This window comes from Anastrepha ludens, chromosome 6 (genome assembly GCF_028408465.1).
Source record: "Anastrepha ludens isolate Willacy chromosome 6, idAnaLude1.1, whole genome shotgun sequence".
Lineage (NCBI taxonomy): Eukaryota > Metazoa > Arthropoda > Insecta > Diptera > Tephritidae > Anastrepha > Anastrepha ludens.
In genome coordinates this window covers 80,445,901-80,679,404 of record NC_071502.1, presented here as the reverse complement: position 1 = coordinate 80,679,404, position 233,504 = coordinate 80,445,901, and the positions used below count along the sequence as shown (strand labels likewise).

At 36.1% G+C, this 233,504-nt stretch overlaps 2 protein-coding genes across 4 annotated transcripts; one reads left to right on the top strand and one right to left on the bottom strand.

Annotated features, from left to right (window-relative positions):
* Window positions 1-29,417: 29,417 nt before the first annotated feature.
* On the bottom strand, window positions 29,418-167,127 carry LOC128867795 (neuropeptide CCHamide-1 receptor). 3 transcript variants are annotated; one of them, XM_054109300.1, is made up of 10 exons: window positions 167,031-167,126; window positions 80,190-80,661; window positions 79,901-80,135; window positions 58,436-58,662; window positions 58,163-58,266; window positions 57,770-57,982; window positions 41,191-41,294; window positions 37,959-38,096; window positions 34,361-34,522; window positions 29,418-30,876 (listed from the first exon to the last, which is right to left on the bottom strand). In XM_054109300.1, exons 2-10 carry the CDS (start codon window positions 80,458-80,460, stop codon window positions 30,699-30,701), a joined length of 1,632 nt encoding a protein of 543 aa, XP_053965275.1. In that variant the 5' UTR covers window positions 80,461-80,661; window positions 167,031-167,126; the 3' UTR covers window positions 29,418-30,698. The 3 variants fall into 3 exon arrangements, with proteins under 3 accessions (XP_053965275.1, XP_053965274.1, XP_053965276.1); XM_054109299.1 differs by having other exon boundaries at window positions 79,901-80,661; XM_054109301.1 differs by lacking the exon at window positions 29,418-30,876 and having other exon boundaries at window positions 34,433-34,522; window positions 37,898-38,096; window positions 79,901-80,661; window positions 167,031-167,127.
* Window positions 167,128-194,359: 27,232 nt separating this feature from the next.
* Window positions 194,360-199,922, top strand: LOC128867130 (uncharacterized). The gene has a single exon (XM_054108229.1). The coding sequence runs from the start codon at window positions 194,360-194,362 to the stop codon at window positions 199,607-199,609; it is 5,250 nt and encodes a 1,749-aa protein (XP_053964204.1). The 3' UTR covers window positions 199,610-199,922.
* The last annotated feature ends 33,582 nt before the right edge of the window (window positions 199,923-233,504 follow it).

The following is a 233,504-nucleotide window of genomic DNA, read 5'->3' as shown; positions in this document are numbered from 1 at the left end:
AGTATTTTTTTAATATTCATCGTTTTAAAAATTTTGTAGTGCATTAGCTGATCACAATGAATATTCAAAAGGAAGGGTGGAAAGTTTACATACTTACGCACGTTCAAATATGCACACAAATATATTTATTAGAATCATTGTTGGAGGAGGTGACGGAAAAAATTGAAGGGCATCGAGTTGCTCGCTTAGTGTTTTCGTTTTTCGGTTGCAGTGTAGGAGTTGCCCAGTTTGAATGTCACGAACAACATAAAAAGGATGCTTTCCATTTCAATTCAACCGGGCTATTCGGGTAATGTTCTTCGATTTCGATGTAACTCAAATATGTTGCTCTCTGGTCAAAATAATGACACACGTATTTTTTTGTTCGCCCGAAAAAAATTTTTTTCAGGAGTTATCGGCAATTTTGTTTTTCGGCTCAAAATCGATTTTTTTTAATTATATAAGAAAACATTTTTTTTAAATGCGCATAACATAGTCAAAAATGAACCGATTTTAATAATTCTGGGCTCAAAGTGATCGTCATTACTTACACCAGCGACTTATTATAGAAACAATTGCAAAAAAGTAGTTGAACATTTTTTATTTAGCAAAAAAGAAAAAAAATTGAAATTTTTTCGAAATTCAGTATTTCAAAAACTGTATTTTTTTTTTTTATAACTTTTTCCAAATCAAGATGGCACCTCAAACTTCAATTGAGCTAAAATGATTCGTTTATGAGGAATGAGTTTTTGAGTAAAAAACCTTTCTCGCACTTTTTGTTTTTTGGAAAATAAAAAATTTTCAACTACGTTTTTGCAATTGTTTCTACATGATGTCACTCGTGTAAGTAATGACAATCTTTTCGCTTCCAGAATCATTAAAATCGGTTCATTTTTGACTAAGTTATTAGCATTTAAAAAAAAAAGTCCTTATATAATTAAAAAAAATCGATTTTGAGCCAAAAAACAAAATTGCCGATAACTCTTGAAAAAATTTTTTTCGGGCGAACAAAAAAATACGTGTCTCATTATTTTGACCAGAGAGCAACATATTTGAGTTACATCGAAATCGAAGAACATGTCCCGAATAGCCCGGTTGAATTGAAATGGAAAGCATCAAAGATAATTCGCAAAGTTTCACCACGAAAAGTTGCCCTGAATGAAGGTGGTCTAAGAAAATTAGTCATCACCAACCAGCAATAAAAATTGAGAGCATCAGCAAGAGTATCCAAAATGCTAACGAACGCGAAATTTGCAACAAAAATTGGTAAAATTAGATAGAAAAGGTCTAATCAGCTTTTTTACCGAGAACATTTCGGAAAGTTTAGCAAACGTGAAGGTTTTTGAAAAGTGACGCCTAGATGTCAATAGTGAGTAATTTTATGTCATCTTTGACATTTGCTAACTATACAGATGTATAACTTTACACGATAAAACAAAGCGTTATGAGAAGGACAGCTCGGCGCGACACCCAAAAATAGTGATATTTTTTGCGTTGTTGGCTTTATCGAGTAAACAGTAATCGAAATTTGAAATTTGCCAAACACCAACAAAATCTTAACTAACGGGTTTTTAAAAATCTTTTAAAATCGTTTTTACCCATCTTTCCGCACATAGTCTTAGTAACTTAGTTGCTTATCAATCGATTTTCAAATTCTTAACGGGATTAATAAAGTAGACTTCTACATGGTTTATATGTTTCTTAAGAAAATTTTTAAATATCTGCATGCTCCGATTTTGTTTGAGAATAACCTTTATTACTGGAAATCCTTATTTTTACCTTTAGGCGCTTCATTGCTTGTCTGTTTAAATACTGCCGCTGTCCATTTCACAAGTGTCAAATATGATTGACGTACGACGCCATTTGCAAAAATTATAAATCTTTCGATAGGGTGATTAATTGTGCATGTCACCTTGTATTCTCCCTGAAAATTCGACTTTTTCACTTTTTACGCCTTTTTCTCACTATGGCGACGTTTTTACGCGCTATTTTTTAAAAAAGCTGACTGTGAATTGATTGTGGGAATGTACCATTGATTAGATATTCACTGCACCGAGCCATTTAACAGCGAATAAAGTTTAGAAAATCGTGATTCTCTGTCGCGTGATTTCCGTAATCTGTTATTAAATACCTAATTCGAGCGGAGCTACATCACTCGGCTACAATCTTAGACGCCAGAGCGTAAATAAATACGAAAATATGATCCCACTGATGATGAACGAGGGCAACGCGAAGTATAGTATGTCCTCTTGTCAAGCAAATAAGTGTCGGGTATTGGCATCAAAGTCACTGCCATTTGTTATAGTTCTGGAATAGTAGAAGCTTTGTGCTTTGGGTACCAGTTTTAAAACAGATAACAACATACCCCCTTGTTAAAAAATGCCACCTTGGACCAAGTAGATAGGTTAGGTTATAGGGGTAGTCAGTCTGTACGACCAACTCAGTTAGACCTTACAGGTCCGCTGTGATAACCCTGTGCGACACGGCAACCACATTTATTATTCTTCGTGGAACAATTTTGTGGCTCTTATGAAGCGCGGGCTCTGTTCCATCTCCATGCAAGACATTTCCACAAGAGAATTGAAAAAGTATCTGCCTAGAAAACCTGCTCTGATTTTAGCAAAGGCTGGCCAATTGCAAAGAAAGTGCTCAACTGCTTCTTCCTCTTCCTCATCTCTACAACGGCTACAATATTCATGGGAGAAAACTGCTAGTCTCAAGGAATGCCTGTCAAACAGCCAATGACCGGTTATACAAGCCACGACCTTCGAGATATCCTCTCTTGAAAGGCTAATCAGTTTCTTTGTTGTTTTCTTATTTATTTGCGGCCATAGTAACCCAGCTGTTAGGCATGTGTCTTCATCTCTCCATTGTCTATTGGCCTCTTGGATAACGTTGTTTTTGATTACTAGTTTGCTCATGCCCATAGGTACCCAAATGGTACTTTTAACACTGACCAGTTGAAGAATAGTACCTTTCCCGTCTAGCTCATCGGCTTTACATTTTGAAGTGGATAACCAGTAGATAATTCTCATCCGAGGCTTTGCAGTTCTTTTCATTGGGGAGGATTTATGAGTGGCGGGTCCCAAACCCAGCGCACAACCCGCTATCCTGGAATGCTTCGCCTTCTCACGTTAGCTCACTCCCGAAAGGGTGTTCGGAAGCTACCCAGAGGATACGTGGGCTAATCCCGGACGTTGTGAGCTACTTGAACCATATGCAGAAGAATCATCCTGGCCACTCCCAAGTGAATGGCGATCAGTAACTTTCCCCACTTGCGTGGACTTATCTCTCCGAGCCGTTTGATACCAATATTTTATAAGAGCGTACAATTGTTGGCGTATGCCGATGATATCGATATCGTCGGCCTTAGCAACCGCGCTGTTAGTTCTGCCTTCTCCAAACTGTATAAAGAGGCAAAGCGAATGGGTCTGGTGGTGAACAAGGACAAAACGAAGTACATCCTGTCTTCAAACAAACAGTCGGCGCACTCGCGTATCGGCACCCACGTCACTGTAGACAGTTATAATTTCGAGGTTGTAAAAGACTTCGTTTGTTTAGGAACCAGCATTAACACCGATAACAATGTCAACCTTGAAATAGAATGTAGAATCTCTCTTGCCAACAAGTGCTACTTTGGACTAAGTAGGCAACTGAGCAGTAAAGTCCTCTCTCGACGAACAAAACTAACACTCTACAAGACTCTCATCATGCCCGTCCTGACGTATGGCGCAGAAGCTTGGACGATGACCACATCCGATGAAGTGACGCTTGGAGTGTTCGAGAGAAAAATTCTGCGTAAGATTTTTGGACCTTTGCACGTTGGCAACGGCGAATATCGCAGGTGATGGAACGATGAGCTGTATGAGCTTTACGACGACATAGACATAGAGCAGCGAATAAAGATCCAGCGGCTACGTTGGCTGGGTCATGTCGTCCGAATGGATACAAACGCTCCGGCTTTGAAAGTATTCGCTGCGGTATCAGCTGGTGGTAGCAGAGGAAGAGGAAGGCCTCCTCTGCGTTGGAGAGATCAGGTGGAGAAGGACTTGGCTTCACTTGATGTGTCCAATTGGCGCCGGTTAGCACGAGAAAGAAGCGACTGGCGCGCTTTGTTAAACTCGGCCAAAATCGCGTAAGCGGTTATCACGCCAATTAAGAAGAAGAAGAGAACCAGTAGATAATTCACAGGCAAAGCCTTCTATGGGTGAATACAAACAAACTGCGTGCATCAGGCTCGACATCTTTCGTGGTAATCGCCTACAGGATGACTGCAACTGTGGCGGGAAAGGTTCTGCGCAAAGTGAATAGGTCTTTGCGATCTTAAAAGCAAAAAAAAATGGAACTATGAGGTATTAACCCTTTGCACTCAAGACCGTTTCCGCGCGGACTAACCAGCATCTCGAAGCGTTTCGTTGCGCTTTTGGTAAATTTATTATCTCTTGCTTAAAATGATTTCACACATAAAGTAACAAATAAAAATTTTATATTTTAATATTTAATGTATCTATACATCTTCACGAAGATAAGCTCTTAAACATTAGTATTTTTTGTTAGTATTTTTTCTTTGTTCTATTTATTCCCGCACCAAACAAACCCAGCGGCTGCGCTCGCTAAGTAATGCCGTACGAATATATGAATATACTCTAGTGGTGTTTGAGGAAGGCAAAAGCCTCTCCAAGATACCAAGTGGTGAAGCACATACCTTCACGTGATGCTTCTACATGGCCTCAGCATGTATCACAAAATAAGTCTCAGTGTTCTTGATGATCTGGTTGGAGATACGTGGAAAAAATACTATGCGTGGGAATTTTTCTGATGCTTCGAATTGTACAACTTTTACAGCTTTGCTGCTTTTTTGTATTTGCTTAAAATTTTGAATTATATATTATATTTCCTAATAAGAAGTTTTCCTTACTAAAAAGTGGTTTAGTTAGGCTTCCAAACTATGTTTATTCAACCCAATGCAAGCATAACATATTTTATATGTTTTCTATAAAATTGAATTTGTTTTGTTTCACTTCATAAGTCTATCCGAAATAAATTTAACCTCAAAAATTTTAATTTTAAAACATTGAAGTATACACACGCATATACATACACATACATATACTTACCCAAACACATTGGACAAACGATGTGAGGCATTCATATTATATACATATATGCATATGGGGCAAATGCGCTATTGCATATTGACAGCACTCGAAATTCCATTTGAATGCCACACTAGCGAACACGTCCATGCCTCCCTAACTGCAAGCAAATGCATGATATCCTTGATGGATTAGGCAATTGCTGTAAATTAGATAACTCCAGCGGAATTGGTGACTATGGCGATGAAGTTGAAATAGAGTTGAAGTGGTCGCAGCGCACAGTGGTCTGCCCAGTATAGGTTAAGTGGACAAAAATGTTGTAGTTTTAACAAAATATTCCGTTGAGTGTTGAGAAATTCCAAGATTTACTTGAATACTACCCTGTTAGGTGCCAATTTCTGACAATTTTAACGTAGGGCCGTAATAACACTAAACAGTTAACACCGTATTTCTCTGAAATTTTGGGCAAATCTCTGTATCCGCAAGTATCTGGAGTTTGAAAGTCGTGGCAGGGCAATCTTTCTATGCAGGCAAAATTTGAGCGAGGGGAAAATCTGCGTCGAAGCTGGCACTTCTGTCTTCCCTGACGGCTTTTAGGTGGAATCAGGACTTGGAGCAGGGGGTTTCTTTAAATCGGCCGATATATCCATCTCCTTAAAATTGCCGAATACTGCTAATGTTTTTCAGGCAGAAGTCTTTGCGATCCAGCAGGCATGCAAAATGCTTAGGGAAAGTGGGAGTGAGGGGGATATTAACATTTTCTCCTATAGCTAGCCGCACCAAGGCTCTGATGATGCATGGCTCACCTACCTATACTGTTAGGTAAAGTTATGATTATCCAAAATTCTGCCTTCCGCGGAATTCATTCTTTGCGGGTTTTGCACAATACCGCTGGAAATTATTTGGTTAAAGTTAAGTGAACGCATTTTTTAATAAGCTTATTTTTACTATATTACAATTATATAAGTAAAGATATATAACATTTTTTTTGATACATTTTTACCTGTTACAATTTAAATTTAATTTTTTTTTGTAATTTGTTTTCAATATTACACCAAGAGATACCACCATCGCGTTATTGGAAGCAGTCGCGTTTTTGGTTTCAATACTTGTTTTGTATTTTTTCATATTTAACTCACATTATTATAAGAGCGAATTGCAAGGGTAAAAAAAATTCACTTTTTTTATTTATTTTTTTTATATGGGACTGGTTACCGATGCACTTTTATGCGGTGTAGGTGATGCCAACTAACCTACCTACCCACCTTATAGTGATAACTGAAGATTAAGTGGAGCCTAAAGATTCAAAATAGAGGAAAGTGGAACGGAAATATTGATTTACTTTTACAAAATTTACATAAGAAAAATAAACAGACATTATGGCAAAGCAGTGTTAAAGGCTTACGTATATATAAAGAATTAGATCACAATATCGGTGAAAGTTATTTCAATAGGAATATTGATAATTATAAAATAAAGTGGATTTTGAAGGCCTTATACAGGCCTGTGACCTTATAGAGCTTGAAGGTCACAGAAATTTAAAATGTAGGCCTTGTAATCTGAGGGCAATATAAAACTTTAGTAATTGTTTTAGGAAGATGTCCAATTTTAAAAATAGTCCGACACGTATATTTGGGAAGGTGTTGATGGTTTTCCGATAGATGACCACAGAGCCATTGTCGCAAATTTTTTATTATTATTATTTTATTATAATCATTGTTAGTGTCGAATCGGAAGAGAAAATTCTATCTATCTATCCAAGGCAAATCCATTAAATGTGGTATAGGCAAATAAGCTGATTTGTTGTTTTTTTTCTTTCGCCGTGTCCGTGTGGCTGTCAGCACAGAATAAAACAAGGCGAATAAATTTTTTGTTTTCTACTTCGCCAATACCTTGCCGTGACAATCAAACGTACAAAAATATTGTTGTTGGTCTAGTAACAACACCTTGAAAGAATGGCAGTAGTTCACTACATTTTTTAAGATATTCAAGTTGTGAAATATTAAAATTTGAAGTTGTTTTATAATGCAGGTGGACGTTATTTTAGAGTTTGTGGTTATGCTTGGATGAACCAAGTTCGCTTGAATCTGAATAAGTGGGTTTAGGGATAAGCTGATTAACTCTATTTTTCAAAAAAGTAATTGTATTTCTTTTTTCTGGTTCATTCCTTTTACGAAATTTTGGCAGTTTAGATTAATTAATTATGAAAATTTCATATTTGCTTACATTTAAGGTCCATCAAAGAAAGTGGGCGTGGTATATTATCCTGTCTTATTTTCCCTGACTACCGAGAAGCTATCGTATTTTTATAATTGGTACTAATCTACATCGAGATAGCAGAAGCAAATGGGTGTACAGACGTACAAATTCATAGAACCCTACACAAATGCAGTTATTTTACTTCATTCTCACATTAAAAGTATTTTCTTTCACTTACAGGTCCTCAGAAATTTTCTTCACCTCACTTGCTCCAGACGGTCCACTGTGCAGCGCTCTTGTGTTTGCACGAAATGCAGCAATGGCAAGACCAAATTGGAGACTGTATGCGTGTGCGCACAAGCAACAGCTGCGTTCATACTTACAAGTTCTATGCATAATACTTTATGTTGCGTGCTCCAACCGTACTTCATCGACTCCCTGCCCTTTGTGTTTACCTTCTGCCGGTTGCTTTCGTATTTGCGATCGATTCAATTGATTGCCTCAAAGACCCTTGCTTTTTCCCTATTTACGTTGCCCAGCAGCCAACATCTGCTCCACAGCCGTCGGCTTTCACGTGCGCCAAAGCCATGCGAGGCATACGATGCATCGTTTTGTAACTCTCATTATTGTTGTTGCAATTAAGACTGCCTCCCGATAATACTAAGCCTGTTGTCTGAGCAGCAAGTGCCGATGCAACCGCCATAGCCATGGTCATAAATAGCGTCAACTTCATAGCCTTAAGGTGAGCTGCGTGTGACTAGAGTGCTGCAGCAGCAGTGGCCTGGAAATTGTTGATCCTAAAAACCCTTTGCACATACATACATACATATATGCATACACTCTTCCAATCTATAGCAGAGTCTGTACGATATTGCCACTTGCCATTTGCATCTCCCGCTTTATTTGCCACCACGGCATGGCTCATTGTTGTTTGTGTTTTCATCCTTTAGGTCTTCTGTTTCTTTTAATTTGCAGGAACTACTTATGCATTCCTGCGTTGGCTTACAATCATTCTAAATGTTCAAGACTTGTTTTTTGCTTTCATCTTCTAACCAATAATGCCGGTTTATAAGGTACACACACACACACACATTCCTATGCCTTTCACAACTTGTTTTTTGTGCTGTTGTTTCAAGTTTGTATCTTTTAATTTTACGCGATAACAATTTCGCTGCAATTTCATATTCCCATTGCTTGCTGCTCTTGCTGCTTCCTTTCGCTTTTTGCGTTGTGTACGGTGGCATATACCCGTAGCATGTGTTGCCGCCTTTTTCTTTTCGCGTCACTGCTTGGCACGTTTTCTTGCATACTTTTCATCTAACATAACCGCAAATAATCGGCAATGAATAAGGGAAAAATTAAAGGTTGGAGAACGGTTCCTGTCCTTACTTGTCTTTGTTGACCCAGTGAGAAATTTCGTAGGTTGCTTAAGAACGAGGTTAGTTCGCTAAGTCAATGAGTTTCTGGTAGTAAAAACTTATTGCCGGGTTTTTTAGATTTTTCATAGCTTCGTTTTATTCTCAATAAATGTACATACAAAATTGAAAAAAATAATCATGAATGAATTAATAATTTTCATTTTGAATTCTTCTTTCTTATTGAATTACTCATTTCAAGGCGCATTTATTGAAGGTAGTGGCACTAGACCAACAACAATGTTTTGTACGTTTGATTGTCACGGCAAGGTATTGGTGAAGTAGAAAACAAAAATTTATTCGCCTTGTTTTATTCTGTGCTGACAGCTACATGGACAAAGCGAAAGAAAAAAAAAACAAATGAGCTGATTTACCAACACCACTTTTAATAGATTCGCTTTGATTCATTTGCCAAGCTTGTCAAGCTAGTGAAGAGCAATTGAAAAATGCGTGTAGCGTAGTACAGAGACCCGAGAGAGAATGTGAGAGAGAGAGAGAAAGAGAGAAATAATATATATATATATATATAAATATATGGAAAAGGAAGTAAGTGCCAAAAAGTATGCACCAAAAAAACAAACGTCAAAAAAATTGGGACCAAAAAACGCGCCAAGCAGTAGGCACCAAGAAAATATGACGCCAAAAAGTAGGCGCCAAAATATATTTCCTAAAAGTTTGCACCAACGAACAACCGCCAAAAAATAGACAGTGTAATTTCTCACAAGAAATTAGCACACAAGGAAAAACTCAGGAAAAATAGCTTAAAGTGTATGTAAGATGTATATAAGGTATAGCCCTCTCTCTCCTTTTCCTCTACGTTATATCTTTTTTCTCTCTCGCGGAACGAAAATACCCAAAACGTTGCATGACCTTGAAATTTTACTCTCCATTCTCGCTCGTCTATCGACGCCTAAGAAGTTTCACTTCAACAATAAGCTCGGAAAAGCACAACTCGTAAAAGGCCTCTTTTGAATAACCGCTTGCGATCAACACATTTCGTGTATGTCAACACAACAAAGTATAGATATGAAATGTTTTTCAAATACAGTGCAGTGCCAGCCGTGGCAAATATGAGGCAGAATTTTGCATGCTAGCAGACTGTTGACCGTGAAGCAAAAATTAAAGGTGATGTAAGATGTGTAATTTTCATCCTGTGACAGCCAACTTGAGCTGCTTAACAAATCCGGAAAATCTACGGTTTATTTCAGAGCAAATTCTAAAGAAAATGTTCTCAAAAGCATAGAAATTACGACTTTTGCTAAAAAAATTTAGCAGGTAATTCTGTTTTTGTTGTGTCACAAAACGTAGGCAAAAGAAGGCGGTAAGTTTGTCCATATCTCAAAAGACAAAAGGGAAAGAAAATAGTGGATAAAATCGTGCGGCACTTCATTGAAACCAGGCGGAAAAGTTTGCGTGCAACACTTTTCGGCAACCGATTTCGAGATCAGACCAGATCTGAAGAGGGCGGAGTTGTCCATCGCAATTTTGCATTCCTGGAATGAGCCCGAGGCAGCCCATCTTTTGTTTGACGCTTCTATGCAAATACAGTAAATCCTTTTTGTAACGTCTTGTGAAACTGAATAAATTCTAATTCACGGTCTGTCAAATACTTTCTGAGGGGCAGATTAAAAAGTTGGAAGCCCTAACCAAAACAATTTATTGGGCAATAACCATAGGCAAGCATGGTTAAAATCTAACAATTAAGTTGAAAATACTAAGTTAAGTTATACTTCATATACATATGTATGATTTTGGTTATGAAAATCCCTTGTCAAACTACGAATTTTGGATTAAGGATATTTATCTATCTAAGACCTGAAAAAAATCATAGCAAATTTGAGAAACATTTTTCTTGTTATTGTCGAGACAACTAGCAAGGGCAGCACAAAAAAACATACAAGGGGGCTCAATAAATACCCGTGTTAAAAATGGAGACACCATGTTTTCAAAAACATCAAAACATTTTAGAAAGATACACTTCTCCCAACGTTCCGGACGCTGTGGTCATAGATGGCGAAGCGTCCCAATAGACAGCATACAACTTTGCTTTTATCTCCTCGCATCCTTTCCCATCTAAGAACAAAAAGCGAATTACCGAACAATACTGCTCTTTTTCCATCTTAGCGAAAATCACGAATAGCTGCCAAATCCAAACTAACCTATCCCAACCAACTTCCCTCAGGAACGCCCTCTGTCGTCAACGACGGGTACATATTGAACCGCTCTCGTATATAAGTATATGATAAATCCACGGGAATGGTGAGTGGATTAAGTGTTAGGTGCGCAACTAAGTTCTCGATGTTTTTTTGATGAAAATACAACTTTATTCTAAAAAAATGGTTACAAGTGAATCATTGAAAGTATTGCCCATCGCTGGCTAATACTTTTTCCCATCTTTCTGGTAAATCTCGTATACCGTCGCGGTAAAACTGTTCATCTTTAGGCTATCCACGGATCAAACCAGTTTTTGATGTCTTTATATGAATGGAACTGCTGGTCAGCTAAACCATGTGCGATCGATCGGAACTGGTGATAATCGGACGGTGCAACATCTGGAGGATATGGCGGGTGGGGTAGGATTTCCCATTTGAGTGTTTCCAGGTAGGTTTTAACGGGTTTGCTTTTACTGACATATTCACAAAACCAAAAGTATATGATACCAAAACGAAATCACTAATGTGTAGAAACAGTTTGTTTACTATATGTCTAAGCTTGGTTCATGACTTCTAGGTTATGTTAAAATCGACTAGGGCACACTGCTGGTGGCATCTATTTACAAACAGCGGGAACTTAGTTGCGTTCCTTATAGCATTCGAAATTAATTGTCAAACTTTACACAACCTTTTATTATTGAATCATGACAGATTCAACTTTGCGTTTCGCCCGGAAATTTTTCAATTTCGAACATGAATTTCTTTATTGGCATCACAAATTTCTCACGAAAGTAGTATAGGCCTTTAAGGAGAGTGAGGAGAGCGATATGTTCAAATGTTTATGCGCAAATATTTCCTATTCAGAACCCCATTTGTACCATGATTAGCAATGTAACATGATGGAAAGAATAATGAGATGGCGCATATCGTTGTACCGTTTCTTTGCTCTCAGCGAATTTGACAATGAGTGACGTCTTTTAGCACCAATATTTGATTTGGCATTTTTTTGTTATTTTGTCTCGAAGTTTTGGATCTTTCTTCATGACATTTTTCTTGCCTGTTGTAATGTTTATAATTTTGTAAAATATACATTTTTTAAAAATTTGTTCAATAATTCACTCAGTTTTATTTAGGTTTACTTTTTTAAACATCTGGACGCATTGCCCGCGATTGTTGTTATTGTTGGTGTTCTTCTCCTTACAGCAGTCAAATTTCTCTCTCGCCACTGTAGTGTTGCCTAGCTTTGGAAATAAAACCGCACTAAAATGCCCATTTAAACAAAATAAAATACCAAATTTTTACACAAATTCTCTTTAAAATGTGCGTTTTTTTAAATAAATGTGTTATGGTTATGTCCAATTTAATTGATGAGATTTTTGTTAAGAGAACAACATTTTTGCTATATTTCATGTTATATAACAAGATAAGGTACTCTTGATACCCTGTGCCCTACCTCCTACCCTATGAATACACGTCTTGATGCTATGGCCCATTAAGGATTGAGGAGCGGAAGCAATAGGTTAAAAGGAACAAAAAATTTAATTGCCACTTTCAAAATATCAAATGTTATAATAATCAACCAATTTTTATTAACACTAAAATCTTCACAGAGTGACCTTTTTTAATTTCGTTAATAATACAGTTTTGTTTTTTAAGTTTCAGTTTCGGTAGCTTTAAATAAAAAAAAGAAACAAAAACAAAACTTAAAAATTTTCGCATTTGGGTTTAAAAGTTTATTGCGAAGAGCAAATGGTTGGCGACACTGCACAACTCAGCTAATGCGACGTCAACCACTCTCTGAAGGGCGCAATCTTGTTTCTATCATTCTTGGCAATTTAATAAGCATCTCTGTTATTAGGTAAGCTGATTTCTCCTCCTCTCATTCACTTTACATATATTTTGACTTTCACTTTACTGATTTGACAACCAGAATAGCAAAGCAAAAACAAAGTATATGGGAACTTTAACTTTGTTCTCTAAATATTCTTAAAAATAAAAGAAATATCAGAAATAGCTTCATCTTCCTCCAAAATACAACGTACTTTAATTAGGAGAGGCAGGCAGTATTCGTTGTTTGTTTTGAAGGTGGTTAGTACAGTTAAAAACACAACCACTGTTTTAGATACAAAAGTGAGAGATGGGAATGTTTTAGAAAAGTGTTAAACTTGTGTCGCTCGAAAGTATGTAAAATATTTGTGTGAATCAATTTAATATTTGTTTAACAGGGCAACAGAATAATTTTACTATGACATTCATTTATTTCTTAATCTCAGTTACATAGAATAGGAGAAGATATGGTATGATATGATAAAATTTAATCTTATAACCAGAACCCTGTTTTTGAAGTTATTTTATATGATCATACATGGATATAAATTTTGCTTAAAATGAAGAAAATACTTTTCTTTGTTGGAAAAAGCATAGAAAAAAACTGTTTAACTGCAATAAATTGTTTAAATGATTAAACAATTTCAACAAAATAAGTAAGAGTAACAAAAATTCATTTCGAATACTGAAACGGCTTATTTACAAATTTTGAGAGAAAGTCGGGTGACACGAGCTCGTGAAGAAATTTTTGTAAGATTTCTCAAGAAAAATGCTAAAAGATTTCTTTAAGAATATTTTGCCGACTTTCTGAAAGATTTCCTTACGAATATCTAATTCATACCGTTTGCATATCCAACAGTAACAAAAACAAAAGAAAAGTATTTTCCGGATGTAATAAACTTAAATGGCTAAAAATATTTTTGAAAAAAATACACATTTAGTTCGTCTTTTTACTGCACCTTTTCTCGTCTTCCTCCAGATTGTGACAAATAATATAAAATTTGAGGTATATTCAAAGGCCAATATGTTAAAGAATATCTTGTACAGCTTAGCATTTGTGACTGCAGAACAAAAAAATCTTGAGTGGCTATTGTATTCTACATAGTTATTCTATACAATTCTTAACGAAAATACTGCCCTTCAAATTTGTCCACGAGAACTGAGGAGAATAGCCAGCCAACTCCAAAGAAAGTCATTAGATCAAACAGATATGCATTTTTCCATACTATTCTTGAATGGCAACGGAAACTGTAAAAAATTGTCATTTTCTTAGGTTAAGTTAGGTTGAAGCGGTTGTCCATTGTAGGACACACTCAGGCTCATGGCCCATTGTGATGCTTCGAGATTGACTTTATCGCCTCCTGGCTATCATTGAAAATGTGAATATCATCTCCAATATCGCACCACACTGTACTAGTGTCACGGCTTTCATTATTGCCATCAGTTCAGCCTGAAAGACACTACAGTAGTTGGAAAGCCGAAAACTGAAGGAGATCCCCAGATGCTCGGAATATTCACCTCCGCCCACCCTGCCATCGAGCTTCGCGCAATGTACTTTGCCTGCAGGTTTACCGGAAAGAAGTTTAATATCACATATAGTGCTTTCGATGTTGTGGTTGACATTGCACCGGTTATAAGAACAGATGCAATTCTTTGGACCCTGTCAACTCCTTTAATGTTCACGCCCTTCTCTACGGCATTCCATCATATTGCAGTACCGTACAGCCCCTTTAACATTCTGGGTTTCAAACCCCATTTTTCCCCAATGAGCCTTCCGCAGGAGTATAGCGCCGTCGTACCTTTGCGTACTGTATCTGCAACTCTGAGGTCATTTTCTTAGTGAGTCAGAAAAAAAGTTAGTCATCTTATAAAATTCGGCAAAACATTGGATAGGGCATTAATATTTTCTTTAAGAATTCTTTCAGATTTCTTTACTCTTCGAATGACTCTGAAAACTTAGTTTGTAGGGGGAAAAATTTTGTGTTATGTAATAAGTATCGATCGCCTGTTTCAATTCAGTTAGTTGTTGATAGTTACGATCCAAATGGATTGTTAGCCCCGATGACAGCGCTGATAGCGGATGATTCCCTTCTATTCTCACCAATCACATAACAAACCCGTATTGTCCGTTTTTTTGGTTTTGGCGATCGTTTGGTCCAGTTCACCGCAATTTCACCTCGATATTTTTCGGCTGTTACTCTTATAAGTGAGCCATTTTTATCGTCAGCGACCATCCGCTACAAAAAGGTTCAACTTGATTACGTTTCAGCAAGGAATTGCAGGCGTCTATTCAATTCAAAATGCTCTTTTGTAACAGTTTTTCTGCCTGAGATCAGTCCTATGCAACAGATTTCTAGTCATCAGTTTCTGTGTAATATAAGTGTTCATATTCCGAACCGACATTTTCAACGATTGGCCTAGCAGGTTGTGTCTACTCTTCCAACTCAAAATCATCACCACTTTGCTATCAAACTCGATACTGTAGAGGGTCCATGAACAGCACTCATATTTTGGCCACCTGTTCCGAGTTTCTACCCTGGTCGTAATGGCACTGAACAATGTATTCACTTTTATCTGTTATACTTCCGTTTTGGACCGCTGTAACACACTACCCGCTTCATTAAACGCACAACTCTCAAAATATGTTTCGACGCTTAATATCACTTTTAAATCGTCGTATGACCCGATCACATCGATGGTTAAATTTGGCTCACTAATTCATAGAGCGAAAAATGGTTAGAATTTTTAGAACACCTAATATAGGGGTTTTTAATAGGTGCGCTTCAACTTTTTTCCGATAGGGAGGGCGAACGACACAATATTTTTTATTTTTCGCTTATCATTTGTAAACTTCATTAGTATACATTTCATCATGGAACGCTACACACTTGAGCAACGATTGCAAATCGTGCAAATTTTTTATGAAAATAATCGTTCTGTTGCTGCTACTTGATCCAGATTTTTTCCAAAAATTCATCTTCAGTGATGAAGCTCACTTTTGGCTCAATGGCTTTGTCGACAAGCAAAATATGCGTTACTGGTCAGAAAGCAATCCACACGTGATTCATGAGGCACCGTTGCATCCCGAAAAAATCACTGTTTGGTGCGGTTTACATGCCGGCGGCGTAATTGGACCATATTTTTTCGTTGACGAGAACGATCGCCACGTTACTGTGAATGGAAATCGATACCGCGACATGATAAACGATTATTTTTGGCCGCAATTGAATGGCATGGACTTAGACGACATGTGGTTTCAACAGGACGAGGCCACAAGCCACACAGCACACGCTACAATTGATTTGTTGAAGAGTAAGTTCGATGAGCGCATTATTTCCAGAAATGGACTGGTCGAATGGCCGCCGCGCTCGTGTGATTTGACGCCTCTAGACTATTTTCGTTGGGGTTAAGTGAAGTCATTGGTCTACAGTAACAAGCCGGCGACGATTTGTGAGCTCAGAGCCAATATTGAACGCGAAATTGCTGGAATTTCGGCCGGTTTATGCAAAAGAGTGGTCGAAAATTGGGTTCAACGATTGGACTTCGTAAAACGTGCACGCGGTGGTCATGCAAAAGAAATCGAATTTCATACTTAAATGTATATGTTCAAACTCGATAATAAAAAAAAAAATTAGTTAAAAAAGTCAAACCGTTTGTGTTTTATTCAAAAAAAAGTTGAAGCGCTCTTACTGAAAAACGCTTTAGTTGAATGCATATTTTATTTATTTATTCTTTTATTACGAAAATTAATATCTATGCTATCCAACAAGCAACGATGTTTTAGGACTTCATTAGGCCTTTAGAAAAAAGTACGCCCTAGGGGCACTTGGAAGAGAACTCTCGAAAAAGAACTTAAGGCTGTATAGGGAAATCTTTCAAAGCAGCGAAGGATCGGGACGGTTGGAAGCGTTTTGTAGCAGCAGGAAGGATTGGAATTAAAGAAGAATTCTCACCAATAAATGTTTTTAGACAATTTTTTTTTAATTTCAGGCAACTAGTTTTCAGCTCTGAAATTTTAAATAATAGTTAAATAGTTAACAGTAAAATTTCTAATAAAAGTCACCTTTTTATTTGAACATATGGGTATTTGCTCATTTTTAGTTTATTTCATTCGTCTCGTTTCTTCATTTTTTATAAACTTTTGCCAACGGCGCGAAATTTGTTTATTTCTTTCCAACTAATTGTTATTTTTATTGTTATTTCTATTGCTGCTGGCTGCATTACAATACATGGAGCTGATGTCCTCTAAACGAGTCTGATTTCGCTGCCAGATGCTTTTCTTTTAGGCTGCCAAAAAATAGTGCTTGCTGTTGCTCACATGCTTACACATACAGACGTACATATGGATGTACGCTCCGAGGCGCATTTGTTTGCTTACATTTAATTTTGTCTGCTGGCATCCACCGTCTTATTACAATCATTATTTACTGGTTGTAATTAGATAAGGACTTTCGTTGAGTTTCGTGTAATTAATTGGCGGGAATAATGACAAAAAGCCCAAAACAGAAAATATTGCGTAAATGTCTCATACGCAAAATGGACTCATACTTCTTCAGGAATACAACTTTTTTAAAGGGGAGATAATTATTTAGAAAACTAAAAATGTGCCAGCTGAATGCATTGAGTTTTTGTAATACTTAATTCACATTCATATACTCAACAACTTGTTTCAAATCATTGCTCTACTGCCCTTCTTTACTCACCTTTGTACCCACCCTTACTTATTGAATATACCTGAAATGGGTTTCGATTCAGCGGAGGAATTTCCACTCAACACCTATTACTTCTAGACACCAACGGAGCCGTAGCGAATCAGTACTAAACATTCGCAGGTAATCCTGTTAAAAACCGTAAAACTCAAAGCTTTTGAACCACATTTTACGCCATCAATGGTTCAATAATGTGAACCAAGAGTCAATAAGAACAAAAGGGCAAAGAAGCGTTTTAAAGGGAGGAAGCAGCCTTTATTGGTTTCGTAAATGTTGGAAGCCATAAAAATGTCAACAAACTGCAGGATTTGCGCTATCCCATTTTATTGTTGTGACTCCTGCAGTTTCTTGTTTGTTAGCTGTAAGTAAAATAGGATACACATGGAACTTACCTGCACAGTTACTGCTGTATCGATTTCATCTCTTATTTTTTAGTGGATTTCACTGTTGTGCTAAAGCGCCGAAAAGTATACAACGTAAGCGTTGTTGATAGTTGCGTTATTTTTATTTTTTATCGACTTACTTATTTACCTTTTTTCGTTGTAAATGTTAGCTTAATTTTTTCAAACACGAAACGTTTGCGTTTGGTGATGACGAAGACGTTGACGTGAATAGCTGCTGGTTGATAGCCGTTCAATTAAGATAAGCGAAAAGGAAGCCACTGAATGAGTATTAAGCGAGCATAATATTGGTATGGAGGTATCTGTGAATATGAGTGAGTTTTTTTTGAACAAAATTTACCTTGCCCCCTACTTACATTGGTAGGTACATATTTGTACTTTTAGCTAACTGCTTAAATTGTTCGCTTTAAGTTTTCCAAGCAGTTTTTCGCCAAGTTAACTTTCTTTAGGAAATTTCTGGTTGAGTTTTTATTGTAGATGGCAAAAAGTGAGTAACATTTGAGTGATTGATTTCATTTTATTGATAAACTTTGTGTGAAAATAGAACGATTTCGACTCTGGCAAATACCTGGTTTTGCAATTTAACTTTCAAAATACAAGTTTTGTTCATAGCTGAAATTTGCAGAAAACTACAATAGATTTTTATTTTATTTCAAAGCCAAGCAAAATAAGTCATTTAAAAGGCTTCTTCAATTATTCACATCCATAAGTACGTATGTATGTATATAAATAAAGTGAACTCAACTGCGGTAAATAACTACAGCACTAGTGCTTACTGACAAGTTTTAGCATTTTTGTGCTTCTAATTTATTTATTTATTAATTTTTAGTTATTTTTTCTAAAAATTTATGTATTTCATTCTTCTACAAAAGCCCAACAAATCCAAATTTTAAACTTTGTGAAAATAAAAAACTAAAATTCAATAAATTTTCATCAAAATTTCACACTGTTTAACAAGGATTAAAAAAGTCTCGGGCTTGCAGTTTTATACCCTACTGACTTTAGATATAAAAAAGGTAGATTTAAGTAGCTGAAAAATCGCTTACATTTTTGACATTTTTTTATCTCTGAGGTGCTGTGTATTTTTTGTAACTCGCCAGCCTTTTATAGAAGCTTGTTGGCTTTTTTTAGCAATTGTTAATCTTAAAATAAGAAATTAGAACGAAAATCAGTTTTTTTCGGCTTACAGCTGCAATGATAAATATAAAAAATTCTCCTAGGGATACCTCGAGGAACATCTCAATTAACAATTGATTTAGTTGTTTCAGATAATGCTGCGGATGGTTGTGATGTAAACTTTTTTGCAAGGCGCTTCCGGAGACTCACAGTCACTCGCTCAATTTTCAATATTTTGCAGTAGTAGTAGTACAGGGTGGCTGATGAAAGCCGCTACCAAAAAAAAAATTGAATAACTTTTTTTCTTTTTAAGTTATCTGTTCCATTTTTGTTTTAATTTGCAGATTGATCTTTAAAATTTATTAAAATGGATAACAGGGACACGCAAACAAGAATTTGGATAGTCCGCCGCTATCACGCACTGGAGTCCGTAGTTTTGGTACAGAGAGAGTACAGGCGGATGTTTGGCGGCGATCCCCCGAGCAGATGGACCATAATGAGACTGGTGAATAATTTTGCTGAGCAAGGAACAGTCGCAAGAAGGCCTTATCATCGAAACCCACCAGTTCGGACGGAGGAAACGATCGCTGCTGTAGCTGCAGCTATACAAAGCAATCCAAGGGTTTCAACAAGAAGCTTATCTGCTCAACTTGGTGTCAGCCGACAGTCTTTGCAAACAATAATGCACAAAGATTTGGACTTATTTCCCTACAAAATTCAAATGGTTAACAAACTGAATGCAGCAGACTTGCCGATTCGCTTGAAATTTTGCCAGAAGATCCTGCAAATGGTGGAAGAAGACCAAAACATGTTAAACTGCCTTTTCATGTCTGATGAGGCCCATTTCGATTTAAACGGCAATGTGAACAAACAAAATTGTCGAATATGGAGTACTTCTAACCCACAGATACTCCACGAGACGGAATTGCATCCTCTTCGCGTGACAGTGTGGTGTGCGGTTTCTTCACGCTGTATTGTCGGGCCTTATTTTTTTGAAGAAAATGGTCACACCGTTACGGTTACTGGAGACCGTTCTTTGAAAATGCTGAAAGAATTTTTCTATCCAGAACTACGCCGAAAGAGAATTCCTTTCAACTCTGTGTGGTTTCAACAAGATGGGGCAACGTCTCACATAGCCCAGACTGTTATGACAGAGTTGCGACGAAAATTTCCCAATAAACTGATTTCAAGAAACTCCGAATTTCGTTGGCCCCCCAGGTCGCCTGACCTTACTGCACCTGACTTTTTCTTGTGGGGTTTATGTAAACAAGAAGTTTATAAAACAAAGCCAACAAATTTGGATGAACTAAAACAATCCATTCGGGCAACAATTGCGGCTATTCCTGTCGCAACTCTCAAAACAGCAATGAACAACTTTTTACTAAGATGCCGCACTTGTGTCAACGAGCATGGGGGGCATTTAAATTCAATTATTTTTAAAACTAGTTAAGCTACATTTAATAAAATTTAATGACCTTCAACTTAAAAAAAAAAATAAATGAATTCCATACACTAAAAAAAAAGTTATTTGAGTTTCTTAATGTAGCAAAATTCATCAGCCACCCCGTAGTAGTATTTATTGCAAATAAAAGTAAAATATACAAAATTTGAAATTTACGTATTGCAATATTAAGAAAAAATAAATATTTACAATAATTTAACAACAACGGCATGAGGCGTCTGCCGTTATATTTTTCGTACAAAACAATTATTCGGTTTACGGTTTCTTAAAACCAGTTAAACTCTTTTATTAAGTAATCTCAGTATCTAGAGGCATATTTAATGAAACGCAAAAGTTTATCGCAATGATCATTTTCCCCATTGAGAATCTCAATCAGCTGTGAATTATTTAAAGTAAATTTTCCGAAAAAGACTTTTCTGTATTCTCTTGATATTGGGCAGCACGCCAGGAAATGTGATATGTTTTCAATCTCCTTTGCAGTAAAAATGTAGGAAAATATTTTTCAAATACTGCAATATTATATGATAATTTACTGAGTAAACTAACAGTGTCTGTATCGGTAAAAAATTCTAATTCTTTTTTATCGTACCGCATTTGCTCCATATAAAAAAGCATACCGAGCATTCGTCATATGCAGGAAATGCGCAAGACCGGCAGCAACAAAAAGTTGTCAAAAATAAATGCGAGTTTTGAGCCATTCCGTACTTGGGCTTTGACTACCAAAATTCAATAGGCTATGATCTTGCATACCTGAAATTTTTCTAAAAATTATGATGAAAAACTGTGTAATTTTGATAAGAATTTGTTGAATTGTTTTAAATTTGCACAAAGTTTGAAACTTGCATTTGTTTGATTTTTGTAGTAGAATGAACTATGCTTACATGTAAAAGTATTAAAAAGAAATTAGAAACAAATAAATTGTCAAAACGTATCAATAAGTATTGGTGGCATAGTTATTTCACGTAGTGTGTCAACTAAATGGCCCAGCGAAATTACAGAAAAATTTGGTTGAAATAAATCGAAAAAATGTCTACCTGTACGAGTTTCCTCCCTTCGAATTTTTATAATGTAAGTTAAACTTTTTTTATTGTATAATTTTTTGCAGTAAATTCTATTTATTTTGTCTGCTGTGTTATGCTTTTCATTCACCACTTCATGCTCTTTAGAGAATTCTTTGCTGTTATACGAAATCATTCGGGCGGTTGAGTCGGCATGAACTAGAGGCATAACAGTTGTTGGAAGTTGCAGCAGAATTTCGCAATTTAAAATTGTTTTGACAGCTCTTGCCCTTATCTTACATAGGCCATTTTCGTATGTACCGAACAAGATGAGATTTTCTAACCGAGCCGAGCAACTATTCCTAGCTTTAATTTACCCCTTGGCTATTATCATTTTGTCACCTTTCCACTGCATTCACATTGCAAACTCAACCTATGCTAACGTAAACCATGCGGAAGCTTTAAAGAACGTTTTTAATATTTCACATAGTCCAGTGGTATTCGGGTATTCACACTCACGCAATTAAAGAAGTTATCTGACTCCTTTCAGCCTATGGCAAAGAAAAAACTCAGGGTATCTGGATATTGAAATCGTTGCCACGCTGACTTAATTTTCTGTTTCTTGCTGAGGCTTCCCGAATCTGTGGAGGACTTTGCTTTTCCAAAGCTTTTTGGATCATCTGGTTTGTAGGAGTGACATTAAATGGATAGAGGTAAGATTACCTCAAAAATATCACGGTCTGCATGTGCCATACCTCATTAAACGTTTTACATTACCATGTTTACCATTACGAGGGCACATGGCACAAAAACTGGCTTGGTCCGTGGATAGCCTCAAAGATGAACAGTTTTACCGCAACGGTATATGAGATCTACCAGAAAGATGGGAAAAAGTAGTAGCCAGCGATGGGCAATACTTTCAATGATTCACTTGTAACCAGTTTTTCAGAATAAAGTAGTATTTTCATCAAAAAACGGCGAGAACTTAGTTACACATCTAATAGATTTATTGCTTTGTAACTTTTGTTGCCAACCAAATTTTCAGTGAAGAAAGTTGCAATGTCCATTTTCACAGTTGTTGTGGTTGTAGTATGAAAATAATTTAATATGTAATAATAAAAAATTATTTAATTAATTAATGATAATTAAGCAACAAATAAATAAATAATAAACAAAATTTCATATCAATTTATTTGTACAAGGCTCCGGATGAAAATTTCTAGAGACTTTCGCTGTCTAGGTGGAAAGATAAAGTATGATTTTAATAAAAATAGTAATCAATGGAAGCTTAATACGTCTTCTACGTCGTCTACGAATCTTCTGCTCCTACAAGTATTACTCTTTACTTTACTTTACTTAAAACATGCAATATGGCAAAATTCAAACCTCAACTACTCTTCTTTCAAGTAGTATATACAGTTCAAATCTCGGTTCTTTAGAGTAATTTCGATAAAAAATCCTTAGAAAGGACGTGTGGATAAACAGCTAACACACTTCATCTGGTCACTTATAGTTATAGCTCTCAGCTCGATGGCGGAGTAGTAGGTGGCATTTGCTCGGTAAGAGCAGTTTCTATATTAATATAGGAAATAATATTATTAAAATAATTTGAAATTAGAACTCTAAGCTCTAAATTCTAAACTTCAGTTGGACTATCGCCGAACGCGAAAACAGATGTTTCCACAGAACAGGCTACCTCATTCATCCCCCTGGTCATAACGAAGCTGAGAATTACTTCATATCATATGAACTTGAAAGTCATGGTACAAGCAAGCAGATTCATCTGGAATGTATATTAATGCAGTCTTCTTCAAAAAAACGTTCTTCATATGATTCACACTTGGATAAGCTGCCGAAAGATAGACCGCAGTGCTCTGGATCTTAAGGAAAAGCTGGCTGAAATGGGCGAAAATGTAGTGTGTACACATTGAGAATGAGTTTCAATAGGGACATTTTTAATGTGAAAATACGCCGAAAGAGTCACTATTAATTTTTGAAGATGTTGAAATACCGGAAAAAATGATTATTAATCTTCAAAAAACCACTTTTCCTCGCACATTTTATAAAAAAATAATAAAAAAAAAGTATTTTCTCAAATTCAATCACAAAGAGTTTATCATAAGATCTGATTTATATAAATATGAACGAATATAATTGGGCATTCAACATTCACTTACTCATACCAACTCAATGCCAACTAAACAATTATTTGCCCCTTCTGCAATTATTATCAAGTAACAATCAAACATTTATTGAAGAAAGTATTTCATTTCATAAAAGCAAATTGGGTATCTCCTCCGACAATAATCCCCTAAGCACTGACGGAACCTCAGTACCATAACAAAAATTACACTGTCGACAAGTGGTGACTCGACACGAACAAATAATAGTAATTGTGAAAAATGATGTCTCCCAGATCCAATTTATCCCCAAATAGTACTGGTCCATAGGGTCGGATATTTCCTTGGGGTGTTCAAGTTTTAACATTTTGGCTGAAGGTAACTAATTTGTGGAATATTGAGTTGATATTTTTGTTTGGTAAGGTTTTAAGTTTTTTTTATAAGAGCGTACAATTTCTAGCGTATGCCGGCGATATTGACATCACTCACTGTTGCATTGTTGAGAGAATATCTCTTGCCAAAAAGTGTTATAAGTGTTGGACTATGCACGCAATTGACTAGTAAAGTGAGAGGACTCGACGAACAAAACTAACACTCTACAAGACTCTCATCATGCCCGTCCTTACGCATGGCGCATAAGCCTGGACGATGACAATATCCAATGGGGCATCACTTGGAGTGTTTAAGAGAAAGATTCTGCAGAAGATTTGCACGCTGGTAATGGCGACTATAGTAGGAGGTAGATCAATGAGCTGTATGAGCTTTACGACGACATAGTTGGCTGTGTTATATCGTCGGAATGGATACAAATGCTCCGTCTCTGAAAGTATTCGATGCGGTACCAGCTGGTGGTAGCAGAGAACAGGAAGTTCTCCTCTCCATTGGAAAATCAGGACGAGAAGGACTTGGCTTCACTTGGTGAATCTAATTGGCGCTGTTTAGCACGAGAAAGAAACAACTGGCGCGCTTTGTTAAACCCTCAAAAAGAGAAGAAGTGCTACCAAGTGGTTGTTGTTGTTGTAGAAGTCCACTCGGCAGTTTAGCAAATTGTGGAAATTTTCTTTGAATAACATAAATCTGTTCTCATCGGTCCTTATTTCTTTCGAAATGCCGTTACGGTGAGCTATGATGACTGAATTTTTGTTTTCAGCTAAGCATCCGCTACAGCAACTGCAAAAGGGGTCAAAAATCGGACTGTTCGAATGAACTATGTATGTAATTCCGTAGCCACAGCGGACATACTTCTGCTCAAATATGAACGAGACTTTATCAATAAAACGGTCTGCGGATGACATATGGCAAAAATAAATTTTTTGTTGGATGGTAGGGCTGTTATAAGCTTACATGGCAAATTTCAACGTGATATGTCACATAGTTTGTTTTCTGTGCTACTGTAAACAAGTCAAGCTCGAGTGTGTTTTTCGAATTTAACGATGGAAATTTAAGTTGAACAAAGAATTTGTTTGAAATTTTGTTATTCCAACAAAATTTCGGCTTCAGACGCCTTACAAATGTTGCAGACAACCTATGGGGACTCTGCTCTATCGCGTGCACGTGTTTTCCAGTGGTACAAATCGTTCAAAGAGGGCCGTACATCGGTTGAAAACTTGCCTCATGAACGTCGTCCAGCAACATCAGTGAACGACGAAAACATCGGAAAAGTAAAGGAAATTGTGCTTGAAATCGCACAAATCGCAAAATCGGTTAACGCTGAATATTATTTAGACGTTTTAAAGCGTTTGCGCGAGAACATTCGTCTTAAAAGGAAGGAATTGTGGGACAACAAGTTATGGTTCTTGCATCACAATAATGCACCAGCTCACACATCACGTCTTGTGGGACAACAAGTTATGGTTCTTGCATCACAATAATGCACCAGCTCACACATCACGTCTTGTTTGCGATTATTTGAACAAAAATAATGTTAATATCGTTCCGCAAGCACCGTATTCGCCTGATATGGCTCCATGTGACTTTTTCTTGTTTCCCAAGCTCAAGTTGCCGCTCCGTGGAAAACATTTTGAGACAATTGAAGTCATAAAAGAGAATTCGAAGAAGGAACTGAAATCCATACCGAAATCGGCCTTCCAGAAATGCTATGATGATTGGAAAAAACATTGGCATATGTGTATCGCCTCCAATGGTGATTACTTTGAAGGAGATAAAATAAAAATTTGACAATAATTAACCGTTTGTGTTTTATTAAATCAGTCTCGTTAATATTTGAGCAGAGTTTGTTGTTTGCAGTTGCAAAATCTACCTAAATGAGATTTTTTGATCCGTTCTCGAGCAGCTATAATAAAAACTCATTAAACAAGTAAATTAAAGGGTTAAGTGTTCCAGAAAATTTTAAGCCAATAACTTCACAGGCAACGCCGAAGACGAAAAACTCGTACAAATTTCCAGATTTTAAAAATAAGGGTCAACATTTTTTTGGAGGTTTTCATAAATGATGATCACTGAGAAATTCTGCAACTGTAAATATTGTCTGAACGCATACTTGCCGACATTATTAAGTATTTGATTATCAAATTCAGACCATCGCAAGCGTTTGCACAATAATAATCTGTTGCACCTTCTTAAGGTGGTTGGAAATGACCTCCAGCCGACAAAGCTGGATTTCGCCAGCCTCATTGAAAACTTACCTTACATCAATAACTTGCCTGTCTCCGATTGCGGTTATTGTCGCATTATAAAATTTTGCTAGTCGTCATCAATGAATCATTTCCAAATCTCATTATCAACTCTATTTTTACTATTTACTATACAACGCAGCCATTAAGTGAAATACTATAAAAGTGCCAACATAATAATCTTTATTTAGTTTTCAACAGTTACTTATTTTGAATTCTTAAATTTACACTTTTTATTAACACTAATTGGTAATAATTATGCAGTACCATACAATAGTAGAAACAATAATAAAGTTACAATGTATTCCACACTTATGTACATAAATATATACCTACGTTAGAATGGCCCAAAAAATGTGTTTTTTTTTTCATTTAGTTACCTCTTGAATTTGTGCAACGACCAAAAAAGTTAGGCACTCGCGCGATTAAACCTCAAGCCAATATCCAAGTATTTCGGACACAGCAATGTCAGATTGCGGAAAATTTTCATGTTTTGCAATAATACAATAATTATTAAAAGGAAGAAAATACATTTTTACGTTTAAAGCGATTTCCTTGTAATAAAATTAGTGATGCAGAATTGATCAGAATTCAACTAGCAATAATCGTTCCTCTTACAAAATTAATCGTTTATTGTGTTCAATCGTATTGTACTATTAATCAATATATATTAATTTATTTATTTTAATAATCTATAGTACAAATTACCTTACAGAGTAGACACAAATGTAAAGAAAAGCAATTGAAATTTGGCAACTAAAGTATTAGCAATCAATATATATTAAATACAATACTTAGTAATTCAATTTTAATGTTTCACAATATTAGATCTGGATGAAGCAAAACCAAACAGGCCGTTATTATATAACGAATTATAGTCTCGAAGTGCGCGAGGTGCATTACTCGCAAATGTATCTTAAAGTTTTCCACACAAAAAGGGTAAGAATTGCGAAGACTTCTTTGGGGAACTTATCCGCTCAAGTAGATTTAGACACTCGACGATGTCATTAACAACACTGCAAATAAACGAAAGTGAAAGGACTGCCCTTTTCTTTTCTAGAGATTCTAGACTAATTAGCTTTAGCCGAGAGTTATAGGATGGATCAGGCGTCTCAAATCGTAGGGAACGTAATGCTTGTTTGAGACAATTTTTTTGAACTCGTTCTATTCTATTAATCAAAAGTTGGTCGTAAGGTCTCCAAATCATAACGGTGTACTCTCAGTGAGAACGAAGAAGAGCCGCAAACAACATTTATAGGCATACGCATCAGAAAATTCAGATGTATTGCGACGGATGAAGCCTAGAACCGAATACGATTTAGAAAAAAATAATAAAATTAATGTGACCACTGAAGGAAAATTTCGTATCGAATAATACTCCAAGAACCTTAAATTCTGTTCCATTTTGTAGTACATTATTAGAAATGGTGTAGGATGGGCTGCAATGTACTGAGGCCTCGAAGATGTTAAATGAAAACATTTTTTCATATTTAAGGACAGACGCGACTTTTTGCACCAACGATGAAAAATTTTCAAGTCGAGTTGAAGCTTCTCAGTCCACTGAGTCCTTAACAGATGAGAAAATTTTGAAATCATCCGCGAGGAGCAAGAAATTAGGTAAAGTAAAGAATTTGCTTATATCATTGATAAAAATTACAAAAAGAAGTGGTAGTGGAAGAGTGGTTCGATAAACTCTATCATTTTTTACCACACACTGTGTGCCTCTTATTATACTCAGGTCGACAAATAAACCAGTTTCAGAAAAATGTATTGTAATGTCCAAAATATTTGTATCACTTGACTTGCACTCCTATTTCTTTATTTTTTTATTTAATGATCATCGCAAAAGCTTTGAAAATTACCACTGAATTCCTAAATTTCCGGAAATTTTGCATAAAATGCTTACGGATAAGTATTATTTAATCTGCTCTTTTAATTTCCCTTCACAAATGTCCAAAAAATACCACACGCCTAACACTCAGGCAATATTCCTTGTTAAAGGTTCGGCTTGATGGAAGAAATTGGGTGCACCATGCGATAATAATAGAAAAAAATATTAGTGGAGCGTTGACTTTTTTTTAATTTTGAGAATTAAAAAACGTAATAAATTCCTTTGATTTTCAATGTGTTTACTTTTTTTATTTGGAGGTTTTCTGAGTCCCCGTACAAAATATTTGAAATATTTTTTTATGGGCTCTTCTTGTATACGCATGTCCCTGCATCCACCTATAGTATATCGATATACTCGCATAAATACGACAAGCTCGTTTGGTGGCAGAACGTCTTTATTCAAAAAACAAAAATACCAGCAAAACAGCTTCAATGTTTTCCGTTCACTATGCCTTGCTAAGTAAGACTAAAGATAAATTTTTATCTAATAATTTAGATACTGCCCTCAGTGATGGTAAATGTAGAGAAAATTCCCTACATGTAGGGACTTTTGTCGAAAAATGTGGGTGTAGGGAAAAGAAGGACAGATTTTGTTACATTCTATAAATGTAAGGAATTTTCAAGAAGGACAGAAAAAAATTTGAAATAGCGGGAAAAATTAGAGAAGCTCATTTAAAATAGAAATCCGCAGTAAGGTTTCATGCCAGACTTTTTTTCTTTATGGCAGAATACTTTTAAAAGCGTTAATACGGCAACATTGCCGTTCTTTCTTCGATAACGCTAACGGGATTTTTTCTTTGCGCGAAAATTGTTTGTTTTCTGGTGCTTTTCACTTTTGAAGTAAGTTTGCAAATAATTTTGTTTTAGCTTTTTTTATATTTAAAATGCATATATACTTATATATAAGTTCCCCCTCTTCGACTGACTCTTCGGAGGAACACCAGAAAAAACAATACAAGTATCGAAAACAAAAGTTCAATAACAAGTGGCTTGACGTCGACAAGTTTTGTGGCTGGTTGGAAGCTGTGGCTAACGATCCATTCAAATGAAAATGCGCTGCGTTCGACAAAGTTTTGAACTGCGGCCAGCCTGATTTTCAGAAGCACACCGAATCAGAAATGCACCAAAAAAATATGATGGCAATAAAAAAGAAAAAATCGAGTAAACCAAATGGTTCCAGAAATTTCGAATTAAGACTTAGCAGGTTCTTCGCCGGATTCTGAAAATATACTCGTAAAAACTCTGCCTGGCTTTAAACAGAACTGAATGTAATGAAAAAGTCTAATTTTTAGTCTTTTTGCTGAATTTTTCTTTACATTTGTGTTTCTAATATATATAATAAATATGTGTACTTATATATATTTGAAATAAAATTTGTTTTTATTATAAAGTGTCAAAATAGCACCATGCCCAAAACTTAAGCAAATAATTAAATTTTGATGTTGCAAGTGCCTCATTATAGTGTAAACACAGGAGAGAAAATGTTGGGAATTGTATAGGGAACATTTTTTGTAAGCGTAGGGAAAAGTAGGGAATTTTTTTGGGCTGTGTAGGGATTTTCCAAAAAATCATTTACCATCACTGACTGCCTTGCATGTTTTACATTGCATAAAAGTAGAAGCTAAAATTGTTCAGGTTATGACGTTCTTCTAGCAAACGATCGATAAATACATTTTTGGCCTATAATTGCTTATTCCTACGTGTGGAAATATTACACTAAAATTTAAATTAATTCTATTTTGGTTTAAAGCGTTTGAAAATTTTCTGATAGTTCAAAATATTGATTAGAAATGAGACAGATTTAAAAATATAAAAAAAATTACATTTAGAAAATTACTATTTATATTTAAACAATCATAGCAGTTACAACAAACTGTTTTCGCACATTTCATTAGTTTAGTGTAAATATACAATATATAGATACTATTTTATATTACAAAGTTTACATTCAATGCAAACAGACCAGGTTTTTATACGCTTTTAAAATATATTTTTATATTTACTGTATAAATCTGCATTTGGTAAGTGGTTCAAAAATCACAAAATATAATTTTTATTCCAGAATTTTTCAACTGTAACATATAGTTTTGGGATTTTATTATACCTACATATATAAGTACATATATTACTTGATAAAGTTATAAACCACAAAAGTTATAAACCGTGTTAAAAATCATGTGGGCTTCACTTTGTTAAAATTCCATTTAATTTTTTAAATTTAGTTTTATTTTTTAAGTATATTTTTATTATATTAGTACATATTTTATTTATTTAAATATATACAACTTACATTAGAATAAGTTTAATTTTTTTAGCTATTTTCCGCATTAAAATTCTTCTTTTGGCTTAATTCGTTGCATTCAAGTTGCGGCAGAATTTTTAAATTTGCGTGAAACCGACCAGATGAAAATGTATGCCACGTTGTTTATTCTTATTTTTTTGCTGCAACTTTTGTTGTTGCTGCTGCTCGTGTAGTGCTTTCAAATTGTTCGCCCTTTCGGGCAACTCTTCTTTCAATACAGTTAAATCGCTCATCTCGATACAACTTGCAGGCATCTCTGACCTTGTCAGCACTGCATCAGTTGTAGTTGTTGCAAGTCCATCATTTATATTTGGAAAAGTGGCTGTTGTTTTTGCTTTCGATGTTGCTACAACTGTATCTGCCGCAGATTGGTGGCTGCGCCCTCTTGTTTGGCTTTCTCACATAAGTGAGATTTGGCGATATTGTTGTTGATGTGTAGGCTGCATCGGATGTTGTTGATAGTGATGCGAACGCTCGCAGAACTCACTGGCTAATGCGACGTCAGAGATGTCGGTGGGCGGGCCGCCATTGTGATTGCCATTCGCCATCATGGTAATGGTGGTCTCTTGTAAACGGCTGCAAACAGTAGGAAGGGTTTGGGCATGTAAAGCGGTTGAAATTCAAAAACATTTTTTTAAACATATCCTTGAAATGTAGTTAGTTAAGCCCCCTAAGGTGCCTCGCTAAGGTAATACCAACAGTAAATTAGATAAAACAATCGAATGCTTGCTGTGCAAAAATGCAAAGTTTATTTGGTTCTATGGACTATTGATTTCTACTTCGACAAATAGAACCACTTGTGCATAGTTTCAAAATCAGTGGCCTTCGGGTTTCTTTTGCCATTTTAAGCTACTCATAGGACCCTATACAGTCGGTTCTACTTTACGGGAACGACCTGGGCTTATGCCCGGCCAAGAACTGCCACTTCAGCAACATTTTTCAAAAATTTGTGGAGTGTTTTATGATGGGTTTGGGCTTGGTAGATATCTGGTTTGATGCTGCTAAGCCTTTTGTGTTCATTAGAGAGGCGCGACGTTACACTGCTGCAGTTACGAGAGAAAAAAACGCGAACAAGAATGAAAGAAGTAGAAACTATAATAATGCGTAATGGCCTTCTAATAATAATACTAACAATACTTGAATAAATGGCACAAGCGTGAGATCACACACACAGCGATTCTGTCAAATGTGTTGAGAGCGGCATGGCGGTACGAGATGAGCGCTCCACCTTCGTCTTTTGGGCCTTTTGTATGTAATGTGCAATATTCGATCCTATCAGTTTTGAGTTTTAAGGGAACATTAACTGCTATTATTTGACTTCCAGATATACAATAAAAAAAAAAACCAGATCCATACTCAGTAAAAAACCGTGTTATTATTATTTTAAAAATGTTCAATATTTTATGCAAGACTGAAGATGTAAAATTTTTTTTTAAACAAAGCTTTAAGAAATGCTAACTGAATCTTGTAGTTTTCTTTTGCTGGAACTTATTTTGGAGTTAGTATACTCATATGCGTTCAACTGTCATGACGAAGGCTTCCAGCGAATATTCAAATAGTCCGATTTTCGTAACACACAAGAATTTCTAGTGTTGCGATGTCATATCGATATTGACTTGATAATTGTAAAACGATATTTTTTGACCTGGAATACTTGAACCGCTCTATTGTATCCTGTTGTTTTATAGCGGGTGTTTTTCAGCTGCAGGATATCGATAACTATCGTCTGATAGTTGAAAATGGCAATGTGTGTTGACCTTTCCGCTCAGTAATAACGTAGACAGACGGGATTACCGACGCAGTTAGTTCTGATTAAAATTTAGTGTGACAGATGATTGTAACGTTGACTAGTGAATAGCTGATTTGTTTATTGGATAGTTTTGTCGGTAAAAGATGGATCTCAGGCAACAAATGTGGGTATTAGCTGCCCTGACATTAAAAAATAACTATTTATTTTACAAAATCTTAACTTGCAATTTCTCAAACTGCGCCGAAATATCAACACAATTAATGTAATTTATTTATGTACGTGTTAGTGTAAGGTAACATTGAATTCAGTTCTTCTTGTGCTTCTCTTTAAAAGTTTGATTATTTTCCATTCACAATACTTTAACACTACGAGGGTGGATTGATAAGTCTTTAGAATGAAAAATAGACATTGGTTTTTTAACAAAAAATTGATTTATTTTTCAACATAATCTCCTTTTAAGTCAATACATTTTTTCCAATTCATCGTGTATTATGTTATGCACACATTCATAACTAATGTTCACAATGTCAGCAATCTCTCTCAACTTAATTCTTCGATCTTGTGTGAAAATTTTGTACACTTTTTCCACCGTTTCTGGAGTCGTTACCTCTTTTGGCCTCCCAGAAGGTGGCTCATCTTTGGTGCTTATCCGACCACGTTTAAACTCGTTTACCCAATTGTAAACTGTTGCATTTGAGGGTGCATGCTCCCCTAATACTGTCTGCAACTTCTCAATAATTTGTTTCTGGTTTAAACCTTTCAAATGAAAGTACTTTATAACAGCACGAAGTTTACCTTTTTCCATTTTTAATAAAAATACAATAGTGTTTTGCAAAAATAATTCTCATACCGTTTGACCATATGTTATGAAATTTTGACAACTCGCTTTTGACAGTTCACTTTTAACGATCACAATAATTAAGTGAATTAATGACCGATAGATGTTGCAATTCTAAAGACTTATCAATCTACCCTCGTATCGTTTTTCGGCAATGTTGCCATCGAAAATTACCCTAATCCGCTTAAAAATGTGGAAATTTACTGTGAAAAAAAAGAAATCTGCTCGCGAAATTCATAGAGCGATGTGTTGAAAAGGCACAGAAATGTCGCTTCTTGTAGTTCTTAACTTGCTGGCCTTTGTTCTTCGACTACGTGGAAAATTTTACGTTAGGATTTTGGTTTACGTGCCTATAAAATACAGCTCGTGCAAGAATTGTAGCTAAATAACCATTGTTTGCTTCGCATTTTTCACTCGTTTAGATTTATTATTGAGATTTATCGCGAAAAGCAGTCAACAATTGGGCTGATCGAATGGACCATTCACCAGATACGCGGCGGACATATGCGGCATATCATATTCAAAACATAAATGCCATGAAATTATCTACCTGATTATAATAAAAAAAATCATCCCAACTACATTTCTGTTTTATCATTTTAAGTTCTCAAACTCTTGAAAAACACCCGATATGTATAAATTTATATAATAAACGATATGTAAGCCAATACTTTATCAGGCAAAGGAAAATTATGCGAAACAATCCTCAATTTTTAATTCTTCACACATTTTCAAATAAAAAGAATACGCCAAATACCTTCTGAAGGACTTCTGCCTCAAATTGAAAAAACAAAATGGTGCATCCAATTTTTTTTTTAATTTATAGGATTAATTTGATACTCCTTATTCGAGGGTTTTTGCGATTAATGAATACGAATATGAAGTAATAATTTCAGAATATAGTGTAATCAATCGAATAAGCTGTTTTTGCTTTCTTACTTTTCAACATTGACATGCACTGATTGATCTTTATTTCTAATGGCATACTTTAGCGACTCATCTAAGATTGTTTTAAAAAGTGCGAAAAATTCAAGCAGTAGTTTTGCAGACATTTTTCTTGATGACGGCAAAGCGATGTGTTAAGTATTTAGTTGATTACTTTACTGTTGGTAGGAGTTTGTCTAGTAAAACTATAAAAATACTTATATAAAACTAGAAGTAAAACACTGCCCATTCAGCAAAAATAGGATTGGTTACAATTATTGGGAATGGCACAGCAAGCATTCGACGAATGTAATTTTATATTAAATTTACTTAAGGTTGGGTACCCTGCAACATTAAACAGCTATGGGACTTAACTACAATATTTTTTGGGCATGTTTTAGGTAGAGCTTTACTTGCAACAAATAAAAAAGTGCAAAGTCTCAGCTGCTCTTCTCTGCAGCCCAAGTGATATTGTAGTTACACGAAAACTATATAAAGTTCGATTGTGGCTTAGGTTTTATTGCAGGATAATCGTTTAAATCACTCACCTTCGTGTGGTACTATGATGGTGGCACGTTGAACGTCGAGTTGAAGAATAATAGCGCTTTGATGCGGTACTAGTGAGCGATGCATCACGATGCATGCAGAGGGTATCGTTGTGTGGGTGTCGTTTTTTGTGTCGTACGCCGGACCCTTGACAAAACAAGTATCTGGAAAAAAGGTGAAATGTGCAAAGGAACAGCGAAAAAAGTTTTGCATAAAAACCAAAATCAAACAAAAAGTCTCAAAAAAGGTTTGTAGAGAAAATATATGCAGTACAGAGTTTTTTATCCTATAAGGCACTAGAGGAATATGTAGACGAGTAGTGCGCCAAAGTGTAGGCAACGGTTTTGCAATGTTGGCAAGTATATGAAGTAGGTTTTAGATAGAAAAGGATTATGATTTACAATTTACTTTATTGCTCAATACGAATACGCTCAATTTGATATACACCATCGTTCATGACATTTCTCAAGAGCCTTAGATAATGAGTTTGATTTCAATCAGCTGTTGTATAAAGGTTTTTTAAAACACAATTTTACACACGATTTTAACAAAAATAATGAGTACAGTTTACAAGATCTCCAGAAGTAATTTTTCCATCGATTTAAGATTTTATGATAGAACTCTTTTGATATATGAAATTTTTGTATCAAAATTGTATGAAAAATTCGAATAAGGCAAAATAACGCTCCTACTTGCATCCACTAGGTTGTACTTTTTTTATTTTTATTTAATATTTCCAATTCAATTTTTTTGAAGAATATCTAATCTTTGGTGGCCCCTGGCTCGAGGCCCTCTGAGGAGACGAAATATTAAATTAGTATAAAATAATTGATTCTAATAGCGCCCATCCCTCGGCATTTAATGGCAAACCTTCGAGTGCATTTCTGCATTGAAAAAGCTTTCATAAAAAACCATCTGTAGGCAGTATAAAACTAAAGGCCCTTTCATACGTAAGACAGTAGAAGAAGCCTAACAACAGTGAAAGAGGCCTGGGTCTTTAGGGGGCGCCTCTGTGGCTTTGGCGCGTTGGAAGGGGCACGGTATTATATGACAGGAATTCGAGTAGACATAGGACTGGTCTTATAGTATCATCCCATCTCACTGTGACGAGTCTTGAGCAAATTTGTTGCCAAGACCTGAGTTTCAGTGTGTCGGCGAGGCACAAAAGCCATTGTCCGCTAGAAACCCCGAAAAAGAGACTTCGGAAAGAACAATGCATTGAGGCGGTTGTTGTGAAACTCAACACTGCCTTAACAGAATGCTCTGAGTCAGTCTGTCCAACTCGACCTCCCCTTGACCGGACTCCCGATTCTTGGTGGAATCGAGAGGTCCAGATGTTGAGGCGCGAGTCGAGAAAATTCTAGCCCGAGTCTTTAAGACTAATGTTGCTGAGGACTGGGAGCGATACCGTCATATTTAGAAGAACTACAAGAAGTTTATTAGGAAATCGAAAAGAGTTTCTTATGAGGACTTCTGCAGCGGTATTGATTCTCTGAGTGACACGACGAAAATGGGGAGGATCCTGAAAAGGGATCCAACTGCCAAGCTGGGGTCACTTAGGAAATTTGATGGCTCCTTCACGGAGAGGCAAAGTGAGACGATTAGCTTGCTGATGGAGTCTCAATTTCCAGGGAATCAGATTAATGTTGGCCAGCGTTGAGCCAGTTGGCCCTTATTGAAAGAGGCTGTTGTCAGAGCTGCTTGACCTTCTCGGCATGACTGATAAGTTGCCAGACCTGTGGTAAATGAGGCCGCCATTCGATTTACCATCAAATCTTTTGGCAGATGATCTGTAGGCTGAAACACAATGGGTATTGTACGGCTTCTGTCCGGTATAGTACAAAAGAGATGACATGAACCACGACCCAATGATCCTCTCTATGCCTCCTGACTCCATGCCATCAGGAGTCGCACTTGAAAAGAGATACAGTTAGTGCTACCAGTGGTTCAATTGTGCTCAAACTCTAAAAATGAGCCCCGCAAGCGCTGTTTTTGCATTTCCACGGATGGCTCCAGGACCAAGCACGGTTTGGGCTCTGGTGCCTACGTGGAATCTAGCGGGACAAAACTACACTTTGCTCTGTATTTCAAGCGGAGGTGTGTGCTATTCAAGAAGCAATGAACTTTGTTGTGGAAAACAGATGGAGAGGCAAACCTGCATGTATATCCAGGGACAGCAAAGATACGCTCATGCCCTTAGACAGCCCTCCAACCACTTCAAGTTGAGTCCTGTAAATCCAGGCTGAACTACCCCGGTAGACATAATATCCTGATGTTAACATGGGTTTCGGAGCATGTGGGTAACGAGACTTATGACTCAAATGGATGGGTTTTGAAGCCAACTTCTTTGTCTTGGAACCCGTTCTGCCACTCCCTTCTGCAGCTATCAAAGCCACGATTAGTAAACAGTAATTTGCGCTTAGCTTAATAAGTTTTATGTGTCAAGTTCAAACGGCAACAATTTTTAATGATTTCCCTGGCCCGTAATCGGTGCTCCCGGAGTAATGTTTTGTATAGACAGAAGTTAAGCTGAGATAAATGAAGTAAATATAAGAATATGGGGGGAAAAATTTTACTCTTGATGCTATCCCTCTCTTATTTTTGCTCTATGGTTAAAAAAGTAGAAACATATTTAATATTTTTTAATTAATATTTACCCGACCCGTCAACGCTTTAAAAATTAACCTTAAATACCCATGGGAATTTCGTAAATTTGGTATAAAAGCTAACGGATAGGTATTATTTAATCTGCTCCTTTCATTTCCCTTCATAAATGTCCAAAAAATATTAATATTATACGCTATAAATGGATTATTTTTTGCGAATGGCCTCACTAAAACTATGCTAACAATCAGATAAGGCATATTATCAATTTTATATTTACAATTTGGCTTTGTGGCAGAAAAACTATTAGCGGATCTTTGATTTTTTTAGTTTTGAGCAACTATGGTGCAATTTTTTTAGTCTTCATTCAACTTGGGCACGATATTCGCTCCGTTGTAATGGTCGGTTGTTTCGAGTCATAAAAATGGATCCAAGTCCCTTCTGAAAACCATGATGCGCTTCATGAATGTGTCGTATCTTTACATTTAATTGGGAACGTTACGCTTTTTCAAAGGAATTTAATGTGACAAAATGTGTCAGCTCCATAAATAGTCTTTCAAAAATTCTTTATATTAACCCACACTTTATGCCAACAATAGTAGTAGTGTCGCCAATGGTCTATCAACTATTTTTGAGCAGCAAATCCTTGATTTTCTTGCCGTCGATAAATTGAGCTAAGTATTTGCACGATTGGAAACCACATTTTTTCAATGCTTTCTCTACCTTCACTTCTTAATTTTCTCACAATTGCAGTGTACTGTATATATGTACGAGTATATAGGTCGATTTTTATTCTTTAATTTTATATTATCTCCTAATTTAGTCAAAATCTGCTCTCTTTAAATTCGTAAATATCTTATTTTTCTTATCGAAAATCTTTGATTTGTTTATTTGTCTTTTTGCTATCAAATTGTTATTCTTTGCAACTTCCTTACCCCGTTTGGGCAGGAGATGCCTGTTTGTTATGCGTCTGCATTGTAGTGAATAAACAAATACCTATTGAAATGCTTGCGGAAGGCGCCACTCACAAAATACAAAGCCACCGGATTAGCGCAGCTATTGGCAAAGGATAAGCAAAAGCCGACGATACGCAAGACGTGCCAAAAGGAGTTGTAGTCATCCTGGGCGGTTGGCCTTGCAAAGAGGAAGAAAAGGAATAAAAGAAATCAAAGACAAGTGTTAATGAAAATTGGATATGAATAAATGATATTACATAATAAAATACTGTATTTTAAGAATTTTCTACGGACCAATAAATTAGAGGCGAATATTACGTTTTTTTTAGATGTGTAGCTTAATACGAGATGGATTTCTACTAGGAGCAATAAATTTCTTATTTTACAGAGTACACCTTGCACAGGTAAAAGAGATGCAGGAAACATTTTGAGTTTATATGGTAAAATTGCATAGTCAGTTCTTCATTTTCTCATCAGTTGAATATATAAGATTTCAAAGGACGAAATGTTCAATAAAGTGGATATTGAGCGAAAGTGGATCCAGCTATTAAAAAAATCGTTTTTACTTTCAACTTTGCTCTTCTTTCTATTCTATAAAAACGTTAATAAATATTTTAACTTTTTTCCTATTAAATCTTCTTCGTCCTCGCCATGGTTCCTTAGTTGGGTCGGCCCTCCTCGTACGCAATCTTCACGTTACTCGGCCCTGGATTGTCTATTCGTTGACTTCGCTTCGCTGCATATCGTTTTTAATAGTGCTTAGCCTGGGCTTAAAGGCTTACCTATTTCTTTGTGGCATGCTGTTCCAGTCTTCTCATTATGCGCCCAAACCAGCGCAAGCGATTTTCTATCAATTTCTGGAGCCACATGGTACCTCTGATGTGTTTATTGCTTATCTTATCCCGATGCCTATTGCCGGATTCTCATTTCCGCCACATGGATTCTTTGTTCCTGGTTAGCAGACAGTGGCCAGTATTCTGTGGTATACATCATTGCAAGTCTAACCACAGCTTTATAAATTTTGCCTTTTAACTTTATTGACAGTTTTTATCACACAAGACTTCTGATACTGCGCACTTCTGTTAGGTGTTTGGGCGAGCTGCTCCTCCCATTTGTGCAGTGCGTTATTCCACAAATGGGCGACCTACAGATTCAAGCCAACTCCGAACGGCAGATATTCTTTATGAGGATCTTTTTCATGGCAGAAATACATTCGGAGTGACCACTGTTAGAACAAACTTTTTCTATCATTTCGTGTCATAAAGTACACGCAAGAGATATATAAAAAATCTATATTTGTCCTGGCGAAAAACAAAATTATTTTGTTTTTACGTTTTTATGAAATAGCAACAAGAACCAACATCAGGTATGTATATGTATATGTATTAAAAGGTTTTCCAATAAGAGGTGTTATTACCGTAAAGGATCAATGGTTTCGTTGCTTGTGTGGCACGTAGCGCCGTCTTGTTGAAAATAAACGTGGTTCAGATCAATACCATCTAATTCCGGCCAGAAAAACACGTTGGTCATATCTCGATAGCGCAATCCATCCACCGTAACTGTTGCCCCAGCTTCATTGTCGAAAAAGTAAGGTCCAATGACTCCGTCGGACCATAAACCGCACCAAAGAGTCACACGTTGAGGATAGAGAGGCTTTTCGACAATAACTCTTGAATTTTCTGAGCCCCAGATAGGACAATTTTGCTTGTTGACAAAGCCACCGAGGTGGAAATGGGCCTCATCACTCAAGATGATTTTTCGATGGAGTTCCAGATCATTTTCATGCATTTCAACGACCCAATCAGCAAATACCCGACGTTGTTGATGATCCGCCGGCTTGAATTCTTGTGTTAACTGGACTTTATAAGCCTTAAGATCCAAATCTTTATGCAAATTACGGTGGAATGACGTTTGTGGAATGCCTAATTCCAAAGAACGACGAGGAATGGATAAACCTTGGTTTTCTTCAACACTTTCGGCTACAACAGCAATATTTTCGGCTGTTCTTGAGCGACGTGCACGGGTTTTGTTCTTCACATCACTTGTCCCAACAGCTCGAACTTTTTCACCAATTTCTGTATTACGGTCCGACAAGGTGCTTCACGATGGCCCAAAAATGTTCGAGTTTTACGAACCGTTTCTGCTAAATTTTCACCATTTTTTTAGTGAATTTTAATAATTTCAATGCGTTGTTTAAGCGTGTATCGTTTCTATGAATGGTGTAGTTTCTAAAGGGTCGATTTTGGCGCCCTGTGGTAGCCATTTTGTTTTGGTGACATCTGTCAAATCTTCTGTTTATTATTCAGTTGTTTATGCCAAATCATCATGGTAAGTTACACGATTGAACAGCACGTTCAAATGATGAAACTTTATTATCAAAATGAGTGTTTATTAACGCAAACGTTGCGCGCATTGCGCCCATTTTTCGGTAGACGTGGTGGCTCTTCCAATTTCTTATGGCCCATATTGAACCATATGGACCTAGACGACATGTGGTTCCAGCAGGACGGCGCTACGTGCCCACAGCAAACGCCATTTTATTCCATTTCAACATCTACCCGCTCTTATTGAAAAACCCTTTACTTGACAAAAAATAACAGCTTCAAAAGTGACATCTACCGAAATGGCGGGCTACTCAAAATAATACCTGTTATTGGAAAACCCTTTATATATTTTTTCCAAAATAATTTATTAGGAAATTTAAAGGTTATTTAAAGATACATTCTTCAAAAAATATTATTGTAACATTATTAGTCCTAGCGAAGTGTAGGGAAACATTTTTTTCGATATCTGGATATATCCTCTTTGTTCTGAATACGGAGAATATTAATATAGTAAAGTGAGAGTAAAAGCATATAAGACTAATATTTTTAGTTTAGTTCTTTTATACTTTAAAATCCTTTATAAAATTATATTGATGGGAAGCGACTAAACTGAACATCCAGCATTCATGCAAGGTGGCTCAAAGTGAATCACCCTATCGGAAGATTTATAATTTGGACAAATAGCGTCGTAGGTCAATAATATTTGACACTTGTGACCTAGACAGTTGCAGTATTCAAACAGACAAGCTATGGAGCACTTAAAAGTCAAAATAAGGATTTCCATCACGCAAAATTTTTTTTTATTTAGTAAAAAAGTTATTTAAAATCAAATTAGAGACTAAGTTTGCGCCACTTTATATATAAAATTTATAGTTTTACACGCATATGCAATTTTATAACATAATAAGTTGACTTTCGTCTTGTTATTAGAACTTTCTCTATACTTACCAATAGTAGAACCAAATCATGAAGAAGTGGTAGGGCAAAAAGCAAATCCCGAATATAAGCACGAATGCAAGCACCGTCACAGCCACCTTTCGACGTGCGCGCACCTGTAACGATTCGAAATGCCGCTATAAAATATGTATGTACGTAAATAAAATATAAAACTTCATCAACATAAAACTGAATGAAGCAAAGCGAAGAGCACTAATTTCGAAGGCGAAGTTTTCATACGCAATCTCATTTTGAATAGACTAAAATACAAGGTGACCTAATTAAACCGCAACCAATTTTTAAAAGATGTATGTATGTAGGTATGTTATCTATTGAGGTGGTGGTAAAGCGGCAACTGTATTAAGCGAATTAATATCTGATTTCCTTGCTTATCAGCCGGTCGAAGCATTTGCTTCTTAGTTTTTGTAAGCACATTTCGCCATATAAAAATTCAAACGCAATGGTCCGTATAATTGCACACTGTATTTGAGCGCAAGAGAAAAGTAGGAGCTCTCAAATAACCGAAATTGAACGAATCTCTTATGTTTTGCGCATCTAAACTCCGCATAGCGAGACTGGCAGTATCGAGTATTTTAAGATGGTGGAAGTGGAAAAAACTGAATCTGCACTGAATTTGCGCTTGCCATTTGAAGTCGGTTTATTTTTACTTTACTTGTTTATAGCACACCGAAATATTCGGGAGACTTTTCGGCAATTAGTTTATAATGAAATTAAAATTTGGACTTTAACGCTTTTTCAGAGGTTAATTTTGTTTTAATTTCTACATCTTAGAAATTAAAGTCTTAAAATATGTATGCACTCTATTTTTTTTCCTTATTTACTCTACTCGGGGGCACAGGACCTCGACAAAACTCAGTCATGCGTTTTTTCCGTAATCTATTTGATTTCTGACAGGGTAGGTGATTAGCCTGCCGCTACCAGTTCTAAGTAGTGGGAATGCCCACCTGTCGTTGCTTAGGAACAACGCCTTCTTACTGCTTGAAGTAATATTTAGGTATTGATAAATTAAATTGAGTTTTCCGAAGACGAATAAGAAACACGATGTGCGATACTCAACGTTTAATTTTGAATAATAAAAATAGATGTGAAATATTTACCAGAGATGTGATTAACTGACATACGCATTGTTACAATTTTAGGGCAAAAAGTAAGGTAGGCAAAAAGTAAGGTGAATTTGGTTGTAAAATGAAAAAACCTTTATTTATTCTTGTAAATAAATTTCATCCCCTTCAAAATAATCCCCTCTCGATGAAATACACTTATGCCAACAATTTTTCCAATCCCCGAAACATGCCAAATAGTCCATTTCCGATATAGCCATCAGCACCTTCTTCGATTCATCTTTTATCTCCGCAATCGACTCGAAACGCGTTCCCCGGAGTGGTCTCTTGAGTTTTGGGAATAGCCAGAAGGCACACGATGCCAAATCAGGCGAATACGGTGGTTGCGGAACAATATGCGTGGAATTTTTGGCGAAATGGTCACGAAGCACGAGTGCAGTGTGAGACGGTGCTTTATCGTGATGCAAAAACCAAGAGTTGTTGGCCCATAATTCTGGTCTTTTTAGACGAATTGCTTCACGTAAACGACGCATAACGCTCAAATAATATTCCTTATTAACAGTTTGGCCAGGTGGAAGGAATTCATAGTGCACCACACCACGAAAATCGAAAAAAATTGTCATCATGACCTTTATTTTTGAACGACTTTGACGTGCTCTTTTCGGTCTGGCCTCGCCTTTAGCACGATATTCGCTTGATTGGTCGGTTGTTTCAGGGTCGTAAGCATAAATCCAAGTCTCATCTCCTATAATAATGAATTTGAGCTTGTCCTGATAGTCTGGAAGCATTGTTTCATACACATCAACGCGACGACTTTTTGAGAGATTTTACTTTTCTTAGCCCCAAATGGTCTTTCAAAATGGTTTTCACAGATCCTTCTGATATTCCGATCATATCAGTACGGTCTTTAACAGTCAACCGACGATTTTTGAGCACTAACTCCTTCACTTTATTGATGTGTTGGTCATCTGTTGACGTCGATTGTCGTCCGGAGCGCTCCAAGTCATCAACACGTTCTCGACCCTCTTTGACATTTTTCTTCGACATGGTCGAATCACCAAATGAATTCTGCATGCTAAACGTTTCCGCAGCCGAAGTTTTATTCCGCAAACAAAATCTGATGGCAATTCTCTGCTCAATCAAATCAGACATTGTAAAAATCGAAAAATGCACTCTTGGTCGTTTGGTAAACACAAGCTTAAATATATTACTGCTAATGACATTCACATGAAAGTTGGCCCAGATGTTATTAACAGTGCTGCCAACTCATGAAAAAAAATAATTAGAGCGAAATTTTAATCCCGCGAAGTTTGACAAATAAATTCACCTTACTTTTTGCCCACAGTAGTATCATATTTCAACAGGTATAAATAGGTATAAATAATATAAATATAAAAAGCTCCGATTTGAAAAAGATTTTTAAATATATTTAAGCTAATTTCTGCAGAATTATTTTTTTCCAATGAATTGCATAAACTTCTTGAATAAATGAAATAAACAAAAAAAAGATTAAAATATATAGAATAATAAATAAATATTTTCTGTTCCTTTTTAACCTGATTGTAGTGAGTGCTTGTGGTAATGCTACAGTTCCAGGACGGGGATGGTTCTGTAATCTGTCTTTATATCTTTCACTGAACTTTTTAATTCCATCTTTCACGGGGCATATTTTTAAGTCCCTATGAATAGTAAAGTCTGATATATATATAATACTAAGGAGCCTAGGTTATTGGCGCTGGAGTTTTGAGAGAAAGCGCTGTATCATTTCAATATTTGAATTACCTGCCCTCCCCAATATTTATTTATTTATTCCGAAATCAATAAACAATTGTTTTTACTGATTCCTTACTGCAAAAATATATTTAACAAAAAAAAAAATCGTTTAATTACAATTATTCTAACTGACAAATTTCAAAAATATCGTTAAATTACAATAAACGGTTTAATTGAGCAGAAAAACATAGAAAGATAAAGTAAAAGAGAATTCAATAGAATTCGAGATTTCATTGAGTTCAGAAAGAGAGCAAACAAAAGGAGCATTGCAGACATAATTTGTGCTGAACCAAATGCGATGGAACTGATATTTATTACGTAAAGACCTCGTATGGACTGAAAAGTTAATAATTTCATTTCATTTCGTCATATGAATTCAAAAAAGCCCTAAGTTACAAAAAATTCAAAATCGACTTTTTACTGATTATCATGCACCGTATCATAATACATGTTCCTTTAAAATTTTATAATCCAACAACCAATAATTACGTTGGTATAAACAAAATTCGAAAAGCCCTAAGTGCAAGCATAACAAATTTGCCAACCAAAACTGTAACTTACGCCTTTAGAGAAATAATAAACAACAAATACAAGAAGGCATAGCATGCCATGCCATTGTGTGTGTTCTTATTTATCAGTTTTTTATTTATCAGTTACTGACGAAAAGTATTGCCCATAAGGTTTTTTGCATCTCTGTATTAACAGTTAGTTTTTCTTTTGTATGTTTCTAAGAGGCTTTACTGAGTTGGAGTTTATTTAATTAAAACTAAAAATCTCTAATAATGATTAACGAAACTAATTTTCAGTGTTAAAAAAAACGGTGAATAAAACATATTTAAATTACAATAACCGAATGACCGGCAAAATTTATAAAGGCCTTAATAAGGGAATTGTGTGTGAAAAGAATCCTCGAAAAATGGGCTTAAGATGTCAGTCTAAATATTGTGAAAAAAGCACATTGCGTCATTGCTCCCAATATGATGAAAATATACGCCAAGAAATATTTGATGTATTGTATTTTGGAACATGTTGTGGAAAGAAAAAAAGATTTATGTAATAAGTCAAGTAGAATTAGAAGAAAAAGCACGAAACCGTAACACATTTTCGAGGCGATCGCTATCTAAACGGTATTATTTGAAAGCAAAACCAACTCGTATCCAGGTTTGCCGGCAAATGTTTATGTCAACTCTTGGAATAAATGAAAAAATGATAAGAAATTGGGTAGATTCGAACATTTTAAAACACACGCAATTGGATATTGCTCCGCCAAAAGGAACGTCGAAAAATGCTAAACAATACGAAAAGCGCCTTAACTTAAAAAAAAAAGGTTAAACAGTATTCCAAAATAAAAAATATATAATAATAAATTGGATAATTTCCATTATAATATATTATTATATTATATTATAATCAATTTAATGCAAGAAATAAGCAAAATATTTTGAGAAAATTACCAAAAAACAAACTTTCTATTTGAGTTACGCCCTTTTCGATTTCAGAAAAAACTAATTGTAGAAGGCGTAAGTTTCATATATCTGTAAGTAATACGAAAAGTAATATTTTTTCTTCAAATACTGATTCTTTTATGAAAAATAATCTTAACTTGAGAAAATATTGAAAAATTTTGCCTTAATTTTCATTTTAAAAGGTTTTTTGTTTCTCCTGTAAAATTTTTAAAATGTAACTTAGGGCTTTTTTGATTTCATGTGACGATTTGTATCGCACAAGTCCACATCTGTTTGTTTGATAATGGTTTTAAATATTAATAGTTAAATTTTCAAGAATTTATTGATTTTTGACTCAAAAGTTAACAGAGACTTCTAATTTTTTTTTATTTATTGTATATTAAAAGGAAGCCTTTTCATTTTGATACCATATTTCCAGGTGATCACTAACATTTATAACTCTATTAAACATTTTTAGAGGAGAAAAATCACATGGGAAGATTTATCTGAATTCATTTAATGTTCCACTTCTTGAGCCTTCTAGTTTGAATAAGTAATTTTGTGGTATATTAGGTGAATCCGAATGTACTTTATAGGAAGCTCGGACTGGAGTGGCACCTGTAAATATTGTAGCATTGTAACATCAGTATTTTTTCGTACAAGGGTTGCTATTTACATCGGGTGCTTTTGTAGTTGCATGAGAATTGATGATATCGATAACTATGGCAAACCGTGGTTTTGTTCAGGAAAATTTGGCAAGTTATCATGAATCGTTTAACGACAGAACAACGCTTCTAAATTGTGAAAATTTACTTTGAAAAAAAAAACAAAATCTGTTCGCAAAATTCATAGACTACTGGCGAAATCATCGGCACTTATTTCTTTCGAAATGAGGATGGAGTTGCCGCGATGGTGAATGGTGAGCGCTATTGATCGAGTCAATATTTAATGTAATCACACTACATCAATTACAACTTGTTAAGAGTGGTTTCGATGTGGCAATTTCAACATGAGTGATAAATATCGTGAAGGGACAGCGAAAAAATTTGAAGAAGCTCAACTTCAATAATTATTAGATGATGACGCTTGTCGAACCCTTGATGATATGTCTAAAGAGTTGAATGTTGACAGATCAACAGTCGGTGAACGTTTGCAGCGTTGGGAATGCTCCAGAAGGCAGATAACTGGGTGCTACATCAATTGAAGGAGAAGGATATCGAGAGACGTTTGGTGACGTGTGAGATGCTTCTTGAACGGCGGTTCAAGGTTTTCTGCATCGCATCGTCACTGTCGATGAAAAATGTATCTATTATGATGACCTTATGTGTCGAAAATGTTGGAGCCTGCAAGGTCAATTGCTGCCAGGTCCATTGACAGCGAAAAAAAATATTCATGCTTCAAAGGTTATGTTGAGCATCTGGTGGGATCAGAAGAGTGTCATCTATTAGAACTCCTTAAACCATCTGAAACCATCACTGGCGATCGTTACCGGCTGCAGCTAATGCGTTTGAATCGAGCTCTCAAAGAAAACGGCCGGAATGGGACGGTAGGACGGTAGACATGACAAACTGATTTTGCTGTATGACAACGCCAGGCCACATGTTGTTAAATCGGTCCAGAAATATTTCGAGGGACTGAATTGAGAAATTTTGCCACAACTGCAGTATTTCCCAGACATTGCATCTTTGGATTACCACATGTTCCGATATTCCGACCAATGCGGTCAGCCCTTATTGGAGAGAGGTTCACTTCTTACGAGATCATGGCAAGCTGGCTCAAGAAAGGATCAAGTCAAAAGAACTTGAATTTTTCGTGAGAGGAATCCGTATGCTTGATGGGGTAAAGTTGTAGCTTCCAATGGCACATACTTCACATAATATCATGTATTATTTAATTGTTTAAATAATTCGTAACTTTGGCTAGGAAAGTTGTAGACTTATTCCCATACCCAATATTTTACCACAAACGCGCTCAGAACGTTTTGAAAAACAATAAAACCGTTCTCAATTATTGTTATTTTCTCCATTGTTTGGTTACATAAATAGCGACCCTTATATCTGATGTGAAAATCCAATATAGAATCGGCCCCTAAATACTTCGCTGTTGCACTCCTGATTTTATTTTATATGTATTTGAGCCTTAACATAAAATTTCCAGCCTTAACATAAAATTGTCTATCTTTTAAATACGAAACCCGTAGTTGAGAAAACTATCAGTAGACTTATGGTGCGATATTTTTAATTAATAAGCGTTCCATGGCTTTAACCGTTATAGAACGTTTCCACAGCAGTTTACTTTTGGGTTTGCTGCCGTCGCGGTGGGTTTAAGGAAAAATACCAGCCAAAATATTTTTCAGATGCCATAGAAATATCAGAACCCACACCGATTTCAAACCCATTTTTCACAGCCTGTTTGTTTTGGATTTGCATGCATTTTAATATCAAATGATGGCAATAAATAATGTTCATTTACGTGATTTTTCTCTTTTGCTGTTTATTCTTATCGAAAAATGCTAACAATAGTTGTGTTCGATAACCGAATTAGCCCTCACCAGCCGTCAATCCAAATCAGCCTAAACAAAAATTCTCTCGCAAAGAGAAGAATAAGTAAAACGGTTAACGAACGGAAAACTTCCCATCATCTGCAAAAAGCGATTGTATAAGGCAAACGAAGCGTGTTAAAAAATCATTAATTTAATTTTCAAGCTGCAACAAACCAAAAACAAAAAAATTTCCTCAACTGATTGAGTGCAGATTTTTGCTATAAACCTTTGGAAAGTTGATATTTGCTCTGCATTAATCAAACTTATCAATTATTTCCTCTTTCTATTCAAAATTTTAAGCAAGGACATTTTTCCAAACGATTGCTGTTTGTGTTTATGTTTGCTGTGTGCCAAACTCTTCTAAGCGGGAATTAGCAGGCAAAGCAACAATTAAAATTGTATGCTCTCAATATTTTCTGATTCGTCATTGCGTTGCTCACTATGTCCCATGACCTAACTGTAGAATAGCCTATGCAAGCTATGTGTAGTTAAATGTAGAGCGATTCCATGTCAAGTGACTCAAGTATTTTGACCATTTCCGTAAATTTTTCTGAAAATTGGTTCACTTGAATATTATAAGAAGTAAACTGAAAACATCAAAAAATTGGTAGTTTTGAAATTTATTCAATGTGAAGAATTTTGGCTTAGAGTTATTAAAAGTGAAATATTTTCGGTTCTAACCTTTTTGTAATTTTTTATTTTTTTATTTTTAGGATAAAATATATATAACAAGTTTTTTTTTATTTAAAAGTTTTCGGAACAAATATTTTTTACCTTTTTGGAAAAACATCATGTTCAAAAATTTGTTCTCCAAATTTTAACCTTAATACTTGTACCTCAAGGATGACAGAATACAAGGTTCCGGCTTCCGAATCCGCTGTGGCGTCAGCCTCCATGAATAAATAAACAAAAAGAAGGGAATTACAGCCCACGCTCGATAACGTGAACTAATTCAAAACAAGGCAGTTCACGTTAACAAAAGTGTTCACGTTTTGGAATGCCCAAAAAGACAAAGTAAATACATTTTTTCACATTTATTGTAAATTCCCATTTTTTTCTTGCTTTCGTTACATATTAATTGAAAATAAAGTCATGCGATGGTTTTATTTAAAAAAATCAGTCATCTTTTTTTGTATCTTCTGTTTTTCTAAAACTTGAAGCACAGCGTTCTCCCTTAACCGTCTTAGCACACTCATATCATTTTGATTGACGTCTTCATGACCAGACCATATTAACGCCTTGTTGAAAATTTCAGCTTCTTCAGTCGGCTTAATTTTTTCCAGTTGCTCTGATGCGTTGTCATCATCGGATTCGTCCTCTTGTTGATGATCGTCATCTGTATTGCAATCTTCGATATCTTCGTTCCATTCATGAATGGTTGGTAACGTGAATTCAATCTGAAATTTTTAATAAAAAAAAGGTTTTTCAATAACCCACATTCATATCTTTGCGCATATCTGCGAACACGAACGAACCTCAGGATTTAAAATACTAAGGAGACCGACGGTGTTGCTCATGAAGGTGCGAAGTTCAGCTTTCCATTATCATTCCGGGATCATTTATGGTTTCCGCAAAAATTAAAATACTGTTTCAGTACTTAGCTAATGTTGCTTCACCAACACGAAACCAAGCCGCATCCAAAAGATTTAAAGCTGTTTTTAAGTTAATTTTTTCCAACGACTCTAACAAATCAGACTTTGCCGCTGCTATTGAAGCTAGAAGGCTGTTTCTATAATGCAACTTAGTGATTTTTATTGCATTCTGATCCATCGGTTGAATGAGGGGAGTAACGTTTGGTGGCATAAACATTGCCGAAATTTGCCCATTCTCCGTTGTCAGTTCAGCTTCATTTGGGTGAGAAGGAGCTTTGTCGATTAGGAGGAGAGCTTTAATTGGTAACGCTTTCTCCTTTAAAAACGATGAAACCTTAAAAAATAACCAGTATATCTTAAAACTTGGACAAAAATTAAAAGGAATATTCTCCTGTGGAACAAATGACTCATGAAACCATTGCTTGAAAATAGCTCTTATAGTCGGTGGGACACTGAAAGTTTTTAAAGCAGCGTGGATTCTTCGCCTTTCCAATTACCAAAAGCTTAAGCTTGTGGAATCCAGTGGCGTTTGAACAGCATAAAAACGTGATTCGCTGCTTCTCGGACTTTACCCCTTGGGCTCTCTTCTCCAAACTTGACGCGTACGTTTACTCTGGCAAAAGTCTCCAGAATAACCCCCTCTCATCAGCATTATATAACTGATCGTTGTACAACTCCAATTCGGCCATTTTAGATTTAAGTTTTTCTTTAAGCGGAGGTTATGAAGACAGTTTTTCGCCTGATATTTTAAGAAGACGAATACCGTCCCTCTTCTTGAATCCTTGGAGCCATCCATCACTAGCGAAGAAGTTTGCTTCATTTTCTTTAAATTTTGCATGCAGTGTTTTTGCCTTTTCTTTCAACATTAGAGCACTTACTGGCCAGTTTTTATCTCGCATTCGGATAAACCAACGATAAAGAGCTCTCTCCATTTTGGGCAACTTTGAAGAATGCAGTGTTTTTCTATTTCCAGGCCCACAATACGTGTTGTTCACGCTGCTTTTTCGCTTAACATTAAAGTTACAAATTGTTGATTTAGCAACATTATATTTCTTTGCTAAAGTTGTGATGAGCTTTTTTCTAAATAGCCGAGAATTTTAGCCTTTTGTTTTAATGTCAAGCACATGGGTTTTTTAGAACTAATTTTCAACAGAAAACATAAGACGAAACACTCTTTGCAAAACCAAAACCGCGACTGAAATATATTACTCCTTACATACAATTATGAATAAAATGCCTACTTTATATTTAGGGGATTCCCCAATTTCAGAATTACTTGAGATCAATGTAAACTACATTCAAATAATTGCAACGTTTATTGTTCATGTTATAAAGCTTTTTGGGTTTGTTCACGTTTTAGAGTAGTCAATACACAAAAATGTCTGTTCACGTTTTGGCGTGGTCACGCTTTAGAGCGTTCACGTTATCGAGTGTGCGCTGCACTTGTTTGTGAAGAGAAAGAGTAGGCGAAAGCTATAGAAACTACCAGGCACAACAAATTATACACACACATATATCCTTGCAATCGCAAAAAACAAAAAATGCATTTGGAGGTTAATATTCATTTGTGATTTCACAACTTAACACGCGGAATTTCGTTTTCATTAGTTTGTTTAGTTGAAATTTCTCAAATCAGAGTATTACCGAGCTTTTCACTGAATTTTCACAAACATTAATTTCTCCTTTTTTTTCTTGTTTTGTTTCTTTTGCTGTCTATTGTTAAAGAGCCTGACGTCACACTTTTGGGAAGACACCATCTTCATTACTCAATTCGCCCTGGTTGTAGCTAAGATTGTGCTCCGTAGTCCCTGAAAGTTTCATAGTAGGATTCCTATATTATTTTTACTGCCACGATTAAAAATATAATTAATATTAAGTTGCGCTGCTGTAGATATCGGCTTATGAGATTCCCATGACGTTTTAGTTATAATTGTATTCAAATATGTATGTATAGCGAACCAGTAAAGAACCCGTTTGAAAATCGATAGAAGCGTCACTACTAGGGTTACGCAACAGGGTGTTTTTCAAAAACGACATAAAAAGTTTTTCCGGTTGGGATTCGCTATAATCTAACATGGGCAATTTCAGGCAAACTATAATGTCTTAATTAATGAAACTTGGTGGAGATGTTAGGGAGTGGTTCAGGAACAATATTTATAACTCTTAATTATTCGGGAAATAATAGTTTGGTAATTAATTGCTTTCAAAGTGCCCTCGGGAACTTCACTATAGTTGGCATATTACAATATACTTCTATTTTTCCACACTTCACTAAATATACACTCACACGCGTGTTCTAACCTATTTTTATACTTGTATTCGAATTATTTTAATGAAAATTAAATGCAAATGCATTTTCCCATATAATCACTTTTCTATACTAATATTATAAAGAGGAAAACTTTGTTGGTTTGTTTGTTTGTTTGGTTGTAATGAATAGGCTCAAAAACTACTGGACCGATTTTAAAAATTCTTTCCCCATTCGAAAGCTACATCATCCACGAGTAACATGGATTATATTTTATTTTGGAAATAGGGCTCGAGGTATAGGTCAAAACGTGGACCCGGGTAACCTTCGGATGTTAATGTACAATATGGGTATCAAATGGAAGCTGTTGGTGAATGCTTTAGTCCAGAGTATTTTTCATGCCGCTCCGTGACTAGGGTCTCGAGATAGAGACCAAAACGTGGACCCTAGAATGTGTTTGTACAATATGGATATCAAATTGAAGCTGTTGGTGAATGCTTTAGTACAGAGTATTTTTCATGCCGCTCCGTGACTGGGGTCTCGAGATATAGGTCAAAACGTGGACCCGGGTACCCTTTGGTTGTGTATGTACAATATGGATATTAAATGAAAGCTGTTGATAAGTGCTTTAATACGGGGTAATTTGCATACCTATTGATGACTAGGGTCTCGAAATATATGCCAAAACGTGGACCCGCCGTGTCTTTGAACCGAATTAAACCAAACTTACACACATTGTTAAGGAGGTATTGAAGATGGTTTCCGTATAGTTTGGATACCTATTGGTAGATAGGGTCTCGAGATATAGGTCAAAACGTGGACCCGGGTAACCTTTGGTTGTGTATGTACAATATGGGTATCAAATGAAAGCTGTTGATAAGTGCTTAAATACGGGGTAATTTTCATACCTATTGATGACTAGGGTCTCGAAATATATGCCAAAACGTGGACTCGCCGTGTCTTTGCACCGAATTAAACCAAACTTACACACATTGTTAAGGAGGTATTGAAGATGGTTTCCGTATAGTTTGGATACCTATTGGTAGATAGGGTCTCGAGATATAGGTCAAAACGTGGACCCGGGTAACCTTCGGATGTGTATGTACAATAAGGGTATCAAATGAAAGCTGTTGGAGAATGCTTTAGTTCAGAGTATTTCCTTCCGCTCCGTGACTAGGGTCTCGAGATAGAGACCAAAACGTGGACCCTAGAATGTGTTTGTGCAATATGGGTATCAAATGAAAGCTGTTGATAAGTGCTTTAATACGGGGTAATTTTCATACCTATTGATGACTAGGGTCTCGAAATATATGCCAAAATGTGGACCCGCCGTGTCATTGCACCGAATTAAACCAAACTTACGCACATTGTTAAGTAAGTATTGAAAATGGGTTTCGTAAAGTTTGGTTGTAATTCGGAACACTGGCAACGCGTACAGCGTTCTTTTGAATCAGCCATAATGTCGCTTACTTTTTTAACGCTTGGGGCGGAACTGAACTGTCAAATTGACAGTGTGAGTTACAATGTGTCAATATTTCTTTCTGATTTGGATGCCATAAGGAAAAAACGTAAGTGCAACATGTAAAAATTGTTTGTGAATTTTTTTGGAGTGGATTTTGGAACAGTGAATAATTTCTTACGAAATTTGAGAATTTAATGTGAAATCCGAATGAAATTATGTGTTCGTGGAAAAAAAAAAATTTTTCGTTTTTTTTTTGAAAAATATAAATGGATAATGGTTAAAAAAGCTCCAATGCTTAATAAAACATATAAGTTGAAACGAAAAATTCATGGATGATCAGGAAAAAAGACGATTGTTTATTCATATGCGTTGATTTGAAATTTAAAAACAATCTTCTTTTTTCCTGATTTTCAATTTATATTTTATATTTACTCAAAAACAAAGCGCTTGAATAAAGAATAAAGAAATAAATATTATGAAAATCATATATTTTCTGTTCTTAACCATATCTATTCTATTTTAGTGTGCCCCGCGAAGGGGGCCGGGTTTGCTAGTCAATTATAAACACGAAAAAGAATTCATTGGGATGACAACAGTATAGTGTTGCCGGATACCTGCAAATGAAAATAAAAATATGAACAAAAATGAAGTATTTCAGTTGAGTGTTAATGATGACGCATATGACGTTTTAATTTTGGGTTCAATGGTTTTAACGCGGAAAGGAGTTCTATCCAAATATACTGTGAATTGCGTAGCCGGAGTTGAGCTGATGAGGGTTATTTTTTTGAAAGGAAACGACTACCCTATTTGTTTTGCAGACATGATAATCGAATTTTTGTGGAGAAATCTGTTTATAAAAAGCATGCGGGTCCTCCGGGTGACACTGATCGAAGCAATACAATATACTTATAAACCGTATTTTTTTCTTTTTATGAGTTTCGATGAGTTAAATACGTGCATAATATAATCCAGAAAATCGCATTGTTTTTATTCCGAATTTCTTCCTGCAACGCTTTTTTGTATGTTTATATTTTCAAAAATGTTTCTCAATTTTAAATTACAGCAAAAATACTCCAGATTTACAATCAACCTTCCGCTGAATATCTCTGCATACGAACTTCGTTTTTATTTCCGGTGTAATGGCAACACCAACTTTTCGCTAAATTACACATTACATTAAATTACTTAACTATAACCCTCTACTCTCCCTTTAAAACTTTTTTTTCAGACTGTTACATTATATTAAATGTTTCCCGTTTTTTCCACAAGTTTTAAACAAGAAATAAAACCTTTAACCAAAAAAATATATTTCATCCTAATATACTAACAATTTTCTTGAAAAAATGTTAAAAAGTTCCGCATCTATTTCAGATTAAAAAAATCCAAAATTCTCAACCTTGAATAAATCTTAAAGTTATTAGATTTCTTTGAATTCGTTTCAGCTTACTTATTAATATACTCAAGCCTACAAATAAAACGATTTCATAAAAATTAACGACATGTCCAAAATACTTGGATCACTTGACATAGAATCGCCATATAAATAAAAATCAAGGAGAGCCCGTATTTTGAATTCATCAGCAAGCATTTGGCTTCCTCAATAGTGAGTTGTAAAAACCACTTATTTGGTCTAAGTTTGAGTCAAACTTGAGTCAACGCCAGTATATGCCTTGGACTCCAAGTCGTTAATAGTAGCGGGTTTATTAATACAGAAAAGTAACGTGACACCGCTAACCTCAAAGTCATGAAATTAAATCATATGAACCAGGTACCCGATTTGCAAATATATTACTAAAAATGATTCTTTCACCAAAACTTCTTCCTTATAAGTTCAGACGAGTGATATTACCTATCGCAAATCATTTGTTTGTAGTGCCTTCCAGTTTCGAAAGAATAAGAACTAAATGGGTCTTCGGTATGCAAATCACGCGGAACATTGCATTTTCCACCTGTGAATCACTTAAGAATTACTGTCTCTATAAATGTGTTGTGACTGCTTAGTCACAAAATCACTGCGTCGAAAGAGTCCATGTAAACTGGGCAGAGTGCTCTGTGAAAATTTTTGCTAAAAAATTTATTTTAGAAATACATTTCGCAGTTTGTAAAAGTTGTGCAATATGCCAGATTCGATTTTTTTATTGAAACATAACAAAAAATAGCTTAGCAAAGCTAACAAGTAATATTTTTCGATATAACTAATTTAAAACATACAAAAACAATTAAAACTGTACAAAATAACTAATGACGCGTTGGCCAATAAGTCCCGAGGCTTGGTTCTTCGTAGTCTTCTCGTGTATATGGCCTCTCTAAGTGCTCAAGTTTGAGGGGTTTATGTGCTCCTCCAGCCTTTTTTCATGTTTTGTAGTAAAGATAAGTATAATGTTGACAAACTTTTCCACCGACAGATGGTTGTGCAGATCGGTATTCCTTATATACCCAGGAGCATTGACCATGCCTCTGAGCATCTTATTTTGTTGGCGTTGAATGGTTTCGTTGTTTGAAGCAGCGGTACATCCCCACAATTGAACGCCGTATTTCCATACTGGCTTTAGAACCTGATTGTAAATAAGTTATTTGTTTTGCTTTAAGCTTTTATGGTTTCATGTCAATTTCGCTAGCTTTTATTTTGACATGATCCTTCCATTTTAGCTTCGTGCTCCATGCCATTGGTATGGTAGCATCTTTTTTTAATTTGCAGATCAGGCCTTCGTGCCACATTATCGAATGCCTGAGCTACATCAAGAAATATTGTTGAACAAACTTGGTTGTTTTCTATAGCTTCTTCAATGTCTTCTTCTAAGCGATGTATTTGATTGATCGTGGAATGTTTTTCCCGAAAACCAAATTGGTGGGAAGGTATTAAATGTTTCTATTCTACTATTTGCTTTAGGCGTTTGGAAAATAATTTTTCAAACAGTTTTCCGATTACTGGAAGTAATGCTATTGGGCGGTAGAATGTGACCTCATTGAGGTTTTTTCCCGGCTTCGGAATCATTTTACTGTCAGAAATCTTCCAGTGCATTGGTATAAATTTGAATTTCAAGTATGCATTCATTATTGAAATTAGTTATAATGCTTTAGGTGATACATTTTTTAGCAGACCGGTTGTGATTAAGTTTTACCCTGGACTTGTCCTTGATTTTAATTTTGAAATTTCCTTGGCGACATCATTAATAGCCATAATAACAATTTAGAATTTGAAGAGATTCTTAGACAGAGTGAGGAGGCAAGAAACAGCTTTCCTTTTCAATCCTTTTCAAATATATTTTCAAAGTGTTGTGCGAATAACTCGGCCTTATCCAGATCGCTTTTTACCATACTTGATTACCATTAAGGTGTTTAATTTGGGGATTGCCCAAGACTGGCCGTTTTATGCAAGCCGAAAACTGTGGTAAAGTGAGTAATCCAAAATTTTCTGCGGAGCTAAGTTCTGCAGTTTTGTATTTAATGTTTTATTTTGGTGCTGTTGTATCTTGCATTGCACCACTTTGGCCAACCTGTTTAATTCAGTTTTAAGAGATGGGATCTGATAGTCTACTATTTTTTTCTGATTTTCTTCTTCTTTTATTAGTTCAACTATATCTACTGTATATCTGTGTTGATAAGTTTTCCGCTCAGTTAATGAAGTACTCAAACGCTAAGCAATTTGCCAGATTATATTGAGCAGAAATGTCAAAAGCTTCTATTTTTATGAATGTAGTTCTATTTAAATCGTTAAAATCGTTAAAGTTCTATTTAAATCGTTATTTAAATTGTCCAAAAAACTTACTTTATTTTGAAATTCTTAAAAGAGCAACAAAGTTTAACGTATTCTTCCTCTCTTTAATCGCACACAAATTAGCCTTTTTTGCAAAATTTGTTGAACTAACTGCCTATTCCTAAATTAGTATAAAAGCCGGAGTGGAGGAATTTTCAGTACACAGCCAAAAAAAACATGATAAGGGTCAACAGTGGCATTTCGGGTCTTCGCTGTTTTGAAATACTTTGCTAATTTATTTGCATAAAACCACCTTTTACATCGTGGGTTGGTTAGTTAGTACAGAATGAGTTTTGGCGTTTGTGTGTATGAGAGAAACGTGACCCTCCATTTTTAACGATTGACTTGTAATTTCTTGAATTAATTAATCATTGGCGCCTCTAAATTTCTACAAACAAAAAAGTGGGAATTATGTTATTTCTCACACCTACAAATTAGAATTTGTTAGAGTGAGAGGAAACCTGCGGCTTGTCTTACAACTTTTTATAACACAATCTGTCAGTGCAAGTATCGCATACCATTCACGGCTCATGATTAATGATGCCACTTGACCGAGTTCCCCACCTACAGTTGGCTGACTGTGAAGCACGAGCTTGATCTGTTACAAAATTACAAACTTCTAAGTGAGTGTGGCTGCGACTCTTGGGGAGAGCACTTGAGTGTGAAGTGACGTTGTAATTTCCGACTTACCTGTCGCACCGCTCCCTGCATCTCGCCGGGCACACTTGCTGCGTACACCAAATGCCGTGCGATTAGCACATAAAAAGCAGCGATTATGCTTAAGGGGATAGCGTAGTAGACCAAGAAGCGCATCATCACCATAATTTTTGCATACTGCGCGCCCCACTCCTCGGGAAAGGGGTAGCACACCGAGAACGATTTGCTGCTATTGATTTCGAGTTTCTGCTTTTACGGAAGGAAAGAAAGAATGGAATTATTTCTTGTTTTTTTTTTGTAATATGTATGTATGTATGTACTCGTATGTATGTATGTATGGATGTGTGTATTTATGTATATGTCTGTACGTATGCAAAGATGTATTTGTGCCAGCAGCAGTCTAGTAGACCAGAACAACTTGTTTACCTTAACATTGGTGCCTAAGAGCGCAGGTATAGCACAGATAATGGCCAAGAACCAAATGAACACAGCAATGGCGATGGTCATACGTGTGGCACGTTTGCCACCACCTGCAATGGAGAGAGATGTGATTTTATTTATGTTGGCATTTTCGACCCCACTTTGCACCCGTACACATATTTGTTCATACGAGTATATCTTTGCATGTACGCCATGTTGTATATTCTCGTTGCAAGAGGTGAGACAATGGAAGTGAAATTTTAAGTATATTCCACTCACCGTGTGCATGAAATTTCCTTAGTGGGTCCACTATAGCAAAGTACCGATCGCCAGAGAGCGCAGTAAGTGTGAAAACGGAAACGCCAATCGATACGTCTTTAATAAATTCAGACAGCGTACACAGGAAGCTGCCCCAAGGCCATGAGTCCACCGTATAGACTGTAGAGGTCAGTGGCACCGTGGTGACAATGAGCAGAATGTCAGCAATCGCCAGGGAGAGAATATAACTGTGAAATAAAAGCAATTAAAGTTTATAGAAAAAGGATTATAAAAAAAAAATGCGGATATTGGTAAGATAATAAAATAGGAAAAATGAGTTGGTGCAGCTGAGTTTGGCGCCGCGCGGCGTCGTTCACTGAATTCATGCAGACAAAACTTCCTACATACTTTTACACTGCACTTGGTTACTAAGGTTGTCGATTTATTTTGTGTTATATTTAATCATCGATTATACCTCGCTTCACACCTGAATCTCGTTTTTTTATACATATTTTATTATTAATACAAACAGGCGCGCAACGAAGATTTGTTTTTGAGGGGGTCGGGGTTTTCTACGAAAAATGAATAATAAGACAAAAATAAAAACTTTTTTAAATGAAAATGCATTAAATCTATATCACTATAGATGCAATTAAGCCATTTAGTCGCATAAAAAAAATTAATTTCAGCAAAGTTTTCTAAAATTATTTCTACCGTTGGAATTTGAATTATTACACTGTGCGACAGCAACAATGTCTTTGACAACCCCTAGTGAAATTTTCCAAGGAATCTTTTTGTAGAACATACTGCCCTTTAATATCCAGTTTAAGAGGAATTTTGAACAATTTATGAAAAAATTGGTTAAATAGTCACATAACGGTGGGATTTAACGGGTTACAATTTTTTACAAAAAAATGTATCATTGAATTTTAATAAAGTCTTCTAAAACGAAATTTAAGAACAATCAATATTTGTACTGGATTTACCATATTATTTAATATGGCATTTGATCAATATTGCGAAACTTTAATACACTGTAAAAAATTGTGACCCGATAGACCAAAACCCAGTTGGGGTTTTACTATTCCACATGAGTACTTTCATTTGCAATTGGTTTGGTTCGGCCCGAGCCGATGACCTGAAAATTGTCGCACAGTGTTATTGGAGTTTGAATTATTACACTGCACAACAGCATGTCTGATGATTGGGTTATGACACATGATCTTAGTCCAATTTTTTATGAAGATTTCAAATCTGTAACTGAAATTTCAGTATCAGCTCTTGTTAAAAAAATATGACACACAAGTCGTTTTATAAAAAAAACACTAATATTTAAAGATAGTCATATTTTATTTAGTTTTTAAAAAATCCTTTAGTAGTTAAAAAATCCTTTCTTTTGTTTGATTTTCTTTTAGCTATTCTGAATGCTCCAACAATAGTCAGCACTCATGTGTGCGTTGCAGAAGCGTTGATAGCGTTCCTTCATCGTACGATTGTGCTGGTGGAACCGCTGTCCTTGTTCTTCACTTAGATCCCCAATATTGGCTGGGGAATAGTCGAGGTGGTTATGAAGAAGTGTAACTTTCCAAGATTTTGAAAGTGAGTCATTCGTTTTCGACGTGTTAGGAATAATCACAACTTTTTTTATTCCCCAAAAAATTTTGAGCAAGCCAAACAAACTCATTTCATGCATTTTTCTCGCTCTCTGTCATAACGTCCGTAAAATTTGAGTCTTTTATTAAAGATCTTATCAGTAGACCATCGAAAATTTCCGCTTTTATCTTTTCTGCACTTAGTTTTGGAAATTTTTTTGATAGAAAAAGGAAAAAAAATCCGTTTTTGCCAAGACCTTTCACAAATTGTTGTATAAGCCCTAGTTTCCAATCCAATGTTGTGTTTTAGCTCTACTATCCCACAAGCAAAGAAAACAGGGATACTTTGAGTAACCGCTTTGTTGGCCTAGAAGGAAGTTTACCATTTTTAAATCGATACATATAAACCAGTTATATTCCACATATTTAATTTTGTCTAAGGGCAAGAGTTGTACATTATATTTTTTAGTAGAATGTGCAATAGAAAGCGACCCACAATTATTCCGATTGTGCAACAGAACGCATTTTAGACTACGTTTTGATGAGTCTATGAATAAACGCTACTCATTAGAAATGTTATTTTGTAATCCCATTGTAGCCATTAAACCAGGTATATCTTTACAAAATACAAAGTCATCTTCTTCAGCAAAATATTTCAGAAGATTTTATTCTCTTGTGCCGTAATAAGAAATTTTAATTTCCTTTGTTAGTAAGTTTCTTTCTTTTAGCCTAGAAGCCAAAAGTTCAGAAGTAGACTTTGATAGACCCAAACTTCTGAAAAGCTCGTTTAAATTATCTTGGTTAAATGGTCTTGGCGTTTCCAGGTCACATTTAAAGTCACTATCCCTACAATCAGTATTAGCCTTCAAATACATAGGCTCCTCTTGTGATGGACCAGCTTGAGGTTCAGTTGATATCCTAGGGCCTAAAACACGTCTATATACCGACCGTATGCAAGGATATTCCCATTTGGCTCGATTTTTCCGGTTAATGCCAGTTATGTTAATCAAACAAAAATAACAGTCGTCGTGGTAGCTCACAAGATCCTTCTAGACCAGTGTTTCCCAACCTTTTTTAGGCCATGCTCCACCTTAACATTTCTAAAATTTTTATGCCCCCATACATAATTTTTAACCTTTAAAAATTGTTTTGTTCCCTTAAAAAATATAAATGATAAGTTTTAGGAAGGAATCACTATGAAATTGTTATCAAAACATCGTAAGTAAAATTTCAAAACATATGTATAATGAAAAACTGAAATTCAAAATAATTTTAATATTGATTTTTTTATATTCATTTAGTGCGATCCTTGTGCTTGATGCTTGCTGCACAGAGATTTTATATTAGGTTCCAATTTACTTAGCTTTAATCTCAAGTCTCCACGTTGTGTTATATCAAGTCGATTTCTTTTTTTTATCAGTAAATCATTTACAGCACTAAATCCACATTCAGCTAAATATGAAGATGGAAACGGTAGTAAAAGTTTTCTTGCACATTTGGTTGCATTTGGGTATTTAGTTTCAGTTTCTTCACAAAGCCATGCCATCGCTCCTTTTATATTACATAAAGTTTTTACGGATTCATCATTTTGCAATTCTGCGAGTTCTTCTTGATAGTGCATATTTGATATATCAGACAAATCCACTAATATTGGCTGCATCATCCATGTTGGGAAATCAATTTGTTTTAAATCAGAAAATCTTTCTTTTAAATCAGCGGATAGAATATTCAAATGATTGACAATAACAAGTAATGCGGTATCAGTTACTTCACATTTTTGGAGCCAATGAAATTGTTCAAAGTTTTTGTTGTTAATGTGTTTCTGATATAACTCTATATTGGTAATGAAGCCAAATATCTTTGTTTTTGCATCGACAAGTGTTTTATTTGGTCCTTGAAGTTGCTTATTTAATATACTTAGTTTTTCAAAGATATCGGCTAAATAACTTACAAATGCTTTACCATCGATTGTTAACAGATACTTCATTTCAGGTTTGTCGCTTAAAAAATCATTAAGAGTGTCAGTTGCATAAATCTTTTCAAGCAGTTGCTTTTGGATAGCCATCTTACTTCAGTATGAAGTAAAAGTCTCACATGGTCTTCATTTTGTTGTTCACATTTGGCACTAGCTTTAATAGCATTAACACACTTTATTACTGTATGTAGTACTTCATTTAGAACAGGCGAGATATTTTTAGCTACCAAGTTTTCCTTATGAATAACACAATGTACAATATTCATTTCTGGATTCGCATCTTTCATCAATTTTAAGCAGCCATTTTTCTTGCCCATCATATTAGGGGCGCCATCTGCAGCACAAGATGTTATATTTTTCATTGGTATATCTTTGACATCTAAGTAGTTTTTTAACTTATTATATATATCTTTGGAGGTAGTGGTGCTTTCTAATCTTTTACAGAACAACATTTCTTCAGTAAAATGCCCTTCATCAATATATCTTACATAGGTTATCAATACTGCCTCACTGTCTCTCAAAGTTGATTCATCCATTTGTACTGAGAAATTTCTTGTTTTCAGCTTTTCAACAAGTTGTTTTTCAATATCTTCACTCATTTCGTCTATTCTTCTGCTAACAGTATTGTTACTGAGTGGCATAGCTTTTACATCTTTGTCATCTTTTTCCAGAACCGTTTTAAGAAATGCTGATATTGACGGTTTTATCAAATTCTCTCCTATAGTGTGATTTTTTCCAGTTTTAGCGATTAATAAAGAAATTTGATAACTAGCCTCAGAAAGACGATTATTTGTTAAAGAACGAGCAGTAAATAGAGACTGTAATGTTGTTCTTTTTTCAAACTTTTCTTTTAAAGTTTTAAAGTAACTCAAATCTGAATTTATATGAGCATTATGTTTCGCCTTCAAATGCGCCTCAAGACGACCTCGTTTCATTGATTCGTTGGTCAAGCATTGCTGGCATAAAAGACAAAACGGCATCCGCTCATCGTGAACAGCGGGTATGAACCCAAATTTTAAATATTCCTCCGAATATTGACGAGTTTTTTCTTGTTTGTTCCACTCATTTTATTATGGGCTAAAAAAAATCAATTAAAAAACAATATAATAAAATATGTGCTAAAATTAATTCAATATGACAGAGTAAACGTATGACGCAAAGAAACATATTTATTTAAATGTATATAATACGATTACCGATATTTTTTTCACTTGACAAAAATTTCTGGAAAGTTAAATGCTTCTAAAATTAAAATAAATATAAATAAAATCAAATACTTACCAATTATATCTATACAATATTGTTGTTGGTGGGTGTTAAAATAACAATAACTAAATAATAATTATATAAATTTATTTAGAATATAACAACTTAAATACTTTTATATATTGAAAACTGGTTGTATATCTTGAGCAAACGATGTCGACTATATTACTGATCGTGTTATGAAGCGCATTGCGCAGTCATGAGTTATGTATGCATGTGAGTAATACGACATAAGGGTAACTGCTACAATATATCTAAATATATTTGTTAAATCAACGATTACTTGACGGATACTTATTTCAAATTAATACCAACTGAATGATGTGAAACACTACAGAAGTTGAGTTGGGCCAATTAGGTGCGAACAACGCCGTTGTTTAGCGAGTTTTAAAACGTCTGGGGTTCCCCGCGACAGGTGGCGCACTCAAGTTTACTTGACGACTCTAATTACAGCATTTTTTTAAGAATTTGCCTTTTTTGTTAAATTTGTCACCGATATTTAACATTGCATTTAAATAACCCAAAGCGAAAGGGTTAAAGTCGTGTCGAGTCCATTTTGAAATTGCCCCCCTTAACTATCAAATTGCCCCCCTGTGGGGCGTGGGCCCCACGTTGGGAAACACTGTTCTAGACCATAGCAGTTTCGTATTCAAATATATTCCTTTTTTTATTCGTGCACAAACGTAGAAACTCAAGGCATATTTTGCATGCCATTTGCGGATACCAAGGCTAATTTTTCATTTCCTCCAGGTGACCAAAGTCATTTTTGTAAGCCTCAATTACGAACGGTGCAACATTTATACTCTCCGCAAATAAAACAAAATTGATTCTACCGTATCGATTGAGCTAAAGAATCTTTCCGTCGATTGCTATTTCTGTCTCAAGCAATTCAGGGAGATTTTACAAAAAATTAAACGAACTTTTGGTCGAATCGGTTGCCGCCGTATATCAAATTTTCATACTCCATAGTTGGAGTAGCAGTAAAGAAGTTGGAATCGGCCGGAGCGCTACTTGCGATATTATTCGTGTGTACGAACTTTAAAAGGTAGGCGGGTGATAACGGGAAAACAAAAATAGATTGAAACTCTTGACACTGGAAAGGCCTAAATAAATGCTGACCTTATCAAATATATAAAAATCGAAAAATAAAAAATGTAGGTTTCTGGGTTCTGTATGTACTTTGAAGTTTTGTTTTGTACATTTTTACTATTAAGGGAAAATTCCTAGTATGGTTAAAATCTCTGTTTCCGTTTTCCTTTTACGAATCGTCTGATTGTTATGACAGCGTTCGAAGCGCCCATTTGGCCATACAAGTTTTCAAAGCCAAGTAAAACAAGTACAGCAGCAAAGCCAGCCTGTATTGGGCCAGCATCTTTAGCGAAGAAAAGCAACCAAGTAAGATGGGCGCGCAAGGGAGGTATATATATATATAATTGGTGCGTACACCCTTTTTGGGTGTTTGGCCGAGCTCCTCCTCCTATTTGTGGTGTGCGTCTTGATGTTGTTCCACAAATGGAGGGACCTACAGTTTCAAGCCGACTCCGAACGGCAGATATTTTTATAAGGAGCTTTTTCATGGCAGAAATACACTCAGAGGTTTGCCATTGCGTGCCGAGGGGCGACCACTATTAGAAAAATGTTTTTCTTAATTTTGGAGTTTCATCGAGATTCGAACCAACGTTCGCTCTGTGAATTCCGAATGGTAGTCGCGCACCAACCCATTCGGCTACGGCGGTCGCCATAGGAGGTAAGCTGCCCAAAAACATTGCAGTTTCACTAAAAACATCAATAAATGTCGAAGTTTGTAAGGAAATTGTGATTTCGGGTTTGACTTATATGGTAATTAACATCGGATAGAAAACTTGTATTTATTTATTATTATTATATCTAAAGTATATCAAGGAAAAATAATCCCAAAATGCGACCTAAGACAAAATCAAAAGTTAGAAATTCGTTGCGCAGTTTTATTAATGAGATTTATTCTCTTTGTGTTATTTGAAAGTCGACTTTTTCCTTTTATAGTACATTAGTCATATTATTATGATGTAAATTGCTTAAAATTCTTAATTCAATTATTTCATGTGCTCCCTTGGAACCGAATATTTATGAATGTGCACCAGTATAATGACATTTTCCACCTTTTTAACTTCATTCCATTATATTTCGAGCTTTACGTAGAATTAAATATTCAGAATATATTTTGATACAATTGTTTGTGTTTATGTATTTTCATATGAAATGGTACTACATATATCGGGTGTTTTTTTTTATTCACAAGAGTACTATAGATATCGATTACTATGGTTTCCTATGACATTCCTGTTCAGTAGGGTTTGGCAAGTCCTCGTGCATCGTTCGACGTCAGGACAACGCTTCCAAATTGTGGTAATTTACTTAAAACAAAAAAATAAATCTGTTTGCGAAGTTCATGCGCTGGCGGCATAATCGGTCCTTAGTTCTTTCGAAATGGAGGTAGGAGCTGCCGTTACGGTGAATAGCTAGCGCTATCGAGCCATGTTGACTAAAATTTGTATTCCAAAAATTAATCAGCTAAACATCGACGTTATTTGGTTGCAACCAGAGGGCACGACGTGCTTCACAGCGCGCTTGACAATCGATTTATTGCAATATACAAGCCATACGACAACATTTAATAGAAAAAGTAATAAAAAAATTGGACTGATCGAATGGATATCATATTCAAAAAATAAATGCGATGAAATTATGAAAAAATAAAAAAAACTAATAGGTTTTAAGAAAACCAAAAAATCCAACAACATTTCTGTTTTTTATTATCATTTTAAGCCCCTAAAAACCCACCTTATACAAGTATATTGCCTGAATTCTCTACAAAATAACCATAAATATGTGTGTGTTTGTCAGATATGGAACCCAAATCATTGCCCTAAATGAATTTTCCCCAGCTGACTTATTAATTTGAATGCCTGCAGTGAACTGAAAGGAATTACAATAAGTTGTTGCCATGGTGGTATACGGGAAAGTTTTTAAGCTCTAGTGCCGACACTCATTTGTTCTAAGGCCAATTTATGCACACGATATCACTCTCAATTACAATGTGAAGAGACAAATTGTTCATCATAAATTTTCATTCATCACTCCCCCCTAAATTGTATGGCCGTAGGGGCACACTGCATATCTTTGCTGGTAGTTTATTACCTAAAGTTTTTGCCAAGTGTTACAGATTTGTGCTGACATTAATCAAAACAGAAAAAAATTTGGAGCGACAAAAAAAATTGCTGAGCAAAAGCTGACCAAGAAACTGGAAAATATGTAATCCAACATGAATGTGGCTAAAATAGAAATAAAACGAATAGCGTCGTTAATGAAAACGTTTTCATCACCGTAAATACTTAGGAGTTGAGGGAAAAACCACACACTTCTACTAAACATAAGTAGGGACATAACTCATAAAGTAGATTCAATTCGAAGAAGAAAATAATTTGCAGATAAAGTTAGGTTAAAGTTATTATTACACATTTTTAAGAATTTTCTTTCATATATGAGTATGGCACAAGTTCGGAAGGCTTTTAAGGGGTTATATGCAGTTATGACTTTCAAAAAAATCGATTTTTTTATTGCATTTTTGTAATGTACATATATTCAAAAGTATACGCACGAAATTTGAAGTAGATCTAAGCAATACTTTCGGAGTTATACCTAAATATGTAGAGATGCCTCGGCACGTTTTAAGGTAGGTATTGAAACTTTAAACGTGTTTTTTTCAAAACGGCATTTTTCAAGTCGGTGTACACGATATCTCGAAAACGGCTTGTTTGATCGGTCAACCGTTTTAACTCAATCTTTAAAGATACATTTTCTAGTAATTAATCGTTCCTTTTGTAAATCTGATACTTATTTTCCATTTTATAATCAATTTACGGCCAAATTTTAACGTAAAAATCGAAATCATTTCTTTTAAAAGCTGCCATTTTGTGAAAATTCACTATTTTGATTAGCCGAACGATTAATTACTAGATAATCTAATATATTAACAAAATTTGTTTGGTTTCTTGATTTCAGATAATCCAATCCTGAGTTACGATGTGCACCGTAAATCGTCTTTTTTTAAAGGAGGTTCCAGAAATCGCCTGGAGCGCGCTCTATAATCAACATTTTCATAAATAAAAAATTTTGTTACGTTCTTGAAGGATGCTTTTATAACCGCCAAAAATTTTCAAATTAAAATATTCTGAAGTTTCTTCAGGATAAATCCTTGACAACCCGTCTTTTATTTGCTTCATAACTGCGTATAACCCCTTAAAAGAGGAAAAGGCAACAAGAAAAAAAATTTGGCCAAAAATATACCTGATTTTTACGAAGGGGGGTAACGCCACTGTGGGGGTCAAAAAATAGTCGATTTTTGGGAATTTTTTTTTTGTAAGTAGGAATCATTATTCGAGGATCGCACAAAAGGCAATTTATTATATATGTATTAAACTATGTTGATGTAAATTTTTATTAAAAAATATTGAAAATTGACAAATTTATGTAAATAAACGTAACGAGTTAAAACAATATGGCGTCATCTTGTGGCAGCGATACAGCAATGAATAATCATCTGAAATCAAAATACCAGAAATTTTATTAATCTACACAATAGTGGCTCTCGTTGTAGGTAACCGTTTTTTTTTTTTTTTTGACAAAATGGTGGTGATTTGAATTTCGATGTGTTTTTTTCACCATTTTTTTGATTTTTAACAGGTTCACTTAAGTAATCACTTAAGTAATCTAGGTGAAGACCAATTGAACCCAGATTTTTAAATAGGATACTATGTCTGACTCTATCGAACGCTTTCGGAAATTCGGAGAATATGGCATAGCATTGTTGGCCTGTTTCAAATTTTTTTAAGACAAATTTTGCGAATAAACTTAAATTCGTAACAGTGGATCTTCTCTTAACAAAGCCGTGCTGATAAGGCAATATGAGATCTGAGCTGCGCGCTTGACTATTATATAATAACATCAGATTCTAGTAGTTCCAGAAGGTTTTGGGATTTGATTTAATGTTCAACTCAATGTTATGAATTTTAGTGAGATTTATTCAAATAGTTGAAATTTTTTAACGTTCGTTTATATTCTTTAACAAAATACAAAAGATTTTTAGTAGATTTAAACTTCTTGAAATAATTATTTTATTATTATTTACTACTAGCTTTAACCCGCGGCCCCGCTCGCATAGGAATAGTTTTGAGGGATTTAGGATATGTATACGAGTATAAAAGAATTACAAACAATAATTTCATAGAAAATATTTTTTATTAATAACCATAATAGGTATTACAATACCCGGCATCCGTTGCTATGCCGCGTTGAATAAAATCAAAGCAACCAATCAGAGAAATATGAAGAAAAATTATTTTTATTAATTTTCTGGCTCAAACGGTTTTTGAACTTTGCATTTGGGTCATAGTTGAACAGCTTATGCGGATTATGAAGTCTAGAGTGTGCTATAAATAGTGGGAAATAGGAAAAACTAAGATTTTTTAGATTACATTTAAGCAAATATTCGATTATTAGTGACGAATGAGAGTGGTGGCGCGGCCTAGGGGCTGTGGGAAGGGAGTTCCATCATAAAAACATGCCTATAACCTTCATTGGGTAAAATTATGAATGTATAAAAATTTTTACGTCATTTGGTGTTGTCGTTTCGTAGTGATGCGCGGACAACGTACAGACATTCACCTTTATAGTATAGATATTTTCAAGTTAAATTGTGGCAAAATAATGAATATCTAATTAAATATGTGCACACCGCACATATGCATGTATCGTATGTAGTATACGCATATCTGACCACTCAACATGTTTTTCCTATACCGATCAACAGTTTAGCTTCGACGGCCTCTAGAGAACAACATTCTTTAAATAGCTATTATCATCAGATTATGGGAAATTTGTTTTTAGCCTACTTAATGTACATTTATTGACAGATAGTCAATATTACTTCTGAAACTTTCGGCAATCATCGGTAGTAAAGTAAATATTCGTTTGCGTCTGACTACTGACTATTTTCGGTTTTCTCTGCTGACGCTCGGATATTTATTGCATTTGATAAGCTCAACTGAGTTACGAATGACAAAGCAGAACGAAAATAAGCTGCTACGGATGGAATAAATACTCGCATTATATAGGTATACATATAAGTACACTCATTTATAAATCTTTCTTTCGACTCAGCTTAAATAGTAATAACGACATAGAAGTAGAAGTATGTAATACCGATGCGTCAACTAAAAGACAATTGAGGTGCATAAATAATATTGTTACATCTCGTCATATTGAGTAGTGAGGAGATTTTATTGATTTTTATTTAAATTTATATGAAGGACTGACTTGAATTTTATAAATATTAGAAAATAAGTACTTATTTTCTTGGAGCGTTTTAATTTGATGTTGTTGTTGTTGTAGCAACATAAACATTCCCCATACTTATATACGGTGAATGCTGCTGGAATGACAGTCTTTGGCCGGATATAAGTCTTTGGAACGAATTTGCTGTTGTAGTTAGTTGTAGTGCCAGGAGCAAACTAAAACAAATCCTCCGACACGGCGCGCAAAAAAGGAAAAGAAATCTTTTGTTTGTTACTTCATACATACAAATAGGCCGCCTTGTCACGCTTGTGAAAATTAAGTAAAAAGTAAAGCAGGCGATCGATTCTGATTCTGTGTAAATGCGAAGTGAAAAGAATTATCGTTTTCACAGACACTTTGCACTCTGTCTTTTCACAAACGAATATTTTGCGATGCTGGTTTCTGCTATGATAAAAGTGTTCCATTTCCACTGTAGCCACGAAACTTTTGCAAGTACGATATTCAAATTTCAAATGATATTTGTTTTGAAGCTGGAGTAAATTTGAAGAAAATATGCCGCAAGTAATTATTTTGCTTGATTTGGAGCAAAGAGTTCGTGATGATGATGACGAATTTTAGTAAATTTAATAATATTTTGAAAATAATGTATTATTTATGGGAAATTTGTTGATAGCGCTGAGACGTTAGTTCCCCTACAAATATTTCAAGTCGTGATATTTTGAACATTGTAAAAAGAATCAGAATCATGTTTTATTTTAAGTATATGAATATACAGAAAATAACAGGAAATAAGAACAGCACTAGCTCAAGGCCATCAGCTGGATTGTAAAAAGACAACTTTTGCAAACAGTGGAATATGCTTTTGCCAATAAATTTCAATGATAAAATTTATTCATGTTTATTTATTTTTCTCCATTCGTTTTTAACAAAAACATTTGCTCATAAGCTGCATTAGTTTAAAACTATTGTTTAAAGGTATTTACATATTTGAATTGTACCAAAATATTTAAGCTTGAAATAAAAATACCTCAAATAAGTTCCTTTTCTTTGGTAAGAAATATTAATCATAAATATTAATTGTTCATAGATGCATACAGTGGCTTCCCGATAAGGTGGTCCGGTCTTCTTTTGTACAATATTTCATGTTTAATTGATTTTCGTTAATTTAATATATTATTAAGTTAATATATTAGTTGGTGTTGGTGGTAAGGGGGTGTCCCTTAGCAAACCACCAACAAAATGCGCGCACGCCCACAAACAACTTTCCTCACGTTACAGCTAGAACTCAACCCGATAAAGTGTTCGGAAAAAAATAGACTTTGATAGTGATTTTGTTACTAAAAAAGATCTGAAAAACTGTTTTCAAAATTATCATAAAACCTATGACAGTTTTTCAAATAAATACGGAAACATAATTTAAATTCAATTTACAAAATGAACAGCAAGTTAGTATATAGTGTGAATTAAAAAATTAAAAAAAGGTAGTTTAATTCAAGAACTTAAAAATCAAGTCGAAAACGCAAGGAGATCAAAGACTCGACTTGATATTGACTTTTATAAAAGTAGAATTCATTCTACCACAATAACTATATAAATCATAGTTTAAAGCTTTGTGCAAGTTAAAAAAAAACATCTTGTGTTTTCATCGAATTCTTCAATTTTTTCAATAAAATTTTAGGAAACTTTTCGGTCAAATAGAGTTTTCTAGACACGCAACTATACTCGCACTTGCACGTTTGCCACGGGCCACCTTCTTCATTTTTTCACAAACAAATTGTCAGTGAAAAGACAATTTTCATATGAAAATATTTTGCCGTTTCTTTTGATTTTTTCACGCAATGCGAATCGAAAGTGTAATGAAAACGGGGAAAATCCTTTGCATTTCACGTTTACACAGAACGAGAATTGACCTCCAGTAAACATAATAGGGGTACTCACACAAATTTCGAAACTTTGGTGGTTTGTTAGTCGGCTTTGTGCTAGTTTGGTAAAGATCTTTCGCAGTAGGCGAACTATTTGCAAATTACACACGTTTCAAGTAAATATTCTTGAAATATTAAATTTTTAACTATACATATTTACTTCCTTCACTTCTTTAAGTTGTAAACTTAAACTTCGTGCCTCACCTTCAAATGCCAATTGTCAAACAGCTGTTTATCATTTTACCTGCTACTGCTTAAATTGCTTTCGCTGGATTTACATAAACAAAATAAAGCAATACTGCCGAGAATCGAAGCAAAGAGCTCGGTGTGAAGACTACCAATTTGACAGCAATAGTTTTGCATGAAGTTATAGATTTAAGAAGATTAAGAAGTAGATAATACGATCTGAGCAGCCGAAGCAAAATTGTGAGAGTAACTTTCGCTGCTACGTCATAGGCAACTTTTTTTTATTAACGATTCTTATTCATTTTGTAGAAGCGTCGTGCAAAATTGCACCTAGGATATATAAAAAGATGAAATTTAAATTTGAAAGGTTAAGCTAAGAAGCACCGAGAGATTTGGGAACTCCTAAACCACTCAGGCTAAAAAGCGCATTGTATTTAAAGCTCTGGAAAGTGAAACGGTAGATAGTCAAGGGGGAAAACCGAGAAGTAACGGAAGGAAAAAGATAGGATAGAATAGAGGTAGTTAGTAGACCTGTTCTCATCAAATCGGAACCCAAAATTCGTAACCTATTCGCTTTCCATAAAGTCTGCTACCTCTGCGCGTTTTAAACGTTTTTCAGAAGAATTCAACCGAAGTAGTAGTAAGTTGTATGCTGCGACGTTGACATGATTTTTTAGTCGTTGTTTGTGAGCTATGGCAAATTGTTTTGTTACTTACACAGCAACATGCATGATACAAAAGGAAATTGACAACAAAAATTATTGTGTTGCGGTCTATATTCACGTGGCTAAGGCTTTTGACAGTGTATGGCATCCCGGACTATTGCACAAATTAAAAAAAAAAAAAACAAATTACCTCCAACTGACTATTATCTACTTTTGCGGAGTTACCTTAATGACAGATATTTTTATGTTAAATTTAGACTCGCGACTTTTACCTCCAACTGACTATTATCTACTTTTGCGAAGTTACCTTAATGCCGAATATTTTAATGTTAAATTTAGACTCGCGACTTTTACTCGGTAATAAATTGAAAATCTACAAAACTCTTATAACTTCAATCTAAAAATACGGCATCGAACTATGGGGAACAGCAAGCAAATCAAACCTTAAAATAATGCACCGACTACAATCAGAAATCTTAAGGACTATCGCAAACGCAGGCTGGTACATAACCCACAGAAACCTTAAAATGAAATTGATTGAAGACGTCATTTGAGAATGCAGCAAAAATCATATTCGTAATCTACTAACACACACAAACGAAGAAATGCTGAAAATTCAGCAAAGACAAAAACGAATAACTCTAACAGCCTTAGCAGATACTACTTATGCAACATTAAAATAGATATCAGCTATAATTCTTGTGTGAACCTATTTTGCGTCTTATGTCATATAATTCTTATAAGTCTCATCCCTCTTATGCCGTAAAAAAATGCATTTTAAATAATGACTTAATGTTACACTTATATTTGAATAACTGTTATAAAAATTACTAAATGTTGAAATTTGACAGATGTAATGAATTGAAAAATAAAAAAAATAAATAAATTAAAAAAAAGAAATAAAATTTTAGTAACAGTTGGTATGCCAAGTCCACGATGAAGGTATGCCGCGTTTACTACGCTCCGCAGGATTTTATTTTACAGACGTAGGATAAAGGTGATGTATTTTTGGCCATCGCATTTCCAAAATTGTGTACCGAAAGTACCTACATATGCCGGCCTTAGTGTTTGTTTGTAAATAAATAATTTGTTGCAGGTTGATAAGCGTGAGCGCCTACTAATGACTTAATATAGCTTATTTAATTTCGGGTCAAGATTTTATCGTTTTTTCTTGACGTGCGCCCAAATATTTGGCCTTGTCGACGGATGAGATTATCGACGTATTGATGAAGATTGGCTTCTAAGTAGCGTTTTTCAGGGAAAGACTATACATATGTACTGACTTGCTTTTGCTTGGCTTTATTCGCTATTTGTTAGCCAATGAAGCAACAAGGTTAGCACCTTCACGTAGCGTATTCGTTGCATTTTCGATAGTATTATCGACTGCGAGTATGGCACTGTCATCCATAGATGTTGCAGTTACTTGCTGATTTCCCGATGGGAGGTTGGTCACTTGGTGTATCCAATTGGCGCCGGTTAGCACGAGAAAAAAACGACTGGCGCGCTTTGTTAAACTCGGCCAAAATCGCGTAAGCGGTTATCGCGCCATTAAAAAAGAAGAAGAAGAAAGTCGAAATATAGCAGAGCACCCAAAATGCTTCCATGTGTAACGCATGCGTTACATTAGACGAATATGCATTTGCGTGTTTTACGCAAAAGTACCTATCATTAAGATATGATGAGAGCACCTCGCAAGATTTTAGGGACTTGCGCTTTCGGAGGTGCCCTTCGCGCCATACTTTGTGGAAAGCTTGCGATACCACAACAAAAAATGGCTGAAAAGTATTTTTCCCAAAAAGCTTCTACGTACCTAAAGCTGAGGCACTTGCTACATAAGCTAGTCAAATAGACCATGCAATTTTTTTGGCAGTTAACGAAGGATTTCAGCCGTGATTAAATCAAATACTGGGGACTTTTAAGCGTTATTTTGCTTATTTCCATACCAACTGGTGTAACTGTAATAATATGTTTATCGTACCGAGGGCAATTTCCAATAGGTTCTACCTCATCAGTGCCTTCATTAGGGCTGAAAGTGTTTTCCAAACACTTAGCAAATTGATTCGGTTTTGTTCGCTTGTCTTAACCAAGTTTCCCACGTCAATTTTGGTCTATTGAAAAAATTACTCGCTTTCCACAAATAATACTCCGCGCTTTTATTAGCTATAAGCCCAGACGAAAATCGATTAAATGCATAATTTTAAAAGTCTTGATCGCTGTATGTATCTGTTTAATTTTTAATTTCCATTTCCTTTTAATCTTTGAAGATCTGATTTGCTACCAGTTTTTGCGTAGATTCCGTTTTTCTGCCACTAAGTTTCTGATAAAGGGTGGATACTTTTTTCATCAAGTACTTGTTTTGGTATCGGTGTACGGAAGTTGTTGCGTAAAATGAAGTACTGCCTCGCGCTGCTCGCTAGTAGTAATTGCTCTAGCTGAAGTGGAAAATATTTCCAGTCGGTCAAAGCATTGACTAGCATTGTTGCCCTTTGGCATTGTGCTGCATCTTGCGATATTAATAACTGTACCAGATTGGAGCTCAATTCAAGACCTGACAGACAAATAGGCGTGTGAATGTTTTTGTAGAGGCAAAAGTCAATTAAACCCAGAATCTTCTTTGTATCCTGTATTCGATGGCCAGTAAGTTGGTTTAGCAGTTGAAATTGAATTACAGTTGTCATAGGCAACTTCACATCACAACTGTGTCTGCTCATTTCACACGTCTTCTCACGCTCTTCCAATCAGTCGTTGTTCAGACGACAGTTTTGCGTACTTTTTGTGATATTTGTTTTTCTCAGAACAAATGTGGGAAAATTCTCAGAATTTTCTTTATTGGTTTTTTAGTGGACAAGTACATGTGAAGTTTTACTGAAAAGTATGAGTGAATACCAATGCCGCATATTGGCTTGTATATAGCTCAAGGAAAGCAATTTATCAATTCGACGAAATCTTGGCAAGATTATTGAAATGAGCGTGGAAATGTGGTTTGCGGCACCTTCTTTTTCCTCATTTTATTTTTGGGAGCTTTATTTGCTTCCAAATCGTTCATTTCCCTTTTGCACTGTAAACTGATTGCTATTAAATTTACTTTCCCTTTATATCTTTTATTTCTTTTCTCACACACGCCCAAAAATTGTATAAGCATTACTATAACACATTTTCATTATTCTGCTCGTCAATGGAAGATCCTTGCTGAAAACTCGAGGCTGTCAAGGAAACCCAAAATATATACCTACGTTAGTTTAACTAAAAATTTACACTAACGCTTGAACTTTACAAACACTTGCACAACTACTAAACTACATAGTTTGCCTTAATTATATGCAATTTGAAGTTACTGAAAATTTCAACATAAATAGTGACATTCTTTAAAAAAACATGACTGCAAAAACTTCAGAAGAGTTTGGTATACTTCACACCACAATTTACGAGTTAAGTTTGTCTGGTTAAGACTTCGCGCGCGTACTAACAACAAGTCGCAAACATTTCACCGCAGTCGGATGCGCTGTTTGAGAGTACACATCATTCATATATACATGCAAAAATACAACTATATATATATATATATACATATATATAATTGGCGCATACACCCGTTTTGGGTGTTTGGCCGAGCTCCTCTTCCTATTTGTGGTGTGCGCGTCTTGATGTTGTTCCACAAATGGAGGGACCTACAGTTTCAAACCTACTCAGAACGGCAGATTTTTTTTTATGAGGAGCTTTTTCATGGCAGAAATACACGGAGGTTTGCCATTGCCTGCCAAGGGGCGACCGCTATTAGAAAAATGTTTTTCTTAATTTTAGTGTTTCACCGAGATTCGAACCAACGTTTTCTCTGTGAATTCCGAATGGTAATCACGCACCAACCGATTCGGCTACCTCCACATTTAAATGCTAACACCACCTGCATTGAAAAGAAATCTCCGCTAAAATCGTAAAATTCAAAATGCTAACCAAAAATGTATGGTTTTTTTCGGATGAGGGGGCTGAAAATGCCTAGTGCAACGTCAAAGATGCCGTCCCAGCAATGGTATGTCCGGAGACTGAATAACTCCCCCTCATTTGGAACCGTTGCCCACTCTGGAACCGCTTTCGCATTACTTCAGAGTATTTCTCATATTTCTTGTTTCCAACGCATGCATTGGAAGAATGTGTTCAGCAGCATCTTCGTAGGCATGTGGAGCGTTCGCATTTTCCTATTTTTAACAAGTATTTCTGGAAATACTCGTGCCACGAAAGCATTTGGGTTGTATAAAAGTGATTTCACCGAAGTTCCGGTTCTTCCATGTGCCCATCCGTCAATTTGCAGCGTGTTTCGTTGATCCAGCGGTCATCCAGCCAAAACGTTTCATCCCTTAATTCGCGCACTGAAGGTTTGCTAACTCTTTCCTCCATTCCCTCTTTATTTAAAGCTGGCCCTGATACTGTGCGTGTTTTGTTACCTGAAGATTAAAATTTTACATAAACGCTAAATTGTTGCGTTGGAGAGAATAATGAGGTGGCGGCTATTGTGGTATCGTGACTCAAGAATGATAGATTAAAAGGTTTGCTCTTTAACTATGCTACAAAAAGAATTGAGAGGGGAACTTTGTATGCTACGCCACATGGGAGATTCCGCAACCGAATATCACATGTTTTCATACACTCGTCCAATCAGTCGTTGTTCAGATGGCAATGAAGTGTCATTGGTTGTTTATTTTTCAGTTCAGAGTGGCCTTTGTAGCCTTTTTTTAATTAGTAAATTTTTATTTTTAATTATAAAACTTGTATAAAGTTAAAATATTGGATCAATATGGTCTTATTTTGGAATGAAGAACAATAAATTAAAAAATATATATATGTAAATATAGATATCACATGGGCTGAAAAGTCCCTATCCTAACAAAGAAAACATTTGTTTTATTCTTTATTCAAAGTAAGCTTTATTCATCTATGTAATTTCCATCAAGCCGCCGTAGCCGAATGGGTTGGTGCGTGACTACCATTCGCAATTCACAGAGAGAACGTCCGTTCGAATCTCGGTGAAACACCAAAATTAAGAAAAACATTGTTCTAATAGCGGTCGCCCCTCGGCAGGCAATGGCAAACCTCCGAGTGTATTTCTGCCATGAAAAAGCTCCTTATAAAAATATCTGCCGTTCGGAGTCGGCTTAAAACTGTATTTCCCTCCATTTGTGGAACAACATCAAGACGCGCACACCACAAATAGGAAGAGGAGCTCGGCCAAACACCCAAAAAAAGTGTACGCGCCAATTATATATATATATAATTTCCATCAAGAACAACGCACCCATTCCAGCGCCGCTCTAACATTTGAATACTACTTTTTAGAACGATTTATCTTTTATTTCGAAATAGGCCTCAGCGATAACCTCTTCATTTTAGCGAAATGTCTTACCGGCGAGCATTTTTTAGGTCTGCGAACAGCCAATAGTCGCTGGTAGCCAAATATGGCGCATACGGTGTACTATAGTTTTGTCATTGTTCAGAATCATCAACGTTCTTGTTTTTGGTTAACAGTGAGCAAATGCGTCTTTTGATATCTTTATGAAGTCGGCTAACTCACGCAACTTCACTTTTTGATCATTTAAAAAGATTTTGTGGAGTTTTCTGATATTTTCTGGACGCCTCATTTGGACGTCCATAGCCTTGTGCACCATCGGTGTCCTACGTTCACGTTTGGAGTCAACAAACCAGCGTTTTATTATTGTTTTTAATAGAACCTGCATAACACTTTTCAAGCGATCGCTTCTCTTGAACGTTATTACTTCCCATCAATAAGTAGTTTAAAATTAAAATACGAATTGCTTTGAAAATAACAAACGACCTAATGAATAGAATATCATCAAATTTAAATAACTTTTTTTAAGGTGATCCATATGGTAGGCCCGGCACTTTTCAGACCATGTGTGATTTAAAACAGGAATAAGGATTACGAATACGTAAGTAAATAAGCGAAACTTGTCAATATGAGAAGCCTTTATAATAATTTCGAGGGGTGTCTAATGGAATATATGTGAGATTTTATTTCGTGCCGAGCAAAAAAAAAAAAAAAATAAATAAACACAGAAATTTGTAATATATCTATGGGCTTAATGTCGTACAATGGACTTAATGTTGTCTGAATGCTAGACTGGCTAGTTTGTCCCGGCAAAACAGAAAAGGAGTTATCTATAAAGACTGTACATTAATACAAAAAATATCTCCTTGATATATTTGTTTAGTGCCCGTCCGCTCAACCTCGTGTTTGGAGCTTAACGGAGCTGTCTTTTAGATTAGTGTTACCCATTTTAATAAAATTCTTACAGTGTGCAGAGATGCATTCGAAAGTACTGTTTTTTATTGTCAAAAGCTACATATACATTTTTGTTTTGTTGAAAATTTTAAAAAATTCATTTGCCTCTCTTAATAATAATAATAATAATAATTGGCGCTTACACCCTTTCTTGGGTGTTGCTGGAAACCTTTCTTTGTACTTAAATTCTACTTTAAATCAGTGTTTAAAAGTGTGCGATTTTTTTTCAAGTGAAGTTAATGATACTGTAACATATATATATATATATATATATATATAATTATATATCTATGTAGTTCACTATTTGCCACAGGCTGAGTAGTCTTAATCATTTTATGCAAACGAGCTCCATTCAAATAACTTTATTCTATATTTCGCTTCAGGTTAAGAGACCGTAATCTTTTTATGCAAACAAGACATATTCAAAAAAGTTAATTCAATAAACAAACGTGTTTACTAGGACGGAAAGTAAGTATTATTAAAAGAAAGATATTTTTTCGCTCAAAACGTTTCAATTTTCTTTGTTAGAATCTTTGAACTGTCAATCACTTCCTGGACAGCGCGGTGGACACGCGTCTGACTTGTCATTGATTTAATAGCAACACGTAATACCCCACATAATGTCTTATAGAAATCAAATAGACGTTGTCTTTAATTATGTGACGAAAATGCTTAAACAGACCAAAGTCCTCACACTTCCTTAAACCAGCGTGGGTAGAAAAGAAAGAAAGTCTCTTGTCATTGCACTTTAAACGGGTAAGTGATGACAACTGACGGCAAGAAAATACAGGCAAAAGTCTATGCTTACACAGCATATATAATTTTATTAGACATTTTAGCATACTTAGGCTTACCCATTTACATCTTTGATATGTATGCTTGTACATACAAACTTCAACAAATTATTCTTATCTGTTTTTGTAATATGCTATATATCTTTATTATCATTCAGCTCACGCCTGCATACCTCACTTCAGAAATCTTTGCCTGCGAGCACTGGATTGTTTACTCACTTTTACTTAAATCTACTGCGGATCTGAATTGAAGAGTACTTATACGCACTGGTGTACCAGTGATTGTGAAACTTGTTTTGCATTCATAAACTTGATAATTCAATAGATAATAATAAAAGAAAAAATAATTTTCGTTATTTGTTCACAAGAGGTAATACCTACATACTCCTGTCTTTATATGTAGTTTACTCCTCTTTTAACATAATAACATTCCCCATTCCAGTATTCCCAAAAATACTTACGTATTCGGCACATTTCGCATCTGTCGCACGCCTAAGAAGACAACAATCAGTGTGCCATTGCCCAGTACGCCCACTATGAAGATTAGCGCGAAAAGTACCGGTACGATGTATGTTTCTGGTCGTAGCACGTAGGGTACGAATGGTGTTTCCGTGGCCGCGTAATCCACGTCCAACGCTGTACTGTTGTCGTAGTCGGCAAAGTTCGCTGTTGTGCTCATGGTGTGCATCAAATTATCTATAAAACCCACAACTTCACCACTGCCGCCATCGCCTTCATCCTCTAACTTACTGCGAGTTAAGGTGTTGTCCTTGCTGGCGCTTGTGACTGTCGTGGCTACGGCAGCTGCTGTCGTGAGCGTTGCCAACTCCCATAGTGGCAAATCGTAATTTGTAGAGCTGGAGGAGAGCGAAAGCTTTGGTGTTGCCCCTATTGTTGTATGTTGCAGGCCTTTATTCTGTATTGCGCTTGAATTATAGCTAAGGCTCGCTACGGCACTGTGTGCTAGCGCAGCCACAGCCATAGCGGCATTTGCTACGCCATAAAATAATATTTGTTTCATTTTGTTTTTGTAACTATGTTTGCTTTTAGTGTTTTGCCCCTATCATGTATAGTTAGTTTACGGTTCGTTTCGATTCGACCACCAGCTGAGTTTTCCGTGGAGGCGTAGAGGGGCCACTTCACTGCAGCGTTTTAGTTCCTTCACTTAATTTGTTGTTGCGTTGCTTCGATGCCATTGTGTGTGCTGTTCATTCCGTTGAGGCTGAAAAGTGGATAAATATTTTGTAATTAATAGGTGACCTGCTGAGTTGGGATGGTAAAGAGTAATTTATTTGCTATTTTTTTAAGAATGTTACAAGTGGAACTATGAAATTTGTGGGTCACACACAACGGCGGCCGTAATGTAAATATGTATGTATGTATGTTAAGAAGGCTTAAGAATTTAAAGATAATGTTATTCTTACTTTAGTGCATGCTTGTAAAAAATTGGTATATGGTAACGGAAGGAAAAATATGTATAGCTTTCGAAAGAATGCATATCCACCTCTATACGAGTATAGCATGTATCAAGTCTAAGATTTAAGCAAATAGTAAAAAATTGGTAAGTGATGGCAGAAGAGAAAACATCATTTTCCCTTAAATACAGTAGAATCCGCCTGTGCAGGTTAGGTTAGGTTAGGTTAGGTTGAGCAGCTGTGACTTGACACACTTAGGCCTGAATAGTCTCATTGTGATACCACGTCGTCCTTTATACTCCTGAAGACTCTGAACCAACCTGTGCATTTATTGAATTTCGGAACCCCTATTTGAGTGACCTCTTCAATGAGAGCGTGGAAAACCTTTTTCTGCAACACCTCCTATGTTCCACGGTTTCCTCTTCCTCAATACTTTGGCAGCTTCGAAAAAATCAGTATGTGGTACTCCTAGTCTATTTTCATACTTTCCCATTAGATAATGCCCTGTTAGTACGCATAACGTTTTTCTTACATCCTGTCTCCTAAGATTCAGTAGTGAGTTTGTGCGGTCATGGTTCCATTCAGGCCAAGTTTGCGTGCTTATTTCGCTAAAATATTAGCAGCATTGATATAGTGTCAATATATTAATACTTTGCACGTAGCTAAGGGAATTGCTGATTTGCTATTATCTTCTATATTTCTATGGCTTTGCACCCGGATCAGGTATATTTTAAAATATTGCGATATTTCGTACAATAATTTGTGGCATTCAGTTACCGTTTTAGACGAGTGTTTTTAGTGACTCTAACGATGGCAGAGCTGCCTGACTATTCAAGTAGACATATACTTTCCTCTTAGTTAGGGGCCTTTCAGGGGTCTTTAAGGTTGGGTTAGGTTATGGTGGTAGGTCTGTACGACCAACTCACTTAGACCTTACAGGCCCATTGTGATACCACTGTGCAACACTAGGACCTCATTTACTTTTCTTCGTGGAACAATTTTGTGGATGTTATGAAGCCTAAGACTGGTTCAATCTCTACGCCAGACGGTTTTATAAGAGAATTGAAAAAGTGTTTACCTAGAAAACGTGCTCTGATTTTAGCAAAGGCTGAACAAGGTCTGTACGACCAACTCACTTAGACCTTACAGGCCCCTTGTGATACCATTGTGCGACACTAGGACCTCATTTACTTTTCTTCGTGGAACAATTTTGTGGATGTTATGAAGCCTAAGACTGGTTCAATCTCTACGCCAGACGGTTTTATAAGAGAATTGAAAAAGTGCTCTGATTTTAGCAAAGGCTGAACAATTGCCAAGAAAGGGCTCAACTGCTTCTTCCTCTTCCTCATCTCTACAATGTCTACAATGTTCATGAGAGAAAACTCCTAGTCTCAAGGAATGCCTGCCAAACAGCCAATGACCGGTTATACAAGCCACGACCTTCGAGATATCCTTTCTTGAAAGACTAAGCAGTTCATTTGCCCTTTTCTTATTTATTTGCTGCCATAGTTACCCAGCTGTTAGGCATGTGCCTTCATCTTTTGATTATTAGTTTGATCGTGGCCATAGGTACCCACTATGACACCAATACTGAGTAGTTGAAAAGTGGTACCTTTCCTGTTTAACTCATCGGCTTTACATTTACCTTTCTCTCATGGCGATAACTTTTGCCTGAAAGACACTACAGTGAGTAGGTAAGCGGAGGGATGCACTTATGTACAGCCTTTCAGAATAAACGCCTCTATATATCTGAACATCAAGCTTATATCTGCCAGTAAATATACTGACTCTGCCAGTAAATATACTGACTCTATTTTCAACATGTATCGTACCACTGTTCCAGTTCTCTTTAGAAGTAAATATTGTGGTAAAGAATTTATTAAAATGGAGCTCTGGACTGTTATAAAAGTCTGTAGTAGCTGGAATAGTGGAAAGCTTGTCTAATATAGTAGAATGTCCTTTATTGACAGTTTTTAGGAGGGCGAGTTCGCTGAGCCTCAATGCTGACTTGGCAGCTAGTTGCTTACTATATAAGTGAATTGATAACAAGTATAAAATTACGTGTAGTGCTTCCGTGGGAGTGGCTCTAAGAGCTCCACTTTTGCATAAGTTTGCTTTTGTTACGAACCAATCTGTTCGCAATAATATTTTCATCAAGAGCCGGCCTACTTACTAATTTTCTGTACAGTACAATCAGGCGTACCACTGTTGAATACAACCAGTGCACTATTGTCGGCGATAACCCCCAAGTTAATCCCATGGTTTTTTTGTATGAGTAAAGTGCTGTTGAAGCTTTTGCCACTCTGTCTTCTAAAATTTAGTTCCAATTTAACTTTCTAGCTCTTTCGAGCACTCGCTCCGACGGGACTCCAGTTTTTTAGTATTTTTAATTTAAAGATCAGAAATTTTAAAATCACAATATGACTAAGCCCTTCACTGAAATTTGCAATGAAGTAAATTCTCTTCCTTTTATATCTTTATTTGAAGTGTTGACAGTTGCCAAAATCGCGAAAACGAAGTAGCGGTTTTCGAAAGTCACAGATACCATATGAAATCGCCTAAAAACATTTATCAACAGATGTCTGCGCATTATTCACCGCATATTTTGGCCATGAGTTATCACCAATGAAAATCTTTTAAATATTTCAATGTGCAAGCCCACCGCAGCTGATATCAAAGAAAGGAAATGGCGTTGATCAGAGCACACCTTACGCAAAGAAGACAATGACATCACAAAGATGGCCCTAGAATGGAATCCACAAGGTTCCATAAGAAGAGGACGACCACGAACAACTTGGATGCGATCAACACACGCGGAATACCAATCAAGATGTTCCTGGCATGAAATTCGAAAAATTGCAAAAGATCGCTCACGTTGGTCTGAGTTTGTTTCCACCCTATGCTCTGATTAAGAGCGGTATTTCTTCATATAACTGTATAAATAATTTCATGTACAAATTATTTATTGTTAATTTGACAAGAGATATCAAGGCATAAAAAAAAAAAAAATTCAATAAATAACACTGTGCGACAATTTTGGGGTCATCAAAATCAAACCACACCGGACCTTTTTTTTCTGAAAATATACCTATTCAATAGCAAAACCCTCGCTGGGTTTTTAAAAGTTAGCTCGATTTTTTTTTTTATAGCGTTTTGAAGTTTTCTATTTTCATGAGATTTTGGAGTTTTACCTGTACGCTAAATTTGACTTATAAATCGACCTTTGTTTGATTTAATCGATTTATTTTGTCATAGCTTGATGCAGAAATTTCGTACATGTACAAATAAACTTATTTTCAGAAGAACCTATATCTCAATACGCAATTTTGAATACCAAAATTTCGAAAAATTGTATGTTTTTACCATTTTTTACTGTAATTATGAAAATAATTAAAATTTCTCACTATTTCTTCTAGCAAAAATGTTGCAAAATGTACTAAAAAAGTCATTTATAAGATAATATAAAAACATAAAACTGAACTTTAAGTTTGTTATTTTCTAAAAAAATAAATTTTTAACAAGATTTTTCTTCATAAAAATAATTTTTTTATACTCTGCTTTAAATTTTTTTTTAAATATCTAAAAACTCTGTAGGTAAAAATATTAAATAGATTAAGTAAAAAGATTATAGACTTGAATTCTTATAATAGGTCTATTTATAAGTTCGTGCGGTTTTACAACAGATGGCGTAACTTGATTATTATTCCATCGATCCACATTTCCAAACATTCATTGGAGAGCTACTGTCGTAAGGCACAAACGTCAGTATAAGTTTTTTATTTGAAGCGTAAACAACAATATTTTTACCACACTTGAAAATGTCGAATTTCGTGCCAAATAATGTGTTTTTGCGGGGAATTCTTCTTCATTATTTTAATATGAAGAAAAAAGCAGCCGAAAGTCATCGTATCTTGGTGGAAGTTTATGGTGAGCATGCTCTATCTGAGCGAACGTGCCAGAAGTGGTTTGCACGCTTTAAAAGTGGTGATTTTGGCTTGGAAGACGAAGAACGCGAGGGTGCGCCGCCAAAGTTCATGGATACCGAATTGGAGGAATTGCTCGATCAAGATCCGGCTCAAACGCAAGAAGAGGTTGCAAAAACTTTGGGAGTTGATCAATCAACCATTTCCAAACGTTTAAAAGCCATGGGAATGATCCGAAAGGTAGGCCATTGGGTGCCGTATGAATTGAAGCCAAGAGACGTTGAACGCCGTTTTATGGCATGCGAACAACTGTTTCAACGGCACAAAAGAAAGGGTTTTTTGCATCGAATTGTGACTGGCGATGAAAAGTGGGTCCATTACGACAATCCAAAACGTCGGGCAACGTATGGATACCCTGGCCATGCTTCAACATCGACGTCGGCGCAGAATATTCATGGCCTGAAGGTTATGCTGTGTATCTGGTGGGACCAGCTGGGTGTTGTGTATTATGAGCTACTGAAACCGAATGAAACGATTACGGGGGATGTCTACCGACGACAATTGATGCGTTTGAGCCGAGCACTGCGAGAAAAACGGCCGCAATACGCCGATAGACACGACAAAGTTATTTTGCAACATGACAATGCTCGGCCACATGTTGCACAAGTGGTCAAAACATACTTAGAAACGCTCAAATGGGATGTCCTACCCCACCCGCCGTATAGTCCAGACCTTGCGCCATCCGATTACTATCTCTTCCGATCGATGCAACATGGCCTGGCTGACCAGCACTTCCGTAATTACGATGAAGTCAAAAAATGGATCGATTCGTGGATTGCGGCAAAACCGACCGAATTTTTCACAAAGGGAATCCGTGAATTGCCAGAAAGATGGGAAAAAGTAGTAGTAAGCGATGGACAATATTTTGAATATTAAATTTGTAACCATTTTACGTCAATAAAGTTTCAAATTTCGAAAAAAAACCGCACGAACTTATTCATAGTCCTATTAATTTTTTTATTTTTTTTATTAAAATAAAGAATTTTTACGTACTAAAACCTTGGTGACGAGCTCTTTTCGACAATGATTGAATTTCAACATCATCATTATCAGAGTAATCAGATTCATCAGTAAAGAATTCCATGCCTGTCTCTTCTTCTTCTACCTCATATTCTTTTTCCTCCTGGTTACTCCATTTTCCTTCATTTTCTTCCTGGTCGTATTGAAAAATATGTTTACTCCACCAACATATTTCGGCTAGTATGGCACCTGGAGCTCGTTTTCCTCGGTATCTTGACTCAAATGGCATCGCAGTTTGATGGTAGTTTTGACGGGTGGTTACGTATAAAATTATTTTCATAATTACAGTAAAAAATGGTAAAAACATACAATTTTTTGAAATTTTGGTATTCAAAATTGCGTATTGAGATATAGGTTCTTCTCAAAATAAGTTTATTTGTACATGTACGAAATTTCTGCATCCAGCTATGACAAAATAAATCGATTAAATCAAACAAAGGTCGATTTATAAGTCAAATTTAGCGTACAGGTAAAACTCCAAAATCTCATGAAAATAGAAAACTTCAAAACGCTATAAAAAAAAAAATCGAGCTAACTTTTAAAAACCCAGCGAGGGTTTTGCTATTGAATAGGTATATTTTCAAAAAAAAAAAAGGTCCGGTGCGGTTTGATTTTTGATGTCGCACTGTGTAATCGGTATTAAAGTTTCTCACAATTAATTACTTTTGTTCTGCCTTCATAGTGATTCGGCTCTGAATTTGATAAATGTCGGCAATGCCAACTAATGCATTATTTATTCTGAAGATGAACGTTTAATTAATCGATATAAAGTGACACTGAGTTTCAAACAAAATATCTGGTAATTTCTCAGCAGAAAACCATGAATTGTTGCATAAAATTGATTTTAATAGCTGCTTTTGCAACACTGCCACTTCAGTGTTTAGTTATTGCAAATGAGCAAAATCGTTATTGGTAAGAACCATGGCTTTGGGCTATGACTATGGACTTCATAATCTATAATAAAGAGTGATTTAAGGACAAGTTTTAAAGCATTTTGGCCTTAAAGTGATACCTTCCAAAACCAACTTTTTGACACCTCAGACTCACATCTTTTATAATAATTTCCTTTGATGTTATTATTATATTTTGAACTGCTTCATTCGAAATTCTTTGAACCGATATAATACTCACAGCGCATATTATTAATTACTTGTTTTAAGCTTTCATAATAGAGGACATCTAATACACTATGAGCTCGACCATACGAGAATGTTACTATGCGGCATGAAATCATACAAGTTTTTCTATTTGCCGCCTATTGTTGTCTTTTACGCAGTATTTAAATATCTACTTTTTTGTTTTCACGCTGTTCTATTCATCCTGCGAATTTTCTATGAAAGACAGTTTTAAATAAGCTGTATACAGTTAAGACTTTTGTTGTTTGCAATGCGGCGAAGAATTAGTTTAATTATATTATTTATTATGTTTTTGTCCTGTGCTACCTACTTTTGCTCATTCGCATAGAGACAAACATACAGTGGCACTTGTTTGTTCTCACTTCTATCCCCCATAACTTGAGAACGGTTTAATTAATTTTCAAAAGACAAAAGCCAATTTGAAATAATCAATTCAGCCTTTTATTGTAAAAATAAAAATAATGGAATATTTAATTATTTGAAAGTTTTCCAGTAAACGAAATAATAACTGAACTTCACAATTCAAACATAAAGTGGGGCATTTATGAAAATATGCAAATAAAGGAAAATTGATGAACTAATTTTGTGCAGAATCTCTTTGCACTAATTACTGCTTGTAGACGTCGTTGCTTTGGAATTTGTTTTCCTTGTTCACTCATCTCGGGAGCATAGGGCCTCGACAAGACTCTTCCATCGTACACGGTTCTGTGCTTTTGTTTTTGCAGCGTCCCATGCGATATCGGCATCTGCTAGTTCGTGCAGAGTCGACCTTCTCTAGGTGTTGTTTGGCCGACCTCTGCTCCCTTGCAGGTTCTAGTCCAGTGCCATTCGCGTGATGCTATCTGGTGGTTTTCTCAATGTGTGATCTATCCATCGCCACTTTCTGCGTTTGATTTGCCTAAGGATGTGTTCTTCGTTTGTTACGTCGTTACTAAGGGTGTTTGGCCAGAATATTCTCATATTTTTTCAATGGCTGATCTCCGGTAATTTTTACCACTAATCTGCTATTTGGGTAACCCGTGATGATCTGTGTTATGCTTGTCTCATTGATGTTAATACTACTTTCCTAAACATAAACTTGAACTTTTAGAATTGCTAAATGATAACCTTTCTTTAGTCTGTAAAGAATTAACTGTTCAATCAAAAGTCAGTTCGTAAAATTTCTCGAAATAAGACTGCAAATAGCTATCTAAAAGCTACCAGTATTAACTACATACATTAATGCGAAAAATTGTAAGGAGTGAATTATCTTTCTTAAATATGCCTTTAGTTTCCTCAAGTTTTCTGAGCCCATCTTTCTCTGAACATACGTTCTCTTTTCATATAAGTTAAAATTCCTTGAAAACAGAAGGACTATTCTGTCTCTGTCTTTTGTTGGGCGATATTGATTAGCCCTCACTGCTACTTGCTATTCATTTTTTATTTCCAATGAGAGAAGTTTTGTTTCTTATAATACTTTTTTATATAAAAAAATTCACTATGAATTGCGACAAAGGATGGCCCAGTAGAGCTTACACTTCGAGAGCTAAACAAGATTTCAAATTCTATTGCGTTTGATTATTCTTAGCCAGAAAATGTGACCTCTAATTTACTAAATTCAGTATTATTCTGGTTTCATCATCAAAATGTTTCAATCTGGGTTATAGTTTTAATCAGTAAGAATCTTTGTATAGTTTTTTTAACTTTTCAATAAAAACAAATAAATAAATATTCCAAACGTGAGAAAAAGTTTCGGCGAACCAAGTACTTTGGTTTATAATAGAAACACCCGGTATTGATGTATTTTGGTTTTACCAAAAACGTCAATTGAAAGTTTCACAATCATAAAGGTGGTATGAGCATGCATACAGGCAGGTGACACACATACATATGTACTACACATATTTGTATGCCTCTATGGCAGTCAACTGGCCAACAGTGCGTATGATGAACTCATTCATTTTCTCTATTCACCACCGCTCGACGTTCGTGCGCATACAGTTGATAAACTTTTTTTTTTAATTTATTTTCTTTATTCGTTATTTCTATTTCTATCCTTTCTGTAGCGACTGCTTTGGCCGACTTTGGTAACGTAAAAGCAGAAGGGAGGAAAGTAAAGTTTTAGGATTAGAAAAATTGCCACATTTTTTCAATTCAAAAACTTTTTTAACAATGTGTACGTGCGCTTGCATTCAGCTTTATTTGTTATCAGTGCATTGCAGTGTTTGGAAAATCATGCAACAATTATTTATTGAGTGCCAGCTTTGTAGGCCACACTATATTGCGAAAGAGTCGGCGTCTAGTTATGAGTCATGCTGTCTGTAATATATAAGTATGTAGTAGTAATTTCATGTTTAATCATGAATCGAATTTCTGATTTCCATTCTTGATTCAAAAGTGATAAATTAGATATATACTGTGCTCGTGTTGTGCTGGACAACAATGCTTGTGAGTTGCTAAAAAATCGGGATTTATTATTCGTAGGAAAAATATAGACGAGAATGAAAAGTAATAAATGATTTTATCGTTGGTTAGATGTCATACGTGTCTCCAGAACTTGAGTAATTACCAAACCAAATTACCAACTATTTGCAAAAGTGCGTAACTGAGAGTAGCTTTCATTTTTAATGTTTTTTTTTTTCTAAGTTAAATTCTTTTGGTTTTATAAGCCGTTTCATTTAGACATGAAAAACTATTTTGCGAATTGATTTTTATTGCTGTTCTTATATACAATACATATATTCAAGAAATTAAAGAAGTAGAAAAATTGTCCCGATATGGCTCCTTAACAGAGGCCAGTATGATTCTTTTGTTTCAATAGCGCTCTAAATATCCACAGAAAAAGCAAAACCAATCGGTTAATTTCCGAATTAACTATGCCCGATTAATACACTACATATTTTACATCAACAAACAAAAACGAAATGGATTATTGTAAAATACGTCCAAAAGCCCTCATACATTTCTCTTGCTATCATAATGTTTTCGAGATATCTCCAAATAGTTGTTTTGGATTAAATAAAAAAAGATAAAGCCTAGAAAGTTCTGATATGACCAGAAGCGCTTAACCAATCCAAACAAGTTATACATTTTCCACCTCCAACATTTCAAAGATATTTACAAAGTTGAAAGAATTATGGCTTTTATTACGAAAATTCCTAACTCATATTTAATTTACTTTTCAATAATTTCTTAAAACAAACTTATTTTGCCGGCGTGTTCCAGGCAGAACTATTACACTAGTTTACACCAAAAATGGTCCTCGAACAAAAGGCGTTTTTTAAATTTGAGGTCGCTGAAACCAAAAATGAGTTTTTTTTTTTTTTAAAGAACGGTTTCCGAGATATTCCCAAAAAACCTGTTTTTTGCGCAATAGTGCAATTATTACCTGCAATCTCGAAACCAGTGCGCGCCATTTCTTTGAAGTGCATAAATTTCGAAAGGCACACATATAACCTACATGGCAATCTATAATTCGTGTCAATGGAAGTAGTAGTTTTCGCAAAACAGTTGTTGAAAGTTAAAAAAAGGCATTTTTGACGTTTTTTACTAAATTATCAAAGTTTATTAACTTTTTTTTGGAACAAAATATTTTTTATATCGACAAAAGAGAGGTTTTCTGAAAGGAAATTTTGTCACCTACATTTTAAGCCTAAGTTTGTCGACGAAAAATTGTAAACCGTTCTTTGAAAAAAAAAAATAAAATTCATTTTTGGTTTCACATCCAAATTACTAAAACCCTACAAAGAAATTGGGGCAAGAGTAGTTATCTTTTCAAACAATCAAGCAGCTATTGAAGCCTTAGATTCCAATTACATTTCACCCAAACTAGTTTTACAGTGAAGAAAGTACCTAGAATTGCTGGGTCATGGCTTTAAATTACTCTGGTATGAGTTACTGGTCATAGAAATATAGAAGGTGATTAGATATCATATGAGCTAGGAAGAAAGGTTTCGGGACTAGACATAACGAAGGAGGTGGTACTAGCAACCCCATTCAACACAATAAAAATATCTAGCCCTTCAGTAGGACGGGTGCTAAGCGCTGATCTTTGTATCTTGTTCAGCTTGGTTTGGTTGTATTTATTTTCCACAGTGGGTCACCAGACTAGTGCTGCATATGTTAGTATCGGTCTTACAATGACTATGTAGGATCAGTTGGATAGCTTTGATTGAATACTCTATTTTTTACCCGATGAATACCCGACATTATCAAGGGCTACAAGGCACTTGAGTAGGGTTTAACCGAGGACAAGATTGTTGAATGAAAACCAAAGAGGTAAATTTCAGCAGAAGCAAACGATGTGATACTTTGCCAAAAGCTTTCTGGAGGTCACTGTGGATAGTTTTCACCTGAGACTTATTTCCAAAAGCAGAAATCGCTGATTTGTGACCGAGGAGTGATTGGCGAATAACTCATGTTGGCTTGTAGAAAAGAGGTTTTTAACGGTAAGGAATACTTTATAATTTACAAAAATCTAAAATAACTTGAAAAATTACTACTTTTTTAAGATTAAGTAATTAAGTAAATTTTAAAATTAATTTTAATACTAAATATTGTAAATTTTTATCAAAATAGTTTTCAAATATCTTCAAACCATTCAACTAGAAAATTGAGTTGCCTAATGTTAATTTAATACATAACATATTTTGACATATGCATATACATAACATATTCATACGCTTGACGAGCAGTATTTATATTTAATCAAAACAGTATTTAGCAATATCTCAAAAACTACAAGAGAAAGAAAATGTGTGTGGATTATCGGCCTTAGCGACCGATTTGTATATGGGAATTGAATGATTTGGTTCTTGGGTAAAATATTTGTTTGGGCAAAAAGAAGTCCATTATTTTTGCTCCTGGACGATGCTGCGACTAATAATATGCCGATCGACTTCGATTACTTCTGTGATTTTTTCGACATTTTCTTTAATATCAAAAATGCCTGAATGGAATCGGCGTAAGCAAGATTGCTTGCAATTAGCACCATATACAGCATTCACAATTTCAACGGCCTGGCTTGGATTTTCAACTTCATCAAAAAAAAAAAAACTGTAAAATATACCGAATTTTCTTTTTGTTGATTTCCATTGTTAACACCCCGTAACTCACAACTGAATGGAACAAGCAGAAACCAGGAAAATATTTTTTTAGTGTGAAATCTCACCTTGACAACGAGTATAAATTTAAAATCGTTTAATCGATATTTTACGAGTTATCGATCACTACAGTCATCTACCGAGAAAATAATGGATGACGCACTTATCTACTTTATTTTTTAGTATTTTACGTCGTAATTTCTACATCCTCATATTAGAACATAATATCACTAACTTTATACTATAAAGGTGAATGTCTGTACTTTCTCCGCGCATCACTACGAAACGACAACACCAAATGACGTAAAAATTTTTCTACATTCATATTTTAACCCAATGAAGGTTATAGGCATGTTTTTATGATGTAACTCTCTTCCCACAGCCCCAGGCCGCGCCACCACTCTCATTCGTCACTAATAATCGAATATTTGCTTAAATGTAATTTAAAAAATCTTAGTTTTTCCTATTTCCCACTATTTATAGCACACTCTAGACTTCATAATCCGCATAAGCTGTTCAACTATGACCCAAATGCAAAGTTCAAAAACGGTTTGAGATAGAAAATTAATAAAAATAATTTTGCTTAATATTTTTCTGATTAGTTGTTTTGATTTTATTCAACGAAGCATAGCAACGGATGCCGGGATAATATTATGGTTAATAATAAAAAAAAAAATTATTTTCTATGAAATTATTGTTTGTATTTCTTTTATATACATTTCCTAAATCCCTCAAAACTACTCCTACGCGAGCGGGGCCGCGGGTTAAAGCTAGTTTTTTATAAGCTGTGTTGTGCATATTGGGCTAATAAACATAAAATTTGGATCTGAAATAATATTAAAATTTCTTTTAATATACACAAGTCGGATTAAGAGTACAAGTTTATATTGACAACCTTTGTGACTTTGGCAAATATCACTGATATTTTCTAACAAATATTTTCTAAAAACATTCCAGTCCTCCTATTTTTCCTATTTAAAAGCATTTGGATATTTCTAAAGGAATCAGTCGATTTGATCAATGAATAGAGAAAATGGGAGTATAAGGTATTCCAAAGCTGTCAGAGGGTCAAACCATTTAATTAAACGGGCGAGAGCTAATAGGGAATTTCTGACAAAAATGTAGATGCTTTATTGACGCCCTGTGACTATTATCTATTCCCAAAACTACATTTATCGATGAAAGTAAAGCAGCATGCATGTATTGAAACTATTCTATTCGATCCACTCCGACCAACTACCAAAGTAAACAGATTCCTAAGAAAGTTTTGCTTACATATCGTCGCTCTTTCTACTCTTTCACCTCATCTACAATTACGTGATGAAAAAATTACGTTATCTCATATTCTGTTGTTCTTTTGCAGGGCATATAAAATTCAGTGTTGACAAAACTTAGACGCATCATTACTTTTTCTGTCGGAATAAGTTTACGAGTATAAAAGTTTTATCACTTCATGCATGAGAGAGCGCTGAATTTTATTTGCATATGTTTTTTGAATGTAGCAAATAACTTTGCGGCAAATTTAATTGTGGTATCTACGAAAATACATATATTTGCTGAAGGCCGCAGGCGCTGTCGCGTGCCCATTCACAATTGTTAATGCAAGTATGAGAATTTTGAGTATCCTCCCAACTAAGTTTTATGAACTAAGTCTGGTAGAGGGATAATAAAAGCGGAATTTGTGCACAGTTTACTATTCAATTTTATGGAGCAATCTAAGGGAGCAGCATAACAGTACTTATTTAGTTCGTACTATAAAAATATTACTATTTTCCAAAGTCACGTAGGTATTTATAGAACTGGAGCCAGCAACTTCTGACAATCGCATATAAAAACACATTGGTTTACACATTCGACGCATATATCTATTTACTAATTTGCGTATGCACATTTTGCATTTGCCAAATGAATATTTTATTCTGAACATATTTTGCATTGCCAGTTGTAGAGAATTCGTAATTATTAGCATGCGTAACTAAATATGTACCACAAAAACAAATTTTAAATAAAATGGAAATAATAAATAAGAAAATAAAAGTATAAAGAAAAGTAATTCATAAAATAAATAATACAAGATACACTTTTAAATTATTATGTAAAAAATAAACTAATTGAGAACTCTCAACAAATTTATTTTATAAATTTTGAAATGCTATAAATTCTGATTTATATTGATCAAAAGATTCATAAACCACTCTATTCAAGGACGGTTAATAATTCCGTAAGTTGGAATATAACGTATAAATACATATGCAGGGTTTGATTGAAAAGTAATGAGCCTTATTTTTTTAAGCAGTTTTATTAAACCTTTTGGCTTATAAAACTAGTATTCTTCAAAATAGGACCCTTGAGCGTCAATACACCGCTGGTAGCGGTCCTTCCACTGCAGGAAACATTTTTTAAACTCATCCGACGGAATCGCGTTCAATTCGGCTGTCACAGTTTTTTGGATCGCCTCGATGGAGTCGAAACGCCTCCTCTTCAGCTTTCTTTTCAGGCACGGGAACAAGAAGAAGTCCGGAGGGGACAGGTCTGGGTTGTAGGGAGGGTGGGGACTCTTTTCCACACGCAATTGCTTTTGTTCATCAGTCAAAACCTTTGGAACCAATTTGGCACACACTTTGCGCATTTCAAGTTTTCCGGTCACGATTTCCCGCACATTGTAGTAAGTTAAATTTAACTCATCACTGATCTCACGTAGACTAGCACGACGGTTCACATCTTCGTCTGTTTGCGTCGTCGAAGGCCTTCCAGATCGCTGTTCGTTTTCGACGTCCTCCCGGCCTTCCTTGTGCCACCGTTTTACCTGGGCACTGGACAGAGATTGGTCCCCGTAAGCCTCCTTGATTAGCCCAATGGTTTTGGTACTCGTTTTGTTAACCTTTACGCAAAATTTGATCTAGTAACGTTGCTCCAACGATCGCTGCATTTTCGCCACTGTAAAATCCTAACACACTTTTAAAACAGCTTTCACGCGCGGAGCGATGTTGACTGCACCGCTGTTGCCAGCGAACTGGGACCGGTTTCTAGTGGAAGGGGAAGGTCCAACGATTATTTTCCCCCACCAGCCGATTCGGTTCGGCTCATTACTTTTCAATAAAACCCTGTATAATACATAGGCTGAAAGGTCCCGCTGGTAGCTAAGTCTGGCAAATACGGTGGATGTGGGAGCAATTCGAAGTTCAGTTCATGTAGTTTTGCTTTTGCTCAGAATCATCAACACGTTATTCTTTTTAGTCAACAGTGAACAAACGTCATCCACTTTGAAAAGAGCTTTTTCATAGTCAAATGCTCATGCAATATAAAGCCAAAACGTTCTCTTGATACCTTTACGATGTCAGCTAACTCACGCAACTTCACTTTTCGATCTTTCAAAACGGTTTTGTGGAGTTTTTTGGAAGCTTCAAATAACAAAAGTAGCTTCACTTCTAGTACAATAACTTACGAACCAATGAATAGAATATCATGAAATTTTAACAGGTTCATGGTCCTTATCTCTCCTTCAACCAATGTGTACTTTTAACAAAATGTACTGAGATCGTCCAGTTTAAAAAAAAATGATAAGTGTACGTCCGGATAGAGCAAGGGCACAGGAGGGGCGAGGTAGTTTCTCCCTCATCTTTTGCAGAATCCATGCATTTGCTCGCCCATCCTATGGGCATGTCTGCCTATTACTCATAGATACTGTGCCCTTATAACGGAAATCAGTCTGCTAAGACAGCGCTTATTTTGGCTTAGCAGAGATTCTCACAATCGTCGGGCGATTCTGCAATTGGTTTCAGACCGCCATCTTTCATTTGATGCTCTTACAATTACAAAAATAAGTAGCTTACAAATCAGTAAGTGTATGCCTACGTCTTTGTCTGTGTACCCAATCAGTCAACTTGGTAGCAAGGTTCCCTAGTTCATCGACTCTGCAGTTACGCTCAATGCTACAATGTCTAGGAACCCCTGAATTAGATGACTCAATCGTCGAGTTGAGAGATGTACGGTATTTAATGGATAAAAATTATGGTTACCATCTCTTCCGCTCCCTGTCAGACCATATGAAGGACGTTACATTCGATAACAAAGGAGCCTTTAAAAACTGGCTCAAGAACTTCTTCGACCTAGACCAAGCGATTTTTGGCAGAACGGCATCATCAAATTGGTCGAGAGGTGGGAAGAGGTTGTAAACAGCAACGGCGAATATATAATTGACTAAATTATTGGCCGCCGTAGCCGAATGGATTGGTGTGTGACTACCATTCGGAATTCGGAGAGAACGTAGGTTCGAATCTCGGTGAAACACCAAAATGAAGAAAAACATTCGCCCCTCGGCAGGCAATGGCAAACCTCCGAGTGCATTTCTGCCATGAAAAAGCTGCTCAAACAAAATAACTGCCGGTAGGTCCCTCCATTTGTGGAACTACATCAAGGCGCATACCACAAATAGGAGGAGAAGCTCGGCCAAACCCCAAAACAAAAAAAAAATTAATAAATTGCTCCGTGAATTTTTTCCTAAATTTTTTATAAAATGTAATCAAACTCCTTAATATTCATATGTATGCGAAAATTTGTAGTGTATTTTGAACTACATATATGGTAAAACGCACTTGGAGACGGAAACAATATTTATGCTTTGGTGTCGCTCATTGTTTCGATTTGCTTCGAACCAAACTAATGCCGAGACCCAAGAAAGATATTAATTAAAATTGTGAGAGTAACTTCGGCTGCTACATCATGGAAGGCTCGACAGCGGAATTCTGCCCGCTCTTTTCACACGTATTCCCACACTCGTCCATTCAGTTGTGGTTTAAACGTCAACGAAGTAACTTAACATTTTTTCGAATACTACCCACACAATCTTAGTTATTTCGCAAGCAAATAGCTGTCATAAGTCCGGTTACGTCAGGAAATTATCTGTTTTCTGAAAAATCGCTGAGAGCCACTTAACGGCCTTAAGTTGGCCACTCCTCTGCATTCTGCACATCGTAACGCATCTATTGCAGCTCCAATATAAACGCACACTGAGGCATTAAAGTACTTCAATGTTACCTTTTGAAACTATCATTTAACTTCGTGCATAACCGTATGAGTGGGCTAAATTTTTCTTTATATCTGCGAAGAGTGTCGTGATGTTTTCCTACAAAAAGGGACCAGTGGTTCTACATTGCGCTTGAATTGCTTTTTCCATTTCCTGGTGTCTCTCTTAGCATTACGAAACATCATCTTATTCTTTTGATAATTTTCCTTCTAGTGGATATCTATTTACGCTGCGAATACGGGAAGGCTCCACTGATGCTTCTTAAATTCCGTTTGAGCTTGGCAAAGCATTTGATAACCGCATGCGTGTGGTCGAATATCGAGAAACTACAAGCCACAGAAAAGTTATGAACTATGAGAACCCAATATACGACTGAGAAGCTACGGTCTGATTTCGTCCGAGTGAAGAAGTATTTTTATTTGCACTCATTGAAAGAGAGCAGGGCTGTATATATAATATACATAGTCATATCTATATGTACGTTTGTATATACGCAGAACTAAGCGATCGATGACGACGTTTTCATTTATTTTTCATCACATCAAGTAAATTAGCCTTTTTATTGCATAAATTTTACACGTTTGATTAAAATGCAAGTATTAAATATATTGGCGGGCAAAAGCAAGAGCAGCGTAAATGAAATATATGTAAAATAATTGAAAAATTCTAATAAAACAAGTATGCGTAAAATGCGCATCTAAAAAACTTGATTGACATTTTTTAGAAGATGCATATGGCTTTTATCAGGAATATTTTAATGAGAGAATTGCGCTCGAAGGATGGTGATCTCCAGCCAAGAGGTGGCAGCTCTAAATATATTTAATTTTTTATGTGTTATATCAGAGAAATTGCAATGAAAATCATGTCTTTCGGGCTAACAGTCCATATGACACACACAAGTACGAAATGCAAATGAAAATAAAACTTAGCGCGTGTGAGAAGTAATTTACGTGGTTTCGCGTTAAGTTTTGTTGCGTATACGCCACGCGCATCGGAAATTACTTTTTTATCACTAAAATATTAAGACGCCGGATGTTTGCTTTATGCCACTTTATGCAAATTATCATTACCAAAAATCAAAGCAGCAGTAGAAGCTAATTTAGGGGCTTAATGACAAAACATATTACATACCCACTAAAATCAAAAATCGGAGTTTTTTCAACTAAGTAGACACAATATACTAAATCACTAAATAAACTCTGTGAATCAATGCCAATCACCATTAAAGGTTTTGAAATGGAACTTTTTTAACAACATTCTAGTAAATTTTGTTTTTTAGATGTTAGATTACTGAATTGGTCGGTCTCCAAAAGAGGGCTGTACTCATATCACACAACATTGCGCAGCTTTTTTCACTAAAATAATCAAAAAAATTGATTAGACTTTACGATATGGATATCAAATGATAGAAAAAACTAATTCGCAATGGAAAAAAGTACTATAGCATAATCAGGTAGATTAATTTTTTGCATATATCCGCCATAGCTACGAGTTATATGATCCATTCGATCAGTCCAATTTTTTATTGCTTTTTTAATGACTCCGAATAATAAATATAGATGAGCCCAATCAGGAAAAATGCGATTCAAACTATAATAACTTGGCTTCAATTCTTGTTCTAGCAATTTTTTGTATACACGCAAACCATGATCCAAAATGTTCATTGTAGTCCAAGAACAACAAGTTGAGAACGACCCAGAATTGATATTTCTGCGTCTTCTTCAATACTTCACTCTTTGAACTTCGAGAACAGATTTGTTTTTTTTTTGGTTCAAAGTAAATTTCGACAATTCAGAAGTGTTGTTATGGCTTTAAAGGATTTGTGATGACTTTACTGAACAGAAATGTCCACACAGTTTGCTATTCTCAGTTCTCAAACCATAGTTATCGATATCGATAGGGGTCATGTATTTAAAAAAGTACCGGATACAGTAAAAGTTTTCTAGATAAAAAATTCAAAAAAACTTAATTTCTAAAACTTTTCCCTGAAAATGCTTGAACAAAACACAAATATTTCCGTCAACAAAAATAGCGTTTTAATAGCAGTAATTTTTTCTCTCTAACTTTATCGTTCGTAGTTTTTCCGTTTAAAAGATTTTAAGAAAACCTCTTTATAGTGAATGCATATAATTTCACACGCAAATTCCATTTAAAGGAATCGAAGAAGTATAATTTTTGCAATTTATTTTGTGATTTCAAAAATACAAAAATTCATTTGAAAACTTATAGCAGAATTGTGGGGTATGTGGGCAAGTCGCTTCGATTTGCGTCGGTTCGAAGTTGCGTTTTTTTTTTTTAATTTTATATGACTTCAAAGTTGTGTTGTTAATTTCAAATTGTTTACCAGATACAAAACATAAACAAAAGAAAGTTGTCTGTGGCAAATTTAGCTAACTTCATCAAAAAATCCTAAAGATTGCCAAGGCAAACCGTGAAAATGGTGCAAAGTTTAGGCGATTTATACTCAGGATAACAAACTCACACGTCGGGTCAATTCAGATTTTTAACTTTATATGATAAACCTTATTAAATTTTTGGGGGTAGTTGGGGAATTATGGATCATACTTATATTTTGACCTCTAACAGATGGCTCGAAGACTGCATAAGGCAAAGACGCTGCAATATATGGCTCCAGAACCAAGCTTTCTGTGCCGATGGATAGTTTTTCATGCATATTACAAACGAAGGTGTATGCCATCTGTCTATGTGCAGAGATCAATTTCGACAGTTATCTCCGGTATGAGCGAATTCTCATTCTGCGCGACTATCAGGCGACACACAAGACACTGCCTCACTGGTACTTAAGTGTAGTGATAAACTGAATTTATTAAGAAAGAACATTTGCATCCGACCCATTTGAGTCCCAGGACACTGGGGTATAAGTGGGAACAAAGTAGCGGACGTGTTGACTAGAGAGGCTGCGCCCTCATTGTCAATAGGACCCGAGCCCTACCGTGCTCTGGGACAACACACTATCAATGAGAAACTTAAGAGTGAAGAGCTAAGGCTAAGGGAGGTTAGCTGGCACCAAATTGTGGGATATCCTTACTGGGGGTTACAATAAAAATAGGTTTAGGAAACTCATAATCTTCCCTATGGAACAGCTGAGAATGGTTACTGGCATTCTCGCGGACTATTGCAGATTGCGCAGTCATCTGCATAGGATTTGGATATGGTCCACTAACTTTGGTCGTTTGCGCGACCAATCCCAGGAGACTTCAATGCACCTTATCCTTGAATGCAGCGCTATAGCACGGAAAAAACAGAGACATCTAGGCCATCTATAGCCAAAAGAGAGGCACCTACGCTCAGTCCAACACTGCTCTATTTTAAGTTTAATAAGAGAAATGGTTCTGTGATGAGTTCAGGTTCTGTGATGAGTAGAGGACACAAAAGACCATAAAGTCGAAGTGCAAACTATATATATATATATCTATGGTGAGGTTAGGTTATACGGTTACCAATTCAAAGGCTCACTTGGGCGAGGGACACAAATTTCGCAGCTTGTGATATAATTAAGAAAATAAAAGAGGAAATTCAAGGAAACAAGATAGGAACGAGAGAGTTTGAAGGGTTGTGGAAAGGACCGAACGATTACTACTTACGTTCGTGTTAACTACTTCATACCACTGATGAAGATCATCAAGAGTGTGATATCTAAATTGGCTATACCCACAGGTGTAGCCAAAAAGTTAAAACCAAGAAGTTTGAATTCCAGCCCAGTGACAGAAGAAAGCTGAAGAAAAGGTGCTGAAATGGTTCCTCCTCATCCTCCAGACAGCTGATGCAAAAAGTATTCGAAGGAATATCAAGTCTCACCGCGTGAATACTGAACCGATAATTTCCCACAAAATTCCAGAGCTGCGGTTTTGTTTTCCTCAGAATATGCAGAAATTATTGTTCAAGACTACCAATGCGGATTTCGTAGAGAATAGTCCCCAACCGACTAATGTTTCGTTCTGTGCCAAATGTTTGAAAAACATCACAAATATTTGCTATATATTTACAGCCTCGTTGATTTCAAATAAACTTTCGGCAAAAGAGCGTATTGCTTAGCCTTGGAACACCAGTCAAATTAATAAGGCTCGTTAGCGCAACGCTCACACATACAACAGCAAAAGTGATCATTCATGGGAAGCTCTCAGAGTCAAATTTCTATTGAAACAGGTGTGAGACAAGGTGCCCTATCCCTGGTCGTACTCAATTAGATGCTGCTCATCATTGTAAAGGAAGTCAACAATGAGGTTCACTGTTACCAGACCAAATATGTGCTTACGGTGATGAGATCATTATTCTCTAGAGGAATGCGAACGATTTAACGAAACGCTTTTAAAAATTAACAAAATTTGCGAACGATATTGGCTGTTTTGTAAACGTAAGCAAAACCAAATATTAGTTGAAATTGAGGTAGTTTACGTAGGTAAAACGTCTTCATGCGGGAGCCAATACTTTTGAAAAATTACTAGTGAAAAATTTTAAATATCTGGGAGCTATGTTTACTTGTAGCGGTGATTCAACTCGTGCAGCCAGGTATCACTTCAACGCCGCCAATAAAGTGTATTATGTCCACCTTAGTTTGCCCAAGTCTCGACTCTTGACTAAAACTGCAAAGCTAACTATGTATGTACGAAACCATTTGTTACAGCACAGCGCATAAGATGACTAGGTACCGTTACCCGTATGCCTGCTGACAATACCGTGAAGAAAGCCATGACAGGGAAGCTAATGGTCGTGAAGGCCAAAGGCAGTGCGAGAAACCGTTGGATAGAGGCAGTATATCTTTACGATCTTTACGATTTGGGAACTTGTAACTACAAAGCAAAAGTTCAAGATCGACCGCTTTAGAGTAGCATTGTAAAGGAAGCTTTAATGCACCCCGCGCTGTAACGCGCTCGGTTTGCGTCGTTTCGATTTGCATGGCATTTCTCCGGTCCTAATTAGTGATGGATTCTCGGTATTAGTGTATTTTTCACAAAATGGCGCCATCATTATTTTCTTTCATTATAAATGTACAGCATTTTTCAGAATGAAGGGTGTATATAATTTTTATACATTTTTAAATAGTTCAACATTGAATGAAACCAATGCCATCATATTTACATTTTCGCGCATTTAGTTGCGACTTCCTCAACACGAACTTAAATTAGTAATGGTGTTTATTAATTGAAGCAAGATAAAGGCTATTTAATTTTTCCTGTAACGTTTTTGATGGGAGGAAAGTTTTATCCAAATTGAGTTAAGATAAGTTATGCTTACCGAGAAAGACAAAAAATCAAAGAGAGTCTAAAATTATGTAAAAGATATAATGTGCCCTTGGCGATTTGGCGAGGGCGATATTTTATTTTCAAATTAATTTCAGTTATATTCGTTTTCCTCTCATGTAGGGTTTACCATCTATGAAAGGATGTTTTACATATTTAAAAAAAAAATGCCACAATTATTAATTATTCTAAGCTCTGTTAATTTTGCCAAATTTCGCACATATACAATTTCTTTGCTTTTGTTTTGCGTTCGAAGCAAAGAGATGCTTAGATTATCATAACTGAGCAATAACCTTTAGCAGAGAACACAAGAATAGATCTTAACCCTAGATAAATTTACTTACTTTAACCACTGAACCTTTTAAAATCAGAACACGACAATTTGCGTATGTTAGAATTCTAATTAATTCCATGAAGAATATCGCTCAAATAATCATTTCAGAAAACTCGGAATGAATATATGTGCATATGTATCATCTGCTTTCAGAAACAGCACACATTCAAAATTACCTGCTATTTACTTACACGCGGGTGATTTTCTTGAAGGTAACAGTATTTGAGTTCAAAGCACAAATGCTGCTGTTATTTTTAAGGGAAAACTTTCAACTCACACTTACTTAGGTATGTATGTATGTGAATACATGCATTTGTAAAATATAAGAAAATTGCAGCACTTCGAAACCACATGAAATGAACAAACAGAATAACAGCAGGAATTCAAGTAATGAGAGATCGATGAAGCACGCTTTCGAAAACGTGTCAAATGTCCCGGCGGTTTGGCTGAAGTTTGCGTGACTGTACACCGTAAGCCAACTAACGTAATCATTTGTGTAAGTAGAAGTATAACGCAAGTGTGTGGGTATTCTCAGATATTCACCCTGCAAGGAAAACTTTAACCATTTTTTGTTAAAATTGAGATAGTAAAAATGTATACTATCGAAGTAAATTGAAATTCTACTGAAAATTTTTCATACGGCTTCAATTAATCCTTCCGTTCCCAGTGTCATCAGAGGTGATGAAAGTTTAAAAAATTATTTTTTAGTCCAAAGTGATTCTAGGCTAGGCGTCACTAATCTTATCTCTAAATTTTTATCAAAAAAATGGCGCTCAAATTTCTCTGCATATTATTTTATAATTGACTAAGTTAGCAACATAGGAGGACATAGTTCTGCACAGATCTTGAAGTTACTATAATAAAGTTGTATCATAATGATTTATTAACTAATGGTATTTTTCACTATTTAGGTCGATCATGTCTTATACTAGGTGTGTTCAAAAAATAAGCTGAATTTTCATTTTTCTCAAAAAATATTTATTTATTCATCAATTTCTATTTCATCTCCGTCAGAGTAGTCCCCCTCAGATACAATACACTTGTGCCAGATTTTTTTCCAATACTCGAAACAGTTCTGATATGCACTTTTTGGTATATCCTTCAGCTCTCTGAGCGATCCGGTTTTTATCTCCCCAATCGTCGCAAAACGCCGTCCTTTCATGGCTCTCTTCAATCTGGTACACAATTCCGCTCGGCTATGGTAATCGAAGAAAACAGTGAGCAAAACCTTGACACTTGGTCGAACTTGGCGTGCTTTTTTTGGTCTTGGCTCTCCTGGACTCGCCCATTGGGACGTTTGGGACTTGGTTTCTACGAGGTGTGTTCAAAGAGTATCGCGAATTTTTAATTTTCGCAGGTTACGTATATTCGAATTTCGATTTTTTTGTGGCGCTATGTTGCTACTCATGTCTCTAAGTCATGCCGACGAGTTCGGCCATTTGGAATGTTCAGTTAATTGTTGACAGCTCCTTTCCTTGCACGTGTTTCGGCTCGTCTTTGATTTTTACCTATACAAAAAGATGGATCAAAGAACCTATATCAAATTTTGTATGAAAAACGAAATTAAGTGCGCGGATGCATTCCGAATGTTGACTGTGTCATACGGAGAAGCTACTTTGGACCAAAGCAACGTTTATCGGTGGTACGAAATGTTCTCAGAAGGCCGAGAAGATGTGAACGACGAAAAGCGTGCCGGACGCCCGAGCTCTTCAACAACAGACGTAAAATAAGATGAAGTGAAGAAAATGGTATTGTCCAATCGTCGAATCACCGTTAGAGAAGTTGCTGAGGACCTAGATGTATCGATTGGCCATCAAATCACAATTAGAGAAGTTGCCTAGGATGTCGGCATATCGGTTGGCTCATGCCAAGCAATCCTTTCGGAAATGGGAAATTTTATACTCGTTCCAAAATTTTTGAATTTTGATCAAAAACAACGTCGCATGGGTATCGCTGAGGAATTGTTGAATGACGTCAACGATGATCCAGATTTGCTTAAAAAGGTCATAACTGGTGACGAATCATGGGTATATGGTGTGTTCAAACAGTATAGCTAATTTTGTGTTTTTTCAAAAATTATTTATTTATTCATTAATATCTATTTTGCCCCCTTCAAAGTAATCCCCATGAGATATTATGCACGGGTTTTGAAATCTTTGAAGCACTTCAAAAAATAATTTTTTTTTATCTTGTTCAGCTCCCTCTTCGATGCCGTCAATCGTAGCGTATTATCGTCCTTCAAAGGGCCATAGGGTGGCTGTGTCATTAGTGTGTTGTTTTTGGCCAAAAAGTCGCGCACAAGCAACGATGTGTGAGCAGAGACGTTATCGTGATGCAAGAGCCAATTTTTGTTCTTCCACAAACCCGGGCATTTCTGGAGGACTGCTTCGTGCAAATTGCGCATAACTTGCAGGTAATATTCCTTATTGACTGTTTTATCCTGTGGCAAGAACTCATGATGCACAACGCCCCTGCAATCGAAGAAAACGGTAAGCAAAACGTTTACATTCGACCGAACTTGTGATTCTCCATCACAATTTTCTTCACTTTATCAACATTTTCATCGGTTGTTGATGTGTTGGGGCGCCCAGAGCGAGCGTCGTCATTCACATCTTCTCGAGCTTCTGTGAAAAGCTTATAAACATTTTTTTGACCCAGAGTACTCTCACTATAAGCCACTGCCAACATTTCAAGTGTTTTTGAGCACTTAATTCCATTTTTTAAACAAAATTTTATGCAATTTCTTGATCCATTTTTTGCGATAGCAGGAAATCGCCGAACACGCAAAACAGTTAGTAAAAACGCTATAAACCTCTCACAAACAAACTAAAGATGCTTTATTGCTAAAACCGTGAATATATCTTTGAGAAGAGTGTAGCAACATAAAAACAGTAATAATCGACAGACAAATGTTCGTAGCCCGTGAAATTTGAAAATTTACCTTATTTTTTAAACAAACCTCGTATCTGGGGAAAGTCGGTCAATTGGAGCCAGCTTTCTGCCCGAGAAAACCACCGGTTTGGGAATTTTCATACTTGTAAGTCCAGATCAAACATTTTTAAAAATTCTTATTAAGTCTTTTCATTCATCCAAAAACGGTAGCCAAAAGTTCGGTGTAACTTTGGCAGAGTGACAAGTTGCACCGTCCTGTTGAAACCAAATGTCGTCCATGTCATCCTCTTCAATTTTTGGAAACAACTCGTTGAGCATGTCTCGGTAACGCTCGCCATTCACTGTAACCGCGGCTCCTGGCTCAATTTCGAAAAAAAATGGCCCGATGATGCCGCCAGACCAAAAACCGCACCAAACAGTGACTCGTTGTGGATTCATTTGCTTCTCTATAGTAACGTGTGGATTTTCTGAGCCCCAAATCCAACAATTTTGCTTATTAACGTAGCCACCGATGGGAAAATCAGAAAAGAAGAAGAAGACTCACCACTTTGGAAATAGGTTTCCAATATTTCCCAATTTTGTTCAAGCGTATAGCGTCCCATTTCGTAAATGTCAAACCTTTAAGTAAATAATAAACACATTTGATATGTCATTTACCATTCTCAAAAAAAACAGGTCGTTCAAAAAGCAAACGCTATATGGCCCACCCTGTAGTAGGGACGCCAAGTATATTAAGGTAGGCAATCTTTCTAACTTCAAATATTTTATTATGGTAAGAGATCGACTGAGCTTCGGCTTCGGCAATGGATTTACGGTAACTTATGTACATATTCACACTTACTCATTTTCTGTTTTATCTCATTCCTGTCGATTATGGTAAATTTTGAGCTTTGGTGTATTAAGAGAATTATTATAAAATTCTATGGCAAATATTTTTGTAGTTAATTTAACCTCTGTTAAGACTATCTTCGGTTCTTTCCCACAAATGAGATAAAGAGAGATTAGATTCTCCAAATCTTCCACATAAATGTTCCCAGCTATTTTTTACACATCATGGCTATCTACTTTTGGGGAATCTAATACTTTAAGACCATTTCTCAGTCTGTATCCAATTCTTCTCAATGATTTGGCAAGTTACTCTCTTTCTTGCCTCGTACAGTACGTTTTAGAAAATTGATTATTTAATATCCTTCAATATTTTTTTTAAAATAGCTTCGTAGCTGACTGGGTTGGTGCGTGACTACAATTTGGAAGTGCAGTAATTTTGAATGCTCAAAATTTCTTACACATTTGCTGGATAGCGTGAAAAATATACTCAAGAATCCTGATTACTAGCTATACTTTGTTTTTTTTTTGATACTCGTATAATGAAAATACTCCTCTAGGCGCTTACTAATCACGGCAACTATCATAAGTTCTGTCGACTCCGAAATTGGTGGACTTATATCCCTTATATCCGGAAGCAATCCAGTTAATTGTAAATTTGTTATTGTATATAACTGTGGGAGTTGAGAGGCTAAGCATGACTGTAAAGCGACAACATGTTGCCTGAGTGCTGCGTAGCAACGGGTAGTCGAAGATTAACGCGCACCAAACTATGGTAAGACGTACTTAAGTTGTGTTCTATCACTTTTTCAAATATTCATTAATTATAATAATAAACTACCTAAGTGATTTTTAGATACTTCAAATTGTTTTGTATTAACTCTATTAACGGCTCGATATTGGTAAATTTATTCCTACATAACTATAAACTAACTTAAAACCACCTATCATATCGTGTTTTCGTCTTGCTAGATATGTATCGAAAACATTTTAAATAAATATTATATTACATTTCCATTACAAGAAAGAGATACTTTTTCTGCTGTTTCGTTTTAATGTAGACTAAATATCCAATATGATTTTTTTTTCTTTTAATTTTTATTACAGTGTGTAATTAATTACTTTACGTACTTTTGCACCTCCTTGGGGAAAAAGGAGAACATATTTTTCCCTCTCTCTCAATCCTTCGTAAATATTATATTACAACCCTTTATAAGGGAGTGCCAAAATTCTTTTGTCATTACTTACTTAACCTTCTACAATTGAATTATGTGATTACCTGGTGTTTGCTTTTAAATACAATAATTTAAAAAAATTTAAAGAAATTTCAAAAAACATGTATTTAAATAAAAGAAAAGTTTGATGTGTATTGAAGAAAATAAACCTAATAAAAATGGCATTCAATCTTTGCAAACATACGAGTATAAATGCTTAGAACCATATTTTAAATAAAAATAGTGAAACCTGAAACAATCTAAATTTTATTACAGGTTTTATTTTAGGCGCGGATCTAAAAGTCCTTCTATTAACAACTATCACCTCTAAATTGGTAAATAATTGCCTAAACCTTCTCAACACTTTAGGGAACCTCAACATAGTAACCCTAGGCTGGATTCCGGGACATGAAGGGCATGAGGGAAATGAAATGGCTGATGACCTTGCAAAACAAAGAGCAAATATGTAATTTACTGGTCCTGAGCCTTTCTGTGGACTCACAAAAGGGAAGAAAGAAAGCTTCTCTCACTAAGCAGAGTAGATTTGCGCCTTTTAACAGGATATCTTATAGGTCACTGCAGTCATCTAAACAATATTGGTCTATCTGAGACCAATGTCTGCCGCTTTTGCGAAATGGACATAGAAAGCTCAGAACATGTGCTTTGTGAATGTCCTGCGTTGGGCAGACAGAGACTTCATCATCTTGGTGGTATCGTAGTATCTCCATGCAATCTTTGGAACAACAAACCCAAAATTGTGCTAAAATTTTTAAGAAGCCTAAAACTCTAGGGTTACAAAAATAGGCCTTTCACAATAGATCAGCTCTGGTCGCAGTGCATATTGGCCTTCTAATAATAATAATAATTTTAGGTGCGTCTTTTGCATTGAGTAGAAAGGGAATTCCCGCTAAGATAATCCGCCACATCAGATCCCTTTGCGAGAACTCCGAACAGGCAGTGCTCCATAACGGTAACATCACCACCAACGTAGATGCAAGGCAAGGTTGTCCCCTGCCGCCCTTTTTCTTCGCTATCGTCCTAGACGACGTTATGAGCTCGAATGGATTGGTGCGTTACTACCATTCGGAATTCACAGAGAAAACGTAGGTTCGAATCTCGGTGAAACACCAAAATTAAGAAAAATATTTTTCTAATAGCGGTCACACCTCGGCAGGCAATGGCAAACCTTTGAGTGTATTTCTGCCGTTCGGAGTAGGTTTGAAACTGTAGGTCCCTCCATTTGTAGAATGACATCAAGATGCACGGCACAAATAGGAGGAGGAGCTCGGCCAAACACCCAAAAAAAGGGTGTACGCGCCAGTTATATATATATATATATATAATGATTGGCGGGAGGCCCTGGAATTAGTAGAAAGCTTCTGCTACCTCGGCTGCATTATCACGACAGACGGTGGAGCAGATGAAGATGTCAACTGTAGACAAAGCAAATACAGCATTCGGGCGAATGCATAAGTATAGGCGAGTTCGCAAATCTCCAGGTGCAGTAAACTGCGCATATTCCGCCCATGTGTGAAGTCTGAAGTCCAACACCATCACGCAGAAGCTCCAATCATTCGACAACAAATGCCTCCGCATCATCCATTTTCGCAATTAATTTCACTTAGATATTATAATTCATAATTCATACAATTTAGCCTAGCGTCCTAGTAAGTGGATCATACTGTCGCAAAGTAGGAATTTTTTTACTTATTTCGTTCAAAAATGTCTACAAGATCCAATTTTTGACCATTTTTTTTAATTTTTGTATTTTTATAGTGTTCGTAAGTAATTTTGGAAGAGATCGTATAGATGCGAATTCCATTTTATTTATTAAATAAACAAATTTAGAAGAATTTAAAAAATAAAATTCTGTTTGGGCAAACGGATAACGAATTCCGATACAGCAAATAGAAAATTTTCTGAAAATTTTCCAATGAATATTCTAGCTTTGTTCTTGAACTTTGTATGAATTCAACACTTAAAGTTGGTGGAAATTTGTGTACTTAATTAGAGCTACAATAATAAAGTGCTAAACTGAATTTGAAAACAATTTTTAAAGTTTTTTACAAAGATACTCCTGTTCAAGGAAAACAAAATTAAGATATGGGCTTAGACAATCTCTCCCAAATTCATTTAAGAGCATTTTAAGAAAAAAAATATCAAAATTGGTTAAAAACTGGATCCTGTAGTAATTTATGAAGAAAATGTTTCGAAAAATCCCCACTGAGCGTCGGTCCAAAAGCAATCGTAATTACATATAACTTCCTAAAGAAATACACTCTTTAAACAAAGCATTCACTCGTTTAAAAAACAAAAAAACCTTAGCTTCAAGTCTCACTGACTTAAAATTTTCCTGTTGCCTACTTACTATATATGGGAAAGTAGAGGAACGTGAACAAAAATTTACTAAAAGTATGCCAGTTGAAAAATTTCCACTCGCACTTTGACCTTTTCGCAGCGTCAAATGGAATCGAGCGTATGCAGTTCAGCGCTTCAATATTAATTCCAAATCAAGCGAGTTTCAGCTTAACTTAACCCATCTTAGCATATATAGCCATCGAAATATGTGTGTGTGTGTGTGCATGTGTGCATGTATGTATGCTTATCTGATGGGTTCGTTGGCGTTTGGTAAACGCCATCAGCGGCATAATTTCAATAAACGTAAAATTGCTTATGGCAGGTGGAAAGCATTTAAGTAAAATTCCCACACAAGCATTGCGCAGCAATAAAAAATATGCTAAACTAAGTGAATGAAACAGGTTGGGCGGAAATTCATTCAAGCGAAGGTGTGGTGCGCATTTTTTAAGAGTGTTGTAATGCCACTTCATACATCCAATAGAAAAAATGTTTAACAGAACAAACAAGTTGCATATTTTCAGAGAATTTCAGGCAAAATTTCAGAGCTTCATATATTCGCATGCAAATTATTTGGATAGTGCACCAAGTTTGAAATATACTCCTAAAACCACGAAGTACTGGTTGAGCTAAAGTTCACAACAAAGATGCAACAACGCATTCAAATTTTAAGTTCACTTCAAGTTTCTAAACAAAAATAAATTATTTATTCATTTCGAAGTTTTTGTTTCGCTCACACTTGATATGCGTATGAATATTTTATATATAGAAATGCTACAGGACACTCAGAATATTTGCGTGCAACCACTGATTTACAGATATCATTTTATTCAATAGTTAATTATTTAATGGGCTTCAACGTAATTCGATTGCATTTATTTATTTAAATGATGTTTTGTGTAAAGGAAATTCCATTTGTAAAAGCCTTTTTTTTGTTGGTGGATAAATTTAATTATTCGAACTGCAAGCCACAGAAAGTGTCTCTTCTTGTTAGTTAGTGAAAGTCATTTGTCAAGTGGATGGGTGTGTCACGTGTATCACTTTCGTGTTTTTACTTTTATAGGGTGTCTCAAAAGGTTTATCAAAAATTCATATTTGTCTCAGCAATCATATAAATTTGACTTTTTCGAAAGGTCCTTTAAATACTGTTGAATTTAGTAGTGACTAACTTCTTCCTCATCTTAGCATCGCAGTCCCTGGTTAACCATTGCTTCATTCACAACCTTGCGCCATCTATGTCTATCTAAGGCTACCTCGTTCCACCGCCGCACGTTTAACTTTTCATGGAAAACTTCCACGTTCTCGAGCCATCTTTTTCTGGGACATCCTCTTCCTCGCCCTCCGACAGGGCGTAATTCAACTGCTTCAACTGCAATTCCTCTGAGATTTTATCAATCTTAGTTTTGTTTTTTGCTAATAGTTCCAGCTCATGATTATATCTAATTTGGTAGATACCGTTTTTCTGGCAGTCTTACAGGCCCATATATTTTTCGCAATATTTTTCTTTCAAATGCCATTAGCTGAATAATGGCAGTAGTTTTTAGCGTCCACAGTTCGCAACCATAGGTAAGCACGGGTCAGATCAAGGTTTTGAACTCGTGCATCTTTAACTTTTGGTCGCGAGATAACAATTTAGACTTAAGCAGCTTCAAATTAGAAAAGTAAGACTTATTTTCTGCTATAACTCTGCCATTTATGGTTAATAATGTATACTTATTGGCTGGTATTTTGATACGCAGAAAGGTAAATTCTTGTACATTCTCGAATGCATAAAAAATTATTTTCTATGAAATTATTGTTTGTAATTCTTTAATATATATTTATTATTATACATATCCTAAATCCCTCAAAACTACTCCTACGCGAGCGGGGCCGCGCGTTAAAGCTAGTATACTTATAAAGTTAAATTGAAATAAATACATTTTTGCTCGAGTTATCATGCGCACAAACGAATTGATGGTTAAATCGACTCCCATTATCATTCTGAACATTTTCGTATATACGAGTATATATCAATATCTACCTCGACTTATTTAAGCTGTTACATGGAACGGCTATGTGAAAAACGGGCAGAAGAAGTACGCAGAAATTCGTGATTATAAAAATGAAATTACAATCATTTTTGAATATATTTATTAACATATATTTTTTTGTGTTCAAATATATTACCTATATGCAGTTACCACATTTGCAGACTTCCCACCTTTAACTATCATAAAGAGGCAACAAAAACGATGTATCAGAAACGTATAGCAATACAGTTTTCTTTACTCTCTCAATAGTTGTTGCCCCTACATACAAACAGTTGTATTTTCAAAATATTCAAATACATTTAAAAATATTCAAATAAACATTTCAATTCTAATAATTACTTATTTTACCGGAATCCTGGTATCTTTAATTGAACCCCAAAATAATATGCCTGTCACCATAAAATATAAAACTTTACTTATTTTTTAGCATACATAACAAATATGCACACATACATTTATAAGTAAATATGCCACTATTGGCCTCCCATTGCTTATAAAACTGCCTTCAGTTCTGCTTCATTTCTTCGATTGGCCTTGATAATGGAATTCTACTAGGCAGGCAGTTAGATAGATATGAATGTATAAGTAAATAGGATATACATTTGTCACCGCCTATTTTTCGGTCAATTCCATCAAGACACCTGCCAAATTATAGTCTAGTTTTTACCCTTAACAGTTATATTTACTCTCTACACTGTTCATGTCCGAGTTCATTGATCTAAAATTTCCATTAGCAACCACTTAGAAAAATGGGAAAATGGTGTTGGGAAATGTATTTTCATTTTGAGCATCATTCATAAAAGATGAGATGGCACCAACTTCCCGGCCAAGTATGTAATTGATCACTAATTTTCAAACTACATTTTGTGTGTGCGTTTCTTAAAGGTAAAAAGCTTTGAGGGTAATTGTAAAAATCAGTACGAACACCTTTTGTTAAAATTCATATTTGATTAAAACACAATATTTAATTTATTACTGTTTATCATTTTTTTAAATTCACTATTAAAGTCCTAATTTTGTGGTAAGACAAATAGTCTTAGTCAGGTGCGTATAATGTCATTTTAAGACGGGACGCTTTGAAAGGTAATATAATTACATAACAGGATGAACGATTTACAGGGAGGAGCAGAACGCTTGTCTTTTATAAATTAAGATTTGTTCTTACACTTATAGTGTCAGGCGTCGTGTCATAAAATAATTTTGTCACGAGCAAACAGTCCACAATTAAGCATCATTGAAAAATATTGCGCAATTGTGAAAAGTAGAAAAGAAATGAGCAACAATTTAAAATGAATAGGCAGAGAGTAAAATTCAGTATGTTAAGTTCAGTATAGTTAATGAAGAAAATAAAAAATAAAAAAATAGTTTTGATAGCTTGCACAACTTTGTTGTTATAAAGATTTGGTTAGTTTGTTGGTTAAAGTGGTGATTCATTCAGAATCCAACTAGCGCTTCCGCACCATTTTATTGTCACATCCTCGTTACCAACTTGTTTAACAGCTATTTACAGTATGATTATATCCAGTCTGTGCGGTTTAAGAACCTTATTAGTGTTTTTACGTCTAAGCCACTCAGTTGTTCGAGACTCTCGAACAGTGGTTTGCCCACGGCTAACATTCTGTCCTTCCATAGGGCAGGGAATTCACAGAGGAAATGGAAAATCGTCTTCAGTATGTGTTGTGAGGGATGCCCATTTTTGCTGCTTGCTTCGCGGCAAATCAAAAGCTAGTTATGACTACCGTGAGTCTCCAGGCGTCCGGTCATTTTATATTTATCAAGATTGGTTTTTGTTTGAGGTTGTAGGTGGGCCTTAACGTTCTGCTAATTTTGCAATTTCGTTTGGTCTCTCCATCTACAATCAGCAATTCGGGGGTATTTTAGGGAAATTGTACTCGTATTCTTGACTGCACCTAATGGTGTGGATACCGGTTCTGCAAGAGCGTTATTCAAGGCAGATCCCGCTCTTACTAGTTCATCTGCTTCTTCACTACCTTCAATGTTCCGATGTACCGGGACCCAGATTAAGGTAACTTTATGGTTTTTACTCAAGGTGGTAAGATTATTCCTAGTTTGTATCACCATTTTAGAGGTTGCTGTAGTTGGATCCAGTGCCTGGATTGCAGCTTGGCTATCCAAAGAAGAGTGATATTGCTGTTAAAAGAGAAATCTGCGACTAGTAGCCTACAAGCTTCTCCAATTGCAAGTACATCCGCCTGGTAGACACTGCAGGCATTAGGGAGACGCACAGATTTTTTAATTCCATGTCTATAAGGATATATACCTGCTCCAACACCAAAATCCATTTTACTTACACACAAAATCCGCATAGACTGTACTGTCGAAATTGTTTAGTAAGTATCTCTTACTGCATTCTTCCTGAGATGGAAAGAGAGTGGCAAAATTCCTATGGAATGTTACCATCGGGACGATGTGTCAGACTTCTCCGAGGTGTACTAAGCCTGTCTCAATAAAAGACTGGCAGGACCATACGTTTTTTCTTTCCACCGACCCGCTTCATTTAACCTAAATGCACTATTGGTTGCCGTCTTCTTAATATGTTGGTCTATTGGAATAACGTGTGTCAGTGCGTTGAGGGCCTCCCTATGGCATGACCTAATTGCGTCGACCTTTATTGCGCAGGCTGATCTTTGTATTCTGCCAAGTAATTTGGTATTGTAATCCCTCTCTAGAGCTTTCCACCAGACTACCGAACCATACGATGAAATTGGTCGTACTAAGAACTTTGCACTGGTTGAAAATAAGGGCTGGTCCGCTAATATTTATTTGGTAGGGCAAAGATTGACACCTTGTATCTAGTGGTAAAAAGCGAGAGTTTGTTTTACGTGGATTTAAACTTAGTCCATAGCATGCACCCCACAAGTTAAGCTCACCTAACGCCCTTTGGATGATCCCACTGATAGTATTAGGACACAATGCTGACGCCATTAGCACCTCATCATCAGCGTACGCCACCGCTTTTTTCTTAATTAACCTACAGGACCAACCCTAATGATCAACAGGAATTTTTTCAAAAAGTCTACATGGAGCTGACACGGAAGGTGAAATTAATTCGACAGTAGTTGCGGAAGTTTGCAAATTTTAAATTAACAATTTTCACAAATTCGCGCTACAATTTCTGAGCTCATCCGCACGGTAGGGGTAATCAGTAATATTTGGTGAAGTTTTCAAACGAAATATTAGCAACGAACGTCGTTTATAGGGGACTATATAGATAATTTCTGAAACTCAATTCGCATTGATGGTGTTAAATTTACTCCCATGGCAATCTTAAATTAAATTCTTTCGATTTTCGGGCCTACTCTTTAGGGTTTTCAAATAGATAAAGCCGTTCTCAAATTTTTGTGGGTCAAACATAATGGAATTTTTCGTTTGCCGACCTTTCTGCCAAACTTTCTTTCACCCTGGAACAGCAGATGAGCCCACACATAAAAAAATTCTCGAAAAATGTATTTAAAGAAGTGAAAAAAGAAGGCCCTGGATATGACCTCATAACAGGAGAGGTTCTGAAACAACTCCAAGAAGAAGGACTGATTTCCTTACGTACATACATATGTAATTCCATTATATAATATTATCTGGTTTTGTTCCCCCTCAATGGAAAATAGCATAAGTAAAAGTGATCCTCAAACCAGGATAAACCGCTGAACATGTCAAATCATATCGGCCCATTAGCCTATTGCCGATTGCCTCTGAAGTAATGGAATCACTTTTTCTCAAAAGAATGATGCCTATAATTGAAGACCGAAATATTATATAATCCCAAATCACTATTTCTGTTCCAAGAAAAAGCACAGTACCATCAAGCAAGTCTATTGACTCACAAATAGCGTACACAAAGCATTTGAACAAAACAATATTTCTCGATATATCTCAAGCCTTCGACCGCGTTAGACATGATGGGTTACTCTATAAATAAACTATTACATATTTATTAAGCCCTACCTGCAAAACCGATCTTTCTTTGTCAAACAATGCGAGGAACAGTCTGAACTACGTAAAAGTTCAGCTGGTGTACCCCAAGGCAATATTATGGGCCCCATCCTATACTTGCTATACATATACGATCTACCAGCTTCTGAAGAAACAATAGTCGGAACGTTCGCGGATGACACTGTCGTTCTCACAATGGACTCTCATCCCCATGTGGCTTTCCAAAAACTACAGAAAGGACTTAAAATAACTCATTGGTTGAAAGACTGGCGCATTAATCCAAATGAGACAAAATCTTCCCAAATCACTTTTACACGAAATCGAAAATTTTGCCCACTCGTTTAAGCTCAATAATATAATATGATAATACCCCAAACCAACGTCATAGAATATCTCGGTATACATTTTGATAGCAAACTTACATGGAAAACCAATATTTTCACCAAATGGAAGGCTCTAGCATTAAAACTCAGAAACCTATATTGGCTACGGCATCGAAATTCTTATGTTTCTCTCGAAAGTAAGCTCTCACTTTACTCAGCTATCTTGAAACCGATATGGGCATATATCACTAAATTTTGGGGCACTACAACCAATCCCAACAACGAAATATCCATATCGATCAGATTGATCTCCAACACCCTTTATTATATCACAAATGCACAAATTCATCGCGATATCAAACTACCCACAATAATGGAGGCAATAAGAAAACATGCCACTTCACACAACACACGACTCAATCGTACCCGAAACCAGAGACGCACAGAAATAATTGCAAATCCCATAACCTTCACCAGACTCAAGAGAAAATCTACAAAAGCCCTCGTATGATAATAAATTAGTCTAAATTATTAATATATTTATCATAAAATTTGTAAACGCTTGCCCAACTGGGTGTTTTCCATAAATGATTTTTTTCTCTTATATGAATTAAAGTAAAAATATTGCTTAATGTTTAAAAAACAGATCGGAATAAAGAAAGGGATTTAAAAAAAATATTTTCATGTCCTGAAAAATATTAATATAAATAATGATTTTATTGAAATACCTAGAACTGAGTACTTTATGTTATAGTAAATTAAATTCAATTTTAGTAATATATAAAATTCATATATCAGCAGACTCGTTATCCGATTTAATTTTTATTTTTATTTATTTGCCCCTAATCGGTGGGCTTAAATAGCAGCCGGAGGTAAATAAATTGAGAGAGGGGCGGCCGCCGTAGCCGAATGGGTTGGTGTGTGACTACCATTCGGAAGTGTGTAGGTTGGAATCTCCGTGCATCAACATCAAATAATAGATAGTTTTTTCTAATAGCTGTCACCCCTCGGCAGGAAATGGCATGCCTCCGAGTGTATTTCTGCCATGAAAAAGTTCCTCATAAAAAACATCTGCTGTTCGGAGTCAGCTTGAAACTGTAGGTCCCTCCATTTGTGGAGCAACATCAAGACACACACTACAAATAGGAGAAGCAGCTCCACGAAACACCTAACATAAGTGTACGCGTCAATTATTTATTATTATTTTTTTTTAATTTTGGGAGAAGAGTTTGGCATCAACAAAATGACGCAAAAGACAAAATTAAGTAACCAATTAAAAAAGAAAAAGGTGTCACCTTTGATAGAAAATGATATGAAAGAGGAATTGGCTTTTCCAACTAGTTTCAGGCTGAGGTTATCAGATCAACGAGATAGGTGTATCATTACTGGTAGAGAATATCAAAAAATTACAGGGTCTGTTAAAATAGTCCACTTGTTCCATATATAAATCAAGTCACGGTTAGGACATACGGATTCTCCATGAATTCAAAATTATTTCAAAAGTATACGTTTTTTATGGAAATCCTTATGTATCGGTTAATGCTACTTTCAGATTTACCTGTGTGCGTATTAAGATGCAAAGGTAAAAGCTTTCATTTGAAGCCTGTTCTGTTAAATTACTTAAACGAATGGATTGGTGTTCTTTGAATAAACGCAAAGAAATTTGCCTACTCCGACTAACGACATATTTGCACAAAAAACCTACACACACAGCTGAATTGCCAACTAAGCGACCATAGATGCAGACTTCCACGCACGAATATCATTTACGAGTACTTATCTACGTGAATCTAAAAGTGCAGAGAAAATGGAAGGGAACATGCAAAAAGCCAATCAAGTTTCAGACTGCAATTCGATTAGTTGTTTTTTCGAGTGCTTCATTCCGCATGCTTCATTAATTGAATTTGCAGTAGCTTTTAATGCTAATTGGGAAGTTAAAAATATTAGTGCACTTGGTGTAGTAAAAAGTACTAAATTGGCCATGTAATTTTTTAAAGCTTCATTGAATTGCATGGGAATTTCTTGTACCCCAATTGCTGTTTTTCATGCACTTTTCGTTGAGCTTAAATGAAGAAAGTAAATGGTGAAAACATAAAAGAGTCCTGCCACTTTAATATTATATATGTATATGTATGTAAACATACACGTATATACATACCCTATATGTATGTATAATTGAGCAAAAAATATTGCATTGAGAAATTAAAAGCAATCCAATTTGCGTAAAAGCAACAGAAATTACAAAATATTTTACGAGCAAAACTCAACGTACCAATCCACGCACCGATAGACACACATAGCCATATATACTTATACATATGCATATGAAAGAATTTGTTTTACTTATGGATGTATGTATGTACGCATCTACGCATTGTTCCCTACTATAAATCGAATTTGCTTGGAACCAACGCACAGTTACGAGACTCCTTAGGAGTGGATACTGGGTCTCACCATCAATGAACTTAACTGCCTACCGAAACGACCCGGATTTATGTATATCCGGCATTGCGGCGAATGTTTATGTTTTTACAACAACAACTGCTTTATTTACATGACGATATCCTACGAAGTTGCAAAGTAACCCTCAGCAAAGCTTTGGAAGCGTTCTGAACTGGTTCCGTTTTCAATAGTTTATTACTTGTACGAGTACGTTGAACTCTGAAGAAACAAAAAAAAAAGCAATAAAGGATCAGTAATTTAGCATGCACAGGTGCAGGGCTCGCTGGGGATTTCTATACCCGCGCATGCTAGTGCAATAGAGGCACTCAAATACACCACGCAATTATTTTCAAAATTGTGGTATTTTTGAACGAGTTTTTAGGAGCTTTTGATTATAATTCAATTCAATTAAGCCACGTTACGTATTCAGTGAATCAGGAACACATAAGGAAGATGTTATCCTTATCAGTTGTCTTTATATGTTCTTTATCGGGGACTCCCTTTGTCATGCTAGCGTTATGAAAATTTCATGACCTAGAATGTGGATGCGCTTTGCGTTAAAAAAGCTGTCTTGCTTTTGTTTGTTGCACCGTTGCCTGATTATATGTAAATATAATTCAAGCTACTATTCCAAAATTCTAGCCGCACTTATACAAGGCTGACTCCAATGTATCGAACGCTCCTTAAGGGACGAACAAGCTGGACTTCGCCTTCACCGACCAAGTCAACACTCTTCGCATCATAGTAGAACAATCAGTTGAGTGGCGCCCTCCGCTTTACATGCTGTTGTCGACTTCAAGAAGGCATTCGACATAATCGAACGAGACTCCATATGGCTGACCTTAAGTGGTAAGGGAGTTCCCGCTAAGATATCCGCCCCATCACAGCCCTTTACGAATCATTCACCTGCAACGCAGGCGTAAGGCAAGGTTGCTCTTATCGCCCCTTCTCTTCGCTATCGTCCTAGACGACGTTATTGCCAAGTGACATTGCACAAGCGAGGCATCGTATGTAGTTTCACCAGACATGTTGAGGGCATCTACCTCCCCATGACATCTACCTCCTCTCTCACAAACTCACTGGCATTCGAGCGAAGGCGGACAGACTAGTCACGCTGACACGCACAGTCGGATTGGAGGTCAACTTCGCCAATACCAAAGCTATAAGAGTCAATCTCAACAAAGCAAGACCTATAATGGTACAGTGGAATTTTTCGAAAGCTTCTGCTACCTCGGCTGCACAGAGGGCGGAGCAGATGAAGATGACAACTGCAGGCTAAACAAAGCAAGGGCGGCATTCGGGTGAATGCATACAGTGTTGGCGAGTTTGCAAATCTTCAAGCGCATCAAACTTCGAATATTCAGCACATGTGGAGGTCTGTATTGTTGTACGGAAGTTGAACATGGCTGGTATCCAGCACCATCACACAGAGGCTACAAGCTTTCGTTAACAAATGCCTCCGCATCATCTCTAAAATATTTTGACCCAACACCATCAATAACGACGCGTCGGGGAGATCAACGAATGAGGAACCCATCCTATGGCAAATCAACGCAGAAAGTGGCGATGGATAGGTCACACGCTAAGAAAACCACCAGACAGCATCACGATAATGGCACTGGCTGGAACCCGCAAGAGAGCAGAAGTTGCGGTCGGTCAAAGATCACTTGGGGAAGGTTGATGTTGCGTGAACTAGCAGATGCCGACATCACATGAGATGGCGCAAAAACAACAGCCCAGAACGGGGCACATATATGCTCAGAGGTTTGATATTTCCTACCGAGGGACAGTCGCTATAAGAGAAAACTTTTTCCTTCATTTGGTATTTCATGTTAACAGTTGGTTTAGAGCTCGACCTCTCCGAATGGTAGTCATGCACCAACCCATTCGCCCATGCCGTCTTATTAGGTGACATTAAACTCGTCGCGGAAAGAGCCCCTAGAGAGTTGCTTACAATGGCTTATGGATGATTGGACCCTGGCTAAAGTATTATAATTTTTTACACAGCCTAATGGAATGCGAATAGATGAGCCGGGTGGCCATATATGTATTGATTTTTATTGACAGTGAGAGCTCTTTCCCACTTGAAATATCGACTGAAAGTAGCATATCTCCACGGATCGAAATGAATTGCTTTACGCTTGAATGTTGTGTAGCCAAAACAGTGCGTAGCCAAATAGTTAAAATCATATTTTCTGTTGAAGCACCTTTTCACAAGCTAAACGGCCACATGTGGGGATCTGAAAACCATCATCATTGGACCATTTTTCATTGAAATTGCTGCTGGAAAGGCTCCTTCGGTCACCGCTGAGCACTACAGAGGAATGATAAACGATATTTTGTGATCGTAAATTTAAGACATGGACGTGGGCCTTATTTGGTTTCAGCAGGATGGCGCGCAAAGCCCCAATCGACCTTTTGCAAGAGAAGCTCGGTAAATCGTATTATCAGCCGCCTCGGCTATGTCGATCGGCACCTCCGAGCTGCAATTCGACGCTGTTAAAATATTTATTTTGTTATGTTATGCTTTAGGGCGAATGTCGAGCAAGCCATCGTAAGATAGACCCAAAAACCATCCCCACGTTATTGGAAAACTGGCTTAACATGCACTACTGCTAATATAGCCGCGAAAGTCACAAGAATGAAATCGTAGTCTCCAAATGATGGGAATATTTGCTCTTTCGAATAAACCAATAATGTACAGAAAAATATTTATTTTTGTTCCTGCCTTGAACTTTTGAAAGTAAGCCACTATAAGGACCCTCTGCACACATATAAAAATATGTAATTCAAAAATCACCCAAGGCTCCACTCTGCATCCCTTTCGCACGATTTTGCAGATAGTCAAGAAGTGCATAGACCGCCCTTATACAAATTCACACACGCAAGTGCCCATACTTGTTTTCGTATTTGTAAAGGATATGGTTAGTGAGAGTCATGAAAAAGAGTCCATAAAGGATTTCATAGAAAACTAGTACACATACATTTCACGCCACTGAATGTAACGGATATGCCTCTAACATAACTGCGTAAGGCAAAAGCAAGTGATTATTAATTTCCGAAATCGTACTTATGTATATGCAAGTAATATGTATTAATACGTACTCTCGTTGAGCTCTCTTGTCATACCAACGAATTATAACATTTCATTTTTCTTTTTGACCCGCCCATGCAAACGTTTTTACTCGTATCTGCAACACGGAAGCCAAATCTAGAACGAGGTTAGCCCAGCTCATTTATCAATCAATAATATCTGGGTTTCTAAAATTCTTGTATTATAAATATGCCAAAATATGAGTTATGCATTATAAGGTTTTTAGCGTGGAAAAGATGAATTGTGACAGGTTAGAATTTTATATTTTCCTTTAACGCACGAAAATATATTACATCCTTTTCGCAATACTTGAAGCATTTATTTAATATAAAATTTTATATAAGAATTTAAATATTGAAAAGAAAAAGGTATCGAATATGGAATTTGTTTGTGGTCGATAAATGTTTTTATGACAAACTTAAATGAAAGCAAAAAGTTTCGGTCATTTGCCTCTGCGCGACTATCAGAAGTACGTCTTTGTTGAGTACCAATTCTCAACTATTGGAACGGAAAACTTATATCAAAATTTTCCCAGAGTGTAATTGAATGAATTTCGAGGGCATTTTACAGATCACTCCCTATTTTTTAATAAAATGTGATGTCAGAGGCAATATTATTATACTTCCATCACCATAAACTATGTATTGGTTAGTTGAAAGTGACAGCTTAGTTCTCTTTTTGAAGAAGAATAGCCCAATTATATTTCCGGCCTATAAACTATGTAAAACTTCTCCTTTCTCCGGGTATATCGGTCACTGGTAAGTTGTTGATATTTAATGTTGTACCAAAAGAATTCTGTAGTATTTTCAAATATTATAATATGACCGCTGAAAGCATAATTGAATATGTACACAACCATGCAGCGATCGATAAGAGATGCTTTCCATTTCAATTCAACCGGGCTATTCGGGTCATGTTCTTCGATTTCGATGTAACTTAAATATGTTGCTCTCTGGTCAAAATAATGAGACACGTATTTTTTTGTTCGCCCGAAAAAAATTTTTTTCAAGAGTTATCGGCAATTTTGTTTTTCGCCTCAAACTCGATTTTTTTTAATTATATAAGAAATTTTTTTTTTTAAATTCCCATAACATAGTCAAAAATACGCAGATTTGAATGATTCTGGGTTCAAAATAATCGTAATTACTTACACGAGCGATTTCATGTAGAAATAGTTGCAAAAAAGTAGTTGAAATAAAGTCGCTCGTGTAAGTAATTACGATCATTTTGAACCCAAAATTATTAAAATCGGTTCGTTTTTGACTAAGTTATGAGCATTTAAAAAAAAAAAATCTTATATTATTAAAAAAAATCGATTTTGAGCCGAAAAACAAAATTGCCGATAAAGCTTGATAAAATTTTTTTTCGGGCGAACAAAAAAAATACGTGTCTCATTATTTTGACCAGAGAGCAACATATTTGAGTTACATAGAAATCGAAGAACATGTCCCGAATAGCCCGGTTGAATTGAAATGGAAAGCATCAAGAGCGACCTTTCTTGTTATATGTTAGTAAAGAAAGACGTCGAACTTAAAGGACTAAGGAGAGTTTCGTTTTAGCTTGGTATGTCTGAAAAAAATTAAAATAACGCTTCTCTTTGGCAAGAGAAGATAAAAGTACATCCATTTAAGAATTTTCAAAAAGAAGAGACGAAACCGCGGCACACCTAGTGTGTACCGACACTGTTAATAAGTTAACAAATACGGCAGATTTTTTGCTGTATTATCAGAATGCTGGCGGCATAAGAACTAAAATGCTACAATTGTTGTTTTTCTCCTCTTCATCTGTCTATGATATCATAGTTTTAACAGAGACTTGGCTTTCTGAATGTCATTATGCTGCAGAAATATTTGACTGTCAACTGTATAATGTACGAGTACATAAAGCATGTAAAATTTGCTTTTTGAATCGGCTATAAAAAAACTAATCAATATTTTTTCAAACTTTTTTTTTTTATTTTTAAGATTGAGCATTGGTGTTTATGAATGAAAAATAATATCGTTCAAATGACTGCCACGACTGGCAATCAACCCAATTTTTAACCACGTTTTCGATTGTTTGGGCTCCAATTTCATGAATGGCAACTTCGATGGTTCGCATAGCATTTGTCCTTAACGGCTGACCACAAAAAATAGTCCAACGGGCTTAAATCACAGCTCCGAGGCGGCCAATTGATATCGGAATTTCGGTTGATTATTCGGTTTTCAAAAACGGTAGCGAAAAGTTCGAGTGTAACTTTGGCAGTGTGGCAAGTTGCACCGTCGTGTTGAAACCAAATGTCGTCCATGTCATCCTCTTCAATTTTTGGAAACAACTCGTTGAGCATGTCACGGTAACGTTCGCCATTTACTGTAACCGCGGCTCCTCGCTCATTTTCGAAAAAAATGGCCCGATGATGCCGCCAGACCAAAAACCGCACCAAACAGTGACTCGTTGTGGATGCATTAACGTGTGGATTTTCTGAGCCCCAAATCCGACAATTTTGCTTATTGACATAGCCACCGATGTGAAAATCAGAAAAGAAAAAGAAGACTCACCACTTTGGAAATAGGTTTCCAATATTTCCCAATTTTGTTCAAGCGTATAGCGTCCCATTTCGTAAATGTCAAACCTTTAAGTAAATTATGAACACATTTGACATGTTATTTGTGTTACCATTCTCAAAAAAATAGTTGGTTCAGAAAGCAAACGCTATATGACCCACCCTGTATATCGTAAAGACAGATGCTCCCGCACTACTGGTCTCTCTAAAGGTGGTCGCGTACTTGTTGCTGTAAGTTCGAGACTACCCAGTACACAAATCACTTTGTCACCAAATATAAGTTCCGACAAAGTATATTTTGATGTTGACCAAATAATAATTAAAATTAATTTAGGAAAATCGAATGAATTATACATTAGTGTAAGTTATATACCGTCTTCAAGTCCAATCGAATTATATAAATAGCATGTAAATAATTGTTGTACAATACTGGATAGTCTAACTGGCGGTCAAAACATAATTACAGTAGAAGCCCGATAAGTACAATTGGAAAATTTCAGCAATGATTGCACTTAGTGAAAAATTGCACTTTTGCGAATTTCTCCTGTGGATCGAGGAATACCTAGGGAAAAATATTTTAACTCTATTCAATGCAATTAATGAGCTCAAAAGGTCGATATTCAAGAAAAATGAACACATATTTATTGAAATTAATACAAAGAGATCAATGCGGAAGGACATATGAGTGTGTGCTCCAAAATTCAATTATTTTTTTTGGAAAAACTTTGTTATTTTCGATTGCGTTTTCTCGTAACACTTTTCAAGTGCTTTTGATCGGATATCATGCAAACAAGCGATCTGATTGAATGACAGTACATCGTTCTGTTCACCCCATTTCAAAATTGTATTGACACAGCCAAAAATCGATTCATGCTAGACTTTTTCGGTTGTTTCTTCTTGAGTAATCTCTTCGAGTTTTTTTATTCGGCAAATCGTTGCGCAATCAACTTTGTATTCGAATGCAAGATCTCGTTGTTTAACGCCTTTTTCAATTTTTTAGAGAATCTCATATCTTTCTTTCAATGTAAGAAAATGTAGATTCTTTTTCACTTTTCCCATGATTTTATTTGATAAAAGCAAAAAAAAAAATGATTCAAACTCCGAACGATTGTTTTACTCTCAAGAACCAGCTTGAAACTAACGCGTGTTGAATGTCACAAACCATTCGATGCCATATTTTATGATATCAGCGCTACAATTTTACAGTTATTTGTAAAAATCAAAAATCACAAAGCGTGAGAACAGTGTTTTTGGTCGCAATAATTCCGAGAACCATAACTGTACATAGCTATAAAGCTGTGTCTTCGCGCGTGATGAACGCAAATACATTGCCGTATTAAGTAAAAAATTTCTTCGAACAAGAATTCTTTTGCGCCCGAAAATTGCAATTTTTTATTGCTCTTTTCGAGTTTTCCATGGACTCAAAATCGAATTGTACTTTCCGCGAAATTGCAGTTATCGGTATTGCACTTATCGGGCTTCTACTGTATTTTGGATGGCTTCAACTGACCCAATGTTAATAGGTGTTTCGCCGATGATGCTAAGAAATTAGTACCATATGGAGTATCAAGCGAGAGTGAATGTGAGGTGCTTGACACTTTTGCCGAATATAACCTCTACCAGATTAACAGAGTACACAATGATATCAATCGCTTACTGGATTTAGTATTGTATTTATGTAGTAATGTCTGATGTCGATTCCCTCTCTCCAACCCTCTTCCTAACTCCTTACACCATAAAGCGTTATGTGAACGCTTTAAACATATAAACTATTTCAAATCAGTTATTAATAATTGCAAAAATTATAACTTCTATAAAGCCAATTTCAATCAGATATCGTGGCCATTGGTTTTGGTAGATTAGGAAACTGTCTTAAACAAACCCGAACTATCACAGATGTATGACGATTTCGTAGAAAGACTGGAAAGGGCAATTCATATTTTTGATCCTATAGTGTTTGCAGCAAATCAGTCCAAACCGACCTGGTACAATTCTAGGCTCATTAATCTTAGCAATAAAAAAACCTAAGCATACAAACTATACCGCAAATCTAAAAATAACGCAAAACTTTTTGAAGCGTACAATCGATTTCAAAAAGAATTCGATGTTCTGAAAAAATTTGTATATCAGAACTACATTTCTAAAGTAGAGAGTGGTATCAAAGAAAATTTAAAATTTTGTTGCCAGTTCATTACCAGTAAAAAGAAAACCACTGGAATTCCGGATAAAATGTATTATTTGGGAGAAACGTTGTCGGACATTCAAAAAATTAGAAACCTTCTTGGAGATTTTTTTCGTTCTGTTTATGTTTAACTGACGTCGGAATAGAAGATACCTCTTCTACCAGCTCATGAACAAATAAATGTTTACAGCTCTCATCTAATGATGCACTCAGGAGCCTTTCGGCCTTGGCAAATGGCCCAACTTCTGGGGACGATGGCTTCCCTCCTATATTATTAAAAAACTGTGCTACATCGTTGGGAAAACCATTAACAATTATCTTCAATAAATCAGCAGCTTCTAATTAGCAGTAGCAGTAAATTTTTACGTAGTTGGAAAAAATCGTTTATCATACCAATACATAAGTCTAGAAGCAAGTCGAAAGCCCAAAATTATCGCTCTATCTGCAAAATCTCTTGCTCACCTAAACTCTTTGAAAAGCTACTTCAAGGTTGCCATCTTGGGCCACTATTGTTCTTAATGTTTGTTGATGACACTCCAGACGTTTTCAATTTTACCAATGCAATTTTCCCAGGGCTTTGAGCACACCTAAACCAATTGAATTCCCCAATCTGAATGAATTAAATTGATAATAACTTCTAGTTCATTTTATCAGTTGCCTTAGCACTTTAAATTTGTACAATAAGTAACTTAAATAAGTAAAGCGCATATTTAATTTAATGGAAATGCCCAAATCCTCCAAATTTAACACAAAAAATTGTTTCTTGGATTTGTAAAAGTTACTATCACTGTGCGGCATCATTTTTGAGGTGTGGGTACTTCCTTTCCTGAACAATGGAAACCTCAAAGTGTTCGACTCTTCGAGGTAAACAATTTTTTTGTTGGTAAAATGAAGTGTGTTAGTTAAAAATTTAAAATATTGAAATTTTAAAATTAATTTAAAATTAGAAGTAACGTTTAAAGTATCGATCAGAGCTTAGCTTAAAGTTCAGACACATGAAATCATTTTTCAGAACCGATGTTTTCGTAAAACATTTTAACCTATTATAATCTCTCATAGTGGGTTTTTTTGACACTTTATTTGACAAGCACCTAAAACAACCAGTGTAAAAAGGATTTAGAAGTTTAAAATGTGTTACAAATATATTCTTTGGGACGAATTCATGAAATCGTACAGAAAAAACTGTCGGCTGCTTTTTAATGAACCCTTTATAAATCAATACAGGAAACCAAAAATATTCCGACAGATTGGAAGAAAGCAGTAGAACTTACAAGTCACAAAAAGGGTGATAAAAAGAAATGCTTCAATTGGAGAGAAATATCGTTACTGCCTACAGTAAACAAGACTTTTATTAAAATTCTAAAGGGTCGAATTGCAGAACCACTAAATGCCCTTAAACGACGCAACCAAGCCAGTTTTCGACCGGAGCAATCATGTACTGATCATATAAGCACCATTAGAATATTGATCGAATAACCACTTGAACTAAAGGCGAGCCAAGTAGCACCGAGCAGCCATGGCCTCTTGCACAGCAACAAACAATTGACAAATAAATTTCGAAAATAGAGTATGGCTGGATCGGCCACACCTTACGCAAACCTGTTACAAAAAATTGTGCCTTCCGTTCCAGAAAAACAAAAACAGAAATCCTTTCCACGGAGCTGATTATATAGAATTCAAAGCCATTTTTCAATTTTTGGGATCGGACCAAAGAAGCTACAGCAGAAAGAGTGATACCACGTACAGCGCTCCTCGGTGCACCCAAAAAAAGAAAAACACCAAAGTTTTCGTAAAAATTAGGAATCCACATATTTATACAAACTTAAGAAGAAAAACGGAACACAATTGCATTAAAGCGCAATTAACCTAAAATAAACGATTTGATTTACTTAATTTACCGACCACACACAAAAACGGCTACATTTTAATATTCTACCCTAGAATTCATCAGAGATTGCCTTGATGTTTTGCTGTAATTCTAGTCAGCTTATTGCATAACATAAAATAAGTCCCGGATACCTACAAGAATAAACCACAATGCACAACAATTTTTGCATATTGTTAAATATGTGTACAATTTTATCACATTTACTGCACTTGAGCACTTTAAGCTCACCTTTAAATAGATCACAAGACATTTTACCTTTCAACGAAAACGATAAGTCTAATAAATCTGCGTCACTCATGCGACATTACATCGACACTCACAACTTCCAAATTTAAACTGGCAAAATTTTAAAATAAAAAAAAAAAAAAAATAACGAAATCGAAGGGGAGATTGCGAATAAAGCCAGCCTGCTGCCAAGCAGAGTTCATACATTCATACATAGACACATGTTTGTATTCACCTACTTGCTCCCTTAGAAGATTTTGCGTGTAAATTTTATAATGCGTAAATATGTACATAAATACTTGCATATAAATATATAGGTGAGGAAAAGAAATAAAAATCCTCTCGTATGTAAATATATATGCATATGTATTATATGATACAACAAAGAAAAGCAACGGTGATGCGAGGAAAAGAAAACACTTCGTTAAACAATTTTGCAGACAAATTTGCCTAATTTTTAGCAAAGTGTCTTAAACTGAAGTATTATATCATAAAATTTATACTCGTTTCTGATTTAAAGCAATTTGATTCTTGATATCGTCGTAAGTTACTTGAAACTGAAGACTGAACTGAAGAAAATTAACTTACTTGCCTTAAGTGCGATTTTTCTTAAATTCAAGTATACATTTCGTTAAAAATATTGTTTTTTCCTACAAAATAGGAACATTTCCTAACTTTTACGTCAAATACCCTTTTATGTCAGGACCGGAGAGCTGACGACTGGAAAAGATAAACAAGTCTGATGGGACCCGTATTAAGCGTTTTCAGTCGGATAGGAAGCAGTATTACTGGCAACGTCTGCATGAAAACAAAGAGTGTGGGGTAGCCTTATAGTGTGGGACTGCTTCACGTGGTGGCATATTGTCCTATTGGTACGAATCATCGAGTTAATGAAAAACAACGACTATTTGAATATCTTAAAGACCAATTTGCCGAATTATGTTGATCTATGCGCATATCCAACAGAAGAGATTATATATCTCAGCAAGACAGGGACCCGAAAATTGTGCAAGTGTGCAAGAGCAAAAAATCAGGAATTCAAGCTTTAAGAAAGGCCAGTAGATATTCCTGATTTAAACCCTGATCTGCTGTTAAAAATGTATGGACCACTCTAAAGAAACTGTTAGCATCTTAAAAAATGGCCACAAAGAACATAAACGAACTATGGTCAACAGTTTAGAAGGAATGGCGTGATATTCCACAATCAACTATTGAAAATTTGGTCGAGAGCAAGCCAACAGAAGAACAGACCAAGACATATAAATAGCGTCATTAAGGCTAAAGGTCTGTGGATAAAATATTAATATTAAGTTTTATGTACGTATAATAAAAGTTATCACCGAGCAAAATTGGCTACATCGATTTTTTTTTATTTTTGTAACATCTTTTATATTTTTAAATATATTGTAAACTTGAGTTATATATTTATTGTTTTATTTCTTAGTAAATGAAACGTTTCACCTGAATATTCAATAGCATTTTTTTGAAAAATGACTGTAGAGCAATCAAAAATCCTTGAATGTGGCAAACATTTAGCCAGTTCTAAATAATTCCGCTATCAGCAAACGGCGCCATGCATTTGCTAAACTTTTTAGCATTTATAGAAGGCTTTTTACCTTTGTTCATATTAACTCCTCATAAAAGACCACATGAAGGCGGCGGAGTAGATCTTGTGGTGCAAGAAGACAAGGTGGTCGCTTCTTTGCACATCAGTGCCAAAGGCCTCAAGCCTGCTTCGAGCGAAGGCCAGGCAGACGCACAGAAAGTGGGCAAAGTCCACTGTCTGAGATGCATTTTCCATGTGCTTCACCCATAGAAAGTGGCCTGTATTCAGTCCAATCAGCTGACTACAGTCGCTTCTGCTTAATGACAGGAGGATCTGCGACAGTCGGTCGGAGATGACAGGTAACATCAGTTTTGTCCATCTGCAGCCTCTCTTAGCCTGCCAAGCTCGCTTGCGGCTTCAAATAACCAGTTTGCTAACCGTGGCTTTGATGGCTGCAGAAAATAGTGGCAAAACGGGAATCGGGCCTGAAGTAGTCGGAAAAGCTGATTCGGTGCAACAGATGACCACAATGAGTTGTAGTCTTGATAAGATCGTCTTGACTCCCACGAGAGAAAGTCTACTCGTCCTGACCACTGATGCATTAGTGATAATAGGTCTTATAATAGATCCATAAGATATTGCTAGGAGAGAGACCTCAAGTTTTCCCACGTTTTTTAATGTCATTTGGTTTTTGTAGCAGTTTTATGTGGTTGGTTATTGAACTGTACGCTGACGAAATGTTTTGCCATCATCTTTCATTCTCTTCCAGCGATGATTTATACCTTGAGGAGGCTCAGGTAAGTAGTTAGAATGCTGGTTTTTAAGACAAGTACAACTATTTATATTGCATTTACGGGATATAGAATTTTAACTGAAAGAAGTTTAGTAGCCGCTACTTGGAACTAGTGAAACTTTAGGCTCATTTCACAGATTTTTGTTTCAAAACCCGAATTTTAGTTTTTTGCATTATACTAAAGTTTAGGAAGGAAGTGTCCTTAATTATGTGACAAAATTTCAAGTAAATCAAGGGAAAACCTCCACAAATAAAGAATTGAAAGACTTTAGTAAAGGCCACATGGAACTAGTGACACTTTAGGCTCATTTGACTGGTTTTTTGCTAAAAATCTACTTTTGTGTTTTAAGCATTCCACAGATGACCATCTCATTGCTTCAAATTCTTGGTGCTGATACATTCCTTTACGATTTAACGTGTTGAAATACGACCCCATTTCGGTATTCAGTGCCCAGTTGAGCATTTCCACTATATAAATGTAAATCTAAAGAATTGATAAAACTTTTTCAAAGCGTGGAATAAATGGTAATAGTTACATTTATTCCCCGCTTATCAATTTCTCAGAAAGAAAAAAAAAAAAAGTGTTTCCACTTTTACAGCATTTCACTCACACATGCATCTTACAAGCCTATAAGTAACATACCTTTCCCACCTCTTTCTAACCCTTTCTAGTTAAAACAAATTAAAGCTTAACTGCTTTCATTGGTTTAACATTCCTGAAAACCGTTAAAAAATATTGCTTCACATTTTTACAGTTTCATGTTCAATATACGTATGTATGTACATCCAATCACTAATACATACTCAGAAGCACACTCTTACTAAGTAGTTAAAAGTAACGCTCAACAAAATATGCATGGCCGAGTAGGGTTTGACAGCTGGTTAAGTATGAACTCCGTGTGAATACTTGCGGTTAAGAGTTTGAAGCGAAATGCTTTCAAGTTTTCCTTTGATGTGGAATTTCATAAATCTGTGCCAATGCTCAAGTCAAGGGCGGCAGAAATTTATGAAAAATGTATTCCTTTTTTTATTGCAAACTGATTAATATTGGATTTAAGCATCAGTTGAATTATCGATTTGATTTCGTATGCATTCCAGTACGCTCGGGCGTACACAAATTACATTTTTCTGGTTGATTTGTCAAGGGAAAGCTATTCAACAAATTTTCTATGGTTGAGAGGGCAAATAATAGTGAAACAATTAGTAGAGTATTTTAGTATATTAAGGGATTAACGTCCGCTAAAATTGGCATAGCAAGCCAATATGTAATAAAAAGGTCCAAATGATGATATTGTACGAATATGGAAGATGGAAATATGCGAAGGAGTGGTAATTTTGTTATTTGAATACTATTGGCCAGAAACTGGAAGTATGACTTTTTGACAAATACCATTTCCAACAGCAAATGTCGATAAGTAGTTATGAAACGATGTGTTTCTATCGGGTGTTTTTTAAGAGATTGAGAACTTATAATGGTAATACAAAAGAGAAATATTATTTGTAAGATTTTTTTTTATTATAATCTGATAGATGATTTCATGGCACCGGGCCTACGAATTCAATGGCCCATTCGATCAGTACAATTTTTGACCACTTTTCACAATAAATCTGCCCGTATGGCTTAATTCTGGCTTGAATATTGCAATAAATCGATTGTTAAGCGCGTTGTATTGGCAAGTTCTGCCATCTTGTTGGAACCAAATGTCGTCGATGTTTAGCTGATTAATTTTTGAAAATAAGAGTTCAATCAGCTTGACCCGAATCGATCACCATTCATCTCAACGGCAGCTTTTTCCTTATTTCAAAAGAAATAAGAACCGATGGTGCTACCTGTGCTCTATGAACTGCGCGAACAGTTTTATTTTTTTTAAATAAATTGCCATAATTTGCGAAATTTGTCCTGTCATTAAGCGATTCACTATGACTTGTTGTTGAAATTGTTTGCAATTTTCAGCTGCCAAACCACGGTTATCGAAAGCGATAGTTTTCTTGCAGCTAAAAAAACACTCGATATGTGTGCGTGTGTGTGATATTCTTTTTATAATAGTGAATATTGAACCAGAAAACCCTTTAATGCAATTCACAAACTTTTTCCACTGCGTTAAGTTTTTAATACGAATTTTGTCATTAACTGAGAAAAACTCAAAGCAAACTGAATGTTAAAGAAAATCATAAAAGTGATTAAAATTCCAATAAAAGTGAAGTAGTAGTTGGTAGTAGTTGTAATGAATTGTTCACGCAGGAGTTTGTGGCTTAAATTTTTCCGCAAATAGCTGATAAAACAAACTCGCTTACATAATTGGCTGAAATGAAAATGCTGAATGAACAAAAGATAAATAACAAGCAAATGTGTGAAAAAGTTTCTCAATTTCAACTTTCGCATGTCACCAAGCACACACACGCATATATACATACATATGTATACAGATGAAGTCACAATAATAGCACAGCGCCATTTTGCTAAGGTTTGAATATATTTTTCTTTATTGTACTTTTATAACAACAATTCTTATATAACGCAAGCTTTCACACTTTCTACGAAATTAAAAAAAAAATCAACAAATTTCTATCAAATTTTCAAACTTTTTTAGGCAGAATTTGTAGAAAAATTCTGCGTATGTGTTATATGGCCCATTCAATTTTAGTAGAATATTATAAAACGATAAAGCAGCTCCGAATACGCTTTGATTTTTGATCATTTTTCTTGCTAACGGTGTTATTCATTTTGTTTCATAAAAAACTGTTGCCTAAATTTTTTTGAAAATTTGTTGAGTTTTATTTAAAATTTCGCACAAAATAATAAAAATATAAGTAAATAGTCAAAGGTTGGCAAAATGTCGCTGTGCTGTTTTTTTAACCGCGTATGTGTTTGTGCATATGTATGGGTGGCACCTTACGGATGTAGTTCATCCTGCGCCGCACACAGAAAAGAAAATATTTTTTGCAAATACAGGGTGTTCGGTGGCAGAAATAGTAATAAAAGCTAAATTAGAAAAGAATTTCTATGATAAAAGTTTATTTCAATAACTGTTAAAAGGAAGGCAGGTGCGGATTTGGTTTTTTTAATTATTAAATTTATTATTTAAAATTTTGACCATTACGTCGGATACACTCTTGGAATCTGGCCTCCTTACCCCCGTGCCACTTACTGGAACGACATTTTCTTATAGTGCTGAGATGATCGCTGGGTTTGTTTCATAGACTTCACTTTTGAAGTACCCATGCGGAAAGTAGTCCATAGAGGTTAGATCGGGCGATCTGTGTGGCCACGATATGTCATCGAAACAGCTAATCAGTTTGTTTGAGAAGAAATCACGCGTTAAGCGCTTGAACGATTTGCATTTTGAAGCGGGGAAGTCTAAAATCCTTCCTCTATATTTCAAGCCAATAGGCTTTGGAAGTTCCAATGCAGCCGCTCTTTTGCACCCGGACTAACGCGAGTTATCGTGCAAACTTATAGCGACGAGCTGAATATTTTCATTTGTTATTGATGTCCGACTGGTCCCCGTCGTGAGCTGCTTAAAACTGAAATACATGAACGAATCAAATCTTCACTTGGGCATCACATAAACGTCGAATAGTGTAACGTGAATTAAATGTACGATAAGCAGTTTCACACGAATCATTGACCTTGAAATACGTTCCCTCCCGCTCATACGCTCAGTGGTTAGGGAGAAACTTTAAATTTGAATCCTAATTCTGCCACCGGACATCCTGTACTATGCATATATACTCGTTTGCATGTAGGTCATCTTTTAATGAACGTTGCACCTGTATTTTCTGTGGCTCTTCAGCTCTGGTTTTTGTTATTTTACATTTTGTGGCTTAGCTTCGTTTTCGCCATTTGTATCAGGATTATCTACATAATTTTTGTGTGTATTTGCAACACATTTTCGTGTATCTTGCAAACACGATACCAATTATAACAAACAATTTTTACTTAATATATTTGCAACTGGCGTTGGCATATTTTGGCCGCATTCTTAGTAGCCGACTCCAATGGGTACCAAAGACTCTTGAAATAGGTAGTATTGGGTTGGGGAAAAAGTAATGTCGTATTTTGTCAATTGAGCGCGACAATTAAACATATCTTGCGTTGTACTTATTGCATTGAGTCATACTGAACGGCGGTTTGAAGACGACAATCTGTACTACAAGTGTCCCTTTGACAGTGTTGTGACCGTACGTTTCAGTCTTAAGTTATAGCGCGTCAAAGATGGAGTCCACCAAGCAAGAAATTCACCATATTTGACGTTTTTACTGCCTTAGAGGTAAAAATGTAACAAAGGCGGCGGCAAAAATTTGTGAAGTTTACGGGCCTGATACTGTAACGATTCGCACAGCACAGCGTTGGTTCGATCGATTTCGTTCTGGTGTAGTAATTGTCGTAGAGTCTGATAAAATCGTTGAAATTATCCAAAGAGACCGGCATGTGAGCATTCCCTCGATTAGTCAGGAACTAGGTGTAGACCACAAAACCGTTTGGAACCATTTGTAGAAGATCGGATTCCAAAAAAAAAAACTGGATTTTTGGGTGCCACACGTGTTGACGCAAAAAAATCTTTTGCGCCGAATCAACGCTTGCGATTCTCTGCTAAAACGGAACGAACTTGACCCATTTTTGAAACGGATGGTGACTGGCGATGAAAAGTGGATCACGCACGACAACGCCAAGCGAAAAAGATCGTGGTCGAAAAGCGACGAGCCGGCCGAAACCATCGCCAAGCCTGGATTGACCGCCAGGAAGGTTTTGCTGTGTGTTTGGTGGGAATGGAAGGGAATTATCCACTATGAGCTGCTCAACTATGGCCAGGCACTTAATTCGGTCTTCTACTGTGAGCAACTTGACCGTTTGAAGCAGGCGATTGACCAGAAGCGGCCAGAATTGGTCAATAGGAATGGTGTTGTGTTCCACCAGGACAACGCTTGTCCTCACACATCTTTGATGACCCGTCAGAAGCTACGGGAGCTCGGATGGGATGTCCTATCGCACCCACCATATAGTCCGGAACTGGCACCAAGTGACTATCATCTCTTCCGGTCCATGCAAAACGCCCTTGGTGATACCAAGTTGGCCTCAAAAGAGGCTTGCGAAAACTGGTTGTCGGAGTTTTTATGCAAATAAGGAGGGGGGACTTATAAAGGGGGGATAATGAAGTCGCCTTCTAAATGGCAACAAATTTGCGAACAAAACGGGGTATATTTGACTTGAATCGGATAATTCTAAGTACGTTAAATAAAGCGTCAAATTTCTATCACAAGTACGACATTTCTTTTTCCCCAACCCAATATTTAAGAAACAAGTATCAAGTAATGCCTCGTGGTTTATCCATATTACATCGAACGACAAGACAACAATATGAACTTTACCGAGCTGGGCTGATGATGATTGCATAAAAAGTAGGCTCGGTCGCTTAACGAAATACTGCCCTCTATCGATTTTTTTTTTCGAAAGTCTCGAGTCCTTCTGCTGGCCTACCAAAGTAACTAGTGAAACAGTTGTATTGTCTTGGTATTGAATGGTCAACGAGTTTTTCCTACTACTTAAAACCACTGGCATAATTTAAACAATCGAAAAAGGTTGGGTGAACATTTTTCTGCAGTTGGACGACCCTTATACCCTTCAAGTTTTGGACCTCACGACATATAACCAAATTAATCAGAAATTACTTGGATAATAATGTCGTAGCCCGGTGTAATATAAAAGTATAGTATAGTCTAATATACAATCGCATATATGCACTTGTGAATTCATCCTTTGTTAGATGTTTACCCAATGTTGGCCCAACAGAAATAAACTTCATATTAAATTAGCACTCTAATGATAAAATAATAAAAAATTATTTAAATATCATAAGTCTGGCGAGCTAAAATTATTACACCTGTTTTGCAATAAGAAGTTGGATGTCACCTCCGAATGGTAGATAGTTTTTGTAACATAAGATTTTATGTCAGAAATGCACTCGGCAGTTTGCCATTGCTTATCGAAGGACAATTTTTTTAGAAATATTTTTTCACCACTTTATTTTTTTATGCACAGAGTAGGTATCAAATAACATTCAACGGATCAATTGACTATAGCGGCCGCTCTGTAAAAAAATCTACCACTCGCTTATTGAATTCTAGAGGGAGTTAATTTTTTAATTACTTTCGCACTAATTCCTGCTTATCATAAAATCGTAATTTCGGCAGGAGGACCCTTAATCTTCCAAGGAATAGTATAGTAATCAGAGAAAAGCAATCGAAAAGTGGGCAGATAGGGGCCATGCCTTGAGAAAATGCTTTGTTTTTCAATTATTTCCCGCCTAAAACAAAATAATAGGTTTTGGATACCACTTAGAGCTAATGTGAGCTTAAATTGCTGCAGATATTTAAACAAATAAATTTAAAAAAATTTGCAAATCCACAAAATTCATTATTTCAAACCGCAAAGTCAAGCGGAATAAAACTCCAGATCTCATTGAATTCTCTTAGTACGCGGGCAATAGGACCATTACGGACATGATTCGTGTTAAGCAATTTAACATTTTTTATGATATGGGTAAGTGTTGCATAGAGATCTAGTAGGGATATGGAAGTGAGTGAATGCTTCGTAATAGGAAGCGTTTTTATGCCTCATCGGCGCTTTAAGGACTACCTCAAATAAAGCGCTCGAGGTGCTAATCAATTTGGTAGGAAAATACCTGATCGCCGCTTCAGCGCTTAGACTTAATAGCATGGCGCTATGGAATACCGACGGTTCGGCCACGCTTCTATACTACATACTATGAGTAGTTATAATAAAGCAATCGATTACTATTTCCCTAAACCCACCTTCGCCAGGCTTTTCCAGACTAATATCCCGTCAAGAAGAGAGTGGCAAACTCAGAGACGATTACACGGATTGATCCAAGCTAAAAAATAAAGTAGGCTATGGAGTTTTCTCAAAAGAGTTAGGAGTTAGAATTATCGGTGCAACTTCCAGACTACTTTAGCGTCTACCAGGCAGAAGTCGCAGCCATAAAGGAGGTAACTGTATAAATATCATCTCGGACAGCTAGGCGACCATTAAATCAATGATGCCAGTTATACTAAGATCAAAGGTTGCTCTAAATGATATTAGCGCCGTCTTCAAGGTCAGTCTTATAAGGGTTCCGGGACATGGAGGTATTGAAGGAAATTGCAAGACCGACGAGTTAGCCAGAAAGGGTATTAAATTTCTACTGCTTGAAAACAGGGGCAGTATTGGAATTCCTATGGTAACTTGAAAATTAAGAATAAAAATAATATTCTCCAGGAGGAAAATAGGGGATGGAGAGAAGAAAATACTGGTTTTACAACCAGGCTTATTTGATCGCAAAGGTCAGGAGAATTACTCAGCCTCTCAAGAGAGAATATTTCGAAAGTCGTGGCTTATGTCACCGATCATTGGCTGTTAGCTAGGCACTCTTCTAAGCTAGGAATATTTTCTCATGAATACTGCAGAAGTTATAGAGACGAGGAAGAGGAAGAACCAGTAGAACGCTTCCTTAGAATTGTCCAGCCTTAGCTAGGAGTAGAGTAATGTTGTTAGGAAAATACTCTTTTGACTCTCTTACGGACCTATCCGATGTTGAGATAAAACCTTTCCTACGTCTCATACGAGAGTATAAATGGTTACATGAGGAATAAACACTGAGGATCAAGTGCTACACAGTGGTACCGCAACGGACCTACATGGCCTAAGTGAGTTGGCCATTCAAAATCGACTGCCATAAAAACATTACCTAACCTAACCTTGATGAACTATCAATTTCTTCTTTAATTACACTAAAAACAAAAGGCAGTAAGAGTATCGCTCGAGTGACTTTAAGTTAATTAAAATCAAACGCTAGCCGTCAAATCTCCGTGCATGAAACACTAAATGACAGAAAAAGTTTTTTCTAATAGCGGTCTACCTTCGACAGGCAATGGCAAACCTCCGATTGTACTATATTTCTGCCATGAAAAAAGGTTCCTCATAAAAAATATATGCCGTTCGGACTCGGCTTAAAACTGTAGGTGCCCTCATTTGTGGGACAAATATCAAGACTCACTCCGAGGAGTTCGGCCAATTATAGGAAGGCACAAGATTTGAGATTTTAACGACCTGAGAGCATATTTAAAGACCACCTTCTGAACACGTCAATTCCTCAATTGGAAATTGATGGCAAGGCCAAATAAATGCCGTATATTCTAATTATTATAATATATAACGAATAAAGAAAGTATAAACTAATTTGAGAGTGTGAGGGTGCGAAAACCTCGAGCTATTACGACGTAGTGGATACAACAAAGGCAATGTGACTATTGAATGAAAAATAGGCGTCGGAGACCACACCTAGATCTTTGAATTCATGAACAGATTGAAGTAAAGTATTAGCAAGACCATAAAATGGTTGAAAAACATTTTTGTCAGTTTCTCCGCCAAGAGAAGCTATGTTGGCTACTGACAACTATTTCTGTGGCCGCCAATATCTCATCTCTTCCAGCTACTTCGGTACCCGAGAGACCTTATCTGCCAGCGGAGTGCAATAAGCAAGAAATCAACCTGCAAGCTGTTTTCGACGAACTGAAGTCCTTTAAATATGCACAGGAGAAAATGCTAGCTGTAGTTGAAGAAGAGGTCGAGCCAAGGAGCACCAGGAGATTTGGTGGCTCCTAAAACACTCAGGCTAAAAAGCCCATTGTATTTAATAGCTGTAGTTAGCTCTTTGCTAAGCGACAAGAGAAATTTAATTAAAAAGATAGAATATTACAGTTTGAAGTAAAAGCCGTTCGTCACAAACTTTGCGACCTCGATGTCGCTGATATGATTCCCGATTTGGCTAGTGATATAAAAGTCCTTCCTCGTATTGCAACGACGCTCAACGCTGTCATCTTTCTCTTCTGTTCCATCTACCTCTTATGCTGCTGCTGTTGCAGCCGTTGCCGATTCTGCAGCCGACAACACTCCCGTTGTGATTATAATTAGAATGAAATGCTATGGTTTGCAATAAACTCCTTCTCGCTGCTTCGCCGAATACCAAACTACCTAATACAGCGGGAATACAAAAAACATAATTCGCACTCTCCAATGCTGCTGCAATCATGGATAAGACTTCCAACGGACTTAATGAGAATGGAAGCTTGGTGTAATGATAACTCCTTACCTCTTAATGTTGGTAAATTCCAGGGCTTGTCCTTCAGTAGACGCAAAGTTACGATTGATTTCGATTAGAAGTTGGGCTCTACCACCCTCACAAAAATGTATGACAAGAAAGGCTTAGGGGCATATTTCCATCGAAAATGTCGTTTTCTAAATATATAGACTTTATGATTGCCTAATCTAGATCTACGTTTGGTTTTGTAATAAGAAACTCAAAGGAGTTCCAGGATATTTCTACGCTGAAGAATTTGTATTTGAATTTCTCTTGTTAGATCAAACCTCGAATCATGTCAAATTTGTAATTGTAATTAAACTCAGCAATATGTTTCATTTAAGTTATTACACACGATTTAATATAAGGCAGTCTAACTAATTCTGTAAAAATTTAGGTATACATATTCTCTAAATCACGAAATGCTTTCAAGTCAAAAATTAATCTGGAGATAAACTTTTTGAATTGTGACTTTTTTACTTTAATTGCTTAAAGAATGAATAAATAAATAAAACACTTCTTGATATTAAAAGAAATGCCAATGTAGCTGCTCCAGGGAATGAGCGCATTAATTTCCGATGAAGTATTTCTAATCGCAGAAAATATATTCAAACAAAAAACAGGTACTAATATAATTCATAAATAGAACGAAGCGTAGAGGCCCTAAAATCCTGTGAGTAAATAGAATGAAAGGATCCGAACATTCACACTCAATCACAACACATCGTTAATCGGATAAGTAAGATTTCACCATTGTAAGAAAATAAAGGGTGTTTTTTTTAGAGGTTAGGTTTTCAAGTTGGCACTACTTTTTTCGTAGATGGTCATTTTGACAGCTGTCACTTGATTTATGCTCAGTTTGGTTTGCCATTTCATAATGAATAGACTTACACCTGAACAACGTTTGCAAATCGTGCAAATTTATTACGAAAATAATGGTTCGGTTCGCGCGACGCATCGCGCGCTGCGTCCAATATTCGGTCGACATAATCGTCCATCAGAGTCACTAATTCGATTAACTATGGATCGGTTTCGCACCACGTTTGCTCTAGTGGATAATACGCATCCTCAGAGACGTCGTACAGTGCGCACCGAAGACGCTATTGCTGCTGTGGAGCAGAGTATCGAAGAAGACCCGAATGAGTCCATCCGCCATCGCGCGCAGCAATTGGAGATGTGCCCATCCACTTTATGGAAGATTTTGCGGAAGAATCTTGGTTTGCGGGCTTACAAAATCCAACTCGTGCAAGAATTGACGACCATCAAGCGCGTCGCACGTTCGGTGAATGGGCCCAAAACGAGATGGCCACCGATCCCGATTTTCACAAGAAAATTTTGTTCAGCGATGAAGCTCACTTTTGGTTGAATGGGTATGTCAATAAGCAAAATTGTCGCATTTGGAGTCAACACAATCCACAAGCCATTGCTGAGATGCCGTTACATCCTCAAAAAGTCACTGTTTGGTGTGCTCTATGGGCAGAGCGAATCATTGGTCCATATTTCTTTAAAAATGAAGCCGGCCATAATGTTACAGTCAATGGAGAGCGCTATAGAGCCATGATTAATGACTTTTTCGTGCCTGAATTGGACGATGTTGACGTGGACGACCTTTGGTTCCAACAAGACGGCGCTACATGCCATACAGCCAACGCAACAATTGATTAATTGAAGGAAACTTTTGGTGAGCGCATTATCTCGCGCCGTGGACCTGTGGCGTGGCCTCCAAGATCGTGCGATGTAACACCGCTGGACTATTTCTTGTGAGGCTATGTGAAGTCGCTTGTCTACGCAGATAAGCCCGAGACGATTGACGTCTTGGAAGAGAATATTCGGCGCGTTATTGCTGACATACGGCCCCAATTGCTGCAAAAAGTGGTCGAAAATTGGGCCTCTCGGCTGGAATTTATTCGAGCCAGCCGCGGCGGCCACTTGCCCGAAATCATTTTTAAAACATAATGGCAAACCCTTATCTTTATAATAAAGCTAAATTCTTTGCCATAACATTAAATTATATACGTTTTATTTCATCTTGAAAACCTAACCTCTAAAAAACACACGCTTTAGAATGGTTTTCTGTATCCACAATTTATACGCATAAAAAAATCATTTCTCGTAGATATCATTTTTACGTTGAAAGTTATATTGTATAATAAAAAACAGTTATATAATTTAATAACAGTTATATAACAAAAAATATGAAGCGCTGAAAAAAGAGGGAAAGCGCACACCTTCCAATTGTGAGTGCATTTTCTATGATTCCAAGTCAGTGGTATTTTTTCAACTACTCTAATGAATTTAAGGTGGGAATAATCCCAGCTCACATTTTGTTTGTATTATTAAAGTAAAATTTATTAATTCAGAGATCGTGGTTTTGAAAAAATTGTGTAATAAACGTTCTGTAAATAATATGTGTACATACATACAGACACTTGGCATTCAGATCGATTTATTTTTTGCGTGCTGACATTTATCGCTCGCTTAGCTATGCAGTGGGGCAATTAGCAATTAACAAGTTGTTAGGGGCCAACCCCAAGGATTACTTTGCATAAATGAGTTTTATTATTCAATGCACAGTAGCTTGAATTTGTAAATAAATGCTGTACATAAGTATATACTTGCCTAGAGAGAAACAAAATGCCATGAAATTTTTATTATTTTCGTCTGTTTTTTACAGACTTAGTTAAATGGAATTACTGATGGCAGTAGCTCATGAGTTTACGAGCTGCTCGTTTGCCAGTCTCGTTTGGGTCTGATTAGACTCTTTACATTCAATTGAAATTAAATACAGTTTATAATATAAACGGCCGCCGTAGCCGAATGGGTTGATGCGTGACTACCATTAGGAATTCACAGAGAGAACGCAGGTTCGAACCTCGGTGAAACACCAAAATTAAGAAAACCATTTTTCTAATAGCGGTCGCCCCTCGGAAGGCAATGGCAAACCTTCGAGTGTTTTTCAGCCATGAAAAAGCTCCTCATAAAAATATCGGCCGTTCGGAGTCGGCTTGAAACTTTAGGTCCCTCCATTTGTGTAACAATCGTTGTAATGTAAAATTTCTAAACAGGTATAAAAATAATAAAAAAGTTTAATAATAGTACGCATTTAGTAAGCAAAAATATTGCAAAAATATATTTAAATATTGAGCAATCTAAGTTTTTTGGACATTGTCTTAAAATTTCTGAAAATTGGTTAATTTGTTGATTAAGTAAATATAATAGGAAGTAAAATTGAAATTTTTTTAGAAAACATTTAATAATTTTAAGATTTATTCAATATCGGAAATTCGGTATGGAGTTTTTTAAAGTGAGGCCTATAAGTATTACCTTATTTACCCTAAAGGTGCTTGAAATATTGATTGATTATCATATTCGAGAGCAAATCGAATCTAAATTATTCCTGGAGGGCAAACAATTCAGTTTGGCGGCCTTCACAGATATAAAGTGATTTTACTAATATTTGGGCGAAGTCAATTGTCACTGCGTTACATAGGCTACAGGTAGAAAGTCCTATCTGTCTCTGGATGCCGTCCCTACCTAGCTGCAGCGAAGTTAATGCGGCTGCAAGAGGGGCTAAAGTCACTAGATTCGGTTTCCGGAGGACGTCGCCGGATGGTGTCCTTTTGCACCTACTTCGGCTAGTTGCTGTTAACGAAGTTCTAAAAATGTTAAGTAAGGATGGGATTAAGGTAGTAGCATACGCCATTGTCTTAGTTCTAATTTTAGCGGGACTGTTTCCCTCAGTCATGGCTGAAATTTTGGAAAGGTCCCTGACTGCTCACAGTCGATGGGCCTCCGAGTCAAATCTGACAAAACGGAGCTGGTGCTTGCTATTTATCAGAAAATATAAACCTCCCCCCTTTCGACTTTCCAGATTAAACAACGACGCTATCCCGCTTTAATCGGAAATTGGGTATCTTAGAGAGATACTTGCTACACATTGAAATTCGAATAAAGAAGGCCAGTATAGCCTTGTACTCCTACAAATATATGATATGTTGGGAAAAAGGGGACCCAGGCCACAGGTCGTGCTGTGGTTTGGTGGGAAGCTCTTCGGAAGGGCTATAATATCACTAAACTGGGAGGGTGGAAAAGACTGCGGGCATTGGCATTACCGGAATTTACTTCCCATTGACATTTTCATCACTGCTTAAAGTACAATTAGGTTGGAGGAGGTTGGCTTTGGCAGGCAATCTCTCAAGGGACATAATATCATTTTTGGGCAGTTAACAACATATTTCTCTGAAATTCGGATAGATCTCTCTATCAGAGTTTAAGCGTCGTGCTAGGACAATCTTTTCAAACAGGTAGGATTGGAACGAAAAGAAAATCTGCACCGAAGTTGGCACCTCGGTCTTGACTGACGGCTCTAAGATGGAATCGTCTGAGTAAGGGAGATATTAACATTTTCTCCCATAGTCAAGCCACGATAAAGGCTCTGACGACGCCGTGGTGCAGATCCAAATTGGTGAACTCCTGTAAGGAGGAGTTCAAATCTCTTGGTTGTGCAGGTACAATCTCCCCTACCTGGGTTCCAGGACATAGGTACCTAGTGTAAAATGAAATTGCTGACGAACTCGCCAGGAAATTATCGACTGAATTAGTCCCAGATACCGACACTCCCTTGACTCTTATTAAAGGGGAATCAGACAGGTCCCGAACGTGAAATTAAATGTTCACCGAGCTCGCCTCTCAACAAGTCCATTGTTACGCGCGCTGTGTGGCATGTGGCACCGTCTTGCTTTGCGCAAAATAAAGTAGGATATCGTTTCTCGGTAGCGCCCACCATTCACAGTTACGATACGATTCGCAGCATCTTTGAAGAAGTACGGCCCAATGATACCTACGGCCCAAAAACCGCACCAAACTGTGACCTTTTCTGGATACATTGGTAGCTCTTGCTATTCTTCTGGCTGATCTTCACTCCAAAATCGACAATTCTGTTTATTTACGTACCCATTGATCCAAAAATGAGCTTCGCCGCCGAACACAGTTTTTCGATAAAAAAGTGGATGTTCGGCCACCTTTCCAAGAGCCCATTCACCAAAAATTCTGCGTTGCGGTAGGTCGTTCTTCAATTCTTGCACCAGCTGTATTTTGAAAGGCTTCACATCTAAATCCTTTCGCAAAATGCTCCACGTTGTTGAGTAACAGAGGCCCAGTTACTGCGAACGGCGACGAATCGATAATTGATGGTCATCATTAACACTGACCGATACAGCTGCGATATCTTCTTCAGTTCGCACTCTACGTAAGCGTGTTGGTGGTTTGATGTCCATTAATGTAAATTTAGTCACAATAGCTCGAATAGCCGTTTCAGTGGGTCGATTAAACTGACCATAAAATGGAAGAAGCGCGCGATAAACTTTCTGAACAGAGCACGCATTTTTATAAAAAAATTCAATGATTTGCAAGCGTTGTTCGTTTGTAAGACGATTCATGGTTAAATTATAGACCAAACTGAAGATGTTTGACAGTGAAATAAAACACGAAACGTGCGTCAGCTGTTTAAACCAACTGTTTAAAAATATAATAGCTAAAAAATCACCCGTTATCTAAGTTCCCGCTGTTTGTCAATAGATGCCGCCAGCAGTGTGTGCTAGACGATTCTACATAACCTAAACGTTATAAACCAAGCTTAGACACATGGTAAACAAACTGCTTCGACACATTAGTGATTTTGTTTTGGTATCATTTTCTTTTGGTTTTGTGAAAATGTCTCATTGTGCCAAATAATCGTCATTTGCAGGAAGTGTTGATTTTCCTCCTTCATTCGAAAAATATAGCGGCTGAAGCGCATCGAGAGCAAAAAGTTTATGGAGATGCTGCTTTAACACTAACCGTACCGCGCCCGGTCAATGACCGGTTACAAAATTGAATTTAAAAATATAAACTGACTCTTAGTTTCTTAGTTAATTTAATGTATAAATAATACATATACATTAGGGTGTCCGTTATTTACCAATTTGATTATTTTTCTTGCGACGCGCCCTAAGCTTTTAGTTTTCCGTCTAAGAAAAATTATCAGATCAAAATCAGCTCTTAATATTCAGAATAAACCTTGCCCCAAACACGACATATTTCCCATGTTTATAACATGGGATTTTGGTACTTTTTGGAATAAACTTTTTTTTCTCTAGTATGCTAATTTACAGCTATGAAAAACACATATTCTGATGGCAATTTTAACCCTCTACAAAAAATATCTCATAATTTTTCGATAAATTGACTCCTTTAAAAGTTAATCGAAGTTAAAGTTGAACTGTGTGTAAATTTCAGACTTATTACTGTTATAGCAAAATTCTGACGTTTATATAAAAAAATTACGCTGAATCGGAGACATTGCTCAATGAGGATCCATGTCAAACGCAAGAAGAGCTTGCTTCGGTATTAGGAGTTACTCGCCACTCCATTTCCAAGCGATTGCATGTTTTGGGAATGATTCAGAAATAGGGCACTTGGGTTCCTTATGAGTTAAAACCAAAGGATGTTGAACGTCGTTTTTTTCGCCTGTGAACAACTGTTCCAGCGGCAAAAAAGGAAGGATTTTCTTCATCGCATCGTGACGGGTGATGAAAAAGTAATTCGTTGCAGCAATCCAAAGAAAAGAAAGTCATGGGGACTGCCCGGTCATGCTTCTACTGCGTCACCTCGGCCGAATATTCACCCTGCGAAGGTTATGCTATGTATTTGGTGGGACCAAAAATTATATACAAAAAAAAATTTACTTTTTATCCTACAAAACTTAAAAAAAGTTAAGAAAATTGTGCTTTTGCTTTTCGGATTTTGACAATCGATGATGTCAGTGCTACGAGTATACAGACAAAGGGCAAAGAAGTAACTTGTTTGAGAATATTCAATGAATGGATTGGTAATAGATTTGTGAATTTTATGTTCAACAAAATAATAAAAAAGAAAGGCCCCGTGTTAAATTATGAAATCACAAATTACAACGATACCTCCAATGTAGTTTTTTCGTCTTGTTTCCAATAATGCGAGGCAAGAAAGTGTGTGTGTGTGTGTGTGTGTGTATAACTTCTTGTGTTTAGTCAAGATGGATGAATACTGAAGGTGGCGTCTTTGCAAAACAGTTCCCTAATTTTTCGCGATTTTGCCAAGTCTGACGTTAGGCTCCTTACCAATACAATACAAACGAACAAAATAAACAAAATGAAGAGAATTTGCATGTTTGTGAAGTGCATGTCTTGGTAATAATGTGATTTCTGTAATTTAAACTAAACAAACTAATGAAAAGGAGATGCCGCGTGTTAAATTGTGAAAGCATAAATGAATATAAAGCCTGAAACAACAGTCGTTTTGCGTCTTTATGCGGATGGTGTCGTGGCAGGAATGTGTGTGTGTGTTTATACAGTGCCGCAATAACGAACTCGGATACCCAAGTGATATGGTTTTAAATAAAATAATATATTTTAAAATGCAAATCTAATGCGTTTATAAGTCACATTTATTTTCGTTCTTCAAGCATATTACAAATATACAAAAACAAACAAAACATATATACAAAAACAAACTTCAACTCATTCGTAGATAGAAAATACATGACCATAAAGAGCTCGGATATTTATATATTATAAAGTAGAGTTAGGCAAATAATATTTGAGAAAAAACAATATAATTAATATTTAGTCGGCAAGCCTTTATTTTTTCTCACAGCATTCAGTCTTCTTGGGATGGATTCGACCAGCTTCTTGCATGTTAAAGGATCTATTTTACCCCACTCTTCTTTAATACCTTCTTCTAGGTCTTTCTTGTTTCTAATAACAAGCTTTTTCAGTTTGCTTTCAAAATGAGCCCACAGACGTTGTGGAGGAGCTTCAAGAACTTTAGGCTAATATTTATATTATTGTTTATAATAATGTTTGAATTGAATTATAAATAATAATTAAAATAATATTTAAATTTTATACATTTTAATATTTAACTTGATCAATAAATGTATTAATTTAATATATGTGAATATTAAATGTAGAATATATATACTGTTTTTTAATAAATAAAAGTATAATATGCATTTTTTAAGACAGAATTTGGTTTAACTTTTAAATAAATGTTTGACGGTCTAAAGCAGGCTTCCCAAATATCTATATTAAGAAACCAAGGATTAGTGGGAAAGGGAAATCATAACACACATTTCCCCATATATTCACATGACGGTCCTAGGGTTTTATTTTGGTTATATTATTAAACCATTTTAAATAAAAAATAAATAAATAATTAGATCTCCTCCTCCCATTTGTATTGTGCGTCTTGATGTTGTTCCAAAACTGGAGAGACCTAACGGTAAATGGTTTTTATGAGGAGCTTTTTGATGGCAGAAATACACTCGGAAGTTTGCATTGCCTGCCGACGGGCGACCGTTATTATAAAAAAATTGTTCTATCATTTTGTTCTTTCATGCACGGAAATTGAAATCTACCGAGCACGGAATGGTAGACACATCAACCCATTCGGCTACGGCGGTCGCATATATATATTTTTATATGATTTGTTATATCCTTAAAAAAAAATTCAGTTAGTGTATCTACAATGAAAGCGGCAATTTTTAAGGTATCAAAAATCTGTTTATTCCTTTGGTGTCAAGATGGTGCGCCCACCTCTGGCTTTAAACGTTTGGTATTGCATTGGGGTACGAAAACATTGCGAATCATTTTTCTTGAGTTGCATTTTAATTTTGAAAAAGGGTGGACCAGTTATAGCTCTGGCATGTAAACCAGGAGCGAATTACTCTGTTGAAAGTTTGACGCAGAGAACGATCATTTCTGAAATAAATTTCCACACCTAGTAGACATTATTTGGGTGCTCATTCAACTGGGCACACATACAAATTTAAATATGATATTCAACTTTTGCTGTAGATTACAAGGCTTTGTTTACACTTTCATCGTGCGCATGTACTTACCGCCATGATCAAAAAGATCCAGGAACAAATGTCAGGGGACGCTCGAAATCAACTCATTTTTCTAGGATGCCACATGTAATTAACATTCCTATTAAAATTTTATCGCCATAGCTTGACATTCCTAAAAGATGCACCGTCTTAAGTAAATATACCTCTGACGAGTTTTCGATTTTTTACAGTTTTAAAAGTGGATTTGAATTTGCAGCAACAAGCTTATATATATTAAATTTTGTTTTAAAAAATTATTGATTGGTGCGAAAAGCTTAGAAATGTTGGGAAACTGTTTCGGTAATGATAACGAAAGAAAACAGCCGCTTTCGAGTGGCATGAGCGCTTCAGAAGAGATCGTGAATCCATAGAGGATGACGAACGCAGACTGTCGATATCGAAAATTGATGAAAACATCAATAGAGTGAAAGAAATCAGGGAGCTCGCGGTGGACTTGAACATTGTTAATGGATCCATCCGTATTTCTACAAAGTTGGTCCCAAAGGACTTGAATTTCATGCAAAAAAGGGATCGCATTGATATCGCCGAAGACATGATTTCCAAGGCTTAATCCTACCCCAACATTTTTCAAACGCAACATGACTGAAGAGGAGACGTGGGATTATGAGTACATAAAGACATCAGGCATGTGAGTGGAGAGCACCGAATAAACCAATACCAAAAAAACCACTATTTTTCAATCAGTAAAGGAAGCGATGCTCATGAATTTTTGCCAGAAGATCAGACAATTAATAAGGACTATTATTTGAGTGTCATGAGACGACATGTAAAAAATCGCCAAAACAAAAAGTATTTGTGGAAAAACTACTCGCGGATTGTGCACCATCATAATGCGCCCTGGCACAGTGCCATCATTTTCTAATGAGTTTTTGACCAAGAATGAAATGAATACCATCCAATAGCCATCGAGTTCACCTCATATGTCTTTCTGCGACTTTTTTCTGTTTAATTGGGTCAAAAAATCCCTACGGGAAACGCGTTTGAGCAGCCGAAAGGAAGTAATGAAAAAATTGAAGACGATGATGGCTAAGATTGATGGTTATACTGAAAATAGAGTTTAAGAAATGTTTCGCGAGCTGGATCAGACGTTGGCATAAGTACGTAGCATTTGATGAGGAGTACTTCTGAATATATTCCGGGCACTTTTTTATCAAGGTGGTATGTACGTAGGCAAAATGGGAATACTTGTTGTGTAAATAATGGCAAATAAATTACTAAAATAATCTACCCTGCAGCAAATGTAAAATAACAATTGGATTTAGGTACAATTTATTTATGAAGCTTATACTTAAAACGATGGGAATTACTTAATGGAAAATGTGCACGTTGTTATGCTTGAACTAAAATGATTGTATGTAAATGTGTATGCGTGTGTAAATGACGGCCCACAAATGTGAATGGGCTTATTCGCGACGATTACAAATTGATACAAATGTGTTGTGCGAGAGGAGTTGGTTATTCGCACGAAACAAACATTGGATGATATCGGAACAAAAATTTTATTACAATGAAAATTCTGGCTAAAAATTATTATAGTTATTTATCCTCTTTATTAGACAACTCAAAAACTTAACAGTCATCTCATGTTTTAGAATTTTAAATACTGTTTGCTACAAGTATGCTGAAGTTTTGCTTTTGTTTATCATTTCATTTGCCATTCATGATGAAGATAAGTTAGAAGATGTGGCTAACATCAGACCACTTTATGAAAAAAACTGAGATTGTGTTGGTGATATACGAAAAAGTCAATTCAGTGTTCACTCATAATGCTTGGTTGCCGTCATAGATAATAAGATGCGAAACTCTTTCATTTTGAAAGAGAGTGCGCCCATGTCAAAGCTTGGCAACATTTACGCATTATGGGATGATGAACAGCTAATAGGCGAAATGGCGGGCTGCCAGAAATAACTGACGAAAACAGTACGTTTTTGCTTAATGAGGAAATGACGCGATTGAAATGCCTATAATTATTCTTATTATTATTATAAAAAAATCGGAAAATCTTATGTATTCATTTATAACTTTTTTTTTCGTGTTCATTACTTTATTATTACTATATTTTTTTTGTATTTCAATTTTGAATAATATTAAATATAAATTTTTTGCATATTTATGTACATATTCCATGCGGACTGTGCTTATTTTTATTATACATATCGTCCCCTTAGTATAACAATAGCCTATGTGCTCATAGGCTATTATTTTTTTATTGAATTTTTGGATTCTCCACCGTCGATTTTATATGTGGTCAAAATTTTGTCAAATTCTAGTTCCACAAAGTGGGTCAAAAGGTCAATCAAAAAATAATAAATATTTACCGACATAACGAGATTTGAGTGAGAGCTACTTTCAACAAAAAGTTTGAAATTCATTTTCTCAAAACATCAAAAAATGTATAGGCTATTTTAATACTAAGGGGACGATATGTAGGTGTATATGAGTGATATAGAGCTATTGAGCAACCGCACAATAAATACTAGCCTCAATGGTGGTGTGGAAACTAAAAATTCCAAAGTTTTGATTAAAAATTACCCATTAAATGTTTCTTCCGGTGTGGCATTACTGACGAATGTGGCAGCAGAAGGTACTCTCTTGATTGTGCTTCTGATGGCCAAACATGGTAATCCAAGAATGGAACTAAACTCGCATTCAGTACCCATACAGATTACTTAATTCTTAAGGGGGTAGTATGGTTAATTCGGTGTAAAACAAGCATATTTTTCGAAATTTTTTTTGTCGACACAGTTGATTTATTCAAAATTTTAAAATTACTCCATTATAAAGTCATATTTAAAGAATATTGTGTGAAATTTTCATTGATTTTTATGAAGAAATGAGTTGGTGGCAGCGAATCTTCGCGGACGTCTCATAAAAAAGTTTTATTGCGGTGTCCCTCAGAACTCATTACTGGATCAACTAAAATCAAAAAACCAAATTGATTTCATCAGCTAATAAAGTTTCGCAGGTAACAACGTCGATTTTTTTTTTTTTTTTTTTTTTTTTAATTTTTTAAAGCGCTTTGAAGTCAAAACACCGATTTTTCATAAAAAAAACTTGAAAACTTTGTTGTTTTAAAATATGACAAAATTTAAAAAAAAAAAACTCGACGTCATTACCTCGTGAATAAAGTAAAGAAACAAAAAAACCAAATTTGAAAAGAATCGGTGCAGTAGATATGAATCTACAGTGGACACCGACCGTAAAAAAGGCAAGTGTGAGAAAAACGCGTTTAAAGATTTTCGGCAGCGTGAAATCCGGTTGGAGAGGTAGATACTTAATCCTTTGTGTCTTTGTCAATTTTACTCTAATGCACTTCAAACTTTCACACAATAATCTTAAGATGTTATAGAATAATTTAAAAAAACAAAAAAAAAAATGAAAAAAAAAAATACCATACTACCCCCTTAATGCGTGTCGCTATGTCAGCCTTTGTTCAGCGTAATTGTGCACATTTGTCAGATACTTCATTATCATCAGCATCACAGCCTTGTGCAGACTCTGCAAGCTTCTGTGTAACTACAGTTCTCCACATCGATTGACTCTTCTAAGTCTTTTCAATTCGCAATTTTCGCAGGTCAGCTGTGACTTCATCAATTCAGCGATTAGCTGGTCTCCCTCGTCCTCTGCGTCCAATCGGTAATCTATGAAACGATTTGATTGCTCTGTTTTCGGGCATTCTGCTCTAACTATTTTATTCTTCGACTTTTGATGAAACGTATCGCATTTTAACTAAAAAAAAAATGAGTCTTAAAAGGACAAAATGATTGGATGCAACAGGTCAACTACCAGCTTCCTCACAGGTGTTATAATTGCACCCTAGCCAGTAGAATGGATGCACCTCACAATGACTTCTGCAGAAGTTGTGGAGATGAAGAAGGAATTGAGTCGGTACAATATCTTCTCTGTGAATGTCCTGCACTTCGAAGAAGCCGTGCCCAATATCTTGGCGATTATTTCTTTGAAGACCTGGGAAATTTGCAAAATATTTTACTGGAAGTACTAGTTCCTAGCTTAAGCAACTTAGTTAGGGGTGGGAATTAAATACAGCTATCACAATTGGCCGCCCTGCCACATAGTGTCTTGTCTTAGACAAGCAGCCTGGCTAACATAACCTAACCTATCACATTTTCATGATATATCAACGCATCGAGCTCGCCGCTATATTTGATTTGGGAACTGAGAAACAAGCCACCATCTACTAGGTTCCACGACACAAGGGAATTGAAGGAAACGAGAAAGTGGATATGCTAGCCAAAGCAGGTGCTAATCTTCCAGTAGATAGATGCAGCAATGATTTAAGAAGCGAATTCGAGATGGGAAAAAGCCAGCTCATGTAGGATTGCGAAAATCATGTTAGGCAAGCACAACGTCAGATCTACAAACCATATTTTATCTCTTCCCAGGAAAGAGTGTAAACTTGAAGTGGGGATACAAAAAATTAGCAGCCTAATTAAATTATCCAAACTTCGCATTAAAGAAAAAATATAAAACAAACTCTCCACACTAACACTTGGTATCCCTATGGATCAATTTCTGGTCTATGTGCGATCTAGAGGATCAACCAAGTCTATCTAGCCTCACTTCCTGGAGCGGTATTGAGAACTTAATCGTGAATGATTTAAAAACTCTTAGATCCCATTTAATAAATCAATTAGCCCTGTGCCGTTTTCTTGCACTGGCTAGTATGAGATCGTTGGACATTCACACTTGTAAGATATCAATAGAGTAATAACTTATTTATTGCAGATAGGAAGCAACAGTTCTGCTCAAGAGGATAAAAGCAACCGTTATGCGGCACTGAAAAGCATAGAAAGCATTCTAACAGACTAGGGCTTCTTTAACAGAGCTTGATGCCTTCTATCATCTAATTGATAGCAATCATCAAACTGTCTAACATTTGCTCAAATGTACAATAAATAAAAGCTTTGAAGGTAAATTAGAGGTGACAACAAACAGATTTATTGGGAGAAAGAAAATATCAATAATATTTTTCGTCTACAGAAAATGCAACAAAATAGCAGCCCCAGGCGCTAATTGACCACTTATTTGGCAGCCTTTTGGGAATCAGTGCAAACAACCTCCCATCCATACATTTTTACAAATATCTTGTTATTTATATTTTATTATATTTATATATTATTAATATTTATATTTATTACGCTCGTAACTACTTATATATGTATGTATAAGTATATTTATGCTATAACAAGCACATTTGATTACCTGCTTTTAATAGGGGAAAACTGGTATTTTGGATCCATTTATTAGCCATGTATCCAGCAATCATTTGGAGGACATTTCTGGTGGAAATTTTTACATTAATCATTTTGACAATTTTTCATCTGGAACTATACACATACCGAATGTGACTGACATATCACACACACTTGTGTACATACAAAACTACACTTTGGCAAGAGATTGACGTTTACACGTGCGCAATTCAGGGGCAACTGAGAATTTCGGATTTAGGGACATAAAAATTTGTTTTCCCAAGTGAAAAATAAAAGTATCTTTAATTTCCACTGCCTTAATAGCTCAAAGGACGTTCACGTCTTTAATGTAAAGTTAATGACGTCCTGCCCACATTCATTCACTCCAGTTTTATAGCCTACCATATGGTTTTCCACATCTTTCATTTTTTGTTTGTTTTTGTTTTGTTTTGTCTGATCCAATAGTTACTTTTACGAGTGTTCCATTTATTTTACTTTTACAACGTATTGTGGTTGTTTATATTTATTTTTTGGTTGAGTATATACAGGGTGGTAACAACAGGACAAATTCCACCGGGCACCCGTCAATCATTAAACATGTTGTTTTATTGTGGCTCAAGGCTTAGGTCTTAGCGATGTTGACCTCCAGTCCGACAGTGCGTGCCAACGTGAGTGGACTGTCCGAATTCGCTTACATGTCAGTGAGTTTGTGAGAGAGGAGGCAGATGCCATCGGCAAAGTCCAGGTCCACAAGATGTTTCGTGAAACTCCATACGAAGACCCTTTTTCTGGAGCGCCAATTGGCTCATGACGTCGAAGAGAAGGAGCGACAGGGGACTACTTTGCCTTACGGCTGCGTTGGTGGTGAATGGAAGCTGATATTGCCATTAGGAAGGACTGCCAGTTCAGAGTTCTTATAAAGGGCTCTGAACAAGACGATTATCTTCGTGGGGACTACCTTTGTATTATAATAATAAATAATAATTGGCGCGTACACTTCTGTTAGGTGTTTGGCCGAGCTCCTCCTCCTATTTGTGGTGTGCGTCTTGATGTTGTTCCACAAATGGAGGGACCTACAGTTTCAAGCCGACTCCGAACGGCAGATGCTTTTATGAGGAGCTTTTTCATGGCAGAAATACATTCGGAGGTTTGCCATTGCCTGCCGAGAGGCGACCGCTATTAGAAAAATGTTTTTATTAATTTTGCTTTCACCGAAATTCGAACCAACGATCTCTCTGTGAATTCCGAATGGTAATCACGCACCACCCATTCGGCTACGGCGGCCCTTTGTATTAGACTTATGAAAATTCAACAAATCACTAGGAAAATTTCAAACTTTTTAATCCGAATTTTCTTCTTTAATATAAGACTTGCACTTTTTTATACTAAAATTTAAAGGGCCATAAAATTGAATACTGAAATTCTTCCAAAGATTCTGATGATGAAAATCTTTTAAAATATATTTTTTTCTACAAATTTTGAGACTTTAAGATATGTGATTGTTGTTGTGTGTAAACTATCTTTTTATAAAAAATTAAAAAAAGTTAGATCAAAATAATTAAATAGTCAAAGATTTGTAATATGTCGAGCTTCTATTACCCTGAATACAAGTGTATAGAGCAGAAATTCATGAGGAATATTTTTCCAGAATATTTTAACCCTATAGTTTTCTTAAAATAGGGTCGTTTTGCACTTCTTTGTGGAGGGTTTTGAAAAACAATACATGTTTAAGGTCGTTAGATCGTTAAATTGCTCTGCAAAATTATTCCTCAGAATATTTTAGTAGGGATCTTCTCAAACAAAATCAGCATAAATATTTAAATACTTAAAATGAAGTTAAAACCTTCTTAGAACAACAAATTTACAAAAATACGGCATTTTATTAACAGATGTTAATTTATTAAGGGAAATATACTTTTGAAATGCGATTTATTACCATTAGACAAATACTAAGTATATCGCCGAGATAAATCTTTCAACCGTTTTTTCCACCTTTTCGAAAAGCTCTAATTTGCATATTATAAAAACTTAAATATTAAAAAATATAAAAAAAAAAATTCAACGGAACATACAAAAAGCTTTGGTGGGCTTTACTGTACTTTCACCCTATATTGCTTTTATTCCGCCCCAGACAAAGACCCTAAAATTTATGCGCAATGTAATCAGTTGAAAGGATAATGAAAATTGGCCGCCTAGAAATTTCAATTTGGGCTCTATTATACATTTTTTGTGGAACGCCGTCAATATCCCTAGGTGATTGAAGAGTTGAAAGGAATAGAATTTGCCATTGTTGAGAAAACTGCCAAAATTAGCGAATATGTGCTGAATAATTTATTTCACTGAAATTGCTACCTAAAGCCAACTGTGAAAGTCATTTGAACAAAATTGTAGCAGGATTTCTAGCAATAACAAGAAATTATTAAAAAATATTCATGTGTATTTTATTTATAAGTATAGCGAATTAAATTTCCAAAGCACAAATGGGCCACCCTGTATATCTATTTTTTATAGTTAAGGTAGGTACATGGCCTTGTACAAACCAGTAATTTTATGAGCTCAAGGTCAAATGGTATTTTTATTGAAAATGTTATATGTTGTTATTTAATAAAAAAAGCATTCCAATTTTGCTGTTTAATAGTAACTTGCGCTGCCTTTGCGAGAGTGAATTTACCTTTCCATTTTTGGCTTTTATTAGTTTTATGGAGAAGTGGTCAGTAAAACAGAAAATTGAAAATGTAGCAATAATTCAAAGTTATAGCTGCTGTTTCGAGGGTCAACACTACTTCTCACCGATCTTTGAAGTATCAGCTTCATTTTATACTGTTAGTTCATTTTCCATTTTTTTTATATTGTAAAACTTAAAAATATTGGAATTGACTTCATGGCACTAAAATAATAAGAAAAATATCGTACACGATATTTAGTGCTAATTTGTTCGCCGACAGATTTTTGTGCCATCCGCTGGACTCGGCATGAGGCTAATGTGAAGGCAGAATACACATTCGATATTTTAAAAAATTATATTTAACAGGTCCTACAACATCTAGCCGGCCTTGGCATGATAATCAAATAATATCTCGCGGAGATATCAGAGACCAGCTCGTAGCTTTTATCATTCAGCTCACCTGTGTGTTTGTTTACCTGGTTATGTAAGATTAGTAGACAAAGGCTGGTTGACTCATTTGGAACTCTGTTTCCAATCTTATGGAGCATACCCCTTATCCACAGATGAAATCGGATGGCTCACTGAGTTACTTTAATGAATTAAACCAAGTTTGAATTGAATTTCAAATGATTTTCTTGTTTTCAATTTGAATATTATTGGTAAGGCCAAAAGCCATGACTAAAAATGAGCGGTTGATGTAATTCGAAATTTCCTATCGAGCCATTAATTTCAGATACCAGAAATAACAGTTATCGCATATTCAAAAATAAAAAATTCAAGGACAGAATATTGTTATACAAGTATACAAAAACGTCGAACTAGAGGGACCCACGGCCTCCTCGATAAGAATAATGCCTGCTTTTTATTTTTCTAAATTTTAGGAGCGGTTGGTATAAAATTTGTTCAAATTTCATTGAATATTTCTGTTTGTTTTTTTAAGCCAAACCTTTTGTTTTTTCCAAAATTAACCGTTGTCCTAAAATTACAGAAAAAATAATATAAGAGTCAACTTTTAAGAGCAATTTCCCTTTTAAACTAAAATAAAAATAAAAAAAACAATTTCTTTCTCGAAACTTTTATTTTAAAAATCATTACTGGTTTATTTGTGTTTTATTTATACAAGGTGGCGCAAAATTAAGGATCCAATTTTTTACTAAATAAAAAAATTATTCTGACTCCTCATTTTGACTTAACGCGCTCCATTGTTTGCCTGTTTGCATACTGCAGCTGTCTAAGTCACAAGTATCAAATATGATTGATGTACGATGCCATTTGCAAATTTTGCCATACAATGAGCTATAATTAGATAAAAAAGTTTAGCAAAACCAAATATTGCGAATATTTTTATTTTTTTTACTTCCATTCTTAAATTACAGTCTGTTAAATTTAAACAATAAGTAATTGATTTTAAAGTAGTATTAGATTTTTAAAAAACAAAAACAATGTAACTTAATTAAGATAGCACAAATGTACACAACCAGTAGCAATGAGCACATATGAAAAAATAGGATGAATCGGAATTCACTAACCCTGCGTTGGGCACCCGGGTCTGACCAGACTTTTTCTACTTTGGACGAGAATTTAACATATTTCTATTATAGCTAACGAATTGGGCTTTCAGATGACTAAAATTTAATTTTCTATTAATTTACGGATATAACTTTTTAAAAAGTAATTGAAAGTTTTAAAAAAGGTGACCAACGGAGGATTTACGACATTTTGCTGTTCAGAAATCCGTTGCATATACAAAAATCGATAAGACAAAACAGCTGGTGAAAAAGTCGATTATCGCAAACTAGATGACAAGAATTTCGGCGTGGCTAACTCAAACGAGAAAATAATATTTAATAAATAATTCGGGGTTTTAATTAAAACGGTAAAATTGCTTTATCAAAAAGCTTTAATTATTTGGCTTATTACTCATCGCGTCGAGAGGAGTTAGTGAGCCCGCAAACAGTGAAACGACGTTCACTCGCTCCGAGATGTGGATTATCCTTTCTTTTTAGATGCAGAGGAGTTTCAAATTCCATTCCGGTAAACTCCAGTCTTAGCTGAGGACCTAATTTCTCAGCCTGACAATCATCTTTAACAGTCATTTCGACTTAAAATCAGGTCAATCTTTCAATCTTCAAGATTATTCAATACATGGTTCTGCTTTTATATTACTAGGTTTTAGCTGCATTGCGATTTTCTGTAACTGGATGTTATCAAACACCCGTAGGTGAGCATTTTCCATTAGCACAATCGTCCATTAGCCCTAGCCTACATCGTGTAACGGATGCAGTCAACCGCCCGTATTTTGCGAAGGAGAGATTTCCTAAAATTCAATTGGAGTTTGATTGAGTTGCTCGGCTGTGGCTTTTTAGGAGCTATCGATGTCATCCTAGGCAATATATGTATAAAAAATATTGGGTAAACATTTCAAATAAACAGTTATATTATTTTACTTACTTTGTGCAAATATATTTGAAAAAAAAAAAATACTCAAAATAGAATTTAACAACTTCGCTGGTTTGTCTTTTTGTTATTCTTCTTTACGTAATCCGTTAATTTTGATATTTAATTTAACAGGGATGCCACTTTCTATCAGTTTGAATAAATATAAAAAGATAGCTGTTTAGTATTGTTTAACATAATCATTTGTGCAAACGTCAAATACTGTAAACAAAAATAACAATTGTCAAATCGTTTAAAGTTATTGAATTGCTTTACTGGCTTATGAGCACTCACAATTTATTCTTGATAACTCATCTCATTTAGTAATGCAAGCACTTCTAAATTTTGCAAACCACTTGTACTCGTACTTATATCAATTAATAGCAGTGAAGTGAACATCTATGCATTGTCCAACTATAAACTAAGTGGATATAATTGTGTGGGAAATTTGCTTTTAAATGAAGGGTTATTGTATCAAATGAAGGATTACTTCAAAATATATTTATAAATGAGCAAACTATTAAGGAAATAGATTTCCAAATATAAATTCAAAATACAACAACAATTGCACAATTTCATTAAGCAATTTAATAGCAATTAGTATTGCGCTGTGTAAGCTGTCAAATTCATATAATCGCATATCAAATTTCGGCGCAATCATACAAAAACAATAAACTGATATTTGCATATTTAGTCGCAATCATAAATAACCGTTCAAGTGAGAAACATTTACTACGAGTATCTGTACGCGGCGGGTTTAGATGAAAATAAAAAGTGGAAATATACGGTATATACAGCTGTGATTATGAAAATAGGAGTACCCTTAAAAGATTATTTTGAAGTCATTTTTTTCTATAAATCAAACACAAAAAAATTGCAATATAAGATATTTGCGAAGGGCTAAGGGATTTCAGATGTAGGTATAGATTTTATCTGAATAAATTTGGCAACTGCGTAAATAACGGTTCTTTATTGACATCATTACGTTTCTAAGTGCAAAATTAAAAGAGCAGTGCCTTCAGTTTTTTAAGGTTATATTTGGAATATTAAAATAATTTTGCAAAGATTTTGACGACAGTAGTTTTTTTATTACAACAAAAGCAGATCGCAAAATTGAAAGCAGATAGAATATCTTGCACAGAAATACAAAATATTTTTTCATGTTCAACAAAAATGCTTACAAATGTAATCGAAGTTGTGGAAAAGTCGAAAAAAAGAGGAGGGAAACGAAATACTTCCCTGCAAGACGGTCGCACAATTGTAAGGTGCTCCAATGAGAATCCCATGAAGTCATGTATACAAATTAAAAAAGAGGTGAGCTTAAATGTTTTTGACATAACTGTACGTAGATGATTACGGGAAGCTCAATTAGCAGCTCGCAGCCACGAAAAAAGCCACTCCTGGCATCAAAGCCTAAGGCAAAACGTTTGGGATTTGCTACGAAATTTACCAGCTGAACAGCTGACATGTGCTGCATTATATTATGGACTGCCGGGTCTAAATTAGTTTTGTAATGGCAATGGCTTCATGTCTGTAAGTTAATCGTCCACCTAACACCGTAAATCAGCGACAATACACACTAAAAACCATTAAAGTGGTGGATCAAAAATAATGGTATAGGGATGTTTCTCATACTATGGCACAGGCCCCATACTCAAAATTGATGGACACCAATATTTATGTGGAAATAATGCAGAATGTTATGTTGCGTATTGCGAACAGGAAATGTCAATAAAATAGATCTACCAGCAGGAAATTAGTATCATTACAAGTATCACACACGGGTCTGAAGACCAAATATTGGTTTCGCGCAAATAAAATGGGAGGGCCCTGCTCACACTCACGAACTTAATCATACATAGAATATCTCATATAGAAAATCTGTGGGGGGACTTAAGAAGAGCTGTACACAATGCCAAACTGAGTAACAATAAACAACTTAGGAAAATTGTTAAAGATGCATGGCTGAAGGTTCCCAAGCAGCTATGCGAGTAATTGGTGGACTCAGTGCCACACCGTTGGGCTGCCGTAATAAAAAAATTGGAAACTCAACTAAATACAACTTTACAACTTTGTATCTGCAAACTTTGCCAATGCAGTTTTTCTTTACTGTTTTTATGCACTTGGCCAGTATGCGTTACTTAGAGGCCACCGTAATTTCAATGTTAACCCTAAATTTCTATCTTTTGTTATACAAATTTTTGTAAATATTTGTTCAGTTAAAAATAAAAAAATATTAGCAACTAATAATAAAAACTTTCTAATCCCATCATAGTTTTTTGTATTGTTTTTGGTATGACTTTTCTATATTAATAAAAACTTTCTAATCACATCATAGTTTTTTGTATTGTTGTATATCGTACAATACAATATCGGCTTTTTTTACGTTCGCAACTGTACATTTCTGTGTGAAGTGTTTTGCAAAATTCGGGATTTTAATTGGATTTCTGTAAACCGAACCATCGCTGAAACAATCAGAAACTATACGCTTTAGTTCACATTGCAAAATCAGATATTGGCGCGGATTTTGTTTGTTGCAATTTCACCAGTTCTGCTATGCAATTAAAATTATACTAGGAAATACACAAATATTTATATATGTATATGTACATATGTATGTGCGTAGAAGATGCATACACAGTAGCAATCGAACTGTCAAAGCGAAAATATTCACCCGTTTATTATTAGCCACAAATGCCTGCGTTTTACTTTCAATTGACAAATCTGAAATAAATACAAGACAACATTTTGTGCTCTCTAGGGGCTGCGGTAAAGGACTACGATACGCCGGTCACTGTTTGCAGCATAAATTTTATGACGACGGCGATCATGTAAACAAAGGGAGTGCAAAGGCTTCACTACTTGTGGGGAAAACCGCGAAATACACGGCATTGCACAGCGAGAGTTTGAAACGACCGGTCGCATAAAAAAAAGTTAAGTGGAAAAAGTTGTTTGAATTAAATCTGTTAAAATTAACTACGCTAAAAGTAACTCACAAAGTGCCGAAGCTCCAAGAAGTGCTAGGAACAGATGAAATCAACCCGGAGGAATTAGAAGAAAATTCCGGTGCGAGCGCCAACGGGTTGCAAGCTCAAATTGCGGGGCTGAAAGAAACGATGGTCGTTATGAAAGCGCTACTCCAGTTGCGATGCCTCCAGAAAATGTATGGTCCTTACCACGACAACCAATAAAAACACCGAGGATTATATTGAGTAATATTACGTAATGTTGACATTGGATCGGTAAAATTCCATTGGCGAGGAATTTATCATTACGCATATTATTAGTGGATTAGTTGATAGCGCATTGTCAAAGACGTTAGCGGCATTCAAATTTAGGTTATGCAGTGATTTGTTGACATCATTAAGGTTGCATCACTTGAAGGTTGCAAGTAATACTGCATTGATTGGCATGAGTACAACGTCGGTATAACAATCTCCGAAAGTCGAACCGAAATTTAACGCTAAGTCTGCTGGTCAAATTAAATGCTATAACTGCAATGAACACTAGCACATATCTGCGCAACCACAACGGAAACCACATGTTCCAAAATAGAGCACAACGCTACTGAATGCAAAAAGACAACGACAGTTATAGCTTTTGATGGTGATCGCATAGTAGATAGCCCAGTTACAAAGGCGTTCGAAGTAAATGGCAAGCAGTGTGAAGATTTTATTTACACGTGCAGCATACGTATGTTCCTTAATCCGAACGACAGCAGCAGAAGGAATGCAGATATAAGACACGCAGAGACGTTTCATTGGGTTTGATGGATGCGAAGTACAAGCAGGCAATGCAATGATGCTGAACGAAACTGCGCAAGCTATGTGTTTATGTCATTTATTTCAAGTCTAAAACATGATTACTGTTTTTTAATATAAGATCAAATTACTGCAGGAATTATTAAATATAAATAAAAAGTTTAGAAATTTATAAAATCCATTCTTTGTAACCGAAAAGTCAGGCGGAATAGAATTTGATACCTCGAATTCTGGAATTCTCTTCGAACGCAGGCAATAGGAGCATTATACGCATAATTCGTGTTAGGAAATTTAAGATAAAATGGGTAAGTATTATGTAGGAATAAAGTATGAATAAGAAAGTGAATGCTACGTAATAGGGATGGATAATCAATTTCTCCTTTAATTACACTAAAAACAAACGGTAGTGAGGGAATCATAGGAAGGCATAGGATTTGAGAATTTTAACGACCTGAGAGCATATTTAAGGAACACCTTCTGTAAACGTTCAATTCTTTCGATTGCGAATTGGTGGCAAGACCTACAGATAAATATCGGATACTAAAGGGTTTTTCAATAAGGGCGGCTAGATGTTGAAATGGAATAAAACAAGCTGTGTGTGAGTTATTGACAAAATTATTTTTTTATTTGAAAGGCGCATATATGCCATTAAGTGTGGAATATGACGTCATTCAAATGCTCGCCTCGGCTTCTTACAGTGGAACGAATCCGAGTGGTCCAATTTTCAATGACTCTTCCGCATAGATTCGGCTGAATTTGAGCGATGGCCTGTGTTATGTTCACCTTTAGAGCATCGGTCGATTGTGGTTTATTTGCATAGACCTGAGACTTCAAGAAACCCCACAGGAAAAAGTCTAGCGGGGTCAAATCGCATGACCTTGGTGGCCAAGTCACATCACCCCTGCGAGAGATAACCTTACCCTCAAATCGTTCATGCAGAATGTCAATCGTGGTGTTTGCTGTGTGGCACGTAGCGCCGTCCTGCTGGAACCACATGTCGTCTAGGTCCATATGGTTTAATATGGGCCATAACAAATTGGTTATCATCGTTGTGTAGCGCTCGCTGTTGACGGTGACCGCCTCACCAACGTCGTTTTCAAAAAAGTACGGACAAATGACGCCGCCGACCCAAAATCCACACCAAACGGTACCTTTTGAGGATGCATTATCACCTGGTGAACCTCGTGTGGATTGGTGTCGTCCCATATACGGCAATTTTGTTTGTTAACACAGCCATTCATCCAAAAATGCGCCTCGTCACTAAACATGATTTTTCGCCCAAAACTGGGGTTTTCTTCCAAACAATTCGAAGCCCAGTCAGCGAACAAACGGCGATGTCTATGGTCATCAACTTTGAGCTCCTGGGTTAGTTGGATTTTGTACGGGTGTCTTGAAGTTAAGTTGAAGTCTGCGAAAGGCCAAGTTCTTGTGCACGGCGAGGAATAGACTGCCTCGGGTTCTGCTGTACACTTTAACGGACCGCGACAGTGTTCTCGGCTGATCTTGCGTTCCTTGAACGTACGGGTGTTGGCTAATTGTTTACTGACCCGGTCGTCTCAAATTTGGCCACCAAACGTTGAAGAGTCGACTTTGAAGGGCCACCACGTCTAGAGAAAAATGGGCGCAATTCGCGCAACGTTTGCCTTAATGAACACTCATTTTGATAATAAAGTTTTATCATTTGAACGTGCTGTTCAATCGTGTAACTTGCCATGATGATTTGGCATAAACAACTGAATAATAAACAAAAGATTTGACAGATGTCACCAAAACAAAATAGCTGCCACATGGCGCCAAAATCGACCCGCGCCAATTGAAAACCCCTTTATAATCTAAAGCGAACAAAGGAAGTAAAAAGCAATTTGTGAGGGTAGGGGTCCGAGAATATCGAGCTATTACGCCGTAAAACCTAGGTTTGAGTAAGAAGTGGAGAAACAGAGTCAATGTGACTAGCGAATGAAACATGGTAGGTAGTCAAAGACCACACCTAGATCTTTGAATTTATAAGCAGATTGAAGTAAAGTGTTAGCAATACTATGACGTGGTTGAAAACCATTTTGAATTCTGGCGAAAGTAACATGAACACATTTTTTTGATATTTAGAGACCTGCCGGAGTTACTGCACCAGCGAACGATAGCATTAATTTTCGTTTGCAGCATAGCAACACCCGCAGTTTTTCTAATCGCAGAAAATATTTTCAAATCATCAGCATATAAAAGAAAATTTGCAACGAAAAACAGGTACATACGTACTAATATCATTAATAAATGGAACGAAAAGTAGAGGCCCTACATATTTCTCTAAGCTATATCGCAAAAAACTATAAACCAATGACGATTTGTGCGTTTATAACAGTCGCGATACTATTCGATACTACTTTGATATCGACACTTTTACTTGTTTCTGGTATTATCTTATCGCGTACATTCAAGTATCGAGCAAAACACTTAAGTTATAAAAATCAGGATTTTTTTAAAAGTCTTGCTTTAAGATTTGAAATTAACTACGAATCTCTTTGAAAGCTCCTCTGTGGCGTAGGCTATTAAAGCCGTCCTGTCGCAAAAAAGGCTACTGAATTCGCATAAAATCCTCTCATAAATATAAATATATAAAATTAGTAAGTATTTATAGGGGTTCTGGATATATCTTATTTCAAGAAATTGCGTAAAACTTAAAAATGAAATACTTATTGAGATACATAACTACGTAAGGGCGCATAAGGGAAAAAAATGTTCAATGATGTTGATAAAAATTATAATAAAACAGATAGTACACTTTTGCTGTAATTCAAACAAACTGAGCCAAATCGCAATGGAACAAATTAATAAGTCGCAAAAAAGTAAACAAATAAAAAAAACATATAAATATAAGCAATTTTTTTTTAAATATTTACACTTAATTTTCCAAAGATAAAGCTGTGCTGCTCAATTCAGTCCCTCTTGTGACGTCGTACTTTTTAGTTGCGAAATAATAATGTTTGACCAGTGGCAGACTTCTGTAATTTAATGTATGTATTATTTCCATGTCATTTAAATTTGCTGATTGGATTCCGAAAAAAAGAATGACTGCAGTGAACTGGGTTCTACATGAATTAGATATTTACTTGTCCAAACATTACATGTGCCAAAGGGCAGGTAAGCCCAGAAAGTAACTGCAAGCTAGCACAAAATTAATCACACTATGGAAAGATTTTTTATTTCGTAAATGGTGAATGATATTTAATGCTGCAATACACAAACAGACAAGCAATTATTCAGAAACAAAATTGGATGATTAATTTTGCGCCATTATCTTCAATACAACTTCGAGTACCGAAGTACCAAAACCATCCGCCAGTACCGAAAAAGAAGAGTGTACAAAAACAATGAACGCGGAGAATTTGTAAGGTGCCATGAAAGCGTAGAGAATAAAAACAACAAACAAAACAAAAAAATAGTTGCGATAAATGCCATGAGTCAATTTGTGTGGATATACTGTAAATTTACTACTTTTGTCTCCCAAAATTCTTAAAAATAAATGAATTGAAAAAAGTACCTTTTAGCTTCATTCACCCCTAAAATGCATTGAGCCATCATTAGGGCGGAAAGGTCGCTTGTTTTAAAAGTGATAGTACCGTTAATACAATTTTTAATTGCCGAGTGAAAAGAAATTATCCAAATATTGACTGAATATTTGGTCAAATCGTATTTGAAAGCAAAAGGCCTGAAGAGTAATATTTCAATACTCAATTTAGCTAGCGAATTAAATAATTATACCTTGACAATTTTGTTTTTTCTTTTTTTTTGAAAGATCATAAACATGTCTGTAGTTAAAATTTAAAAATTTAGTCAAATTCTTTGGCATTTAGTTACATTCGTACCGAATATAGTTATATAACTTGACTGTACTTACAACTAATCAGAATTTAAAACTACTAATCCCGAACCATAAGCCACAGCTGCCATAGTTGGTTTAAAGTGTGGAATCTTCTCACAGCATAAATTGCATCATTCGCAATCTAGAAAGAGAAAAACTTATGTATGTACAGTTTGTTTCTATATTTTTGTTTCTATACAGTTTGTTTTTATTTTTTTTATTTTATGAATTTCAATATTTATGTCAAAATTAAATTCTATAAGTCAGAAAATATGATGGAAAAATTAGGAACTGTTGGTTGTTATATTTCACAAATAAAGATTTAGGGTTCTCATTAAGCGTCATATGATTTCTCCCTGACGCTTCAGCCATATTTAATGTGTCTGTTACTTTCAATGCATTCTGAAATGTTTGCGATTTCAGCCATAAAGAACTTTACAAATCAATCAATTTTATTAATAAAATAATCGTTCTCCTATTGCAACTTTATGAGTGTTTTTGTCAGTTTATCGACTTAATAATCGTTCACCCGTCGAGTTATTGAACGTTTCAAGCGTTGTTGTTGTTGTAGCAGCATAAACATTCCCCCTACCTACATACGGGGAATGCTGCTGGAGTGACAGTCCTTGGCCGGATATAAGTCCGGGTCGTTTCGGTAGCGTCGAACCGACTGTCGTGGAAACGGGATATAACATATTTTGTTTCGTTTCAAGCATTCGTTTACTCTGCATAATGTCGAGTTCCAATAAAATAAGCCTTATATTACTTTTTTGAATGAATTTAGTTTTATTTAATCATGTAAATATTAAAAAAAAAAAATTTTTATTTAAATATCCACCATTTGATTTTACACAAGCCTTCAATCAATAGGCCATTCTCCTATTGCAGCACGGACGGTTTCCATGGGTGTTGGGTGTTGACGTCGCTGCTCGAACCAAAGATTGTTTGACACTCTCCAAATTTCTGTGAGGTCTTCAGCAGGTCAATGGATTCAGATCGAGACTTCCAGACGGCCAATCTTCTGAGGCTATGAACCCAGAAATATTGTCTTTTAGCCACTGTTGAGTGGTTTTTGCCTTATGGGCGGGAGCATAATGGAACATGCAATGCTCTCTATCGAGGTGAGTACTATTCACCTGTTTCACTATACCTTCTAAGATATCCTTCTGGTACACTTTTGTCACGGTCTTAATCCCTTTTTGACAGAAATGAAGAGGTGTAACTCTTTTGTCAGACATGACCCACCAAACCATTACAGAGGCTGGATGGTAGCCACGCTGTATCCCTGGAATGACATTTTTTACGTCGTCAGTCGTTTTTACCGCGCAGTCGTTTTGTTTATTAAAAATTGCTTCAACGGTGAAAATTTTCTTATGAAGATGCTGAAGATCGGAACTTTTCGATTCCAAGACGTTCTCATAAATTTGGGTTGTCTGTTACCGGTTGTGTAAGAAAGGCTTTGAGGTAACATCCCCATAAAGTTGTGGTCACTAAAAAACTGTAGCCATTGCATCATTTTAAATGTCCTGAATTTGCCGATTTTGTCTTAGACCAGCTTGAGAATGATAAAGATGAGGCTAATATTTATCTCAGCAACACGGCGAATAAAATAAACTGTCGGTTTTGGGGTGTAGAAAATCCACAATTTATTCACAAACACCCATCACAATCACCTGTTTATTTGTTGAGATTTTGTATGGTGGAATTATTCGGTTACTTCTTCCAAAATGAAGCTGGCTTTGTCATTGGAAAATACTACTTTAATTAAATGATAAACAAGTTTTTGTGACCAAAATTGGAAGAAGTTGATTATGATAACATCTGATTTCAATAATTTCAAACAATTCTAACATTCAATGACCCCTAAGATGTAGTGAATTAACATTAACAAATTTTTGTAGGTCTATTTGAAGTCATTAGTCTATGTGAGGACAGCAGACTACCTTTATGCTTTAATAGCCAATAATAGACATAGAATAATAGACATCACACCCCATGCAGTGGTAAGGTGCTCGAAAATTGTATTCGGGGGTATCGTTTCTGCTATAGGATCCGTGGAGGTCGTTGAAATGATGTTGTATTTAAAACTTCATTGTATCGATTATATTTCATATTTAATAAAAAACATTTCACTTTTCTTAAAAGTTAAAGTATTTTTTTTTTACAAAAAAAATCATATTGCGCTTAATTTCAACAAGTTGCAAATATGTTCAAAATTAGTGATAAATGAATGTGATAAGTAGAAATTTAGCCAAATTTAACATATCCTCAAATATTTCTTTAAATTAGACTTATTTAATTAAAAGTGTAATCAAGAGCTTTGAGTTTTAAGCAAAGTCAAACTCAAAGGGCTTTCCACAAAGAAGAATCCAACTCAGCAACATTCAGTTCGCTTTCAAGTACCGACATGCATTTAAGTACTTATGTATAAGTATGTATCATATGTGTATATGTATGCGTATAGCGCTATAAGTTCAGCATCTGCCACTTGAGTTTGATTCTGTGTGTGCGCCGAATATTTGCATTTCGGGCAGCTGTATGAATTAACGGCAAAAGTTTGACGGAACAGGAAGCCATAAGCTTGAAAACGAGGTCAATAACAGTATAGCACACGTAAAATATGTTACATATAATTTATGTACTTATAAAGCGAGTTAAAGTACTTATATACTGACCGTGCCCAGTAAGGAAAACCGATCAAAATCTACAGTGATGCATCGTTCGTATATCAAATTACACCAGTTCCCTTGATTTATATTTTAATATATACATAAATGGGACGTACACCTCTGTCAGGTGTTTAGTCGAGCTCCTCGACCAATTTGTGGTGTGCATTTTTAGACAACTGGGGAAACCTACAGTTTGAAGCCGACTCCGAACGGCAGATGGTGTTTTATTAGGAGCTTTTTAGAGCAGAAATGCACTCGGAGGTTTGCCATTGCGTACGTAGAAAACACCTTTTCTATCTTTTGATGTTTCTTGCCCACACTGGGTTTGGAACTGGCGATATTAGATGTAAGATATTAAATATGAAAGTAAGTTTTATTTGCATTAGAAGATAGATGCACCTCTTTAAAATAAATAGAGTAAATAAAATAATAAATAATTGGAATTTGTAGTGGCAGTCAGGCTGCACTAAGAGCCCTTGCTAACCCACGCTGCTCTTAGAAATTAGTCAGTAAATGTAAGACAGAACTGAACAGGGTTGCAAAAAAAATAAAGTTTGTTTTATTTGGGTGTCTGGACACTGTGGTATTACAGAGAAGGAGTTGGCTGATAAACTGGAAAATGAAGGCTCTGCGGGCATACCGGTGGGCACTGAACTCTTTCTAGGTGTTAATTCTGCATTGATTCAATTATGGATTGACGACTTCATGAGATCTACTCATAGAAGACATTGGTCTGAGTTTGGCTCCTACAGACTAGCCAAGTGCTTTGTGAAAGAACCAAAACTTAGTAGGAAGGACCCAAGAAGTGGCAGTAATCACAGGGCACAACGCCTGTGGTCAGCAAACGTCTACCATGGGAATCATTGACGACCCAATATGCCTTTCCTGCCGTTAAAACGAGCAAATCATTTTCTCTGTAGCTGTCTGGCGTTTGCTAGAATCACAAGTAGGCAGTTCGGCTGCAATATACTGAGTATGGATAAAGTTCATACTCTTCCTCTTCCGGATCTCTTAAGATTCAACAATGAATGTAAAAGATTCGCGGAAGAGTGATTTCAAACTAAATTTTTCAGTCTTACCATCCCTACTCTGTCTCCTGTCTCTTTAGACCTTCCACTCTAATCTAACCGGGTGTAGTACAATGGTCTTTCCGGCTGAGTGCTTCGACTTATTCACCCCCTCACAAATCTAATAGAAATTAATTTAAAGGATAAATAACTCACCAAATATGGGAAATCTTTCATAAATCTGTAATGAGATTTGGGTCATGTTTTAATTTAATAAGAGGGCGGTTTTCTCCTGCCTCGATCGAAGAAGTATAAAACTAAGCATTACTAAACTGGCTTACCCCTTGTAATACGACATTTTTTATTTTTAAGATGCAGCTAAAAGTATTAGGCACCCCACTAAAATATAAGTAGAAATAATTTAAAATGAAGTTACCCAAGTGACCGCTGCTTTTTGCAAAAGTGGCACTAGTGTACTTAGCCTTTGATTACAACAATAAATTGTATTATGGAAAAAGCTATGGCACACTTGGTGCGTAAAGCCTAAAAAGTTGCATTTTAAAAGGTATACTTAAAATATTTTAACACTTTAAATTTGGTAGTCAATGTTTGAATAATACAATATTTAGAACAAATTTATCAAGCGGATATAAATAATTTCTTTTTATCGAAATACCTCAAAAAAAGTCAACTTCGTTGAGACAAAAGTGTGGGAAATGTCAAGTGAGAAAGGGAAGTCTCAGGTTGAAATTACCAATTTGGTGGGATGTCTGCCTGGCCCAGCGAATGTGCTTTTAAGCGATTTGCTGAGACAAAAAAATCCACCATAATAAATCAAAAAGTGGAAGGAAACGCCTCACTAGTGTACTGGAAGGTCGAAAATTTATACACGAGACTCTCAAGAATCGTCAAAAATCCTCTTCTGCCCTAGCAACCGGTCTGGCGAAAGAAATTGTTTGGAAGCGAAAGAAATTGTTTGGAAAGCGTTTGGAATGGGCTCTCCAATACCTATATTATACGGAGGACGATTGATCGCATGTTCTCTAGTCCTGATGAATTGAACTCCGAGGGAGGCTACGTTTACATCATTTTAAAAAATCAACAAGCATAGCTTTTTATCCTAGTCCAATTTCGAGGAAATAACACAAATCTTATAAAAAGATTTTTTCTTGTCACATAGGTATTTGGAACGCCCGTGTGACGTTCCTGTATGCGGAGAGAAAATATAAAATAAAGGGACACAGCATAACTTCGCAAACAGCCCTGAAAAATGCTTTAAGGTAGTAGTCTGGTCAAATACTCATTTTTTAGATATTTTTTAGGAATTTTTTTTTTAAGAAAATAAAATGCGATCGTTTTGATATACTATAATATATTGACATCAAATAGTATACAAAAACCATGATTCAATAATAAAAGGTTTGCTCAGTAAGCAGCTTTCTCATTCCCTCTTGACAAATCAGCTCCCTTAGCAAGACACTGGGTTGCTAGCTCTAGAAATTTTTAGTAAAAGTGAAAGAAAAGTTATATTTGTAGTAAAAACATTTTGTTTTCAAAGGGGTTTTTAAACACCAAAACTTGCTCGGTACGTCCATAACCAAAACGATATGGAAAACATCCAGACATACAGCTTAAATCAGGATATGATAGCGCATCTATTTGGGGCAATCAAAGTGAAATATGGACGTTTTGCAATTTGCCGGATACTTTTCAAATATAGGTTGGGGTAGTAACCTAGTAATACTTTAAAAATACATAAGTTACCAACAAGAGCTCACAGCCTCCAGATGGCAGATGGTTTTTTATGAGGAATTTTTTTATGACAGAAATACACTCGGAGGTTTTGCCACCATTTTAAGCAAAAAGTTATTTAATATTTCCATTTTCTTCATCCTTTTTAAATGTGACCTTTTGTAAGGGAGTGTCAGTATTCTAATGTCATAAGTGAGCAGCTTTCTCGTTCTCCCTTGTCAAATCGGCTCCCTTAGCAAGAGTCTGGATTGCTAGCTGTAGAAAGCTTGAGTAAAAGCAAAATTTGTAGAAAAAACATTTCATTTCTTACGAGCAACAACTCGCTCAAGAGTTTTCATCGGTGTGTTCAGGACTATGGTAGTATGACATGGAACACATATCGCCTAAAGCAGGATATGATAGGGTAATTGACACAATCCGAGTTTGTTTTAATTTAAGTAAAAAAATACTTTTTTGCTACCATTTTTACCAAAAAGGATTTACTTTGTTCCATTTTATTCACCTTCTTAAATACAACCTTTTGTAAGGGAGTGTCAAAAATCGAATGTCACTAGTGAGCAAACCTTTTATTATTGAATCATGTACAAAATAATTTTTTTTCATGTTTTTTGTAGTATTGTGGTATCAAAGTAAGCGTTTAAAAAAAGATAGGTGGCTTGTCAACCGGATTTTGGCTCTTCAGGATATCTGAAACGAAAATGTAAAACTGATTATTATTCTGTAGGCTTGTCATTCTGACTAACTTTCTAACTTTCCATATTACAGTCTGATAGGGCACAGACTCTTCTTTCATAGGGTTTTTTTTTTGTTTTTTTTTTTATTTCGGATTCATCATTTGTAACAAATATGAGTAATTTTGCTTTATTTTCCAAAAAGATGTTCTATTTATTCTTTCTTGAAAATTACCGATATATGAACGGTGGGCTTGGTAAATCACCTACTTCATTCATTTTCCATGACAAACCACCTTGGGCAATTAGTAAAATGTGTGATCAACTTGAGCTTTAATAGAAAACAAATCCAATTTTTTTTAAATAATTGTCTTCAGCCAGTGATTTGAGCAGATATGTACATATATTATTTGTCGAAATGCCTGCAATTGGCAATAGCTAAAACTAAAGAGCTTAACTTTCTCACTATGGTTCATTTTCTCCAAGATATGCCACCGAAAGTCCGCCGACGCCCCTTGTGGGTGGGCACAAACGAAACATATGCCACATTATGGCAATCCTTCAAATAAAAATATTCAAATTGAATTCAAATTACTTACTTACTCCGAAAAGAAGTTAAGTTTGTTTGGTAACGCAATTCATCAGCCGCACTAATGTTAAATTTCATTCCCTTACGTAGTAAATTTAACGAGATAAACTTCTGTGGCTTCCAGCGTATGCACTCACGGCATGAATCTAAAAACTCGGAAACTTATGGTTATTTATTCGAAATGTCTTCATGATAAGTAAGCAATAATTGTTCAAGATGATTTTGAATTTTCATTGCTACATTGGTTTTTCGCAGGGCAAAAAGAGAAAGGATTTGGAGGATAGAGACTGGTGTTTGGGATGGGAATTTATTACTCTTGCAAATTTCCCAAATTTTTTATGAATTTTGGTAATTTATAGAGGGAAAGAAAATGCCAGACATCTATTAACAAAATGGCTACGATATTTCGCCCAAAAGTAACATGCATCCATAGTCATTGCGACATCAACGGAAACTGCAAAGCCGATGAACTAGCGAGACTGGCACCAAGCTGACTGATGAGTACACAGACAATGACATAGGCATACGCTTACAGACGTATAAGCTACTTCTACAGAATTGGCCGATAATTTTGATTTCCGTTATAACGGTCACTGCTTAAGATGCAGACACGCCCTGAAGATGCATGCCCATGTACATGACTTTTGCAGAAGCTGTCTAAATGAATATGAGGAAGAGACGATTTTGCACCTTTTATGCCACCGTCCTGCTTTATACATACGCAGATTTACCATTTTAGGTAGACAATTTTTCAATGAGTTGGATGATTTCAGATCGCGGAAACCACGGACCTTTTGAAGTTTCTGAACAGTTCGTATTAGTTTTAGGAGATATAATCGCAACTTCTTCGAGCGACATCATAATGGGTCACGAATCTTAGTGTGCCCGCTACACCTAATCTAACTTAAATCTGGCGAACGCTGAACGCTGGTATAGAAAATGTACAGTACTATCCTCATACTCCAAACAAGATTTACACAGGGGAGCCTCGATGACCCCAATGGTGGTGATATATCGTTCCCAGCCATTGTAATCCATAATTAGTCTATCAAGGCTCGTTGCTTACTACTCCTCTAGCTGTGATGGGATTTTGTTGTCACTCTGTGGACTTCTTCAGGAAACATACAGGTGTTTTAATTTGGATAAAGTTAAGCTTTATTTCAAAACCAATTCATTGCAAATCTCTTCTACTCTTTAACCTAAAAAGATAATAATTTACAAAATCACATAATCCCGAGATTTCGGTACTATTCCCGTGGACTTGGGATTTATATCCTTATTAGACACATTCAACTCGGCGTTGCAAATATTAAAGATGTGAATTCGCTGCTGCACGAGTAAAAGATATTTTCCATATACTCGAATTTAAAAATTTGTTTAATGACATCAGTCTGGCTCTAGCGGCTGTAAAGCGAAGGGGTTAACTAAAATTACCTTCCCAATTATTTATATAAATAGTTCATTTTTATGCAACTCATTCCGCATAGACCCTTCTTGAAGCTGAACGCTTGGTGATTCGCTTACGAATGGTTGTAAATTTTAAATCTAAGAGCTTAAAGTTTCAATTTGACGAAAGACGCTTAGCCTTTGGAATAGAGGATGACAGCGACGTTCTTATTTGATTATTTTCAGCAATTTACGACCAAATTAAATCACTTGGTTTTGTGCGCACATAATTTCGGATGCAGAAGCTGCAAATAAGTGTAATTAAAATTGCCACGCTATTTAGCATTCACTTATACAAAAACTTTTCGCGGTGTGAGGTATTAAGATGGTGACAGCTTGTAACCGGAGTAAAATTATAACAAACTAATCGTTGAATGAATTAAGCCAACGGTGCTGCAATATGATGGGAACAAAGCGATGGGGACAGCTGTGTGAAGGTTCAGAAGTAAGAAAGTTCTTAAGTTAAGTTCGTTAAATATACGGATATGGAAAAATCACAGATGGTTTAATCAATTCGCAAGGGCTTGTAAGCTTCCATTTGATATATAAAATTAAATTAAGAATAGAGCTAAAGTCGCTCAACAATTTTTGGAAGAGAAGTATTTCAATTTTTTCTGAGATGATCAATAAGTCATTTAATTTCATTTCATTTTTAACTACTGAATTTAAAACTTAAAAAAACGAAACTATTCTTGGGACGCAGTATCAATGAAAGTTTTTCTAGAACTCGTGCACCTCTTCCCATTCATATCCAATCTCAAGCTGAGAGGTCTATCCTAAGAATAATTAAAACTGCAATGGGCACAGGCGTTCATCAAAATCGCAATAAGTTTGATATTTTCGCCGAACTAACCCTTAAGAGCTCAAAGGGTAGCGATGTTCAACTTTGTAAAACGCTTTAAGAACTGGGCAAGAAAGGATTAGAGAACATGACAAAATGGTACACGTATGGATCCTCACAGAGGAAGGTGCAGGGGCAGCTGTCTCCGAACCGAAGAAAATATACTTGGAAACGCTAGACAAGATTACAAGAATACTTCAAGCGGAAGACTACTCAACACAACGATGGGCTCACTGTAACCTAGAATGCAACTCTAGCAACACAAGTACAGCTACCCTTATTGATAGCCAAACAGCAATTAAGGCTCTCAGTAAGGTTACATTAAAATTAATACTGGTCAAGACATTCCAGCATCACTTTTAATGTAACCTTAAGCTGAATATATGAAGCTAAAAGAATCAGGTGCGTATCCTATGGGTCCCCGGGTCCGTAGGAAATTTTCTTCTTCCTGATTGGTGCGATAAACGCTTCCACGATTTTGATCGAGTTTAACAAAGCACGCCAATATTTTCTTTCTCATAATAACCGGCGCCAGTTGGACACACCAAGTGAAACTTTACCCACTAATCTTTCCAACGAAGAGGAGGTCTTTCTCTTCTTCCACTATCAACAGTTGATGCCGCATCAAATATATTCATATATTTCATACGTGCGATATGAACCAGCCACTGAAGCCGCTGGATCATTATTCGCTGCACTATGTCTAAGTCGTCGTAAAGCTCATACAGTTCATTGTTCCATGGCTTACGACATTCGCCATCACCAACATGCAAAGGTCCACAAATCTTGCAGAGAATCTTTCTCTCAAACGCTCCAAGGGACGCGTCATTGGATGTTGCCACCGTCCAAGCTTTTGCGCCATACGGCTATATGTTAGGACGCTGAGAGCCTTATAAAGTGTTAGTTTTGTTGGTCGAGAGAGGACTTTACTACTCAGTTGCCTACTTAGTCCAAAATAACACTTGTTGGCAAGAGAGATTCTACGTTGGATTTCAAGGCTGACATTGTTATCGGTGTTAATGCTGGTTCCTAAATAAACGAAGCCTTTTACAACCTCGAAGTTATAACTGTCAACAGTGACGTGGGTGCCTATACACGAGTGCGCCAACTGCTTGTTTGAAGAACGGAGCTACTTCGTTTTGCCCTCGTTCACCACCAGACTCATTCGCTTTGCCTCTTTATCCAGTTTGGAGAAGGCAGAACTAACAGCGCGGTTGTTAAGGCCGATGAGATCGTTATCATCGGCATACGCCAACAATTGTATGCTCTTATAAAATATTGTGCGTGAGCGATTAAGCGACATTAGGTTAAAGAAGTCACACTACAGCGAGTCACCCTATCTGAGACCTCGTTTGGTATCAAACGGCTCGGATGGGTCCTTCCCAATTCTGAAGGCGCTGCTGGTGTTGAATAGCGTCATCTTGCAAAGCCGTATTAGTTTTGTGGGGACACCAAATCCAGAAATCGCGGCATACAGACAACCCCTTTTTGTACTGTCGAATGCAGCTTTGAAATCGACGAAAAGATGGTGTGTGTTGGTTCTCCTTTCATGGGTATTTTCCAAGATTTTGCGTATTGTAAATATTTGGTCGATGGTAGACTTTACAAACCTAAAGCCACACTGATAAGGTCCAATCAGTTGGTTGACGGTGGGCTTCAGCCTTTCATACAATACGCTCGCTAGATCCTTAAAGGCGATATTTAGAAAACTAATCCCATGGTAATTGGCACAGATTGCAGAATCGCCCTTCTTATGGATTGGGCAGAGCACACTTAAATTCCAATCGGCAGGCATGCTTTCATCCGACCTTATTTTACATAGAAGCTGGTGCATCCACCTTACCAGCTCCTCGCCGCCATGTTTGAATAGCTCAGCCGGCAGTACGTCGGCGGCCGCGGCTTTGTTGTTCTTTAACCGTGATATTGCTATTCTCACCTCGTCATGATCGGGTAGCGGAACGTCAATTCCGTCGTCAACGATTGGGGTATCGGAATCTTCACATTCTCTGTGACATGCGCAGCTGTCACTACTTAATAGGTTCGAGAAGTGTTCCCTCCACAATTTAAGAATTCTCTGGATGTCAGTCACCAGATCGCCGTCTTTGTTCTTACAGGAAAACGCCGCGGCATTGAAACCTTCTCTAAGCCGCCGAACTTTCTGGCAGAATTCTCGGGGGTTGTTCTTATTGGCTAGCATCTCAAGCTCCTCGCACTCACGTTTTTCGGCCTCTCGCTTCTTCTTTCGGATAATACGTCTCTCTTCCCCTCTTAGCTCTCTGTAGCGATCCCACATGGCTCGCGTTGCGCCCGATCGCAGCGTGGCTCTATAGGAAGTCTCGTACAACTTCGAAATCATAACTGTCAGCAGTACCGTGGTTGCCGATACGGGAGTGCACCGATTAAAACATAAGACTGGAACTATCACATGGAAATTACTGGGAACGAATTAGCATAATAAATGGAGCTCAATCTAGCGCAAACTGTTTGACTAAAACAGTAAGTCAATACTTTTGCATTTTATATTGTACTTTTTTACAAAAAGTTATAAAAACAGAGAAAATATACTTCCTCTGACTTTTTCGTAGGTAAAAAAATATTATAACTACAATTTTAGGTCTCTGAACCAAAAACTTTTCATTCATACTAGCTTGTTAAAATTTCTAATAAAATAAAAAAACGGAACAGATACACACATAGTCAACAATCATAGTGATAGTTGGTAGGTAGGCAGGTAGAAGTGGCTGTTAGTCTTTAAACCAACTCGCCTAGACCTTTTCCAATCCATTGTGATACCATAGTAACACTTTATCTGCAACTCCTCGTTAAACCATTTTGGTTTAAGTGCAAACCCATTAATCCGGCTGACATTTATGTCCCTAAACTTATCAGTATCATTCAAGAAGGATGAATATCTAAACCTACAGGTAGAAGTGGCAGGCCACGCGGGACAGTGACAGAGAAGAAGTCTGGCAGACACTCCCTTCACCTGCAATAGTCGAAAAGAGGTGCATTCAATCTTTGAACATGTCAACTTAAAAGGCCTGTGGTCTGTGATCAAAGCAACTAGCATAGAGACATTTTTCCTTGACCGACTAAGCAGATTTTTTCTCATTTTGGCAAAATTATTCTTGTATCGTTACAGGTCCTGGCACAATGATGGAATTAGTGACAACCCACCAATAGATTTATTCGCCACTTACGTATCAGAATAAATATAGACTTCTTCTATAAACTTCTCTAAAGGTAACCACATTTTTGCCTAACCGGACACTTACCACATTAATGGCTCGAATACGCTGCAGTCTGAAATACGCTACAGTAATTAGAAAGACGAACCGAAACGCTTACTTTTGGCTTGTTACAGCAGCCACCAAAGCCAAATTTATCGTTAAACTTTGAGCCATCAGTAAGGAACCGTAAACAGTTTTACCGTCCAGGTATATTGTCAACTCACTCACGTCTAGCTGGAATTCTAGTACTAAATAACCTTATAAAATATGACTCATCCAAGCAATAGTCAACAGGATTAGTTAGCCCCAGCCCGAGTTTTATGACCGAGTATCTCACACCTAAAGCGCGTCATTGATTAATTGCGGCAAGCCAAGCAACAGTGTTGCATGCATTCTATTCACCAACCAAGACTAGGGGAGGTAAGAAGAAAGGAGTATTCAGAGCATCTGAGAGTGTGGTTCTAAGAGCACCGCTGATACGCAAAAGCGTCATACGTTGAACTTTCTTTCATAATGATCCCTGAATTTATTATTTTTGAAAAATATCATAACTCTTATATGTTTTCTGTAACTGACCCAAAAACTTAGAGTTAACATAATTTAAAGGAAATGTTTTCTACATTTAAATCTCTTGCACAAATGTTTACGTATGCACATACATTAAGCCATTTCGATGGTATTTCTTTTCATAATATTCGGGGATTACTAGCAACCATTTGCTGTACAGTTGTCATAACACAACGCTCAAAGCCATACAACAAAACAAACAATACAGCACATCTGTACTCACATTGCCAAATATTTCTATGCAGCGGAAGTCTTAAAAGTGTGTAAAATTAAGCACCTTAACTCCTTCGAACGAGCGAAATGGTTTAGCACAAACCCCCTAGGCAAATGTGAGTCTCTTTCCCAACAGCTTTTTCAAAGTTCGCAGGCTTTCATTCACAGCATAAAACTTGCAACAGAAGGTTATTTTTCAACTACATTTAAATTGTTAGCATTTCCTTGAACTGAAACTTGCATAGCACCTGAATAAATTAGCAAAACGAATTCCTGCTCTCAACAAAGAAACGGAATAGTTCCTTACCCGCAAGGGCGTGCATGCGAATTCCAGAAAATTCAGTAAAATCGCGCTAGTTGGCGATAATGCTAATACAAAGTGGCAACTTGCAGTTCATTTTGTATTTTGTAAACGGTGCACGCGCCAACATTTAATTATTTCAAATTTACGTAAGGACTGCAGCATCCACTTGAACCATACCGCGACTTCCGCCGCAAGATGACTGCATTTTATGGCAACAACAACCTTCAATTATTCACTCCATTTCGAAGAACTTGATAAACAATTTCTCAATTCGCATTGTTGTACCATGCAAGCAAAAAGTAGTTGTTTATCTCTATTCAATTATTGCATACATCCAGATGCCACAGCTGTAAGCCACCGACCTGAGTAATTTAATAATCGCATCGAGAGGTTGGAAGTGAGCTTAGTGGCAGTTGTGTAGCATATACCGGAATGGCATATTAAAATCTCAAAGTAGTTACTGACTGAACTCCGAATTGAACTTAACTTTATTCAATACTTCAATCCTTAAGTAAACCAAAACTGCTGGTAGCCGTTGACGCTGCCGTTGAAATTCCAGGGTTGTGTTTTTTATTTGTTGGCGTGAAAATTTCGAAAACAAGAAGGTGGGTAAGGCTTTCTCAAGTAGGCCACAAAATTATCAAAGTGAATATTTTGCGATGAAATTCAGCCAGGACTTAGTTCTATCATCCAGAAGCACACTCAGAAAATTTTGTTGTAAAATTCTAAATAGTTTTTTTTTATTAACTATCGAAGTTTTTTGCAGCGCTTGAATAATTATCACATTTCTCGTAAAGTTAGTATCCGATTACAACGATTTTTCAACTGCAGACTGATAAAGGATGATATTTTCCAAAAACGTTATTTTTGTTCCGAAACTTGATGTTTTGTTGTTGTAAATAATTTTTTTTAATAAACAATTAAAAATTTAACTAATTTCTGCGCCTCTGGGATGAAAATTTTTTAAGGATATTAACGTAATAAACATCTGTGCATTTATGTATGGAAAAAAATGCGTGCAATTCGAAAAGGATTAATTATAATTAATTTTTTTGTGACAGAATGCGTAATTTACGTATAACAGGATTTGCGCTTTGACTGTCGCGGAAATGCGTAATGATAATTAAATTAAATGTATTCAAAGGAATGCATAAGCTGTCATGCAAGGTTTCATATATACTTCTTTATTACTAACGTTTATGTTTACATATCAGATCTATACATTGTAAGTTCAGTCAGCAAATGCACTTAAAATTTCTCACTGAAAAACAACAACAATTCACGGACGGACACAAAAAGTGAAACAGATATATTCATTTGTTATTTCGAGAAAAAATGAAAATCTTTCACGCTTTTTACACTTTTCATGTAGTTTGTTTTTACATAATGGGTATAATTTTAGATTGATCGTGGGCTGAAAATATTTTGCACTCGATGGAATTTTTATCTTTTAATATAGAATAAAAGAATGGAACTGCCTCGTATTTTACAAAGTTTGCGCTTTGGAATAGCGCTTTTTCAACTTACTAGAGTGATTTTCATGTTCTTGTTTATTACAGTAATCAAAATTAATTTTCTTAGAATTGACTTTTGCCCATTCATACAACTGTTTCGGCCCCGTAATTTTCACCGGGATTTTATCTCGCATGCTTGCATGGTACGCATCTCTCTTTATAGCACCACCAATACCATCGCAGGCACCTTTCCCATGTGCAGAGACAAAAAAGTGCCACTCGGCATCGATGCCAAAATCCTTTTTCTGAAATAGTAAATTTATAAAATTGTACTTGTTTTTGTACTGTGAGGCCGCCCCGTCGGAAAAATAATAGATTTTCTTCACATTTCGTTTACCAAACAGTTTAATCAAATATTGAATCAATTTAGAATTGAACAAATTGACTGCGGAACTGTCATGTTCCAATGCTTCAGAAATTATCACAAAATTCTTATGCTGTTCTACGCCGTTTTCTTTGTAAGGCACAACGTAAGGATGTATTCGTCCCCTTAGTATAACAATAGCCTATGTGCTCATAGGCTATTACTTTTTTATTGAATTTTTGGATTCTCCATCGTCGATTTTATATGTGGTCAAAATTTGGTCAAATTCTAGTTCCACAAAGTGGGTCAAAACGTCAGTCAAAAATAATAAATATTTACAGACATAACGAGATTTGAGTGAGAGCTACTTTCGGCAAAAACTTTGAAATTCATTTTCTCAAAACATCAAAAAATTTATAGGCTATTTTAATACTAAGGGGACGTATTGTTGCCTGCGTTGTGTTCCAGTATTCTGATTGCACAGAATTTTGAACACGACACTAATTTTCGTATTTTGATCACTTATTCGGACTAGATTTGTGTAAACACGACTATGGTTTTGTTTTCCGAAAGGGTTACAACAACGATTTGCATGTGGCATTATATAATATTAGTCTATACTTAGTTTTGTACACATTAACATACGCGATTTACATAATATCACAGTTTTTATTATCACCGAAACACATCACCACAGCAGTCGGAAGGCGACTAGACACAACTAATGACAATGTCGGCAAAACTGATCTTACGGAAGCATATCGCGTTGAGACGTGTCTGAAACACGGTTTTTCGCAAGCCGCCCGCGAGTCGCCGTTTGTGTTCGTGCGCGTCCACGTAAGTCGAAGCGCGCATTCTGTCACAAAAAAATTAATTGTAATTAATCCTTTTCGAATTGCACGCATTTTTTTCCATACATAAATGCACAGATGTTTATTACGTTAATATCCTTAAAAAATTTCCATCCCATAGGCGCAGAAATAAGTTAAATTTTTAATTGTTTATTAAAAAAAATTATTTACAACAACAAAACATCAAGTTTCGGAACAAAAATAACGTTTTTGGAAAATATCATCCTTTATCAGTCTGCAGTTGAAAAATCGTTGTAATCGGATACTAACTTTACGAGAAATGTGATAATTATTCAAGCGCTGCAAAAAACTTCGATAGTTAATAAAAAAAAACTATTTAGAATTTTACAACAGAATTATCTGAGTGTGCTTCTGAATGATAGAGCTCAGTCCTGGCTGAATTTCATCGCAAAATATTCATTTTGGTAATTTTGTGGCCCACTTGAGAAAGCCTTACCCTAATATTAAATACAAAGTTTTTGTGTTTTAATAACTGCTGTAGGTTATTTGTCATTTCTTTTTGATTGATATTATAGCAAATAAAAACAGGCGGGTTCTCTTTCTTTTTTTTAATTTCACGTTTTGGTAGTATGGATTTTGTCAACTTAAGCGTTGTTTTTGGACAACTTTCCATTGTCTGTATGCGGCTCTCTACCGTGGGAAGAGAAGTGAAATTGTGCTCCCTTTCATTTTGATTGCTTACTTCTTCTTACATAGTAATATCTGGACCAACTTTGCTTTGATTGACGTTTGCGTATATTTTTAATTGTTCGTTTTCCTCTATGAGAGAGGCTTTCTCAGAGTTAAGATTCACTATTATGCTTTTTAGTTCAGCGACCTGTGCAGTAAGTGCATGCAGTAGGGCCAACAAAAATTTTTTGTTTTGAATTTCATCATTACCTTCTTCAATATCGTGACGTTCATTGGTTTGCCCGTCCCTTTCTCTTTCCTTTTTATTGTTTGTTTTATAGTACATTGTTTTTAGAGTGAGAGTTATCACTCGCATTGGTGTTGTGGATTGTGTTTTGTAAGTTAACCCATTCGATCCCATTGTACTCGCTTGAGTACAGAAAAAGCATCTTTTTCGAAACGACGTCAAAAGCCAACGCTTACAAATTTTTAAATGTACTCGCCACTTTATAATACAGAGCAATGTTGAAAAAGAATACGCATGTTTCTCCTTCTTTTTTTTGAGTCCCGTTATCCGTTATTCACTTGTCTTTGCGTACACCTTTGCTATTTTTCTTCTTTTCATGGTTTAGTTTGCAATAAGCTCTCTGTTTGACAAAATCTAAGTTATCACGGAAAAAGTTCAGTGTTGTAATATTCATAATACATATAATTTGTATACTTTATACCAAAAAAACGAAAAAAGTTGTGGAAAAGTGCAATTCGGTAGGTTTAAATTCTAGTGTACTCGCATGGGTACAGTGGGAACATTCATATATATTTTGTGTGCATATTTCATGTAGATTTGGTAATGGATGTAAAAAAATTTTACGGAAAGAGGTTTCATAACCTTTCTGCGGTCATCGACTATATTGAATCAAGCGGCCGTAGTCACTTCGACTTCACTATTATACCGCCAAATACCCACTGTGACACAGATGAGGAGGACATTGAAGAGGATAATATATTGCGTGATGATATTCCAACCTTGGAATCGTATTTTTCGATTCTTCTTTACGCCATATGACCTTCTTAGAATTTTGAAAGAACAAGGATTTAAGGCTACTGGGACTGTTCGTGAACGGCGGACCAAAAACTGTCCTCTGAAAACGAACAAAGAACTACAAAAGAAGCAACGGTCTCCCCGTTTGATTTTATGTAAGTTTATTATAATGATTTATTTGAATAGTTGTTTTGTAACAAATTTTGTAGGTTTTCTGACTCAGGAATACTTTTTGTGACGTGGAATGACAATAGCGTTGTGACAGTGGGAAAAAACCTTGATAGAATTGAACCTTTACATACCGTCAAACGATGGTCAAGACAAGAGAGGCGCAAGGTGAATGCCCATCAGCCGAAGTTGATAGCGGAATACAACTCAGGAATGGGAGGAGTTGACCTCCACGACCAAGCTTTGAATACTTACAATATAAAGTTTAGAGGAAAGAAATGGTGGTGGCCTCTTTTGACCACAATGATAAGCTCGTGCGTAGTAAACGCATGGAAGCTTTATAAAATGGCAAGTAAGAGTCAATGCGACTTGTTGCAATACCAACGTGAAATTGTGCGATTTTATTTACGCAATTATAATATCCGGGACATATCTTCAAAACAATCGACAACGGCATCGATAGCTGGTTCCTCATATAACCATTTTCCCAAAAGGATATCGAATCAGCTGAAGTGCAGGGAGTGTCACCAAAGAATTCGATGGATTTGCGAGTTATGCAATGTAGCCCTTTGCGTAGAGAGAGAATGTTTCAAAAACTTCCATACTGTTAACCGAACTAATAACCAAGGAAGTCTTTGAAAGTGTCTTTTTATTCAATACTCCATATTTTCATATACAGGCAATGTACATATATACATATTATCCCATTGTACTCGATTGGGTACAGCCCAAAAAATGCATTTCTTTGATTTTTTTTCGTGTTTTTTTTTTTTAAGGAGCTTAATTACACTATTTCAATAAACGTTTTATAAACGCATTTAAAAAAAATTGTTTTATATAGGGTTGGGATTTAATGGGTTAAAGTCACCTTGTGGTTCATTTTGCTTTAAATAAGTAATATAATAATTGTACAAGTTAACACCGGCTACGTGTTCATCCACGAAAGCTTGTAAATTCTAGAGGAAGCTAATACTTGTTTTTCCAACTAAATTTAAAGTGATAGAAACCGCACCTGTTTTTGTGTTGCATCAACAAAAAGCGCAGCTGTCCAAACATTCCTTTCTCATATGAGATGCTGAACATGAATTGCAACAAACACCTGCGGTGGAAGCGGAGGCGTTATCTGCAGCAATGATAACAGCGTAGCGACGACGGAAGATAGGTTAGCATTAAGCTAGAGTAGGCGCAGTTTAGAAAATTAAAAAGGATATTGTTTCGTTGATTTGGTTAGCTGATTTATTGAGTTTGTTTTTAAGATCACTTCTCGGCAGACTGGCAACTTGTAACATCATAACTCGGCAACTCCTAGTAATAGGAGGAATAAATTATGAAACTGTATAAAAAGTGTTTCATTTAAGAAACTTCGGTTAACTTACACATTTCTTGTTCTGTAATCTGGACCGAATTGTTTTTATTTAGGGAAAAACAATGTTCATTTGAATCATTTTCCAATAATCCATACGGATTGTTGCTATTATCTTTTTCACTCATAATGTTTTTGATTGATTTTTTTGTTTTAGTCTGTATGGTTTTTATTTCATTTATTTTCTTCGCTTAAGTACACGCCCGCTCTCGTCAAGTTCCGCGCTTCCTCATGAATACTCACAAATGGAAGTAAGTCCTGAATGAACTCTTGGAATTATTGCACGAAATTGTTCTATTAAAACCGCAAATCTTATGACAAAACTTTTCGAATTGCAATTTTTTTTTTTCTAATTTCAGTTTGAATTTTTATATATTTTCTGCCTTTGGATTGATTCAATTTTCAAAGCTCACTCGAATTGGTTAAAGAGTTTCTAAATTATGGCAGACTCGCTTCCATTAGACAGGGTGTACTTTTGTATGTAGACTGTATTTTTGTATATAACTCTGTCCGCATTAGAGTGCAACTACAAAGCCCATCTTGAACTACTTATATATGTACTATATGTTTATTAGGTCGTACCAAAAAAGTTTGCTATTTTCGTTTATTGGTCATCGAAAGGACAGAACCCGCTGTCAAAACATCAACAAAACAGTTACTTCATAGTCCCAAAGTGACGGTTCGGTATGCATTGTTGAGCAGTGGAATAATTACACGATAGTTTTTTTTAAATCGTCGAAGGAAAGCAATTTCTTCGAACGGAGCCTCTTATCGGCGCATGCTGAACGATTATTTTCTGCCAGTAATGAGAGAATATCCTACTGTCAGTACCCATATATACTCATGTATATATTTACTATATACATATGTATGTATGTAAGGTATATACTCTGATGTACCCATATTTCCTCCATATCGCGAGAAGTGAATTTTCTCTACTCCAAAGTTCTTTGGCAAAAATACCTCATTATAACACCAGATGTACAAAACCGGTTCTCACCAACGACTGTGAATCATAGGTCCTTAAAGTTAATCAGGTGAATTTACTGATGCGATTTGAAAGAAAAATTCTCACAAAAATATTCGGCCCTACACGATTATTAGACGTAAGATGAAAAACTCACAACATAGTGCGAAATTGGGCTGTCGAGAACAATGGAGACGTATTGCAGAGAAGGCACATACAAAAAATAAATTTGTTTCGTGATTTTCTTGCAAAAATACTTTAGACTCGGAGATTTTTTTTTTGCTTGTAAGGCGCTACGGTCTGTTGTAGTACATACATATATTGTTAAAAATTAGACAAAAGGAACTTTTTGATGGTCAAAGACAAAACAAAGAACACTCTGCCGCAAAAATAAGCCCGTAGAATAAACTACTATACGTTGAAAATTGTTGCTCCTGGACATGATTTATTTGAATAATAAACATTATTAATGTACATTTTTGTGGGGAAAACATTTTTTACTTAAATGCAATTACTCTTTGGCTAACCGCCACCAACAAAAGATAGCAATACTAGAACTTGTTCCTTGCCCCACGGCTTACACCTTATGTCCTTACTTTATACCCAATTTCATATATTATATTACATATATATAAATAAATGTATAAGTACAAATTACATATAATTGGCGCGCACATCCCCTTTTGTGTATTTGCCGAGCTCCTCCTCCAATTAGTGGTGTGAGGCTTCATGTTGTTTCACAAATAGAGGGTATATAGTTGTATGCCCCCTCCGAAAGCCAAATGGTTTTTGTGAGAATATTTTTGATGCCAAAAATACACACTGAGGTTTGCCTTTGCTTGCCAATAGGCGACCGCCAATAGAAACAAACATACACGTATTTCCTAAGCACCTGTTTTTTTTTGCCTTCTAAGGGGGCGTCCATAAATTACGTGAGATGTTTAAGGGGGGAGGGGGTCGAGTCAAATCTCATCTAATCTTACGTTGGAGAGAGGGGGGGTCTCGGCAAATATCACGCAATTTTTTTTCTGATTGAAACAAAAAAATTGTACATGCTTAAGATTTAATCTCAAGCGTAATCGTAGTATGATTAAGATCATTCACTAATTCGTTCGAAAGAAAATAATTTCATTCATACTTCGACGTTATATGTATGTACATTACTACTGTCAAACCACCATATTTGTTTTATACCAAATAGCTCAATTTAATCTGAATTTGCGGTACAGTGTAGCCCGTCGGTTGTTTTCGCGCCACTATGAGCCGAACGCCCTATCACTCAGGTTGACGTTTGACAATTCCGGACTTTAAAGAACATGACGGAAAATCATTGGATTGTCACAAGACGAGCTAATGAGTTACTGTGCGCAAGCGTCAACGGCTTAGAGTGGCTAGATTAGAACGAAGTTGAAGGAGCACATGATTTTACTGAAAATCATATGGACATGTTGGTCCCAATAGTCTCTCTTGAAACCGCGCATGATTCTCCATGGACTGAATTAGAGTAGATATTCTTTTTTTAATCGCAGTAGTTACGATTTAAGTCTTCTATTGTTAAATTTTTATTACACTTATAACTCTCAGCAATATTGATTACTAGTCTTAACTAGTCGTAAATAAAAGCCCGAAGGAAATTTTTTTTCTTTTTACAATAACAATCCAACGCGTTTACATAAGAAACCCACATTTTGAAAAATCTCACGTGCGATTGGGGGATGGGGGAGGGGGTTGAATAAAATCTCACGACATCTCACCAGGGGGGGAGGGAGGTTCAGAAAATTGAAAAAAACACCTCACGTAATTTATGGACGCCCCCTAAGCACCTAAAAACACCTGAAGCGCCTGAGATGTTATGGTTTTTTCTGACGAAAAAAATGTTGACCAAGACCAACCGCAGAAATGACAGATGGCACTGTTCGAATTCTGCAGAGGTTCCTGTTGTCATGCAGGCTCTGTTATGGTTTTAGGTGTTGTGAGCATCGAAGGACATGTCATGCCACCACACTTCTTTACTCAAGAATTTCGAGTGAATTCTGCTGCATATATCGAGGTTCTAGAGACTGTAGTGAAACCTAATGATGGTATACCCGGTGACAGCCCATACATCTTTCGGCAACTCTACTCATTCATACAAACCGATGGCGACATAAAATTGGATAGCTGGAAATTTCCATTGCCACATAACACCGACATTTTCTTTTGTTTTTTCCTTGTTCACCCCTCTCGGAAGCATAGGGCCTCGACAAGACTTGCCTTGCGTTGGTTTCGTTAATCTATTTGATTTCTGACCGAGTAGGTGATTAGCCTGCCGCTAACATCGACCTTAGGGCCGCCTAACTCCCCAAAAATTAGTCCACTGGATTACTACATATGTGGCGCAGTTGAACGTTAAACCAATATGCATCCTCATAACGCCATTTCTTCCTGAAGGTGGCAATTCGTACCGTTATAGTGGAGTATTTGATTCGGGCATGCAATCGTTTCCGGACCCGGATCGAAAGTTAAGTTATTGCAGATAATGAAAATTTTATTGAATGATTTAATAGATATATAATAAGTTAATCCTGTGCAAAAAATTCGGAAAGTTTCATTAAATTGTGTTCAAAATAAAAGTTAATATATTAAGTTTTGCTCTTAACTTGCCCTTAAATACCGTATGCACCTTGTATACCTTTTTTTATCAGAAAAAACATGCCATAATTCTGTGTAACACATACAATACCTTAAAGCAAAAGTTGCAGCAGCTCTTTTTTTCTAGTTCCTCAACACTTTCAGTTTTCATTGTTTATCTGAAATGTACTGGATCTCTCCAACTATCCACCTATCGAGTGAAAACAAACGACACTATGCTCCACTTATTTCAATAAGTTTCACTTATTTACATAGTTTTACGCTCGCTTGTTGGCATTTCACTTCTTAACTTGGCGCACTCAGCAACCACCAACAGGAGGAGAAAATCGAACTCGTTGCAATGTCAACTATTTGTGCTGGTAAAGTTTTGAATTGTTTCAGTGATGTGTAGTGCGTAAGTAACTTTTCAAATTGCCAACACACATGTCAACAAATACATGGACATATAAGTACACAAATACATATAAAGTAAACCGAAATAAGACGTGCAGTGGATTGTTTTTAAGCCTTTTGCATGCAAAATATTCAAGCTGCCCCTGTCGATAAACTGATACAGATCATAAATATTTTACTCAAGTTTTCTCGCTTTATTTTTATTAATAACCATAGAGAAGCGCCACCATCTGGTAGAACCTTCTCTTCGCTCCCTTGAATTAAATTTGCTAGTTTTAAAGGTTACTCATACGCCACCAACCATCGAGCGGATATAAGGCAACCAGATATGTTTATACTTATTATCCACTTGCTTGCATATTGACATCGGATGAAAGATGAGCTTGTATACATACATGCAAACACACATTTATACATACGCTGCAGTGATATTGCGTCATCACTCTTATTTATTATGGTTGGTCATTAAAAGATTGTAAATCTTGATTGCTGCCGTTAGCAGTATTCTATCCATTTTTCAAACCGCTTTCATTGTGCTTTCAGCTGCCTACACACTTGTCTTATTTCTGTAATTTTAACGATCAATTTCCCGTACTCTTAAATGTCGGACTATGAACGAACATACTTAAGTGGATCAAGAAGATTGTAGGGCAAACAAAACTTTTGAAGCACTCTAAAGGCCGAAGAAAATATGACCGCTTCCGTTTGAAAAATATGATAGTTGCATGACAGATATTTTGATATGTTATCATTTTGTGGTGTTAGTAGCATTTTTATGTGGCAATAAATAAAATGTTGGCATAAAAAGCAAAGAAGGGCAATATTTGTATAAATATAATTTGTATAAATATAATTTCAATTTTCGATTTTAATTTCAATTCATTTGTTTAGTTAGTTGTTCAAGTTGTTAGACTTAGTTAAAAGTTCGAGTGAGATCTTCATTAAGCTAAGCTATCAATGGGCACAAAAGACCATGAGGTCGAAGTGCAAACCTAGTAAAGAATCTAATCTAAGCTATCAATACTTCGTCTAGCATAGTGATGGGCAAACTCAGCACATTTGCACTGTGCAGCAGCGTGTGCTTCTGCGTGCGTAAAAGTGCTAGGTGAAGGGGGATAACAAAGCACAGGGAAGAAACAGAAAAATTGAGCGAGTTGTGTCTGTGTTTGTACCCTGAATGAGAGAGCAATTATTCTTGAATTCTTACCATGGATGCCAACTTTTAACTTCATATCAACAAATTAAAAAAAAAAATAGGTTTTTTTGGTAAATTTTTCTTCAATAACTAAATTTAATACATATTACACTTTCCATTATAATAATGAATTAAAAAAGTTCGCGTAATACTGTTTTTTAATTGCTAGATGTAAAGAAAGTTAAGACCTCTGAAAATATTTAATTTGAGATTAAATTAAAATCTTACATATTGGAACAGTTAAATCTTCAATAATATTGATCACTGCATATACTGACGAATCTGTAAATTATTCACACTTATGTTAAGATTACTTAAATGGTTTTTGAGATCGGATATATTTTTTATATATTTTATATTTTTTTTAGCAAATTACTTTATAAAACTGCACACTCTCTTCAGCTACCGAAGTTTGTCGAATGTTTCAGAATTTTAGCTACTGAATGATACCATTTTTTCTTTTATTTTTCACAAAAAGTGGACGTGATTGATAACTAATTTCGCCCATCTAAATCCAATACACTCTGATATGCATAACTGCAAATAAAAATAAACAACTAAGAGTATATACTTATGTATATAAATTATGAATAATAAAATCAACAATACCCAAAATTGATTCCCACATTTAACAACTGCGGCAACTCTTACTCATAAGTTTTGACATTTCATAAATAAAATCAGTTTTTTCGTGATTTCTTCATTTTTCGACGATATTTTTTGAGACCGTAAGTTACATATTATTGTCGCATAAAAAACCACTAATATTAAGTGTATTTGTATGGTGTAGATGCAGTGAAAGTGCTGAAAATTCTAATATATTTAAAAATTTGAAGCGGCGAACGTCAAAACAAAGTGCACAGTGTTCAACTGCCGACAAAAACCTAAATTTATTTCTAATGTGTAATATATTACTCTGTTTTAACTTTTAATTTAGATAAACAAAGTTAAATAAAATATTAAATATAAAACATTTGGTTCAGCATGACCTCAAATAAAAGAACATTGTTAAATTTGAATCCGAAGTGGAGTGTAACTTTTTTATGCAAATATGTAGACGGAGAATCACAATGCCTTGTATGTGAAAAACGTGTGGTGTGTAAGTTTTTTAACATAAAGAGACATTATGAGCTGTACAGGAGTGATTATGATGAATATGTAGGAAAAGTATATACAAATCCTTAAGTCTAAACGAAGAGCCCGATTCGATGTGCCAAATTACAGAAGGTCGGAAAAATTCAAATTATTCAAATTTTTTTTTTAATTTCTTAGGAAAGCGAAGATTACGTTGTAGATGCAAAGCGTGCAACTTATGAAATCGCGTTAAACCTTGTTCGCGAGAATCGAGCATTTCCGGATGGCGAATTGGTGAAGTTTTGTATATTAAAAGCAGTAATAATTTTGTCCCCTTATCTCGTAGAACTATAAGCAGACGAGTAGATGAAATGGCGGAAATTACAGAATCGCAGTTAAAAGAGCGTATAAAGTCATTCACAGCGATTTCATTGGCAATTGACAAAAGTACAGATATATCCGACATAGCCCAATTAGCGATTTTTATCCGAGGAGTTGATGCCCACCTAAATATATGTGAAGAACTTTCGGACATTATTCCAGTGACAGGGACGACTAAAGGTGAAGATTTATTTCAATGTGTTAATGAATGTACTGAACGTATGGGTGTATCATGACGAAGAGTGGTTTGCGTTGCCACCGATGGTGCGAAATCCATGAGCGGATGCAAACAAATTTCTCTAATAATTTTTGTGTATTTTGTCATACTGTGCGCATTGCCATATGCGAGTGATTTGAATTTGAGAGCAACTAAGTACTCACCAAGAATACCCACTCTGCTATGATAATTTCCTCAATGTTTTTTGAAAAAATCCTCTATTTTTTTTAATGGAATCATGTATAAATTCTCCTTTTTAACAAAATAAAATGTATAACATCCATTGTTTAAATAAAACATGGCTGGTTGAGATTACTGTTCGCTGTTGTGACCAGCATTCTTTAAAAAAAAATGCACTAATATAAAAACATACGATATACATACATACTTATATGTAAACGAAGACAATTTTTTCATTCAGAAAAATATACACCGATTTGTCAGTACAAATTTATCTCCACATAGTTTAGCAACTATGAAACTTTGACATGTGAATGTTCAAACTTCTTGATTATAAAATCGCCTATGCTTCTTGGTTACAAAAATTATAAAAGTAAATAAAATAGAAATTTGCAAAGATGATGTTAATATTCAAAGAAGCGTGTTGGGAGCAGCACCTAATTTACATGACCTAATTTAAGTATAGAGTTAATTGTATAGTTTTATTTAATAATTTAGTATTGTAGTCTAACTTATAAGATTGTAATATTTTTAACTCGTAACACCTGGTCACCCTAATCCTTGTACTTGTCCTTGAATTATATTAATACACATTATCCTATATTTGTCATTTTCCTAACGTTCGTATCAACGCATTCTATGTACATACATTGTATATAAGCCGTGCTAAGCAAATATTTCGAGACTTGAAGCTCGACATCAGCTGAGGCCGGTGAACTTAACATTTTGTAACAAACACACGAACGCGTAAACTCTGTGAAAAATAAATTATAAAGTGGTTTAAAAATAAAAGTGTTTAATTTGAAAACTATTAGCTGCCAAAAAAGCTTGGTGGTTTAACATTTTTGGTGACCCCGACGTGATATTCGTGTGTTCTAATTGTGTAAAATAGAAATTATTATTCAATATAATAACATTTGTTATCCCTTCGAAAATATCGTGTTACGGTAGTTAATTATTGTCGCGTAGTCGTTTTAATACCTACCCAATAAATAAAACCGTTTGTTAACTTTGTGCGGGACTTGTAAAACAAAACAGTTAAAACCGCAACCTATATTTCTATTTACTAACTTTTTCAACGGTTTCCGTGTACATAGAACCGTGCCTATAAATTCGTGCGCTATCAATATAACCGGTCAGTCAATTTTAAAAGTCAAACGTTCAACATGTCGCTCAGTCCAGATCGCGTGTCGTTTTTAAAGCTGAAAACAAGGTCAGTCTTTAATCGACTTCAGCATACATCAGCAGAGATGAACACCGAAATGCTACAAGGCATGGATGAGTACGGCTTGGCAGCAATCATGGAATCAGTGGGAGATTTGAAAGCAACATTCACCGCCGCTCACACCAGCTTGGAGGAAATGGACTTTGAGTCTATTGCCAGTGACCTGCCCTGCAAATTCGATGCTACATTAGTGAAACTTAAGGCGAACCTTCAACGAGAGATTGGGAAACGTAGCACAGGTCAGCACTGCTCGACATTTAGAGCGAACACTGGTGACTCGCAGTCAATCATCGTGAATGCCAATCGTTCTCGCTTGCCTTTGCTAATGCTACCCAAATTTAGTGGCGCGTACACCGAGTGGAGCAACTTCTTCTCAATGTTCGCCTCCGTCATTGACAACGATGGCGACCTAACGGAAAGCGATAAGCTGCAATACCTGCGTTCCTGCTTGAGTGGTGCTGCTTTGGATACTATCCAATCTCTGGAGATAAATGAAAATAATTATAAAAATGCATTAGATTTACTCAAAAAACGTTTTGATAACAAGCGAATTATATTTCAGGCACACATCAGACAGATCTTTGGGCTGGACAGGGCAGATGCATCCGCAAGCAAGTTGCGGAGTTTGACGGACAAGGTTACATCACACATACGCGCGTTGCAGTCGCTTGGGTCACAAGAACAAATCGCTGACTGCATTATAGTTGAACTACTAATCCAGAAGTTGGACAAGGCTACTCAATCCAAGTGGGAAGAAAATTCATCAAGCAACGAACTGCCGTCGTGGGATCAGTTAGCTGCATTTTTGGAAAAGCGGTGTCGTACCCTCGAAAATGTGGAGCATGCCATACAAACCCAAACGGATCAAGTTGACAGAAACGGTAAAACTGTAAGTACAAATAAAAGAAAATCATTTGTCGTTTCGAATGCCTCAGTAGGTGGTTGCGCGTTTTGTCGGTGCCCTGATCATAGAATTTACCACTGTCAGCAATTTTCCACTCTTTCTCCAAATCTTCGCCAAAAGGAAGCCAAGAAGCTCTCGCTTTGCCTTAACTGTCTAAAGGGTGGCCATCAAATGAGAGATTGCAAATCTGGACCCTGTAGAGCTTGTCAATTGAAACACCATACGCTTTTGCATTTTGACCGCACATCTTCTGCTTCAACTTCTATATCAGGCCCAGTCACGCAACTACCCACATTCAAATCAAACACCATAGCTGCAACATCATCTGTCCCTGGCCATGCCCTCACTTCGAGATCTCCATCTGATGCTGTGCTTCTAGCCACTGCAGTCATTTTTGTCAAAAATCGTGCTGGTACCTTCGTGCCATGTCGGGCGCTTTTGGATTCGGGTTCCCAGCTTCACTTTATTACAAATCGTTTTACTAATCAATTACAACTTCGTAGGACCAAATATTCGGCAGCAGTTTCGGGCATCGGGGATGCCAACCTGTCAACTGAAGGCTATTCGGTCAATGTCGTACTGAAGTCGCGGACTTCAGATTTCTCAACGCACATCACTTCCGTCGTTGTTCAAACAATCACTGACAATCAGCCTGGTTTTTCAGTGAGCATCGCGGACTGGAACGTCCCTTCGAACATCCAACTAGCTGATCCCAATTTCAACATACCTCAGCGTATTGACTTGCTCATTGGAGCAGGACTATTTTTCGAACTTCTCTGCGTTGGACAGATACAGTTGGCGCCCGGATTTCCAGTTCTTCAAAAAACTCTTCTCGGTTGGGTGATATCAGGTGGTGGTCAACAGACTTCTAAGCTTTCGTCATTTGTGGCCAATCAAAGGTCTTCGAGAGACATCGACTCTGATACCCGACTAGACGATTTGGTACGTCGCTTCTGGGAAGTAGATCACGTTTTTGAGCCAATCACTAAAATAACAAGGGAGGAGCTCGACTGCGAGGCGCATTTTCAGCAAAATGTTTCGCGTTTACCTTCAGGCGAGTACTCGGTTCGCTTACCTTTGAAACTCGGCACAGAATCATTAGGCGAATCATACACACAAGCAAAGCGACGATTTCAGAGCCTTGAGCGGAAGTTAACTAACAATATCGATTTAAAGCTAAAGTACTCGGCATTTATAAAGGAGTACCTTGAGCTGAATCACATGTCACTGGTCACCAGCGCTGAGGAGCATGAATGCAAATATTTTTTACCACATCACTGCGTCGTCAAGGAAGATAGCTCCACAACAAAGCTCAGGGTCGTTTTTGATGGTTCTGCTGTCACAACTTCGGGCCTTTCATTAAACGAGATTCTAATGGCGGGGTCGACCATACAACCCAAACTTTTTGATATTCTTATTCGCTTTCGTACGTTTCCCGTTGCACTTACTGGAGACATTTGCAAGATGTATCGTTGCGTTCGCGTCTCTGCACCCGACAACATGTTGCAGTGCATTTTGTGGCGGGACTCCCCTGAGTCAGACATCAAGGTTTACAAGCTGGATACGGTTACGTATGGAACGAAGCCCGCAGCATTCCTAGCTATAAGAGCAATGCATCAACTAGCCTCCGATGAGTCCTCGTCTTACCCCTTGGGTTCACAAATTGTCAAACGCGATTTTTACGTAGATGACCTGATCTCCGGAGGAAATTCAGTTGAAGAAGTACGCGAGATGATGCATCAAACCACCAGTCTCCTTGCCCGTGGAAAGTTTCATCTCCGGAAATGGTGCTCCAACAACCCAGACGTTCTTCATCACATTTCTGATGCAGAAAGGGAAACCTTCCTTAAATTCGATGACGGTAGCAATATTACGAAAACGTTGGGACTCACATGGGATCCTTTTAAAGATAATTTGTTGTTTTCCTTAGCGCGACACCTTGGAGGCACCAGAAATTCTAAACGGTCTGCACTATCAACAATAGCTCGCTGTTACGACCCGCTAGGTTTAATCGGCCCCACCCTGACTAGGGCGAAAATTCTGTTGCAGCGAATGTGGAGAGACAAGCTCGAATGGGACGAGAGTTTACCGCTCTCACTGGACACAGATTGGTCGGCCTTTTGCAAAGAATTCACAGATGTGCAGTATTTATCATTTCCGCGTTACATATTGCAGCCTGGAGCCACTCATGAACTACATGCATTTTGCGATGCTAGTCTCGAAGCATTCGGTGTTTGTGTCTATGCGCGTTCAGTCAGAGATGACAACGCTCAAGTTCATCTTCTTTGTTCAAAGGCTCGTGTTGCCCCTTTGAAGACGCTAACAGTACCTAAACTGGAGCTTTGTGCCGCCGCCTTACTCGCACAATTAATTAACGAAATAACAAAATTGAAGCTTTTCGCGAGTCGTTGTTATTGCTGGTCAGATTCATCTGTGGTATTATCCTGGTTACAAGAAGAGCCGTCAAAATTTAACGTATTTGTCGCCAACCGAGTATGTGCCATACAACAACTTACAGAAGGTATGCAGTGGCGTTACGTCCCCACCTCTTTGAATCCTGCTGACATCTTATCTAGGGGAGCCGCTCCCCGAGAACTCTCACAATCAAATTTGTGGAAGCATGGACCCCCGTTCCTGCAAGAAGAAATGTGTAATTGGCCGAAGTCTATTGTGCCTCAAACTAAACTCCCGGAAGTTCGTCAAAAGGTCCTGGTATCCATGAATAATCGAATCGACATCTCGCTTTCCTTTAAGTACATCAACTCCTTCACCAAGATGCAACGCATATTTGGATACGTACACAAGTTCATCACCACTGCAAGATCGTTAAAATCATCACATCTTACATCCGAAAATATACATCTTGGAACTCAACTGCTAATTCGCATTGTTCAAAGAGCTCAGCTTTGGCCAGAATACATTGCCTTGAAACAAAATCGATGCGTACATTCGTCGAGTAGCATTTCGTCTCTATCGCCGTTTCTAGATGATTTTGGTTTAGTTCGAGTTGGTGGTCGCCTAAGAAATTCAACCCTTAGTTTCGAAGCGCGGCATCCGATCATCCTTCCGAAAGATCACCCATTAACATCAGCCATAATCATGCATTTTCATAGAAAGAATTGCCACGCAGGCCCACAGTCATCACTTGCGGCAATTCGAATGCAGTTCTGGCCTATCGGTGGTAGGAAAACTACTGCGCGTACCCTACAAAAATGTGTTATATGCTGCAGGTCAAAACCAAAACTTTTTGAGCACATCATGGCAGATTTGCCTAAGGAGCGCATTCAGGCCTCACGAGCCTTCATCGTCACAGGAGTGGACTACTGCGGTCCATTTTATTTCAAACCCGAAACCCGCAACAAGTCACCCCAAAAATGTTACATCAGCGTCTTCATCTGTTTCGCAACCAAGGCCGTGTGGATGGAGCTAGTGAGGGACCTTTCAACAGGTGCTTTCTTGGAAGCTCTCAAGCGATTTACGGCAACACGCGGCATGCCAAGCTGTATTTGGTCAGACAACGCAACCAATTTCGTAGGCGCTAAGAACGAGTTGAGGGACCTAAAACGCTTACTCCTAAGCGAAGAGCACCGCAGCAAGGTTCACGTTCACTGCCTCAACAATGGCTTCGACTGGCGATTCATACCACCTCGTTCACCACATTTCGGCGGCTTGTGGGAAGCCGCAGTAAAAATGGCTAAACAGCACCTGTACCGCACTCTTGGCTCTGCAATTCTTAGTTTCGATGAACTACGTACTTTGGTATGTCAAATCTCTGCTATAATTAACTCTCGACCTCTTGTACCTCTTTCAGAAAATCCAGAAGACCTTGATGTTTTAACTCCAGGTCATTTTCTTATTGGCGGCCCGCTTACAGCTGCTCCTGAGCCTAACATCACTCATTTGAACTACAATCGACTCGGTCACTGGCAGCGTGTCACATACTTCCAACAATTATTTTGGAAACGATGGAGCGAAGAATACCTCACTCTTCTTCAACAAAGAGCAAAATGGCGCACCCCTCACCCCAATGTGCAAATCAACGATATTGTATGCATTAAAGATGAAAATTCAGCACCTCTTAAGTGGCCTCTTGCGCGCGTCATCGAAGTCATTACTGGTGAGGACGGTGTTGCACGAGTAGCTGTTCTACGTACATCCACTGGCCTTACACGTCGAGCTGTTACTAAATTGTGCCTCCTTCCGACTAAGGAATCAGTTGAAAGCCCTGAACTTTCAACGGAGGGGAGGATGTTGGGAGCAGCACCTAATTTACATGACCTAATTTAAGTATAGAGTTAATTGTATAGTTTTATTTAATAATTTAGTATTGTAGTCTAACTTATAAGATTGTAATATTTTTAACTCGTAACACCTGGTCACCCTAATCCTTGTACTTGTCCTTGAATTATATTAATACACATTATCCTATATTTGTCATTTTCCTAACGTTCGTATCAACGCATTCTATGTACATACATTGTATATAAGCCGTGCTAAGCAAATATTTCGAGACTTGAAGCTCGACATCAGCTGAGGCCGGTGAACTTAACATTTTGTAACAAACACACGAACGCGTAAACTCTGTGAAAAATAAATTATAAAGTGGTTTAAAAATAAAAGTGTTTAATTTGAAAACTATTAGCTGCCAAAAAAGCTTGGTGGTTTAACAAAGCGTTTCCAATAAAAAAAACCAAAAGCATTTTATTATTTCATATGAACGATCAACACTTCGAAATGCCTTAACATGGAATGAAGTCCCCTTATCTGGTAACTTTGCTGTTGGCAAAGCTTCACTCTCTTTTTTACAAACACATATGCGTTGCTCAGAAGTGATTAATATACGTACACGCCTATTGCTTACCCTTCTAATGTAAGTTTGTCGCCCCCCCATCTAGCACTTTGCTAGCACGCTCTGCTGCGAGCGTGCCACGCTGCTGCCCGTCCCTAGTCTAGCATATCTAATATCGCAAGATCTTCAATCTGTCTAGGAATCTAAAGGTTTGGGTGTTGACAGTCGTTTCTCATTAAATTGTCCCATTAATTTAACCTTATCAAAATCATATTCTGTCTTAGGCTTTTTATGAATGCGCGAATGACTCGACACTTCGGCGGAGATGCGCTAATGATTTTGGCTGCTATTGGATATTATAGTAAGACTCCAATTTTTACCGGAAAATACAGGCATATGTATATATAAAGATGTTGAATGAGATCTCTATTGATTTCGAAGGTGAAGTAGTTATCCGGAATGGGTATTACAACAGAAAAACGCAGTTCACAATTTTTCAGTTGAAATTGTTTAGATCATTTTTATTGTTTAAGTACACACACTAATTGGCTTTTGGTAACATTAAAAAACTAAAATTGGTTGTATATCAAAAACTTTAGCATTCATTTCTTTAAGACATAAAAAATTCGAATTTTTTGTTTACTTCATTTTGCCCTATAATTATTTCGTTAAGTGTATAAATGATGCATTCGTATCAAGAGTTGATTGTTGGCAGCGCAGAAATTGGAATATGCTCGGCAATAAGTGGCAACGCTGGATTAAGGATATTGGCGCTTCGTTATGAATCTCATTTTTATTGTAAAGATATTTCCTACTTTGTTTAATAAACTAAGTACAGGTAAATCTCCTATAATACGGTTCCTAGAAAATGTCGTGTTGTGTGAAACCGTATTGTATGAGACCCAGAGCCAGAACAAAACTGAGGGTTATGTTCCAAAAACTTATTAAAAACAGTTTTTTTTAATTCTAATAGGACTATGAATAAGTTCGTGCGGTTTTTTTTCAAAATTTGAAACTTTATTGACGTAAAATGGTTACAAATTTAATATTCAAAATATTGTCCATCGCTTACTACTACTTTTCCCATCTTTCTGGCAATTCACGGATTCCCTTTGTGAAAAATTCGGTCGGTTTTGCCGCAATCCACGAATCGATCCATTTTTTGACTTCATCGTAATTACGGAAGTGCTGGTCAGCCAGGCCATGTTGCATCGATCGGAAGAGATAGTAATCGGATGGCGCAAGGTCTGGACTATACGGCGGGTGGGGTAGGACATCCCATTTGAGCGTTTCTAAGTATGTTTTGACCACTTGTGCAACATGTGGCCGAGCATTGTCATGTTGCAAAATAACTTTGTCGTGTCTATCGGCGTATTGCGGCCGTTTTTCTCGCAGTGCTCGGCTCAAACGCATCAATTGTCGTCGGTAGACATCCCCCGTAATCGTTTCATTCGGTTTCAGTAGCTCATAATACACAACACCCAGCTGGTCCCACCAGATACACAGCATAACCTTCAGGCCATGAATATTCTGCGCCGACGTCGATGTTGAAGCATGGCCAGGGTATCCATACGTTGCCCGACGTTTTGGATTGTCGTAATGGACCCACTTTTCATCGCCAGTCACAATTCGATGCAAAAAACCCTTTCTTTTGTGCCGTTGAAGCAGTTGTTCGCATGCCATAAAACGGCGTTCAACGTCTCTTGGCTTCAATTCATACGGCACCCAATGGCCTACCTTTCGGATCATTCCCATGGCTTTTAAACGTTTGGAAATGGTTGATTGATCAACTCCCAAAGTTTTTGCAACCTCTTCTTGCGTTTGAGCCGGATCTTGATCGAGCAATTCCTCCAATTCGGTATCCATGAACTTTGGCGGCGCACCCTCGCGTTCTTCGCCTTCCAAGCCAAAATCACCACTTTTAAAGCGTGCAAACCACTTCTGGCACGTTCGCTCAGATAGAGCATGCTCACCATAAACTTCCACCAAGATACGATGACTTTCGGCTGCTTTTTTCTTCATATTAAAATAATGAAGAAGAATTCCCCGCAAAAACACATTATTTGGCACGAAATTCGACATTTTCAAGTGTGGTAAAAATATTGTTAAGCGTAAACTTCAAATAAAAAACTTATACTGACGTTTGTGCCTTACGACAGTAGCTCTCCAATGAATGTTTGGAAATGTGGATCGATGGAATAATAATCAAGTTACGCCATCTGTTGTAAAACCGCACGAACTTATAAATAGACCTATTACATAAACAACTTAATTTTTATTAAATATATAACTGTACTCGTATGTTCAACACAAAACAAACTAATTTAATAAATTTCTTCGTCGTCACAACTCAGTATAATCAAACGAGAACGTTTTTTCGGTGGAATGATATCGCCTTCAATTATAAAACAGTTTTCTTCATTTAAAGTTCTTGCATCTTCTTCCCTCTTAAAAAATCTGTAATTGTTCTTTGGTTGCTGGTACTTATCAGGTCATCGTAGATTTCTCGCTATGAAGCTAGACAGTTTTGCGGCTCCCTTTTGAATTTTCAGCGTCTTTCAGTAGAGGGACCTACATGCAAGAAAAATTACTCGAGATTTTTAGCTAAGTTTAAGCTTTCTTTTAATTTTTTTATTAACTCCACAATCTACATCAGTGCTAGTCTCCTCAGAATCGACTTGATTTACAGCTTCGGATGCCATTTCCATTAAATCCGCTTCGTTAACTTCTCCTTCCACCAATAAATCGTGAACGCCCTCAATAGCCAAATTCACTAAACCTTCGCTTCCAATTGATTTAGCGAGTTCTAATATGCCACCAATTTCATTTCTGACGATTCCGGCATGTTTTCTATTTCAACTGAAAAGAGCCATATTTTGTTCGAACACGCATTTAACGTTGATGTCTTCAGTTCTTTCAGCGACAAAGATCTGATGTTGATACAGTGCTTGATTGAAAATTTTATCGAAGCTTCCATTACATTAATTGATTGTGAGCTGGTTACGTTTAAAATACACTGTAAAGCTCTTCTTATATAATAAGCTTTCATGGTATAAATAATACCTTGCTCCAATGGCTGGAGCAACGAAGTAGTGTTAGGTGGTAGGAACAGTATTTTGACGTTGGGATGATTGCAATCTTTTGGGTAACATGGAGAATTATCTAATAGTATTAGCGCCTTAGCCGAATGGGATGGTGCGTGATTACCATTGGAATTCACAGAGAGAACATCGGTTCGAATCTCGGTGAAACACCAAAATTAAGAAAAACATTTTTCTAATAGCGGTCGCCCCTCGGCAGGCAATGGCAAACCTCCGAGTGTATTTCTGCCATGAAAAAGCTCCTCATAAAAATATCTGCTATTCGGAGTCGGCTTGAAACTCAAGGTTCCTCCATTTGTGGAACAACATCAAGACGCACACCACAAATAGGAGGAGGAGCTCGGCCAAACCCCCAAAAAGGGTGTACGCGCCAATTTTATATATATATAATAGCGCCTTGAAGCTCAAATTATATAGCGTTCAACGTCTGGCACAAAAAAATTTAAAACCCAACCTTTAAATAAGTTTACAGTTACCCAAACTCTTGGATTTGCTTTCCAATATATTGGTAAGGTGTTTTTATTTACGTCTTTAAGTGCACGAGGTATTAAAGATATGTACACTAGCAAACGTTTTGTCATAAGTTCCACCGATGCATTGCTGCACAAAAGGAGCGTTTGCCGATTTGTTTTTTCTTTTTTCGTTATAAAGGTTCTACTGGGCATTTTTTCCCGCTAAAGCCGAGCTTCGGCGGCATTGAAAACTTGATCTGCTGCGTACCATTGCTCTTCTATAGCGGTTTTCATTTTTTCTGGCTACGTCCCAGCGGCTTCATGATCAGCCGACGCAGTTTCTCCTTGGAATCTTATGCTATGAATTGCAAAACGCTTTTTGAATTTTTCAAACCAACCTTTGTTTGCCACAAAATCTGGGTTGACAGAAGATTCTTCTTGTTCTTTAAGACGTTTGTAAATTTTTAGTGCGTTTTGTTTGATGATATTGTCATCTTATGGAATTTTTTTTGACAGCGATCATCAAGCAAAATGCTGAGTGCCTTTTCCATTTTCTCAATTATTGACGCCCGTAGCGAGCTGCGTGTTTTGGAGATGTCAATGATCCTGCAGCAACTGCACTTCTTATTTCCTTTTCATTTTTCTTGATGGTCCAGACTGTTGCTTCATTCAAATTAAGACTTTTTTCAATGTGAGATGACTTTTGAAAAGAGATGAAATAAATTTGCCCTTGAACGTTTTTTCTTTTTTATCTTTCTTGGACATGGCTTGAGACTGAAACCTATGGGGAAATCATCTTCTAATACAAAAATAAATACTTGGAGCTCATTAATCATTAATCATAATGAAGTTTAATTTACATTTTATGAAATACTCGTACAAGAAAATACATTATTATTATTATTAAGATTAATTGAAAATTGGTCGCGCGGTAGCGGTTGTTCGTCGACTTCTCTCCCTACCGCTCCTGTCAATTTTTAAATATCGTGTCTAAATCTGTTTTTTATTGTATACATACATATGCATGTTCATGTTCATACTTCATTCAAGCAACTGTTTTATGAATTTGAAAGAAGAAAAATTACATGTCAAACTTAAGACAATTTAAATATATGTATGTACAATATATAAAATATGTCAGTGTGTATGTTTGCAAACAATTTGTACCTACTCTCTCCTTACTACAGAGTCGAAGTGGAATCGGAGCTTTTTTCTACTATATACCACATAAGTACACATTACAATAGCAACAGCATCACATAAATAGAATATATTTAATATATGGATTTGAGACTAAATGTTGCGCTTCAAAAGATAAACTTTTAAAATTTGGCGAAAACTGCATCAATAAATTGTTAATAGAAAGTAAGCTGTGTAAAATAAAAAAGATCGTACGTTATACCTTATAAAATATATTTGAAAATTATTATTACATTCAGAAGCTCGAAAAATGGAGTTTTTTAGTGTTAAGATAACTGCGTTCACCCTAGAACTCTCCGTAGCCGAATGGGTTGGTGCGTGTCTATATTTCAGGGCACGCTATTCTCCATCGTGAATACCACTCTTGTACGCATTTAAAAATTTGATTGTGTGTAAAAATTGGAAAAGTAATTTCGGCTTTAATTTAAAGCATTTTTAATGCCACAAAACCAAATGTATTCCTGTATGACGGTTTGTTGAGGCATTAAACGATTATTTAGTACCCATTTCACACCGACAAAGAACTTAACGGTCGTTGTGTTGTTGTGTTTTTTTGCTGGTGACATAAATAAATACTTTTATAACTTCCTTTTGCTATTTTCATGTTTTCTTTGCTGCGATTTATTTATTTTTTGCAAATGTGATGTTTGGTCGAGTTGTAGAAAGTATTGGTGTAAGTATTTTGGCTCTTAATCTGGTTATTTGCGTTTCATTTAATCCACACACGAATAAAACGAAGCGAAGGTATTTAGATTCAGCCAATCGCCAGAAGGATTTCACCTCAAAGCTTTAATATTTTACTACAGATTTCCAAAATAAAGTACGTAGGGCAGGCATTTATATTCTTAATAGGATAACGGTTTTGCTTGGTTAAAAAATTTTATTTGGTATGCAACGACTTTAATTGGATGTGAGCTCGTTTCCTTTTTATGGTTAAACTAATACCCTTATTTTCATTTGTAATGTTTGTGGTATCTGTGATATACAAGGCTTCCTAAGAAAGGGCTATGAGCTATGAAATAAAGAAAGTGCAATACATTTTTCTCTTCCTCTACGAATCTACGAATCTGATGTAAAGTAATTAAGATAGGCAATATTCAGTCAAAATCTTTGTAAGAAAAGAGACCTCACTTAACTTCAAGCTCAAGGGGGCAAAAGTTCGTTCCTTGTTATGGAAAGGCTTAGCAGTTTCACAAGAAAAAAGCGATAACGGTGTTCACTAAGAACAGCTTGGGCAAGAAGAAACCCATTTTTTTGCGTAAAATTCACAAATTTATTTGAGATCTTTCGGATTGTCTGATTTAGGTCAAGTATATACCATTTTATTGTAAAGGGTCCGCCATATAACTCTACTGAATTAAAAATGCTATAAAAACGAAACTACTCAATATTTTTCCAAACTGTTTTTTTTATTTTGAAGTACAATCCTTCCGGTTAATGATGGAACACAACTTCATTCATATGGCTGCCTCGGTTAGCCATGCACCATCCCATACGATCGGCCCAATTTTTCAACACATTTTCGATTGTATGCGGCTGTATTTCAGCTATGACATCGCGTATGTTGGTCTTCCGTGCATCAATTGTTGTTGGTCTGTTGGCATAATACTGGTTCGGGTGTACGCACGGTTTTTGGTCGGTCACGCGTTGGTTTGTCAATAAGCAACCCGGTTTCTTTTACTTTTTTCGCAAAGTAGCGCACATACGCTTCATTCGGTGCTTTTCTTCTTGCCATTGCCGTACGTAATTTTCGTACACATTCTGCAACATTACCATCATTTTCAAAGTAATGTCGCAATATTTCCCAGCGTTCTTTGAGCGTATACACAACCATTTTCGATCAGCGGAAGAATAAAACTATTTTTCTGTCAAATCAGATGACAGCTAAGTGTTACCATTCTTCAAATAATACCTAGTTCAAATCCGTAACGATAGATGGCGGGCCCTGTATAATTCATTGCCATTTTAAAGGTAGCTTCATAAGGCCTCTCTCATGGAAGTCTTGGTCCTTATTGATGAAAAACTCTAGTAATAGATTTTTATAATCTTCTCATTATACCAATTTCTTATCACTCAGGAAGTTTGCAAAGACAGAAAAAGGTACTAATCGCTTGTTGCCAAGTCCAAACTATATGGTGGATGCATTAAAAATTCCCAATGAAACTCCTGGCTTTTTGGCGAGTCCCTACAAACGTGTGTGGCCTTGCTTTGTCCTAATGGAACAAAAACCTTTTCTGTTTTCCATTTCTGGTCAATCGCCAGCTTCAAATCCAGTCCAGTTGTCGATAGTAAAGAACTGAATTTATTATTTGGCTATACGAAAGCAACTCATAATAAATGATTCCTTTCAAGTCCCAACAAACGCACAGTAGAACGTTCCAGGCCGTTAGTTCTGTTTGGCCATCGTTTGAGCTGCATGACCACGATCGTTTTCGTAATAGCTATGGTCTTATATGACCCATTTCACATCCTCAGTCACCATCAGCCTGAGAAATGAGTCGATTTCATTCCGTCTCATCAAAGCTTCGCAGATGGAAGTTTGCTTCAGCATTTTTTTGGTGTGGCACTCGAGCCACCCCTTTTTGAATTGCTGCTTTGCGCAAATGGCTTAAAACTATTGGTCGATCTTTAGCTCTTTAGCTACGACTTATTTATGTGATCGACATTTCCGACATCATCGACATTTTCTTTAACATCAAAAATTCGTGAACGGATTCGACGAAACCAAATTTGCACGTAATTAACTGTTACACCATAAACACCATTCACAATTTCAGCGGCCTGTCTGGCATTTTCGCTTTTATCAAAGAAAAACTGTGAGAGGTACCGAATTTTCTCTTTGTTGACTTACATGGTTAACACCCTGTAACTCACAATTGAATGGAACAAACAAAAAAAATAGCTAAAGAGCTTGTTCAGTGACAACGAGCATAAGCTTTAAAATCTTTGATCGATACTTTACGAGATCAAACTCCAATCTAACATAAGGAGAAGCCACTAGAGCAGCTGATTTGTTTTATTTTTCTTGCGGTTTGGTGGTTTGCAAGTAAAAGTGCACCGGTTTTTTGTTGCTGCTTTGTTTGTTTGTTTACATTCTGACAAAAGTTTTGACAATTAAATTGCAAAACTGCAAAAAAAATTGCACTTGCTTGTTGTTTTTGCTCTAGTAACTTCACCTTATATGAATTTGTCCGGATTCTCAGCATTAAATTTAAAAGAGGCAATCGGCATGGTTGTGGCCATACCTTACAAACTGATAAAATCAAAACTCCCTGGTTTCATTGAAAAACAGCATCCATTACACCGCTATGCGCTCGTATTTGTTTTTGTGACAAAAGTTTACTTAAGCCTTATTAAGATTAAAACTACGGAAGCGTTAAGATTCCCTGAAATGCTGCGTTTATATTTCACTTTCGTTTCTACCCAAATTTATGGTAGTCTTAATTTTTCTTTGCACATTCTTTCTCATTTCATTATTTTCTTTGCACGCTCGCAATATATGTACGTACAGTTTGTCAAGAAAGAGTTTTCACATTGAAAATAAACTCAGTGTTTGAACTTTGGTATCAAATTATTTTATTCTTCTATATTCAAAATCAAAAACTCGTTAGAAAATAAACATAAAACACAACAAAAACCTATACTTACATATATCTCTGAATTTTCTAAGTGCCAAATAACTTTTTTCACAAATAATGACAAGTGACAGGGCTTTAAATAACAACTTGGACCTTTTGGCATAATTAATACATAATATGATGTCCCTTGGCATCTATACCACATTAGAGACGATTTTTCATAGAATGAACTAACTTCACCAGGTCATAATTTCGCGGTATCCTTTGCCATTCTTCCAGTATTGCATTTTTAAGCGTAATTAGGTTTCTTGGTTGTGTCTTAGCAGCCTTTTTCATTAAATAGACCTACAGAGTTTTGATGGGGTTTATTTGAATCGGGACCCTGGGCAAGTGTGTCCATGACCTTGGCGCAGTTATATAGCAGCCACAACCGCACTCAGTGCTACTTACGCTTCGGATCGTTGTCTTAATAAAATTTTAAATACGGTTTGTTGTTTCTCATAGGCCCAAATTGAATCGCGCAACACGTCAAATGCCTTTTTAAAATTTAAAAATACTGCTCCGAGCCCTTAGAGCTTTCTGAGATAGAGTTTTGAGATGAGTCGATTGATTCAATTATTAGCACCGTAGGTAAAAATAAGCGCTTTTAAATATTTTGTGTAGGTAGATACAGTATGTCAATTAATTGTTTGCAACATGATAAAAGCTTCTTAAATATGTTTTAATAACTTTATTTTACCAACTTAAATAACATTTTCGAAATTTTAAATACACATTATTTTTGTCACTTTTATTTTTAACATATTTAAGGCAGCAAAACTCAAAACTTCAGGACAATAAGTAAGAAAAAACATAAAACTCTGTAAAACAGTAAATTCTGTGCTGTCAATTAATTGTTTACATTTTCAAATATTATGTGACTTTTGTAAGGAAAATAAAGGTGTGTGATTTTAATATTTAGTGTGACGGCCTTTAGCTTCCATTACAGAATGCAGACGACGGGGCATGGAATGTATAAGGTTCTTCAGGTCGTAAGTCTCTGGTATTGTCTGCCATTCAACCTGAATTGCGTTGATGAGAGCGGTTTTATTAGATGGACTGTGTTTGCTCACTTTCTTCTTTAAGTACGCCCACAAATTCTCTATAGGGTTCAAGTCGGGACTCTGGGGTGGAGTATCAATGACTTTACTGCAATTATAAAGTAGCCAGGTCCTGCAAAGCAACGACTTGTGTTTAGGGTCGTTATCCTGGTATAACTTGTATTTTAGTTTATTAGGGTTTTCTGGGTCAACGAATCCAAACTTCATCGCGCTTCTTGTCAACTCATTTTTGAGAATGTCAAGGTAATACTCCTTTGTCATTATATCATTAAAAATTCGCAGCTCACCCACACCATTCGACGAGATGCAACCCCATACCATCACTGAAAGTTTGCCAAATTTTACTGTGGGTATTATATTTTGTTGTTGCAGAGCTGTGCTTGGCTTTCTCCAAACTTTACTGGGTCCATCATGACTATACAGCATAATTTTTGTCTGGTCACAAAAAATTACGTCATCCCAATATCCCAATGGCTTGTCTATATGGGCAACAGAAAAACTAAGCCGCTTTTCTATATTAACTGCGGACAGTAATGGTTTTTTTCTGGCTATTTGCGAAGAATATTTGTGCAGTCTTAAAACTTTCCGGACAGTCTCATGACTTACAGTTTTTCCACAGTCATTTTTTATATCAGATGCCAACTGCCTCAGACTCGTTTGAGGGGATTCGCTGATCTTTTTTAAAATTTTTGAGTGATCTCGTCTAGAAAGCTTTGGTGGTCTGCCTCCTGAGTGCTTTAATTCAAGCCTGTTTTCTTTTTCTGCGCGTTCAATAATATTATAAATAGTTCTGAGCTTAATTGAAAACATTTCCGCCAACTCTTTAGCCGACTTCCCCTTATAATAGTTAAAATAAACTAACTGAATAACATTTTCATTAATTCGTTTGCCCGGCATTGCTTAACTGATTAAAATGTTCACTTTTTAAAAGCATAAGTCATACTAAATGTGTGCTAATAATGAACGACTACGACACGCGTTTATTTGCGTTCAAAATAAAAGTACCGTTAGCTAGCTTCAGTTTAATTTCAAGTTGTGTTTGCATTTTGCAAAGAATTAATTGACAACGCAATATTTGCCGAATTGTAATGCTGCTTGTTTATTTTACTGTTATATTTTGGTTTTTGTATATGTTGTACGTAAAACGGGTAACGAATATTGCCTTTATTAATATTGTAAAAAAATTGTCTAAGAAAAAACATTTTAGATGAAAAGGCGTAAGCCTAAATATGAGCTTATAGAATTTTTTTCATTTTGCAAACAATTAATTGACATACTGTATGATTTCTTAAGTACAGATCTTAAAGAGAAATTCTGGTGCAATATGACCTTGCGCACAGTTTCATGAGAATCAATAATATCTCACTGTTCCTTTAGCTCTCTCGCAAGAGTTCTGGTCGATGGAAATCCGCGAATTTTGATCCAGTTTTCATATCAATAAGTACTTTGCACGTTTGACTATCTTTGGTCTCCACGCTTTGGTTTGAATCTATCTTCGTATTCAGCCCGATTTATGACATTATAGATTGCCGCCCGTGTCACAAAATACAATTCAAATAATTCTACCCAATTAATGGTTATAATATATTAATTTGACGACTTCAAACTATAACCTCTTTCAAAAACACTATATTTGAATGTGGCTTTTAGGGTTTTTATTTAACCTGCTTTACATACAAAAATTAAAAAAAGATTTTTTTGTTTTTCAATTTAATAATTTAAAAAATGGCGCTGAAATTGACCCTCCCGAAAAATTGCACCTGGACGGCGTCGTCCATTTTGGCTCATCTATTTATCTGAAACACAAAAACCAAAAAATTAGTATGACTGTAGCTATGTCCCGTACTAGAATAAAAAAAAACACATTTGACAAAATGCCGCGGTTTTGAATTTGACACTCTAAAAATCGGGTTTTTTCAGTTTTTTAATCAAAAAAATACGAAATAATTTTTTCTTTCAATGCCCGGCTTAAACGCATCAATTGCAGTCGGTAACGATCCCCCGTGATTGTAATATAATATAAACAAAATATACGACGCCGACCTGATCCCACCAAATGCAGAGCATGATTTTCTTGCCGTGAATATTCTGCTTGGCCGTCGACGTTGATGCGTGGCCGGGCAAACCCCATGATTTTTTGCGTTTTGGGTTATCGTAGTGGATCCATTTTTCGTCGCCAGTCACCACCCGATGCAAAAACCCCTTCCGATTTTGTCGCTCGATCAGCAATTCGCACGTAAAAAGTCGCCGTTCGACGTCGCGCAGCTTCAACTCGTACGGGACCCAATGTCCTTGCTTTTGGATCATTCCCATCGCTTTTAGACGCTTGCAAACGGTTGATTTATCAACGCCCAATGATTCAGCAAGCTCTTCTTGGGTTTGGCACGAGTCCTCGTTTACCAATTCCCCCAATTCCGCGTCCTCGAACTTTTTGGGCTGGCCAAGACGCTCCTTGTCTTCGGTGTGAAATTCACCACTTTTGAATCGTCGAAACCAGTACTCACATGTTGAAATCGACGGAGTATGGTCTGGGTAGGCCTCCTGCAGCAATTCACGGACTTGGGCTGTATTTTTTTTCAAATTGAAGCAGAAAAGCAAAGCTTCCCGCAAATTGCGTTTCGACGGCACGAAAGTTGACATACTCGGAGCACGAAAACACTGCGTTGTTTATACTTCAGCGAAATGACAGATACTGATAAACAAAGCCTAGGGATTAGGCTTTGTCATGAATATATATTCAGTATTGCCACCGCGATAAGTGATAAATAGCGCCATCTGTGTGTCACCTTTAAAACTAATTCAACCTCCCAACAATATGATTCTATAGCCACTGATGTTGTGAGTAACATATTAAAACTTCAGACGATTCGGTTGAATAGAATAGAATAGAAGCTATAATATTGGGAATTTCCGCATGAAAATTTCACAGTATATTCTTATGATACTTTCAAAATATCGAAAATACAAAAAATCGTTTTTTTTTTTAATTTCTATACCACCGAGTCCCCTTAAAATATGTCGTTGTTCTGGCATGAACTAAACAACACAAGCAGCGGCTACGCCGGTAATTTTTTATATGCTGCAGTGTACATTCTTGGGTATACATATATGTACCTATATGCATAAATTGATTGAAAAAAAATGTATGATTCTAAATGCGTTTGGTGATACGGTGTGTCTTTTCTGCCACACATATCTTAAAGAAACGGTTAATTATAATTCCAGTATACCTTACAATTTTTTTCATAGAGATTTTGATCATTTTCAGGGTTGGCGGAGGGACAATTTGTTTACTGAAAAGAAAAGGAAACTATTTGAAACTATTTTAATTAATTTTGAAGACATTAAGGGAATTCAGAACTGCATTGATCTCTTTGATAACCCCTTTACTTGTGATGTGAGCAAGAATGATTTTGATGTTCATGTAGAAATAATATTTCCTACGAAGCGGGATATATTTTTTATTATGAGTTCTGGAGAAATGTAGATTGCATCCCCAATTCAGAACATTTTCTTTCAAGATATTATTGTATATTTTTTACCTTCCCTGCACTTTTGTGAACAAATCATTTCTGACTTAAAATTTATTTTTTCTAAGCAAAGAATTATCTTAAATATAAGCTATTTAGAAAAGGTACTTCTAACCAGAAACTGACCCAAAAGTATAAATATTAATGTTGAATAAACTACGTTTTGAAGGATATGGTTTTTTCCACGTCAATTTAATCTCTTAAAGTAAACTAGGATTAAATGGAATGGTATGCAATAATTCAATTCCTTCATTTTTTTATTGAAGTTTGTTAAGAGGCATAGGGGAGTACAACGATATTAATTTTCCATTGTTGGTAAATTTGGTCTTTAAAATTTACTCTTTCCCCCACTGTGCAGTTCGATTACTCTGCGCTCACCAACACACCCGCAGAGTCTATTTTGCAGACCTCTGATATAAAGCAAAAATCAATCATGAACTAACAAATAAAATCGTAGAAAATTGTCTAACAAACAATAGGTAACGGTAAAGCACCGTTCATCGCTAAATATTGACTACAATAATTAAAGAGAGGAATTGGGAAAATAGTTTTTTTAATGAACAGTCTTTAACTGCCGTATTAAACCATAATTGATTAAAAAGGAAGCGGTCCAAATATTATATTAAAGCTTTACTTTTGAAACCTTTAGTCGAGTTATTATATTTATTTTCAATGTGTCAACTCATTCTTGAAAAACTGTTTATACCTACACATACATGTATTACTATCACAGCAGCGTTGTATTTGGCATATTTACTCCTACTAAGCGTATCCATTCCCCATTGGGCACTAAAATCTCTTCCACCAACTATTTATTTGTTTAGTTACTTTCATTTTATTTAATCTCACTCGGGGAACTTAAGGAAACGTTTTTGTTATTGTAAATATGCAACTCAAGAAGAGTGAGCAGCCTTTGAAACATTTGGCTCGGATTTACACCCACACATTTATTCGTATATGCATTCATACCTTAGTACTTTCGAAAGGGAATGTGTAAATAAACTCTTGTCTCGGTAGTCATAAATACACCTGCACGCACATGAGGGCGCACCATTTTTTTTTGTTTTTGGTTTTTTTTTTGTTTTAATATAACCGACTTTGCTTTGGTGACTGGAAATTCTGAACAAATAAGTTCATGTATTATAGCTCTGAGATGGATTTCGAGTCTGCATATTTTTGATTTTTGTTATTTTGTTTTAGTTTTTATTTTGCTTCATTTTTTTGGAAATAACTGTATTTATACGAGTATATGGTTTTTGGTTCTTGTACCCACATCTTGAATTTTTGATGTTTATTTTTCTCAAAACCCTCCGCTAGAGAGCGTAAAATTGGCAATCCTTACTTAATTCAACTATTTTTTAAAGAAACCTACTTTTCCTGCAAAGAGGCCCATCTATTGAAGTGAAGTTAAAATGTTCCCCGTTGCTTTTAAGACAGAACTGCTAAACACAACATGCAACTAAGATGTAAGCTTCACTCAGTTTCCTTGACCCTCTATAAAATGAAATTCAGGCTTAAACTAACAAATCGCCAATACAAAAAAATAAACGTGTTTTTTGTACCATCAGCCAGAATCCCTTATCAGAACTTTGCCTTTTTTTGTATGAATTAGACCATTCGCAATACAGTTAAAAGCACCATTATATTTGTTGTTGTGTCTTCTACATTTTAATCAGCTCCGATTTCGTCATCTAAAATACGCAGTGGAAAAATCTAAGGCATTTACATAAATACATTTACACCCAAAAAAGTTTACCAAAAATTTTTTTTATTGGGAATTAAAAGCTTAACTTAAAACTTAAGAGGCGCAAAATCCATTTTAGAGCTATATTGCCATGAACTTTTTTGTTCAGAGGGCCAGTAGAAGACTTCAGTCACCGCTACAAGGTGTAGAAAAATTTAACCCGCCCTAATGTACCTACATATATCACACAGCCAAAGGCATAACTTTAAAGGAAGTCAAATGTACAACACAACCGCACTGCAAATTCTTAAATAAAATGAAGTAAATAACATAGGATATTAAGTATTTATTTATTATTTGATTAAAACCCCGTTGTGCATAATCAAACATTTTATCAGAATATTTCCAAAACTTATGTATATTTTTAATAATTTCTTTACCTCTTTGAAATTCTCTTCATCAAAGATTTGGTAAAACAAATATACTACCTTATCAAAAAGTTCCCGGAATACGCTCTAAGTCAACTGATTTGGTTAGGTTACCACATCTGGGATTAACATTCCTACCAAATTTTATCGCTATTGCTTGACTTTTGTAAAAATTTTGGACGTCTTAAGTAAATCTACCCCGGCACGTGTTTTTGATTCTTTACAGTTATATAAATGGGTTTGAATTTGAAACAACGATTTTATATTAAATTATGTGTTAAAGTCAATGGTAAACAATACCGTTGTAATACATACAAGTCGTGAGTATGGCTTTCGTTTTTGACTGACATGGTTTTTTGGTATTGGTTCATTCGGAGCTCTCCACTCACACGCCTGATGTCTTTATTTACTCACAAACCAACGTCTCGTCTACAGTAATGATGAGTTTTATGAATGTTGGGTTGGATTCAGCATTGGAAATCATGTCTTTGGCAATATCAACGCGGTTCCTTTTTTGAAGGAAATGCATGTCCTTTGGGACGACTTTGCAGCAACATGGCGCAATCATTAACTACAATGTCCTGAACGGATAAACTATTCTTTCATTCTATTGATGTTTTCATTTACCGAAACAATTTTCCAATATTTCGCACCCTAAATACAAAAGGGGCACAACTCAAAATTTTCCACACTCGAGCTTGACTTGTTTACAGTAGCACAGAAAACAAACTATGTGACATATCATGCTGAAATTTGCTATGTAAGCATATAACAGTCCTACCAAAAAACAAAAAATTTATTTTTGCCATATGTCATCCGCGGACCGTTTTATTGATTACGTCTCGTTCATATTTGAGCTTCTGCTCATTTTGAGTTGTGACCCTTTTGTATTTAGGGTACGATTTCCAAGGTTTTCAGTTAATAAGGACTATTATTTAGATGTTTTCTCCTATTTGCCCCCTACAGTTCTATGCCGCATTCGAATGGTGGATTGTTTTCTTAAGAAGAGTTTTTTCAATGGACAACTGCTCTTAGAAAAAACTTTTTCTATCATTTGGTGTTTCATGCCAGGGGTTTCATTCGGCTACGGCGACTGCTTTTCGATATAGTTAGAACAAAGGCAAAAGTAAAAAACAAACCAAACGAAGTTCAAAGCACGAAGCGCATATCATTTTCAATTTGAGAATCATTTGCGGAAAACATGCGGTATCAAATTCAAAATCTAATTTTCTCAAAATTTAGTTTTGTTTAGATCTTAGATTATCGGGTAGTTATTAGCAAAATGCGCTTAGCCGAAAGGCCTATTTTTCAAAGTCACAGCCAGAAACTTTTATTTTGTTTAGAGATAATATACAGGGTGAACGATATGAGGTGTTATCTATTCAAAACACCATTACTTTTTTGTGTGAAATTAGTTTTCATTGATTTCAAAGACGAAATTGTTCGAAAATGATTACAATTTTAACATACTATATTCACTTTAGATCGATATGACCACCTTTTGCCTTGACTATAGCCTTCGAACGGTCAAAAAATTAGTTGCATTCTGCACGAATGTGATCTTGAGATGTTTTGGCCCATTCTCGTATAATCGCTTTTTTCAGCGCATGCATATTGGCATATTTTTTAGTCCTCACCTTACTCTCCAAAATAGACCAAATGGAATAGTCCATCGGATTTGCGTCTGGCGAATTCGAAAGCCATTGTGTGGACGAAATGAAGTGTGGAACATGATTTTTTAACCATTCTTGGTTCACACGAGCTTTATGAGACGGTGCCGAGTCCTGTTGGAACGTCTTCGACCGAAATATTTGCGTGTCCACGGCTCTAAAGCAGCTTCTAAAACATTTTCCTGATAATAAGTCGCATTCACTTTGACACCAGGCTCGATAAAAACGATTGGAGAGCGTCCATCAACGGTCACTGTGGCCCAAACCATTATTGGCGATGCGAACTTGCTTCGAGTGGCCATACGTAGGCTCAAATTCTCGTGTGAGCGTTCGGTCAAGTAAACACGATCGTTTTGAGTGTTTATGAACTGCTCAATTGGGAAATTTTTTTTATCAGAAAACCCAATGTTAGGAAATTCGCCACGTTCGAGCAAGCGCAACAACTCCTTTGCTCTTTCGCACCGAACTTTTTTTTTGCTGGGGTGAAATATCGTGTGCTTTTTGGAACATGTAAGCCTTGACCTTGGCGGCCGCCGTAGCCGAATGAGTTGGTGCGCGGCTACCATTCGGAATTCACAGAGAGAACGTAGGTTCGAATCTCGGTGAAAACACCAAAATTAAGAAAAACATTTTTCTAATAGCGGTCGCCCCTCGGTAGGCAATGGGAAACCTCCGAGTGTATTTCTGCCATGAAAAAGCTCCTCATAAAAAATATCTGCCGTTCGAAATCGGCTTAAAACTGTAGGTCCCTCCATTTGTGGAACAACATCAAGACGCACACCACAAATAGGAGGAGGAGCTCGGCCAAACACCCAAAAAGGGTGTACGCGCCAATTATATATATATATATATATATATATAAGCCTTGACCTTGAACTCATTTTTCAATATGCGGCGAATGCTGTCTTGCGATATTTTCAGTTCTTTTGCCATTTTTTTTCCACTTCGACGTGGATTTCGTTCAAGTCGAGCCTTCACTTTCCGAACCATTTCTGGCGTTGTTGCGGATTTTTTTTGGTCCACCTCCATAGCGTTTTGCAATGCTACCAGTATCGTTGTAACGTTTTATAGTGCGATACACAAACATTTTATTCACTTTGAGGTGACTGAGCTCACGAACAATGGCTGGTTGTGATTTTCCAGCCAAATATAACGCAATCACACTATTACGTTTGAATTCCATTACAGAAAAAAAATTCAACAAAACTGAGACGCAAATGATTTTGATGGCTTATAATCAATACGTTGAACTGTCATTAGAAAAATTTTGACGTTGATGTCATGAGCTGTATTACAGATACAAGCAGTGTGAAGTTGGTAACACTTCATATCGTTCACTCTGTAGATTGCATTGTTTCCGTTCTTTCTTTATATTTACTTCCACATTATGACTGAACTCCATATGAATGAAGGCAGCTCTAACAAAAAATGGGAAAAACAAACAAATCCATAATTTTCATTCCAAAAGATGAGTCATTTACATAATTTTCCGCATGCATAAAATCGCAGAGATAACAATTTAAATGCTATTTTAATGCTGTTAATTAATTGCCAAAAAACACAAATCGTCAAAGGACAACCGCAGAGAGAAAGTACGTATGTATGTATGAGTGCACTGCAACCTCAACACATTAATGCCATATCGCGCTGTCCGTCCACCTGGAGCACAGTTACTTCTGACATCACTTGGCTCCCACATAATTGTTGACATTATTGTCATTTTTATTGTTTCTTCTCAGCGGCGCGCCGGCATCTAATTTCAGCCAAATGCTTCCGGCAATGCCATAGCTAACCGCAATAGAAATGTGTTGCATTGCCTTTTTAATGGATTTTGAAAATAACTTTGTATGCACCTCAACATTGGCATTCATATTATATGCAAAAATACCCATTTATAGAACAAATTATTCTGATGTGAAATAGCATAAACATGATAATAAAATTTCCACAAACTCATCGATAATATCCAGGGAATAAATTTAATTTAAATTAAATGAAAATAATAAATCCAACGATTGCTACCCTACCTCCCAATCGACACGAAGGCGCCGTCCGCGTGATGTACGGTTTAATTTTTGTTTTGGCGCCCAGCCAAGAAAAACAGCAGTTTGTTAACTATTCAACTAGCAAAAAGGAGAAACATCAGTTGAAAAAGTTAGAGGTATGCCATTGTTAAACATTTATTGAGAGAGGATAGTTCGTTTTTTAGCTTTAAAAAGCGGAACCGACATTCAGATGTGGGCATTTAACCCTTACCGGCCACACGGGGTAAATAGTTACCCCAGGCTCAAGAAAAGTGGTCAAATCATTTAAAAATTGATACAACTAACGACATCTGTCAATAGTTAACAAGTGTTAAATTTAACTCCATTACATAAGAAGTGGAAAAAGTGCGTAGCGGCATTTTGAGCATCAGTTTTAACGACGTGGGGTAACTAGTTACCCCAGCGTGGCCGCAACCGTTGCTCGACATAGTTTTTTTTTTTTTGTTTAAATCGACTTGTTTGCAGTACCAATAATCAAAATAAAGGTAAGTTTTTGATATTTTATTAATACAAACACTTTTTTGGTTCTAATCATTGTAGAATCTCGATTGTTTATGTTAAATAATTTATTTTATTTGTATATGATATATAATACCGCAAAACGTACAGGGGGCCGATGCGGATTTACTTTGGGATGCTCAATCAAGTAGCGGTCAATTCTCGCATTTTGTGGAAACTCAAGGTCAGTGGCACACGGGAACCCACTTCTGCGATTATTGGTTTGAAAATGCTGATTGCTCATCTCACCTTGCCGATGCTACGCTAGAGATTGGAAAGACAATTTCTTCGGAAAGAGCTGCAGATGATCATGAAGAGCATCTTAAAAAGTGACACCAACCCAGAAATAGGTGACCCGGAAAAAGTTACCTTCGATTCAGTGCGGAGATGCGTGGTGTGTGATCGAAAGAAGGACAACAAAACAAGTGTTGGATGCTCGGCTTGCAAAAGCCCGGCTTGCGGCATTCATCGGTTGCCTTTGTGCACCACGTGTATTGGTAAATAAAATGGGATTCTGAGTAAATGTTTTTTTGTTAAAATATCATAAAAGTAATTTTTTTTAACTTTTCTGTCCGTAAAAATGTATTTAAAAGCTAATAACAAACAAAAAATTTTAATTTTATGGTATGTAATGTTTTTCATTTTTCCCTTCAGTAATTTTCTAAAATAAATATGTGACCTGGTCTATGAAAAGGTACCTTACGTGTCAAGAAATCATTTTTCACTTTTTTGTTGATTCGAATAGTGTGTGAAAGGCTCTTTAAAATGGTGAAAACCAGAAAGTCATAATTTGTTTAAAAGTTTGTTAAAAGTAAAAAAAAGAAAAGTACAAATACAAAAAAGACTGATTTTTTTGTCATGATACAAATTAGAATAAGGAAGACAATAATTTGTGCAAATTAAAAACTGAACCATTCCTGGACAGTCTGAGGTGTAATGAATACGATACTGAACCCTGTTTTCAAAAAATTTGTTACAAAAAATGTATTCATAACTTTATAAATGGTGGTTTTTAAGGATTTGTCAAATATTTGTCACGAATTGTGGCATTGTTTCAACATCAAAAGTTAATTAAAATATTTAAAAACTGTTATTCGGGAGTTTGCGAGGTCGCTGAATATGAATATGAAGTGAGATTATTTAAAATCAAAATGGCGGGTCCAATATGTCGGACATGTTTTTCTAAATTTAACGGATCCTCTTAAGATTCAATACACGGGGTTTTTGGCGTTGCTGATTACGAATCCGATATCAGATTTCAGAAATTCAATATGGCGGATCCAATATGACAGACATATTTTTTCGAAATTCATCAGATCCGCTTGAAACTTTTCACTCGGGGGTTTTGGAGGTCGCTGATTACGAATCTGTTGTGAGATTTAAAAAAATCAATATAGCTGATCCAATATGGCGGACAAATTTAAAAAAATGCATCGAATTCTTTCTAAACTCGTTACTTAGGGGTTTTTCGTGTCGCTAATTGCGAATTCAACATCAAATTTAAAAGATTCTAAATGATGGATCCAATATGGTTTTCGAAACTCAAAATTAATTGGAATCGTTTGAAATTTTTAGTCGGGGATTTTAGGGTCTTTGATTTTTTGACAAGTTTATCTCCTTACTTCTACATCCTTTCTTTGACCATATTTCTTCCGTTGGGCAAGATTGGAATAACACTTTCTAATTCTTCATTACACATCATTCCGGCTTCGATATGACTTAGTACTCGTATTAATAAATCGAGCTCATTTTTTGATAACTCTAAACAGTTGTTTCGCGTACTCTCGATCATTTTTCGTGGTACAATTGTTTGGCATTTGTTAGTACAACAATTGTTAGAGAGAAATTTGGTTACCAGCACCTGTTCCTCTTCATCCACAGTAGATAAATTTATCTTAACAAAAGCCTTTTCCATATCATCTTCTGAATGAGTCAAATATAGTTCACCATCATCATCGCTATTCGAACTAACATCATCGTCTTCATCGGTTTTAGGAAAATATTTACTGTAAACGGCACTAAACTCATCGTCAATACTCATTCTTCACTATTTTGTGAACAAGAGACTAACAGAAATGATTACATAAACGTAGTAACAGAAAAGCCACGAAGTAGAATAAGGAGACGTAATGCAGCTGTCAACTGTAAAATTGTCAATTTGACATCATATTCGTAGTCAGTGGCTTGAAAAACCTTTACAAACATGTGTCACTTATTTATAGTTATTGTTGCTATTTGGAAAACTTAAATTATTTTTTCTATGTTTGGAGCGCCATCTTGGATATGCCATTTAAAATTTTTCAAATTTGACACCAGAATCGAATTCAGTACTTCGGCAAATTTTTGTCACCGGGTCTTATAAGTTTTTTTTGGCATGGATGTCGGTACAAAAGCTAACTTATTTTTTAAAACGATTTCTGCGATTTGCATTAACTTTTTCTTATTTATTTATATATAAAAAAAATGTTTTTCACTGCTTCTGTGATTTTATTGATACTGTGATCTATGTTGAAGAAAATAAGCCAAACCGGATTGAAAAATATTATATTAATATTTAAAAAAGTTACAAGGGTTTTTAGAAGTTTAAACTTTAGCTGCTGTTTTCTCGAAAACTTGTTTTCGCACATAAGGTACCTTTTCGTAGACCAGGTCACATATACTTTTGGAAAGATTGGCGGATACTAATATTCCTTTAGGTTAGTGGCATACGTTGTGCATACAATTCTAAAATTTTAGCCCTCAATATTGAAAAAAGGCGGAGTAATGAATTTCTTAATAAAAAAAGCCATTTTTGCTAAATTTTCACATTCATGACTCCTTTTTAAAAATCCGTTCATAAGAAATGTTAAAGGAATATTAAACAGATAACACAACAGGTTATAATTCTTAAAACATCGAAATATTCCGTAGAACCGAATTTTTCAGCGTGGGGTAATGAGTTACCCCAGTGTGGCCGCTATGTGGGCTGGCTGAGGTGTGGCCGGTGATGAATTGGGCAGTCCTATAACTTTTTCTTGCCAAATCGGCTAATGTCACACCGCATTGCAAGCGTCAGTTGAAGAAGATTTATACCATGAAACAATTATGGAATAGTTATCATGTCTGGCACGTTTCTACTGAAAAGAAAACGTAAAAAAAAATTTTCGTTTTCAGACCACCGAAAACTCTCAATTAACTGCTTAAACTATCTCATCTGCTACTCTACTACCAAAAAGTTTATAAGTCATTGAGTTAGTTGAGATCGCACTTGAGGTGCAAAAACCAAGAGTTGGCTCGCCACAAATAGTGATTCATCGTGCTAAACCCTTGTGACCTTATGACCCGTTTTGGGTGTTTGGTCGAGCTCCTCCTCATATTTGTGGTGTGCGTCTTGATGTGGTTCCACAAATAGAGGGATCTACAGTTTTATACTGCCGAACGGCAGACATTTTTTATGAGGAGATTTTTCATGGGGGGCGACCACTATTAGAAAAAATCTGGTTTTATCATTTTCGTGTTTCATGCACGGAGATTCGAACTTACGCACTTCCGAATGGTAGTCACGCACCAACACGGCTACGTTGGCCGCATACACCTATAACCATGATAATAAATCACAGGTAATCTGTATTGCTTCCGGTTCGCGGGATTAGGAATATTTCACGAATGGCGAGTTGTAGGCAACCAGACGGGTCACAGGTTGAGAATAATGAAAGTCATTTAGATTTGACAGCAATTGGAAGCGAAGAGTATCAAAGAGGAGTTTGGGTTTCACCGAACTCCTTATAAATCCTGAGTAGCTATGCTAGCACCATAACGAGCGTTTTGGCAGACTCAATAACCACTCATGCTAATAAGCTATGCTTTAATACTTACCTAGTCCCTAAGTGAGGTGGTTGAAACCCTACGCTCCAATGGGAGATAAAGGAAACGATGATGAAGGTGATCAAAACCTGTTTTTTCCAAAAGTTCTTATGAGAGCGTTATGATGCGCGAAATCCAATGGTACAACCTCCTTATGGTGTACAGCGGGTAATACTGCTAACGAAGGTCGTAAAGTTATAAAAAACTATATCGACTAGAATCCTCTCAAAACACGTAGAAAGTTGGATATTGATGCCAAAAAGCACTGTGTGTTTAAAGACATATTTCCCATATAAAGACGCTTGGTTTCTCATATAGAGTTAAAATTGCCACAAACATTCGATCTTCTAACGTCAGAAAAGTCTTAGTGCTGGCCGAAAATCTTTATGAGAAACAATCACCATCACCCAAACTGGTAAGGTAGGTACCCTGAAGCATTGAAGCTCGAGCTGTTTAAAAGCAAAATTATTACCCGCATTTATAGAATACGATTCAGAATACATTTTTTTAAAATATGATTTGCCTACGGAGTTTTTCCGTAAATGACAGTTCAGCTTAGCAAACCGTCTTTGGGAAAGGAAAGTATTTGATTGATATGATATAGACAGCCGATGCGCTAGCAAAGAATTGTGATAAATCTTGGTTAGGAGATATCAAGAATGTTTTTAATTATGCAAAGTGAGCAAACTCTTCAAAAGAGTATTTCGATCAGATCATTACATAGTAACTTCTTCTACACTTTGATGTAGGAAACTGAAGAAAAGTTCAAATGGATATAAGCTAATGCCGGTGTTCTACACGTACCCAAAGTTTTTCACAAGAATCCCGCCCAAAAACATGGTAGAATTCACCGAAACCAGAGCAGGGCGTAATCTATTCTGACAGCAAAGCTGCCATTATATATCTAAATCAAACATCGCCCTAAAGAACTACCTTTAAGGAATTCCGGTAAAAAGCCAATGAAAGTTATGAAAGACGAAATCATTCAATCTAAGTTTCTTGAATGAAATGGCGTAAACTTCCAAGAAAAGTTTGATTGATAAGTTATCTGAGAACTCAACTCCCAAAAAAGGAAGTTAATAAATCAATCAGAGGTCATGACATATATATGAAGATAACTTAAACCAGAAAATAAAAGGCAACCAAAAGTCCTGGCGCAAGTGTAATCTTCTTTTTTGGGTCATTTGTGAAACTACAATTTGATTTATGAATAAATCATGATAGAGATGGCAGACAGCAGTGAGTTACCTGATAGGTTTTATTATATAATGATATAATATTTTATATACAATACAATTTTATTAATAAACACGAACATAAATGCAAACCTGTATATGCCTGGACGCAGATAACAAAATTTATTACACTTATCAAAACTAATGGAAATGTTTATAGTGATGGATGTTATTGCAGATGTTAATTGTGATTTCATGTAGTCCCAAAATATTCATTTCAGTTTAATACATTTATGGTGGGTAATCAATTTAGTAGTGATTTAACTATCCAAAACGTTTGCAATTCATAGCGCGCATTTCCTTAATTGATTGAATGTAGTCGGGTTTATTGATTATTTGTCAAGAGGGAGTGCAATTGGGTTCTCAAAATAATTTAAGGCTAATTAAGAGCCAAAATCAGCACGTGGGGATATAAAGATTAAAAGTTCTCTCGATTTCCAACTGGGCTTTGGCGACTGATGACAGTAGACCTCTGTAGACCAGCGAGGTAGCGAAGAACGGAATCGTAGCCTCATGTTGAGGAATCTGACGCACGCCAGTAGTAAAATACAGAATCTGCATGATATAGTAAATCACAAACTTTTATAAGCAAATTACTTTTTAACAAATAACCTCTGCTATTCAATTATCTGTAAGTTGTTTACATCCAATTTTATGAATTTTGATATACCGTATTTACTTGAACCGAAAACCTATCCGAAATGTTGTGTTACCAACCAAAGCTCCAGGCGGGGAACGTAGTCTACTTTTCGCTATACAAGGCTCTAGGTTTCTCATTTCTTTCCATGCGAATGAAGCTAAAAGCTGGGAGGTGCGTAAGGTGGATGAAGAAAAGCTTAAGATATTTGTGCGAAAAAAGCTACGCGGTATCCTTGCACCGGTGCGGATAGATCGCGTCAACTATCGCCTACGTTACAACAATGAATACCTAGCTGAGCAAAATGACTTGCAAATCACCGAGTGACAAGCGCAGAAAATGACCCAAAGAATACTGGCGACAACCAACGATAGAAAAATGATTGACCTTGCGCCTCAATCGGAACTTAATCACACAATAACAATAAAATAAATATAAATCTGACTATACCGGAATATGTGGCAATTAGTATGGCGGTTATAGAGCTTAAGATGTTACTTACCCACTTTTACATTTTAACGTCCACTTTACTAGGAAAGCCAATCACAAAGTTACTTACGAGAGCCCTAGGCAAGCGCCAACGGCAGCAATTCTATTACAACCTGCAAATTATTCGATCTACTCAAAAATACACATAGGGGCAAATTAGTGCCACGCCCACGGTTGGGCGAATACACTTATCTCGATACGGACTTAATGCTGCGTTTATCTGGAGGCCTTTTCATGCTATTTGTACTAATAGATTAGAGTCTGTTCAGAGGGTCTTTGACACGTTTTGATTTTTGGTCACTGAAGCTTATGTTTAGATCTTATGCTCTCGTACCGCTCCACAGTGCGGCCGATTCCCGAAAAGCTGGCCAAAACTCAAACAATTAAGTAATTGATTCAAAATTTCTTACTCGGGGGTTGTCGGGGTCGCTGATTACGAATTTGATCTTAAAATTTTGAAAATCCACCCCCTTCCACCCCTATTGGCCACCCCCTCACGTGAAATAGCGTGTATTCAAGAACATAATCAAGATGCATGTAAATTTATATGTTTTCGGGGTCGCTGATTAGCAAGTGGTAGCAGCTGAATCTTGTTTTATTCAGTAACCATTACTTTTTTGAGTAACCTTTAATAGGTTTCAAAGCAGCATATCACGGCGTTGTATTACTATACAGTTTGAAAACTCAAATTTTATAAAAAAAATTGCAAAACATGTATCTACGTATTGCTGCAGCTAAAAATTTTGTGTCGAGGTATTGATATGTACTAAAGATTTCTCGTATTTTACTAACCTTCCGAAGATGATTCCATTTGGTTTTGTTCAATTTACTCCATTACAAAATCTTTCAAATGTGTACAACTTTCACTATTCATCGACAGTAATACGATGCTGAAACGGATGCCACGTTGCGACTGAAAATACAGAGGATACTTAGGGTACTTAGGGTACAGGACCTTACTATGAACGGTTTCCACTACTCAAGGCATTACTGTAGCCAACCCAAAGACAAAAAAAACTCTATCTAGAAACTTTTTTTTTCGTCTTTTGGCCAGCTTTTTGGGAATCGGCCGCACTGTGCGCTCTCGTGATAGACACAATCAACTTCTTTTGTCGATGTGTTTTTGACATCATTTCGGGCTCCATTGATTGTCCATGTCTACTTATGAAGATTGAGTTTAAAGAACCCGCACGTATTCTCCGATGTAATGAATTGTTTTATGTGGGTATAGCTGAAACTTTTTATTACACGATTACTCCTTAAAGCGGATGCCATCACAATACACCGCTTATTCTTCTTCCTTAGAATCTCATTTCTCCTCTCTAAGCTAATTTTTAAGAATCAATTATTAAGACATCACTGACAATAATACTGTTACATCTATTTTTTTTTCCTCTTTTGTCTTTATTTAAATCTCTTAATATGTAAGCATATATTGTTTGTTGCTTCATAAATTGAAAAATTAAAATTGACATTTAAAAACAAAACTCGCAGTCCGTCTGATATTACAAGCTACAGGGTGGGCCATGTAAAATTTGCTTTTTGAAGCGGCTATAAAAAAAAACTAATCAATACTTTTTCCAACTTTTTTTTTTTATTTTGAAGATTGAATATTGTCATTTATGAATGAAAAATAATATCGTTCAAATGACTGCCACGACTGGCTTTACAGTAGGCCATTCGATCAACCCAATTTTTAAGCGAAAATTGTTTGGGCTCCAATTTCATGAATGGCGACTTCGATTTCGTGTTTTAAAGCATCTACCGTCTCTGGATGGTTCGCATAGCATTTGTTCACAGCTCCGAGGCGGCCAATTGATATCGGAGTTTCGGCAGATTATTCGGTTTTCAAAAACGGTAGCCAAAAGTTCGAGTGCAACTTTGGCAGTGTGACAAGTTGCACCATCCTGTTGAAACCAAATGTCGTCCATGTCATCCTCTTCAATTTTTGGAAACAACTGGTTGAGCATGTCACGGTAACGCTCGCCATTTACTCTAACCGCGGCTCCTCGCTCATTGTGGATGCATTTGCTTCTCTACAGTAACGTGTGGATTTTCTGAGCCCCAAATCTGACAATTTTGCTTATTGACGTAGCCACCGATGTGAAAATCAGAAAAGTAGAAGAAGACTCACCACTTTTTAAATAATATAGGTTTTCAATATTTCCCAATTTTGTTCAAACGTATAGCGTCCCATTTTGTAAATGTCAAACCTTTAAGTAAATTATGAACACATTTGACATGTCATTTGTGTTACTATTCTCAAAAAATAGGTGGTTCAAAAAGCAAACGCTATATGGCCCACCCTGTAGAACTTGAGTCCATTTCATTCCAAAAATCCAACTGGGAGCCCAAGCCAAAGTTTATTGAAATGTGTCCCGGTATATTCGGTTTGGACCGAATTTAGCATTTCCTTATAATAGGTTTACACGTAACTACAAGATTACAAGGTTTACAGTAGATTATCTACTTTTGCTAGCTTAACATCCTATTCAATATACGTTCATATATAAGTAGATGATCTACTTTTTCGAGCTTAACTCAAAATCTGTGATTATTATCCCTAAATCTGAGATTATAAAAAAATCCTAGATAATCACGATACTTTTTGACATAAAACCCTGTGTTTTCTGTGTTATCGATAATAATTATTACGGATGTAAGGAGAAACATCAAAATAAAAACTAAATAAAATGGACGCCGACAAAGAAAAGAGGTTTGTAAATATAATTGTAATAAAATGTTTTTTGAATATTATTAATTATGCACTCATATTACAGAAAAAAGCAATAGCAATGGCGCACAGAAACAGTCAATCTTCTTCTGGACTTGTTGTAGGAGAAGATGCCGCAACTACGAGGCTGCTAAAGGAACTCGTATATATGTGTATATGTGTATGTGCGGAAACTGCGGAGGAAACAGCCCAATTTGTGGAAAGAAAACTCATAGATCTTGCACTATGATAACGCACCGCCTCACAAGGCTCATGTTGTGAACACTTTTTTGACAAAAAACTCGACAAATATAATCGAGCAACACCGTATTCACCGAATTTAGTCCCCTATGATTTTTTCCTTTTCCCAAAATTTAAATTGCCACTCCGCGGACGCCGCTTTGGGTCGATAGAGGCCATTAAGGGGAATTCGCTGACGGAGCTGAAGAAGATCTCTTCAAAGGCGTTTAAAAGGTGCTTTGATGACTGGACTATTCGTTGGCATATGTGTATTGCTTCGAATGGAGCCTATTTTAAGGTGATAAAATAAATATTGATGATTAAACAATTATTTTGCGTTTTATTGAACAATTCCCGGTATTTTTTGATAGAGTGTATATGCAGACATAGCCGTGGAAATGGCGCAAAAGGTTTTCGTCAACTGACAAGCTGATTGCCAATTTTGAACAGGCATTGTAGGATTTCTTTTTGTGGATTTATTGGCAATCATTGCATATGGGAACGTACTTTTACTTGATTAAAAAAATCTGTACTAGAAGGGGGCATATAGCGCCTTGTATTTATATCTTCAATCAAGTAAATTAAAAAAATGCATTAAAATATAAAAAAATCCATTAAATTATAGAAAATTTAATTTAAAACTTAATAGTCAAAACTGAAAACAAATTACAATTTCGCACAAATTCAAAAAATTCTTTTAAACTTATTTTATTAATTGAAAATGGAGTAAATTCTTAAATACGAAATTTGAGGCTCCAAAATATAATATATTTTTTATTGTGCGAAAATTATAAAAGTACTTAAAATTTAATAAAAACAAACTCGCAGTTATTGAATAAACTATATTTTATCTATGTCTGTATCATTTTACAATATCTAACACTACCTAACTGTAATTTTAGTTTCGATACATACCATATATATTATTATATATGTACTAATATATGTATATGTATGAGTATTTAGTTACATTGCACTGTAGCCGCCGGCCTTTTTACTCTTTTAAATGCCCACACACAAAACAAAACTATGAACAATACCTTCATACATATATAAGTGCACATGTGTTTGATTTTCAATTTGAAAATAACTAATCAATCTTGAATGAATTCTCAGCACCTTGAAACAAAAAATCCAATTATAAACTTGAGACCTGTACACTATTTTAAGATTTTAAGACAGTCATTTCGACTTCTGCAACCATCAATCACAGAAAGTTCTCTGTTGTGCAGAAGGCAGCGTAAAAGAAGTGTAACTTTTTATTCAGAATAAATTGAATTCAATTTTTATTTCGATTTTTAGTTCGCTTAATGTAATTCTTGTTCCGTTTTAATCTTTTGCTTCCAATTGTTGTAATATCAATCAAAAATGTCTTAAAAAAAAACAGGCAAATGAATTTTTAAGAATAATTTCTACCACACTTTCTATTGCAAACCAAGACTTGCACTCCACAAGTCGAGTCGGTCACTATTACTAGGAGAGAAGTGACCATGGGTAGCCCACTATGGTACGTGGGTACCTACGTTATTACAATAAATGAAATGAAAAGTCGTTAAATTCTCAAATGAAGTTAGGTGCCCTAAAAGGAGAAATAGTACATTTTGCAAAATACAAGTTTTGCCGCCGTCGTAGACGAACGAGTTTGTGTTTTTCGTTATGTGTTACAGCAGAATCCGAGAATACAACTTTTAGTATCCAGTTAAACAGTGTTGGTGTTGGCTTTTACAGTTCTTTGCCGTGACATTAACTTAATAGCATTTAAAGCATTTGTGACTTGTCTTAATTACATCTTCTGACAGTTGACTTACTAGCAAAAATAAATATAATATTTTGCAAAACCAGCACCACGCGTTGGTGGAGTCTGCCATGGAGTCCATTAGCCATATGCGCTGTTTTAAAACAAATCTCTCATCCTTGATATAGTGCCAACAATAAATGTTGGAAAACATTTATTCACATCTTTTTATTCATCATTTATTTCGGAAACGAGAAAAGGATTCTAGAAAAAGTTTTGCTCTCTATTGTCGCCATGGCTATTGACTCCACTCTATTTTGGCTCATCAAAAACCACTTACATTTATGTTTTTTAATTTAGTTACTATTTCACTTTTTATATTTTGCACTTTCAAAGCTGCTTTTTATTTATCTTCATTCATTTTCTTAAAATCACAACTAATTCCTTTATCTACGTAATCTCTGCGTACGTTATTTGAGAATAATACTAATTAACTTTTATTTGGAACAAATTTTAATGAAACTACACGAATTTTTTACTCAACACTAAATTATTACATATCTATAAAATTACCCAATAAATTTTCATTAGGTGCAATAACCTCTTTAGCACATGGTAATCCAGGGGATTAAGGTTTGTGGAGTTAGGGGATCATAATTTCGGTGTTATGTGGCAATTTCCAGCCATCCAATCTTGTGTCGTCATCCGTTTGTCTGAAGGAGCAGAGTGTTGCTGAACGATTTATAGTCAGTGACCGCGTACACTATCAATCCAGCGTTTCACTACTGCCTCTAGAACCCCGATATATGCAGCAGAATTCACTCGAAATCCTTAGGTAAAGAAGTGAGGCGGCATGACATGTCCTTCGTTGCTCACAATACCTAAAACCATAACAGTGGCTGGAAGCTTCATATGCATGACAACAGGAACCTCTGATGTCCAAATGATCAGTCTCCGGGTGATCTTTTGATTTTGATCAACATTTTGTTTTAGGGTGCTTAATTTTGTTTATATGGCATTTTTACCGGATAATTCGCTGTTCCCGTGTTGGCTTCGACATAAACTATTATCTCTGCAGAACCTACGATTTATACCGGAGATTTTCACGGACCACTCGATGGATAAGACTCTCTGAAGTATTAAACTCCCTCTCAATGGCCCTCATTGATTTTGAATGGATTTTCGTCAAAGATCCCTTGCACTTGTTGAATAAATTCTGCAGATTGGACAATGGCAGAACGTTCCTCGTGCTTTTTGCGTTTTGCAACAGATTCTGCGTCGCCGCCAGACTTCAATGTCTCTTCATTTCTTGAGTTAAGTTGTAGTCCTCCATGTCTTACCTGAAAAAGAGCAAAAGGAAAAATAATGGTTTCAAATACCGTGCGAGCCTTATAGCTTCACCTCTTCTGAAGAGCAGGTATCACTACTGCTAAGGAATATGCTCTCTTTTATGAAAGAGAAAACAGCAGGACTCGCACTTGAGATTTCTGACTAACTTGTAAAGGGAAAGCGTATAATTGATTTATGCTACGTAACATTTTCCTCTCGTAATCAATGTAGATTAAAAGCACCTGGTGCTTGAAATTCTATGCAAAAAAATGAATACACGAAAATATGGCGTATTGATTACCATCAACACTTCAGGCACAATTTACGTGGCGCGTGCACTCATTAATGCACTTCGGTAAGGAAATCAATGCTTATGAGTTAATTGCGAATTGATGTATGGAACATTTCAAAGGTTTCACACACCTCGTAAATTTTCTTCATTTTCATCATCGTAATTAAGTGATTTGTGTTTGATTGTGTGGGAGCCGCTGCCTACGTAGCACAGGAACAGAAATAGTAGATATGTGGCTCAAAATCCACAAGAACGTCAAATTTTAATGGCAGTTCGGCATTGGCAGATAGTAAAGGGGAAAAAATTGTGTGTTTATATTTAAACTGAAAATTATATCAGTGTATGTGCAAGCATACATACAAAGGTAGTGCAAAATTATTATCCAATTCTTTTTGAATAACTTTTTATCAAATAAAAAATAATAATAAATATATTATGTAATTAAAATATATTCCATAACTCAATGGAAATCTTTACACTGCACCTGTCTAGTTCACAAGAGTCAAATATGATTGGCATACGACGCCATTTGCAAAAATTATAATTAATAATTTTCCGATGATACAAAAGGGACGTAGTTCGACTTAATGACAATAACAGCCATGTTAGCCATTTGATTTTTCTGGTGCCATATTATTATTATTATTTATTAGATATATCAAAATGCTTATATCTAAATATAAAGGAGTACTAGCTGCCAGGGCTTACGACTCTTTCTTTAAGAATATAATACCTGAGTTGATTTAGTTCTAATTATGGAGTTTAAATAATCTTTATTGACTTACATTGATTCAGAAAGTTATAAATTTTATGAATGTTTTCAGAGGAAGTTTTTTCAAGAAGTGCGGAGGGTTTAATGTCGCCAAATATTTTGATCCTGTGGCTTCGGAGATTGTGGCATTCATCTAGTAAGTGGTCGACCATGGAAAGTGATCCACACCAAGGACATGTGTTTTTGGGTTTCCCTGTGAGGAGGTGTTCGTGTGTCAAGAGGATGTGCCCAATGCGTAACCGTATAAAGGTAGTGGTTTGGCTCCGAGTGTTATTATTTGGCGAGTGGGGCTTTTGTCCTGATGGGTTAAATTTGCTGTACCAGGATGAAAATTCTTTCCAATTCTTATCTTTCTCACTTTGAATATATGCTGCAACCGTCCTAATCGAATCGTGTTTTTCAAATGTTGCAAAAGTAAGGCAGGGTTGGAGATGGATTTGTTTGGCGGCCGCATCTGCTGCCTCGTTACCTGGGATCCCAACATGACCCGGGACCCATAATAAGTTGATCTTTTTATGATGAGTATTTAGTGCTGCTTTAATATTTTTAATTGGACTACTGGAGGTGTTTACGCTTTGGAGTCCACTCAAGCATGATAAACTGTCTGTGCATATTACGAATTTCCCCTTCAGTTTTGTCGCATATTCAATAGCAATTTTGATTGCCAGTGCTTCGACTGTGAAGACTGAGGTTCCACCGAAAAGCCAGCCACCTGATATGATTAATCCTGTGTTGGAAACTACGGCGAATGTGGCAACATTATTGGTTTTGGATCCATCTGTGTAGATGAAGCTCCAGTTGTCTTGAGTATACTTTTCAAAT

Coding starts and splice junctions, on each gene's coding strand:
- LOC128867795 (XM_054109299.1), bottom strand. CDS start 80,460: ATGAAACAAATATTATTTTATGGCGTAGCAAATGCCGCTATGGCTGTG. Junction 58,663..79,900: donor ATGCGAAATGTGCCGAATAC/GTAAGTATTTTT, acceptor TTTATTTCACAG/TTATATTCTCTCCCTGGCGA. Junction 34,523..37,958: donor TTCCGCAAGCATTTCAATAG/GTATTTGTTTAT, acceptor CCTTTTTTCCAG/ATACTTGTTTTGTCAAGGGT.
- LOC128867130 (XM_054108229.1), top strand. CDS start 194,360: ATGTCGCTCAGTCCAGATCGCGTGTCGTTTTTAAAGCTGAAAACAAGG.